Source organism: Camelus ferus, chromosome 4 (genome assembly GCF_009834535.1).
Source record: "Camelus ferus isolate YT-003-E chromosome 4, BCGSAC_Cfer_1.0, whole genome shotgun sequence".
NCBI lineage: Eukaryota > Metazoa > Chordata > Mammalia > Artiodactyla > Camelidae > Camelus > Camelus ferus.
The window spans coordinates 70,230,681-70,516,836 of record NC_045699.1 but is presented as its reverse complement, the minus strand read 5'-3'; the positions used below and the strand labels follow the sequence as shown (position 1 = coordinate 70,516,836).

Sequence of the window (286,156 nt, the reverse complement as noted above, 5' to 3'; positions counted from 1 at the left end):
GGGTGGAGAAAGGTCAAGGCTGGACGCTTCCCAGCAACACTTGGCTCAAGACAGTGTGGGAAAGCAGGCAGGAGATTCCAAAGGCAAGGCCAGAGCAGGGCAGTGGGGATGTAGAGTCTTAAAGACCGTCTTGCCCTTTGACCCCATAATTCTCTGCTTGGAAACCTACCCTGAGGAAGTAATTAGCGAGGCCGTGAGCCATGGGGGCCGGGGGCGGGGGGACAAAGCTGTTAGCTGTGCGTTGTTTACAACAACTAGAAAATAGAAATAAATGTCCAAAACTAAGGGAGGCTTATAAACGCCAAGTACCCCCAGCCCCAGTGCTGGAGTCCGAAGACCCGGATGCAAATCTCCAGTCTACAGCTGTGGCCTGTCTGTGCCTCAGTTTCCTTTTCTGGAAATGGAGAGAATAAGTGGACTTAGCTACCAGCCCCTGTAAGGGTTGGTGAGTTAGCACACAGAGCAGGCTAAGCTCGGCTGCCGGCCTGGAGAGCATCTCCCGTGCGTATTAGCTGATAGCATCATTACACAGGCTTAACTCTAAAAGTGGGCTTCTGAATCTTTAAGAACATGGGACAATTCTCGCAGTCAGGTTATGAAATGGTACGTATCGTGTGACCCCAATCTGGTAAAACATGATCTGTGCCAGAAATACCATCTTCAGCCTGAGGCCCTCCTCTGGGTCAAGGGCAAGACCCAGTCGCTGGGGCACAGATGCCAGGTCACGTCCAACAGTGCACTGACCACAGTCAGTGTCTGGCTCACAGCAGCAGGAGGTAATACAAAAATACGGTTACGCTAGAAGCTGCTGAATGATTGTGAGAGGGATGGAGATACACACAAAACCTATACACACAGCACCTGGTCGCCTTATGTTGGCTTCCCCGGAAGCAGAGATGTAAATACAAGTCGTCTATTTGGACGTGATCCCAGCTCTGCCAGGGGAGTAGGAGGGTGAGACGGGAGGGAAGGCAGCCAGCACTGGGTGTGCTGTGTATCAGACTGTACCACGGGCACCTGGAGCACCAGCCCCCGGGGGAACTCTGGGAAACAGGGTAGATCATGCCCTTGACAAAGGGTGAGGGAGCTGGGGTATCTATCCTCCACTCTTCCGACTCCCCTCTGTTGTTGGCCACGGGCTGTCTTTCAGGGAGAGGGTGTGGTTACAGGTCTCAGCACAGTAAGGAACGGTGGGTGCTGAGTGCCCACCTGCTGCACTGGCATACAGTAAGTGCTGAATAAATGCTGCTGCTATTTTCCTATCTCAACCCTACAGGGCTGCTCACAAAAACACCTCCAAGATCCTCTCTCTGTCTGTGTTTGTTCTATATTGGCCCATACAAATAGATTCCCAAGACATTGCTGGTCCCATGGCCCAGAGTCTCTGGCAAACACTTGGAAAAAGGACTGTAAAGAAGAATCCCAAGATGGTAGACAGGATTGTTTCTGGGCATAGCTATCACCTCTGCCCCCTTATTCACTGTGCTCTAACCCTAAGGCCTATGTCAAGTCCAAACATCTGCCTATATCATTCCTACCTCAGGTCCTTTGCACCTGCTGCCGCCTCTGCCTGGAGAGCCCTCCCTCAGAGCCTCCTACGGCTCCTTCTTATCCTTCGAGCACCGCCTCCTCACCAGATGCCCCAACCACTCTGTACAATAGCACCCTGTTTTCTTTTCTGAGACCACTGTTTGAAAATATCTTATTTGTTCATTAGAATTAAGCTCCACATAGTAGGTGCTCAATAAATGTTTGTTGAAAGAACTCAGTGGATTGGACGTGGGAGGTGAGAGAAGGGGTGAGCGCTCTCCGGGAGAGCTCAGCTGGCCTGGTTGGGGCGTGGGGGCTTTCAGGTAGGTCTCCAGAGAGGGGCACGGATTGCATGGGCTCTGCCAGAGGGCGGTCAGATCCCCACGGAGGCATGGGGCGCCGTCTCACCTGGAGGAGCAATGCAGGGTTTGGGGGTTGTCTGCCTGTGGGCTTGCTCTCTCTGGCCTCACCTGCTACTCCAGGTGGGACCTGGAGCATGAGATGTGGGGCATCGGGAACCCCCGACCTCAAGGCCTCAGTCTCCAGCAAGGCAGGGAGTCAGAACCCCGAATAAAGCCAGGGCCACACCCTCAGTGAACACGCAGACTATGGGGAAAATCCACCTGCAGGTGAAACAGCTAGAAGGAAAACGAGGGGAAAATGTCCCCACAAAGGAATGACCACAGGCTTGTTCTCACAGGGATTTGGGCTTTGAATTTATCCTGCCCCTCATGCTGCTAGTGGGAGTATCAAAGGCTACCACCGCGGCTGGGAAGCAGTTGGGCCGTTTTTCTCATAAGGGCACTGGTCCTTCAGTCCTAGACGTTGGTGGGTGCCAGCAGTGGGGGGTGGACTGGGAAACAGAATGGTGATTGACAAGCCTTCCATGCGCTTGCCACATTGCTGAGGTTTGACCAAGGGGCCGACTTCCTCAGAGGCTCAGATGACAGCTGAGCTGCCTTCTGGGCCACAGCTGTAAGACAGACCCTCTGGCAGGCATACTAGGAAAGAGTGGCCCCTGGGGGCAGGCCGCCCAGCCCATCCTGAGGTCCGATGAACTGGGGTAAGGCAGCATGGGGCAGGCCTGCAGGGGAGGAGCCCAGGAAATGTTCGTGGAATGACTGAGTGAGCGAGTGACAGGGCCTCTGAGAGACACACTAGAGCCACCATTACCCACGTGACCCTCAGGGGAACACTGGGAGGAAGTCAGGTGTGAGATATGGGGCACCTGCACCCCAGACACTGCTAATGGGGCGTCAAATGGTGCAGCCACGTTGGAAAGCAGTTTGGCTGTTTCTCGTAAAGTTAAACTTACTTCTACTCTATCGCCCAGCAATTTCAAGGAACGTGTGCATGTGTGCACCAGGACAAGCGTCCAAATGTTCCAGCAATGCTGTGACAGCCCCAAATGGAAACAGCCCAAATGTCCATCACCAGAAGAGTGCTTAAGCCAATTATGCAGAACCACAAATAAAATACTATTGCAATAAAAAGAAACAAACTACTGAAATACACAACGTGGATGAATCTCATCAGCCCAACGCCGAGCAAAGGAAGTCAGATCCAAAAGCGCACACTCCATGCGGTTCCATCACATGGAATTTAAGAAAAGGCAAAAGGAAGTTAAGGTGATAGAAATCAGAGCAGTGGTTACCGCTGGGGGGGCCGGGTGTGATAGCAGAGGGCCAGGAGGGAACTTCCTAGGGCAACAGAAATGACGGGTGTGGTGACCAAAATTCACCAAACTCTACCCTTAAGATCTGTGCATTTTATCATATATAATTTAGACTTTAGTTTTCAAGTTAAAATAAAGTGAACAGGCATGAGAGAAGAGAGTTTTCAGTAATACAGTAGACTAGACACCTACGACAATAAAAACCTACAAAAGTTGGATCTGATATCACAAACGTCCTTTTAAATGTGTAGCTAAACTTAAAAAAGAGAAGGAAATCACCATAGGCCAGAAACTAAAAGGTGACAGAGAGCCTACGTGGACATGGGCAGACTAGCAAAAAGTCCATCTTCAGGGGAAAGAGAAGAGGTGAAGGAAAAAGTTTCTGCTTTAGATTAATAACCACAGGTCTCTCCTCATAAAGATTTAGTTTGAATTCATTCTCTATGGAAGACGAGAACTTTAAGTGGCTGTGGGTCTGGGGTGTCCTTGGGTGCCTAGTGAAAACAACAGCCATTCCTCCACGGAAGGTCAGACGCCCAGCCCAGAACCCACCGGATTCCCAAAGATAAAGCTCTGACCAAGATGGAGCACACAATCTAAAATTACAAAACACAAGGAAACAACCACCATGGGAGTCGGCAGACACAGCGACTGACAGGATTAGCACTGAGTCCAGTATCTTACAGTGCACAGACAGGAAAGAAGAGGAAACAAGGCTCGCCCTTTTTGAAAGTTTGGCCACTTGACTGTTGGGACGCGGCCGCTGGTTGCAAGATGTTTGTTTGCTATACCCAGTTCTTTTCGTTCAACAACAAACACGTGTAATCCAAGTGTTAGCTGCATAGGGTCCCCAAATTCTGCAGCTGGGGGTTCTGGGACCAGACTGCAGAGCTCAAATTCAAGCTGTGATGTTTATAAAATGCACAACCTTGAGCAAGCTGCTTGACCTTCACATATTTCCATTGTTCCTTTATTGGTGAAATGGCACAGAAACCATGACATGTGCCTCTGAGGTTCTTGCAAGGATTTCAGTGAGAAAATCCAAGCCACCCGCACCATGCCTGGCAGAGTGGGCATTCAGTAAAACGGCGCGTTTCTTCTAAAACTGAAAACTGAAAGCTGGTGTCACCTGCGGGTCGAATTTCCTGCTGGGCCTGAATTCTGCATCTCTAGAGCCTCCCTCTCCGCCCCTCCGCCCCTCTGGTAGCTGGACCCCTCACCCAGCCTTGCCTTGAAGCTGAGCTGGGTCAGGGGCAGGGCCCACTACTTTCATTCCCCCAAAGCCGCGAACACAGGCCGTTAAGCAGAGCAGACTCTTACCAAAACCAGGGAGAACAGATGGGTTGCTCCTGTGGCACAACATGGAAAACCACTCTGGTACCAGCGCACGCATCCCGCTGCGGACTCGGACTTGTGCCCGCCCGCACTCTGGCTCCCGGGCCAGCCTTCTCCCCAGGCCCCCACCTGGCCGGGTGGGCTTCGGCCTTTCCTTCCTTGCTCCCTCTGCCTCCCTCCCCCTCCCTATGAACCTTCCTCTTCCAGCTGCTTCTGCTGAGACCACCTTTCTCCCTGGGTTTCTGGCCTCCCTCCCAGGTCCTGCCCTCCCCTCCTTGGCCAAGCCTAACCCCCAGCTTTTCACACCCAAATAGTCCATCAGGATGTTCTGCTGAATGAAAAGCTGGAACTCTGCCTCCAGCTTTTAAAAGAAGCTCCGTACTTAGAGAGCACTGACTGTGTGTTGGAGGACCCGTGGAAAGGGCTGGAGACCCCAAGACCCACGGGCAGGTACCCTCTGGCCCATTATGTCCGAGCTGTCCCACTCCTGGTTTCCAGTCTCAGCCCTGAGAACCCCGCCTTGGCACACATTTCTCTGGTTCCACCCGACAGACACGCTGCAAGATGCCACACACAGCATCCCAGTGGACTCAGGGCACAGACCCACCCGCCTGTGCATGCCGTATCCACGAAAAAGCTCCCACACTCACACACACACGTTCACTCCGTGCTAATTCTTGCCTTTGATTGCGGCCTCTAGACTGTCAGCACCACTCAGAGTTGACAAAGCAAAAGAAAAAAGAAAAAAGAAAGAAAGAAATCCGCCCTGTCACTTGGACTCCCCCTACCCTCGCCCCCGCCTTTGTATTATGGGTTTATGTCAAGGTGTGTTGGATTCTAAATTAAATGTCAGCCCACTGTACATTTCTGGCTCCTGCCGCAGAAAATGAGGAGCTGGAGTTGGAGACCATCCAGTTGTTCAGCTCCCCGTGCCTAACCGCGAGGGGTGACAAGCCCATTGAATCACTGCACAGTAGCTTTCCACGCCATGGGAAGCCAAGATAAATTTATTTTTAATGATAAATGTGACTGTCAGAGTTAAGTTGAGACAGCTTTACGGTGAGAGCTGAGTGCCCTCGGCAGCATGGGGCAGAGGCCGGGTGGACGGAGGCCAGAGGTCCCTACCTCCCGGCCAGCCGATCCCCTGGTCCCCAAGAGACAAGCATATTTGACATTCGGCTCACGTTCACTGAGCTCCTGCTGCAGGCCAGCTGCATGGCACTAGTCTCAGGCCCAGCTCTAGCCAACCAAGAGGATGGACGTGAGTGAGAAAGGGGGATCTGCTCCACAGGGCAGAGACCTGGGTTCAGATTCTGGCCCCACCAATTGTTGTGTGATCTTGGCCGCATCACTTAACCTCTCTGAGCTTCAGCTGCCTCATCTATAAAATGGGGATATTAATGTCACCCATAGGCTTCTGGTGAAGATTACATGAAATGAGATCTATTGCTAATGAATGGTCCACAGCACATGAAAATGCTTCCTGAAGGGTAGCTATTATTTGTATCATTTTACTAATCATGCTATTTCCCAAGTTACATAACTTACCTTTTGGAGTCAGTTTTCTCATCCTTGAAATGCGCATAACGCTAGCTCCTGTGTTTCCGGGTGGCTGGCAGGATGCAGAGTGCCTGGCACGGGGCTCAGTGTTGGGATGATGCTCAGTGGGCCACAGCAAGTCAAACAGCAGCAACCCTGAACGTCATCTTGTCTCCCTGATGGGAAGGCTCTCTTGAGGTTGACATACTTTGCTGCCTGCCCTGTACCCACTCCCCACTAAGGGAGGTGCCCTGTGTCAGGACCCCACAGCCATGCCCTCCATCAGACAAGGACACCTGTCTTCGGCCAGCTGACGACTTATGATTGATATATCCTGGCTCCAAAGGATGAGTAGGAAGAATCACAGGCCTTTTCTCTGGAATTTCAACTAAAAATCCCAGACAAGAGTTTTCTGTGGGTGGGACCATCACGTCTAGGTGGCCATGGGCAGGAAAGACAGGAACACGGGGAGTTGGCGAGCCTGAGGGAGAAGGGTGAGGGGATGTGCAGGGAGGGAGTGGGCAGGGGTGACTGGCCAGTTCCTGGAATGCCCTGCCTTGGACTGGCTGGAAAGCCCTAATACCCCTCTGATCCAGCTGAGCTCACCTGGGCTCATCTCTGGGGCTCTGCGTACACCAGCTTTGTCAAAAGGAAATCAGAAAGTGGGGCGCTGTCTCCTCTGTGGGGTCAGCTGCGATTTTCTCATATGGATCTCGGGCAGATGACCAGAGAGCGGCACGGTCCTCTCCTGAGATAGTGCCCCAAGCATGGCAGGTGAGGGCAGCATATAAGGTGTTGAGCAAAGGCCTGCAGGCTCATGACAGAGCTGTACCAGAGCCAACTCTTCTTCTGGGGGGGCTGAGCAGGGGCATCACCCCAGAGTGGGTGATGGGTGAAGACCACCCCACACACTCACTCACCACCCCTCAGAGGCAAGAAAGTGAGGAATCTGCGGCTGAGCACGTGAAATAACCCGACAGCGAACAGTGCCGGGAGGAGCCACTAGGTGGCCCCCGCCTACCTGTCCAACCGCCCTCCTGCAGGTCTGGGAGCAGATCCTCCAGCCAGCGTCCTCCTGTAGGCACCAGCCCATGCAGGCTACTGTCACTCTCCATCCTCTGCCTTTGCTTTGTGGCTTCACTACCTGACATGCCTTCTCCCCCAACATCTACAGGTCCCCACCTTCACAGCCCAGCGCACACCCCCTCCTCATCCAGGATGCCTTCTCTGTCCACCCAGAGCATATATACCAAAACTCCGTTGGTCCCTAGCACCCCGCCGACATCCAGACTCTCAGTTCAGGGTCCGCCAAGGGCGATCTTCTGTCTGTGTATAAACATGTCTGGAGTTTACATCCTCTCCTCAAACTGGAATCACAGATTTGCAGTCCCAGTCTCATGCCTACAAACCTCACAATCGCCCATTTAAAAGGGGGAAGTTGCAATTTCTTGTTCAGTGAGGAAATTCGGGCTTAGGGAAGACAGGAAATCTGCCCAAGGTCATAGTGGGAAAGCTTGAGGCCTCGCCCTGCTCAGGGGCTTCAATGCACTCTCTTAGAACTTCACAAGAGCCTTTTTGAAGAGAATACAGTTAAACTTTTGGCAACCGTAGGAAACCGAGGCTCAGAGGCACAGCTGCTTGCGCCAGGCCAGGACCCTGTGCTTTCCACCACACCCCTCTGCCCAAACTTGATGGTCCAAGCGGTCACCTGCCAATTCCTTTAATCCGCAGGTCTCAGGGGATAGGTGCCACCTAGAAAGAGCCACGGTGCCAGGACACTAACCCAGGTCCCCTGACTCCCGGCCAGTGCTGAGGGACCCTCTCTGGCTCCTTGGGCTGCCTCCCTGGGGCAGTGGGGGTGGGGCTGCAGGTAAGGCCAGCAGGCAGCCCTTGAAAGAAGAGGAGGCTGGAGACAAACAGCTGGCAGGCTGTGAACCCAGCTTCTGGTGGGTAACAGTCTGCTCATATGGCAAGGGGCAGGGAGTGCCCCCGGTCCCAGCTTTGCGTTGCCCCACACCCAGGCAGTCTCCCTCTCCAGTGAGGGGCTGGGAGAGGGATGAAGATGGGGCGACAGACTGGCAGCCAGTGGGGGAGAGACGAAGACGGTGCCAGGGAACAGCGTGGCGGGCCAAGGCGCCCCGGGAGCCGGAAGACAGCTTTGGGGAGAAGCAGGGAACAGAGGTGTCTATTCTGAAGCTGGGGGAGCAGAAGATAAGGAGCCGCAGAGAAGGCTGGGGGAGGGGCAGTCGGCCAGGCTCCCGCGGAGGCCCGGGGAGGGGGCTGCTGGCCGGGAACGGGGCGTCGGGTCGTGTGGGCGCCTCCCGGTCAGAAGCCACAATAGCAGCTCGTTAACAGCGCAGATTAAGGACTTTGTCAATTACCTCTGAAGGCTGCACCGGGCGGATTAAATGCTTTTAAAAGTGCTGCCAGTGGGAGGGGGCGGCTACGAAGCCCCCTCCCGGCATAAATCCCTCCTCTCCCGGGCAGAGGAGGAGGCGGGGGCTGAGACAGAGCAGGACGCGCCTGGGGAACGCGGGCGATCGGCCGGGAGCGCGGGCAGAACGCAGAGCGGCTCGTACTCGAGACCGCAGCGCCGGCGGCTGTCGCGGCGGCGGGGATCCCAATTCAGTCCGCGGGCCGCCTGGGCTGGGAGGCGTCGGACCAGCTCTCCGCCCGCAAACGGCACCGACGTAGGTCTGCCGACTCTGGCCGAGGTACTCCCAGGGCCAGCCTCGCGGGTCAGGTCCGAAGGGGGAGGGCCCTCGTGGCTAGAGACTCGGGGACTGAGCGCACTTGCCCGGGAGTCCGGACCCAGTCCTCGGAGACCCGCAGGGGGCGCACTTGGGCCATCCCCCAACCGCGCCCCAGCCCGGGTCGAGGGGCGAGCCCTGAACCTTGAAGGGACCAAGAGGAGCGCGGCGCCAAGCCCTGGAGACGCCCGACGGCCCTTTGGGGGCGTCCTCGGGGCCCACCCAGCGCCGTGCCCACCGTGTGTAGTGAGTTAGCGCGAGTCCGGCTCCGGAGGAAGTTTGCGAGGAGGCGCCTCCGGGGGTTCTCAGGCCCCTCCGGAGCCAGCGAGGGCCGGGCTGTCCGCGGCTGTTCGCTGCCCTCCCGGAGGGCCCCGAGGGTCTGGGGCCGGTTTGCCTCCTCTATCTTGGCCTTTGGGGAGGTGGAGTTTAACTGTCGCCGTCCGCGGTGTGTGCGTGTGTGTCACAGGGAGACCGGGGGAGCAATAAAAGGTAAAGAGAGTCCGAGGCAAAAAAGACCCGGAGACTGAGAAGGAGGGAGGGAGGAGGGAGAGGAGCGCGCAGGGGGAGGCGCGGGAGCGGGGAGCGGGAACGGCGCGCAGCGCGAGCGGCGGGCGGGCAGCGGGCGGCTCTCGCGCTCCCGCTGTCGCCCGCACACATCCGCACGCGCGCACACACGCACGCACACTCACACACTCGCACACACGCACACACACGCCCGCTGGCTCGGGCCGCCCCATCGCAGGGCACCGAGGCGGGGAACCGGCGGGCAGAACGGGCCCAGCGCCCGAGCCCGCGCCCACCTCGGCGCCTTTGCGCTCCGCAGCGGCGCGCCTCGCCCGGCGTCCCCGCCAGTCCTGCCGGAAGATGGTCAACGACCGGTGGAAGACCATGGGCGGCGCTTCCCAACTTGAGGACCGGCCGCGCGATAAGCCGCAGGTACGCGCGGGCCCGGGGTTTGGGGACGTAGGGCCCGTACAGTGGGCGAGGCGGTGGGCGAGGCGGTGTCCGCTCCGACCGGAGGGGTGGCCTGGAGTTTTGGGCGTACCCGAGAGGCCCCGGGCAGGGCGGGTACCCTCCTCTCCTCCTCCGTGGGAGGCTTGAACTTGGGGTTCTGGCTGCGGAGCCCCCTTGCTCCTCCAACGGACCCAGGGGCATGCGTGCGCAGAGTTAAGTAGAGGACCTATAGAGTTTACAGTGTGACCAGCCCTTTAGTGTGCGTCTCTGTTGCCTCACCTCTACAATGGGCATCTGAACCACTTACCATCCTATGCCAGGTGCCTGGCATGAGACCCTCGCCCCATCCCCTCTGAATCCTCACACTTTAGCAAGCCTACCCCACCCTCATGCAGCAGAGGATCAATAAATATGTGCCTCATGAAAGAACACTGGATATTATGGTTCTCCAGCTTTAACACCAGGAAAGCAAGGCTCAAAGGGGGTTGCTCCTGCCGGAGGCCATGCAGCTCTGCTGGGATTTGAACCTGGGTCCTTGGGCACCAGGTCTGTTCATCCCGTCCTTCCTGCTACCTCTTCAGGGGCAGTGGAGGGTGCCCAGGGCTGTGCACTGGAAGGGGGTTGAGGGCAGAGCTCCAGGGCTGGCCAGAGATGGGGCTGGAGATGGGAAGCTGAGTGGAGGGGCAGCCCTAGGGCTGCCCCAGGCTGGGCTGCCAAGGGACTAGGGCCAGCAGGCGAAATGAGGAGGTTCACTTGCCACAGAGAGGAAATAATGGGGCTGCCCGTTTTAAATTTCAAATTTCTCCCAGACAGATGTCATTGGGGAAGGAACAGTTCTTGTTTGCAGTGGCAGGAGGAGGGGGGTGGCAGGGGCGGGCCTTGGCGGCCCCTCACTCTCAGGAGCTGCAGGCTGCGTGTTCTGTCTGGAGTGACACTGCTGTGGCGTGCCTTCACAGTTTGCAAAGCCCTTTCCCAACCGTCTGCACAACCTCACTTTCTGCAGCAGCCTGAGGGCTAGGCAGGGATGCACCTGCCCACATCCCAGGGGGACGGTGGCTCAGAGAGATTGAGGCATGCACCCAAGTCATGCAGCATGCTAGCAGGAAAGCAAGGATTCAAAGCCAGGTTTGACCCCTAAGCCTCTCCCAATGACTCCCAGAGTGGTTGGTTCCTCTGTTAAATCAGGTCCACACCCAAGCCATCCTCAAACAAAAAGTCCTCTCCAGCTGGGATCTGACTTTCTCCCGGCTTAACAAGAGCAGTCTTACCTCCTAGCCTTGTTGTTCAAGCCATCCCCAGCCTGGCCCATTCTCCCTTCCCATTAGCCCCTTACAGGTACTGACTGCTTGTCATTAGCAAACATCCGGTCCTACACCCAGAGTGCCCATTTCCAAACCTTTGCTGTCTCATCTTGTTGGCTCCAACAAGCTCCCCAAACACACACACATACACCCTGCTTCTCTCAGGGAAATCCTCCATATATATAGTTCAAAACCTACTCAAATGCCACCTCCTCCAGGAAGCCTTCCCTGATGCCTAGTGGCTGTGCTTTGAAGTCCCAGCAGCATTTAGCCTGTGCTGCTCAGCTGCCTTTATCTTCCTGCCTTGTTCCTACCTCCAACAGGAGCTCCCTTTGGACATAAGCTCCCTCTGGGCCCCCATCCTGGGGTCTTCCCCTGGGTCCAGGGTCCTGTCTTTCCATGCAGCTCAGGTTGGGAGCTGAGGGATACTTGCTGAATTGAAATGCATGAAACCTGGCCAGGAGGAGCCATGGGAGAGGAGCCAGCAAGTGCTGCTGTGTCTCAAGGAAAGTGGCTTAGGGATCTGTTTGCAATGTGGCTTTAAGGCCTCCTGGGCCAGCCCTGGCCTCTCTGCTGCTTCCTGGGATGTGTGTTCCAGCTGCTGCCAGGCCAGAGCCCAGCTATCTGCCCTTTGGCATCAGAGGCTGCCTAGGGCTTGTGGCCCCGGGTGTCTGGACAAATATCAAGCACCGCCTCCCTGCCCTACTCCTTTGGTGACCCAGCATGTAGGGAGGCTGTCCTGTGCCATCTCCAGGCTTGTCTGAAGTTTCAGATAAGAGGCAAGGCCTTCCCTGTGCCCACTGTCGAAAGAGAGAGACTTCCCTGCCCTGGTTCCTTCCGGGTCTATTTCTTTGGGCCTGGCCTTCTCTCCTCTTTTGCTTCTAGTTTCTTCTTGACCATTGACATTCTCTCTGTGTCTCTGGGTAAGTTACTCCCCTTCTCTGAGTCTGGGCTTCACCATCTGTAAAATGGGACCAGCAATCCCCGCTTCCTCCTCACTTCACAAGGGCTGTTATGAGGGCTGAGTGAAATACTGGTGTGTTTTGCAAACTGCAAAGCACTGTGCACCCTTGAGGAGGATGATTCTCAAAGTAGCTTGTCCCCTTTTACAGGCTGTCAGTGTCATGATCTCCCCTTTGCCCACCGGGGAGAGCAGTCTGACCACCCAGTTCTGCCAGAAGGGCCTGGCTGAGGTTAACAGGGCACTTCCTCGGGAAAAGAAACTAGTGTCACACACTGAGCACCAGCTGGGCTCATCTCCATATCTCATGTTTCTTAGTCACAGCCAGCCTGGGAGGTTGGTGGCAGGAATGATCAACCCATTTGACAGATGAGGAAACTGAGGCTAAGAGTGCTGCAGCCAGGACCTGAATCTGGGTCCTCCAGGGTGGCCGATGAGCCTCAGTGGGAAGACACAGAGACGAGAGGCTGGCTGTCCTTTCTCGTTCAGCCTGCTCAGCCGCATTATGTAATTACCAAGGAGAGGGCTCCAGCACCCGGTGCGCAGTTCCCAGGGCACTCACGACACCCACGGCCGTTGAAGGGCCTGCATCCAAGTGTTGCCATTTCTGGGGACAGCCTCAGGCCGCCTGTGTCCTGGGCCTGTCCGGCTTCAGCTCCTCATTTGCTGGGTGACCTTGGACAAGGAGCCGACTTCGTGAGAGCATCCTTTCTCTGCTTGCAGAATGAAGGGGCTCTCACACCCTTAGGGCAGGCAATGACGGTGGAATATTTGCCAGGAGTTCGGAGTTGCTCAGATGAAAGGATCTAGAAATAGACATGATTCTCCTAACCTCGGAGCATGGGGCAGGAAGTCACCCTGTTGCCGTCTCCCCCTGTTGGGAGGGGGCTTGTTTCTCAGCAGTCCCCAAGGCAAGCCCCTCTATGGGGAGATTGACCTCTGACCTATCCCAGGTAATGTCTCTTGATATTTTCAAAACTTCTAAAAACACTCCAGAAAGGGGGAAAAAAAAAAAAAACTCATTGGGAAGTTCTTCTTGATGTCTAACCTAAACCCTGCTGCAGTTAATTCACTCAATGACTATGTATAGGGTCCCTGCTTCAGCTAGGAGGTGCAGCTGTGAACCTGTGCCTTGGGAGCTTAGAGCCTCACGGGAGGAAAAAACTCACATCATGGTGTTATTACAAACCACGATGGGCATGATAAAGAAAACGACACATGCCTCAGTCCTCTCGTGGCCTGGGGTTGGGGGGAGGTCACTGTGCCTGGGTTGGGAGAGAAGGAGGGTGAAGAAAGAGAGGGACAGGCCCACAAGGGCTACAAGTCAAGGACTCCTTCCTTCTCTGGTCTTTTCTTAAGCCCCTCCTCAGGCCCCGGCCCTGCCCCACGGAGCTCACCACCCGGCCCAATGGTGTGGCTGGATGGGGAGGCCAGAGGTGGCCAGGGGTGGGAGTGCAAAGACCACTTCCCCGGGCAGTGATGTTTATAAACTGAACAGCATTTGCCAAGTCTTTCCTCTGAGGAGATTGAGGTGTGTTGGGGACAGAAAGGAGCCAGGGTGGGGGTGGCAGGAATAGCTGAGGCTGGGGGGCAGGAAGGACCAGCCGAAACTGCTCCTGAGGCCTCTGTAGCCCTGGAGGGGTCTCAGCGGGAGTGTCCTGGGCTCTCTGCTATCAGGAGGGCTCTTGGCTGCTGTGCGGGGAATGGGTTGTGGGGCTGGGGGGTGTCGGGGAGGCCGGCGGGGAGACCATCACAGCGATTTAGAGGCAGGTGACGGGGCTTGGACCTGGGTGCGGGGCTCGAGGGGCCGGGGGATCAAAGGAGGTGGAATGGACAGAGCCAGATGCTGGCTGGGTGTGGGGCTGAGGGAGGGGAGCCCAGGGAGGTGCCCGCCTTTGGAGGGGGTGGTCAGTGAAGCTGGTGCCATTGGTGGGTGGGAATCTCAGGAGCGCTCAGGTTTGGGGTGGAGGGAGCCTGGTTTGGGGGTCTGTGGGCTGGGGGCCCAGAGCTGGGGAAGGTGGGCAAGACCCTCACAGAAAACATCTGGATACCCTCCCTCATCTGAAATGGACACAGAGCTGAGGGGTCTCTGGGGATTGACAGAGCTCAGGGGGCTTGGAGCCTTTGGGAGGGGGCAGACATGGGCAGCTCCTAGGCGCTGTCTCTTTGTCCCTTAGCAGCCCTCTGGCCACTCCCCCGGATCCCCCCCTGCCCCCCGGTGATCCTGAGGCTTCCCTCAGCATGGGTTACACAAAGAGGCCCCAGCAGGATGGGGAGCTGGTCCTCAGGACTCGTAGGACAAGCCAGCAAGCACTCTTTCCAAGTCTTTGGGACACCAGAATGTTGAGCAGAACAACCAGCCCGTCACTTTAAGGGGTCTCTAGGACCCCTACATCCCCACCACCAGGGCCAGAGGATCAGAGTTCAGCCCACGTCAGGAGCCTTTTGCTGGCGATGGGAGCAGATGTGGCTCCCTGGGGAGAGGTGAGGAGGACTCCCCCAGGGGCTCTGGGCTGGGCACGGGCTGGGCCGTCTCCCTCCCCTGATCCATGAGCCCATCTGCAGCCTGGTGCCCGAGAGCCCCTCATGGGCCCCAACCACACACTGCCCACCCATGGTTTCCCCATCTGAGGCCACACAGCGTGTTTCTGTCATGATGAACAGCCGTCCTGCCTATGGCTGGGGTGCTCCTAGGAGATGGGGGGCTGGGAGTGGCTTGCACCTGGATCTAACCTTGCCTGGCCTCCTCCTGGAGGAAGACTTTCTTCTTCCTACTTTGATACAAGGAGTGTGGTCTCAGCCTACCCAGGGGACTACGGCTACCCAGCTCCCTTGGAAAACAAGGAGGAAGGCAGGGGGTGCAGGCTGGGCTGGTCTGGCTCACAGAGCACCGTGGCCATGAGTCCCTTCCTCCAGCGCCCTCGAGTCCTCCACCAGACCCCATGGCCACTTCTGGAGGCTGGGGACACAGAGGAGACAGCTGGAACAGATGCCACCCTTCAACTGAGGCAGCTCTGGGGCTTCCTGCCTCCCGCCTCCCCTGGCGTGAGCCCATCTTGCCCTCTCCTTGGCCCGGGCTTCATGGGCCGCCTTTGACTGTGGGCCGGTACCTGGGGTCCCTCCGGCTGGGAGCTCACACAGGTGTTTAGTGCCAGCAGTGGGTCTCAGACCCGGGGCTCCTGGTTCCCCATCATGCCCACCACCTGGGACGCCTTCACCATCTCCCGCTCCTTGCCCCTGGGGGGCCCTGCGTGCCTCCGCCCGCCTCCTGCACACCCCAGCTGTGCACCCCGCCCCACCCCGGCCACAGGCTGGCGAGTAGGCGCCCCTCCCCCGCCGCGCGCCCTGGGCTGCTGGTGCCCGAAGCCCCCCTTGTTATCTCGGGCAGCTTTCTCTGCAAGGCACGTCAACGGCAGCCTATAAAAGCCACCAGCACTTCATGTTTAAGGTGATCTCTGAAGACTAATTCTCCTCTGCTGAGTGGCCTGTTTCATCTCCAGGCTTCATTGTCCCCCTGCCCCTCAGGGGACCCCCTGCAGCTTTCTCCAGCCACTCCCCTCCTCTGCACCCTCACCTCCCCGCCAGGGACCAAGGGCCTGGGTGGAAGCAGGTGTCTGAGTGGGCTGAGTCCTGGGGACGCAGCGGGATGAGGGGATGCGGCTGGCCTCTCTGCCTTGCCAGCTGGGGATCTTAATGCTCTTCAGCGGAGGATGTCACTTAGAGCTGCTCAGGGCAAGGTGTCTCCCGATGGACTCCAGGAGAGAACTTAACTGCTGACACAGGGCTTTGTCTCTCACACCCTGGTCACACTTCTGGCAAAGGGAGGACTGCTGTGGGATCGCTCAGCAAGCAGCCTTGGCACAGAGGGGTGATTCCAGAGTCACCTGGCCCCGGTTCAAACGCTGGCTCGACTGCTTGCCTCTGGTGTGCCTTTGGGCAAGGGTCTTCTCTCTCTGAGCCTCAGTTTTCCTACCTGCAAAATGAAGCCAACCACAGCAGGGGGCTGTTTGGACCTTTCATCGGCAGGAACACAGTATGCGCTCAAGGCATGGGGGTAATGATGTGGTGCCCGTCCCTTTGGAACCTGCAGACCCCCAGTGATGGGGATGCGGTGGCCTGGAGGTGGCCTTCATTCTGAGTCAGGCTGTCCCAGGTGGGCACAGGGCTCAGCGTGGAGGTCATGGCCTCAGACCCACTAAGCACTGTGGGTCCCAGGGCCTTCACCTCCTCCCTACACCAGCAAGGTCATGGAGAAACGACCCAGCCTGTCGACTCTTCCCTCCTTCCATCCGACCACCAGCCACTCTGTGCTTTGGGCGGTGGGGAGCAGCTCTCGGTCCAGGGCAGGTTTCCTGGACCTGGGCTTTGCCAGTCCCTGAATCCCAGCTTTCTTGTGTCCACAACTTCCATCAAATTCCCAAAGGGATCCGTGCCCCCAAAGAGGGCAAGAATCACAGTCCATGGGACATGAGTTCCCTCGGGGCAGGCGGGATGGCTGCCTGCTGCCGACTCCTCAGGGACTGGCTTGAGCCTGGCTCGTGGGGACACCCAGGTAACGCTGAATGGATGTTTGAGTGAATGAATGAAGTCCAAGGCAACGGCTATGTTGATAAGTGCCACCTTGGGGGCAGCAAGGGCTCTGGGAACATGGAGGAGGAGCCCTGCTCAAACTGGGAGGAGGGCTGAGGAGTCAAGGCAGGCTTCCTGGAAGAGATGACATCTAGCTGAACCCTGAAGGAGGAGAGCAAGTTCAGGCTGGTAGAAGAGAAGCAGGGGAAGTGGAGGCCTCGGGCGGAGGGAGCAGCCTGTGCAGAGCTGATGGAGGGGAGCGGACGTGTTTGGGTTGGGCTGGAGTAACTCATGTAGCTTTTGCGGAGCCCGGGATGGATGGTCCCCCGCTTCCCTGGACAGGTGTGGAGACTGGAGGGGTGGGGCGCTGAGTCCCATCACTACAGGGACAGGCTAAGGAATTCTCTCCCTCGTCCCGCCAACAACAGCAACTCCTTCCTTGCACCTCCCCCTTGACCCCATCGTCCTCCGGTGCCAACTAGGAGATTCAGGAGTTACTTGTAGAATTTGAATTTATGGGAAAGAAGCTGTTTGTGCTACCATATTTTCTCATAGTTAGATGCAGGATGTAAGAGGCTCTTTTATATATCACCAAGAGAGAGAGAAAATTGCCAATTAAAATTGTGGGATCCCCCAAACGTCAGAGGTGTTAAAATGTGAAGGAAAGAAAAAAACAATAACAGGGAAGGTATATCCTAGCATCAGTGACGCAGAAATAACACTTTGGGTGGAAAATAAAAAACCCAACACCTCCAGATGCTCTGTGCACATTGATGATGAGATAAAAGCTGCTAATATTTATTGCACAAGCACAACGTGCCAGGCATGGCTCCAAGTACTTAATATACTAACTCATTTAAAGATGCATCTTGAATTCAGAAAGTTGAAAATGTGGGAAAATTCAGTGGCAGGAGACGTCTGGCCCTGGGAGGAGGCAGGAGGCTGGGAATCCTGCCTGATCTCTGCCTCTGATCTGCTCTGCTCTATGACTGTGGACAAGCCCCTGGCCCTCTCTAGGACTCAGTTTCCTCGTGTGTCAAACGCTCAGTGATCACTCTGTAAGCTCCCTTTGGGCTGTGAGTGATTTGGTCCTGGGAGTCTGGATTTGCTGTATGTCACGGTGCCTCCTTTAATTACAAGCTGCGCTGGGTTCCAGTCTTCTTTGCTGTTAGTCCTCACTGGGACCCGGGGGTGGAGTGGTGGGGGCGGTGCTTTGTGAAGAGGGGGAGAAAGAGGAGGAAAGGGGACAGGAGGTGCCTGGGTGGCCACCCTGTGCCTGGGGACTCGTGGCAGCCTCATGGGCCTGCACAGGCTTCAGGACTCGGAATGGAGATGCTCTGGGTTGAAAGGGACATTCAGTGATGGGCGCACATGACCCTGAGGCACTCATTCTGCTGAGACAGGGCAATGACTTATAGCATCGCTGCTGTCACCGTTACAGTTCCCTCATTCTGAGTCTGCACAGTGGGCACCTGCTTGTGGGGCAGGCATGTCATCATTGTCCCCATTTTACAGATGAGGACACTGAGGCTTAGGGAGGTGAGGTCCCTCACCTAAGGTCACACCACAGGAAATGGCAGCTTGGGGACCTGAGCCTGGCGCAACTGGCTGCAGAGTCGGAGTCTTCACCTCCCACCCTTACTGGACCCGGGAGGGCTCCACATCGGGACATGTGGCCCCTGGGGCAGGCCATGTGGGGCAGGGCAGGGGCAGCAAGGGAGAGATGCCTCTTAATCCATCAGTCTCCCCGGCTCTGCCTGGGTTCCCTTGTCATCCTCTCCATCTCTGTCTCCCTGCATCTCTTGCTCTCTCGCTCTGGCCATCTTTAGTATGTCTCTGTCTCTGTCTCTGTCTCCCCTCTGGGGTTCTGTTTCTCATCTCTGTCTCTCTGTGTGGTTCCCTTCCACACTACCTCCCTGTCCCCAGGAAGGGGATCCTCTGAGCCTCATCCAGGCCTCACAAAGGCCAGAGGCCCCGTCCTAGGGCTGCCTAGGCCCTCCTCACCGGGCAGAGCTGGAGGCCCAGGTCTGCCTCTGATGCGGCCCCCTCTCTCTCCTGTCTGTCCCTTTGTCTGTCTCTGCGTCCACGTGCCTCGGGCTGGCCACAGCGGCCGAGCTGCAGCTACGTGCTGTGCACTGTGCTGCTGTCCCTGGCCGTGCTGCTGGCCGTGGCTGTCACCGGCACCGTGCTCTTCCTGAACCACGCCCACGTGCCCGGCACGGCCCCCCCGCCCGTCGTCAGCACCGGGCCGGCCGGTGCCAACAGCGCCCTGGTCACCGTGGACAGGGCTGACAGCTCACGCCTCAGCATTCTCATCGACCCCCGCTGCCCCGACCTCGCCGACGGCTTCGCCCGCCTGGAGGGCGCCCAGGCCTCCGTGCTGCAGGCGCTGACCCAGCGCCAGGCCGAGCCGCGGCTGGCGGGCGAACAGGAGCAGGAGCTGCTGGACACCCTGGCTGACCAGCTCCCCCGGCTGCTGGCCCGGGCCTCAGAGCTGCAGGCGGAGTGCGTGGGGCTGCGGAAGGGGCACAGCCTGCTGGGCCAGGGGCTCAGCGCCCTGCAGAGCGAGCAGGGCCGCCTCATCCAGGTAGGAGCAGGGTCTGCACCTTGGGTCTTGCGGCGGGGGGCGGGGATGGGGGTTCTGCCACCCTGTGCTGGCCCTGTGCTGGGCACCTGACGCCCAGGGCCTCACTCAATCCCTGAGTGCCCTGGGGCTAGGGGCTGTTGTGATTTCCACCTACAGATGAGCAAATGAGGCTCAGAGAGATGAGTGTCTCATCCAAGGCCACACAGTTGGTGGCGCTAGGATTCAAACTCTCCTGCACGCCATCCTGGTGACCTGGGTATTGCAGGAGCACCCACAGTATCCAGCAGTCGGGTCAAATCCAGGGCTGGAGGGGCTTCCCAGGTACTCCAGTGTAGGTGAGACCCAGGTGAGGAAGGACATGGCCTCCATCAGGCTAATTGAGATTCAAGGTCACGTGGCTGGTCAGTGACAAGCCCTCCCTGAGGCTGTGCCATGAGGCCAGAGAGAACTGCACTGCCTCCCCACATGCCCCCGTTCACTGCCATTCGATGCCCACAGCTTTCCAGGGAAGGAGGGACCAGTTGAGGAGCCCAGCCAGACCCTTAGCCTTCCCACCACCTCCGCCACAGCCCTGCCCCGACCTCCACCCAGAGCCAGGTCCCAGCATGCACCAGGCAGATCTGGGTGAAGGGTTTCCAACATTGCCCACACCTGGAGCACCAGCAGGACCTTGCCCCCTCAAAGGATCAGAGATTCAGAGTCATCTCATTGGCCCTCGGTCATTTTCCAGAAGAGAAAACTGAGGCCCAGAAAGGGGCAGTGATTTGTCCAGGGTACAGTGGCCAGGTCAGGCCTGGCATCTGGCCTCTTGAGTACTGCCCAGCCTCTAGCCCTGTTCCCCGTCCCCTGTGACTCAGGTCCTTAGGGACTGGGAGGTGAGCCCCACCCCTGCCATCGGTCCCAGCCCCTTCCGGACACCCAAGATGACCAGTCACCCAACAGCTCATGAGCAATGGGTCTTTTCCTTCCCTCTGAAGGCTGCAGCTGGAGGAATTACAGTCCTCATCATCCTGTCTGGGTGACTGACGGGAAGGCGGCTTCCCCGTCCCGGGGAGGGGGTGTTCAGCCTCCCTCCCGCTGCCCCTCCATCTGTAGCATGCCCGCCCCTCATCAGCAGGGCCTGGGGAAACCTCCACACTTTCTGGGTGATCTGGGTGCCCCACCTCACTCTCCACATGCCTCAGCCTCAGTCAGCCAGGCCCACCCACAAATCCTCACCCTTAGGGCAAGGCTGGGGAGCCAGGAGGAATGGCCCCGGGGTCTCCCCCACCCACCTGTACAGAGGCCTAGGGCTCTTCCTGTAAGACTCACAGCTCTTCTGGGGCCCAGGAGTGCCTGGGCCCACCTGATATATTTACTTCTCACAAGAATGTTTGACTCATTTCCCACAGACTCAAGGTGATTTCAGACTCATGTGTCTTGCAGGGCCGAGCTCCTCTACATCAAGTGTCCCAGGCCCCCACTGATCAGCCCAGACCTGGCTTTGTCAAAGCCACGTCCAGAGTTGCCAGAGCTGCTTGTTAAAAGGCACATCCCTGGGCCTCATTCCCAGCCCCCTAGGTCCCACAGGTCAACAAGCACCTGGGTGACTTACGGGCAGGAACAGCCCGAGCCTACTGGCCTGGGAGCGGCAGAGCAGAGCGGTTCTGCCCTCAGGGTTAGAGTCAGCAGAGCTGGGGTCCAGTCCAGGCTCCACCAAGCACCAGCCGCGGAACCCTGGGCGTGTCAGGTGCCCTCTGCAGGCTGGGCCTCCTCGCCTGTAACGCAGGGATGACACAGTCCACACCTGCAGGATGCCGGCGCTCATGGCCCACAGCTCCCGGCTGGTGGGCAGCAGGTGAGAGATGCTGTCTGTACATCAGCGTCTCTTTCATTATGACAGTTTCAGCCCAGGGGGAGCCAGTGTTGAAAATCCCTTTCTGGGTTCACCGTGTGGACTTTGTAACACAATAGCCCCTGGAGGTGGGGATCATTGCCCCATTCTCTGGAGGGGCGGCCTGAGGCTCAGCGTGGCGAAGTGCCTTGTTTAAGCTCAGTCACACAACTGAGAAGGGCTGGAAGCAGCGACTCCGATTTCCCTGCCTCTAAAAGCTGCCAAGTCCTCTTTAACGCATCTGTGCAGCTCAGTGAGCAGGAACCGACTTTCCCCATTAATTCAGGGCATGTTTATATGTACATTTTCAACTTGAATCATTTGCTGGTTTAAACTGAGGTCTCCCTTGCCCGTGAGCAAGAGCTGGCCGTGCCTGAGTTTCTCGAGTGTGTCTGCATCGTCACAGAAGGACAGGCAGTACCGATTTGACTTAACGGATGAGCCCGGTTATCTGTGCCGCCCGCACCCTGCACAGTGGGCCCCTGCCCCTGCCCTCCGGGAGCTGCCTGCATCCTCTCCGGGGCTCCCCCTGCAGGACCTGTCCACAGGACATGGCAGTAAAGCCCAGGGAGAAACCCGCCGTCCTGCCCAAATGCCCTCTCCCCCTCGCGTCTCTCCCCTCCAGGCCTCAGCGCTGACTGAATCAGCTGCTCAGCAGAGGAGAAACTGACAGGGAAACTAAAAGCTTTGCAGGGCCCCTGCTTCCAGACAAGCCGAGAATCATATTTTGTAAACTGCCGGCACTGTATATTTCTATTTTCCTTCCTCGAACGAGCTATTATCTGGCAAGTGACAGATTCAGTGTGTAAAAACCCAGCAGGCTCCATGCTCGCTGGTTGCAAGCTGCCCGTGACCCTGCCTCCCCTCCCTGTGGTCCTGCCGCCTTCTGGAGCCGCCGGGTGGGGAGGCGACAGACCGCACAGACCCTTCGGGCAGCAGGCAGAGCCGAGAGGCCCCGGTGGTGGGGACAGAGATGCACTGGCTGAGCTCTGAACCTCTGGACAGCGATCTCGGGAAGGGTGGCCATCAGCAGAGGCCACGGCACAATTAGAGAACGCAGACTGAGCACTCAGGCCTGAACACATGCCACAGTGAGCCTCCCCCCACCCCTGAGAAAAACAGGGCCCATTGCTGTGGTTCACAGAGGAGGAAACGGATGGGGGGCGGGACTCGGTTACCCTTCCCGGTCACTCACTAGTGAATGGAGGAGGGGCCTGAGCCAAAACCCAGAATCAACACCAGAGCCTGGGTCCAAACCTCGGCCCCTGACCTGCCCCTACCCTGGGCTCCCTGCAAGATGACGCAACCCTGGGTTCCTGTCCTGCCAGTCAGCCCCAGGGATGACACCTCAAGCCCTCCCTGCTGGCAATGCCGTGGGGGCGAGGTACGGGGGTGGACCTCAGAGATTCTCTGGAAAGTCAAAGCAATATTCACAAGGGGGATAGGTGGGGGTGCAGTACCCCCAAGGTCCTACCTGTCGGATGCAGGTCCATCACCCCTGCCTTTGCAGCCTTGCTGGGGGATCAGAAGAGACACTGGTGAAGGTGTTTTGTAACCTGTAAGGTGTCTCATGAATTCTTGCAGTTGGGCAGGCACCGAGGCACTGAGCACTGAGTGCCTGCTCTGGGCCCCACGCTGTGCAGGGTACTCCCCGAGTTGTCACCGGTTCCTGAAGCAGTTGGGTCAGGAACACGGCGTTAGCCCCATTTCAAGATTTGGTTGATCCCTCACCCACAGCCAGGGAGTGAGTGGGAGTCTGAACTCAGCTTTGCCTGGTGCCAGGTGCTGCCTCCACTTGCACAGCAGGGCTTCCTTTAGTCGCCTCACCTGGGCTGAAGGCGCAGTATGGATGAAGAACCCTGGCGCTCCACCCATCTGGGGCTCCACCCATCCTCGTGCTCCATCCACCCCAGGCTTCACCCATCCCTGTGCCCCACAGCTTCTCTCCGAGAGCCAAGGCCATATGGCTCACCTGGTGAACTCAGTCAGCGACGTCTTGGATGCCCTGCAGAGGGACCGGGGGCTGGGCCGGCCCCACGTCAAGGCTGACCTTCAGAGGGCGCCTACCAGGGGATCACGGCTCCGGGGCTGTGCCAACGGTGAGTGGGGTGGGGCCAGTCTTCCTTGGGTGAGCTGGCTGCCCAGCTTCCTCTCTGCATCGCCCCCAACCTGTTCACTGATAAGGAAACACTGCTGCTGTTTGCTGAGGACTTCCTGCTGCGGGGCTCACTGTACCCATTTTCCAGATGAGGAAGTTGAGGCTCAGAGAGGGTGCCCACTCACCAAATCCACCCAATGAGTTGACAATGCTGGGTGGACAGACAAGTCAGAGAGACCTAGGGACAGGGCATGGGGGGACACAGGTGCCTGGCCCAGCCACCCTGACTCCTACCTTCCCTGTCTCAGGCTCTCGGCCACGTGACTGTCTGGACGTCCTCCTAAGTGGACAGCAGGAAGATGGCATTTACTCTGTCTTCCCCACACACGACCCTGCTGGCTTCCAGGTCTACTGTGACATGCACACAGATGGTGGCGGCTGGACAGTGAGTCAATATCCCGGGCTGCAGGGTTTGGGGCAGGCACTGGGGAGCTATTGAGGGTGCTGGAGAAAGGAAAGATGGGGTAAGAACTGCGCTTCAGTGTGCTTGTGTGTGCACCCAACAAGGCCACGCCTGGCTCCCTCTGGGCCCTGGAGACGTTCAGGGCAGACCCTGGGGCAGCCCAGGAGGCTGTGCAGGTGAATCCGGGATGCTCTGAGCAGCCTCTCAACCCAGCCTTCCACCCTTGGCCTGGTCCTGCCCAAGTGCCCTCTGGCTCCCACAAATCTGCCCAAAATCTCACCAAAGAACTCCACGCTCACAGAAGCCTGCACAGGGCAAGTGGAGGTCATGTGCTAACCCTTGGGGGGCCCATGGGGGAGCAGATGTTAGAGCTGGTCTAACACGTCTGACCATGGAGCCGCCCCCAACCCGGAGCCGTGGTTCCAGAGGGCGTTGGGGTTGTGTCCTGGAATGAACCATTGCTAATGTGAGTTCTAGGGCCAACCCGTGTGGACGCTGACTTTTCGAGTTATTCAGTGGATGGTGTGTGTGCAGGAGATAAAGGGGGTGCGCAGCTGCTGCGAGCAGAGACCCCCGTGGTTTCCTGGCAAGAAGCCGTCATGAGTTCCTTGTCCTTTCTGGTTCCTGCCTGGGTGGGAAGTGGGAGCAATGGAGAGGCAGAGGTGGGGCAGCCATGGGTGGTCTGAGACCTCCCCGGAGCCGGGAGAAGAGGGTGGAGGGGCAGGGCAGAGGCCCCGGCTTGAAGACCTGGGGGTCTCCAGGTCTGCCGGCTGGGAGGCCCCTTCTAGAGCCGGGTGGGCACACGGGTCTCCCATGGTCTCTGCTGCAACTACCCAACTCTGCCTTCATGGGGGGACGCAGTCACAGGCAAAACGGAAACACCTGGGCGAGGCTGCACCCCAACAACATTTTAGTTGTGGATGCTGAAATTTAAATTTCATCAAATTTTCATGTATTCTTCAAATATTATTCAAAGGATGTTTAAACATGTACTTCTTTTGATTTTCTTTTTAACCATTTAAAAATGTCCAAACATTCCTGGTTCACATGCCACATAAAAACAGGCAGCGGGCAGGAGTTGTCCAGGGGCCATGGTTTGCTGACCTCAGTTCTAGAGCTGGGGATCCTGAATGTGGGAGGTGAGCTTGCTACCCCTCCCCCACAACTTGGTGAACTTCCTCCCTTTCCTGAGGCTCTGGCTGAGGCCACTGGGTGACTGTGCAAATTTTAAAAATGCATGTCCTTTCCTTTGGGCACACTGGGGTGCTGGGCTTGGCAAGGAGAACAGATGTGAGCCTCGCCCCTTGGCCAGGTGCCCTTGAGCAGTGAACAACCTGCACCACTGTCTCTGGGTAACATCTGTGCTCCACCCTGAAAGTGGCTCAGCCTCCCAGGCTGTGGCTGGGACCCCAGTGACAAAGGAAAGCAGGACCAGTAAAACTGGCTCAGCTGCACGTTTAATTTCACATGGGCAGTTCTGAGCACCTACTGTGTACTGGGTACCAGGGAATTGGAGAGCTGGAGAAGCCCCTGTCCTAGTCTCCCCAAGGAACTTAGAGTGTGTGGGGATTTGGGGTGGAAGGAGTCACGGTGAGCGGGGGTGGGGGGGGGAGGCTCGTACAAGCTTCATGGAGAAGGGGGCATTTCTGATGAGCCTTGAAGGGTGGGAGAGGTTTCTGAGCGGGCAAGAAAGAGAAGGGGTTCCAGGAAGAGCGAGCAACCTAACAAGGGCCAGGAGTCAGGAAGCCCGCGGCGCAGGCAGGGAACAGTCAGCAGGCTGAGGTGAGGCTAGTGCTGTCGCTGTCCCGGGCTGCAGGGTTTGCGGCAGCCACTAGGGAGCTACTGAGGGTGCTGGAGGAAGGAAAGATGGGGTAAGAACTGTGCTTCAGGAACCATAACCTTGTTGTGCATGTCCTTGGGCAGAGCAGGGAGAGAGAAGGGGAGGAGGCAGTTCACTCACTCAGTGGACAGGCCTGTCATTAAACCCCTCTGCCAGAGAGGCAGAAAGCCTGGCAGGTGCAACATCGACAGACAGACCTGAGTGTGGCTCTCAGTCCTGCTGTGTGATTTAGACCAAGTTACTTAAGTTCTCTGAGCCTCAGTTTCCTCGGCTGTGAAATGCAGATACCCACCTGTGTCACTTAGAGGTCCTAACTGCAGGGAACAGAAAGTGGCTGATTGAAGCAGAAGAGGAACGTCCTGGAGGGAGCCTGGGAGGTCAAAGAAAACCAGCTCAGGGCCACGCAGCCAGGAACAGAGCCCCCAGACGCAGCCAGGGGTTGCCTGGTGAGAACCCCACTGCCCCAGGGCTGCTGCTTCTGAGCAGCGGACACGGCTCCACCTCGGCACGGACACCCCCACCAAGATCTCACTGTTTCTTTGGAAGAGATTCCTGGTGCCCCTGCTTCTTTGCTTCCCCTGCTTGAGTCAAAGTCCGTGGGAGCTTCGGATTGGTGAGGCCTGGGTCACACGCCTACCGCTCCCTGCAGGGAGGCTGAGAAAGCCAGCAGCCGGAGTCTTTAGCTGCTATGGTGGGAATCATCCCTGCCTCCCACCAAACCTCAGAAGATGGAGGACAGCCCAAAGACGCATGCCCACTTGAGCACTTCGCGGCTTGACCTACGTCCATTCCAAATGCTTGCGGAACATTTAGCGCAGGTCTGGCAGCTGTCCAGTAACTATTGATGACAGTGAACCATGCCCTTGGTGTTGACTGTTTCTGGCGTCCTGACGTCCAGGCAGAGAGGAGGGGGAAGGAAGCTTCTCAATGGATGCGAGGGTGAGGGTGGCAGGAGCAGCCAGCCCGAGCAGGAGACCTGCCGGGGAGGCCCGAGCGAGGCAGGCGGCAAGCGAATGCTCTCAGAGGACAGAGCCTGCGGTTAGGAGCCTGTGCGAAAGCAGCTGAGAATCCCCCGAGACCCCAAGACAGAAGTGCCTCTCAACCTCTCTTCAAGCTCCAGGGGGGAGTATTGAAATATACTGGCCCCACAGCTGGGCCTGAAAGCTCTTTTGTTTGCCTAACTCGGAACATCTGAGTTATGGCCTTCATCCCTGGGAAGCCCTTGGCGGGCGGAACAGCACCAGAGCGCCAGCCAGAGCCCAGAAATCAGAGTTAAGGCTTAGGACAGGCTTAATGAAGGACCAGGACGCTGGCCGGGGCCATGCGTCTTCCACTCCAGTGGACTTGAAGCCAGCCTCCTGGGAAGTCAATCAGGATTGGGGCTGGGAGGCAGGTAATTCCTAGGGCCCGGGCTTCGGGGGCTATTAGAGGGGAGTCGATGAGGTATGCCGGCCTGCTCAGCTCAGACATCTGGGTCGGGGTCCTGGAAGAAAGGCTATTCTCAGCTGAGAAGTGCTTTCGAGGCCAATAGACGTTAATATCCATTTGGGCTTCCGTCAAAAGCAATCTTTTCCCAGATACCTCTGGGCGTCTGTCAGGATCACCTCCCTGCCACACGGAATCTCTCGGAAACTCAATTGTTGTTTGGGAGGGAGCTGGCTGCTGCCTTTCTGGACCCCAATACCATCCATCCTCATTAGGCTCCATGTCCAAACTGCTGGGCCTCGAGAGCTGACGCTGGGGGACAGGGCGCCTGCGGCTGGACACGCCAACCAGAGCCTGCTTCCCAGGGAACCTGGACTGGGCGAGGATGGGGTGCGGCGGCCCTGCCTGCCTAAGGGGCACTTCACAGTTTATATACCACTGCCCCGACCGGCACTGCTCCAGCACCCCTCCAATGCCTGGAGTCTGGCAGGGCAGCCTCAGAGAGGGTAGGAGATTCGTTCAAGGCCAGCTGCACGTATATGTCTGTGGAACTGACTGTCACATGTGTCCCTTGTTGGTTCACGCACTCAACCGTGGGGTGTCAGCCACAGGCCTGGCAGGGAGCTGGACAAATCAGCTGACCTGCATGAGGGCTGCAGGGCTGCGGGGTGTGGGGAGCCCAGAGGAGAGCTCCTCACCCAGTCTGGGGAGGCTAGAGAGCCTGCCAGACTGGGAGGTTGGAACCCTGGGGGAGGAGGTGAGAGCAGTGTTCCAGGCAAAGAGACTCGTGTGGGGTCTGCAGGGAGGTGGTGGGGCTTGTTCAGGGACCAAGGTAGCTCCATTCTGCTGGTGTGTGATGCTCGGGGGGCCTGGGACAGGCGGGGAGGCAGGCAGGGCCTGGGTTGGGTGGCTTTTGTGGGCGCACTAGGAGTTCGGCTTTCTCCTGGGGGCAGGGTGGGCTCCACTGTCCTCTGAACCCTGGCTGAGAGCAGGGGAGTCACCGTGTGGGACTGAGGTCAGGGCGCAGATGGACACGTGCCTCGAGGCGGCCTTTCAGCTGATGTGGTCGCTGGCCCCAGCTGAGTCCTGGCCCCTCTCCACGCTCACCAGGGACCACAGTGGCCCAGGCCACGCAAGGTCACACTGATCAACAAGGCCACTCCTAAATGTGACACGTGCAGCCACCTCCACCCCTGCCCCAGAAATGGAGGGGGAGAGGCAGGAAGGAGAGGCTGCCCCTGCTGACCTGTGACCCTGGGCAAGGGGCCCAGCTTGGTCGCTGTGTCCTTTGGGAGGCCTCTCAGGTCCACGCCTCATGCTCTCCTTTTGCACCCGTCACAGGTGCGGCTAAGCAGTCACCTGTTTGGGTGTCGCCTGTCCGTGTCGCAGTCGGGCTTGAGCTCCGCAGGGCAGCAACTGATCGTCTGGGGCCGCTGTAGCTCAGGGGTCCGCCCAGGGCTTGCACGCCGTCTGTGCTCCCTAAATACTTGCCACGTCAGTGACTGTTGGTAGCCTCTGGCAGTGTAACCACCTCTCTGAGCCTCACTTTTCTCATCTGTTAAATGGGGATAGTGCAGTGCTGGTCTTCCTGGTGGGGAGAGTCGGAGTCCTTCTCAGGCAGCTCACCTGTGGGGGGTGGCGAGGGCCCGGGGGAAGGGTAGCGGGGGTCCGTGCTGAGCCTCCGGGATTCCCTGCCAACAGAGGAACCCAGCCTCACCCTCTAAGATCTTACAGTCAAGCAGTATTTTTTTTTTGAGGAGGAGGAGGAAGATTTGTAAAAATAGAGGCCAAATTTCCTCACTTGGAAGCTGATGGGGGGAACGAAGCGGCTGTTTCTAGCTCATCTCCCCAGCCGTGTGAGATGGGAAAGGTCACATCTCCCCTTGGGGTATTCCCTTCCTCATCCGACCAGTGGGGTAGCCCTGTGTCCTGCACGGCCACCTTTCAGGGTCTGGGGAATAGGGTGGTCAGGCCCAGGGCCCTGCGTGGGTTTTATGGTTGAAAGGAAGGTCCAGCCCAGCATAGGCAGACTGGGTCCCGCTCTGCCCTGCCTCCTTGCCCCGAGGCACAGCCTTGTCCCCGCCAAGATCTGCCTCAGCAGAGCTGCCAGTGGGCCTGTGTGCCAGGCCCTTGTCTTTGCATAATCACCAGCCGGGGTCACAGGAATCGGGGCCAGTTCAGCACCTCTGACCATGGGGACCTGCCATAGAAGTAGCTCTGCTCTGTGTCCCCACTTGGATCCACAGCGCAGCCAGCCTCCCCCCGCGCCACGAGCTCAGCGGCCCAAACCTCCGTGCTCTGCCGGGCATTTTACTGCCGTGGGGTCAGCGGCTCAGATGGGCCTCTAATTGGCTCCACTGTGAGCGAAACCCTCCCCCCGACGGTGCCCGTCCCCCCCCTACCTGCGCTCCCCAGGTGGGAGGAAAATCCTTCTCTCACAGGGAAGACATCAAAGGAGCCGCCGCCTGAGTGGAGCCCAGCCGGCAGGGGGATCAGGCTCAGCGGAGATGAAAGCCAGGATGTGGGCGACGGGGCTGCGCGAGGGACGCCAGTTAGCGGGACTTCGGAGTCCACCGGGGGTGCTGCCTCCTCCCTGCTCCGCTGCGGCTGCCGCTGAGGCCAGACCTCTCGGTCCCCAAGGCTGTGGTGGCGGGAGGACCTGCTGTGACATCACAGCCCCGGGGTTTTGCCTGGCTCTGAACTGCTCCAGAGCATCCTCGGAGCCCCGCACATGCTAATGACCACGGTGACTGCTGACAACATTCCCACGCTCCTTGACCGATCTGCTTGGAGAAAGCCTGCCTCTGTCCAGGGCAGTTTAGATTTTTCAAACTTTCAGCATAGACAGGGTGATGCACGTGGAGGCTCAGCCCGGGGTCTCAGCATCTGATAAATGGCAGCTCTGCGCGGTGTGTGCCAGGAGCCGGCGGACGCCGACTGCCAAGCCTGGGAAACATGGCCGGGCGCCAGGCCCAGGGGTACCATTTTCAGTCAAAAACAAGGAGTGGGCCCATTTCCTTCTGGGCCTGGCAGCTGGTTCTGAAGGGGAGGGAGGTGACGTTGGTTAGACCTACTGCGCACCACCCCCGACCCCCCGCTCAGCTCACACTTCCCTTTTGTTGCATGTCCCCCGTGACCCTGCGGGGTGAGGAAGGGGCTGCTGTTGGTGCCTTTTTACAAAGAGGAAAACTAAGGCTTGGAGAGGGTCCGTGACTTGTCTGAGGTCACAAGGCCCGTGAAAAGCAGAGCCAGGATTGAACCCAGCTCAACTTTATTCCAGCAACTGTGCTCTTGCCAGCAAGCCCAGGCGTGGGGTGGGGGTGGGAGCGCCCAGAGGCGTCCAGAAAGGACTGGAGGAGTGACTGCCTCCCAGGAAAGCCAGCAGAGGCTCCCCAGGGGCTGCCTTTGAAGGGTTGCATTTGCTCGCATGTCCAAGTTCTTTGTTCTTTAGAAACAAGAATCTGCCTCTGCCACAGCCCGCCACCCCTCCTTCCAGAATCAAGAGGCCTGAGAGGCTGGGGGACTCCACAGCTGCACCACCAGCAACATTCTGCCTGTAATTGGTTTCCACAGAAGCTTCGTCAGAGTGGAGGAAAAATCTCAGATTCTGCCTCCTGCGGACCCTTCTAAGGCAGCAGAGACGCCCCCTCCTCACCTCATAGGGTTTGGATCACCCAGCCCCTATCCCTTACGCCTCAGCTCCTCTGACCACCTGCCAAGACCCTGCTTAATCTGCAGTTCAGCTGAGAAGTGCCTCCTCCAGGAAGGCCTCTAGGACCACCCTCTCAACCACCCCAGCTCATCCTCCTCTGAGCTCCCAGCAAGTGTAACAACAGTTGTTACCATTATGGAATGCTGTGTTTCTCCCAGGACATTTAACTGTGTCACTGTATCCTTGTGGGTTGGAGCTGTTATAATCCCCGTTTTACAGTTGAGAAAACTGAGACTCAAGGATCAAAGGAACATGCCAGTTGGGAGCTGCTCTGCCCTGAGGCTGCTGGTTTGTGCATGCATCTCTCCTGGGGCCGGGAGCTTTCTGAGGGCCAGAGTCCCTGGTGAGTCCAGACACACCACACGGGGCTGGAACAGCACACCCTGTCATTTTGCAGAAGAGAGAAGCCAAGACTTAGGTGGTCATGCTGCCTGTTGGCTCAAGTCTGGATAGAACTTGAGTCTCCTGGGTGCCAGGCCAGGTATGATGAGGCCTGGGTGGGCTCACGGGGGTAGGGGAGCAACGTTCATCCCCCTTGGCCATCGGGCAACCCTTGGCCACCCTCATCCTTTATATTTGTGTACTGTCAGTCCCCCCTCTTCTGGCCTCAGTGGTCCCCTGCCTTGAGGCACCCCACTCTCTCCAAACCTTAGTTTTCTCATCTGCCAAATGGGAGCACACCCCCCCCCCGCTGTGATGTCCTTGAAGGCACTGGCCAGGGCTGGGGTGACCACTGAGCCAGGCCCTGGCTCTCAGGATGATGACTCCATGCTCTTAGCATCATGGTGAACAAGGTGCAGGTCAGATGGGGCTTGTCTGAGGAAGTGGCCTCCGAGGGGACCAGACCTGTCGAGCGCAAGACAGGCTCCCCAAGCCTGTCTGACAAAAGCGGGACAGTCAGCCGCTCTGCCGCTCTCCTCCCTCCCGCCGCCCCAAGTGCGGTCCTCCTTCCTTTGAAACCTCCCAGCACCATCTGCAGGACCATGTGGGCCCCGCGCTCCCTTGGCAGAGCCTCCCTAAGCAGCTCTTGGAAGACGCCGGGCAGCAGGCGGCTGGCTTCTGAGAATCCGCACCAAGAAAACGCACCCTGTCTGTCTGCCCACTCGTGGCACCTGCCCAAGAGGCCCCACTGGCTGCAAGCATTTCTACATCAATCACTTTGCAGCCTGAGCCCTAGGGAGAGGCCCCGGAGCTGGACCAACGGATATTTTAGCCTTGAAAGTAATCAACAATTAGTTTGTTTCCCTACCCTTCTCCCCTTTGGTGCCTAAGTGGGGATTCCTGTTTCGTGGGTAGGGGAAGCAGACACATTGATCCTTTACTGACCTCCCTCTTCGTATCTTCCTGTCCGGCTGATCCTTGCTTTGTAATTGAAGGCCTTCTGCTTGGTGACATCAGGCCATCCTGCATCCCTGAAGTCCAGCTGGCTTCCAGAAATCTGAAGCCACAGCTGCAGTTCACCCTGAGCCTCTGAGTCAGAAACAACACACTCCTGGGAGTCTGGGAGGCCCCGAAGACGATCTGTGGCCTGTGCACACTTGGAACGTCCTCATGCTTGGCCACGATGCACTGTGATCAGCTCGAGGCCAGGGTTTTGAGTCTGAGATCCCAGCCAGTGTCCGGCATGCCCGGTCACTCAGGGTGTGAGCCAAGGAATCAGGACAGCCCGTGGCAAAGGCCGGCAACATGAAACTGCAGGTTGTAATCCGTCGGCAGGTGGAGAATTCAATTTAATGGGCTGTGATCAACATTATTTTTTAAAATCAAATAGAGTGGCATAGGCTAGAACAGGAGAGAAGATATTAACACACATCCATCTTAAGGGCAAGTATTGTTTCGGGAAGCTTCTGTTTCAGATGCAAATACCTGTGAGTGTGTGTGTCACCCTGTAAACCGCATTTCCCTGGATCACAGTCAGAAAGTCTAAAAGCCACTTCTGCAGAGCCAGGCGTGGATGTGTCTCGGCCCTTCGGGGGAGGGGGTGTCACGATTTGTTACCACTCAGGGTGAAGCGCCGTGTTGGCAAACAGTGGCTGTGGCGTCCGAGCTGGTGCGGAGCTGAGCCGTCTTGTCGGGGCCGTCGGCCACGCTCAGCTGGTGTGGCTGCTTTCCTGAGAGGAGGAGAGAGGCAGGGAGGCCCCGGTGGCCCGGCAGCTGTGCTCACCCCCACTGGTCATGCACCCAGGTTGAGACCCAGCAGGAGCCCTGTTTGTTACTGGCACCCAGCCCTGGAGGGCAGCGAGAAAGAGGGTGGGCTTAGAGGTCACCTCTTGGCATGAGAAGCCTGGCAAGGAGACAAAGAGGCAGGTTTGGGACGCCCTGGTCCATGGCAGACGAGAGCGTGGACATGGGTGGTAGGACAGTGGCCTCCGGGTGTCCAGCCTGGCCTTAGGCTGAAGAGGGAAGTGAGGGTCAGACCATCCATTCATGGCTGCCTGACTTCTGGCCAGTGTCCAGGCTTCTGTCTACTGCAACGAGGAGGGGCCAGGGGCCAGAGAACCGGGCTCCCGGGGTTGGGTAAGGATCTGGTGAACAGTGCGTGCACTGGGTGAGGAGGACTTACCCTGAGCATCGCTGTGGTCAGCTCCCAACACCGGCCTGTCTTGGCTGCTCTGCCCGTCTGTCCCAGTTCCTAAGGCTCGTGGCCTGCCCGTGCCTGGAAGCGTGGCACCCCCGCTTGCTACTTCATCACAGCAGTAGCAGGAAAGTGATGATGACAATAATAATACCAGCCACTCTGTAATGTATTCTTCGCTGCGGTCCGGGAGGCGGGCTGATGAGCAGGTGAGGGAAGTGAGCCCTGGGGGAGAGGAGTGATTTACCCAAACCACACATGGGAACACAGGGCCCAGGACCCGGCCCTTCCTCCAGGGCTGTCCTGGATTCCCCCCCATAAGCCAGCCCCGCCAGCCAGACCCTCTCTCCCTACTCCTCTGATCAGCCCTACTTCCCGCCAGGGTGGGGTCCCCTGAACCAGGCCTCTGCCCTGTGCTCCTCTGCCCCAAGGGCCCCTGACTCAGTTTCCCCAGCCGGCTCCTGAACTGGAGGTGCTCCGTTGGACATTTGAGTGATTGAAAGAGGCTTGGGGCAGCCCGCCTGGGACAGCTGGGGAGGAGATGTACCCAAGTCAGGAAGGAAGGGCTGGGTGTGGCCTGGGCAGGGGCCGAGGGAGAGGGGAGGAGGGGGGCCCTGGTCGGGCTTGGGTCTCCAGGCTCTTGGTCTCTTCGGGCTGGTGTGGGCTGAGCAGTGACGGTGTCCCAGGCCCTGGCTTACTCTCAGCGGGTCGCCGCAGCCTATGGGGGAGGTGCTGCTGTGATCCGCATTTTACAGATGAGGAAACTGAGGCTCAGAGTGGTGGAGTGACTGGCCGGCGCTGTTAAGTGCAAGGGCCTGAGCTCTAGAGCCCGGGCCGTGACCCCTGCCCCTCCCTACCCCTGTCCCCGACCCCTCCCGCCCTCCACCTGCACCCCTCCTCCTGTCTAAACAGGCTCTGCAGCTCGATGCCTTCTCCGGGGGAGCGTCTGAGCTTTTGCCAGGATTAGGCCTTTCAAAGGGCGCGTGCTCAGGGTCCCAATCTGCAGCCATCAATACGGCTCTCCTCAGCTGGCTCTCAGATCTCTGAGCCTGATCGAATTTCCTTCCGCGCCAGTCCCTTCTGAGAGCTTTCACGTGTCAGGGTAGGGCCAGGTTGGAGGTAGTGGAGCAATAAAAATGGTGTTGCCTCCCTCCTGCCACCTGACGTCAACGCTGCCCCAGCACTGGCGGACTGGTCCCCAAGGACAGATGCCGCACAGGGCAGTTCTGGGCGACTGAAATCAGGCTGCTTAGTAATGAAACGGTGCTGTGGCCAAACCTCTAACACCTCAGAGGCGGGCACAGATGGAGGCAGTGGGGCAGGGGGGTGGGTGCTGCCTCTGCAAATGAGCGAGAAAAAGGCTTGTTAGACACAAAGAGGTGGGTGGGGGGGCGCGAGCCAGGAACAGGATCGTCAGCGGATCTTGTGAATACTCCAGGCAGCTCTGGCCTGGACCAGTGTGGTACTTATTTCAAAGCAATTTGACCAATGGGATTCCCGACTCCCAAATCAGGAATGTTATTAAAATGAAGAACGGAGGCAGCCCGGCCTCTTGTCGGCACCCGAGTCACAGCCCCGCCGGCTGTGGACTCCTCGTCCTCCCCTGAGAGGTGGCTGGGGCTCTGCCTCCCCAAGCCCCCGCCCCAGCCCCTGCCCAGGCTTTTTATAAGAGGGGATCTGCGGTGCGGGACTCCGGCAGGGGCGTGTGAGAGGTGGAGCTCTGGAGGCCAGCCCTGGGGGCACGGTGTGTGTGTGTGTGTGTGTTAGCCAGTTTTAAAAACTAAAGAATGGGCTTTGTTCAGGTTTGTGTTGACATGGGGTAAGACGTCAGGACCCTTCCTCACCCTGTTGTTATTTGACCGGGGGGAGCTGAAGCCCCAGCAGGGACGGGCCAGTCCGGAGTCCCGCAGCCAGGCCACAGAGGTGGGCCTGGAAGCTGGGCTGTCTCCACTGCACCCTCGTCCACCCCAGTTCCTTCTCAAGGGGGCGTTTGAGGGCCTGGGGGTCAGTCTCCCCCGCCTCCTCCACCACGAGAGTCCCTAGTCCCTGCTCTGCCTCGGGGCCCCAGGGGGAGCTGTTGAGGGAAATGGGAGGCCTAACCTCTGCTGTCCCCAGGCGGGCAGGTGTGGGGCAGGGGGGTCAAACCTGGGGTCCTGGGAAGGTTGGAGCCAGCTCCCCATCCTCATTCTCCCTCACAGGTGTTTCAGCGCCGGGAGGACGGCTCCGTGAACTTCTTCAGAGGCTGGGACGCCTACCGGGACGGCTTCGGCAAGCTCACGGGCGAGCACTGGCTAGGTGAGAGCCCGGACACCGGGGAGGGGGGGGGGGCCCTGCTTCCCCCGCGCACCGCACACCGTCGGGCCCGAGCCCCCTCCTCACAGGGAGGCCGCCGGGTCTCCCTGGCCTCCGCACGCCCGAGGCTCCTCGCAGGTGCTGCATGGAGAGGAGGTCAGTGCATCCATGTGGATGAGTCCACGAGCGGGGATCCGAAGGTGGTGGTGCTCGCTGTGGGTGGGTCCCAGGGAGATGCTTTTCCTGCCGGGGACCTGGTCTCTGTCCCAGGTCGGGCAGCTGTGGCTGCCCTGGCCTTGAGGGGGGCCGTGCTCGGGACGCCGAGGGCTCACCTCTCAACGGCGTGGCCGTCAGTGCTCCCGGCCACAGCTCCCACGGTCCCTTGCCTGGCACGAAGGGCACAAAGAGCTTACGTTATTATTATTGTTACTATTGCTGACTGTCTTTAAGTTCACTCAGTATTTTAAATTTTGAATATCTCACATAATTTCATTCTAAAGAATGACATCTCTGAAAGTTGCAGAGATGGTTATATATATATATTTGGGAGGAAGTCGTGGCCTGAGGTGGGGTTTGGGGTGTTTTTTTAATTTGAGATATAATTCACCATTTTAAGTGCACACTTCAGTGGTTTTTAGTATATTCACAGAATTGTGCAATTGTCACCACTAATTCCAGAACGTTTTCTTCACCCACCAAAAGAAACCCTGTGCCTCCGTGAGCAGTCACCCCCATTTACATTTTTCACATATATTAAAATAAACACACAGCATTGGAACGACATGTCCCCGAGCATCATTTGAATGGCCTCTAACACCCCACAGTGCACCTGCTCACGTCCGCGTCCCCGGGCACAGCTATCTGGAACAGTCCCCATCCAGGCAGGAGGGGAGGACCAGAGGGCAAGGTGGAGGCACGTGGACCAACCAGAGGGCCGGGTGCCGAGGTCTCGGCTCCAGGTGGGGGTCGGGACGGTCCCAGGTTTGTAGAGACTTTCAGCAGAATCTGGGAGAAGGGTGGGTCCCTTGCTTGGTCCAGGTGGCCTGCTCCCTTGTGCACAAAGGCACCTGGTTTGCACTGTCATTTGCTTAATGTCTGTCTCCTCCCACCTGGAGTCCATGAGGGCGGGACCCTCTCTGCCCTGACCTCCTCTGTGTCCCCGGTGCCCAGGCGAGCACCAGCCACAGGAGAGGCCAGACACCTCACGTGGACCTCTTGAGCACAGCCCCTACATACCGCACACCCACTGTGCGCCCCGCCCGTTTTATGTGCATCAGCCCTGACACCACGTGCCCACCCTAGGAGGATGGCACAGCTGTACCTTCTCCTTTTAGGGATGAGGAAACCCAGGCTCAGAGAGGTGAAGCCACTTGCCACAAGTGACCCAAGGCTGGTGTGTGTGTGTGTGTGCGCGCGCGCATTGGGGTCAGGGAAGCCTGGGCAGGATTCATGGCTGGAACCCAGCCAAGTTATGACAAATACCCTGAACTGAATGAATCCAAGCAGGGCAGGATAGAGGTCAGGGGAGAGAAGCTTCTAGGTGGGGAGACCCTTCTCCTGCCCCCCCACACCCAGGTGGGTGTGTAAAGATAGGGAGAAGTTGGCTAGGTAGGGGCCCTATTCCTGCAGCACCACCCACCCCCTTGGAGCAGCGTTGATGCCTCTGCTGCTCCTGGCATCTTAATTGAAATCAATCGGCAGCCACCGAGGGCGGGAGAAGCATGTAAGCGGAGCCCTGATTAGCTCCTGGCAGACAGGCAGCCCTGATGGGAATGTCAACTCGAGCCCAGTCCTTGATTGCCCTGTCTCTGCTTTTCCACGCTCCCCTTTCACCTTCTCATCAAGTGTTTTGTCTTTTCCTATTGAGTTACAGGAGCTCTTTACATATTAAGGTCATTGATCCTTTGTCACATACACGTGATACATATTTACTCCCAGGCATTTGTCTTTCAGCCTTTTTAAAGTAACATTATTGCTTATTTTCTAGAAGTTTTAAATTTTTATGTAATCAGTTCGGCTAGACTTCGTATCTTCTAAATTTTAGGCCCTGCTTTCCCCTCCCAGTTTTATAAAATGTGCCTATGTTTAAAATGCTTTCTGAGTGTTTGGTGGTAGGTTCATATCATTAATCCATCTGGGGGTTCACTGGGGTAATGATGGGGGTCTAAGTATTTTTCTGCTGGCTCCTTCCTCCTCACGCTCTATGATTTGAACTCTGATGGATGGTGGGGTTGGATCTCATCTTAACATCCGGGGGCTCAGGGAAGCAGGGGTTGTGAATATCCTGGCAGACCAATAAGGGCTGGAGAAACCCAGAGAGTAACGACTGAGAGGGATGGAGGCTGGGAGAGAGGAGGCCTTCACGGGAAGCAGGGTGGAGATGAGGGTGAACTGAATCCGAGAGGAAGCTGCCCCTCCTTCAGGGCACCTGCCCTCGTAGGCACTGGGATGGGGCATCAGGAGCGGAGCCCTGCTTAGCCCAGAGGAGTGGTGTGCCAGCGGGGGACACAGTGACCATTTGGTGGTGGGAAAGGGACTCTTCCAGCTTCCCTGCTGGTCTCTCTCTTGCCCTATTCCTGGATCCAGTTGTCCTGGGCGTGGAGTCTGGGTAAGTCTGCCTGGGTTCAAATCCCAGCTCTGCCACTTCCCAGCTGTGTGACCTGGGCCAGTTACTTAACCTCCCTGTGCTGCATTTTCCTCACCTATAAAATAGGGGTGATAATAATACCTGCCTCATTGGGTCCTGAGAGCAGCAGCAAACACGCGGGTAATGGGTGCCGTGGGCCAGGCAGGCACTGTTCTAAGAGCTGTACAGGGATTCCTTAATTAAATTGGACTCATTCTAATTCCCCTGGCTTCACTAATCCACGTGAAGCGCTCATAGCAGTGCCTGGCATTTCTAAGTGCTGTCCAGGTGGCAGTGGCTTCTGTCAGCGTTGCCTACGATCTGCCTTGCAGGCTGTGAAGCCCTCTGGCCATCACTGCACAGGAGTGCTGGCAGGGCCCAGAGAGGGGCAGTAACTTGCTGTGAGACTCCAGCCCCAGGGCAGGGAGGGCCTCGTGCTCCCGAGGCCGGGTCCTCCGTGAGCAATAGCAGGGGATGCCGGGAGGTTCGGGCAGGCCTGCTGTCCGTACTGCTGTTGTTCCTTCCGCTTTGCCCTGGACCTGGACGATGGACCGGAGGCTTCCCTCTGGGCTGGATGAGGAGGGGTCTGCCTAGCCCTCAAGCCCGTTAGCATGCACACGCTGACCCACTCAATGGGGGGGTTTGGAGCTTAGGAAAGCAGCGGGGACAGGCTGATGAAATGTCACTGGGTGCTGATAACTTGTAAGGCATTTAATTAAATGCCCTCTTAATCAAGAGGTAATCAAACCAGCAGGGAAGCGCCTTGAGTGTGAGTGAGTGTGAGAGGGAGGGGGAGGGGAAGGGGGTGTGAGACCCCAGGTTGCAGGCAGGAGAGCAGAGGAGGGGCGGGACAGAGGGAGGGAGGAAGTGGGACACGGCGTGGTGGGGGGATGCAGGGTCAGGCGCCACAGACAGTAGGAGACGCGGGTAAGGCCTTCTGCCTCTTGTCCACTAAGCCAGAATTTATTGAGCACCTACTGCATGCTGGGCCCCACCTCGGATGCTGGGAGTGAATGGGACAGTCGTGTTTCTATCAAGGAGCTTCTATACTGAGGGGAAGACGGACAAGGAAATAGGCAGCTGGGACCAGAGTGACAAATACCGTGGTCGGCAGACGTCCTCAACCTTGACAGGAGGTCAGGCGGCTTTCTTGAGGAAGTGAGATGAGACCTGAAAATGAACAGAAGGTAATCAGGTGAGGAGTAGAGAACAGTGTCCCAAGCAGAGGGAACAGCATGTGCAAAGGCTCAGAGACTAGAGAAGCGTGTGTCATTGCCAGATCCCATCTGGCTGGAGCCCAGAGTGTCAGGGAAGATAAAGGTGCCATCATGCCCAACCTGGAAGACTTTCCAGATTCCTCCTGACTCCTGCAATCTTTCTACCAGACTTCAGCTTAAAACATTTGGAAAGCACAGTCTGACTTAAAGTGAACACAGAAAACATGAAACATGAAAAACTGTCAGTCCTCAGTTTTCTGTCAGACACAGGCCTGCAGGAAGAAGGAAGTAGCCCGGGCTGAGAGCATACACTTGGTGGTTGTTGTCCCTTTCTGTCACTGATCACATGATCTTAGCTCTCTCTCTCCTTGGTTCTCTCTGGGGAGGTTACTTCCTAGGCCCCTCAACTTCTCCCACCATTCTCTCCCCCATTCCAGGACTCAAGAGGATTCATGCCCTGACCACACAGGCGGCCTATGAACTACACGTGGACCTGGAGGACTTTGACAACGGCACAGCCTACGCCCACTACAGGAGCTTTGGCGTGGGTTTGTTCTCCGTGGACCCTGAGGAAGACGGGTACCCGCTCACCGTGGCTGACTACTCGGGCACTGCAGGTAGGGCTCCAGGCTGCAGCAGGGATGGGGAAGGGCAGGGGCAGCCCGCCAGTCCCCCCAGTTGGGAGGACAGAGGAGGTCTTTCCAGGTCAGGGGCCAGGATCAAGGCTTCTCATCTCCACCTCCAAGTCCCACTTGGTCATCATCCCAGCCACATGAAGCTAGCAGGGCCTGGACTGTCCACCCATTTTGCAGATGAGCCCAGAGCCAGGAATCAGGACACCTGGAGTTTGGGCTCTGTTGATTCTCTAAAGTGTGGTGGCTGACCTGCTCTGGGCTGGGCTTCTCCTCTCAGAACAAGGCAATAAAGCAAGGGAAGGGAGTGTGTGACAAAGCTAGGAGGAGGGAGAGACTGCCTAACACAGGGACAGCCACAGGGACCACAAAGGTGGCACCTGGGTGCCTGTGAGCTGCATGGACACTGAACGTGGGGGTGGGGCAGATGTGTATATGTGCACCAGTGTGTATATGGTGGGGCACGTGTGCACATGCATGTCCCGGGGATCTGCATCGTGCTCGGGAAGCTATGCTCGCACGCGTGCACCTGTTCCCCCGTGAGTACACACCCGTGTGTGCACGCCTGCGCAGGGGACTCCCTCCTGAAGCACAGCGGCATGAGGTTCACCACCAAGGACCGCGACAGTGACCACTCCGAGAACAACTGCGCCGCCTTCTACCGCGGTGCCTGGTGGTACCGCAACTGCCACACATCCAACCTCAACGGGCAGTACCTGCGCGGCGCGCACGCCTCCTACGCCGACGGCATCGAGTGGTCCTCCTGGACCGGCTGGCAGTACTCACTCAAGTTCTCCGAGATGAAGATCCGGCCGGTCCGTGAGGACCGCTAGCCAGGCGCACTGTCCAGCCCCGCCCACCGCCTGGCTCCGCCCCATCCCCTGCTACCTACGCCCGCTGTCCCCTTGCCCACCCCCAAATCCACTCTTGCTCAGATGCCAGCCTGACCGCACATGACTGACCTGCTCTTGCTTTGGGGTGAGCCAGGCCATCCCTGGACACTAAGCACCCCCTGAAAAAGTGAGGTCACACATCACTTTCGCACCATCCCCACCCCTAATTTGCCTCGGATGATGGGGGGCAAATTTGGCCACCCCAAATTCTCCCTGCCCAGATTTTGTTTCCTGGGCTGTGTCCACCTCCCTTTGGCTAGGAGTCTCCCATGTGCTCTGGCAGCTCTCTCTTTGCCAGTCCAAACACCCAGAGTAATGCGCACACAGAGGAGGGACAGATGGCACCCTGGAATCTTTTAGCAGACAGCGGGAAGGGTCAGATCTTTGAGTCAGTCTGAGGCCACCCTCCTCTGGCCCTCCTGCCCGCCTCTTCGTTTCTCTGGTGCCTGGAGATCCCACCTCTCGTCCAAGGACTGGGGAGTGGCTGGTGCTAAGGGCTGCCTGGGCCCATGGGCTGGGTGGCCACATCCCACCATGTCCCTGGGCCAGGCTGGGGTGAAGCTGCCTTCAGGAACTCACGCCCCAAGGTGACCGAGACCAGTTCCCTGGAGCCCTCCCCACCCATCCACCCCTCTGTCTCTGCAGGACTGGGAGGTCCCCAGTCCCCTTAGCTGCTGGGCCCAGGCTCCTGCCTTCCTGGGGCAGCTGGAGACCAGCCCCACCCCATTCTCCTGCCGGGGGAGGCAGGGGCAGGTCCTGCACCACTGGTCTGGGCTGGGCCAAGGAAGACCTCGTGATTTTCTGGGTTTTGGCGGGCCTTGAACCACCCCCACCACCAATTTCCAGGCAAGGACTCCAGGATCCTAGGTCCTGGAGGATGAAGGCTGGAACCCGAGGGGTTTGGTTGCTGTTACCCCGTCAGCCAGAGGCTGCTGTCTCCGTGGGCAGGTTGCCCCCTGCTGGTGATTGTGGATGTTGCCACTTTGTGTGGGGCGGTAGGAAGGGCCTCACTGGCCAAGTAGGGAGACTGAGGCACCTGCCAGGCACTCAGACATTTCTGACTGAATCCTCCCAATGCCCAGCGTACTATTATTGCTCTCCTCCGACTGAAACGCAGGTTCCCAAGGTCCACAAGCAGGAAGGGCAGGGCTCCAGCCCTTAACCCCTGGCTGAGCAGCCTTGGGACCCTGATACGTTTGCTGTCAGAACCAAGTGCAGGGCTGTTTTCCCAAGTTCCCACCTGTGGGGACCTGAGGGGGCCTTTGAGAGGGCCAGGAAGTCCACCTGGAGAGCCGCCCAGAGGGTGGGCAGCCCAGTGACTGACCCCTCCTCAGGCAGGCGGGAGAGGGTGTTTCCCTTACAGGACACCTGAAGGCAGTCAAATGGCGGAGTGTGGGGTTCAGCTCTCCCTTCAATAACAATAAATCAGAGCTGGCCAGGGGCAGCAGGAAAAGCCCCTCGTGCCACTGACTCGCCACACGACCTAGCCGGCCCCCTCCAGCTCCACCTAGTTGTCGGCATTCAGCAGGGTTCGCTGGACATCCACTGTGGGCCAGGGCCTTCCCTGGATGCTGAACAAGACCGAGTCCCTGCCCTCTTGGCACTCCGTTGGAATCAAGTCAGCCAAGAAACAGGCAATTACAGCCCAGTGTGACCAGGGCAGTGACGGGAGCCGCACAGGTGCGGGCAGGGTGGGAGCGGTGTGGGGGGATGTGTATAACATGACCACATGAGACCCCCTGATGGGCCCCCTTTCTCATTCTCTAGAAACCAAGAGAGCCAGCCCACCCTGGCTGCTGGGACCCCCAGCCAAGGAGCAGAGGCAGTGGGACCCTGAGCCCCCATCCCGGGAGCCCCCTCTCCCCCGTAGCCCCAGGCTGCAGCCAGCTTCTGCTGCCAGCCTCGCAGTGCCAGCTATTGTTTAGAAAGTGCCAAGCACTTTCTGATCTGTCATCAAACAAACTCCTGGTGAGCGTGATGTTAATAGAGTCACAGATGTGCGTGTGCGTTGGGAAGCTCCGGGACGCACGTGTCAGGGCTTGGCCGGGGAACAGACATGCCACAGCTTGGGCCTGGCAGGGGGCCGGGGGAGGGTGGCCATCAGGAGCATCTGGCCAACCTGGAGACACCGGTTCCCTCCTACTGGAGAGCCCCAGCCCCACTCTCAGCCCAGACCTGGCACGACTAGGGGACACGGCTGGACCAAACACTGGCTAAGTGGGCACAAAGCCCAGCGTGGTGGGGACAGCCACGGCCAGTGCACAACCCTTCCCAAAGGGCACCCCTTGACAGGCTGACCCACGATGCCTGAGTTGATGGCTTGATAGTGGGGTGCCTGTGGCCCAGTTATACCACGTGACCTGATCAAGCCCCCCCCATTTCCTTCCCTGATGAGGAGAGAGCCAAGCAGGGGAGGGGGGCTCTACATGGGGATCCTGAGGCAGTGCATTTATCCCCACACAAGCTTCTGAAAGTTCCTTTCCACAAGCACAGGTAGGTTCTGTGGAATCAGCCAATGGCCTCACTTCTTGCCTCTCAAACTTTGGATACATCTCTGGGATGCCATTCAGCTGGCCACCTTAGCTCTCCAGGTCTGGGGATGAACAGACCCTGGGTGGCCTCAGCACAGGCAGCAGGAGATAAGGAGAGAGCTATGAGCCTTGTCAAGTTGCATTTCCCCCTGCAGCCGCATGTAAATAGATTTTATAATGTTTGTCTTGGGGCAGAAATGACATTGATATCGCCAGTGCCCACTGCTTCTTGGTCCCCCACGGCCACCCACCCTCACCCACGCAGGCCTCTGGCCAGCCTGGCTGGGGCCAGAGCCCTGGAAGCTGGGAGCCCCATCACCCAGCAGGAACTGCCAGCTGCATCCGCTCCAGCAGGAGGTGGGGAGGTGGGGACACCATGTCTGCTGACATGGGGGTGGGGGGACAAGAGCAGGCCCCAGGCAGCTACAGATCTCTGACCTGTGGAGTCTGAGGAGCAAGATGCCGACAGGAGGACACATCAGGAGACTGTGCACAGCCCAAGGACACGAGGCCTTGGTCCAGGTGGCTGGGGCCTCCCCGGGGCCTGTCTCCTCATCTGCTTGCAGGGAGAGGGCTGTCTCCAAACCGAGTGGGCCAGGCAGCCAGCAGGACTCGGCAAGCCCGGAGGGCTGAAGTTGGACCTCAGTGGGATTGGGGGAACCGGGCTCTGACCTGGGACTGGCCACTTTACCCGCTGCCATTCCAACAGGCTGCCTGACTCTGTCCACACCAGGCTGGCGTGTGGGTGTGCTCCAGGGCTAGGGAGGGCGCTGGAGGGCCAGCACCACCCGCGACGGACAAAGCATGGCATGGGACGGGTGCTAGCGTGGCCCGTGTGTACTTGGCGTCATGTGTGATCCTGTCTCCAATAAAGTCTCGTGGTGACCGACTCGGGCCTCGCCTCCGACCCTGCTCGGGGCCCCGCAGGGTGGCTCAGACACCCCAGTGTTTCAGGCCGCCTCCTGCACTGTTTCCCCAGACCCCTCACTGCTTTTGTTTCTACGTAGGAAATGGTGTTTCCCCGGAAGCTTTGTACCCCCAGGAACGGCACACGCAGTGGGTGGAGGTGAGGCCCACCTCCCGCCCAAGCTGCACCTGCTGGGGTGAATCCTCCTGGGGGCTGGGCTTCGGGGCACAAACCTGGGCCTGCCCCACGTGTGCCGCCCACACGGTCCCCAGCGTCACAGGCTGCCCCGGTGGGTCTCCTGTGGCCGGGGCCGGAGTCCCGAGGAGTTGAGACTCTTCATTAAGAGCAACAGCCCTTACTGCCTGTTTATTCGTAAAATAATCTGAAGCATAAGGACAAAGTGACCCCCCGAGTTTATGTAATGAAATCCAGTATCTACCGAGTGCCTGCGCTGGAGACCAGGTGCGGGAACAGAGGAAGTGGATGTGCCCTACGTCCTGCCTCAGGCCAGTCTGCAAGGGGAGAGGCGGCTGGAGGGTGTGTGCACAGCGGACAGAGGCTCCCGGACCACCCCCAGGGCACCACTCCCCCTAGTGCTCTCCGCCAATAGGCCTGCGGTCCTGCCCCTTCACAGCGCTCTATCAGGCCCAGTGGGACGCCTTGGGATGAGGCCCCCCCCACCCTGAGCCAGGCCACAGGAAGTCACTGAGGTGATCCAGGCCACCTGCCTCCCCACGGGCCACACCTGCCCCAGGTGAGCCCCTCTCTTGCCACCACCAAACCGTCCCCACGGCGGTTCCCTCGGCAGAGCTGCTCCAGCACTGCGCAATGAATCATTCCGAGCTCCAGTGACTCATCACAGGGAGGTTCTTCAAGCTGATAAGCAGTGCTTGCATTTGAGCCACAAATAGTGCAGAATCCAGGACCCTGAACAGACCCTGCTGCCCTGTGCTGGACACAGCCTGGGCCGGCCCTGACCTTCCTGCAGCCCAGGCCCCAGGTGGCAGAGATAGTGTCACAGCTGTCACCCCCCACCTGCTCAAGAGTGGGGTTCGTTCCCTAGAAGGAGCCCAAAGGCTTCAAGGAGCCCAGGAAATGCACTTGAAAATAAGCTTCTGGGCCAGGTGTTCTGGGAGGCACACCTGGAAGCCCCCAGAGTTAGGAAACCAGCTCCAACATCAGACTTGGCTCCAGGCACCGCTACACAAGGGGTGGGGCCAGGAATCACACTCACCCCCAATCTTGCCCCGACCCCAACCATGCCCAACACTCAGGACTTCCTATGACCACTTCCAGAGCCCCAGGCGCCCGTCCTGAGAAGGGACTCAGGTCAGTGGTTGTTTCTGCAGCAGAATTTTCTTGAAGCCCAAAGTGTCAACAGCCAAGCGGAGCTTTCCTCCTTCGGGGAGGGGGTGGCCGCCGGGGCTCGGCCCCACCCCTGCCCTCCCCACGCTCCACAGCTGTCCCTGAGGAATTCCACAGAGCACAGCCTGGGAACCAAAACCTCTCGTTTTACACTTCAGGGAACTGAGGCACAGAGAGGGCTAGCATCTGGCCCAAGGCCTTACAGCACATTAGTGACCCAATGCAGGCGGCACTCCATCGTTAACCAGCACCGGTGTCACAACCAACCAGCACTAACGACAGTGACACCACACCTCCCGTCTCACCTGCACACACGCGCACACACGTGACATGCACACGCACGCCAGCCCCTCAGAGGCGGCCCCGGCCTCGGTGGTGTAAGCGGGGTGTGCACTTGCTCTGGTCAGCACGTGGGCACACCCTCTGCTCGCACCTGCCCATGAAGCCCTCGCCCTCACCAGGGGAGGCCTGAGTGCACCCTGTGGAGGGGCCCAAAGTCAGTGCTCACTATCTGCCTGTCTTCGACCTCGTTCCTGCTGCAGACAGGGCTGAGATGTCAGCTCTGACATCTGAGCCTCGGTCCCCCCGCCCCCTCACCATGGGGGGGGCTAGAGTCTAGTCCCTTCCTCAGGCGGCTGGGGGTGGGGAAGTGTCTACGAGGCGGTCTATTTCCGTGCGGGGTGATTTCCCACCCCCCAGCACCTGGGTGAGGGCCCTGGGACGGGAACCCTCTGTGCGCAGTCCCCAGCCTGGCTGAGCAGCTACCCCCAGAAAACTGCTGGGCGGCCGCAGCCTCTCCAGGCACCTGCCCTCCTCGTAGTCCTGCCCGCTCTTGGTGGAGGGAAAATCTAGGCCAGGCGAGAAGCAGACGCTGGGGCTGCGCTGAGCCGTCTCATTTCGGCACCTCCTGCTGGTCTCCCCACAGGCGCTCTTCAGGCACAGCTCGGGGTCACCAGGCACAGGCGACAGGACAGGAGGAGGGCAGGGGCAGGGGAGGGGCACTCCTGGGTCCGCAGCTGCTGGACTGTTCAGCAGGGAGGTGCCCACGGGCACACGCCTCCCCCTTGGCTGGGGCCTGGAGAACACTGCACAGTGCTCTGCCCGACCGAGAACAGCGCCCTGGCTGAGCTGTGCAGACCCCGGCCTGCAGCGGACCCCGGGGCCGCTCCGGGGTCACACACAGGGCAGGTGGAGGGACGCGGCAGACTTTTCGTATTTTTTAAGTATCACAGGGTGAGCGCCCTGAGATGTGGGCAAGATGCCCGGCCAGTGGCCACACCCAGACCAGAAGGGACCCCACAGGGACTCGTGCCCACAGCACTGCCGCCTCTGTTCCCTGCTCCACTGTGCGGATGTGGCGCAGGCGACAACCCTGGCCTGTGAGCCCACCTGGGAAGAAACAGCTGGGAGCAAGCAGCCAGCATCCTCCATCCAGGGCGCCAGCAGAGTGATGGCCGCAACTGCCTTCTCTCAGCCCTTGGCAAACCCCACGCTGGGCCAACAGCCTTGTCTCCGTGACTCACAGAGAGCCAGACGAGTTTTGAAACATTCGCTCGTCCATCTGTCCTTTCCCATGTGGCCCTTGGGCACAGAGCCAGGCACTGGGGCCGCGGTGGGGGGAAGACGGAGCTTCCCTTCTAAGGAACAAACCCGCTGTGGTTAAGGGGCTGAGGGCTTGAGACGGGGGCGCGCCAAGCCCCTTCCATGCCCTCTCCCACTGGCCAGCTCAGCCTCTCAGCACCGGGTGCCCCACATAAACCTCCATAGCGAACTACGGCACCAGACACAACTTCCCACTCAACCAGAGTGAACGGCAGTTGCTGGCTTCACAGGTGTCTGCCCTCCTGAGCCCACGGGAGCGGCGGTGCCGGCTGCGCAGCAGGTGTGAGGGGTAGGGAGCGAGGCAGACCCGACAAAGGCAGGACCGTGAGGATTCTTAAGGGTGGATACCAATGCCTCCTCCAAGGGACTCAAGGGTCATGCCTGCGACTCAGTCAGTGACGCTGCCGCTCTCCTCCAAACAAGGCAGGCCTCTGGGCGAAGGGCAGCCCTGTCTGGCCCTCTCATCAGACCACATCCTGTTTGTGTTGGGTCTTTTATCAATGCAGTCCGCACTGCCCCCTTCTTCACCACCAGGTCCTCAATGGAATCCCAGGGCCAGGAATGCACAGCAATCAGAGCACACAGCACAAGTGCACCCCGGGGGCCTACATAAAGCACGGAGGACCCGGGAGCCACACCTCCTGGGTAAGAACCCGGAGCAGCTCTGCCCAGCCCGGCCCGGGGTCCAGCCGCCCTCCTGGGAGCAGGCCCGCAGCGCGGTGAGTACAATTCTATCTCCAGTAGGAACCCCACAAGGGCCCGCCTCCAGGTCCGGAGCTGGACGTGGGCAGTGGGAACCACGGGGCCGGGAAGGCCCACAGAGGTGGAGACCAGCACCTTACCTTGCAGCCCAGAGCAGTGCAGAGATTGGCCACAGCTGCCCTCCTCGGCTGGGTCCCTGGTCTTCCATCTGCGATTTTCCTGCCAAGTCCTAGACGTTGGGGCCGTTTTTTGGGGTGTTGAGTGTCCCAATCTTCCACCAGGTTCTGGAAGGGGTCCCTAACCCCCCAAAGGGGAGAGACCCACCTTCTTCTAGAGACCCAGAGGCCATTCCCAGGTGGATTCATCCACCAGGTGGAATCCCACCTTGTCCAAACAGCTGTCTGTATCATTTTCTATGGGGAGGAGTCACCTTGTGAAGAGACCCCTTTCCGTCCAGGCCCGGATGGAGACAGGCTTCCCCGAAGCAAGGGAGAGGCTGCTCCAGCCCCAGGGGATGAGAGAAGCTTAGCAGGGCTGGATTTGAGTCGAGGAGGGCTGCTTTTATGTTTTTTTAAGCTTTCTGGCTGAGTACTTTGAAATGTCTTCAAGGGAGCCATTTCTGGAAAGAGCTCTGGGGAGTCCGTGCTACCTTCCCCAGAACCTGCTCTCCTTTATTCTGGCCCCAGCTCCACTCCTCAGAGGACCAGCCAGCTCGACTCACCATGGTCGTTACCAAAAAGGCTTCCTTTGCGAGCGGACAAGCAATTATTGCCAAGGCAGGGGCATTTTGGGAAGCTCTATTTTTGTTTCGAATTCTCCAGGGACTGCTATCCATGGGGTAGAGTAGCTATCCGTGGGGCTTCCTCTGTGAAGCCCAATTAGACCTGGGCTAGCATCCGTGCCCTGTCACTTATAAAGCTGTGAGATCTTGGGCCAGTCACCAGTTTGAGATGGCTGCCTCCTCTGCACAGGGGGATAAGTGATACCGTCCTGTAGGGGGGTTGCAAGGATGGTGTCCAGTATGGACGGAGAGCATTGCGTGTAAAGGTTTCAGCTCACAGCCTGGCACACAGATGGTGCTCAGTAGGGACCGGCGACTGCTCCTCTCCAGAGGGATGTCTGAGTTAGGCCGGGCCCATCAAATCTATTTCCTGCTTTTGGGAGCAATTCGTTTCCATGTCAAGAGACATTAGCAGAGGGTCCCAGGTAAACAGCTCAACTAGACTCATTTATTATCAGGTTGAAAACTAAGAGAGAGATTGACGCTATTAACTTCCTACCCCATGGCTCTGAGATGATACGGCCCAAGAGTCAATAATTATAATAAAGAAGAACGAGCCTAGATTTGCTCAGCTCTCCCGGGGCTGCCTGTAAGCCACCCCAGCAGCTGCGGTGTTAGAGTGCTAAGCTGCCAAGGCTGGCAAAGACTGTGGGAGAGGGAGAACCAGCCTAATTGGCGCGATTGGCTCCCAGGCCTGCTAAGAAAATAAAGGCCTGGTTCCCCAACACAGTGACACTTCCTCAAGCTGCTTGCCAGCCGGCTTCGCTGAGCCACCAGCTCACGCCTTTGATAGTGGCCCAGGCCCTGGGAAGTGTGCTAACAACTGCTGCATGGGGCCAAGGAGTGCAGCCTGTAACCTCCTCCTCTCTCTCCTCTGGACCAGATGCTAAGACCCTACTCCCTGTCCTACGTCCTCCTCCTGCCTCTGGCTGCCTGCTCTCCTGCCCTGCACAGAGAAGAGCCGGTGGACGCCATGGGTGGCGCTGGAGGTGAAACGCGCTGGGCCGACCTGGCTGGGGGACGCCGCTTCCCGTGGGGCTCCCCTGGGTGGCCGAGAGTTCAGCACCCACTGGCCCTGCTCGTCATGGCCGAGGAGCTGCAGACGACAGGCAGAGGAGGGCGTGCCGGCTTCAAGCTGCGGTTCGGGAGGCAGGACGACGGCAGCGAGGCTGCGGGCTTCCTCCCGGCTGACGGCGAGAAGACCAGTGGCCCCTTAGGGACCCTGGCGGAGGAGCTCAGCGGCTACAGCAGGAAGAAAGGTGGCTTTAGCTTCCGCTTCGGCCGGCGGTGAAGGGGCCTGGCGTCCTGGAAGGGGCTCCTCCTTGACCCTCCCTGCCCTCCACCCACCGTTTCCACTCCTGTCTTCTCCTTGAGCCTCAAAGACCAAGTCATTGGGAAGGTGTATTAGTAATGAACTATGATAGGAATTATAATTAGCAGTAGGATTGGTTAGGCGAGTGCTTACTTTCGATTTCCAACTTTGCTGAAGCAAAACCTGGGATGGTGTCAAAGAGGAGGTGAGCAGAAGCAAGTCTCCGTTAGTCGAGATCGCCCGTGGTGGTGCAGCTCCCAGGCAGGCAGACTGTGGTGTTTCAGCCCCTCCCTTGGGGGGCTGGTTCTCAGCAGTCCCCTGGCCCCGGGGGCTGTTGGGCCATGAATGTGTGTAGGCAGAGCTGGCTGCGCTGGCTTTAAGCTGAAGGTGGGTGGGCTGAGTGATTACAGTGGGGTAATGAGTTTTGACTGTCTCCGTCAGGACATCTGCGGTTGACATCCAAACTGCGACTGTGAGTGAGCACATTCCACTCACTGGGTACAGAGGATGGTTCTGAAAGTTTAAAATGGAAAAAAGAAACCTTGTTCTCCACCCCATTAACACACCATCCCTCTGGCAAGAAAACCTTGCTATGGTGTTGAGATGCCATTTGGACCGGCTGCCCATCCTCTTCTGATAGCTGTCCTTCTCAGTGGTACAGTGTTTGACAAGCCAAGAGTCTCGTGGGAGATGAACAGCAAAGGGATACATTTTTGCTCTAGCAAGGCTGCATTTCCAGTGTGCAGAATACGAATGTGTTACTTTTGAAATAAAAGTTGTAACAACTGCAAAACCATAATGGAAAGCTCACCTGACTCTTGCCTACAGGTCCTCTGTGCCCTAGGAACTTCGCTTTCCTGAACAAGTGCCTTACCTTTGGGGAGATGGAAATTGTGTGACAGGTACCCACACACCTCTTCTAGCATCCCCTTAAATGGCAGTTGGTAAAATACCCGTGGTCAAAGGTATAGGAAACACACACATGGTGTATTTTCCCCTTGCACTTGACTGCACTTTCCCTGGTTTTCTCAAAGCGAGGAGCATTCTGAGAACAACTTCTCCTACCCCGGGGGAAGCCAGTGCTCATCCTGGAGTGGCTGCGGCCCTGGGGCAAGGCAGAGCATCTCCTTCAAACATTGCTTTGGTGGGTTCTGATCCTGTCCCGAGTCTGATGAGCAGTCTGATGCTGCTCACTCCCAGGCTGGCATCTACTGCTGAGATGAGAACCTGTATTGATGTTACTATGGCAATGTCTCCCCTCCTCCTTTTGAGCTGCAGCTTACCCCTGTTCACAATTGAATAATTTTCCATTGAGCTGTCACAATTAATTGGTGGATTTTTATTAGCCTTTTAGAACCACACTGGGCTGGGCCCAGCTTGGCACCTCGGAGCATTTCAGTGATTTTTTTTAAGAGACTTACATTCCCCTGTAGCAGCTCTCAATCCTCGACAGCCAGAAAGCCACTTCATTAAGAGGTAACAGATCTGAGCCACAAAAGAGCCAGGCTGACTGGGGAGCAGAAACAGGATGGTAAGATGGGACGGGAACACAGGAGTCAGAACATCGCCTTATGCTGAAGCGAGCTGCCTTCTCCTGGAGCTCCTCTCTGCTTCCCCCCAAGCCTTGGTACATGTGTCCGGGGGCTCTGGGCTGCTGTGACAGGGACCTGACAGTGACACTGAATCTGAGAGGCATATCAAACTCTTTGGCCTCCACCACTGTTGAGGAAGGGATTGATCCACGATGCCTCCTGCTAACATGACAGATGGATGGGGATGGAACACATCTCTGGGTCTTTGTTAGTGGCAAACCTCAAGAAAACGAGCCTCAGTGTGTCTGTAAAGGACAGCCCGGTGCTGAGACTGTCGGATACAGGGTGGCTGAAAGAAGGAAGTGCAGTCCCAGCCCAGGCTCTCACCCCAGAGCGTGCTCACGTCCACTGTGTTACGGGGGAAAGGCAGGGAGCTGGATCACCCCTCCCTTAGCTCATTCACACACACCAGGAAGCCAGAGAACACGCTCATGAGAGGCCCGGCGACACGGAACAGACCAGAGGCCAAGGGCGGAGGGGCGCCCTGCAGCAGGTCCCTGGCCAATGCTCACCTGCCAACTTCTACTCTCAGAATAAAAGGAGCTGCCCTGTGGTCACTAACTGGGAGAACTTGGAGGCCACCGAGGCTGAGACACTTCTGCATATGTTTACACACACTTTGGGTAAACACTGGCTGGTTTTTAATTTAGCAGGATTAGATTAACCTCGATGGAGAAATCTGAGACACAGAGGAGAGGGAGGGCCTTCAAAGCAGAGGATACCCTGTCATTACGCTTTCATCATTAAACAAAAATCAACAGCAGAGCTATTCTTCCCTGTTGCTTGTATATTTGAGCTCAATAACCCTGAAAATCAGAACAATCAAACTGCTAAGGGCATTGATCGGTGAAATCCACTCCCACTACATTTGGCTAAATCTCCTCTTTAACCCCTGCCCCTCTCAACCCCACCGGCTCTGTCAAGTTTTGGGGGCCTCTCATGTCACTGCCACATCCCGGCAGTCCCCTTGGTGGGGAGATTACTCCCCAGATTAGTGAAGGTGAGGCTCTTCGGAAAACATTTATTTTGGAAGCTGAATGAGCCCCCCTGGGCGGCGGGCCCGCTCCATCAGCGTTTTCTCCTCCAGCCCAGACATTTATACGCTCCCGGCACAAAACAGGCTTCATCTCGGTGTGTACATCTCAAGGTACTTAGCTATTAAAGTGGACAGGGAATATTTGTCTACAGTTTCCTGTATTTTGAAATATTAATTAAAATGTTTGAGAAAAAGGAGTTTGTGGGGGCACCAAGCCATCAGGCAGCTGCTGTAGTGAGTGAGGAGCCAACTCGCCCCGACTCTGCCCTGGAGCCAAAGGTACCGCACAACACGCTCCACTCGAGACCCCAGTCCGGACATGGTGCTTTCACCCTCGGGGAGCTGGGGTCCTGCCCACGGTGTTGGGTGACCAGGGATGAGGGCAGGCAGGCACAGGGGACAGTTGGTTGGTCAGCCTTGTCCCACCTAATGTCCTCCGTACCAAGACAACAGCTAGAAATCAACCCCCTAGAGTGCTCGGTTTGGGAACGCCTTCTATAAAATACCGTCGACACCCACGAGGCTGAGCTAGCTGTAACTCTGACTTCCTCCCTTCCATGACGGAGGGAGCAGCCTGGCCCCGGAGCCCACGGCTCCGCCGGTCTCACTGCGGCTGTCTTCACTGTCAGCAAACTAGTCTAGCAGTATGGTATAGCAGAAACAAGCTGGCACGTGCTGTGGGACCTTGCGTGAGCTGCTTCACATTTCTGAAATTAAATGAAAACAGTGACAGAACCTCCCACGTTAAAAAAAAAAAAAAAAAGGTGTGAGGGTTTCACGTGGTAATGCAGAACGCATCTGCAGAGTCGCTAAAAGCACTCATGGGTGAGCTGTAATTTTAAGAGAACTTCCACTGTGATATAACACACACCCAGAACGTGCCCCAATTCTAAGCATAGTTAGATGAAATTTCACAAAGTCACACACCCAGCAGCCAGCACCCCCCAGACTAAGCAACAGAACTTCAGCTGCCCCCAGAGCTCCCTTGCGCCCCGACCAGGCACGGCCCTTGTCCCCGTCAGCCGCCCTTCTGACTTCCACCACCGGACTACATGCCGCTTAAGTAAGTGGAAGCTTACACATCACCGTCCTGTGGAGCGAGGCAGGTCTCTTCACTCTCCCTGCTCCCCGACACTCCACTGCCTGAACACGCTGCACGTGTCCACCCTTTCTTCTCTTGACGACATCTGGGTGGCTCTCAGTTTGGAGATCCTGAGTGTTTTATTTTAGAACTTCTGACACCCTAGGCTTGCGTTTTGTGGCGCCGTCGGTGGGCTTGCCCTTGGGTTCTCACTCCTTGCTTCCGGACCTTGAGGGCAGGACTCAGAGTTACCTGAAAACCATTGTGTGTGCACACAGATATGTTTTCCTGGGGCTAAATCCACAGTTCTCATTAGGTTCAAGGGGGTTCTGTGGCCCCAAAACGGTTAAGAATGGTTGTCCTAGAATGGCCAGACCCAAGTAAGTTTCTCGGGGTCAGGTGACATTCACGGAAGATTCTTACCTTGGAAAACCTTGTTTCACACCGGTACAGCTGCCAAGGTGACTAGAGTGTAGGTGAGGCTGCGCCCTGGCCTCACGCGTGGGAGCCGTGACTAGACAAGTAAGCTCACCGCTGAGTGCTGGGGAACTGGGATAACGTGCCCTGCCTACGAGGCTGCAGCGAAGATTCCGTGACCATCCACGTCTGACACGGAGGAAGCAGCCATCAGTTGTGGCTGCCACTGTAATTGTTCTATGGCTTCTTTCAGACTTGAGAGCTGGCATTCCAGGGAAGAGCCTGTTACCTGTGGAAAAGCCCCCGAGCCAGGAGATCGGGCGTCAAGTGTTGGTTCAGTCACTAACAGACCACGGCCTGGGCCTCAGTTTTTGCCTCTGTGAAACGAGGGAGAGATGTGGTCCCCAGTGCCGCCTGCAGCTCAACTTGCGCGTGCTCAGTGGGCTCCGCAGCCCTCGTCCCAGGAGAGCGTTTTCCCCTCCATCGCCTGACGCCTCGCGGCCGAGGTCTGCGGGAAAGAGGTTTCACTGAACCACGCTCTTCTACATGCTTTGGTGAGCAGGATCTGCATCCTTTGACAAGCCTGCTGGCTTAATAAGTATCATTATCAGAGGGTGCTACTCACTTCCCCGACTTCCACCTTCCAAGCTGTCAGCTGGCGTTAAGTGGAGACGAAGATGAGAAAACGTCACCCCCTGGACAGTCCCCTTGGCAGGGGGACTGGGGGAGGTCACAGCACGGCCCAGGACGTGTCTCCTCCCTCCCCTCACAGGCCAGGGCACCCCACTCTTCCTCATCCACACAAGGTGTGCGAATACGAGTGAGGGGCGCTGCGGGGGGCTGAGGAAGTGAGTCCAAAGGTAAAGAGAGAAAACGTACTTGTGGAGGGATTAACCCTTTCAGGCCAGAGAAGAATCCAGGACATGACCCACTCCCCTCATCTCAAGGACGCTGGGACATCCTGACAGTTGACACAGCCTCCAGCCGTCTCCCCCTTCCCCGTGCCAGTCAGATGTGGCCTGAGTGGTGGCACTGCTCACTCCCGGTGCCCTGACAAGAGCCGGGCTGGGAGCAAGTCGGCATCAAGGGCGCAGGAAGAGCCTGGGATGAGGGCAGGGAATCTGCCTGCAAAATGGCTGATAACCACACAGTGTGCAGGACATCGCCACAGTCCTGCCATTGCTGTTCTGTAAAACCCAACACGGAGTCCCCAGCCCCTTCGGGAAAACGCATCTCCCTCCCTTCCCACGCACATGCCACGGCTCTGAACGACAGGGAAGAATTACAGACTAAAGCGATCTGCCCAAGTTCTAACGATGTAAACATTTATTTAAAAAATACTACAGAGGAGAGACGTGGATTCAAAAAACAGAGTCATGTACAGAAACAAAATGTACTGGACCAAAAAAAAAAAAAAAAAGAAGACACCATAGGCATTCCAGAAGGGAGGATAGTGGAAAACTATTTACACGTCATTTATAAAAGAGCAAGTCTATAAAAGAGTGTAATATCAAAGTATAAATGCAAAATATAGTGGCACATCGTGTGAACAAGGAGAGACCGGTACCTCATAGAAACAGGCAGCTGAGGGAACCAGGGTGGGTCTGTTTTGCTTTGTCTGCAAGGCCGCTGTTCGAGCACCTCCCTGTCTAACAGAGCAGTCGGGGTGGGGGGGCAAAGAGGTGATGCGCTGTGAAAACAGCATCAAACGATCCAGAGGAACCACCTCTACCAGAGAAATAAAATACAAGTTTAGGTGATTAGTGTAAAAAGGGGGCCCGTGTGAGGATACGGGCATGAGAAGGCATGAGGAGTGGAAGGTGGTTTCTCCCAGGTTATTCCTGAGCCTGGCGCCAGGCCCAGGCAGGTGCCTGCCCGCTCTTCAGTAGCTGCTCTTAGGTCAAGGTCAAGGACCCTTGGGCTCCTGCCCCATGAGCCCAGTCCTGGGCAGCCTGGGGTGATTACACTGAAGCCTGCTCTTTGAGACACTTTCTGGGGTTTCATTTATTTGTGGTTTTCTTCATCCCTGATGACCCCGACAGAAACAACCAGGCTACGTGTTGCTCGTGGTAATTACAGAAGACATCTGTTCACCAGGGTGCAGCTGCAGCCCACTGCCTCCTGTCTGTGCACTGGCACAACGGCGGCTCCTTCTGTGTTGGAGGCACCTGTGCGGAAGGCAGGGTTCTGAAACGCTTCAAGAACTCCAGAAAACTGAAGACTGGCTTGTCACAAGAGGAAAAGCCCTTTGTCTGAGAGGAGTACAAGGGAGTGGAAAGAGATCAACCAGAGATCAAGACTAAGTGCCTCTACAGGGCACCTGGAAATTGGGAAGGAAGGAAACTCTGCGCCTCCTGCAGACCTGCCTAGGCCCAGTGCTGGGCCATCTAGGGGCCCGCTGCTCACCCAACGAGCCACCCTTCCTGCCTCCCCGCCCCTGTAGGCTGAACAGCGACCCTGCCACCCCTCAAGACTCAAGCTTTCTATCCAGGATTAGCAGTGCATGTCACAAGAGAGCAAGGAACTGGGCTCGAAGGACATGGCAAGAACGGATGACAAGGCCCCTCTCCCACACCACGGACCTCCCTGGCCTCCCCACTGGTCCCGGGACCCAGAAGCTAGTTGGTTTTAGCACCCCGTTTTACCCCCCAAATCCAGAGCTGTCCTCCACATGAGGAAACGGTGCGGACACGGGCCCCTGACAGCAGGGGTGGGCAGGGTGACCAGCTGGCAGCACTTCCCAGGATGTGGTCCCGGAAACAAGTCTTCAGCACAGGGGGCCTGAGGAGACGCGTGCACAGACTCTGCCCAGGGTGAGTGGACTGACAGTCCCAAGGCCTTGGTGGCAGCTCCCATTCAGGGTACTCCTTCTTGGGGTGAAAGAGAGGTGAAGGCACAGCCAGAGGAGGTCCTCCAGAAAGAAAAATGAAAAGGAAGTGCTCATCCACCTTCCCAGCAGGCCCCAAGAGCTCAGTTTTGAAGCACTATGTGCAGTCCACAGAGCGGGAACTCCACAGACAGAACTCGGGAGAGGAGGCTCGGGGAGCCGGGCTGAGGAGGAAGCAGTGCGGGAGAGCAGCGGGCGCGCTCGCAGGTAGGAGGGCGGGGCTCCAGGCGCCCGAGCTCCGCGCCCAGGTCCCAGCGCGCTGAGCTGTCAGTCACCGGCCAGGGCACGGGGGGTGGGGTGGGGTCCCACGCGAACTGCAGGCTCCTGACGCCCAGCTTCTGCTACCTCTGTACGATGTCACTGATCTCTTTCACGGAGCTGAGGAGTTTGCTGAAGTCCTGAGTGGCCGCCGGGCCACTCCCTGCTGTCGCTGGGCAGATCTGAAGCTCCCGAAGATTATTCTCCAGTTTGTTGATGGCCTCTCGGAAGGCAAACTTGTTCCTCATCTGTTGGATGGAGTCCACGTAGCTCACACAGAAAGTGTAGAGGTTTTTGCCAGCCTCTAGCACGGCGCTATGGCTGGCCATCTGCTCGGAGTTCTTGGAGATGGCAAGGCACAGGGCCTCGGTGCCATCCAGCACCACACCCTTGGTGATGGTGCCACTGGCAATCCGCTCGGGAGGCTGGCGGGTTTTCCGAAGAGACACGCGGGTCGATATGAGAGGGATGAAGGCGGTGGAGGACGGCTGGTCCCCTGCTTGGGCAGAGGATGCTGAGGGCAACGTGGAGGGAGCGGGGGCTGGGCTGGTCGGAGTCCCCGCCGGCTTGGTGGACGACTGTGGCTTTGGCATGGACGGGAGCACGGGCTTTTTGGCACCATCTCCCGGCTGGCTGGGTTTGGCAGCATCACTGTTCACAGCATCCACACCCAGAGCCACGGATTTTGCTTTTCCACTGGCACCTGCCTCCCCGGCTGCTTCCTGGGTCGGGCTCTGAGAGGGCTTCCCGGCTTTCCCAACAGATGCTGGTGGTGGGGGTGGTGGGGCGGGTTTGAGCTTGGACAACTTCCCCTTGTCTCTCCCTGGGGACTCGGAGGAGGGCTTGTGCCTCCTCACTCTAGACTCCTCGGCAGGGGCCTTGCTGGTCCCTCCAGATGCACCTGGCCCTGCTCTGCTGCTGGGGGGCACCGGCTCAGCAAGTGTCCCCAAGGCACTAGCCTTCCCAGCCTCTTCCCTGTGGGGAAGGCCAGAGGAAGGCGTGGCCACAACCTGCTTCCGGAGGAGTTTTGGAGTCAGAGTGGGAGGGCTGGAGCCCGGGCTGGACTCGGCTGTGTCCTTGAAGACCTCATCGGCTGCTTCCTCGGTCTTCTTCACCAGCCTGGGTGGGGGAGTGACTGTGCCTCTGGTCACCTGATCAGACCTGTTCTCACTTGCCCGCTTCCGAGGCAGAGCCGGCTTCTCACTCTTGTGCCCTCCAAAGGTGGATGAGTCAAACTGTCTCCCCGTGGACTGCAGATCCCGAGGCAGCGTGACCGACCGCCACTCTGTGTCCTTGGCCCCGTGGGGCATGCAGGAGGCAGAGCAGGATCTCAGGAAGCGCTTACTGGAGCTGCCACCACTCTCCTCTTCACTGGCTGCTAATCGGCTGCTGGTCAGCGTGCTGGACTTTTTCCATAGGTGGGGAGACCTGAAGCCTGCACCCCCTGACTCCCGGAAGGCTCCATTGGGGACGCCAGCCCCGCTGCTGGGCTTTGGGGACTTGGCTGGCTCGGCTGCGTCCGAGGGTGCGAGAACCAGCGCCCCGTTGCTGATTTCACGGCCTTCTTCCTCGCTGGCCCCTTTGCGCTCGGGCTGGCCGTCCATCTCCCGGAAGGAGCTGCTGCGTTTGGGAGGGGTTGGGGCTGTTTTCTTCTTCTTCTTGATCAAGGCGCTGAACAAGTTGGTCTTCTTGTCTTTGGGGAGAAGGCGCTCATCTTCATTTAGGCTGCCATCCTGAGGACCTCGCTCTTTTCGAGGGAGCAGTGGAGATACAGCGGGCTCGTGGTCCAGAGGATCTGAAAAACACGTTGGGAAGAGTTTAACGACTCCAGGCCAAAGGCTACTGGGTGAGCGGGGGAACTCGCCCAGGCTGACAGGCCTGCATGTGGCCCAGCCCTGCCACTCACCTGGGCAAGTTACTTCTCCCGGCTCGGCCTCAGCTTTCTCATCTATAAAACGGAGGACAAGAAAACCTATCCATAGCGTTGTGGTGAGAACGCAACGCGAGAATGAACACGGAGCGTCCGTCACAGCTCTTGGTGTGAAACTGCTCAGTAACTGCCCCTCATCCCTGCACTGGTTTCCTTTAAAGCTGCGGAGTCCCCCCAGCACCACTACCTGGTGAGCAAACAGCGTGACATGGCCGAGCCCAGGGTCCGAACCTGTGCCTCTCAGACTGGTCAGCCAGCTGAGGTTTGGCTGAGGTTCCTCCGCGGTGCGATCAAGAGGGAAGGGGCCACACACCACAGGGCGCTGTGACAACGGGCTATTATCTTGGGAAACAAGAAGGGCGACCTTTTAAATTTTTAAATGGACATTCTTTAAATATGAATAATAGCTCCTAAGAAGTCTTTCTGGTGTTGCCAAGCACCCGGCTAGTGAATGACGGAATTCTCCCTCCGTGGGCAGCCGCAAGTGGAGCGGTTTCTGTCAGCACCTGTCACTTAGAGTCCAGGTACACGTGGGCATCTGTCAGAGCACCAGGCAGCACACGGGACTTCAGATCAGGGAAAGACAACGATGACCCCCCAAAACTTGAATCCAGCGGAAGAAGGCGGAGACAGTGAAATGCTAATGTTACGCCCAGCTCTGTTTCAGCGCTGAACACGAAGCTGACACTCCTGGCTCACCACGAGATTATGTATCAAAACACCCCTCGGATGAATACTGACGGGCGTAAGTGAACATGACTGCTTATCATGGGCTTTTAATGAGCTCCAAGTTTTTCACAGCAGCCTCTCCTCCTCCCCACTGTTCAACTACCTGAAATCATGACAACTAGCAGAAGGACGAAGGGGCCAGATTCTGGACAGTTTACATACTATCAAAGTGGGGTGAGCAAGATGGCCCAAGGGGCATGCAAGCAAACCACCATAATTTGGATTTATTTCCTACGTAAACCTTTTAAGTATCTATTTTTGGTATATTTATAGTATCCATAATATATTTGTACAGTAGTGTGTGTATATATGAGTTGTACATTCTTTTTAAAATTAATACGGGTACATGACGAAAAAAAAACTGGGAATCATGGGGGCTACAGATTCTGCCGTGACTCAGCCTCCCATAATCCTGGCTCTGCTCTGTCCCTCCCCATGTGCTTAGTGTGTGGTCCACCAGAGCATCCCTCAGGAGCGCTACACACCCAGACGCCTGGCCCACCTCAGACACTTCCACTCAGCTGATGCGTAGCAGAACCCAGACTTCTGTTTTTTGGTTTTTTTGAGGTGAGGGAACTGCCACCTCAGAGCAGCCTAAGTCAGAGTCGAGCCTGGCACACGGGAAGCACTGGGTCAGCGCTTACTAACGTTATTTCTGGTAACATCTTGAGACCCCCCGAACCACTCGCGTGGCCCTTGCTAGTCTGGGAACAGCACCAGATTCAGTCCTCAGAGACCACGAGGACACCAGCTCTCCCACAGGTATCTCCTGGTTCCTCCGTTCCAGTGAGCTTTTCATATCAGTGCTTTCACAACAAGCTGCTCTTCGTTTGGTTCAATATTTATTATGGTTGTATCTGCCCTGCAAGGGCAACCACAAATGCTGTGAATAACACATGGAGGGGTGGGCTCGTTCTCAGTGGGTTTCGTAAGCACCCGTGCCTATTCGACTAGGCTCATGCCAAAGTCACAAACTCCTAAATGGTTCTGGGAGGGGAGGTGCTGTGGGAAAAGGGAGAACCTTCCTCTTTTTGAAGCTGGATCACTAACATGGGGTCTCCCTACGCTTCCGTGCAGGTTCCAGTCACTGCTTCCCATCTGCCTGCACCGGCCCTGAGGGCTGACTTCCGGGGCCTCTGGGGGTGGGGACATACCAGTCTCTCCGGGGCCCTTGGAGTGGGGCATCTCAGGCCCCTCGGGGGAATCTTTGTGTTCGGCAGCTCTCCTGGAGGTTCTCGTCTTGGTGGGCAACTCCGGGGCCTGCAGCAGAGGACTTGCAACCCCTCGTACGCCTTTCTTCCCCAGTTCCTTTTCCACTTCTAAGAACCACCAAAAAATCAATAACAAAACCAGCAGTCGTGAGTAATGATGACATTTTGGTACACTGGTCTTCTTTTTCTTTTTTAGACAACAGTAGTCATCTGTATACAGTTACAGGAAAGAGATACACACGCTGAAGGAACAGCACTTGAGTAGTTTTCAGAACCCTGGCTGCAAAAGACAGAGAGCCACACTCAGCACCTCTGCACAGCTTTCTGGTGTCAGGTGACTTGCTGGCCCATGCACCCCACCAGGAAGTGAACTGAAGGACTGGGCTGGAGTCCCACACGGCCATCTTTCCTATCCCAACCTTTCTCCCCACTGCAGGCATCCCAAGGATGGGCACTTTACCATCTGATATGCTGGATTCCTGGAACATGGTTTCAAAGGCTTGGTGGACTTCAGCAAAGGAGGGCCGGTCAGAGGGATTCCACTGCCAACCTGGACAGATGAGACCCACGTCAGACCACCCACAAGGCCTTGCTAGCAAGCAGGGCGCCAGCAATTCTCAAGGGAAAGTCTGCAAATTAAAGCAGCATTCCATCCTGTTAGCCATCTTTTGCTCTGACTGCTATGACAAGTTAAAGTGATAAATGCTACTGTGTCCTATTACAGACACTAAGAATTTGAAAAAACTTGACATTGGCAGGAATATGGATCACAAAACCCCCAGAGACACACTGATAGCAAGAACTACATTTATAAATACTTTTTCCCCAACCTGCCTCTGTTAAGTGCAGAGAATTACTAAGCCAAATAGCTTGCCTCCTATCTCACCCTTACTTCATGGTTATCAAAGTCTGCATCCCTCATCAGTAAAAACATACAAATTAAAACAAGATCCCCATGAGGACTGAGGACTGGCAGAGCCCGATGCAGGAGGGTGCAGGGCCCCTCTCATGCACTTCTGTTCGGAGTATAAATTCTTAAAAGCTTTTTTGGAAACAATTTGGTAAAATCTACCAAAATTTAAAATGCACACAGCCCTCTGAACCAACAGTTCAACTTCTAGAAATACTAGCATGATGCACAGAGGTATACATATGAGGGTACTGGTTCCTGCCTTGTTTATAATTTTAAAAAGCAAACAAATGTGTTAAACAACCAAATGTTCATTACAAGAGGGAGGACTGGATGAATGAATGAATCATGTAATGGCAGCTACATACAGGTAAGAGCAGGGATGGGGGAGAGAGATCCCTGAATTACAGACAGGGAAAGATATGCCTGTTATACTAAGTGCAAAAAATGTTGAGGGAATAAATTTTTCTCTAAATATTTCTCTATATATACACATATATATATATATATATGTAAAACCAAGTAGATAAATGTCACCTGGAATATTTACCTATTATATCAGAAATTTGTATTTATTGATAAGAAACCCAGGTTCGATACCCATCAGTCTCATTTTTGCACTAAAAATAAAACAAAAAACTCTCACACATAAATACTATGTATAAATAAAGGTATACAATAACACTGAAATAAGTTTAAAAAAAAAAAAAGTACCAAACTGTTTGCATTAGTTGCTCAGGAAGAATGGGAGTGAAGAGAGGAAACAGAATACTTTAATGTTGCACTTTACAGGTCCCCCCCTGCGCTGGGATTTTGCACAGCGCCCACAGATTATCTCAGAACCAGCAGTGGAGGCTCACATGCTCGCATGAGTTCGTAGACCTTCTCTGGGCAGCCTTCTGGGCGCTCCATGCGATAGTCCTTCTCTAGCAGCTCATACACCTGGGACAGGTCAATTCCTGGGTAAGGTGACATGCCATAGGTAGCAATTTCCCAAAGCAACACTCCAAATGCTAGGAGAAAAAAGAAAGAGAAAGATTGTTCAAGATGCGTAAGATTTAACTACACATTTAAAATTGGTCAACTGTGCAGCAGACATCAGAAGTTACACCCTCAGAAGCAGGTCAGGCACTGACATTTTACCAGGCTCTTAATTACCAACAGCCTAGGACAGAAAAGCACAGAATGAGGCTTTCCCTTTACTCACCCCTACCGACTAAAAGGGACTGGGTCAATCAGCCCCTCCACGGTCTTTTACGCAACGTGACCATCTTGTTGGGAGATGTGGTGGAAGGCCCCTAGGACTGGAATTTAGGAGGCCATTTCTACTCATAGCTCTGTGATCAACTAGCCATGTGCCTAAGACAGGCCACCTCTCCTTTCTGGGTGTACAAGACTATCCCTAAGGTCCCTTCCAACTCCAAAAATTTCATTAAAATCTTACAGAATCCTTGAAACTCCAGGTCTCATTAAGGAACTAGGACTCCTTGGGCAAATGGGTGATTTAGGGGTGGGGCAGAGAAAGAATCTGGAGCATTTTATCATTCCAGACAGCACAGACACTATTGAAGACTACAGGGCTTTGTCAAAAGTACCAGGAACAACCTGAAGTTCCCATTGGCCAAAGATGAGACAATCTGAATAGAATAAGAAAAATAACTGCAGTGGATTAATCAATAATATAATCAAATATTTAAATCCAAGAGTTCATAATATCACAAAAGAAAAACAACAAAAACCTAGATGGTCATCACTGGAGGGCATTAAGAAACCAACTAATTATTGTGGAAACTGGTAAATAATGACAAGGAAGCAAACACTTATCCAGTCTTTCCTACATGAACTGTATCCCTACTGTAATGAAACAGCAGATGAGAGGAAATCTCTTCTTACAGAAGTGCTGAGCTAACTGATGAATAAGGAATGACAGAATTAGAGAATTATCATTTGGCAACTCCTAATAAATTAGTGGATCTGGGCAAAGAGAGAAAATCACGAATTATGGACCTACTGACGAAAAAGCACACCACTTTTATTAAAAGAAAAAGTACTTTTATTAAAAGAAAAAAAGCCAAACCCGAATGTGACCAAGCTGTCCATATCCAGCTACCCATTTACTAGGAACAGTGAAGACTAAGGAACATGTTAAATCACACCACAGAGGCACAATGAACAGAATCCAGAATGTGGGTGGCAAACTTTAAAGGGCAAGTGACAGAACTTCTTCAACAAATAAATAGCAAGGGACATAAGGAGATAAAGAAGGAATTTACAGATCAGAGGACACCTCAGGGTCACTGTTAACTAATCACACTGTGGGATCTGTATTCCCATCCCAATTCAAACAGATTGTATATATGTAAAGGTATATTGTATATATATAAAGGTATGACTTTTATGATTTAATCGGAAATCTGAACACTGACTAGATACTCGATAATATTCAGAAATTAATCTCAATTTGTGGCTATGCAAATAAAAAAGCCATCTTTAAGAGACATATGAAATACGGATGAAACATGATGTCTGGGCTTTGTCTGAAATAGCAAGGGTAGGGGAGTGGGCAGGTGCAGAGGACGTGAGGGCACCACGGGTGATGAGGGTAAACCCTGGGGAGGGGCACACGAGTTTATTATGCAACTCTGTCTTCTTTAGCATATACTTAAAATTTGCATAATAAAAAGTTCTTTGAAAAAAGTAAAAATAAAATACTGTCACAGGAGGCTTCAGAGGGCCATATTCTAGTTAAAGCCCAAGCCAAACTACAGGGCATTCTCTCACAGAGGAAGACTGAGTGCCTGCAGGGTTGGTTAGCGCCGCCGCAAACCTATGCAACAAACTGGGAACGAAGACATAAAGATAGTGAGTGGGGGTAAAAAGCTAAGCTGAATTATTTTGGAAGAAAAAGCTCACTCTTACTTCATTTTGGAGAGAAAACAGGGGAGAAATGATTTTAAAATGAAGAAACAAACAAAAAAAGAGAAGTAATGAAAAAGAAATGAAAGAACAAAAAAGAGGAAGTGACAAAGCAAGGAGAGAAAGACAGACGAGGAAACAGCCCACTCTGGACGGGCAAGGACAAGACTGGAGCAGCGGCCCTTACCCCAGACGTCCGACTTGATGGAGAACTTGTTGTAGGCCAGGCTCTCAGGCGCAGTCCACTTGATTGGGAACTTGGCCCCGGCGTGGGCTGTGTAGGTGTCCCCTGTCATTAACCTGCTCAGGCCGAAATCAGCCACCTTCACCAAGTGGTTTTCCCCTACCAGGCAGTTTCGGGCAGCAAGATCTCTGGGAAAGGGAAAAGTTCATCTGTGAGAGCTGCTGGCTAGCTTTCCAGCTTCACAAATCCGCCACCGTTGAGCTTATAAAGGTGCAATACCGACAATGGGAAAACGGAGTCCAGTCTCTCTGGGGAACAGTGCCCGTCCCTCAGCACCCACCTGAGCTCCCACCACGGTGAGAGGCAGCAGGGGGCAGCTGGCCCCATGACCCGGAGCAAGTCAATTACCCTGGGACTCAGTTATCGCAGCCATAAAATGAAGACGATAGTAACAGTGCTTAGTCTCAGGGCTGTTGTGAGTCGTCAGGAATGAACACAAAGGCACTCTGACTAATGCCTGGAGAACAGTGTCACCTAAGTGTCTGCTCAGTTACTGCTGCTCTATGCGAGGCACAGGGAACAGTCCTCCATCTCGAGAAACATATCAGAGTGTGTCTCCGCTTGTCCTATCCAGACTTGATAGAGCAAAAATTTAACAAGCCTGTAGCATTCTTTACCCAAACTGTATCCCCTACTTTCCTGTTTCTCCTTGATGTTTATCCAAATGTATCCTATACATTCTCTCCTATATAATCAGCTTCCTCTTGCCTCCTGATTCTCCCAGGGAGGCAGGAGTCTAATCTTTGGTTCATGGATGTTAACCATGAAATCGCAAGGCAAACAGGAACGAGGAATGAGAAGAGGCACCAGCTCAGTGCGACGGCGGCGTGAGAGCCTGATCATCAGCAATCAGAGAGGAACTAAATACAGGGGAGTTGTGCCTAATAGGATTTTGGTAAAGCATTTTAAGTCTGCTTGAATGAAGAGAGAACAAACCTAGCTGTGCAAGACAAACTGGGAGTCAAGAAATCTCAATTTGCAGCCTCAGAGGGTTCACTTTCTTGAGTGACAGGAGCATCTGAAGCAGGCTCTCACGAAGCACAGAAAATCTGTCTTACAAGGAACCGCCAGCATTTCACACATGCTACTCTTACTCCTCACTATGAAATCTCATGTACAGGTTTCATACTTGAGTTAATTGGGTAGGAAAGGTCACCATGGTGGCATGGAGAACATCTTGTATAAAAGACTCCGGCAAGGCCCGTCAGGCTCTGTCCTGCACAGGCCATCACTCTGCTAGGAAGCCCTTTCCACCAGCAAAGAATGTGAAGACCAAGATAATTGTGGCACACTTGAAGGTCAAAACACTCTAGGCTTTAAAAACAGCAAAGACGCTTAATTTAGAACTGCATGTACACAATTCTGACAATTGCAGAAACGTCCTTGAACCAGGTGACAGTAAGTTAAGTGGAGAATGAAGTGATAATAAAGAGAAGGGAGGGGACACAGGACACAGAAACAAACCCATGTGTGGCTGTTACCGAGCGCCTGTGTGACAGCAGTGCCGACGGCTCCCAGGAAGCGGTCATTACTGACGCACTCCAGCCTCGGACCAACAAAGAGCGCTCTACTTAGAGGAGCTGTGACTGTCAGAAGGGGCACCTTTTATAATTTTCAGTCAGTGTTCCACTTAGACCAAAATGGTTCCCAAGTGAAATGTTCCCCAGCCTGGGATTAACTGCTGTGGGTCCAGGGGCTAGGCCTGGCCGAATTCAGTCCTGGACACACGCCCAAAGCCGGCTACATCAGGAACCTGGCATCTGCCAGGTCCAGTGAGCTGCCAGCACTAAAGTCAGAGACTGAGCCATAAGCCCTTGCAGGCTGGGGCTTTTTCTGAAAGGATGCTGGGCGACTGGTGGGGAGGCCGGCCTGGCCAGGCTCCTACCTGTGGATGAAGTTTTTCTTCTCCAGGTACTCCATGGCTGATGAGATCTGAGTGGCCATGTACAGCAGCACCACAGCGTTCACCTCCTGCCGGTTACACTCTCTCAGGTAATCCAGCAGGTTCCCATAGGTCATGAACTCAGTGATTATATAGAATGGGGGCTCCCGGGTGCAGACCCCTGCCAACAAGACAAGGGCTTCAGGGTGCTGCCCTTCTCCCAACTGAACAAGTATCAAACAGACGAGCACTGAAGAACAAGGCTTTGGAAATGGACTTGGACTCCGCCCTGTGTCCTGGGCCCAAGTTGTAACACGGTCCCATGCACCTGTGGACTGAGATTATGTTCCTGCGGGCAGGACGTGGCCACGCCCCTTTCTTCCTCCCCAGCCAATGAACTTCAACAGGAAGAGGCTGCCACTGAGTTCATAAGCAAAGTCCGGGCCACATCAAACTAAATCACCGTGAGTTTTCCCTCTAATGGTTACATCTACTTACAGAATCATGTCTGTGAAGGAACTCTTGAAATTCTTGTTTCAGAAGCCAGTTTGAGATTTGCAATTGACTGCTCCTGGGTATTAATTTAAAGCAGTGACATTCTCTCACACGTGAATGCGCGCACACACACACACACACACACAAACCATCCCACACAGACCTCCCTTCACCAAGGGCTGAATGCTGGTAGAGAACAGATGCCCAAATCAGAAACCTTAATGCAGTGAGCCATTCATCTCTTCTCTAATGGCACCTGTATCACCCCAGAGGGTTTAATTAAACGGTCTTCTCTTCAGAGCTCCACACACTCACCGAGCAGCTGCACTAGGTTAGGGTGCTTGATCTCTTTCATTACTGCAGCTTCTTTCAAGAACTCTTCCACCTCCATGGTATCCTCCTGCAGAAAAAAAAAAAGTGATGAAATTATTTGAGCGAGGAAAGTGTTTAAGTGGGAAAGTACAACTGGAATAGTTAATACAAACTGGAGCTCCAACAAACAACCATCCTGGTCTATTAGTTTCAACCACGACATTGCTCTGGACAGGTTCCAAGGTGGCCGGTCATCACCCCAATGGCACAAAGAATTTTCCCCTTTGGGGCTGAACTTCTGAATTCTCATCCGGAGCAATACACCAAGGTTGGCTTGTATATGCTGGTGACTTGCTCTGGTGACTCTGTGCAGACTATTTGTTTCCGTCACCTTGTAGAGTTTAAGGGAAGTAAGGGAGATGTGCACAGGTAAATAACGCAAACACAATACTACTTCTCTAAGGAACAGATGGTTTCCAAGGGCTCTTAAAATGCTTCACCAACTGAAATGCACCTGATTTAAGAGAAGAGACCTTGTTGACACAAAAAGATCTATAGCACTACCAAAGAACAGCACCTCAAAATACGGCAGAAACAGAGGGTGCTGAACCCCTTAAGCATGCGGTGCCATGGGCTCTAAACGAAGCGATCACTACCTGTCAGGCCAATTACTCAGACTGTAAGACAATCCTCACTAGCTGCTCCCTAACAACGGGTTCACAAGTGCCATCTGTACACATCACGTTTTAGCAAGTTCACAGTATTTAAGCGCCGAGGGGAGACAAAGATATTAGCAAATGCCCAGACAAATGTGATAGTATTTCTCCATTTCCTCACATATCAGTCTGGAGCGCGATGGGGCCTGGCCCCATGGGCTTACATCAGGTTAGAGCCTGGCTGTAGGCTTACACGGGGTAAAAGGTCTTTTTGACTTACAGAACCTACCATCCTCTGAACTGACCATCAAAACAAGGAGCAGGCAGGTGGGATATGACACAGTCTCACTGTGAGAACCCAGCTAAAAAGGCCGAGGAGGAAAACAAGACACCACCCGCCAAGTTTCAACATCAAGTCTGATTCTGTTTGACGAGCAAGACTGCATGGGAGACGGGGAGTGAACGTCATGAAACTAGACTACCCCAAGAGGAAAGCGGTATCCACCTGGTTTTAAATGTGGAAGCTCACGTACACTGTACCTGCCCCTTCGGGAAACCAAGAGCTAAAGTGCCGTACTGCAGCACTCACCCACCGTGGCTGCCCGGTCCCCGCCCCGCGCACGGGGAAGACTTCGAGGACCGGCCAACCTCGACTTCGCGCTTTCTTGCCTGGGTCAATCACGCACACAAGCGAAGCATGACCAGTGAGGACGTGCGCCGGCCCAACATCACTTCACTTTGGGTTTGATGAGACTGAGACTCAAAACAATTTATTGCTCTTTAAAAATGGTGAGCTGCTCTTAATGTCAATTAAACATCTTCTGTAGTCTTGGTGTCGAGCTGCATGGGTAGGAAAAGAACACATCCCTGCCACCACCTCATTGGCTGTTTAATTCTTCTGAGTCCCCTCTGCTCCTTAATATGCTCAGCAGACCATGTGGTTTTCGGTGCAGAGTGCTCTGATTTACCAGGGTGACATGCTACTGTCAAAGGCTGGAGAGCAAATGCCTGTCAGAACCAGGCGAGTCAGTGCCACTCACGTAAGGACCAGGGCCTTTAAGAATCTTGCTCAGCCAACAATATGTTCAAATAGTGGCTCTCAAAGGAAGCTTTCCAGACTTAGAACGCTGCATAATGAACCATGCACAGTGAAATCCATTCAGAAATAAGACTGCGCTTGGAGGTACTGACTCTTTTCTGCAAGTGTGTTCTAGGTCTTGAGAGGCATGGACATGCGAAAGCAACACTACAGCTTTCAGAGGCATCCCTCCTCTCTCCCTCTCTTCATCACACACGTGTGCACGTGCGCACACACACACACACACTGTGGACAGTACAAATAATTCCTTGGTTTTTTTTCTTTCAGGACAATCGGTGTGAACTTGTCTCCCCCTGCTGGAATCAGACCCGGTTCAATGTATAATTTAAACTCCTAACAGCATCCTGCAGCTGTGTTAGACTGGAAATACCCCTGATGCTATCCTATTATATTCCTTTAATTTTATTTAAAATTTTTCCATCATCTTTTTGAAGAGAATCCTTCCATTTATACAGTAAAATAAAACTAACTCTGAATAACTAGGGCCAAGGCCACACTTTGAGGAAAAGCTGTGAATTTCAGCCTTGTCTGTCAAGGAGGGAGATGGGCCAACTGGCCTCTCTTCACGAGGGCTGGCTGGCTGACCGGAGGTGGGTGGATGCTTTGGCTGGCACAGCAGAATGGTCAGGAGGACGCCTGTGGGATACACCGACCAAGCTCTGCTGGGTAACCGTGGTAAGTTACCTACGTAACAGATAACAGATTAGCTCTGAACCTGTCTTCTCATCTACAAAACGGAGACCACAGCAGTACCCACCTCCTGCACAGGGCGCCGAGTACAGGGCCCAGGACACGGCCAGCACTCACTCGGTGGTACTCACTTGTATTAGGACAGCTGCTCTCTGTTTCTGAGAAGCAGACTAAACGTGCTGCTTGTACAGAAGGCGGGCTGGTTCTGTAATTAACATGGGCTTTTTTTCCCCCCTGTCTTTCTGACAGATACATTCCTCCAGACTCAACATCTCACAGGTATTTTCTAACCAGCTTCATTCTGTTTGCTCACTGGCCTCATCCCCAAGAGGAGGAATTCTACAGCATAAAAGAGAACACTATTTTTAAAACGGCCCAGCACCCCACTGTGCGGCACAGGTTTTAGCACTCGCCAAGCCTCCCTCTCGGGGGGGGGGGGGGACGGGGACACACGCCTGGCCGCAGAGCAGGTCTCGTGCCTGAGATGGATCAGTTTCCACATGTTTCCGGTTCCTACCCGCTGTCAGGGGAGCAAGGTTACAAGCACGGTGAAGCCCGCCCTGCACCTATCGGATGGGCCGGATTGACGCACGGAGAGATGTAGCGGTTTCTGAGCTAGACTGAGGAAGGTGGTTGGTTCACTAACCAGAGTAGGGACCTGAAGCTTGAGCGAAAAGTCCACGAGAAATATCTTACAGAGGAACCCCACAACTCTGATCCTCAAGTACTGCACTGTATCTAGCCCCACAGCCAATAGGGAACCCACTGCAGGAGCCAAGGGTGATGTGGCAGCCGTGGGCTCTGAGTCGTGCGGACTCTCTCCCCAGCGCACAGCCCCCTCATGAAGTCAGAGAGCCACTGCGTGTGACTGTCCAGTGTCAGTGCTGCATGGAGCCCTTCCTTCTCTGCCATTCCTGGAGCTCTCCAATAAAACCAATTTCCGGGGGGGATAACAAAAATACAACCCAAACCAAAACACACTGCGCTGGTGAGGGTAGGGAAAACAGGAGTGCAAATTCGTATGAGTTTTTTGATCCAGCACTACTTGGAGACGCTGACCTACCAGGATCCTCTCCCATGTGTGCAAACAAGGAGATTCCCTGTGAACCGTACTGGAAGGAACACAAGTGTCTACTGAAGGCTGGTATCTAGTAAAATACATTCATACGTGCACTGTTAAGGAACAACTGTAAGATACATCATGGGGCAGCGTCTGCAGCATGCTGCCATATGGTTAAAAGATACATGCACGCGGACAATTTCTGGAAAGACACAAAAATCAAGGGTGGAGGATACTGTGTGTATATATTACCTATTTGAAAAATAGGTAAAGAATTAAGTACAATTTTTAGTATCATGTTGTTTAGTCTCCAGTCATTTTTTGAGTACAATTTTAAGTCTCAACTTTTTTAAACAATGTTATTTTTTGCTATTTTAATAGTAAATTTGTCAGCTAGCTTATGAGTCAACCTTAATAACATAATTAGATCAACAGTAGTCTTTTCCAAATTCTATTACTTACACAACTGTTTTATAGAAAGAAAAGTGACTTACAAAACTTTTACTACACAGCTCACCTGAAACTTGGGGTTATTTATACCTGACAGTTGGTTCTCTGAGACACATCCTGCCTGTAACATATAACCTAACATAAGTGTATGGGTCAAAATTCAAACTAGCAGTTTCCCATCGGGGGCCTTTGCTGTAATTCCCGTTTCTCATCCACAGGGGTCAACCTAGTGCCCTCTCTTTTCCCTTCTGGTCTCTCTCTGCCCTGAAGGTGCCAGACCCAGTGCCGCCTAGCAGATCAATAAGGAGTGGTGGTTAAAAGTAGGGCCTTGCTCCCCCGCTTGTTAAGGAGGATCTGGTTCTGTCTGCTGAGGTGCCAGCAGTACCAAAAAGGCAGGACAGGGAGGCAGGAGGAGACTGAGGCTCCAGTGCCTAGCGGGGGTCCGGCACAAAGAGGGGCTTGGTGAGAACTGGCTGAGCAAACAGAAGCTTGAGCTAGAACTGCACAGAATTCCCAAGGAGTTTTCAGGAGAAAAGCAGATCATAGCTACAGCCTGTGAGGGAAGTGAACTGGGTGGGGGGGGGGGCGCGGGGTGTGTGTGTGATTTTTAGGATGCGTAACTGTGGTTCATGTGTATTTTTCATGGTGTATGAGGAGGAATCAGAACTGAGTAACAATTTAATAAAAGAAGAACTGGGCTTTTGGAGCAGGATGCCTGGGTTCAAGTCCTGGCTCTGTCGTTGCTGCCCACGTAACTAATGCCAGGCCAGTCACTTACCCTCCCTCTGCTTCAGTTTTCTCAACCTTGAGATGGCAGTAACGTCAGCAGCCTTCTCTTAGGGTGGCTGTAAGGATTAAATGCGATGCTCTATGTGAAGCATAAAGCACTCAGACTCTGGCAGGCAGGGAGTAAGAACTCAATATTATGTTAACCATCATCCCCATTTAGAACCACTCAGACTCTCAGCTTCTACAATGGAGATGAATGCGCCAAATGCTGATACGGAGCTATTTGATAAGTGGGAAACATACTGCACAGACGTTTTCTGTGCAGGGTGAGGTGGAAGGAGGGATCATTTATTTAGGAGCTGCTTAGTACCATGTTTTGGGTTAATATATCCTAGAAAATGACATATTCCCTTCCCCCTAATTAGCTACCGCCTGGAATGACTAGTCACAGAAATTTATGCAACTACATTCTGTAATTTTTTATGAACTGTGGGATCATAAGTTAATAAGGCTCTTAGGGGAAATCACTAAAAGTATAATAAGCTAATAACATGTCACTAGAGGAGTATACTCTAGAAGGCACCCATTTTGAGATTAATTCTGATGTAATGGTATAAAAAAACCACCACTGAGCTCCAGGGGGTCCCTCCTCTAGAATCCCCCTCCTCAGCTGTTCAGAAAATAATGCCACAGCACCACTACTGGGCTACGGTTCCCCCCAGTGCAAACTCCATCTCTTTTTGAAGTTTTTAAACAAGTCTTTTCTGGACTAAAATCTAGGGTGTTTTGTGCTTTTACTCTTGCTTTGTTTTGGCAAATCCTGGCCAACGTGCAGGTAATGCTGGGCCTCCAACAGCCTGGCAAGCTGGTCAAGCGCAGTTTCCCTGGGTCTGGTCCTCAGTCGTGGGCCAAACTGAGACACCGGAGCACAGGCACACGCCTCTCCCTGCTCCCGCCCGGGCTGTGGGAGGCGGGGCAACGGCTGCTTAGCTCATTCTAGGGCTCGCCAACACAGCCATCCTTGTGCAAAGAAAACCCAATCATCTTACTCCTGTGCATCAAACCTTTCAATGCACCCCACTGCCTCCAGGATGTTCCCCCAGCTCCACAGCCGGGTTCAAGCCCTCTGTGAGCTGCTGTGCCCTCTCTGCCCTCTCCCTCACCCTCCTGGCCCTGTTCCTCAGGCCAGGTCCTGCTCTTCCACCACGGGCCCGCTCACGATGCCCTTCGTGCTTTGGCCCCACCAACAGAGCTCACAGGCTCCACTCTCCTCCCCACGTGGAGCCACAGCCCTGAGCCTGGGCCTCTAGCTCAGCCCTCCACGCACTGCACTGCAGTTGCTGTCAGACCTGCCCACGTCTCCTACTGACCAACCAGACGATTCTAACCACCTCGACCAGCCTGATGGGAAGAGCTCGGTCCAGTGCATTTTCACAATTCCAGTGTTAAGGAATTTGATAGCTGCTTATTAAGCTAAAAAAGAATTCTATCTAGAGAATATCCAGGAGTCCTTAAGGTGACCCCACATCATGCCACCACCACTCCTCCCACCACACACACAAATCCTGCCCCAAGGACCAAGCTAAGGGGACACAGTCAATATGAATGCCAAGAAGCCACCTGTGGTTTCTAGGACTAAAGAATGCAATCTTTTCTCTAAAGTGTCACTTCATATCAACCAGAAATCATAATTTCCATTTTACTGTGCCTCTGAGGGCATCAGGGGAGTGACTGAGTCCCCAGAAGGCAGAGATTCTGGCTGCGTGCACCTAACCGACCTCTAGGAAGTGCGCACACACTTGGGTGCACCTTTCCCAGTGGGGCTGTTTCACTTCTTCTTCTCTAGTAGCTACAAAAGGGGCTCCCTTTCTCAATTTCTGTGCACAGGTCAATGTAATTGGAGTTCATTTAAAACAAGTGAAAATCACACAGGTCAACACTAGGGGACACTCTTGCCATAGGTAAAAACGGGGATCACATCTTGAAGGAGGTGGAGGACGACACATGAAAACCTCTTCCCCTTGGCATCCTAACAACTGCCCGGAAACTACAAACACCAGGCATTCGCTGAGAGTGAAAGTCACAGCGATAAAGAACAGACAGTATCTGCGTTAGAAGCCTCCCTGCTTCCTTAACGCCCTCCTAGTGGAGGCGGCCCCATGCTTGAGTTTCCACAAGTCCGGACACATGATAGAGAGACTAGAACCTGCTAGAACACTCAGCGCACTTGACTTTCAAATCTACCAACAAAAATCCACACGAGAGCCAAACACATTTTGGTTAAATCTCCTTCTTTCAAAACTCAGAGATTTTCTACCCCCACTCTCTTAACGCAATAGGAAGTGATCCAAATGCCACACAAACAGAACGGAAACCCACAGCTTTAAAACAACCTTGCCACAGAATGAAAAAAACTCCCTCGAAATGTCTAATCTTTTTACACCAAAAACCGCAGCACTTCTCAGCTCTCACCATGTGTGGAAACACAGACGGCAGGAGCTGAGAGTCGCCCTGGGACCTGTGCGCAAGGCGGGGACCTGAAGGAGCATCACCGCGCACCAGCAGACGACAGGCATGGCTAACGGAGTTATCCGGAGCAGTGGCGGTGCTCACAGACGTCTGACCGGGTGGTCCCAGGCTTACCTTCAGGGTCTTCACAGCCACCGTCAGGCTGTACTTCTTCCACACGCCTTCATACACCTCCCCGTACTGGCCTCCCCCCAGCTTGTGCTTCATCGTGATGTCTGTGCGCTCCATCTCCCACTTGTCGTAGTTGGGGGACACGCCGTAGACGGTGGGTTTGTTGCGCTTGGGGGCCGGGTAGTGGAGGGTGGTGATGAGCCCGTCTGCCACAGTTGAGTGATGATGAACCAGCTCGGCCAAGGTGTTGAAGCGGCTCTCTGAGGACACGTAGAGCTGAGGAAATCAGGGCAGCCTTCAGCCCATGGGGCAGATGCAACTCAAACAACTCGACAGGCCAGCTTTACTGAGCCTTCATTTAATGCACAGCAAAACCTCAGATAAACAACTCGCTCTCTACACAGGACCAAGTGTTTAGAAAATCACTCACACTGTTTCTCCGCGAAATCCTCCACCTGCTTAATTTTCACATGCCTGGTTCTCTGTGACCATTCTGAGCCCAATGTGAATGTCCATGAAGTATCCCTGATCATCTGGCACCAGTCATCACACTCGTCTTACTTCTCTGCACCGTACTCACCACTAGCTGATCATTCTGTTTACCTGCTTGACGATTATCTGCCTCCACCTACCAGAATGTCAGCTTCCTGAGAACTGGGCCCAAAGCTGTCTGTTTTAATTCTGCATCCCCAGTGTCAAGAACAAGGGATGAGCATGTAAGAGGTACTGAATAAATGTTGTTGATTAAATTAAAAAGAGTAGAACTCAGTATTTGCTGATTGGAAAACAAAATAATTTTTTACAATTGAAGTACAGTTGATTTACATTGTTGTGTTAGTTTCTGGTGTACAGCATAGTGATTCAGTTATATATGTATATTTTACATACACACACACACACACACACACACACACGTACTCTTTTTCATTATAGGTTATTACGAGATATTGAAGTAGTTCCCTGTGCTATACATTAGGACTTTGTTGTTTATCTAATTTATTTATAAGTTTATATCTGATGAAAATAATTTTTAAATCATTATGTTTATTATCTAAAACCTGTAATTACATAGTTACCTAGGAACAAATAGTGATCAGAGATGAAAATCACTAAACAAAACATAAACCTCCTTCTCATTCCTACCTCTTTGACTTGGGCTCAGTAAGAAGCATCAGAGGCCAAGATCTGCAAAGCCCAGCAGTACGCCCTGGCGGGAAGTCCGTCAGCGCTCTCCTGGAACTGAGTGGGGCCTGGAGGGCTGCACAGGGTCATACGCCTTCCCCAGCTCAGGGAAGCAAGGAGGAGGGACAGGAGACACACGTGCACGTGAGTCCTAACTGAGGCCTACGGCGGGTGCGAGCCTGCACAGGGGACCCCCTCCGCATGGAGTTCTCGTCTGGACGCTGCAAAGGGGATGAAGGCAAAGGCGCAGGCTGGTGGAAAGCAACAATGGGGATGGTGACAGCTATCTTTCTTCTCCTGTCTCTTCTTTAATTTGACTCAGTGATGTAGTGAGGGAGTATTTCCTTACCCAAAACAACTCACATTAAAATTCACATACAACATCTGGGCTCCAGGCACATAACTGAATCTACTGGCTCACTAAGGGCAGCCAACAACTGCTGAAGGTGGAAAGGACACTTAAAATCAGAGCTAGGTGTTCGTAAGACTTGCCCCAACTGCACAGATGTGGGAAGGAGGTATACAGATTTGGGACAGCAGTGATGCCCGAGGCCAGAGGGAGGAAGAGGAGGAGCAGGACTGGTAGCTGATTATTACTCAAAAAAAGAAAAGGGAAGAAAAAGGCCGAAACACATGTCAGGCTCAAGGCCTTGGCTGTTGGTTATGGTAGGTTCCATTACTTTCTGTATGTTTGTAATATTAGATAATAAAAATATTTTAAAAGGAAATAACAGCAGATATACAAGTTGATTCCATCTATAAACCTCAAGAGGGGTAGGATTCCTTAACAAGGAGGTTCTTTCTTTTCTTTCTCTTTGTTCCTTCCCTTCCTTCCTTGCTTTCCTTTCTCTCTCTCTCTCTCTCTTTCACTTGGGGAAATGACTATAAACAATTCTTTTAAATCAAACTTTGGGCTTAGAGGTTTATAATTTACAATTTTTATGTAGCAATCCTACTAAAATAAAATTCTGAGCGACCTAGGAATAGTCCAGAAGGATTTCGCAGCTCTGGGGAACTTGTCCCTCTAGAAGACGGTGCCTTTGAACAGCAGGACCTTTCAGGGTGAGGAGGTGGCCCACCAGGAGGCCCCACTTTTGTACCTCAGAGCCACAAGGAGAAACAGCTAAGTGAACCGCCCTAGGGAGACACCAGGGGTCATGCTCAGGTCCCTGAACTGCATACCAGAGTGCTGGGCGCTGGGGGGTTGGGGGGCAGAAGTCAGAAGTCCGCTGAGCCTGCCCTCAGCTTAATGCCCACACACTGACGACCCGGCACTCTTGTCAGGTGACTCTAGTCACCAATGCAAGTGCAGTTCAGAAGGACTGAGCGGGGGTAGGGGGAAAGCTCCTAGCCCCCAGCCCTCTCTGGAAAGGCCCTCAGTTGTCCGACTGCTTCACTGCAGGCTGCACGTGCCCCAAGCCCTCTTCTCTCTGGCCAGTTAGCTGATGGGCATCTTCCCTGTCGAGGAGTGAAGAGAGGAGAGTAAAGCCATTCCAAGAAGGCACCCCCCTGGAACCAGAGCTCAACTCCCACCTAGGAAATCACTAGCACGGCACAGGCAAAAGAGCCCATTTCGCTTGCTGGGCTCCTGGGGCAGGTCACCTGGGAGCAAGGCTCATTACCTATTTCTCCCTGTCAGCTTGAAAGGCGCACTCCCCAACCTAAAGATCAAGTTCACCCTATTGCACAGAATGCTAATGGCTCCCCTAAGCCCTACTTCATGCAGAATTTGTTCTTGGTTTCAGCTGATTCCCTTGCAGGCTCCTTTGTTAGAGATTTCAGAGTTATGGGAGGTTTCTGTGAATGGGCAAACTTTATCCTTTTTAATAATTAAATTTACAGACCCTGAGACTTAGTTCATCTTTCAACATAAAATTTACATAACCGACACTTATTAAATATTGAAACTACTCTCCCTTAAATGTACTGTGCAGCCATCTTCTAACAGTCACGTCTGGTGGCTTCCTTCTGAGTAGGGCTAGTTTTTGAGCAGCATTTTGCTGGCGAACTGGGTAATCTTCATCAGGAATTCATGGCATGTTCACAGAAGAAAGTGAAATTAGTGTTATGAATGGTATGTCATTATGCTATGCACCCAGTTACACAAACACTCTGGGTGCTCAGCCCGGGCTGTGCCTCTTCCTAATCATGCAGGGACCCGAGAGATAGGACTTGTCAAAGAAATTCACCAGGAATGACAGCCAGACTCACAGGCTCAGTGGAGCCTAGGCTTGGGCACCTTTGGCTGCCTCAGACCCCGGAGTCCCGTCTCGGACATACTTTACAGGCTGCAAGGCCCAGAAGCCACGTCCTCCCACCCCACCCCCGGAGCCACTCACACACCAGCAGGAAGGCAGTAACTTGATAACTACACAGTACTTAGCGGTAACGCTCCCAGTCTCCTTGACAAGGTAGAGTCAGCCGTGGTTTAGCGAGCGGGTTTTCCACTGGGATGCCTGCACCTGCTGAGCCACTGCCAGGGCAGGTAAATCTTGTGTCATCAAGAGGTTACACAGCTGGTGCCTGTCCTGCCACCTCTGCTAAAGCTTAAGCCCAAATTCCACTCCTGTCAATCTAAACCTGTCACTTCAGCGGACCATAAAAATAAATGTCAACTGGGCATCTCTTGAAGGAAGGAAGGAAAGGAAAGATTCTATCAAGGTCCATAAGGAATTGTGGGGCTTGGCAGGGGCATCTCACCAAAGTAAGTAAGGTATAATAAACCAAGAATGACTGGGGGTGGGGGTGGAGGAGGAAACCCAGTCTTTAATTCTGGACAGTGGCAGAGGATTCCAAACTCTAAGAAAGCACCGAGGAGAAGCAAACCCCAGCATACCTGAAGATTAAGACTGTGAAGACTCCTAGGAAACGGCAGTGGCTCAGTCTGGAATGGCCCTTTCAAGAGTCTAGCTTGGAACTCCCAGAGTCCCGGGCTCTGGGCCCTGAGCTGGTGGCCCTGAGCTGACTGACCAGCCACAACGGCTGCTGAAAGCTTAGGAACACGGGGAGGGAAGTAAACCAGAGCCAAGAGGGTGGAGGCAGAAAGAAATCCCTTGGGGCCTCAGAGAAGAATCTTCTAAATTCAGTTGTTTTCTAAAGATTAGCTGATTTGAAAGTAAGAATTAAACTTTTTCAACCCTAGGCTCTTCCTTTCACCAAACTTTAAATTTTCCCCCTTAGAAATCCAAAAAAGATTGCATCAAAGCTCTGCTATGTGAGCAGCTTTTTTCAAAGCCAAGCCACACTGCCTCATGCCTCGCTCTAATACCGCCCCCAATCCTGATGCTGTTACACTCATTCCAAGCACATGATCCCACCCAACATAGCCCCCTCAAGTGTGGCCCTCAGAGAGAAGCCTCCGCAGATGGCTGGCCTGACGACTCCATGGGCCGAGAAGTCTCCAGGTGCTCAGACAGCTGAAGGGAGAGTCTCCGCCAGGGAGGGAGGAGGAAGGCGAGATGCCTAGGGCACTCTGACGAGCTGCCCAGCAGTGGATACTACCTGATCAAGTGATACTCCCTCTATTCTACCTGGAATGAAAGGAACCCACCTGGCACATACCAACTTTTAGACAGAGCGCTTGGCTTCCTCGTCGGATGACTCTCAAATTCTACAGATCGTGTAACCACGCAGGCCTTGCTCTCCTCCTCCTTTAAACATTTTAGACCAGCCCCCAGCTAATAAGTTGTCAAACCAGATCATGCCTGCCTGCATCTGCTCCAAGGATGCTGATTAAACAACTCTAGGGAAAAGAAACCATTATCCCGTTCAGCACAAACCTCAACCGATTACCGTGGTGCAGCATGACTTGCCTTGGATAAACAGCACAGATGGGAAGCAAGCTGTCAGCTCCAGGAAATCACCTCCCTCATGGGCAGTGCACTCTGGAGTTCTAATTCACTAAAAAGGCACCCTTGTGGTCTGAAGGCTAGGTTTCAAACGGCCTAGCACCCTGGAATTCATCTTGTAGAATGGAAGGACCCAGCTCCAATCTGGGATGTGAACATGACCTGAAAAGCAAGCTGACGAGGCCGATCTCTGGTCACGTATCAACAGCAGACTGTGCCGTCTGTCGTGCAGACTACAGTGCTGGTATAAAAACACGTCCAACGAGGAAAGCATCAGACACTTGCAAAAAGGACTTCAGCCTGAAGACTTTGAGACGTGTGGAAAAAGCAACAGATAAGAACATTGAAAAAAGAAACGTGTTGTACATCTGGGTGGGATAAATGAATGCGTGAGGACAGCCACAAAAGGCCAGCAAGATTAAGACAAGGGGACGAGCCCTACCAGATACTAAGACATGAGGCCATAACAATGAAAAGTCGAGTACTGGCGTATGAATAGACAGACCAATGGAAGAGAACAGAGCGTAGATCAACAGACCTAAACACACATGTACATTTGGTATATTTCAAATTACAGGAAAAGATGAGTTTAGTAAATGGCAAAGGAAACACTCAAAATTCGACACACGCATATTAAACAAAACGTGATGGCCTCTTTACTCATCAGTGACAGAGATGTTATCACAAGTCTGATGGTACACTACTGACGAGGGTAAGGGAAACACACCCTCACAGCACTGCTGGTGAGCAAACCCATTTGTACAGTTTCTAAAGAAAGTGATATCTATACAAGCTTTTAAGGCACACAATCTTCAATCAGTTCTAGCAACTTATCTCGCATATGCTTAGACTGTACATAAAGAATGTGCAGTGTACTTTCAAAATGCAGGTCATGACTCACTAGTGGGTCTATGAAATAAGTTTAGCGGATTATGATGAGAATTAAAAAAAATGAAACAACAGAATGAAGCAAAAAACTATCAGCATGCATTACATACAGTAAGTGTAAGCAGGATTTCATGAACCTTCTGTTACTAGTGTGCGTATGGGGTGGTGATATAAAGCTTTTTTTATGGTGGGCTGAGATTTTTTTTTTAAAGATTTGAAATCCACCTCATAACAGCATTATTTATAATAGCAAAAGATTGGAAACAACCTGAAAGTCGGCCAGCAGGGGAATGCCTAAATAAATGGTGGTCCATTCATGTTATGCAGTCATTAATAAGAATGAGGCAGCTCTAAATGTGTTGCCATGAAACAATCTCCAAAATATGCTATTAGGTGGGAAAAGCAAGATGCAGAACAGTGGAGATTATGCATCACTCATGTTTTTTAAAAATATAAACACAAATACACGGGAGAACGCTGGAAGAAACTAGTTAGAGGTTGCCTCTGGGCAGGGGAACTGAATTAGAAAATAGAATTATGTTTCACTGCAATTCATTTTGTTCTTTTTTTTAAACCATGTGCATGCATTACATATTATTAAAAAACACATACACCATCTGGACCCAGCCTGACAATCCACCTGTCTACACCCTCACCGACAGCATGGTGCAGTGGAGTGGACAGTGAAATCTGAGCCTATTTCCAGCAGTTACTCACAATGTGATCTTCAGCAAGAAATTCTGTCCCTCTAAGCCTCCATTTCCTTAATGCAAAAATGCAGGTAAAAGCAGTATCTAATGTGAGTTTTAACTAAGATGAAGATTGAAAAATGTCCCAGTAAACAGTAGGGACTTGGTAAACGTTAATTTCTCCCTTCCTTTCATGGACTCTTAAGGACTGTTTATGTGAAGATCACAAAACCATATATATAAACTCCTTTACAAAACTACAGTTTGGGTTTGAAAATACCTGGGCATAATGTGATCCCATTTTTGTTTAAAAACTGTGTATATATACAATGTAAACTGACTATACTTCAATAAAAAAAGAATGCAAAAAATACACCAGTGCATTTAGATTGTACACACACACAAATGTGATTTCATCCATAGGAAGAAGGCCATTTATCAGATTTATTTTGAGGAGGTGCTATTAAGCTGGTCTTTCACTTTAAAAATAACCATCTATTGTGTGACTTTTTCTCATCTGAGGGTAAATTACTATCATAGTAAGAGAATTTTTAAAAAGGAAGAGTTTCAGTATAAGAAGTATGTCCAAAACCCAACCGGCAGTCCACTTATCTTATGAAACTGCTAACAACAAAACTCCAGCAGGACAATGAGAAAACCCCATCAGCCTGTGGACCTTCAGTATCACGTGACGGGTCCTCAACAGTGTGTCTTTATTAAGGCTAATGGGATGATGCCTGCTGTATCCTCGAAAACTTCTTCAAACACCTTCTTGGTTGAGCTTTGCTGCAATAACTTACCAACCAAGCAGCAGGACCTCTGGGTTCTTCTGGCCAAAGACTAACACCCCCACCCCCAGCCATGCCCCCCAGCTCCCCACCTGGGGCCGCATACCTTGCCATCAGAAGCAGTGTTGATCCTGTAGTGGTACACCCTCCCCTCATATCTCAGTGAGATGGACCTCTGCCCAGGGCTGCTCTCGCTCTCCCGAACCAAGAAGCTGCCGTTGATCCCGCTGCTCAGCAGGTACTCAGCGGCGTTGCGGGACACGGGCCCATGGTACCAGGAATGTTTCTCCAGACTGTTGACTGGTGTGATGTAGTTGCTCGGGACCCACCCTTGGCCATTTTTGGTTTGGGCTTCACACCATTCCCCATTGTGATTGTAGCCTAAGACTCGGAGCTTTTCACCTTAGAAGAAAAGAACCAAATCAGACGCAGCAGTTTTAAAGGCTAATTTGTTCATTCTCACTTACTCTCCCATGATTACTAAAAATCTCCAAATTCCTAAATACCTCATTTTAACAAGTCCACATAAATATATGCATTTATAAGTGTTTAAGAGTACATGTTTATATATGAAGCTTCCTGTTTACATTGCATATATGGATAAACATATAGCCTCAGTTTTTATAAATTTTTTACTCAAGTGTTCTGTTCCTAATATAAGGAAGCTTTTTAGGGGAGAAATACTTTTTCTTATTAAAAAAACTGCTTTCAGTGTTTGGTCCAGGTGTCTTTTTTAATATAAAAAAATATTTGCTAGAACTGTACAGGAACTTTTCTCCTTAAGGAAAAGTGATTCTCTTATAAAGATGCTGTTAGTTTTTTTGATCTCCTGTATCCCAAACTTTAAAGTTGTTCTCTCAATCAGCAAAGGGTGGCCAGTCAAGCCACAGCTTCCCCTGATTTCTGTCTCTTGCAACCACCACCAGCTGCCCAGTTATTTTACCTTTAGTTATGCTTAAAGTGTTATCCCCACTGGCCACAAAATCATACAGTGCAACGAAAAGGTTGGGGTCATTTTCACTGGGACCAGCAAGAAGATTTTCCTTAGAGTTCCAACGAGCTGCTTCACTCAGACCTTGGGGTTCGAAGTCAGATGCTACTGGCCTCTGAAGGGCTTCTGGAAGAGAAAGAAGGAAACAGAAGACAGACAGGAGAAAGAAGAATCAGGGGGAAAAAAGGTTTATTGTCTTTATTGGAACAAAAAAAAAAATCTGTGTTTTCAACATTACACGTTCCAACTTTATTTCATTTCTTCACAAACATTTGTACACATTATCTATTAACAAGTAAGGTGGTTTAAAAAAAAATGGACTCTTCCTTTCCCAAATCTTGTGGAAAACACCAGGTATTTTGGCTCCAAGGTGGTAACTAGTGTTCTCAAGTAGTTTAAACTTTTTAATTAAGTTCATTAACTCAAAATGAATTCAGTTAGAAATGGAAACAGTCCATTTTCATGTGTCTTTGCCACCGTTTACGCTATCATATGAAGCAAAAGTTTTTGCTTTTAAACATTTTAAAATATATGAAAGCTAATATATGCACATAATTTAAAAATCAAATAGTCCTGAAGGGCTTACAATGAAGGACAACATTTTCCACCCCACTCTTCCCTGCACCCAGAGCCAACAGCTCTACCTGTGCTGACCCCCCGGCTCTCTAAGTATAAGCGGTTTCATGATGGGCGCTGCTCCCTTTCCCCGTCTCCCCTGTGCCATTCTCTCCTGGCCACCTCTGCGTCTGCAGCGACAGACTGACACCTTTATTTCTTGTTTCCTCTGCTGGAGACAGTGTCTCTCAGCTATTTACCTCCCAAGATAAGGCTATTACATCCGACCCTTCCTTCCAGCCCTCCTGTTTCTATACTTATGCTCAAGTATGGCTTTCTTTACATTTTCTTTTACTTTGTGTAAAAGAAATTCTATTTTTCTGCAATAATAAAGTCTTTAATTTTTGCCTATAGGTAGGTTCTAAAAGTTGCAAACCAGTCGACATCTTTTATATTCACTACAGGGTTAAATACAGTTCATTATTTCTTCCTGAAATTTCTTGTCTTTTTTCTCTTGGACTATGTTCAAACTCTCCACAATTTCTCTGCGACAACGACAATATGCACAAGTGTTTTTCCAAGCCAGCAAATCTACTCTGTGTAGATTTTTGAATTGAAATATAGTCAGTTTACAATGTTGTGTCAGTTTCTATTATACAGCATGTTTTAGTCATACATATACATACATATATTCCTTTCCATATTTTTTCATTATAGGTTACTGTAAGATACAGAATATAGCCCCCTGTGTTATACAGTAGAAACCTTTTGTTTATCTATTTTATATATAGTAGTTAGTATCTGCAACCAAGTAGACCTTAACAGTTGTGGAATATTACGGAGTGAAATCCAAATGCTCATTTAAGGAAACTACAATAAGAAATCATACTTTTAAAAAGGAGTAAAGAGGAAAATTCTAATTTGAAAAGAATGGAAGAATCTACCATATGTTTAAGCCAAACACAAATGGCAACAAAACAAAATTGTTTTAATTTTCCCTTTTCATAGATTGAGGGAACCCCCAAATGTCTTTTCTTGGGCAATAACACCCATCTCAAGGATGGGCCTGATTCTGCAGTATTCACTTCAAAAAAGACACTGGAGGCACCTAAGACATCTGAGGGACTAGGCTAAACTTCCAGAAACACGACTGGAGAATTCCAAAATGAACATTCTTTTACACAGCTCTTTGGAATAAACCAATAGAACATAAATAAGGTCTTTCGATTCCAGTTTTTGTGCTACTGATGAAGTAAACCTTTAGGAATTGTTTCTCTAAAATAGCAAATCCCAAGTTATGAAATGGTAATTTCATTTTATGAATCATGAGGGCAAAGATAATTTCAAGGAAGACAGTCTCAAAACACTACCATTTCCTAGAAGGTGCAAAAGGTTTAGTGATGTGTTAGACTCTGTTCTCTGAGTATTTACATTGGTTTTAAAAGTATATCTAGTGCCACTGTGATCAGAGGTTGATCAATTAACAAAAAAAAAAAAAAAAAAAAAAAGCTGGATAAAGCAAGGATTTTTAAAAATTAAAATATGTGATCTCCTACCCCCACCTGAATGTACATTGATTTGCTAGTCTTGACTTACAGGGCCAAGGACTGTTCTGTTGAGTGTGGGTATGTGATCAGAACCGGATGTTGTCTTACCATCCTACCTGTCACGCACCATCTCACTTCCAGCTTCAACTTGCTGCAGGCGGAGGGAGGAGTCAGAGCCACGTGCTGTGGAATCCCAGCATAACTCCTCCCAATTGTTTACCGTTGTGCCACTCACACGCAATCCTGTGGCAATTTTTAAAAAGTTACCTGCCTTTACTGAGTCTATCTAATGCAGTCATCTAAGTTTTCAAAGAAACAAATCTCTTTTCACATTTGGATTTCACTCGTTTCATATTAACCAAGGAACTGAAACGACATGTCTACTGAAATAGAGAGATGTGGGAAGAAACACAACTGACTGGGTGTGGTGGGACTCAGGTGGCAGGTTCAGCGTGCCACGTGGACGGGCTGCCCTGTCCTGTGGGCACTAGAGAGGCATGTTTAGCAAGTCAGTTAAGTGAAAACAAATCAAAAGAGCTTCTATTGTCGTTATTTTAAGCAAAACTAATAGGCAGAGGATTCTTAAAGCACAAGAACTCCTGCATATCAAAAGGAAAAGAGAAATCCTTCCGCTAAGGAAAAATGGACATAAACTATGAATAAGCAATGCACAGAAACTTTAAATTACCACCAAACAAGGAAAGCATGTTAACCTTCCTAATAATCAAAGAAATGCAAATTCTCCAGGTACGTTTTCTGGAGGCTAACAGTATTAAGACGTCAATGAAATGGGCATTCTTATACAATGAAAGTAGTTTAACTCAGTTTGGTGGGATTACAAACATCTACAATTTTCTTTATTCTTTTCAAGATATTGGCATATTTCACATAATGAATATGGTTTTTATAATCAGACAACCATTACAAAAATAAAAAAAGCTGTCATAAATAGAAGACAGCTGACACTTGTATAATTGATAATCTAACACGGAAAAGTACACTGGGGGAGGAGGGACTCTCCTCAAACTGTCCTGAAGTACGTGTGCCTTTCCCTCCAGGGGTCCCAACCTCATGGCCATGAGCATACAACTTTGGCAGATCGGGCCTACACAGGAAATTAAACCAAAGTCATGAATACAGAAATGCTTTTCTTCTCGAATGCCATTTGACCTCTTCTATCAAACATTCTGAAGCATCTGGATTTGATCAAAGTTACATAATCAGGGGAAGAAGCCTGGAAAACACCTGGAACAGGCAGAACACAGATACTGGCCAGGGGGTACTACAGATTTAAAGCATGGGTTAAAGGACTGTCCCTAGCACAGAGGCAGATGCTGAGAATTTCAAGTGAGGGGATGAGGCCTTTGTCAGGAAGGAAAAGGCCTCCCACTGATTTTTGATTCAACAGGACGTCAGGAAATCCAAGGCAGTCTCTCAATTTTCCTCTCCAGCTCTTGCTCCATTCCACAAATTAATGGCCACAGCCCAAAGGGAAGTATTGCTCATGCATGCCTCTGGATCGAGGCACTGAAGTGCAGACACAGTTCAACACCAAAACCTTCCAGTCAATTCCCAATCCAGGCTGATGTCAAAACTGACTCACAATGTATAAATGCCAAGTTCTTTGCTTCATTTCATAGTGAACTATGCTCATCAACCTTAAAAATGGTCACGGCTTACAAGGCCAAAGTTGCAGAATGTACTTAAATCTTCCTTGCTTAATGCATGAACTTTCTGCAAGTCCCACTGTCCGGATGTTAGACCCCTAAAGAAGTCCAAAGGCTTTATTCAAAGATGATATCCAAAATAGCTCCCCTCTTCCGTTCTGCTAATGGATAAAGAAATTTCAGCATCTATTATTCTTAAAAAGTTTTAGTTAACATTTTCTACAACATCTTAAGTTACATTTTAAATATATTTAAGATTTACATCTTCAGAAATACCTCTCATCTCATCAAAAACTCTTTTGTTATTTCACCATACGGTTAATGAAAAGGTTTCCACTCACCAACAAAACTCAGGAAAAGCCATTAATTAGCCAGTGGAGTACCAAGAATGGCGATGTCTAAACAATGCCTCCAAACCTCTAAAAAGCTATGGCTCCAACTATGAGAATAACCTACTGAAAATTCTGTAGGGACAATGCCACAAAATTCACTGGATCTGTGCATGATTAATTTATTCGGACAGTATTTTAAGAAAATAGCTTGGGTCTTTAAGGTACAACTTAAAGATTGTTTTATACAAAAATAATCCTTTCTTAGAGTTGTGAGTCACTGATCAAAAATGCTTACAGAAGATTCTCCGATATGGCATATCTGATCTAGACTTTCAGGGGCTGCTGCTGCTGAAGCTGCCACCAGTAAACTGGAAGAGGTAAAATGCTACTTGAGTTGGCGGGGGGGGGGGGGGGGGGGGGGGCGGGGAGGGGAGACTCCACTTCCAGGAAAAACATCCCTGGGAAGCTTCCCACCTTCCTGTTGGCACTCATGCCCAAGGTCACGGTTCCCTCTAGACTTCCAGACTTCGGAGCAGCTGGCAGTGGGCAGTCATCACCGTCCACACCAGGGCTCTCGGAGACAGTTGAGTGTGGGGAAGGGGCAGGAGGCGGGGTGTGTCACACATGACAAACATTTCCTTTACTTTTGCTCATATTCAATTATTTAAACACTTGCTGCTTTGCTCTTACTTCCTTTGTGGGCCTTTCACTATTATCCTCCAATTCAAGGAATCTCTGTGATTTAAAAATGTATAAAACAGAGCCTTCCAAAAAGAGGGAAGGCTTCGTGTTTTATTTCATACTCCGTTCCAGCTGATGAGATCATGCTCAGACTATTCTCAAGTCAGTTTATCACAGTCTAATACAACATTTTATAATATGAGCTTAGAGGAAAAGTATTATTTCCCACAATCTGAACCCGATGAAAGTCATTTTGTCTACATTCTACACGGTTCTTTATTTTGTAATTTACACCCTCAACCAGAGCAGTTAAAATTATTTTAAAAACAAGTTTAGCTGAATACAGCCTTGGCATTAACTTCACATTCTGAATAAAATGTTCCCAGCACCCCAAAACACAGTGTCAGCTGCTGGGGAGCAGGGCTAGGGCAACCTGGTAGCGATGCAAAGAACCATTGCACAGCTTCTGCTCCTTGTGGGAGAAACAGTGCTCATGAAAACTTACACACCCTCATAGCAAAAGTTTAATAGACAAGGGCTGACCTGTAGATTAATTTATAAGGACAGAGACTCTGAGGGCCAGGAGTTGTGAAGTGGATGAGCTCAGTAGGGTTAGAAAGGAGGCGGACCCTGAACAAGACCATGCCTGGCAAAGGAAGCAGGGTTAACGCAGGGATCCAAGGTGAGCCTGATACTAAGGGAGGGGTCTTCACCTGTGCTGTGGACCCTCTGGTGATGCCTAGGGATTCCTCAGAATAAAGTCTGTAAATGCATCAAACAAATACAGAGCATTGCAAAGGAAAGCAACTGTACTAAAACAGTTCTCAAAGTATTTTTAAAAATTAATTTCAGAGACAATGCTTCTTTATGAATGCATTAAATATATGCTTCTCTTTAAATCTTTTTTAAAAGAAATTTTTGAGGCGGGAGGTAATTAAGTTTGTTTATTTTTTTAGAGGAGGTATTGGGGATTGAATCCAGGACCTCGCGCATGCTAAACACGTGCTCTACCACATGAGCTATACCCTCCCCCAAATATATGCTTCTTTATTAACACATTAATAACAAGCTCTAATAGTAGCTACTGTCATTTCACAGTAGTGATGAGTGTAAGTAATAGTCCCAATTGTTGTGCGCTTTGAAAATATTTGATTTCTAATGGTGACAAAGTAACAAGTACCGCTAATATTATTGTAGTCTGTCATCTACATTCTTTTAAAAAATTTAATTTTCAGTTAGCATTTAGTGAAATAAAATTTTAATATTTTTCCATGCAAGGACACGGAGCCCCTGAACTCCATCTCAGACCCCAAGGGCCTTCTAGGCTCACATCCTCTACACTACAGATCTGGTTCAGGAGAACCCCCATCATCTGACAGGGAGAGGGGCCTAGAAAGGGGGCTGTAATAAATTAGTGCAAAGTCCAAATTATGCAATTTTCTTTTTAAGTATATGCAGTTTTATTACTTCCCACTTATAAGCATTATGGGCAATAAATTAAGTGGATTTCTAGAGAAACCTCCTTTAAAAAATAAAAAGTTAAAAAATAAGTTATTTAAATTAGCCCAAGGTGTAACTATTTCCCAAAATCTTTTTACATTGTAATGTTCCTAGCCAATTTTATAAAATGGAATTCTCTACCCTAATCTCTGTCCCTATCTGCAGTCCAAATGTTAGCCTTTCTGAAGATAAACAGTCCTTGTCCCCCTCCCTCCACCAAAAAGCAAAACATTAATAAAAGGAACTGTGTATCACCTAGCAATCTATTGTCAAAGAAGTCTACGACTGCTGAAAATGGAGTAGAAACATCAATACAAAATAAGATCCCACCATCTCCAACCATTCTGAACCTGTCACTCACATCCCCTCTCCCTCTTACCCCAGTAAGTTCACACCCATATTCTGGCCACTTTTCCTCCTAACTCTCTGATAGGTCCTGGGCTTTCCATGTCCCACCACACCGTTGACTGGTGCCCCCGGCACCTGTCCCCTTCATTCCACCTCCAAACTGCCATCAGGGGAGTTGGTCTTTTTAAAATGCAATCTGACCAAGGTACTCTCCTGTTAAAGTCCATCAAGATGGCTGCTGGCCAAGAGGCAGAAAACAAAGCAAGGTAGCCTGCCTGTCAACCCTCAGTCACATTTACTAGCAGTGTCACCTGTGGCAACATAAGGAACAGTGTTACCTACTGCGTGCCTTGCAGGGTAGCTGGCAGTTTGCAGACTACGTGGGAGACACTGTTCTTAGCATGGAACAGGCCTGCAGAGAATGGCTGGGGCTGTTACTACTACCACCTCTACAAGAGGAGCCCCAGCTCCAGAAGTGAGTACATGAGGCCCTTTGGTGTCTGATCTGGGACCATCTTCCCCCATGACACCTACTCTTCATCCCAGCCTCCCTAAACGGCTTGCACTTTCCCTGCAGCTGCCTCACCTGTGTGTGCGCACCTTGACGCGTGCCATTCGCTCTCTCTGGAACGCCTCCCCAGTCTACCCTCATCCTCCGGCCCTCACTACCTCTAGCAAACCTCCCACCGGTCTTTCTGCCTCCCTACCGCCTCACGCCTCACTGCTTACTTCCCCTTCACCTCATTTGGGGAGGACATGGTATCTGTTAAGGACAAGTAAGGAATCTGTTCACAAGTCCCTTGCAGTACAGCAAGCCTGGGCTCCAGGGTGGACAAGCCTTGCTCAAATCTTAGCCCACCACAACGTTAAGATATTAATTTTGGAGCCTCGGCTTCTTAACTGCACAATGGTATCAACCTAGTCTGGCTTCAGGAGGGCTCGACACCTACTACATGTAGAGAGTTTTTGCATGAATGCAGGAGTGGCACTGCACCACAGGGCTGCTCCACAAGAATGTGAATCCTTCGGGGCAGACTAAGCACCCTTATCACAGAGCCTTCAGCACCTGCCTAATGCAGTGCAGGACAACAGCACCAAAGTTTCTTAAAAGGAACTCAACTGTGGAACACCCTGCACTTACTTGTTTGTTTTAGCAACACAGTAAAATATTAAGTCACGACTGAAGGGTGCACCTGAATTATCTGTTAACCTGAAATGACAGACAGTAAAGATGAAAAGCAAATGCAACCTGACCAGGAAAACTTTTATCAAGATCTAGGAAATACAATCATTTTTTAATGGAATGTAAACCAGGCCAAGATCCTAAAACAACGTGTAACACGAAGTACATCTCTCTGTGCTTTCAAAAGAAACAGGATTTGTTACAGTCCCCTAACAGGCAGACAGCTGGGTGAGATCCTGGGGCCTCCACACACTTCTTGTCTGTAGGGGAGGAAAGGTTCCACGAACGCCTACACTGGCCCAAATTCAAACTGTCCACAGTGAGCCTGCTAACCATAAAAGCATTTTAATTCTGTTACAGGCCATTTGCAACAGACTGAAAGCCTCCCCCGGGGTCTGCCAGGCCTGGGATAGTTTGAAAGCACTCATTTCACATGTCCTATTCTCTTTTAAAGCATCATCAAGGCTCCTGGGTCAGTTTAGACCTGAGTGACTGAAGCGAAGGTGCTACTCAGTGGCAGGAATTTTCCCCAAAATGTTTCATTAGCCATTATTATTCCTATCGCGAATTTGAGTAATAGAACGTGACCAAAGAAAAGGTATTTTGGCTCCAAAAAGCAATGGCTGGCCTTTAAATTAAATTTTAAGTTATTCAATATAACAATGCTTTTAGCTCAATTTGAGGACTGGTGAGATTGATAAGGATTAGGTCTCTAAAGAGAATTTAAGAGCAATAAGGCTAAAGTGTATGCAACTGACTGTGACAGAATAATAGCTAGTTCGTATCGATCCCTTGCTGAGTGCCAGCGCTGTGCCCAGCACTCTGTCTGCACTAAAACCCCACAACCGCACTGAGGAGCCTCTATTACAAGTGCACTTGGGAGGGCAGGAAATGGAAGCAAGAGGTGAAGTGACTCATCTGCCTCTCCCTCTGGTTATCCATCCATCAGCTGCCTATCTGTCAGTCTGCTGCAGTCTCTAGCACCCCTCTCTCACCATCTTGCTCACCCCCCCACCCCACCCAGCACCGAAATCTCTTCTCCCCCACCCCCATCCTCCCTCTGTCCCTGTCTCAGCCCCCTGTCTCCTTCCCTCTAATTTCTGTTCACCCCTTTCCTGTCTCAACTTGTCTGTCTGTATCTCCCCCTTCTCTGTCTCCTTCATCTGTCTGTCTGTCTTCTGTATCATTGCCAACCAACACACACAGTATAACAAAGCACCTAAGGTGTGTATTAAGAAAGAAAGAAGGATTTGAAAACCAATTCCAGAGAATAACAACTGTCATGATCTGAGGACAATGTTAGTTTCTCAAAAGTCAGTAACTAGCAAACTATTCTTCCAAATGGCCAACTATAACTTCACTAGGCAAGAAAACAAGACTGACCATAAGATGGTAATTGTGAAAGCCGGGTGATGAGTACAAGGGAGTTCATTATGCTGTCTGCTTTTGTTACGGGCTAAAATTTTTCCATTAAAAAAAGTAAAAATCACAACACAACTAACCTAAGAATTTATTTTATAAAGCATTCTTCTGTGTGTCTAATTATGATTCACCATTACAAAGGAAAAGTTAAATTCTTCCAATGTCTCATCTGATCTTTAGTTCTTGCTAAAATACGTTTTTATTTTTTCCAGTTTTATTGAGATATAATTGACATACAACATTGTATGAGTTTAAGGTATACAACATAATGATTTGATATATGTGCATATTGTGAAATGATTACAAGATTTGGTTACCATCCATCACCACAAAAATTATTTTCCTTGTGATGAGAACTTTTAAGATCCACTCCCTCAGGCATTTTCAAATATCCAACATAGCATTGTTAACTATAGTCATCATGTTGTACAATGTTACATCTTTTAAAAACCTATCCATCAATAATTTTTCCTGTTTCTACTTCAGATCAGTGATTATACCGGCAAAATTACCATTTGATTTTACAATAACATAATAAGTAGTATGAAATTTTCAGTTTTCATATGTTTGGAGCTGTGGAAATATTGCCTCTAGACAGAAGAAATAAGATGCCAACCATGAACCAATGGGATTTTTTTCTTCCACAAGGAAAATACCATGAGAACAATAAAGGGTCAGATGAAGGGAAAATACTTTTCCTTAAAACCAAGGACAAGAAGTATTAACTATATGCATCAAAGCAAACTTGGAAACAAACTGTTTTCTTAACAACAAGAAAAACTATGGGTGGGTTTTGCTCATTTCTATCATCACTTAAGGCGCTAGTGAAATTGGTAATACTATTTTAGACTATGAAATATTTACTTAAAATATCAGCTAACATATGCTAATATCCTGCTCTGTGCATAGTTTAAATGAAATATCTCATGTGAATCTCCCAACACAAGAAGGTAGGGACCACGCTGAGCCTTATTTTAGAAATGAGAACACTGAGGCTCAGAGAACAGGGTGGCCGGCATTCGGGCCCAGGCAGACTGGCCCCGGAGCTGCGTGCTTCACATGGGACTGAGACTTCAGCAATATCTCGGTCATATAAAACTGCCTGGATTTAAGGACATCTCAAAAGAACCACACATCAGCATAAACACACATTTAGCACTGTACTGGTTTCAAAACTTTTACTTGAATCATCTCCTAGATCATCAAAACAAGCCTCTAAGGTGGGCTGGACAGAGAATGTTTGCTCTGTCACAGAGGTAAGGAAACAAAAAGCTGAAAGCCAAAAACTGGGATCGCCTGCCTCCAAATTCAAAAGTATTTCCAACCAAAGTGAACTGGGGCCCTTCCTCCTCCTCTTCCCTAGAAACCTCATAGTGTTGGTATGAGAATTAAGTGAGGATGTCCATGAAGTGCTTGCTGCCAAGAACTGTCACATCATAAATGCTCAACAATTTCAATGTAACCCTAAATGAAAAGGGCTGACTGGCTTTCTATTAAGTTACAGAAAGAGCTTCAGATTTTCTTTGTTACTAAAACAAGGGAAGCATTTGAAGACCTCAGGAGAGAGTATTTAGAAAGAGAGCATAAGCTTCTCTGAAGCAGAAGTTCTAAAAGTATATCTGTGTGGCTGGCACCACATAAAGCATTCGCCAGAAAGTTAACTGCTGAAAAGAAGCGTTTAAGAGCGGGCCGGTAAAGTAAATTTTCAAAGTTCAAGAAGAGTTCACTTCACAGACATTAGTTTTTGAATCCACAATACAGAACTAACATGCCCATGTACAATATTCATGTACAATGTATGCAAATACAAACATATGAGCAAATAAAAGTAAACTGGAAAAAAAAAAAAGAATTCAGTTGGCTAATGTTCACGTTTTCTTTCACACTTCCAGGATAGGGATGGAATAATCAGAAAATTCTGTGCTTGAAGCAGACCAAAGAAACAACCTTAAGCTAAATGTGGTCATGGTGAAGAGATACTGCTATAAACACATGTTTTCACAAAGCTGGAGCACAAAATTCAAATGCTATAAATACTTACATTTGCATAAAATGTTTCTAGAAGGACACACAAGAAACTTAAGTGAGGCTTCTGGGTAGGGAAACTGGATAAGGGAAAGAATTACTTTTCACTATTCTTTTAAAAATTTTAAATCATGTACAGCTATTTTAATATACATTTAAACATTTTTAATTCCATGGCTAAAGGTAATCATTTTTATCAGTATTAGGTTTCTAGAAGAGAAAAAAAAAACCCTTATTTTTAGGCATCAGAGTGTTTCTGAAGATACCATTTTAACATCCACAGAGAGTTCCAAAGGAGATAAACAGTCACAGCGGGTAAAGCATATTAGTGGTTTAAACTGGGCTCTTTGGAGCCAGACAGCAACGGGCTCAAATCCCAGCACCACGTGCTAGCTCTGTGACCTCAGACAAGTTTCCTACCTTTTAGATGCCTCAGTCTCCTCATCTATAAAATGGAAAAAAAAAAAAAAAACACAACACCTTCATGAGAAATAGCAAATTAAATCCTACAGAAGGCTGAAACAGTGCTTGGGACACAGTAAGCATTTAATAATCGTTGTTATGACAGCTAGACCCAAGTAGCAAACAGATGCATGATCAAGTTGCATTTATGGCTGAACTTTCTTTGATAGAATGGAAAACTTAACCATATTCAATTTTCTCTGTGACCTGGGATGCCTGGGCCCCGAGTGAGTGTCAATAAACACTGATTGATTGATTTAAGATGTCAGTAAAAACAAAAAGGCTGGATTACTTATCCAGATGTTGGCAAGTGTTTCTCCCAAGCGACTAATAGCACATCTAGTCTTTAAGAAACGATCACTGAGGTTTGTTAAGTTCTCTCAACTACAAAACAATAATTCCATTTACTTTCTCCAATTAAACGTAACAACCAAAGAAAGAACTCAGTAACAAGAAAGAATTGCTAGACTGATAACCCTCCTTGATGAAGCCTTAACCCAAGGCAGTCTGCTGTAACCAGAATTTTTCTTTTGAGACTTGAGAGTCAACATTATTTCAAAACATGCTGGAATAAGTTTAGATTCCCCTCCCCCACCAAAACTAATAATTAAACCAGCCAGGTAAGAACTAAATCTCCTGTTTACCCTCCAAAACAACAACAACAACGTCACAGCATTTCTGTGACCTAAACTTTCTTGCAGCTTTGCAGATACAAAAGTCCATTCATCTACTCCGCCTTAGGCAGCCATCTGCAAAATGGAGATGATAACGCCTAACACTAACTCGTTACAGATGTAAATGAGAATGTGTCCAGAATTTGGAGCAACTTGGAAAATAAGCAACATACTAACTGAAGATGATTTGGGTTGCTCAGATGCCAACTTTTAAGGACAAATAAACCATCTTCTCCCTCCAAATGCTAGATTTTGTGATCCTACTCCATCTGGATGCACCTTCTCCAAGGTTCAAAATCCCAGAGAAGGAAGGGGACCAATGTACATATCTTGTGGCAAAAAGGGCTAACAGGTTTCACCTGTATCCACTGGTATATGGTTTGAGCCACACACGTGACTCAAGTCAAAAAGTTGGAAAGAAAAGCAAAATAGGTCAGACAATTGACAAGGCCTCTGTTTATTTCTCCTTCATTTTAAAAAGAAAAACATTACAACTTCATGGCACTTAGCAGAAATTCTACCTCTTCTAAAATGAGCTTTACATTTTGGTTCTTATTTTAAGTCCTAAATAAAAATGACAGAGAAATGCAACAGGATTGCACCTCTGAAGTACCCTTTCTGCTGAAAGCAAATAGTCTGGGTGGACCAGTCCCTGAATCAGATAAACTTCAGATTCACCCTAAAGCTACAAAATGAGGACAGACCACTCAACATCCTCAATTGTTTTTTTTTTTCTTCCCCCGTTGTCACCTTATTGGAATAGGAAAAAAAAAAAAAAAAAAAAAAAAAGACCAACAGGAAAGGGAAAAAATGGGATGAGAGAAGAAAGAGTAGAATGGAGAGAGGGCGAAAGTGAAATGCTCTAGGTTGAGGCTTTATTGGAGCAACCTAACATGGGGTTACCCTTTTCCCTTCCAAGTACTCTGGACTCATTCAAAAATGCCTTCTTAAAATGTGTAATTTCTCTTTTCTCCTCCGAAAAGTGAGAGAATTTCTAAGACCTCTTTGTGGTCTGAAGATAAGATTGGGGGGGGGGGGGAGGAACGACAGAAAGATCATTTGAAATTCTGTATCCATAAATGGTAGAGCAGTGTTCCCTTTGTACACGAGACTTAATGAAAATCGTATGTTTCACAAACACAGGTCGACCTTTTTGACACATAATTCCCAATTAACGGTGGAAATTCCGCAACGTGGGCTCCCAAGGCGGTTCAGGCCTGTAGAGTTCGCTTTCTCAAACTTTTGGGTGAAGCCCTGCAGTTGGGGGCCCCGCGACCTCGCCATCCCGACGTGGGCTCTCCCGGGGTCAGTGCGCGGGGGCCGGAGCCCCGCACCCTCCCAGCTCGGCAGCAAGGCCCAGGGGCGGGCGAGAGGAAGAAAAAGAGAGAGAGCGAAAGGGAAAGGGAAAGGGAGGGAGAGGGAGGGAGAGGAGGGAGCGCGCGCGGGCGGGCGGGCGAGGCCTAGGAAGGCCCGGCGGCGCACACGCGGCCGCCAAGACCCACTCCCGGCGGCGGCCAGGCGCTTACCTTCCAGGTAACAGCTGGAGGACGACGAGAGCCCCTTCTTGGATTTGCAGCCCACCAACTTCAAGCAGATTTCCAACATTTTCGCGTGCGGGCGGCGTCGGGGCCGGCGCCCTCGGCTGGCTCCGCGGCGCGGCTCAGGCGCGGCTCGCCCAGCTGGCCCCGCGCGCCCTCCCGGGCCCCCGCGGCCCCGCCACGCCGCCTCCCCGCCGCCCCGCGCGCCCGCCCATGGCCGCGGCCGAGTCTCGGCCTCCGCTCCGGACGCGCCTGTTAACAAAGGGCCCCGAGCCCGGCCCGCGAGGCCCGCCCCCGCCGCCTTAACCCTCTCGGCGCCGCGCCGCGAACCAGAGCTTCCCGGCGTTCTCAAGGCCCGGGCCGGCCCGAGGCCTTCACCACCGTCCCAAACCAACCCGACCCCCCCGCCCCGCTCCCCTCGCCCACCCCGTCCCCCCGCCAGTCCCTAGGTTAGCGAAAGCGGGGGGGGGAGGGGATATTTTAAGGGCGGCATTTATTGGTCTCAACGTTGGGAAGTGCGGTCCCGGCCCTCCAAGAAAGACGCTAGCAACTAGGATAGGGGAGGGCAGGCCTGCTCAGCATCACTTTAGGAACCTCGTGCATCTCTGTGGCAGGAGATGCCCCCAACCTGCACCAATTGAGGCCGAGGTGCCCCACCGTGTGCGGTGCCCTAGCAAACCCTATGTCCTGAGACTGTTGGTGAATAATGCAAATTCCTCTGGAATTACCAATACTGCTCTCATTTATGTTCAGTGAGTTTATTGTGATTAAGGCTAACGCAATGGGTGTCTGAGGAATGAACAATCAGAGAGCTGGAACCCCCATGACAACGACACAAGCAGGCAACACATCCGTCAAATCACATCCAGTCTAGGAGGCAGGAGAGATGTACAAGTTCACACTTCAACATAATTTCTGATTATCTGTAAAGGGAGTTTAGTCTCCACAATGAAAACTCATGAGAGGCAGGGCCTGTGTCCCTTCTTTAAGAAGGCTCCTTTTCTTCAACAGAGAACTCTTCCCTTGTTTGGTGTGTGCCATGCGGGCCCATTGTTTAAAACACATTTCATTGCTGTACTTGGCCCAAATCTTTTTATAACTCTGGTTAGGACTGATAATAGACAATATCATAACATAATGTAAAATAGCAATAATCACAATAATGTGTTTACTTGGCACAAAACCAGAAACCTAGAGCAATGGGAAACAATATGGAACTCAATCATACCAAATAATTAAATAAAATCAGATAAATTTCAGTAACTATAGGAAAGGGAAGTTATTTAATAGTGTTAGATAACTATATTAGAGAGAAAAACTAAGTCAGTCCACATCTTAGAGCACGTGAATACTAAGAGTTGACTTGTACTGAGATCTTACTATGAGTCAGACTTTTGAGAGAAACATGGTCTGTTCATTACCACACTTTATTTGCACAATTTCCTGAGGAAAACTGAATTATTATCCTGATTCTTCAGGTAAAAATCTGAAGTTTAGAGAAGTCAAACACCTTGCCCAAAGTCCTGTAGCTGGAAACAGGCAGAGCTGGACTCAACCCAGCCCTGTCTGGCTCCAAGGATCAGGCTCCTGACCAGTGGATTATGCAGCTCCTTCCCACCAAAAATAAATTCCAAGCACATTACAGTTTTGGATACCCGTATCTTTGGTTAAATAACTAAAGTTGTCATATGTTTCAGAAGCAGCCTTGGTTAAGAGACCCTGGCTACGGTGATCAGCCCCAGAGGCAAAGCTGGCCTCATTTGTTGTCTAGCCTATCCTATAATGACAAACACCTGAGTACCTTCAATACAACAGGAGTGGCTGAGAAACAAGATCTTCACTCAGGTCTGCCAAAACTTGTACATAAAAGTTCAGGATTGAGGGAGAAGGTATAGCTCAGTGGTAGAATGCCTGCCTAGGATGCACAAGGTCCTGGGTTCAATCCCCAGTACCTCCATTAAAATGAATAAATAAACCTAATTACCCCCCCCAATAATAATTAATTAATTAAAAGAATATATTTCAAAAAAAAAAAAGTTCAGGATTGGACTGGATGTGACTCGTGTATACCACAGGGTTTCTCAGCCAGGGCATCATTAACTTTTTAGAGATGTCCTGCCGAATTCTGATTCATGTACAAAATGTGTTTTTACTGCAAAAAGTGGACCTATGGTTTGTGTTCTGGTACCAGGTGAGGCCTCATGAGCACCTAAGAAGACACAGCAGTTCCATCTCCTGGAGACAAAGGGCTACAGGGTCACCAGGTGACAAGTGCAATGACTGTGGGTACTATGTAGATTCTGGAAGATACTATCATTCTACTAGAGAGCTGTGTGTGATGATGGCCAATTTGTTTACTGTTACTTGAGCTTTTCAACTTTCAAGTGTAATGCCAAAAATAAAATTCCCCAGGGTTCCACCCGTACAAACAAGCTGAAAACTGCTATCTGTGTTGATGCCATTTTAGAAAGTTCAAGGGCTTTAGATTAGATTATAATAAAGTCTGTCATTATATAGCATTTCAGATTTAATAGGCTGCATTCAAATAGGCAATTTAATGCCAAGAATTACATACATTAATGGGCATTTTTGCAATTCTAACCATATCCTTGAATGCTATCAATTAATACAGGCCCAGATATGTGTTTGCATATGTTATTAGGATGTAAGTTTATTTTTAAAAGCTGATGACTATTACTAATATTCTGCTCTCTTTGAATCTAAAATGACCTTATCCTTTTAATACCTCTTAAAATGAGTAATGCTTATAAACTGTGTCCAAATCTTTTAAAATATAGTTATAAAACCATACATCAACAGGTCTGGCAAAACACTCTGAATTAGCAGCAACAAATATTGAAAATATCACCAAGCTGCACACTATCATATTAAACCAGGATTCTTTCCAGATCTAGCTTTTGAAGCTTTTGAAACTCACTTGCAAGATACAAAAAACATTCCGTTACAAGCAAATAAGAGCCTCAATCTTCTTACTACAATGAAGAAAGGCCCAAGAAGGATTCTCCCTAAGCAACCTTAAACCTAAAAGCCATTAGTTTAAGAAAAAAAGAAAAAGAAAAAGAAGGAAAGAAAGAAATTAAAAAGACGGTGAAGTAACTTGTTTGCTGTGTTACATTCTGTTTGAGAAAGGAATAAACTTTTAATGTGTGCCTAGTATGCACCAGGCACAAGCCTCACAATAATCCTACGAATTTGGTGTATTTTAACTCCATTTCACAGGTTAGGAAACGGGGGTAAACAGGGATGGGGAGGAGTAGGTGTTCTGTCCAAGTTCACATAGATGGGAAGCAGTAAAACCTAAAGCCCCTGAACTTTCCAAAATGGACATAATTTGCAGTTTAAGTGAAAGGTGGATAATAGGAGCAAAGCCAGAAGGTGAAATAAAATCATTAACTATTGAAAAATGTCTTAAAAGAAAAACCATTCATGGAATTAAACTATTTAAGAGTATTTTTAAATATATTAAGAATGTTAGGAAAGAATGAATAAAGGTCCTACATGACATTAAAGTATGTGATCTGAGCTGTGTTTCTAAAAGCACAGTCCATGGACAACCTATTTTGAATTGCCTGGGGTGTCTGCTTACGATGCAGACCCTTGATCTCCATTCTAGACCGAAAGAATCAGAATATATGGAATGAGCTATATCTTAACAAGTTCCCCAGATGATCTGTATGCATATTTAAGTTTGAAACCCACTGTTTTGGAAGAGGGAAGAGTTGCTTCTCATTTTCCCTGGGAATAGGACAAACAGGAGTGGATATTTCTAAAATTTTTTCATTTGAAAGCAATTTCTGAATTTAAGAAATGTATAACTGTAAAAACAAGTTACTAAAAGAGGACTCTTCTCTGAAGATTCTAGGATAAAGACTGAATTTTTTTAAAGTTTAGAGTTCAATACTATTTTTTAAAAAAGGGAGGGGGGTGGGCCCACCAGAGAAGTGAGTCACAGGAAGAAAGCAGGATGCAGATGCAGCATGGGGAAGCTCCTGCTGGGAACTACAGGATGGGGGTGGGGGGTTAAGGGAGACAGAAGAATCTGACATGGTGCCTGGTAAGGGACCCCTAAGACCAGATGATCCCAGATCTGACTGATCCCTTCACTGTTTCCAGGCCAGCCAATAACTTTAGGAGGACGAGGAAAGATCTGGAGTCATGTGCATGCTATTTTACACACAAACAAAGCCCACTTCCTCTGATTCCGCAGACACTGTCCAGCGAGAGCCTGCGAGGCTCCCTAGTTCTGTGGGTCCAACCCACTGGAGAATAATGCAGCTTAGAAGATCACATCAATCATACCCACTTTTGCCCCTGTATAAGGGCACACATGCATCTCTTTAAGTTTCATAAATTTTCAGTGAGATAGCACTATTTATTGGTCAAATGTCACAAAGGCCTGGTGACTGTGGTGTGCAGAAACCAGGTAAGAGGTGGAGGCAACACAGTAGAGGCTGAATGAGCTATGACATCACGCAAACTTATTCTCAGTCTCAGATCTGCCACTCACTGTGGTGGCCTGGGCAAGTGACCCAGTTTTCTAGTCCGTAAAACTGGGCAGTGGTCTTAAAAGTAGCTATCTCTCTGGGTTATGAAGATTAGAAATAATGTATGGAAGGTGCCCAATGCAGAGAAGGTGCTCAATAAACAGCAACTATTGTTATTTCCAAAAGAGGCCTCTGACTACATCAGGTGATGGTCTGTGTGCCTGCGTAAGTCTTACTGGGACTAAGTCAGGAACTAAGATTAACAAATGTGATATGTGGAAATGAAGCCAGAAAGCATAGTCTGAGGGAGTGAAAGCAGTCCAGTGGTTTTCCAAAAAAAAAAAAAAAAAAAAAAAAAAATCAACTTACTTTATTAAGGGAAAGAAACACTAGCTATGGGGCAGGAGTAGCAACCAAGGTTCAAATGTCACAGAGAGCCCAATCTTTAATCCTAAAGCCAAAGCTTTGCAACAACAGCTTTCTGGCAAAACACAAACTCCACACCCCACATATTTAGTGGGAGCCTACTTCAGGCCCAGGGCTCGATGTACAGGCCACACATATGACTGGCTTTCAGATAACACTGATTGCTTTGTTTTTGCCTTTGGTATTTCCAAAGCTGTAATTCTCAACTGGGAGCCAAATCTAACTGCTTGGGAGTAAATCCACTTTCTAGAAAATCTCATTGTAGTAAGATTTGACTACATTTTTATAATTAACAGGTCAAATATAATTATTAAGGAATTTTTCTCCAGAGGGAAACTAATATTGTTGGTATGCCCTAAATATTTTTATTAATTTTTATTTTTAATCAAAGTAATGTATATACATGGCTAAAAATCAAATAGTATTGAAAGTCTTATAATAAAACCAGAAATCCCCTGACTCTGTCCCCTTGCCAGTTTCACCAGAAGGAGTCTTTTTCAGATTTTTAATATCCTCATATTTTTCTGGATTCATCAGCTTTCCACATTATATATCACCTTGTTGTGGTAGAATTAAACCATCACCATCCCCAACTTCCCATGACAATAAAAATCACAGTTTTTGGTTGAATCCATTGTCAATGTTGACATTACTATGATGATATAAATACTGCTTACTGCTCCACCAATAATATACTATGAGTCTTTCCTTTATTATTTAATTTTATTTACCCTGGAGATATTAATTGCCTTGATTTTTTCATTTGATTAGTCTTCTATATACCTATATTACTTCTTTCCCCCCAAACATTTCAAAGATCTTTTAAACACCTAGTAGTATATTTTCTAAATACTAAAACATTTAAAATAGTCTGTTTTATTTACTGACTTACATCCTCATTTTGATGGAATTCATCATCCAATAGCTTCCTGGAGGGAAAAAAGGTACATGTCTAAAAAATGCCTTTCTGTTCTACTCTGACAGTTTGGCTGGGTAGAGAATTCTGAGTTGAAAGTCATTTCCCTCACTGAATTTTGAAGGCATTGCTCCACTATCTTCTGGTTTTCAGCATTGTAGTTTAGAAATGCAATTCCACTCTGACCCTTGATGCTTTATGTATCACATGCTTTTTCCTTTGGAAGCTTTTACGGTCTTCTAATATTCCTGGTGTTTTGAAATTTTACAATGACATGGCTTGGAGTGAGTCTTTTTTCATATATTATGCTGGGCACTCAGGGAGCCAATTCAATTCAAAGATTTAGGTTGTTTAGCTCCAGAAAACGCTCCCTTCGCTGTGCTCTGAAAATTCTCCTGATACTTACTGTCTCCTAAATTCTCCTCCATTTTCTCTCAGTTCTCCCTTTCCGGAATTCCTATCAGATAGAAGTAACTGAAGCTCTGGGACTGAGCTTCTAACTCCTATCTGGTCTCTCCTGTTGTCTAAGTCTTTGCCTTTGTGTTTTGCTTTCTGAGATAGACTGTTTTCCAAGTCTTCAGTTGAATTTTAAATTTTGGCTATCATGTTCTCAGTATTAAAGAGCTCTCTCTTATCCTGATTGTTAGTTTTTAATAACACTGTTGTTTGATGTTTGCAGTATTTTTCTCTGAGGAGAGCAAACAACAGTTCTTCTGAACTCTTCTGTTTCCTGCGTTGTCTTTATTTCCACTATGCTCCCTTTTTCTGTGAATTTGTTTTACCCCTTCTCTGTATGTAGAGTCGTTTCTCTAATGTTTGGAGGAATGTGGCTGCCCACGCGTTATATATGAGATAGGAACTAAAAGTATGCACGGACGGGGCACAACAACACGTGGGCTTCAATGAAAGGAGGTGGGAACTCAGTTTTCCATCAAGAGAATCCCCAGATGGGCTTTTCTCTAGGGTCATTCAGTTTTTCCCAGAAAATAATCTTCCCTTCTCTCCTCTGTTAGGGCCGTGGCCAGCAGGGATCGGAAGAGGGCTGAGATCTCATTATTCAGTATGCAGACTTAAAACTCTGCTCTTGCCCACCCACTGTTTTCAGCCCAGGGGCCTACCTGCACCTCTGCTGAAGTAATACCTCTGAGTCTGGAGCCTTTATAGGGCAATTTCTTAATAATACCTCTAGTCTCACGTAGGTAGGAAGGGGAAGCAGTCATGTGGCTGTGCAGGGTTGGGGAGGGGTGTGAAGAATCTAAACACTCCTTTTACAGACTTTCAGTTGAGCCCCTTGATTTCAGTTAAAGGCCTCACTCCCCCCTGCTTTCCGTGGTACTAATGCCTCTAATTTCTGATTTTTTTTCTCTTAGGTTCTTACAAGTAAACTGGCTTACTTCTAAACAATGTCTGTCTCAGAGGGGTTACGCTTCCCCTTCTTCGATTCTAGTAAGCCTATTACCACGCCTTCCATTTTCCAAAAACATGTTCATTTTTCTTACCTACTTTGCCTTTTGGGTTCTTTTTGTCCTTATGCATTCTTCACTTTTTAAAACATCTTTTTACGTCTCTGTCATTTCAGTGGGATTTGGGGAGGGAATAGAAATAAAAACAGGTCTGTAATGTTTAATCATTTTAAATCAGAATCTAGTTTGACCATTTTACAGATGAGACAACGGAGGCACAGACAGATTAAGTAACTTGCACAAGGTCTCACAGCAAGTTAGTGGCAGAGCCAGGAAAAGAACCCAGTTCTCCAAACTCCCTTGTTAGATTTCCTTTCCATTATATGACACCCGCTAGGTACCCATAACTAAGAGCTGACAGACTAGTTTTAGGATACCAGGCTAAAAAAGTATTTAAACTTTGTTGCCAACTACAGGTCTCAAATCTTAATGCTGGTGGTGAAGAAGCAACCAGATCCTAAATTCTTAAATCTGGCCACCTAATTTAAAATTAAGCTATAAGCAGATATGTTAAAGTTGGGGACATTCTTATTAACTCTAAGTGCTTCAGTTCAACTTAAAGAGGTTTTGCATGATTTCACAAATTGTCTTTGTCCCTTTACTTTGGTTAGCTTTTGAAATAAATGCCACAGAATTTTATTTTAAATCATGGAAAGTCTTGTTTGTTTGCTTTTAATCTAAATACTGATTAAAGATTAAGATATATACACAACAAAAATCTAAAGGCTTCAAACTATTATCTTCACAATAAGGTAAATTTAGCTCACTTAAGTAGAACCAGTTGATAAAAGAAAAGTCCCAGCATTGGTTATTTACAAGCAATATCCCTTCTTTCAAACACTGGCACTGCTTTTGGCTTCTGTAGTTTTGTTAAGCTTGAACTGGGAAACCAATGGTTAATTTTTTTCCTCTCTTTCTCTAAGACTAAAAGAATCTGCGAAAGCAGCAGACCAGGCCTAGGAGATCACGTTACTTTGGGGGTGGGGGACGAAGGCAGCTGGAGGGGAGTGTAGAGAGAAGGGCCAGAAGGGAAAGAAAACAAGCTGTCTGACCCTCCCTACAGTGTAAGACCCAGCAGGGATTAGGAGGTACGTGGAGGAGCCCGTGTTTATCCAAGTTATCTCTGGGGCAGCCGAAATGAGCTGTACAAGAAAGGGCTCCCTCAGTATTAAGATCCTCCCGGCAGTAGAGCTGCACCCAGGAAAGCAGATTTCTTGGTAATTGTTACCAAGGCCTGAAAACCTAGAAACACTCAGGGAACATTAATGTTTGTTTCTTCAAAACATTCAGTGCCAATTTGTTTTGTTGTCAAGTTTTTAAACACACAAAGGACAAATGGATCCAGAAGATGTCTTCCCGACACTTGTTAGAAATTACTGCCGTCCTTAGAGAAGCAATAGCATCTCTAAATGAAACAGCACTGCTCTTTTTCTTCCTAAAGAGACAGACCTGGCATGTTAATCCAGAACCACATATTAACTAGAGGAAAACAGTTACAGTTACCAGTGGAGAAACTGCTCATTAAATGGCACCACTGGGGGAAAGAATCACTTGAAAAGAAAACTACAAAACAGAGTCGACCTGGCAGAGCTGTCCCCGTTTGCCACCCTTCCTACTGGCTGGCATATAAAATCTATATTCAGTAAAGCAACTCCAGAATCGTATTTAATCACTAAGTTATTTTCACATTCCCTAAGCAATAATAATTCATATTTACAGCTACATTACCATTAAGAACATTCTGGTGCAATTCTAAAACAATAGTAAAATGAATTCCTCAAAAGGTTGAAGCCAATAACCACGTATCAAGTAGACTTTCTTTGATGAAAAACGAATGGGAATCCCACACAGACTAGTTACAGGAAACCTCAAGCCCAACAATGGCCCTAACATCTGTTCTTTCTTGCTGTCAATCCCTAAACTTTAGACGGACACATGGCCCCAAAATGAAGACTACATTTCCTAGTCCCTCTTGTACCTAGTCAGGTAACTGAGTTTTACCCAGTGATATGTGAGCAGAAGTGATACATGCAACTTCTGGGTCAGGTTCTTAAAAGCAATGGGAACAACCCGCTTTCTGCTCTTCTACTTTCCGGTGCCTGCGAGGAGACAGGCTGCTGGAGTGGCCATTTAGATCCTGAGGCAAAATCACACCTTAAGGAGTAACAGGGTAGAAGGTGTCTGACCCTGTGGAGTCCCCATACACACCCGGCTCTGCTAATGTCAGTTGTTATGGAAGCAAGAAACAAACATCTGGCTGTTTAAACGGCTGGTATTCTGCATCTGTCATAACAACCATTTAATCTTTGTGGCAATTCTAAAGGACCAGTTCTAACTCGCATAAATCTAAGAATTTCCCAAATCAACTGTTCTCTTTTCTTTATTTATTAAAAACTGTTCGTTGGAGACCAAGTATTTGAAACACTCCTATCTCCTTTAGAAAATGAGAAAAGTATCTTAAATAATCGCTGTGAAACACACAGTCCAGCGTCTAGCTCATAACAAACACTCAAAGATTACACGTTAATTATTATTACTACTGAACTGTCCCTTTCTCTTTCCACAGCCTCTGGTACTGGTGTGAGGAAAATAAAAAATCCATGTGTTCTATCGTACATCTGATAAAGAACTTCTATTCAGAATATAGAGAATTCTTACCACTCAATAGTAGACAGTAAACAAACTAATCAAAAAATGGATGAAAGATTTAAATTGATGTGTCACGAAAGAAGAAATACAAATGGCTAATGACCACATGAAAAGATGCTCAGCATCCTTAGTCATTCAATAAATGGAAACTAAAACCACAATAAGGGACTTCTTCACAGCCACTCGAATAGCTATGATCAAAAAGACAGACAAAATCAAGTGTTGGTGAGGATATGGAGAAACCAGAACACTCATACATTGCTGGTGGGAACATAAAATGGTACAGCCCTACTACAGAAAAATAGTTTGGCAGTTTCTTAAAAAGTTAACCATAAACTTACTATAAGACCCAACAACTCTACTCCTAAGAATCTACCCCAGGGAGTGAGAACAACATATCCACACAGAGACTTAAACACGGAAGTTCACAGCAGCATGATTCATAACAGCCCCGAACTGGAAACAGTCCAAATGGCCATCAACTGATGAATGGATAAACAAAATTATATATCCAAAGAATGGAATAATATTCAACGACAAAAAGGAATGAAGTACTGATATACACTACAATATAGATAAACCTCAGAAACATGCTGTGAAATCAAAGAAGTCAGTCACAAAGACCACATATTGTATGATTCCACTTATATGAAATGTGCAGGAAAGGCAAATCTATAGAGACAGAAAGCAGATTTAGTGGTTGCCTGGGGATGGGGGTGGAACCGACTGCAAAGGGGCACAAGGGGTCTTTTTGGGATGATGGAATTGTTCTAAAACTGGACTGTGGTAAAGGCTGCACACTCTATAAATTACTAGAAATCAATGAATTGCACACTAAAATGGTGAATTTTATGGCACATAAATCTTATGTCAAAAAAACTGTTAATAAAAAAGGGAGAAAGCAATGGGTTCAATGATTTTGACCCTACATACAAAGGATGAGACAAAAATGAGAAATGCAACAAGTGTGGCTGCTCAGTTCCACGCTGTGAACCTATAAAGACCACGCTCTATGTGTTGTGGGTACAGGGCATCTTACTTAAAGATGCTTCTAGTGAGAACCACGTTCCTGGAGAGTAAACATGAAACAACTCGACGCAGCTCTGACACCTCTACTGACTCCCAGCATAATTCCTGACTAAGGAGTGTGTGTGAGGGGGAGGGCTGGACATACACAACTAAGTTGATCCAGCCTGGGTGGGAGTGGGAGGTGTAGCTCAGGTTGATTAAAACAGAGATATCTGAGAAAGCCTCAAAGGCAGAAACACATCGCCCATTCATAGGAAGCACTTGGATACTCTCACAAGTAACTGCAACTTTCCAGTCTGCAGCCTTTACAGAGGTCTGCAGGGCCACAACTCTGACAGTTTCCAAATATACACCTTGGTACCACCCATCTTCCGGACCTAGAGTCCAAACTGTTAAACTTCTCATAGAAACCAACTGTCATGGTAAATTAGTCTAGGTCAAAATGTTAAGAAGAGTATTTAAGATCTATTGCAGGAATATTTCTAGGTAGTAAAATTTCCAGGTAGTAAATATTATGTTTCCAAAGTGTTAGAAGGAGAAGCAACCTGTTAAACACTGGAATTAATTAACAGTAAATATTTCAGGAGTCTTAAGCTTCTGAAAAGCAAAGGAATTGCAAAAGTTAATCAGTCAATAATTCTCAACATTGTCCAGCTTTTTCCCTTTTCTCCCCAAATTTTTTGTTTTGATCTCCAGAACAACTCAAGAGAAGTAAGGGAGGAATGGCTAGATTCCCAATGAAATCACAGTGACTGAAAGCCCAGCATGACGGAATCCCTTAAGAAGAGGGACTTAAGAAGCCAGGCATGCTCTGGAGCTGAGATCCCACCAATAATCCAAATGTGCCTGGTGGAACAGACCCACCCCACACCTGCCTGGCAAAACAGATGTCACACCAAGGTAGAATAGGAAACAGTTCCTGCTTTAAAGAGAACTGAGTCTTTATCTTCACTTCTTGGTCTCATCTGACTGGTACAGTGCTCATAAAACTCTTTTGACTTATCAGTTGTCAATCAAAGATCTGACTTGTCATCAGGATTTAAGAATGGGCCATTCATTCAACAAGCATTATAGAGCCAGCAGTGATGAAGACGATATAAAGGGAGAAGACACACACTTCTGGGCCTCCAAGGACGCTTGGTTCTGAGGGAGAGGGAGAGAAGCAGACAGTGAGGCGAGGAATTACAAGGGTGAGAAAAATTCGGTAATAAGTGTATGCATAATAACTATAGGAGCCCAGGAGTGGCTAATTCCACCTAGGATGTTAGGAGAGGCTTCCCAGTGGAGAAACCAGTAGTGCAGAAAGAGTGGAGGATTCTTCATTTTTACTATTTTCCTTTCAGAATTTAGAAATCAATTAAAAGCATACAAATGACCCACAAATGTGCTAATTGATTCTCCACAAAGATGCAAAGGCAATTCAATGGAGACAGGACAGCCTTTTAAACAAATGGTGCTGGAATACTGTGTATCCATATGCAAAATGATGACTCTTGGCCAATATACACCGCATACAAAATTTAATGCAAAATGGATTATAGGTCTAAATGTTAACTAAAAACTTATAAAACTTCTAGGAGAATATTGCTGTGACCTTGGGTTAGGCAAAAATTTCTTAGGTACAATACCAAAAGTATGAACCTTAAGAGAAATAACTGATAAATTGGACTTCATCAAAATTAAAAATTTCTGCTCTTCTAAGGACACTATTGAAAGAATGAAAAGACAAGCCAAAGACAGGAAAAAATACCAAGTGCTGGTAAAAATGTGGAGCGACTAGTATGAATGCAAACTGGTAGGAATTGCTGGTGGGAATGCAAAATAATACATTCACTTTATAAAACAGCTTGACAGTTTCTCTTAAGTTAAACATACACTTAACATATGACCTAGCAATTCCATTCCTAATTATTTACCCAAGAGAAATGAAAACTTACGTCCTCACAAGAACCTGTATATGAATGTTTATAGAGGCTTTATTCATAATCATCAAAAACTGGAAATAATTCAAATGTCCTTCAATGGCTATAAACACACTGTGGTACCTTCATACAACAGAACACTACTCAGCAATGCAAAGGAATGAATCATGTTGATTACATGCAACATGGATGAATCTTAAATGTACCCTGACTCAAAAGGTTATATACTTTTTAATTCTATTTATGATATTCTGTAACAGACAGAATCCTAAGGACAGAAAACTAAAAAGTGGTTGCTGGGGCAGGGTGGTCAGGCTGACAGCCAAAGGAATGATGAATTACGGGGTGACGGGACAGTTCTAGATCTCAAGTGTGGTGGCAGTTACATGACTATAAGCATTGTCAAAACTCATACACTAAAAGGGGCAAATTTTATCATATGTAAATTATACCTCAATAAAAGTACTATTTTCCTTCTTCAAGGCCCCATTCCTCAGGCAAATCCAGCCCACCTTGGCGTTTCCCTGTGAATAATGTCCCTCTGGGACTGTGAGAGGGCACTGTCTTACTGGGCTTCGAGTGATCTGGCTGGTAGGAATTATATTAGTGACCCTAAAGGAGAGCGTGCAGTCTATACCATTTCGTTTCTTTGCCTTTGTTCCTTTTGCCCTGCAAGACCCAAAGTAGAATGTGTATCAGAAGTACAAACAGCACCAGTAAGCAGCTTTATCCATGGTCATGGCAAGGTGGTAGAAATCCATGCTAAAGGGCTGTCTTTCTCTAATACAAACCTCCCTGTACCTGAATGGGAAAGAACTGGTGATGGTGGAGGAGGCAGCTGTGGGTAATAGAGAGAAGCCCTGCAGAAGAGCAGGGTCCTGAATTCCAGTGGGTTCTGTGAGGCTAGTGAAGGCACTTGCCCCGTCTGAGCCTCATTCACCTGCAGAATGGAGGCTGAACCAAACGGCTGTTATGATCTGTCCAGGTTCTCAGTCTGAGAGCTGATTCAAGGTCAAAGGTAATTTTTTTGTTGTTTCTCCTTGTCAAGGGCTTTTAAAAAAGGACCATGGACATTTTTCTTGACTAGAAAGAGTAAGTTTGCTAACTTACAAACGCCAGCACTGTACCCAAAGACTGGGTTCCCTTATCTAGACTATGCCCACAACCAACCAATCTTCACAAACAGACTTAGGAGCCTTTGGGTCACAGGAGGAGGAGAGGCAGGTCTTTAGCAAAGCACATCAAGAACACGGACAGTCAGCCCTGGCTGGCTGCAACTCATCCTATCTCAACATTTCCAGAGCAAGTGAGCCAGAAAGTTTTATGAAAAACTGTGTCCAGAGCAGTGGGTGTTCAACTTCCTGCCAGTGAGTTGTACAAAGACAAGGCAGGGAGGGGCTTATCAAGCTTGTACATGGTTCTCCTAAGGACTTCAAGCACTGTTTAATTAATTCCACAGCTTTCCACTATTATAAGGTGACAAAACTGCCTTTAACTTTGCCCTATAGTTGCACATCATGAAAGGAATGTGAGCTCTGGACTCTGCCCAGGGTTTGCATATCTGATTTCCGGTTCTCAAAAAGCCCAACAAGGGGAATTTGGCAATATTAAATAAATATCTATCAAAACTGCAAATTTGTTTACCCTTTGAACCAGCAATTCTATCTGGGGAGACTTACTCTACAGATTTACCTATACGTACACATACAAGTAAACAGGAAAATGCACGGACACATACATTCATTGGAGCACTGTTTAAATGGCAAGTATCTACCACTGAGTTAAATAAACCTTGATCTTACCCTTCAAAATGGGGCATATTTATGCCTGGATGGGGGTACATGAAGCTTTCCAAGAAGTATGCAAATATTTATTTTAAAAGGAATCAAGTTCATACATCATCCTTTCTAAAACTGATCTGCCTAAGAATGCCCCCCTCAGTTCTCCTTTCCTGAGGCTTCCTCATAAAGGAGAGGAACATCTCTCATAAATCTGTGGGTTTAAAAAATTCCTGGTCACCAAACTATGGAACAACCTGAGAATATAGCAGGGGAATTTAGAGGGGGATTTTTTTTTTTTAATTTTTTGAGAGCAAAGAAAGCTCCATTAAGAGATAAATAACAGATATTCTGCAAATGTTTACTGAGTACCTACTAACAGCTAGATACTGTCCCACACTCTAGGGTTACAACAGGTAGAACACAGGGAAAAAATCCCTGCCCCTCAATAGTTCACATTCTAGTTGAGGGAGACAGGCAACAAAATAAACTAGTATATTACAGGATACATACGACGGTAAAAACTGCTAGGGAGAAAAAGCAGGTAAGAAGGATGGGGATACTGAGATTGAGGAGTGGGGACTGGGGTTATAATTTTAAATAAAGTAATCAGAAAAGCCATCACTGAAGATGACAATTGAGCAAAGACCCAAAGGGGGTAGACTGAACTACAGGGGAAGCACTTTCCTAGCATAGGGAACAGCAAGTACAAAAGCACTGGGGCAGAGAGGGTGCCTGAGGAAGGTTCAAGGAAGAGCACAAGAGGCCAGTGTGGATGGGCAGAGTCAGTAAGAGGGAGAGTAAAAGGGGATCAGTCAGAGGTTGCAGGGAGGTGGGAAGATCTTGTCTGCGTAAGGTGATTGCCAGAGCTGGGAAGGCCCTGGAGGTTTGGGGCAGAGCGAAGACCAGGGTTTGATTACATTTAAAAGCATTACTCTGGCTGCATCGGGCAAAGAGACTAAGGGAACATCTGCACAGTAATGCTGATCTCGAAGAATGAGCTAGGAAGTGTCTGTTCTCTCCTTTTTTACTTTCTGGAAAGGTTGCGTAGAATTCACATCATTTCCTTCTTAAATGTTTGGTAGAATTCGCCAGTGCAGCCATCAGGGCCTGGAGTTTTCTCTGTGGGAGGGTTTTAACTACAAACTCAATTTCTTTAATAGACTTGGGGCTATTCTGGTTGTCTGTTTCTTCTTGAGTAAGCTTTGGCAGTTTGTGCGTTTCAAGGAAATAGTCTGTTTTTTCCAGGTTGTTAATTAGGTTGTTGATTTATTTAAAAGTGTGCTATTTAGTTTCCAAATAGTTAAAAGATCTTCCAGATATCTTTCTGTTACTGATCCTCATTTAATTCCACTGTAGTCAGAGAACATATTTTCTATGAATTGAATCAGTTTACATTTATTGAGACTTTTTTTTAATGGCCCAGAAAATGATTTACTTCAGTAATAGTCCCATGTACACTGGAAAAGAATGTGTATCTCATTATTTTGTCGTAGTGTTCTATAAACACCAATTAAGTCAAGCTGGTTAATCACATTGTTCAAATCCCCTATATCCTTATTGACTTTTTGTCTACTTGTTCTATCAGTTGAGTGGGAGGTGTTAAAATGTCCAACTATAACTATGGATTTCTCCTTGCAGTTCCATCAGGTTTTGATCTATGGACTTTGAATCTCTAATAAATACTTAGGATTATATCTTCTTGTTGGGCTGACCTCTTTATCATTATGAGATGACTCTCTTTGTCCTCGGTAATATGTTTTATTTTGGATTCTACTTTGATACAGCCACTCAGATTTTCCTTTCATTAATGGTACATCTTTTTCATCCTTTTGCTTTTAATATATTTATATCTTTATATTAAAACTGAGTTCATTGTAGGCAGCATATAAATGGGTCTTGCTTTTTTATCCAATCTGACTATCTCTATTTTTTATCGGGACGTTTAGGCTTTTATATTTAACATAATGTCAATACGGAATTTAATCTACCATCTTGCTATTTTACATTTATACAGTCTGTTCTTTTTTAAAAAATAAGTTGCAGATGTACTGCTATTCAATCTGTTTCTTTGTTCATTTTTCCAAGTTTTTCTGTCGTTTTTTGGCTTCATTAGATATTTCCATGATTACATTTTGTCTTTGTTGGCTTATTAGCTGTAACTCTGCTGCTTTAGAGTTTATCATTATACATCTTTAACTTATCACAGTCTACCTTCAACTAATATATTACTTCACACACAGTATAAGAATCTTACAATCGTATACTTCCATGTTGTGCTATTGCTGTCATAAACTTTACTTCTACAGAAGCTATAAATGCCACTGTGTGTTGTTTCTGCTTTTGTTTAAAAGATGTAGTTTTTAAAGAGAGGTTTAAATAAGAAGAAAAACTATTATATATTTACAATGTTGTTACCCTTTTCCAGTGTATTTTCTTTTTGTAGCTCCAGTTTCTATCAGATATTGTTTCCCTTCTGTTTCAAGGTCTTTCTTTTATATTTTTTTTTGTAGTACAAGTCTGCTGGCAGTGAATTCTTCCGGTTTTTGTATGTCTGAAGAAGACTTTATATTGCCTTTGTTTTTGAAAGATATTTTCACCGAGAAAAGAATTCTAGGTTGGCAGTTTTTTTTCCCTTCTGTTAAAGATGTTCCACTGTTGCCTGGCTTACACTATTTTCAAGGAGGAATCTGCTGTCATCCTAATCTTCATTCTTTATATACACAGTATGTCGATTTTTCTGGCCGCTTTTAACATTTTTCTGTATCACTAGTTTTAAGCAATTTGAGTATGATGTGCCTTGATATCATCTTTCTTCATGTTTCTTGTGCTTGGAGGTCTTTGAGATTTTTGGATCTGTGGGTTTGTTACTTTTATCACATCTGGGGATTTTTTCAGTCCTTTCTTTCTTCTGTTATTTCCTCTAGCCCTCACACTCCCTTCCTCCCAACTACACATTTACTTGGCCATCTGATGTTGCACCACACTTCACTGATGCTCTCTGTTCATTAATTTTTTTCAGATTTTTTCTTTCTGTGTTTCACTTTGGATAGCTTAAGTCTTCAAAATCCCTAACCTTTATTTCTACGTTTATTCTGACATCAGTTTCATTCAGTGTATTCTTCATCTCAGCCATTCATTTCAGTTTTCATCTCTAAAGGTTCTTGTGTCTAATTAACACAATCTTTCCTCCAGCTTCTTAAGAATATGGAATACAATTATAATAATTACTTTAACGTCCATATTTACTAATTCTGTCATCTGTCACTTCTGGTCAGTTACTGGCTTCATTTCCTACTTCCTTACATACCTAGTAGTTTTTGAGTGGGTGCAGATACTGTGAATTTTACCATGTGGGTCCTAGATATTTCTGTGTTACTAAAAAATATTCTTCAGCTTTGTTCTGAGATACATTTTGGAGACAGTTTGATCCTTTTGGGTTTTGCTCTTAAATGCTGTTAGGCAAATCCAGAGTAGCATTTATTCTACAATTAATTGAGGCAGGACTCTTGTGATGGTTAATTTTGTGTGTCAACTTGACTGGGTCACAGAGTACCCAGATATTTGATCAAGCATTATTCTGGTTGTTTCTACGAGGGTGTTTTTGGATGAGATTGCCTTCCCTAATGTGGATGGGCTTCATCCAATCAGTTGGGAGGCCTGACTAGAAAAAAAGGGCTGACCCTTCTTGACTAAGACAGAATTCCTCCTGCCTGACAGCCTTAGGTATGCTAGCTGTTGTGTAAAAATGGGATTTAAAAGTATATGAATTCATTTTTGCTTACATTTGCACAAAGAAACAATGAATTAAAGTGTTTATTCATGGGAGAAATAAAAGTGGAATAACCAAGCAGAAAGGCACAAGGGTCAGAGTAAGACTTCTCAATCTACTTTTTTACATAATAATTTTTAAACTAGTGAATACATTATTTTATTTAAAAAAAAAAAAAAAAAGACGTCACAGAAAATAGGGCTGGCCTGGCTTACTACCCTAAGAACAGAAATCCTAATATTCTGCAGAATGCTGGAATCCAACAGGGGGTTCTCTGGAATTCAAGTCTTACTGGTGTAACTATTTCACAGTAATTAAATCACTTTGGATTAATTCCAAGGCAGGTTTATCCTACCATTAAGGCAACAACTTAAGCAATATTTTGCTCAAAAGAAGAGCTAGACTGTGAGCTCCCAGGGAGCTGAAACTATCTCCCATGTCTGATTCATCTTTGTGTATAACTAGGGCCAAGTCCTATATACAGCCACTCATTACTGATTGGTTGGGTTGGCCGAATTAAGGTCCTTAAGAGTGGTCCTCATCCACTCTTAAACAAATGGTGTTAAAAGCAAATTTCTACAAGCCTTGTTTTCTAAGGATAGTTACAGACATCCATTGCTGGAGGGTTTGTTGGGACTCCACTTGGTGATCCCCTGGCCTTCGACCAGATTCTGGAAGACAAGAGGTTTGCATAAGCACCAGTCCTTTTTTTTTTTTTTTAATTGAGATATATTTGATTTATAATATTATATTAATTTCAGGTGTACAACACAGTGATTCAAATTTTTTTATAGATTATACTCCATTTAAAGTTATTATAAAATAGTGGCTATATTCCTTGTGCTGTACAATATATCCTTATAGCTTATTTGTTTTATATATAGTAGCTCGTATCTTTTAATCCCCTACCCTTGTGTTGCCCCTCCCCCTTCCGCTCCCCTCTGGTAACCACTAGTTTATTCTCTATGAGTCTGTTTCTGTTGTTACAGTCATTCATTATATTTTTTAGATTCCACATATAAGTAAAAACATACAGTATCTGTCTTTCTCTATCTGACGTTTCACTAAGCATAATATCTTCCAGGTCTATCCATGTCACTACAAGTGGCAAGATTTCATTCTTTCTTATGTCTGAGTAGTATTCCATTGTGTGTGTGTGTGTGTGTGTATACACACCCCATATATTCTTTACCCATACATCTGGTGATGGTCACTTAGGTTGCGTCCATATGTTCACTCTTATAAATAGTGATGCTATGAGCATTGGGGTGCATGTATCCTTTTGAATTAGTGTTTTGTTTTCTTTAGATATATATTCAAGAGTGGAATTGCTAGATCATATGGTAGTTCTATTTTCAGTTTTTTTGAGATTAATTTTAAACTTTGGAGATTAGTCATAAATAGTTGTTCTGTCTTTATGTGCATACTTAAGAAGTATCTAGTACAAATTAACAATCCAAAATTTCCATAAGAAAGAGAAGAAAATTAAACTATTTATGCTTCTACTTTCCCCTTGCTGAAATTGTAACTCAAAGTTTAAATGTGGGTTTGGGGAATAATTTTGGTTCCTTTACTTAGAGCTTAGTATATCCAAGAGTCTTAAAAAATCTTTTTGGATATATGACCATAGGAGGTTTATTTATATTAAAATATTTATGTAATATTCTTTCTTGATAATTAGATGATCCTTTGGACTATATATTAAGAGTGAGATAAGTCAGCTTAATAATTCTATGCTTCCTGATTTTATGATGATGTAAAAATAATGTAATAATTAAATCAATAGAAAACTTAGGTTTAATTTCTCATAATTCAAACTTTCCAAATTAACTATATTAGTTCTGTGGATCCAGTAAGTTATCATTGTTTCCACAAATTATTTAAAATTATAAAAATATAAAGCTGAGTATAACTGAAAGAATTTAAAGTATCTTTTTAAAATGATTTAATCTCATGAATCCTTATGATGCTTTAAATCATAAAGATTTGATGTTTTGGCCTAAATTTTAATTTCCAGGGGTTTGGTCAACTTAAAGATCTCTTGAACTAATGATAAATTGAGTTAATTAATAATCTTTGGATATATGGATAATTTCTAATTAAAGGAAAAGATTCAAACATTGGGCACCACATAGTTTTAAATTACCCTTCTTCCTTATTTTTGTATATAAAATACCTAGAGATTAACTGGATGTGTGAATTTCTCAAAATGATACATCCATGCTTATTTTGCCATCTTCAAGTTTGTGAAAGTGATATAAAGTGTATGCTCACGGAAAGATGTGCTAGATGGTTCTTGGCTTCCTGTCTTCTGGTTTTCTTCTGTGTCTAGAAACTTGAACTTTAAAGTTGGTGTATAATACAAATAGTTACAGAGAAACAGAAATTTGCATATAAGAAATAAATGCTGGTTTGTCTGACTTTTCATTAAGAAAATTATTAGTTTATTAAGATAGTAAATCAATATAATCTATATATTGCTTTACTTAATGTGCTGATATAATTAATTAGCTATACTTGACAACTAGTTAAGAGCTTTAATTTTATCATCTATTCATAGAATTATCTATTTCTATATACCTAAACATATACTTAAGAAGGTACATTAATTAATTCAGAAGTTTATAAATGATAAAAAATACCAAAGACAAATTTGAGGGTAAACTATTAATGGTAAATGTAAAGGGTCTGAGGAAAATGAACTATCTAGATTTATAATGCCTACAGACAGTGAATTTGAAGACAGTATTGAATTGTGTTTAAAAATTCTGGCAATATTCAATCAATGTTAATAAATTTATTCATTAAGAAAAGGACTTATAAAACTTTTATTGTAAATATTTAAATGAATGATAGACAAAAAGTAAGATTAGAATTTGGGTTTTCTTTCTGTCCAGTGACCAAGTTATTCCACTGCCAGATAAAAGATTCCTTCCTTTTTTATCATCAAAATATTATGTTAACTGTCTGAATTTTCTGGCATAGTCAAGAACCATTTTGAAAAACTGTTCCGTTTTTTAAAAAGTTAAGTTCCTATAATCAACAATTTCCTGTCTTTGGATACTATGAATTATGTCATATACAAAGGGGGCAGAAACATGCACAGAAAAACTCACAGCATTTCTGACTTGGTGACACTCAGAAAGTGAAGTCAGGAAACTATGAATGCCAAAGAGTGTAGGGTAATCCTAGAAGGGAGAGAGACAGGGGGGCGATCTCCAAAATCTCTACACTCTTATTTCTGACTGACCCTTCCTTGAACTACTCGTACTCGTGTGTGGGACAGACTCAAAGCAGCTCAGCTAAAGACAGAAGATCTAAGATAGCAACAACAACAAAACTCCTCGAATTTGGAGTATTTGGAGAAAACCCTAAGCTACTAGAACTAATAAGCCAGTAGAACTAATAAGTGAAATTAGCAAAAAGCAAGATATAAGTTCAGTGTACATTTTATACATTAGCAATCAAAAGAAAGATAAATTTAAAAAACAATTTTATTTGCAATATCACTTAAAGACACTTATTATACATTTAATGAAATATGTGCAAACCCTGTACACTGAAAATTATAAGACATTGCAAAGGGAAGTTATAAAAGACCTAAATACATGAAGAGACACACTATATTCTCGGACTGTAGAATACTGATTCTTCATGAAGCCAATATTAAGATGGCAATCCCCTCCAAGTTGATAACAGACTTAATGCAATCGCAATCAAAATCTTAACAGGCTTTTTTTTAGAAGAAACTGATAAAGCAATTTTAAAATTTATACGGACAGACAAAGACCTAGAATAGCTGAACAATTTTTATAAAAAGAACATTAAAATTGGAAGACTTACCTTAATTCAAGATACAGTATAAAGCTCCAGTAACCAAGACAGTATGACATTGGTAGAACAGACATATTATCAATGGAACAGAATAGCGTCCATGTGTAGGGCCACATTTACACTTGTCCTATGACCCAGAAACTCCAGTCCTAGGTGTTTCTCCAACAGAAATAGAAATATATGTCCATATAATGATGAGTATAGGATCCTCACAGCAGCAGCATTCATAATAGCCCCCGAACTGGAAGCAATTCATGTGTTATCCACTGGTAAATGGATAAACAAACTTAGCAAGGAAAAGAAAAGATACAGTAGTACACACAACAACACGGACGCATCCCCCCGAAATCATGCCAAGTGGAAGAAAGTCAAACACAAAAGTCTATGGTTTTTATATTATTCCACTTATATGGATTTCTTGAAAAGGGAAAATTACAGAGGCAGAAGGCAGATGGGCAGTTGCCTGGGGCCAGTGGCTAGAGAAGACATTCAAGTGGAAAGGGGCACAGGAAAATTTTTAATGATGAGGGAACTGTTTTAAATCACAAGTGTGACAGAGGTTACCTAATTATACACCAAAATTCATCAAAATGTACACTTAAAAATGTGTGGATTTTATTACATGTAAATAATACCTTAATTCCATGGGTTATTAGACACAGATCACTTTAAGGAAATAAACCCCCAAACCTCACCCTCCCTGTGTACTCTTTCCTATAGCCAATCGACCTGAGCCGATGCTCCTGCAACCCTCCGAATGGTTCCTTCCCACAGGCCTTTCACCATCACTCGTCACACACTGTACAAAGGCAAAGCTTACCCTCACCACGGAGCACCGCTTAGTGGTTTGAACACCTCTGGGAAAACAAACACAGCTCCAAGTACGGGCGTTAGTGAAGCGTCCTTTCCTCATGGTACCTTAAACCCACAGTTTTATGACTCTCCTGGCTTCATCTGCATTACCCGCATCAAGGGTAAAGCATGGGGCTAGAAGAGGGGCCTTTGGAGTTGCTCTGAATTCATGTACTGCACAGAATGGGCTGGTATGTGTAAAGACAATTTTTGTTTAACCACCTTGCTTCTTCCATCCCCCTCCCAGTCTTAAAGAACCCACTGCTCCTATGGGAAGAGGCCTGGAAAACAAAGGCAAGAAAGGATTGGTAGGAAAGAAGTACAGGTGCCTTATTTTATCCAGATAACAAACAGTGGCAAAGTGCTGTAGAATTTTCAAAAAATAGAGAAAGCACGCTGGGAAATGCCAATCAACCTCAGAGCATGGCTTCTCTGCATTTTCACTGTTCTCCGGTAGTGAGAAAGAGCTTGGTCATCACTCCTGATTTGCCAAAAGAGTCTAAGATATTGTAAATCCCTATTTATTTTTCACGCAGGCACAAGTCTCCTGCTCCTTGTTACCTGTCTACCTTTTCTGATTATTGGAATAATATACTTGGCAAATTTAGATTAAACTAATAGGAATATGTTACAGACTCCACTGCAAGCAATAACTCAGTAACAGTTATTAATATACCTTTTGTAAGTTCCACACTTAATATTGGGCCCAGTGTCTTCTCTGCCTTTTATTAACAATGTCTACAAAGTAAATTAAATTGTACTATGAGAAGTAGTTCCACTTGTACATATGCATTTCAAAATGCAACCTAGAAAGAAATTCCTTAAATATTCAGGAAGCTAGGAGGAAAAGATCTGATGAATATTCAACACGCAACAGGGGTTACTCACTGAGGGGGGCGATGAGGAGAAAGAGACACATACTTATTTTCAAATAATGAGCAAATACTACCTTTGTAATAAAAACAACTACAACTAAAAAGTATTCATCAGAATAAGAATTAAAAGGTAATCATTTGTTTATTGGAAGCTTCTAGAAGCTGTATCACTTCTGACCTGCTGAAGAAATGAAAATCAAAGGGGGAAAGGGGAAGGAGAGAAACAGAGAGGGAAAAAAGGAAAAGGCACCTGGTCTAATGTTTGATGCAGTGCTTGAGAACAGGTCCATAGGGCCTGACAACAGAGATTTGCACCTGGAATCACAAACACACTCGTCCTGGGAGCAGAAGAATATCCTGTGTTCTTTTATTATCAAAATATTCCTATGTAGGAAATGCCTGGAATGACTGTCAAACACAAATAATAAAGGTCTTGGCAACAAAGAGTTAAATGTTAACCAGTACATGGTTGAATGTTTTATATGCAGTCACCACTCCATACTTACGGAGTTAACAGAGATAAAGCACTTAGAACACGGCCCGACATGGTTAAGAGTGATGTAAGTTTGCTATCATTATCATTACACTGCACTCCAGCAGTACAGAAATGTGAAAAGCATTTCACTGACTCATTCTTTCATTCAGTAAGTTTCTACTAAACATCTACTGTGTGCCAGGTAATATAATATGCATGGAGATTTAATAAAGCACAAGACGGACATACTGCTGTAGGAAGGGAGCTTAACAGTCCAGGAAGGAAGGGCAGTGAACAAAGTATCACATTAATTAGTGTATAATTATAAACTGAAATAAGTTCTCCAAAGACAAAAATAAATCCCATGAGAGAATATAACAAAATGAAGGTTTATACAAAAAGTTCTTATTGAGTTGCATATGTTTTATAAATTTCTATTTTTAAAAGATTCTCTCGTTAAACATTTTTTTGATAAAGTAATACAAACTTATTTTAGAAAAGTCAGAGTAGAGACTACTAATCTTATTTTTTTTAATTTCTATTCACTCTTTTTTAAAACTTAATTTTAATATTGTGGTATCATACCTAAAATAGAAATTTATATCCCACTTGAAAATATATTGATTGTTTAATCAGCCTAGCCATGGCTTTTGTTAAGACTTTTTCATGTTTACAAAGTGAAATATACTTATTCTCTGATTTATCTATTTTGTCAGTTGAGATTTCTAGACATCAAAGTCCCTCAAAAGGAAATATACTTAAATAACAAAGAAATTTGACCAGTTACTCAAAATAAAGGCACCAAATTAAATCTTTAAGCTATGAGTATGATAATCAATATATCATATCTGGACACAACTCCATTCATAAGGACCACAACTTAGAGCAAAAATTTTGAATCTGTCATGCTCATACACATATGATATCGTTGGGAAAACATTTTTAAAAATAAGAGCAAACGAACAGCTACAAAAACAGTCTATTCTGAAACTATTTCCAGAAACAGGGTTTGTTTAAACGAAATGTATTAAGTAAAACCAGCTGCATTAAGGGTCAATGCCATCTGAAGTGGAATTCTAAAACCACCCACTCATAATATCAGGGGAATTTTTCCTTCCTGCTGCTATAAACGAAATACTCAATCACCAACTAGCTATAGGCTAGTATGGCAGGGAAGAGTTCACCAGTGAACAAAAGGCCCGGCTGTAGTACAAGTGGATGCTCACAGGAAACCCTTGGGTGTCACTAGCTAATCCAACTAGCTCTGTGCTTCCATATCACATAACAAAGTGCTGAAGAAAAGCGGAGGGAGTCGCTCCTTTAAGGGTATCAGGAATAATAAATATTCTGCCAGGGGGTTGACTGATGTTCCTTTCACACAAACTAATGGTAAAAAACTCCATTAATTAAAAATATGCTCCAGGGAATTCCAAATGTACAACTTTTTCCCACCTGAAAACTAAAACAGATCTCAAGAAAAATGGAGCCTGAATCACCTAAAGTTTCATTATTTAAAACAATTTTCCTTAACTTATAACAAAAGCACAAGAAAGAGCTTGCTCCTTTGAAGACTTCCTAGTGGCAACATTATCAGGGGACTCCTTCATGAAGTCATGCGACCCAGTCAGCAACATCACCCATTTTTTAAGTGTTTCCCAGTGTACCATCAGTACTGGCAATAGGACTGTAATCAAAACAATGCAGTTGAGAAATGTGGCCATTAATCATTTATTTTGGAAACCAATTAGGGGATGATGAAGGAAGAAAAAACAGTGATTCATTTGTTTTGATGAAATCTGGCCTTCGAAAGATAGAACAAGTCAGGAAACACACATATTTTTATGTTCTAAGGTATCCTAAACTCGGCCTTTAAAAAAAGATTCTTCCTAAGCTCACTAAATGAATAAAATAAGTCAGCTAGTCTATGAACTTGACTATGACATACTCTGCAAACTTTACGGATGTAAGCTCACAGGTAAAACATACACATGACCTAACGGCAGTCACAAATCTTGCAGTTTGAAGCACCGAACTCAGCAAGGCAGCGATGCACCATGACCCAGTGTCACCTGCAGGATCACGGTGGCTCAGGTTTGAAACTGCACTCATTAGCTGGGTTCACCTGCCTCTTTAAAAAGCAGGCAAAGCTCAGTACTGAAATTCAAGTCAAAATGTGCAATTCACAACACAGCTTGTATGGACCAGAGTTGTTTCTTAGAATAGTCTGAAACTTCTAAAATGCATGGAGAAGATAGTATCAACAATGCCCTGAAAGGTTTGAGAACATTCCAATTATAGGAAATCCCAATTAGTATGACTACCACCAGTTAAAAATTCGTGATAACTTGGGCCCAGGTTAGAGTTCACAATACTTACTGAGAAGAAAGGGGGTAGATGCTAAGTACTTGGAGGAACTGGGGGAATGTGGGGCAAAAGAAATCTATGGAAAAAACTTTTGAAGAAATCCATCAACACGGACAGGAATACTAAAACTTGCTGCAAGATGAAAATGAAGACTTAAGGAAACTTGCAGAGAATGAAATAACTTCGTGTCAAAAAGAAATAGCTCAACTGAAGCATCAGGAACGGTATTTGTGCAAAGAATAAAGCACTTGTGCTATTACTTCTACTGTATTTTACTAGAAATTTATAAAAGCAAGTCAAGAACTAACCAGCTTGCTCAATTTATAATTATAAGCTGGTTTTTAAAGCAGGAAAAAGCATACTCCCTGTGGTCCTGTTTTTTACATGCTAAAAGGACTGCAGAACTCTGAAAGATGAATGTCACATGAATAGGATTTGCCAGAAAGGCAGTGAAATGTTGGTATTATATTGTCCCTCTTTTGTTTTTTTAAGAGAGGTGGGGGAGGGGTAGACGATGAGCAGACAAGGCTGTGCAGTGAGGGTGGATGGAAGCAGGAACAGCTCTTGATCTTTCTGTCTCTGACACCATGAGTGCCAGCCTAGAGTAGGCCCTCAGGATTCTAAAAATGGAACTGCACTGCTCTGGCTTTGTATCTAAGAGGACTGCAAAAGAACATATGCAGTTAGATGAAGAATAATGAGATAGATCCACTCTTTAATCCTATAAAGCAGAGCTGTTATCTCTGGAGACGTGAGAACATGGTAAGGTGAGCAAAGAGCCTAGAAAGGAGATGCTTAATTTAGAGAGTCTCTCTCTTTACCCAAGTGTGGAACTTACCAAAAATTAATGTCCTCGCCATCTACTCTAGAAGAGAAGTTCCACTCTAGAGTGAAAAGTCTCATGCAGCTTGCCTTCTCATCTTCTAATTTCTTTGTGAAGTAGGAAGACATTTGTATTAACCGTTTCTGGTCACTGGTGAGTAATTAACAAACAGATGTAAATTCTATCATCTGCTAGTTCAGAGTTTGAACGATCACAGCCTACTGGCTCAGGCTAGAGAGATGGAAAAGCAGGAAAACAAGGCTAGCTCCTGGCCAACACAACACAAAGTATGATAGTTCGAAACTCAGGTTGACTTGGGTTCAAATTCTAGCTCTTTCATTTTCCTGTCATATGATATTGGGCAACCAGAGTCCTCAACTAAACTTAGTTAAACTTAGTTTTCACATCGTAAGGTGGAGCTGTTAACAGTACATGCTCAGATGTTTTAAGAATTAAAGTCCATAAAGGGCTTAGCAGATTGCCTGTCAATATTAAAGAACCAATAAATGTTGGCAGATTTCCTTACTTAATTTCTTACTAATTCACCTCACCTAAGAAGTCTTTATTCTATATCTCCTCAGTTAGTACATACTGATAGTATATTTATTAAATAGTATACTATTGTAATGGAAGGAAGACTGACTTAGGCACAAAACTGCCTGTTCTGCCAGTTAAGTAACACTTGGCTCATTAACAAGTCACTTAACTTCTCTGAATCTCATTTTCTTTTACATGTAAAATGAGGGAATTAGACCAGATCATCGCTAAGGGCCTCTTCAGTTCCAAATTGCAAGTTTCTCTTTCATATTAAAGAAGCTTAAAAAAATTCATCAACAGTGACAGGAATACAAAAAACAAGCAAATTTCATATAAGTCTTGGTAGCTGATTAAAGTGTTGTTCCTTAGCAACATTTGCAAGCCATTACCGTGTAGAAGCAAGATGGTACTAGTCGAGAGCATTGATTAGAAACCAAAGAGAAGGCATGAATTCTACTCCTGGGACTGCCACTTCATGACCAGGCAAGTCACTCAACCTCGCAAAGCCCTACAGACTTCATCCTTTCAGACAGCATAATATCTGCCATTGCACATGACACCCAACGAGATGATGTCATACGACCAGTGTCGCCAAGCACATCTATGTAAATGGAAGGATAGTATTACTTGAAATATCTCTTAAAACATCCTATTTAACATTTTTCACACATCTTAAATCATCTTATTACCCTCCCCGACTCAGAACTTCCACTCCTGTGCTGCCCAGGCCCCCACGTCAGAAATATTCGACATGGCTACTGGCTTGTTATAGGGAAAGGGTGCAAACGGAGGACTGGGAGAATGAAGAAACTCTTGGAGGACCAGTAGGTGCAGGAAGTAGCTGATGGAAACTGAAAATGAAAAAGAAGAGAATCAAGAGACAAGCAGTGAGATGAGAGTTGGCAACAGTGGAGCGACTTTCCATTACTTGTGGCCTGAGGCTACCACGCGGCCTCTTGAAGAGCAGAAAGTAGTTTTCAGTTTGAGCAACCAACTCAGTGTCAGGAGAAAGGGAAAATGACACATTAGCAATGGGAAGCTCAGAGCAAATTCCCAGAGGCTGTCAAGACTCAACTTAAGTGATGGTGTGTCCTGGCAAAAATGCAGGGCTTACCTCGGAAGTGAGGGGCAGGCACCCTGGGTCAACTTTCTGGATGGAAATGCTATTCTGTTTTCAACTTTTATTTCTTACTCCTACTCTGTCTGGCTAGGAGAAAGGTGATTTGGGTTTAAGTCCAGGCTCAGTTCTAAATCAACTGGGATCTTTAGGCAAATTAATCCACCTCCCTGGGTCTATTCAATGTCTTCTTAAATGTTAAACCTTCTTTCTTGGGGTCATTTCCCTTCTTGAATTATATCTTTGAGGATGTTCTTTAGTGGTAAGGTCTTGGTGGTTAATTCCCTTTGTTTTTATTTATCTGAAAATGTATTTCATCCTCATTCTTGAAAGACAGTTTCATGGCTATACTATTCTACGTTAATACTGATTTTCTCTGCCTACTTTGAAAATATTATTCTACTGTTTCAGGGCTTCTACTCTTGCTGTAGAAAAGCCAGCAACCACTCTAATCCTCTGCAGACAATCTGTCTTTTTTCTGTAGCTACTTTAAGAGTCTTTTCAGTCTTTGATGTTCTACAGGTTCACTATATATTCAGACATGGGTTTCTTTCTTTTTGTTTTTTTTTTGACTGCTGTGGATTTTGATGGGCTTCCTAAACTTGAGAATTTTTGTCTCTCTACCACCCGTGGGACCTAGGACAAGAGAGGACCCTGTCCTCAATTCCACGATTTAACAGATTCTAGGTCTCCCCACAGGGCAAGGGGTCTGAAGGCTCAGGGGATGTGCTTACCCCAGAGCCTACCACTTTCTAGGTACCCAGGACCCTGGAATTTCCTACCTAATCAGCTCCAAGCCCACATTCAAGGCCTACACGGACCTCTTCCCCAGGTCTACTCTGACAGTGGAATACACCAGCAGTGTGGGCACAGGCCAGAGGTGTCCTCTAGTGGCATGTTTGTGAGAAGTGTGAAGAGAGATTATATACGTAGGGCTCATTCCTGGTCATGAAATCCACTAGTTAAGTTACAGCCAGCATTTTTCAAATATGAAATAAAACAGAAAATATCACTGTACTGCATAATGAGGGTATGTATTAATTCACAGACTTTGTTCAGACAGACACACACACACACACACACACACACAGAGTCAAAGTAAAGTATGTACTCCTCGTGTAGGTTGCAACATTTGAAGACCACTGCATTACTCTATATTGCTTCCTCCTCCAAAGAGAAGACATACAAACTGTGTGACCTTTCACAGAGCTCAGGAGGAAGAGGTGGCTGCCATAAAATTAGGTAAGAGGAAAACAGCTTAAATTTTAATGAATTCTTATAAAGCCAAGTGTGGCTTGGGATAACATATCAAATCCCTGAGAGTTCCAGGCACCAGGGCCGTCTAAATTGACTTGCAAGCTCTTTTCCATGGGGCCTCTACCAGATGTCCATGAGAAAGACTGGGAGCAGAGCAGGAGACTAGAGAAAGCCCCCCAATACTGGACTGGGGTAAAATCTTACCCACTTTCTGGACTCTTCTCTCACACAGTACAAACGTCTTACTCCATTGGGGGAAGGGCAAGAAACCCTCCCTGCCCTCAGGATCCAGGCAAAGACCTATTGTTTCTGGGGGTGGAGGAGAAGCAAAGTCATCTTCTGTTGGATCCTGCACTGATGCGACACAGAAGTCTGCTACTGCTGGGGAGGGGGCCACACGAGGAAGTCTATCCCACCCAAGCACAACCTCCCCCTACAGAAGGTAAGCAAGTGTAGGTGGCACACAAGGTGGAAGTGCTGGGGTGCCAAGAGAACCCCACCACAGGACATGTCTAAGACTGATGACTAAGAGGGCCCAGAAATTCCCTGCCCCCTCCCATGAGCCTGGCTCCAAGTAGAAAGCCACAGCAATTTAACACTAGGGTAGTAATATATGTAGTTAAAAGTGAAAGAATGGGGAAAAATAATATGCAAGCATTAACAAAAGAAAGCTGAAGTGGAACAAGAAATATTACCTGGGATAAGGAGGGATGTTACAAAATGATAAAAGGGTCCATTCAACAAAAAGTCTCAACAATCCTAAGTGTGTGTGTACCTAATAACAGAACTTGAAAATATAAAAAGAAATAATATAAATAAAAGTAATTTAGTCTTCTCTTTAATTCTGATTAGTCATTTCTTTGCTTTTCCTCCATCTTTTTGAGTCCGAATTAGCTTTTTTACTTATTATTATATGATAACCAGCTTTTAAAGTTAATGACTAATTTCAAAATATGCCATATTTTTTTTTTATCACAGCACTGTTTATGTTGGCAAAATAACTTAAATGCCCTTCCATGACAAGTTAGCAGAGATGTTTCCTGCATTAGGGAAGAGGGAAGAAATGACATAAGAGGAGCCCCATCCCACCAGAAAGAAGTAGAAGGTCTAGACCTTCCATCACATCAAGCCATGAAAAGAAGAAGAGAGGAAGAAGCAAGCAGTCAAACAAATGTGTCATTACTTCTCCTCCCTGCAAATTCTGAGGGAAGAGAGGATGCATCAGTCAGGGTCCAGTCAAGAGACAGAAACCACACCAATAATTAGTACAAGGAAAATTTAACATTAACTAGCAAAAAGCTGTTAACTGATAAGAGGGGTTTTCTGTGTTTTCTTAGGGTCTATATTTCTCTATTTGGCATCCATTGATCACAGAGCCAAAGTAATTGGCCAAGTTGTTCGCGTCTGCCCTGTGATCCAGAGCCTGCACTGTAAACCACCTCCTTACCCAACTCGCATACGCCTAGCTAGCGTTCCCCCTGGCCAGAGCCATCCAGGGCCAAACACCAGACAACTAGGGCTGAGGGCAAGCAAACAAGGAGGAGCTAAGAACTCAGAAGAGCCTCCCCTCCCCTCCAAAGATGAGGTTCAGACGTCTGCAGAGAGGGCACAGCTCCACAGGAACACACAGCCTGCTAGAGGCAAAGACGTTGCCAGAGGGAGTAATCCACAGGTCTCTGGGAGCAGCCCCGCCACGCGGCGGAGACATTGTTGGAGGGTGTGAATGGGCTGGAGCCAGGCCTCAGTCCCGAACGGCCTGTGAAGGCTGCTGAGTGTCACTGGGCACCCTGCACAGCAGTCCACTGAAAACAGTACCCCACTGAAAATCAGCACGCCAGAAATGGCGAAGGAAACCCTCCTCTATCTATGGCCTTACAACGTCCCTTCAGCTCTGTTCCTCTATTGACAAAGCCCAACATTAAGCCAGCTGGCAGAGGAGAAGTGTTTTCGAGTCCAGATCCCATGTCACAAAACAGGGCAAAGAAATATGGATTTGGAAATGAAAAGCAATAAACTAGTAAGTGACATAGTGAGGGGAAGGGAGGCCAGACTGGTAGATTGAGGGGGAAATGATGGGCTTTCGCCCCACTTCCTACTCGACACTCTGGGGGAAGATCACCTTGCAGGATGCAATGTTCTCCCACCCATATATACACTGATGGCCACAGAATGAAAGTGGTGGGTAGTATGGCAGGATAAGGCAGAGTCTGAATCTCAGCACTGTGAGCCTCCCTTAGTTTCTGTGTGGTAAGAAAGGAACTCCAAAGTTCTTTTCTACCCCATGGGAAAAAATCAAGTCTAGAGCCATGACATCTGCCACAGGGTCAGTGTATTGAAGGGCAGACAAGGATAGTCCCCTGGACCTGATGGAAACAAAAGAACAAAACACAAGGTCATCAAACACACCTCCAGGGGACATCTGCACAAAGGGCCCGGGGACCAGACCAGACTAGATCAGCAAAAGCAAGCAACATGGCCAAGGAGCCCTCCTTTATCCCGATCTCACCACCCCTCAAAACACTCAGATGTCATTTTTTAATAAAGAAGACCAGGGGGAAGGTAGGAAATTTGAAAAACTCAGAATTTATCCAAAAGATAACATTTAAACCAAAAGGATGTGAGACTTTCTTAACTGGCTAATTAAAACGTTTCTCTTTACTTCCCCCCACTACAAGATGGTAATTTATGAGGAAGACAGATTGGTGATTTTTTGAAAAAGGCTGTATCTCCGCACAGCTGGGTAGTATTACATAAATCTATGACTCTGCTACATTACCATATGTTTTAAAAAGGCAAAAAACACAAAAAGAACACATAAACTTGCATATGCACAGAATATTATACCTCATCAAATCTAAGATGCCATTATAAGATACACCTTTACTTTATGTGCCACTAAAACATGGTATTCTATTATAACAGAATTATTGTTAAGATCCATCCTGATTTTAGAGATATTTTCCTTCACAACTGGTTTTTATTTTTTAACCATCTTTTAAATTAAAGTATAGTTGATACACAACATTATATACGTTATAGGTATACAATGTAGTGATTCACAATCTTTCAAGGTTATGCTCCATTTATAGTTATTAAAAATCTTTTCTATAGAGTTTTTTTAAACATGAAATAATGGACAGTTTGGAATTAATTAAAGTAACTCTGAAAAAGCACAGAATTCTGAGTAGGGAGGGTATAGCTCAAGTGGTAGAGTGCATGCTTAGCATGCACGAGGTCCTGGGTTCAATCCCCAGTACCTCCTCTAAAAATAAATAAACCTAATTACTTCCCCTCGCTAAAAAAAAAAAAAAAAAAAAGTTAATGCAGAAGAAACTAACAAGGTGGGCTTACTTTCTACTGAATGTCTTCTTCTGTTGCTTTAATTTCCTAACTGTATTTAGTGTATTTAAAAAACACATGTACAAACTTCCATACTATTCATCTTAAACTCTCCTTAAAAGACATCCTTCTCATTTTCAATTTGAGAAAAGAACTTAAATTCCTACCTAGACTCATTTTAATTCCAACGAATACATATTTCCAATTCACAGACATTTAAATTCAAATGTAACCTACTGCTCTACCACTTTGTGTTTTGGGTTGTATCTTTTTAGTGCCTCATTTTATTGCCAGAACACATCTGTATGAACTGCAAAGTAAAGGATACAATCTCTAAAGCAGGTGTGGCGACTGCCCCACACAGAGTACACAACTACAGCCTCCATCTCATCTTACCAGTCCTCTGGAGTTCACATAAAAGGAGGCCAAAAAGATCCACAATTGATTTAATACTCCACAGGAGAGTTACTTTTCAGGCGGTTATTTTCAACTTCACAGGGGTCTTCAGCTCCTTGAGGAACTTCGTACGCCATCTAGTTCACCCTAAATTCTCTGAAGGATTCATGTTTAAAACATCACTGATTACTGGGGAATTCTGAATATGGACTGCATGTTGAACAATGTTACTGGGTTAATGTTGATTTTCTTATGCGTGGCAACATGCTGTGGTGGTGTAGGAGAATGTCCGTATTCTTGGCTGTTCTTGGAGTCTACAACCAATCTCCAGGTATTTGGTAAAAGGGAAGTGTTTGTATGTAAGAGAGATATGGAGAGGGTATAGCAAGTATTAAGAATTGATGAAGCAAGGTGAGACAGATTGATGGTTCTTTGCACTATTTCAAGATCTTACAGGTTTGAAAAATTTAATATAAAAAAATTAAGAAAACAAAACAAATGCTCTTGAGAAGTACAATCTATCCTTGTTCACATCTTCAGGGAAGGAAATTCTGCGACTTCCCATGAAGCCGGCACAGCTGCATCATCTTCGTAAGGACAGTCACATCTACCACTGCAGCAGCTACAGTCAGCGGCGGCTCTCCGCAGGCATGTGCTGGGAGCCTTAGTGTATTACCTCTTCGCATCCTCTCAATAATCCCATGAGATGGATGTGTGTTATCACCAATTGTATCTCACAGGAGTCAGAGCCAAAGCTTTAGTAACTGTGTGATCTTACTCAAGTTAGGGTAGAGCCAGGATTTCTGGGTAGACAAATTCTGGAGCCCACACTCTTTATACTACCATCTCTTCAAACTTGGATCAGGACTCATTCTTGGTCCACTAGTAAGTTATAGCCAGCATTTTTCAAATATGAAATAAAATAATTTACTGTACTGCATAATGAGGGTATGTATTAATTCACAGACATTTTTCAGACAGACACACACACATACACACACACACAAGTCATAGTAAAGTATGTATTCCTTGTGTAGGTTGCAACGTTTGCAGACCACTGCATTATTTCTATATTGCTTCGTCCTCCTCTTTCATTTCCTGTCCTGAAGCCTCATTGTTTAGGAGACTAGAGGGAAAAAAAGCAATGCAGATTTAGACAGTTAAGAGAAAAATTCCACTGGGAATTCTCTAATCTCAAAATAAGCCCAAATAATATACTTCTGGTACACACTAATAGATAATAATGCAGCTAGCAAATCTGCTAATATAAAAGACATTTTCAAGTAGGAATTTGGATAATCCTCTTGATGTCTGTTATAGTAAGATGCTATCAGCAATTCCATTAAAAGATATCAACTTAAAATTCTGGCTGAAACAGTATATATAAATAGGTCAATTGTTAAAATTAAATGAAAAGCCTCTTTTCTGGTGATTCTTCACTGAACATGTCAACAAGACTAAGGTCAAGAATGATCAGGGAAAACCAAACCAAGAAGTCCAAAAGCAGCTGAGGAGTGTGTGTGTGTCTGTGTTGCTGAGGGCAGGTGAGGAGCGAGGCAACGAGTAGTGGAGAATTATTTCAATAGAGTCCCCCACCCAAACCAAACACCCGACTAGACATCCTACTCTAAAAGGTTAAATGAGAAAAGTGAAGGAAAAAAAACATTCCATATGTGTTTAAGGTCCACCATTAAGGGAAGGTAATCTGTGAATTAATTTTACCATTACCAAATGAAGTCATAGGAAGAAAGTACTATGTCTTTAAATCTACAGCTATTTTTCATTCCAAGTTTCTGTTTGAGGCCGTAACTGCTCTCTTGGGACCATGTTGACTCACTGCATCTTCAGAATGACGCAAGTGAACTTCTCTGTACAACTTCAAAACAGACTGTGAATATATCCAGGCAAAGGCTGTCTTAGGAGCCAACAGATCAATCAAGCACCCGTTAGTTCGCAGAATCACTATGACCGGGCAGGTAAAGAGAATGTTCTGCTCCTCATCTTCAACACCATCAGTCCAACTACTTTCTTCAACTGGTAAAATAGCTTTACCTCTTTTTTCTAAATCTTTTCTTAACTTGCTCATCCTTTTGGGAAGCTCATATCCACCTTCACTGCCCATTAGGAGTCCAATTTACTTTCTTGGACTTATTTGATCATGTGGTAAGAAAAGATGAAAAGAAGAAATCTAGTTAATATTTCTCCAGCGCTAGGTATCTCACACACTCCACTTCCCTCTTGTATCTTTTTTTTTTAACCTAAAAAGAAGAAAACTCCTTATGGGGCGTGGGAGAGCAATTTCAGTTATCCACGCTCTCCTCCCCCACTTTTAAAAATAGAGCTTGCTATAACTCAGTATTTCTTCCAGCTAATAAAGATGACACTGAACGGCTCACCGAACCTCCTAAATCAGTCCCCATCTGCATGGACCAACAATGGGCCCAAGTGGATAACCTAAAGGACTGGCAGTGGCAGACCTCCACCCAGCCATTCAAAATGAACAGCATCAGCCCACGGCACGTGCCGGCCTCAACGCAGGCCGTGGAGACAGATCAGACTGACCGAGACAGTCATAGCCCCTCCCTGCCTGGAGCTGACAGCCTAGTGAAGGAGGGAGGCTTTAAATAACTGAACCACAAACAGGGTTCATTACAAGTAAGGAAGGTGCCCACAAGGACTAATACAGGTGCCAGAGAATCTGACTGAGACTGGAAAGGGCTCAGTGAAGGTGACATGTCAGATGAGACCTGAAGGAAGAGGCAGTGTTAGCCAAGGAAAGGAGGTGTAAGATACGGGCAGTGGGGAACAATTCATCTAAAAACAGCAGGTGGAAAGGTCTAAGGCATGGAAGGGCCTGGTACAAGTATCGATATGGGGTGAACAGAACTCAAAACTAAAGCTTCAAGAGGTTTCATCTGGGGACTGGTCAGATACAGATGGTCCAAGATCACCACCAATATGACAAAGACAAATAAGGCCGTATCCGCATGACCTGTAACTTTGCTGTTACCTGGTTTACCACATTTCCAAAAGGCCCTACAGCTTCCTTCCCGAAACAGACAACCAAAAACCACAGGATGAACCATCAGAAAATGTGTTTGCTTTTTTAAAAAGTAGTTTACATTTGGGGCTGATCATTTTCACATAGTGTTCTTTTTGAGAACACTCAAATTATAAAAGGTCCTTGGTGCCAGAAATCAGACTGGGCTCTTTTAATACAATAGCCAAGCAGCTGTAAACAATAAAGCCTCTAGTAACCAAGGTAAGTGTTGGGCTTTGTCAGCAGCATCTCAAGATCAAATGCAACTTCACAGATAAATATTTTTATTTTATCATTACCAAGGCATCAGGTACCTAAAAGCATCAAAAGTATGACATTGCTTTAAACCCAAAGTAATTAACTCCCCAAATAACAGATTACTCATAAGATATTTTTATATTGTTGTTTGCTTAGTTGAGGCATTGCAGTATCAAACACACCACTCCAAACCCACTTCTCTATATAAATTTATAAGCTCCGCCTCCCCAAGCGTAAAGGGCTAAACAGTACAAGATCCTTTCATGATTTCCTGTGGGGGACTAAGTTTTAACATATCTCGAGACTCTACAGACTCCGCTTCAGAGGTGAAATTGTCCTGCATTATGCCATAAATCAGGAAGCTCTAACATAAAGTAAAAAATGGCGGAGGGCAGCAAAGAGGCAAAGAAGGATGGAATTTTTATAGTAAACAACTTTGCCACTGTGAATAATGACTGTTACTAAAATGTGCTGCTGCTTTTCCAGTATCTCTCTCTCTCCCCCTCTGTTGATCTTCGTTGCCATAACTACCATTTGAATCATCTTAACAAGCTGCACACGCATCTCCAGTGCTGTTCTAGCCACTCCATCACTCCAGATCAGCTTTCATTCACCTGGCAGCTGCTTAGGCCAAAGGCTGTTATCACGTCACACAGGAGGGCTGTTTTGTGAACAAGTAATTAGAAATTAATTCTTAGATTTTAAAAAAATGTCATAGTTCTCATCAATATATAATATTTAAATCTCACTTAATCATAATTCTCAATTAACTAGAAATTTTTTTCTTCCCTAATTACCACAAACTTTTTTAATTTTCAAGGAGCAAATGACAAATTTGCAAAATATAAGGAACATTAAAAAAATTCTAAGCTCTACGTAATACTGCAGAGGTTCATGTGTATGTGGCTTGAGGACCTATGTTTACGCTATCTGCAGTAATCCATAATCAACAAAGATATTAAAATAATGACTCTGAGTTTCTGGAGAAAGATGGGTGGACTGAGCACATGTGCTTATTCCCTCTTCTGCCTGTGATCCCTTTGAGTTACAATAAAGGAGTTTTTAAAAAGCCTAAACTTACAACAGTGAAGAGAACAGAAAGAGGACTGTCAACACACAAGAAATTTCAATGAATGTTTTAGAATCTGAAAGTGGATGATGCACCTCGCCTGGTGAAGGAGAGCAGGGGAAATCACAGCTGAGGAGAGTCGTAGAAGACTAGAGTGACAGAGGGAGCCTGTCTGCCAGGAAGAACCCTGAACATGAAGATGGCCAGTAGAATGCCGGTGGAAGGGAGACATGGGGGTGAAAACTGAGGATTCTAAGTCTGTGTATGAAATGGTAGCCAGCCAAAATACACACCCAACCCACGCCTGCACACCCCGACATTCACCCTCAGTAAGGAGGAATCTTCTCTAAAGAAACTGAAGCAAAGTCTGGAAAGCACTAACGCAGTGTGTTGGTGCCCCAACGTCGCAGAAGCCATCTGAGAGGGTTTCCTGAGTGCACCACTCATTAATCCAGAAGTGTAACCCGTCAACCTACAGCCCCATCCTCATACACAGAACTCCCAGTTAACCTTCCTGTTCCCCACTTTCTTAACCATGAATGGACAACGAGGATCACCGGATTTTTGAGAAAAGCCTAGAGCATCACAGAAAAATACAGATAAACCCTGAAGAAAACAGATAATTCAGGAAACTGGAGAAAAAATTTTAAAACACCAAAAAACAAAAAAAATCACAACTCCTCTAATTCATATCCTCAGAGAGACTAATAAAGATTATATGCTCAGAAACCAAGAATGCGATGCTATGAAAAAGATTTTAAAAACAAGAAAGAACTCTAGTAGTTAAAAATATAACTGCCAAAATAAAAAATGAATAAACAATAGTCAAGGAAATCTCCCCAAACCTAGAAAAAAGACAATGATCCAGGAGGGTAAATATTAAATTAATACGAACAAATAGCCTTTTCTAATTGCAGGGGCCAGGTTTAAATTCAGGTAACCTAGCTCTCAGTTCAATGCTGTTTCTAAATAAATTTCTAGAAAATTGTGACTTTCATTTTTCTCTTTATTTTTGCTATCCAACCCCTGATGTCAGTGAATTTTGGGCACAAGTATACACTCAAAAAGTAAAAGTTGCAAACAATTACAAAATGACTAATGCATAATGTTAAGTTTTACTTCTCCTTGAAGGAATAACAATGAAAATTTAAATGTCATTATTACATAAAGAAACTAAGTGTTTTAATGTGAGCAAAAATTAATACAAATATACATTGCAATTGATCACTCATTTCTGTGTAAGATGATCAGTCAGTAAAAATTTTAAATTGAAATGCAGGTAGTTTTTTTACAATTAATATCACTTTAACTTGGTGCTTTGAGTGATGGGCTAGTAATCCAGAGATTAAAATTTTGTTCTCAAAAAAAAAAAAAAAAAAAAAAAAAAAAAAAAAAAAAGCCCTTTCTAAGGAGCAGGACCCTGTTTCATCACTTCTGTAGCTGTCTGCACTATCCCTGCAACACTGCCCAGCCCCTCCAGGGCTTTCTCCTGCATACCATCCTGGCCACCAACGCGAAGCCTCCGAAGACAAGAAATCAGTGATCACAACTTCTTAACTTAAGTTAACTTAAAGCTCACTTAATTCAAATCTCACAGAGGACACCTAGAGCAGACTGGCAGAGTAATAGTGGGACTCTAAGGTTTAACTCCTCTATCTTAGAGTAGCTTCAGTATTCAAGAGCTAGCCTTCTGGGCATCGCACAGACATTCCCTCTTGCATTGTAGACACTCTCCTTTTATGGGGTCATTCCCCCCCCCCCTTTTTTTAAGTATAAAAGTTTCTTTGAGAGAGTTCATTGGAGGTTAAAACTCAGTTTTTGTTTACCTAAAAATGTTATCATTCTCTATTACTAAATTATATTTTAGCTGAGTTTCAAATTCTAGGTTGGCAATAATTTTCTCTTGCCACTTTTAAAGATACTATTCCACTGTCTTCTGTCTTCCACTGTGGCTGTAGAGAAGTTTCTTTTTAGTCAAATAGCACTTCTTGGGAGGTAATCAGTTTCTCTTCCATTGCTTTAAGACTTCTTTATGTCTTTGGTGTTCTATCATGCTCCAATTTGTCTGGATAAGGCTTATTTTTAATTCTACTTGGTATTTACTCTGATTCAAAATCTAAAGATTCTTGTTTTTCAATATTTTTGGAAATGTTTAGCATTACTTCCTTAAATATTGCCTCTCCCCTCTTATCTCTATTATCTTCTGCCGCTCCATTAATTTCAAATCATCTCACTCTGTTTCTTGAGATTTAATTTTCATGGCTTTCATCTTTGTATTGCTATGCTCCATTCCACGTAATTTCTTCAGCTTTACCCCCAATTTACGCAATCTCCCTTTAGCTGTGTCTAGCTCATTGTGTGACCCATCCATTAGGTCAACTTCATTGATTACAGATCTCGGTTTGTTTTTAATTCTTCCTGATCTTTCTTCACAGGATTTTAGTCCCTACTTGTTTTCTGTTTCACATTTTACTTCTTTAAAAGTTTTTAAACCATTATTTTATATTCTGAATCTGATCATTCCAATATATAAAGCTCTGTTCTAGTTCTTCTATTTGTTTTTTCTCTCTCACTCATGGTTATTTATTTCCTTGTGTTTTTAAGTTTTGTATTGTGAGCTCATGTTTGGAGAGGCTTTATCTGTGGGAATCCTGGGCTAAGGCAGGGATAAAGGTAGGTATATCCAAAAAGGATATGTACTGACTATTCCCAGATACCAGGTATCTGTGAACTCTATCAACCTAGTATCTCTAAGAAAATTTCTCTTCTTGGAATTTCCCAGACTACATAGGTCAGGTAAATTCAAAGTTCAAGAGAAGGCAGGCTTAGGGTAAAACTTATCCAAAGAGATTTTTTCTTCCATTCAAACTACAGGCCAAATCAGACATGTTTAAAGAAATGAAAATCTGCCAATGGCTTATTTTTTAATTCTACCGTTTTGCTAGAGACATATAGATAGCACTTCAATAATCCCAGCTTAATATGGTAGTCTCAGTTCTAACTCCCTGCTTAGCATGAGCCCAAGGCTTTATCTCTTTTGCCCCAAATAGCCTTTAAAACCCAAGTCTCACAGACACCCACCATAAAACTGAGCCATTCTACAAAAAGGAAATAAAATCATATGTCCACACAAAGACTTGTTCACAAATATTTTGGCAGCTTTATTTATAATAGCCCCAAAATGGAAACAATCCAAATGCCCCTCAACAGGTGAACAGATTAACAAAGTATGATGTACTCCAGACAATGGAATAGTACTTAGCAAAAAAAGGAACAAACTATTGATACCCACAACAGCATGGATGAATCAAAATAATTAGATCAGGCAGGTAAGAGTATATAGTATATGACTGTATGTTCTAGAATTTTATATAGATGAAAACTAAGATAGAAAACAGGTAAGTGGAAACAGAGACTAGGAAAAGACTGCAAAAGTTCATAAGGAAACTTGGTGACTAATAGTTCCATTATTTTAATTATGATGATGATTTCATGGGTATATACATATGTCATAATCTATTAAACTGTATACTTTATATATATATGTAGTTTATCATATGTCAGTTATACCTCAATAAAAGTATCTGGGGAAAAAAAGCCTCCTAGTTACTGAAATCAGCAAATGACTCCAAGATAGCTGTAGTTTTAGCTTGTGCCTCTTATTTTCAGCTCATTCTTTATTTTTTAGGCCTTGAGGAGTTCCCTCCATTCTTGAAAGCTCAGCTACTCATTAGAAAGATATATTATATATTTAGGCATCATGTCTAAGTGATTTTATCAGATGGATTTTCAGAACAGATAATCTGTCATGAAGCCAGCCAAAGTCTCCCTCATATCTGTCTGAAGGCAATGCTAAATTTCCCTACAGTTCTATCACATTGCCCTCATCCCATCCGAAAACCTTCAGCAACAAAACCCCTTAGGCAAGCACACAGAGCTGGATCATAATCTCATCCCTTATATTTTTCTTTCCTCGGGCTCCTACTCAAGACATTCCCTTTGCCCAGAATCTGTGTCTTCTTCCTGTACCCTTTACTCCTTTCAACAGTCATATGTAGGCCGCGGTGAGATTCTACCTTATCACTCTGGGCCTCCATATGCTCAAATGCTCTCTCTCCTCATCTACCCCACCAAGCACCACTCCCATATTTCTCCCTGACCAATCACACTAGCAAGGAGCAGTATCTCCTTCCTCTCAACCACTGTAATTCTTCTTACCCATATTATTAATGTGAACTAAATAATGCCTAAGCATTTGAATTAAATGTTTGGCAGTTTCATCTTCTTAATTTGATTCCTGAAAATCAGGACCATCTTTGAATCTCCTACAGCTCTAGCACAATGCCTTGTACTCGTGTGAAGAAACAGTAACTACCTGGCATACGAATCAATGAACATACACAGGAATGAAAATCCTTAAGAGAAATTAGTATGATAGGAGAGACCTCCCAAAGGTACACAAGGACCAACCACCCTGACAGTCTGATGTAAACGACCTAGATCTAGTCACTCACAGCAAGAACTGCTTAGAAGTATCCGCTTCAAATCTATAAGGCAGGTATACTTGGCTTCAGGAGAATCACAACTAAAATGTTAAAACTGCACTCCCAATTTTTTTTAACAACTATTTTTGAAGGAGAAATATCTACGACATTTTCTTTACTGATGACTTGTTTTCTTGCTAAGCCCACAAGCTTCTGAATGAAGATAATCTCAACATTTTAAAAGTATAGCATAGGTTCATGTACTGTGAATATGTCACAGTGCTTAAGAACAAATGCTCCCACATTCTGACATCTGCATAATTTATTAAGCCAACAAAATGAAAGGACTCTATTTCCCTATCTGTCCCCTAAAACTCGAAGCACAAATGTACAGAATATAAATTGGCACTCCAGCTGCCTGTACTTAATTCCATGCCCAAATCTATCATTGTTTTAATTTAATTTTTTAAGGGAGTGCCACCATGTGGTGACTAACTTTAGTACACTTTTAACATAGACAACAATAGGATGTGTTATATACCTGAAAACAGGGAAAGGAACAAATTATACAGGCCCAATATGATGTAAAATAGATAGAACCACATTTTACATGATATTTTGTAACAGATTACTTTTATAACAATCAAGCCTTAGAGTTAAAATATTAGAGTTAAGATAGTATCTGTTCCTTTTAGGAGGATTCAGATTGTGATTCTTATTTCATGTTAGTGAGACCCAGAAAAAGTCAGTTAATCACCAGTGGTACCAAAGCCTGTAACTGGGAGCGAGGTGAGGTGAGGAAGAGCATTGCTAGGGCCAACAAGACTGGCCCTCTGCCTCTCTTTACTGTCCACAGCCCCTCTCTTCTATATGAAAGGTAAGTTATTTGGCAACTTTCAAATGTTTATGTATTTAACAAACACATACATAGCACTTACTATGTGTGGGCAACTGTTCTAAGCACTTTGTAAGTATTTGTAAAGCAATATTTAGAATAGTTCCTGGCACATAGTAAGCACTTTATGTGTCAAATAAATAAACATTTAAAACCTCCAAGTAATTTGTATTTAACACAGTTCTTCTCATCTGAGGATTCTGAAATAACAGCCTGTATCATAAATCTCAATAACCTTCTAGGATTTAAAAAAAAAAATGGAGGCAAAATTGGTAGAAATAAAGGTATCAGCAAAAGCCAGAAGTCTGTTTGTACTCTAAAAGGTTGGAGCACTGTCCTTCAACTGGTGACTGGATAAACTAGCCGCAGTATAGCCACACAAGGGGATACCACTCAGAGATATAAAGGGAGGACTAAGATAACAATGTGAATGAGTCACAATGCATGATGCTAAGTCAAAGAAGCCAGACTCAAAAGGCCATTCCATTATAAGACATCCTGTACATATAAGGACAGAAAACAGACCAGTGGTTGCCAGGAATTGGGGGTGGGTGAGGGGAGGGAAGGATGACTACAAGGGGCAGCTAAGGGAATTTGGGGGAGAGGGGGCGATAGCACTGACGTGTATCTTGAATGTGGTAGTAATTTCACAACTGTATGCATTTGTCAAAATCCACAGAACTGTACACTAAAGAGTAAGTTTTATACTATATAGAAATTATACCTCAATAAAGCTGACTAAAAGATAATGAAATAAAACACAATAAAAGACTAGAGTCATAGTCTAGCTCTCCAAATTAAAGACTGGGTATGTTTTCAGAAGCTAAAGAAGTTGTACTCTATAAAAGTTCAGTAAAAACTGATTAGACTTTTTCTCTGTAGCTGACCTACTCTAATTAGACTCCTATCCTTTATTAACTTTATAACTATCCTTTATAATAGTTACAATTTATTGAATGTTAACTATGTAACAAGTACTATTCTGTTTCTTTAGGTTTACTGTTTAATTTTGTGTCAATTACAGATGTATGTAAAATAGAGTGAAAAACGCCCCCTCACCTCTCCACACCATACTCTCCCATCCATTCCATTCCCAAGAGACAAGCTCATCAATAGACCTTTTTGTGCACATGTGCAGACCCACAGATTTCCCTGTAGCATGAATGGCATTATCACACTTGCTTTTCTATTGAACGCTTTGCACATCTCTCCATGTCAATCCACCTAAAGCTACCTCAATCTCTTTAACAGCTACAGAATGTCACAGAGAACCAAGGCCACAATTTATTCAGCCATTCCCTATTAATGAATATTTAAGTTATTTCCACATGCTCTAAGTTAGGTTCCTCACAGAGGTTCTAATTTAATTCTCCCAAAGACCCTACAGAGTAGGCCTATTGCATATAAATACCTCCAGGCTTAGAAAGACTCACTAATTCGTTCCTTCAACAAATACTACTCTGTGCCAAGAACACAACAATGTGCAGGATCAGATACTCTTGACCACCATATAACTCACTACCTGTCTTCTCCACTGGCTGTAACAAGCAACAATCCCCCTGGACCAGTACAAGTCAGGGTGGATGGAAGAAGGGTTCTGGGGCCCTGCAGAGGGACTCTCAGTCCAGACTGGGTGCAGAGTGACCACTAGGGGAGGGCTTCCTGGTTCTGCTAGCTGGTGATGCCTGTCCTCCATCCTATCAGACTGAGGACACATGGTGAGAGTCGTCCCTGGCTTTACCCTAGAGAGGCTTTGTTATTGCTGACGAAAAGTCTTCCACGAGCTGCATGTTGCCGCTAAATGCCCGTTCACATCAAGCCTCCCAGGAAGTTGTATACTCAGCATATCATGAATTATTTTACATGTTCACAAATGCAGTCACCAAGTAAATCCTACCACCAATCTTTCAGTGAAGAAGGAAACAGAAAGAGAGGAGGTTGCAAGTTCTGACAGTTGTACACGTGAATGAAATGCGTAAGGGAGAGCTCTCCCATTTTAAGAGATGCTGCTTAAGACAGAAGCAGCCACTCAGCTCCAGCAGACAGCTGCAAGTGAAAATGCAAAATTTGGGGGGTAAAATCTCCAGTTCAAAAAAAGTACTATAGAAATTTAAAAATATATCTCAAAGTGAGAGAAGAGCATAAGAACCTTCATGCACCCCCACGTATCCCATGTACCCACGTCCTACTCCACCTGGCTTCAGTAAGTATCGATTCCTATCTGACCATCTTTCACCTGTATCCCCGACCTCTCCTCCTACCCAGGTAATTTTGCAGCAAATGTCTGATATTACATCATTTCTTTCATAAATATTTTAATATATGTCTCTAAAAGATAAAGACTAATTTTTAAGCATAATGGTTCTTTTGGTTGTCATATTTAAAAATTAACAGTAAGTCTTTAATATCATCCACTATTCAGTTAGAGTTCAAATTTCCCCAGTCAGCTCTTAAATGGATTCCTACCTCCCCAATTTTTATAGTTTGTTTGAATTCAGATCTTAATAAGCTCCAGATATTGTGATTACATCACCTTTAATCTATAGGTTCCACTTAGTTTTTTTCTTCCAATTTATCCATTAATTAAACCAAGTCTTTTGTTTCAGAGTTCCCCTCTGTCTAAATTTCAATGACTGAGTTTAACAGCTTAGATGTATTTTAATGTTCTTCTTTGTGTGAAAACTCTTCGCTTAAATGCAGGTGACAATTTCTGTTGAGAGATGCCCTATTTCCTATGTGTGTGTCCTCACATGTATGTAATGCACACTTTATTCTGGAGGGCTGTGCTGTGCTGATTTGAGGAATCAAGTGTGCTTCCTTCTCATACAACCTGCAGCTCTTCTGGAACTAGAACTTGGTATTCCCTTATGAGGTCAGACTCTCCAGGGCATTCTGAGGCCAAGTGAGCCTTTAGAAGAATGGGACTGTGAAGGGATCCTCAGCATTCTAAGGAGGGCAAACAACTAGACGATTTTCAGATGGCATGTTCTGGGAAGAAATTAAAAGGCGAAGGATACATGGAGCTGGTGCTGGTGTGGTCCTCTGCCAGCACAGGTACCCTGCTTGTCAAAGAAGGTCTTTCTGAAAGGTGCCACATGAGCTGAAAGCACCAGGCACCAGACGTTCCGGTGTAATAGTTCCCCAGCAATGGGCAGGGCAGGGCCCGGGCAGGCACAAACGGAGAAAAGGATGCCAGCAAACAAAGGGAGTGATGGGAGATGGAGTCTGAGATGGAAATCAGGCCCAGACCACACAGGGCCTGCAGGCTGAGAAGTTGGGAATTCTGTTCTGAGACGGGTTCCCACTGGGGGACAGAAGCTGGGTAAGGAAAGGGCTAACATAAATGTCTGAGGAAAGGTATCTCTGATGGCAGGAGAGCAGACACAGATGGGAACAAAATCAAGTTGGAAGGCTGAGAAATTTTTCAGGACAACAGTAGTGCAGGGCCAGGGTGGTATTTATTTATTCTAGGATTTACTCTAGGATTCTAGGATTTATTCTAGGATTTATTTTAGGATTTATTATTCTGGAGTGTTTGCTGCTGCATCAGATGTGGGAGTGAGGTAAGAGAGGGGTCAAGATGACACCTAGAGGGTGGCAGGGTACCTGGGGAGACGATGCCATGGTCAGAGGCTGTCACCCTTTCCCCAGGTCCCAAGCCATAAAAAAAGGACAGGGTGACACTGTAAAGCCCAGGATTGGTGAGAACCCATTAACTCAAAAGAAAAAGTCCCTGAAAGCACCTGCACTTCTTCATCTACATAATCACAGGCCATGTTCTCATCTGAGCTCTAATGAGCCAAGTCCAGTACAGCCTACTCGGCTCTCTAGTTTTCTGCCAGAAGGCACGGTTAGCTACAGGTTTTCCATTCTGTTTCTAGGTCCTTCTCAGAAGTTTGTCTATGATCATCCTTTCTCACCCTGAGCCAACAGTAAGGCATCTGTCCCGCCCGGCCAGACCCACTTTCCATGCTGTGGTCATGTGGCCAGCTCTGGTTATTCAGCCTGGCCATGAGCGTGCTGGTGGGGGGCGCTGGGGGAGGCTGAGTGTGCTTGGTATGTGCCTGTGGAATGCCCCCACCACATTCTTCAGGGCACACCAACGCCCGCCACGGCCCTGGGGCCTCGCAGTCGGAAGCTCCTGGGCAGCAGTCTCTCCACAGCCCTGGGAAACTTGTCATGGGCCATGACCCGCGCCCACTTGGTCTCCAGGCTGCCAAATACAATCTGATGAATTCACCCAGTTCTTTATCTTCTCTCTCCTCAGGGAAGGACTCAGTAGGAGACTGACACTCCTTGTGACGGTCTCCTTACCTAATCCTGTTGATGAGTGGTTTTCCCACCAGGCTGCCACGTACGATTGATTCGTCTGGTCAGTGCTGGGACTGGAAAACATGCCAGGCTATACAGCCCTATTAGATTTACAAAACTTTCAAAAATTTCAACATTTATTAAAGCACCAAACTATGGTGTAAAAGAGAAAGCAAAAAGGACTCTTGGGGGCCTAAGAGACAGAAACACAGAAGCTGGCGGGTCGAATCACAGCTCCATGCCACAAACTGACGTGGATTCCCTCCCTTATGAAGAGAAACAAACACTAATCGCTTATAGTCAGCTCACAGGTAAACTGGTCTACTGGACACACCTTCCGGGGGGAAGTCCGCAATATGTGTCAAAAGCTTTTAAAAGTATCTATTCTTTTGATGCAGAAATCCCACTGCTAGAAATTTATCCCAAGGAAATAGTAAGAACATACAAAAATGTATCATGAAAAAGATTCTAGGAAGAAAAACTGCAAACAACTTAAGTGCTCATGAATAGGGTTAGGAGAATAAATCCTGACATGTCCACATCCACTACAGTCCTGTCCCGCCACGTGCTTGTATGGCGCTCCCTCCTGCAGGGACTCTGCAGAGCAGCAGGCAAGCAGCACACAGGTGCCCGGGCTGCTGGCTGTAGCACCATCATAACCACACCAAAGCCTCGCCCTCTGTCTCTGACAACCCCTGTGGGAAGCTGATAAAGGCTACAGACCATCTCGTCAAAAAAAAAAAAAAAAAAAAAAAAAGAAAAGAAAAAAAGTGAACATACAAATATTTGCATATAATTTCAGAAAAGCCTATGAAGTCCAGAGAGAAGCTATCATTCATATTTAGGAATAAAAAAAATCACCTTGGCAAGGTAACAAATTCTGAATATGGGGAACTCCAGCCAAAAAGAGTAGAGGCGGGGAACTTCACTTTTTGGAGCGGCTGGTTAGTCAGGCAGGCACCAAGCATACCACGAATTCTGCTTGTATCCTCTGAAACAATCAAGTTAATCCAAACAAAGTGTCAGGAACACAAAACACAAAATACTTGACCCTACATATAACAAGCACAAGGAATGGAAAATCTGTACCGATTTCCAAGGTTTCTGCATACGTTCACCAAAACAAGAATCTGATCCTGCTAAATAAACCAAAAAACACTGTCAAGACAAAGAAAGAAAAGCGCAGACCCCTAATGGAAGGGGGAAACTTGAACATGTGGAAAGGTCAGCAGCAGAGTTTAGTCTGAACCAGGAGACCCAGATACACGCTCTCCCCAGGGGTAAGGAAACAGAACAACTTACAGAGCTCTGGGGAGATGCGTGGTACACAAAAACCTCACTTTGCAGGGTAAACGCAATCCAGAAAGCTCCACTCTCATTTTCTCTTCTGGTTTCTGGATAAACCCAGCTAAATTCCCAGAGAAGAAATTTTCCCTAAAGCCTCTAGCTGGGTGTGACCTGGTCTCGGCCCGCTCACGGCCACTCTCTCTCCCCACTCAGGACCTTCGTATGTACTTCCCCTTGGCCTGGAATGGTCTTACTTCTCCAAAGCCTGCCCCTTGGTCCAGTCTCAGCTTAAATGTCTCCTCCTTCTGCTCTCCTCCCCTACCCCATTATGGGCTGGCAGACGGGGTAGTGGACTTCTGGAGTGCTTACTATGCACCAGGACTCTTCCTTACCCACTTTATACAGACAATCTCATTTATTCCTCATTTTAAACCAAGGATGTGGGTACTGTTATGATGCTCACTGTACAGCGGATATCACAGTCAGCCTCCAAAATGGTCCCCAATGACTCCCACTGCACGTACTTAGCCCCCTTCCTCTGTCAGTAGGGCTGACCTGTGTAACCAACAGGAGACTGCAGAAATGACAGTGTGACTTTTGAGGCCAGGTCATAAAAGACACTGTGGCTTCTGCCTTGTGGCCTCTTGGACTGCCTGCTGTGCAGCTACTCAAGCAGCCTGTGGAGAGACCCATGTGACGAACTGAAGCGTCCTGCCAACAGTCAGCAGCGCCTGGCCAGTCCTGAGTGAGCCTCCTTGGAAGCAGATCCCCCAGCCCCAGTCCAGCTGTCAGATGACGGCAGCCCCAGCAGACATGAAGTCTGTACACTCAGTGAATACCACAAGCCAGAACCAGCCAGTTAACCCACTTCATTCCAGACACATAGACACTGTGAGGTAACAGAGACTTGTTATAAGCCACTACATTTTGAGGTGATTTGTCATGCAGAAACAGATAACTAATGCTGATGGGAAAACAGACTCAGAATGTAACTAATTCACAGTTACACAACTTATAAGTGGTGGAACCAAAATGTTTGAATCCTGCTAGTCTGACTCCAGAACCTGAGTTCTTAGCCATTACACCACACCGTGCAGCCTTTTCTGTGGCAGGATTAATGCCCCTACGGATCTCACAAAGGCAAGAATCATGACTGTCTTTTTTAATGCTGTAACCCCACCAAACACCAGTACAATATGCCTGGCATCTAGCAGGTATTTTCTTAAGAGAGTCAATGAAATGAAAAGAATCACAAAAATGTTAAAAGTCAATGGTGGGATTACAGGTAACATGTTCTATTCTGTACTTTGCTATATTTAAAATTTTTTCTACAATGTACATGTGTACAATGTACAGGGGTTCACCTGACTTGAATTCAATTTGAACTGGAATCTGAAAGAAAAAGAACCCAATCATCCAAATATCCCAGGACAGAGGAACTAGAAAGCAGTGCAAAGATCCTATGGTTGAAACCGATTTGTCATATTTAATGAACAGAAAGATGAGCCAACGTGGCTGCGGGGGGATACGGGGGACACAGGCTTGATCTCAGTGAGGCATCTGGCTTTTAGTTGAAGTGAAATGAGAAGCTACTGGAGGGTTTTGAGCAGAGGAGCAATATGATCTCATTTGCATTCCTGAAAGATTATTCAGGTTTCTGTATGAAAAATAAGTTGTAAAGCAGAAAGTCTGAAAGCAAGAGGAGGCCACTGCACAAGTCCAGATGAAACGAGGATTTGATGAGGTGATTCCTACACAGTACTTAGCATGACACCTGGCACACCGTATGCACCCATCAACTGTTACTTTTCCTTTGTAAATGCTCAATTTGAAAATCACTATAAACATACAATCACTAGACACACACATGCACAACAACACAAAACAAAAAATTACCATGTTCTTATATTCAATGGTATGGAAAAATGCTTACAATATATTGTTACAAGTTTTTTAAAAAAGCAAATAAACGGCTTCTGTGTAAGAGGGGCATGGCTCTAAGCAGAGAAAAAATTCTGAAAAGTTCCCACAAAATAAACAGTGGTTATCCCTAAACAGGATTAGAGATCTCAGTGAAACTGCAGGTGATTTCTCCTTTCTTCATTATCCCTTTCTATACTTCTGAATTCTTTTTAATGATGAGCATTTATTTCTTTTAATAGAGCTAAATATAAAATTGTTTTCACTGGTAGGAAAACACTTAACTTATCCATATACAAAAAAAAAAAAAAGAAAGAAACAAAGAAAGAAACGTGAAGAAATGACTGGACAGTCCACTAAATGAAGATTTACATTACTTCAGAGGAGAAGCAATATTAACTGGAAGAGTCTTCTAATCATCTGTAGCAGGAATGGCAACACATGTGCTGGAGCACAGAAGAGATGATGCTCTCGACGCTGGATGAGAGCGAGCAACTTCTTGTCCATTAACATGTAACAAAGCCTTTTTTTTTTTTTTTTAAAGCTAAAGGGAGAGTTGGTTAAAACAGGATGTTTCAGCATTTCTTGATTTTGTTCTCCTAGTCCTAAAAATGCTTCAAAACAAAGACCTTTCCTTCAAAAAGAAAACAGAAAAGGCTGTGAGAGGCTTCAAGGTATGGAAGGACTGACAGGTTGGAGAGAAGACAGATGTCACTTTGCTAACCAAAAATCAACGATCAGATTTTAATAATAAACCAAAGACCACTTATCACTAAAAACGAGAAAAAATAAACTTAGCCACCAAAAAAATTGAGAGAAATTTTCTTCCTTAAAAAGCAGAGAAGCAGTATAATAAGGATTTATTATCCTAATGTTTAAGCAGAAAAGTCATCTCCTAATATTTTCAGGTCTTTTTACAAGGATCAGTTATGCACCCACTTGGAAAAGACCAGAGTATTTCCTGCCTTCAAGAACCCTTGACATTTGTAAGACTTGGAAGGGTCTGTGTTGAGAGAACAGAGGAAATCCAGGAACAAAAGATCTCTGGTTACAGGGTGGTAGTGCCTACTACAAACCCACGGATAACAGGAATCCTAATTGATAACAATGTTCCAGTTCTTAGTAGCATAAGTCCCCACACTCAAGGCCTGACTTTAACGAGGGGTGAGAGACCAAACATAGCAACTGTTCATCCTTGGAACAGCAAGATGACAATCAACAGCACCAGGATCTGCAGGCAAGGCAATGACAAAGTCAGCCCAGTCGGTCTGTGACCCAAACATAAGGTGGCCACACATCAACCAGGTTAAACTGTGAAAACTAACAACTGCAGCGTGGTCTGGGGCGAGCTTTCCAAGTCTGTGACAGGAGCCTGGGCTCCCATCCTGGCCCCACCACTGACTAGATGAGGAGAGTGGCTGGTAGTACCAGCCCTGCAGCGCTACTGGGAGGATTAAGCAAGAGACTATATGCAAACCCCCAGGAGAATCCCTGACACACAGCATACGCTCAACAATTATTACAGTAAGTGCTAGACATCCTGGGAAACACTCACCCTTGCTCCGAGGGAGCCTGCAAGTTGTACGGTTGCCCCAGGCCTCCACAGCCTGGAGAACCTTTGAAAGGCACCTTACCAGGCCTCCCTCTGCTCTGATGAATGAGATAAGGCCCTCTCTTAGTCAACCTCCCAAACACAATGAAACAGGCATGACTTTAGCTGAAATAACTAGCTAGGTCTGACAGCTTCATAAAGACAGAGTCAGAACTCCATCCCAGGTCTGTCTGACTTCAGGGCCCAAACTCTTAGCCACTCTGTAAATCAATATGGAGGAACTATGTCGAGCACCCAGCACACTGCCTGGCTCGGCGTAAGCACCCAGTGTAAGTTAGCTAATCACCTAGTGATATTAACAACATCCCTTCAGGGAAGGCAGTATGAGTCCCATTTTGCAGCTAAGGGAGCTGAGATAAAACTCCTGGGGGAGAAAAGACAGTTCTTTAGGGATGCCCTGGATGGATCATGCTTCTTAGCTTTCTCAGAGTCTTCATCAAACTCCTCCAGTTTTCTTGTATGAAAGTAAGATTTTCAACAGGGCCTGTATGCATCCCACCACCTGGCTGTCTCCTCCAGGAGTCAAGGAGCCCTTCCCAAGTGGGCTGATCTCAGGGCCTGTCTAGAATAATCTTCTGAGCTCTGAGAACGTATACTTGCACCAGGCTCAGTTTCTTAACTTATAAAGCAGGCTTCTAAAAGGGCCCAGACTGCCTTCTCACAAGGTCAGGAGAGAATTGTGCAGAATAAAATGGCCCGAGACCACTCTCCTGTCCAGCGTTCAGGATCCACCCCTTCCCTGAGGAGCAACCATGCAGACAGCACAGCAGGCATGAGGGGCCCAGCGCTGCCCAGGCTGAGGGCCTGGAGGATTCCAAGCGCCCAAATTCCATAACCACGAGTGCAAGGCAAGAAAGAGCGTTGCTGTCATGTCCTTTTAAAACACCCCAGAAGCACACACCTCAAAACCTTCTCACAGTCAAGTCAGAGTGGACACAGGCCCGTGATCACACATTAGAACGCAGCTGGCCAACACTGATGCTGCACAGGCCTGCAGCTGGCTGGCACCGCGGCCACAAAAGTTCCCTCGGACATCTGGAGACGATCCGGCAAGTAGCAACAACAGAGACACCTTCCCCTCAGCTCCCACAGCACTAACTTCTCCAGTTTGTCAAAATGCTGTCGGGTTGCATTAGACACTGTCAAGATAACTCCAAAGGTGAAGAGAAAATGTTAGAGTAAAATGTATTTCAATGGCTTGGAAGAGAAAATTTTCCATTTATAGCAATGCTGAAAGATAGCTGGAAAAGGCATGAACTTTGTTGTGTTTAAATCTGTAAGATGTTTTAAAAGTTGTGAAGAATTAAGTGACCCACTGAATTAACTGGAAACCTAAAGACTGCTGCAATTTCATGTGGAAAATCTGATGTAAATGACCAAATAATTTGACCAAATAATTAACTAAACTACCCATCCAAATGCAGAAAGTCCAAGAAGCAGCTCTCTCCAGGAGGAGAACTGAGGAGGAAGCCTCGATGCTAACCTAGTTTGTCAAAAGGAGAAAGGAAAGAGGAAAAAATGCAAAACCTCCCAAACTCAGCCGCTCTTCTAAAGCAGTATAAACCTGGAGGCAGGCTACAGCAGGGAACCAACTCGTATTTGTTGATCTTTGTATTTCTAAACCCGTTCTTTTTCATAAGAAAAGCAGAGGCCCCTTTTCTCACAGAGAAATACTAAATGGTTTACATAACAGGACAACTACAATGTTTACAAGTCACTTTTTAATAAATGAGAAGTTAATCAACACTTTTCTGTGTTTTGGGGGGAGGGTAGAGCTCAGTGGTGGGGCGTGTGCTTAGCATGCACAAAGTCCTAGGTTCAATCCCCAGTACCTCCATTAAAATAAACAAACAAACAAACAAACCTAATTAACTCCCTCGACTCCCTCCCCTCCTAAAAACCCCCACTCCTCTGTGTTTTGACAAAAACTTATCCTGACTCTAAAGAGCGTTCTTTCTGCACAACGAAGGTCCTAAAAGGCATAGGTCCTGGAGCGTGTCCTGGTCCTTCTCAGTCCCTTAGAGCAGACATCTACAGATGGCAGGTCCAAGACTCCATCCCTGGAGGCCAGGCAGAGCAGCATTCAAGCCAAGGCCCCCTGTGCTGGGTCTGCGTTATTCCACAACCCCACATGCCCAGGGAAGGGAGCTTCGGGGCTGGTGCCATGACTCAAGAAAATAACTTGGTCTGTCTTTTCCAAGACAGAACAAAGGGGAGAATTGGTCAAAAGAGTCTCCTAATTTACACACTACTATAGCTAACACATTCAAACACACTTTTGAGTGAACAGGAAAACCATGTGAAGGGGTGTGATTTACTGGACCCACAGGAAGTAAGCCCTACCAGGTACTTTCTCTGATCATCACGTTGACTCTCTCCAGAGACCAAGACTTCCAAGTCATGGTGAGAACTGTAAATAACACGTAAATAAGTGAAGAGGCAGTGGCATACGAGTACGAACACAGTGGGAAGAGTGGCTGGAGACTGTCAGCCCAATACCATCACTGAAAACTCTCCTTTTCCTTACATAACTACAAGGAACCGCCCTATTTCTGTGAATGTCACCCCCATGTCTGGTCACCGGACTGAAGCTCACAGAACCGTCTTTACCTCCCCCCCCCGCCCACCTGACGGTCCAGTCAAGGCTCCTGGTGTCATCTCTCTCTCTTCAGGCTCCCTTACCTCCTACTTAAGTATCCTCTCTTCTGCTCACAACCTGAACTCATATTACAGATTAATTTTGATAAATTATGGCTGTGATCTTCTGACAAATGTCTTTTCCACAAATACTTATTGAACATGTACTATGTGCCAATCACTGTTCTAAGCACTGGAGATACTTTCATGATGCTAACATCTTACTGGGAATTACCTGTAACTTTCACTGCCTGTCACTTATCTCCAGAATCTCTGGCTTGGCACTCGAGGTCATCTCTGAAGTAGCCCAAACATGCTTTTCCTGCCTTAATCCATGTACTACTCTGAAAATCCCAGCCAAGCGATTCCTAGTGTACTTTGCCCTTTGCCACCCGAAGATATCTTCTCTCCCTCACAAGATAATAATCTCCCTGAGATTATTCCCTCATGTACTCATTAAAGATACTCAGAAAAGGAGGAGTCCTGAAAAGCCCCACTGTCTTCAAATTCCTCTTTATCTTCATATCTTGCCTCCTCCTGAATATCCCCAGTGACAGAATAATCACTGTCTCCCAAGGCACCTACTCTATTGCTTGTCTGAAAGCTCTTTTCACGCTGAGCCCAAACATGTCTTATTTTGTGACTATCATCCACTTTTCCTAATTCTGCCTTCCAAAGTAGTGCAGGGTGAGACCAACTCCCTCTTACGTGACCATCTTTTAAATATTTTCAGACAGCTAATACACCTTCCCTTAGTCTCCTCTTCACTAAGCTAAAACATCCCCCAGTTTCTTTATTCATTACTCACTCATTCACTTAATATTTACTGAACGTACTATGTGACAGGCACTATGACACAATCTCTGCTCTAAAGACATTTAAGAGGAAGTGAGAGAGAGGCAATTATAGGAGTGTGATAAATACCACAGTGGTAAACAAAGAATGCAGGGGGAGCAGAGGAAGGGACACCTAAGTTTAATTAGCTATCATACATAGCAGTTACGAGGTGGTATTCGTAACAGAAGCAGCAGTGCACCGTAATTTTCATGTTGGCCACCTTCTGAAGAATGAATGAATGAATGAATGAATGCAACAAACAATTATTGGCTGCTTATTCAGGGCCAGGCAATATACTAGGCATTTATTATATATGCATTCTATAATTCACCCTCATAACAATCCTAGGAGATAGGTATTACTATCGCCATTTTAAAGATGAGAAAAACTAAGGCTTAGGGAAGTGAAATAACATGTCCAAGGTCTCATACCAAGTAGTAGCAGAGACAAGATTCGAAGCAGGTCTGTCTGATCTCAGAATCTGGGTGCCAAATCAATGAACTATCTGGTCTATGGTGCTTACACTTTATTAGGTCATTGTTCCCTTAAAGAATCTAATGAAGGCATAGGTTCCTTTCAAAGGAAAATGTTTTTACGCACATTCACAAAAGTGTGCATAAAATTCCCGGGGTCAAAGACTCCCTGAATTCTATGCATACATCTTGCTGTCAGGGTAAGAACGTGGAGTGAATATATGATGCTCAGTATCCATTCCATCCTCCTTCTAGTGTCCTTTCTTATATCGCAGAGTCTGGAAAGCTAAAAACAACATGTCAGCGACTTCTCTGCAGCTAGGTTTGATTACGATTTAGGTTTCACCCACTGGACACAATCACATGAGATTTAAAAAGCTCTGCGAGGCAGGGCACACCTGTGCTGCTTCTGCTGTTCCAGGGCGCAAGTCCAGCTGTGTAAGCATTTGGTTTCCTGAGGCAGAATTACGGGTCTGGTGTTCGGGCATTAGCTTCAATGGCTGGGTTGGGGCGACCCGGCAGGCCCATGTACAGCTGGGACTGGGCCTAGCCACACTCACAGATGACCTTGACGACACTTCAAGTGGCAGTGTGGAGAAAATCTATTTTGCTCTGGAATCAGAAGCACAACGTTCTTGATTGTGGCAGTGGTTCCAGAGCTGGCAACTTCTAATGACAGAAGAACCTGCAGCTTCCTTTGGTGGCCCAGGTTTGTCGGGTGGCTTTTGGAGTCATTCATGAAGCTAAACCTAGAACCTGCTTTTTCGGTCCTCCCGATAACTGTTAGCTGTCTGATGGTCCACTAAAATTAGTTACAGTGGGCTCTTTTCTCTGTACTGAACCAGGACCAGCAGAAAAAAATCCCTATTCTAGACTCTTAAAAATAAGTATGTGCTGTACTAAATTCAAATCCCAAAACAAAAGGTTCTAGTCTCTACCTTCTGTTAAAAAAAAAAAAAGTCCATGATCTACAATCAGGCTGTAATTTAAGACTAAAGGATTCCCAAACTCAGAATTTCAAAATTAACTAACTTGGGGAAGAACTGGTGGCCTCTTTGGGGGCCTGAGGAGCAGTTGCATACAGTGTATTCCATACACAGTGCTAACAGTATAGAGCTACTCTCCAGGCATCTATGGTGCATATTACTCACGCTCACAAATAATTGGTAAAACCTCCCCTTCCTGAACACACAGAGGATAACGCTGCCTAGGCCTCTGCAGTGAGGTGGGACTGTGAACCTAGTTCTGGATGAGGGATGTAACTGGAAGTGACCGAGTGTCTCTTCCTAACAGAGAAGTTAAGAGCCAGTCAGTCCACCATTCTCCCTGCTCACTTGTTCTACCTTGATATCAAGGAGGCTGCCAGAAGACACTGGAGACTTTATCAGTCTGGGTCCCTGCGAAATTACATGGGGCACAGCACCCTACAACCACAGCCACAAGAGAGAAACCTCCTGATGAAGTGGCTGGGATTTGAGGGTTGTTTATTCACCAAAGCAAAGCCCAGCCTACCTGGCCTAATCCACCACATCAGAGAAACCCTCATATGTATGCACAAGGATATTCAATGCAGTACTGCTTGTCATCATAAAAAAAGTGGAAACAACCCTACCGGCCATAAATGGGAGAATGGATAAACTATGGTTTAATCATATTACAGAAAAGTGCCTAGATTTACATGCATCGACACAGGTAAATCTTAAATATAATATTGAAATTAAAAAGGCAAGTTTCTGACGAGGGGGTGTAGCTCAGTGATAGAGCACATGCCTAGCACGTACAAGGCCCTGGGTTCAATCCCCAGCACCTCCAGTAAAACATACATACATACATACATACAAACCTAATTACCTTTGCCCCCCTAAAAAGGGGGTAAGTTTCAAAACGTTGTGTACAGGATGATACTACTTATGTTTTCTTAAACATTGTATGATTGTGCTTTGCATGTTTCTAAACATGTTTCAACAAAGAATAAAACCTCTTTCCTATTCTGCCAACACTCCCCCTAAATCACCCCAGTCTCACCAAAAGAGTAGCTTAATAGAGAAAAGAACATACTATACGTAGGATTTTTTCTCCTCTCTAATTCACCCCTACTATTCAACTGTCAAAACTTAGAAGAAATAAGTTGAAAAGTCAGTAATGGAAAAGCCTGTACCAGCCAACCTCTAAATATCTAACTTTACTTGGCAATAATTTTTAAGTAAGTGAGAAGATCCTCTACAACCATTATCATTTGAATAGAGATCTTGTATCTCAAATTATGAAGACACATGAACAACTTCATGAAATAATAACAAACAATCCTGTACATTCATAAAGCATTTTACAGCTTCCAAAGCTCCTTCACAAACATCAACTCCTCTCAGTCTCCCACCACCCTGGGAGGGAGCAGAGAAAGAGTGTATCATTCCCCACTTGACAGATGGGGAAACTGGGGCTATTAGCTAAGAGCTTTCTCTAAGATCACATGGCTTTAAATATCAGGCCCAGAACTAGAAGCAAATATTTATAAACAGTAAATGTTTGATCAGGTCCACATCCTAAAGCCCATTCTATTAATAGCAACTTAGCAAACAGAAATGCAAAGCCCTATAATCTCTGGAGGGGGTGGAGTCTGGTAGGTAGCAAGGAAACGTCACGTAATCCCATTTTCTAAGCCATGACGATTTTTAGGTTAAATAATGGGCTCTTCAATTTGTGGAGAAAACTGGCTACTATTTATTTATATTAAACCCAAAATGTCATATTAAAAGGAGTACAATTAGAATAACAATATAAAGATATGTCATTTACTTTGCATCAGCTTATTTATTCTATTCTGCCACGCCTTTCTGAACTGAGGTCTTTAATTCTCAGATAATGGTCACCATCATTCATTTAATTGCCCCTCATAACTCAACAAGAACTCAAGCAACAGAAACTACTGTGTTGGACTTAATCAAGGACCAAAACAGAGCCTGGCACAATTTATTACTATAAGCCACTGCTTCAAGAGAAGATAAATGGTTAGTACTTAAAAATCTAGCCTAAGTGTTGATTAAATGCTCCTAAAAGTGACTTACAGCAATATTAAACCAGTGTGAACTGCAGCCTGACAGCAGCAAAAAGATAAGCCCTTAACATGCTTGGGGGTCATGGTGGTGGTATGGCTTGTTAGAGATTTTTCCATTTAAAAAGATAATTTGGTAGAGAATCAGCATGATTTAGATTTTTTATTATTCATTAGGAAGCTACATAACACTTGCCTCTTAAAATAGAATAAAGCATATCATTAACTCAAACAAAACTTTATAAAGAAATTTAACATAACACAGATGAAATGGAATAAAAGAGACTTGTAATGTGTTACTGTACTCTAGTGTATAACAATGCTGTTAGGCAAGATTCTGCAATAAGACTATAATGTTCTTCTTTCTTTAGCTATGATTCACTTTACTCTTTTCCTCCTCATATAATAAAAAGGACATAAAAAGGAAAACATTAAAAGGTATGAAGTTTTCACATGAAAAGATGCTCAACATCATCAGCCATGAGGGAAATGCAAATTAAAACCATAATGAGATACCCAACAAAAATGGCAAAAATAAAAAATAATGATAATACCAAGTGCTAGCAAGGATGCCGGGAATTCTGGCAAGGAAAGGTGCTGGTAGGGATGTAAAATGACAGCCACTCTGCAAAACAGTTTGGAAGTTTCCCCAAATTAAATAATTTATCACATCACCTGCTAATACCCATGTCTAAGTCTTTACCTAAACACGGCAGGCTGAAAAAAGGTCCTCCAAAAGATATATATATAATCTATTCCCTGGAACCTGTGAATGCTACCTTATATGGCAAAACGGGGTCTTTGCAGGGGCAATTAAATTAAAGGTCTTGAGATAGGGAGATTATCCTGCATTATCCCAGTGGGACCCTAAGTGTAATCACAGCATACTTATAAGAGGGAGGCTGAGGGAAACTATGAGATACTGATGAAAGAAATTGAAGATGACACAAACAGATAGAAAGATACAGTGTTCATGTACTGAAAGAATTAGCATTGTTAAAATGACCACTCTACCCAAGGCAATCTACAGATTCAGTGTAATTCCTATCAAAACATTGAGGCCATTTTTCACAGAACTAGAGCAAATTATTAAAAAATCTATATGGAAATACAAAAGACTCTGAATGGCCGAGACAATCTTGAGAAAGAAGATCAGAGCTAAATGAATCACACTCCCTGACCTCAGACTCTACTACAAAGCTACAATAATCAAAACAGAATAGTACTTACATAAAAACAGACACATAGATCAACGGAAGTGAAGAGAAAACCCAGAAGTAAACCCATAAGCTTATGATCAATTAATCTACAACAAAGGAGGCAAGAATATACATTGGGGAAAAGACAGTCTCAACAGTAAGTGGTGCTCAGAAAACTAGAAAACTACATACAAAAATAAAATTAGAACATTTTCTCACAGTATCTACAAAAATAAACTTCAAATGGATTAGAGACCTAATGTAAGACCAGAAACCATAAAGCTCCTAGAAGAAAACACGGGCAGAACATTCTTTGACATAAATCTTAGCAGTATTTTTTGAGATCTGTTTCCTAAGGCAAAGGAAACAAAAGCAAACAGAGCCTAATTAAACTTAAAAGCTTTTGTACAATGAAGTAAACCACTGACAAAATGAAAAGACAATCTATGGAATGGGAGAAAATATTTGCAAATGATATGACCAATAAAGGGTTAATACCCAAAATATATAAACAGCTCATACAACTCATTATCCAAAAAAACAAAAAATCCCAAACAAAAAACTCAACCCACCTGATTAAAAAATGGGCAGAAGACCTGAAGACATTTTCACAGAGAAGACACACAGATGACCACCAGGTACATGAAAAGATGTTCAACATCACTAATTATCAAAGAAAATCAAAACAAAACCACAATGAGGTATCAGCTCACACCTGTCAGAATGGCTATCACCTAAAGGATCACAAGTAACAAATGCCGGCAAGGACACGGAGAGCAGGAAACCCTTGTACATTGTTGGTGGGAATGTAAATTGATGCAGCCACTGTGGAAAACAATATGGAGGTTCCTCAAAAAACTGAAAATAGATCTAGCAATTCTACTTCTGGGCATTTACTTATCCAAAGAAGACAAAAACACTAATTCAAAAAGATATGTGCACCCCAATGCTCATAGCATCATTATTTACAAGAGCCAAGACATGGATGCAGCCTAAGTGTCCATCAACAGATGAATGGATAAAGAAGATATGGTAAATGTATATACAATGGAATACTACTCAGCAAGAATGAAATTTTGCTATTTGCAATGACCTGGATGGACCTGGAGGGTATTATGCTTAGTGAAGTAAGACAGAGAAAGACAAATACTGTATGTTATCACTTACATGTGGAATCTAAAAAATAAAACAAATGCATATTAAAAAAAAAAGAAGAAGAAGAAGGCTGAGGGAGATTTGACCACAAAACAGGAGAAGGTAAAACAATGGAAGTGAGAAGTTGGAAGGATTCCAGGAAGGAGTCACAAGTCAAGGAGTGCCCTTGGTCTCTAGAAGCTGGAAGAAGCAAGAAGAGGTTCTTCCCTAGAATCTCTGAAAGAGCAAGTCTCTGCTGACACCATGACTTCAGCCCAGCAATACTAACTACAGACTTCTGGTTTCCAGAACAGTGGGAAAATAAATTTCTGTTGTTTGAAGCCACCCAATATGTAGTAATTTGTTATACCAGCAATAGGAAACAAGTATGCTAAGTGAATTGAAAACGTAGAGTCCCATAAAAACTGTACAGGAAGGTTTACAACTCTATTCATAAGCATCAATAACTGGAAGCAACCCAAATGTCCTTCAACAGATGAGTGAATAAACAAACTGTGGCATATCTGTACAATGGAATACTACTCGGTAATGAAAAGGAACAAACTGTTATATGCAACACTTGGATGGATCTCAAAGACATTATGCTCAGTGAAAGCAGTCAGTCTTAAACGGTTATACACTGGATGGTTCCATTTATATGACATTCTCAGAAAGACAAAATACAGTGGCAAGAATAGATCAGTTGGTAGGGGTGGGAGGAGGGAGTGACTGCAAAGGGATAGCATGAGGAAGGTTACTAGGATCATGGAACTATGTTGTGTCCTGTTGTGGGTGGTGGTTGCACAAATCTTTACACAAAAGTTTTATCCATAGTTTATTCTATATCTTTTCTTTCTAAATCAGCCCTAGTGCAGTAATGAAGATGAATGAAATAACTTTTGAGCCAGAAGAATTCTCCAAAGACATCTGGGTCAGCCCACTTTCACTTCATAATTAAACACAAACTTAAGAACTACAGAGTCAAGAAATGCTCCTATAAGGAAAGAGCCTCAAAGAAATTCACCTGTTCTCTTCATCCTATGGCTAGCGAGGATGCTGGCAAAAAAATAACAGGGCTGAATGGTATAAAGGGAGGAGGCAGAAAGCAACGGCCTAGAAAACCAATTTCCAAATAACCAGCCTGGAGCAGAAGATCTACTTTAAATTCCTATACACTTCTTTAAATTGGCAGGTTCCTAGAAAGTCATGAGGAGAACTAGCCATCACAACAACATAAAGGAAAAATGCAAAGACTCTGGTAGACCAGTAAATTTCTCAGGCTTTTATCCATACTAGAAATCCTTCCGACCAAGGAAAATTAAAAGTTTGCTAGGTTGGTGGCCACATATGCTATAAACCTCAGAACTTACCTCTGTCAAACTAACCACAATATATTACACCAAACTGTGCTTCACGGATCTGTCTTCTATACAGGTTCATAAATAAAAACCTATGCAGACTCTGAGAAAAGAGCTGGAAAAATGTGTGCTAAACAAGAAGCAATAGATTTAAGGATTAGAAAGAAACAATAAATTGCACGAGGGAAAGAAAAGTAGCTGTCCGGTCAGAGGATGCTGCCTCTCTCAACAAGAATGGCCTGAAGGCTCTCAGGAAACCCTCAGAGAAAGTCACCAGAAGCGCTGATTTCACGTGGCAGAGATGGAGAGATCTCCATAGCTCACATCCTCCAATCACCCTATAGGAAGTACTTTTTAGAAAGTATTTACAGTTCAAGCAGAGGTTTTCTCTAGAATTTTCTTGAAGAATTGCACTCCAGTGTCATCATGTGTTCATACACAACTCATGGATTTTATAGATAATCCTTAATCACCAACATTGTACAACCCTGTCTCAGGCAGGCTGCTCATCACATTATTACTACTACAGCCTCTCTCTTACTCTTCCTCTGCTTTAGTCCTTTTTGGCCTGCTCCTTATTACTGACAGAGATATTATTCCAGAATTATAAACAGTAACAGCAGCAATAATTAATACTTGTTAGAGGCTAACTACATGCCGGGTGTTATTAGGCTTTTTTATTATCTCATTTAGTTCTCTTGTCAATAGCACAATCAAGGTAAGCACTATGATTCCCATTTTGCAAATCAGGAACCAGAGGCTCAGAGAAGTTAAAAAGACTTGCTGTGTTACCAGTACTCAGCAAAGTACACAGCACAAGAGGATGTGCTCAACTAGTGTCTACTAAGCTACCGTTGGTGTCTGCAGCCATACTGCTAGTAAGTGGTAAACTGGGATTCGAGTTCAGATAAAGCCATGACTTCAGTATCACCCTGTCTCCCCTGGACTGGGAGACAGACACGGGAGCAGGACACTGTCAAGGGCCAAAAGAACTCCCCTACGTTCTACAGCGTGTACTTTCGCTTCTGGGCAGGCCTGGTCTGACACATACTGTCACACCGTCAAGCCTCACTTTTCCAGGTCCACTTTTATTTATTAACTTGATATCCAATTTGCTGGGAGCACATTCTACTCTTTTAAAAGCAGAATTCAGCCCCAATCAAACAAATGGGAATTTAATAATCAGACAATTCAGGAGTTTCATGAGATTAAAAACGTCAAATTTCAGCACTGACAAACATTTTTCCATAAGCATATCAGAGAATAAGAGCTAAGGTCTGTTATCAAAAGAAGTCAGCCTGAAATCTGAGGGAAAGAATATTAGAAGGAGAAATCTAAATATGAAAGTCATTTCCCCCTCATTCTGGGAGTTTCCATTTCCTATAAGCCAGAACACGTAGGCAGAAGGGAGGAAGGGAGAAACGAGGTACCAAAAGCTATGCTACTGTTTGTTTCATTTTTTTGTCTCTCCTTCTACAGAAAACTGCAAATCAAAACAGCAGGGTTCTCTCTTAGGCAGGCCAGTATGCGACCACCCACACACTAGACAATGCAAAGGTTCCAAGGAAGGGACAGTACCCTCTCACCTCCCTACCTCTACTCCTTGCCTACTTTGTCTCCATAAAAGCAAAGAGGTGAGAACATTTCAACTCCAAAACTGCAAACACAGCTTTGGCACAAAACAAACAAAAAACAACAATATACACAGGGTATGCTTATTTTAAAAAATTTTCCATGAAAGCACATAATCCTTTACAAAAATAGAGACTGTTAACAGCTCTATATAATGGGAACCACCAGGGTTTTAAGCAACAAAACCCCAAACTTAGATTGTTCTTTAGCATAAGGGCTCAGGTATTATTTGGTGGCTTTTTAAATTAGTATGTCAAGGACTGTGCACAGCGCCTAGTACAAAGCACTCAGAGGGCAGCTCTAACAGGTACGAATCTATGACAATTCCTGGTGTCTAAGACGGGTTATTTATATGCAACTCTTCACCTGTGAATCGGGAATGGCTTCTAGCTCTCCTAACGCACCTCAGGAGAGACAGAAGTGCTTTTGCTGAAACAGACCTCAACTTCCAGCCAGTGGAGAAAAGTTTTAAATGTAGTCATCAGCACTGCTCAGAGGCACGTCAGGAGAGGGCAGCGCATTGGGTTAATAACTGAAAAGCCATGTGTGCATCCCATCTGACTCACTGCTGAGCGTACATCCGCACAATGACATCCGCGGCAGCTGGACCACGTAAGTGGTAAGAAGTACCAATATTCTTCACAAATGGCCATCCTCTGAGCTCAGCCAAACCCAAAGACAACCAGAGGAACCTCAGTGGACATAGGAATGAGGCTCACACCACAACAGAGATTAAGGCTAAGGGGCAAAAGGCTGGTTTCCTCCCTCTTGACAACTGGTCTGTAAAGGGCACAGAGTCCCCTGCTTGAGAAGGTCTGGGCCAGAGGGACCACAGCCCCACGGCCCCAGGGCTAGGCAGTGGCAAGCAGCTGTGGCATCATCAATCCCAACCACCCCACTACCTGTTCACTACATTTTCCTTACCTTGCTCTTGTTTTCCTCTGTACTGGATTGTAAATGCCTGAGGACAGGCGTGGTCTTGCCCTCTTCTGTGTAACCCACAGGTCTTGGCCAAGACACGCACTCCAGCACATTAACTGGATGCAGGCAGCGGATGCAGGCAGCCCCACGACGAGCACTCACACATAGTAGAGCAGCCACCCGCTTAGCTTGGGAACTTTGTGCCTGAGCACAGAGAAGGAGCCAATTTCCAGTCTTTTCCAGCCCTGCAATTAAGGGCATCCCAGGTGCAGGGACATGGCTCTTTAGACTGTGTATTCGGGACCATTCATTATGGGATTCATTATAAATTCACTGATAAGGCTTTCAACAAGCAAATTTCAACAAAAACTTCATTTCAATTAAAGAATCATAAGTTACTGACCCTTCTGACTCACTGTCAACATGATGATTACACATTCTTACAAAGCAATGATGCAGGCTTACATAGAAAGAAAGTCATACCTGGGTTTGGGCAACTTATAAAATCCATCTAATAACTATGACTTCATAATTTGGAAACACTATAACCCAGATGCACCCTGAAAATTGCTCTTATGACGCCTACATTTTTCTTACTTTGATTATGTATTACTTTTACTAGATTTTCATTGAACATGACTAAAAGTAGCACTGATCATGCTGACTGAACTTCAAATTACTTTCCGAATCAACTCTTCATTGAATAATTTACAGAAATGCATGTTGTTTTTATAAAAAAAAAATGTAGCTATTTTTAAATAATAAATCTTTCTTATATGTCCTGAAAGCTTTTCTCCATTATGCCTATATCTTAATTAAACTTAAAAAAAAAAAAAAGCCCTCAAAAAAAATTTCAGGCAACACTACACATTTAGTTTAACTGACAATGGCATGATCATGAATTAAGCAATGCCAAGGAGGATGCTACCAATTAAACGTCACAAGTCACAGATCAGCCAAAGCAACACAGAGCTTAGCAGGCAGCTAACACATAACATAAGCAATACACTTTTCTGTATTTCAAGAGCTCTGTGTTCCCTGCTAGACTGAAAAGGCTCACATATCACCAAAAAAAAGATATATTTCTCTAAGGGTAAAAGTTTTTGCTTGCCTTGTAGCCACTAAACAATACATTTTGTTTTGAATAGTGGGGGGTGGGGAATAATAACTATTACTATTACTTATAATAGCATGTTTTAACATTTTTATGTATTATTGTTCATCCGCACAAAACACCTGATCCCAGCAACTACCTCAAATGTGCTTCTCAGACAAACCAAACCTTCTAGATGTGCTAATTCTCAATTTCCATTTTCCTTGTTGTTAAAAATATCTGAGGGGGGCAGGTGTAGCTCAGTGGTAGAGCACATGCTTAGCATGCATGAGGTCCCCTAGAACCTCTTCTAAAAATAAATAAAACCTAATAAACTTCCCCCCTTCACCAAAATAAAATAATTAAATAATACAATAATAAATAAACTATTTGTTAAAATATATTAATATTACAAGTGATTAGACTAGTGCCTGAATATAGTAAGCACCCATCAAATGTCTCCTATGTTACTGTTGGCCTCAGGAAGGAAGGGCAGATGAAGGACACACATTATGAGACATTTCTTTCCCCTTAGTCAATGTTCTGGTTATATCTTAGGCTATGAGGTTCTTTGCATTGGGACTTAGTCCTCCTAATCGACTATCGTTCCTCAAGAATGGACACTGTTCCGAGGTAGCTGTTTTAACACTTAGGCAAGCAGTGGCCACAGCAGGCTTCAAGGAAGACACTGGAACTGAGCTGAGTCTTGGACCAGTCATTCCCCTTGTGCACTCCACAGGCTCTACCACTCTGCCTGTGGCTTCCTTGGAACACAGTCTGGAACAAACATAAACGCTCCTTAAGCCAGAGGTCCTGTATTCTTTAAACATGCTCCAGAGCTTAGCACATTAGCTGGAGGTGCCAACTGCAGGACAAGCCATGTTGTAGGAGCACCGGACGCTGGCACTGGCTATTCCACTCAGACCCCAGGAAGAGGCAGCAGCCAGGCCGCACCACCAACCTAGGACTGGGTTTCAAGGTAATATAAATAATGTATTATCTCTAACAAAGTGATGTGATAACAAGGCGGTCTAGCAATATACCTCAGGGATATAATTAGTACACTATGGTAGGGAGAGGAAAGAATATCCTCACAAGACAGGATTTTGCCAATTTCACAAACCATAAAAACAAGTGTGCAGGTAGTATGTAAATTAAGAGCTAAACAAATAAAAGTAAATGTAACATCATATGTCAATGGAATTCGCCATTTTTCTTTCAACAAATGGAAAGGCGAAGTAACTGATTGAGTTAAAATGCATTCCTTTTTCAGTGAGAACTGAAATAATACAATTCAGTAAATGCTGCCAGTAATAGTAAACTCAACACAAGATGGCTTACACTAAGGAGATGTATTATGTCACATAATTCGAAGTCCAGAGGTGAGCTGGATGTAGCAGCCCCACACTGTCCCCACCCTCCCTACCACTCCCACCTCACCCCCATGCTTTTAGCCCCAGCCTGAGGCCAGCTGCCCTCATGGTCTACACAGGCTACCAAAAGCAAAGACTACCCACCCTCAACACCAGGGAAGAAAAGGCCTTGCTTTCCATCAGGCTGAGTCATCCAGAATGCTATGACTGACAGACCACGGATGCTCAATCCTGGCTGCTCGTTAGACTCACCTCGAAAGTTAAAAACAAGGAGACACTTTGTAGACCTTACGGTCAAAGCATTCTCTCTATTGCAATAGTTCCTTCCCACCCTTGTACTAAAAAGAAGAAAAAAAAAAAGATGCTCAGGTACCTCCCCAGACCAATTAAATCCTCCTCCCTAAGGGTGGGACATGGTCATAAGCCTTCTCAAGCTCCTGAGGAGATTCTAAAGTACAGCCAGGGCTGAAAACCACCTGATCAGGACCCCATTAGAGCCTGGGATGGGGCTGCTCCTTGTAAGACACACAGGCAGTGAAGGAGCAGAGGGCAGTGGATGCTGTACAGGCAACCAACCCAGCCGTGCACAGTTACTTAGTTCAGTATCTGCCACACAATGAACCTGGTGAGATGGTTCACAGCAAGATAAATATGTATGTCCCTTAAACATGTTAAAAATGCTCAGCCTCACTCATAGGACAGCTACTAATTAAATCCATACTAAGATACTATTTCTTACTTATCAGATTGGTAAAAGTCTCAACACTGGATAACACACTCTCGGCTAGGCTCTGGGATACAGGCACTCTTATGCATTACTAGTGATGGGAGTGTGTCTATCAACACAGCATCCATATTAATATCTATCTACTACTCTTATCTACTAAGTAATACGTAGCTGCTAATAAAAATTACAAATGCATTTACCCTTTAGCCCAGCACTCCCATTTTTAGGACTCCCTCCCACAGCTATACCAGCACAAGTACAAAATGACAGATATAAGGTGATTTTTATAGCATTGTTTCTAACAGCGGAAGACTGAAAACAGCCCAAATGTCCAGAAGGAGAGCTAGCTGAAGAACCTATGGTATTTCAACATAGTGAGATACAACATAGGCCATAGGAAAGAAGGCAGATGTTTATATTCCAATCTGGAAAGATCCTGAGGATATGCTAAGTAAAACATTTAAAAAGTAAAGTACAGAACAGTATATAATGTCTGCTGTCTTTTGTTTAATAAATATATATTTGCTCATATTTACAAAAGAAATACTGGAAGGACAAAAGAGAACTAAGAAAACTGGTTTCCACAGGGAGCAGTGGAATGGAAAGGACAGAGAGGGCTGGGGTGGAAGCAAGCTTCTCATAATATACATTTGTAATACAGTTTTGTAGCTTAAATCAGAAAATGTACCATCTATGCAGTATTATAAAATTTAATTTAAAAATAAATTTTAGGGGGAGGGTATAGCTCAGCGGTAGAGTACATGCTTAGCATGCACAAGGTCCAGGGTTCAATCCCCAGTACCTCCTCTAAAAATACATAAATAAATAAACCTAATTACCTCCCCTCCCCAAAATTAAACAAATAAATAAATAAATTTTAAAATTGCCACAAAGCTTGTAGGAAAATTTATAGGTTTCTAAATTAATGAATTATTAAAATTTAGTCATGAAAGCATAAATTACAAATTATGAAAGCATAAATAAGGTATGTTTGTTACACACAACCATCCCTAAATACCCAATTACCAAAGGGTAAGAATATAACAAGAGTATCAAAAACATATTCTACAAAACAGTGAAAAATAAACTTCTTGATTAGATGAATTCTAAATCTAAACCCCCCCTAATGTCAACGTTGTAAAGATTTACAAAAAGCATTAGTCCATCTTGCAAAGTAATGTTTCTGACAGAAAAAATACTCAAGTATCAAGAAACACTTGATTTCAACCCCAGTTCTATAATGAATCAGCAATGTAACCCTAAAAACACTATTTTAACACCCTGAACCTCAGCTTCCTCTACTGGAAAACAGGAAACATCTATCCTATCTATACCACAGATCACCCCCCGCCAAAGTATATAAAAGTGCTTTAAAAATATTTAGATCTTTACACATCCATAAGAGACACTCTTTGCGATTCAGGATGCTACAGAATCACCAATAAAACCATGACTTGCTAAATGAAATTGCAAAAGAAGAAAGTACAGAAGTTTATGCTGAATCTATTCAATACCAGGGCAAATTTGGGAGTTGTCTGTTTTGACTAAACTCTTAATACTGGATTGGCTGCCTTTTTTTCTTCCTCATAAAAGTGGAAATGCCAAAAATGAAGTCTATTTAAGTGAAGGTTCCAATTAGTTTAGATATAACTATAAACACAGCACTATATGCCTGTACTATACTGCATCTCCAGATTCAGTTAGTAGCCACAAGCAGCCCTTGGCATAAAAAAGATGACAACCTAGGTGAAAGGTACTGCTGGTACCAACAAGGGTCTCCCCACCACTTAAAACCATGATCAAATTGAACAAGTGACCCCTCCCTCAGTCCACTGGCTGGACCTACCCCACACTGTTGATTCAAAAGTGATAACCATTTTCCCAAGCAGATGGCCAATGGTGGTCCTTGGGATTGCAAACTGGACACAAAGGCCTTTTGTTGGCCAGTTATCTTGTCCCCTTGTTTTGGGGTAGTCTGCTGTCTTACCCCAGACTGACACAGTTTATGATACAGAGAAGGCATTGAGAAAATCAGTTAATTAGATTCAATTCCATATTTACTGAGTATCTAGCCTATACAAAATATAGTGCTTGACCCATGAAGATGTATGAACATGGTCTCCACCATCAAGGAACCAAATACTAAATGTCAAAGAAAGACAGAATTTAAAAGAAAATCACAGAAGGGTGAATCTGAAGAAGTAGACATTTTGAAAACTGCAACAATTTATAGGAATTATTTAGCCTTTATCAGTAACAAGGAAAAAAAGGTCTCTTGAAATGGCTTGCTTCGACGCATACAAATTCCTCAGTATAAGTCATCACTTATTCCTAGGATGAAAGTAACCTAGCACAATCCTAGTAGAACATCCTGACAAGGTGTTTTTGTTTGGATATGGAAATTGATTAAACTGATTCTAAAATGTACCTGGAAATGCAAGGGAGCAAGAATAGCCAAGACAATCTTGAAGAACAAAACTAGAGGTCTTACTCTACTGAGTATTAAGACTTATTTTAAAGCTACAGTATTGAGTTAACACAACACTGCTGCAAGGAGAGACAAATAGAACAGATAGGTAAAACATTCTCAGAGAGACCTACACATATATAGATGCCTGATTCATGCAGCAGCACATGTTCTTTTCAATTAAAGAACTAGGTGAATATGGAAACATAAACAAATAAACCATCATCCCTACACAGAAAAATCAATTCTGAGTGAATTATAGATCTAAATATGAAGAGTAGTAAAACTTTTTCATGACCTGGGTACACAGACAAAGATTTCTTATATAGGCATAAAAAGCACTTATCATAAAGATAAAGATCGTTAAACTGAGCTACATTAAAATTAAGAAATTTGGTTCATTAAGGATACCATTAAGATAGCAAAAAAAGGCAAGCCACAAAGTGAGAGAAGATATTTGTAATAAATATATTCAACAAAGGACCTGTATTGAGAATATATACATAACTGCTACAAATCAACAAGAAACATATGTGTCTTATTTTATGCATAAGTTTGTAACTATTATGTATAAAATAAATTACAAAGATAACATTGTACAACATGGAAAATACAGCAAAAAAAAAGTGTATATATGTATAATATGCAAATAGCCAATAAACATGAAAAGGTACTTCATTTCATGAGTCACCAAGGAAGTTTGAATTAAAACCACAATGAGATACCACTGCATAGCCACTTGAAATGCTAACATTTAAAATACTGACAATATCAAGGTTTGGCAAGAATGTAAAGAAACTGGAAGTCTCCTAAACTGCTAACGGGAGCTAAACTGATACGACTTTGGAAAGCTCTTTGGCAGTATCTAAAGAAGTTGAACTTGCCTATACCCTGTGATCAAGCAATTCTACTTCTGAGTTTATAGATACACACAAGAATGTTCATGGATGCATTATTTAAAAGTAGCCAAAACTGAAAATAACCCGAGTGGCCATCAATAATAGCATGTGTAAAATAAATTATTACATATTTACAGAACAGAATACTAAATAACAATGAAAATGAACAAACCACTAATACCTGCAGCAATGTGGATGAATCTGACAAAAATAATGTCGAGTAAAAGACGCCACCAAAGCATAGAAAAACCATATATTGTTTGGGTCAAAAATACGCAGAACTGAACTTTTGCTTCTGGCCATAATGCACTAAACAGTATTAGACATCCTTTTGCCCTAAGGAAACGTATAACTGAACAAAATAAATGAGACAACTGTTTTCAGGCATAAGAGAGGAGGCAAGGCACGGCTGTGATTCTTGAGAAAAAACAAGGTGAGCTCCAGTTTCCTGCCTGGGGCACTTTCCCAACCACAGTGCAGGGAGATGGTACCCAAACTGACAGCAGCAGTCCCCTTGAACTGAGGAAGCCAAGAAGGTGATCCTAGGTTGCCGAGGCAGCCAGAATTTGTAGGATGGGATAACTGAGAGGAAGGGGCTTCAGAGGGGTGGAAAGCATGAAAAAATGGGAGGTGCCTGCGGGTCCATGGCTGAGAGCTGGGCAGCACATGCGCAAGGTGAGACTCTGTACAGCTTAACAGACAGGAGTGGCTGCAAGGGTGAGAAGTGAACAAAGATACAAAGATTTCACAGCACCTGGAAACATTCGAGCCACCAGTTCAGAGCAGAGAGACCTTGCTGAGCACCTCTCTCATTTAGTTGAGATCCCACAAAGGCCAAGCATTAAAGAAAGCCATCTAGAGTAAGGGCTATGCCTCGGACTAAGGAGAAATTCAAAACAGACTCACTCTAACAAAGCGTAAAACCAAGCCTGACAGGGTCAAAAGAATATATCAGTAACTTAACTGCCTGTCAGAACAAAATGAAAACCTCTTTAAGATCGAAATCCCTACAATTTAACATTCACATGTCTGATATATAATAAAAAATTATTAAACATGCAAAGAAACAGAAAAATGTGCCTCATAATGTAGGGAAAAAGCAATCATTAAAAACAGACCCCAAGATGACTCAGACACTTAAAGGACAAGGTATTTACTATAAATATCTTCAAGGATTTGGAGGAAAAGATGGACCTAATGAGTGAAAAGGTGGTGAATCTCAGTAGAAAAATGCAAACTATAGAAAAGAACCAAATGGAAATTTCAGAATTGAAAACAACAAAATCTGAAGTGAAAATTTTAAGGAACTGAAGATGGGAAACTGCAAAAGAGTTAGTGAACTTGTAGATCAATAGAATGTATCCCATTTGAAAAACGGAAAGAAAAAAAAAAAGTTTTGGTGACCTGACGGAGCTTCAAAATATATGAAACAAAAACTGACAGAATATTTGTAGTTATAGTTTCATTCTAAATATTGCTCATTTGTGTCTTTTTTCTTTGTCAATCTTGCTAGAAGTTTGACTGTTCTACAAATTTCTTTCAAAGGCAGCTTTTGGCTTTTCTGATCATTTCCACTTCTTAATTTGTTTTTATTTTTACCACTCTCTTCCGTGTACTGTGGGGTTACTTTATTTTTCTAGCTTCTTTAGTATTGCTTAGTTCCCCCTGCACCCCACCCCTATTCCATCTTTCTTATTTTCTAATAAATGCTTAGGGAAAAGAAGACAGAATTAAAAGGAAAAAAAAAAACCCCAAATCTATCATCATAGCTGTTGATTTTTAACACCTTCCTCTAAGTAACAAAAGTGACCAAACATAAACTCAGCAAAAGTATAGATAACTTAAGTGTACAAAAATAAGAATGTAGAAGATTTTAAATAACACTGTCACCCAACTTGATCTAATTTCACATTTATAGAAAATTACAACTGCAGAACACATATTCTTTTCAAGTACAAATGGAACATTCAGTAGGATGGGTCACAGGCAGGGCCATAAAATTAATTTCAGTAAATGTCAAAAGACTACAATCTTACAGAGGATGTTCTCTGACGACACAGAATTAAGTTAGAAATCAGTAAGATATCTAGACTCTCCCAAGTATTTGGGAATTAAACACTTCAAAAACAACACACCTCAAAATCTGTGTTCAAGAAGGAGGTGGGACTCGAGCAAAGTTTTGAAAGGCAGGAAGGTTTTGAACACACAGAAGAGTGATGTCAGGGGCACAACAACCAAAAAGGCAAGGAGTCAGGGAACTGCAGAATATGCACAAAGAAGGCCTTAAGGGAGCACTTCCTTTTACTGAAGCTCATCTTCTAAAAGTAGCAACTTTAATCTTTTTATCCTGTAGACCCAGATAATATGCCTGACATACTCCTATGGGTATAATTCCTAACTCAATCATGTTAGCTCATCCCTTTTCCTCCCTCTTATAAAACGCATCTATTTGCAACACACTTCACAGCATACCTTATCACAGAGATCTGAAACATGGGAGAAGTCCTTAATGAATACAAAATGATTTCTCGTTTTCTCTAATTTCTATCTTTTCTTTGATAGGATGCCTCATTTAAATAAGGTAAAAACTTTTTTGGTTAAACCATCTTTTATCATTCTCTGTTACTTATCTCATAACTGAAGTTTCTGTTTTCTTCTATATTATAAGTTTATTTCCTAAAATGGGCAATAAGGTTTCATGAAAAATGAGAAAGCCATACAAAATGTATCAGACTACGGAAAATAACAGGCTGGCTTAAAAAACAATACACACAATTCTTCACAGTTCATGTATCACAACCCAATCCCTAACATAAGTACATGAATATAATCTTTCTAAACAGCCTCTTTTTAGGAGATTGAAGGATTTGATTGAATTTTAATACCCATCAGATTCAATAGCTGTAACTTCTCCCGCTTCCTGATGTGTATGGATGCGTAGCATAATTGAACAGCGATGGAAACTGCAGTGTTGCTCTATCACGTTCCTATTCTGTTACGACGAATAGTTTTATTTGAAAACCGTGAAGTAGTTTTAAACCAAGAGTAAACAATTTCTTAAACTCATTTTTCAGTTAAACTCATAGTAAAACATCTGATATAAACAAATTAAATAAGTAATACCCTGAAGGATATAGATGTACTAACTAAAACTTTGAAAAATCCAGAATTCATAAAAAAAAAGCTTCAATTTTTTACGCATTAACTGGAAAAGCATTATAAAACTTTAAAAATTGAAATGATTTTATATTAAAAACATCCACGACCAAGAAAAATAGCAAAAATTGTGTGCAATTTTTTAAAACTCTGCAACTTTCTGATTTAGGGGGGAAAACTGACAGAGAAACAATTTAAAACTTCAGCATGACTTAAAATCATTCCTATGCAAAATTTGAATGTCAGCCCCCCTCCACCAAAAAATGACTCAAATGAATTCTATATAAAAATGTAAAGTCTTAATTTCATAAACTACTGAATATACATGGAGATTTCTCCCTTGGGGATGTCATCCATTCTCATAGCTTTAAACGCCTGTCTATAACCTGCTGATTCCCAGGTTCTCTCTCCAGCCTGGACCGCTTCCCTGAATTCAAACTGGCAGGCTCAACTGTGTATTAGATATTTCTGCCTGGATGCCTATTAGGCATCTAAAATGCAGCACGCTCAAAAAGAAGCTCCAGATCTTCATCCTCCCCACCCAGTTCTCCCAACTCCCTCCTCTAGGTTACATTTCAGCAAAAGGCAACTCTATTTTTCCAGTTATTCAGTCCATAAACCCCTGACTTCTCTCCCATTCCACATCTTGTATCTATATAAGGGCAAATCTAGTCAGCTGTGCCTTCAGACAGTCACAGAATCTGACCCTTCACCACTGCCACCACCCTGGGCCAAGCCATCAACGTTCTCATAGAGATTAGTGCCACCAATCCCTAAGTGGAATCCCTACTTCCTCCTTTGCTCTCCTTGAGAACATAGCAGCTGGAGAGATTTTATTAGAGCATAAATCAGGTCCTGTTACTCCTCTCTCAAAATTCACCCAAGACCACATGAGTAATAGTCAAAATTCAACAAGGCCACATTCTTCTCTAGCCGACTCCCCTACCCTCCTCTTCATCTCCTACAACTCTGTCTCTGCTGCTCTCGCTGCTCCAGCTACTCTGGGCTTCTCCTAGAACAGGCTAAGCAAGTTCTGCCTAGGGCCCTTTGAGCCCGGATTCCCTCTGCCTGAAAGCCTTTATTTCCATGGTTTGCTCCCTCACCTCCCTCCTTCAGGTCTTTATTCAAAGGCCACATTCTCAGAAGGGCCTCTCTGGTCACCCTAACTAAAATGAGCACCCTTTTCTATGTTATTCTCCTCAGCACCTGCCATCAACTAACATTCTATATTTTACTTGCTTATTTATGGTCTGTCTCCACCTACTAGAATGTAAGTTTTAGGAGGGCAGGGCTATGTTTTTGTTCACTAATGTATCACCAATGACTAAAACACTACCTGGTACATAGCAGGAGCTCAATTAATATTTGCTGAAGAACGAAGGTCACACTAAGGTACAGAAGTTTACTAGTGAATTGTTTCAATCCTGTTTTTACCAACTCTCCTAGAAGTGAATTTTCCTAGTTAAGCCGTTGAAACTTGGAAGGAACATACGGTCCCCAAAATAACATCATGGTTTCCTTTTCTCCCCCTGTACGTATAACTAGCCCTTCTGAACCTGAATGATCCTAGCAAACAGTTGCCATCAGCCCACTCCTTCCAGATCCACCACCACCACAACACAACAGGATTCTTGGCTTCCAGATTCATGTCTGATCCAACACTGTATGTTATGACTGCAAGCTTTTTAATCCAGCCTATATGGATGTTAACCAACTCTAGAAAGATCAGCCTATGAAAGACCAAGAACAATTTGTAACACAAACACCTTGTTCCCCTAAAAAAAGAATACCCAAAGTACAAGGAATTGTTTTGTCTTCAGTAAAACATGACCTAGGCAATTTCTCTGATTAAAAGGTGTCAGAAAGAAGTGACTATTTGGTTGCGCTGCCATCGATTTGGTTAATAATCCTCATATTTCTTAGTATTACAAAATAACACAAATTTATGTAAAAAATCTGCAATTATCACAAACGCAAAGTAAAAAGTAAAAGTTTTCTGCCATTCCGCCTAAATTCCAGTTCCCTAGAGATAACAACTATTTCAAACTAAATTCTTCCACACTCTTTTCTGTGCGTGTACATATAGTTAATTTTTGTTTTATAAAGAATGGGGCCATACCACACAGACTGATCTTCAAACTGCTTTTTTCCACTTAACACTACATGAACATCTTTTAGTGTTGGTCTTCTACAGTATGCTAGTAATAAACATTCTGATACAACTTCTTGATAGACTTCTTATAGCAGCAGTTCTAAAATTTTTTTCTCTCATGATCTCTTTACATTTTTGAAAATTATTTAGGACCCCAAAGTGCTTTTGTTTATATTGGTTATCTCATCGATATTTACCATATTATAAATTTAAACTGAAAAATGTAAGTTATTCATTTATTCACCTAAAATAAACATTTTTATTTTTACTAGAAAATAACATATTTTCCCTGTTTTTAGATAATTGTAGATATTCTTCTTTGAAGCTACACCAAAGTCAATAAGTGGTAGTTTCTTAAAGGTTAGTTTTGATGTAGAATCTAATACTATACCAATGAATTTTTGTATTCTGTTACATTGAAATCTATTGGTCCATGTCATACGTTGATTTGATCTTTTACCTGTGTGTCATTTTATAACATCATGTATTGATCATTTAGAAAATATTGGTTCACTGAATTACGTAGATCTTCCAAATAACAGTCCATTATGAGATATCAAAACAGCACATTTGTAAATATTACCACCAATTTCTACTTCATAGTAGCAGATACGAGTTTTCCAAAATCCAATTTTCATTTGAAAGCTAAAATTTTATCACTGGCAACAGATACTACTAGCTGTTTTCCTTTAAAGACTCCTTCATACATTTTTTTTAGTCTGAATAACCATAGTTTGTCAGTGGTAGTTTCGAGTTACAATGGTAGTTCCTGAAAAAAGCGGCAGTTCAGCTTGCAACTCCAACTGCCCAAGTGCTCTTCCTAGAAACCATTATACCTCAGCAGACAGCAGGACTTTCCAGTTCATCCACAGCAGATTTAAAAGATACATATACAAGTGTTAAAAGTTAATAAAATTAATAATTTTGCTGCTTCATCAGGAAAATTCTTAAGTGAAAATTAAAATTTTGTGTCTGTGTGTATTATGAGTGCATGGCATGAAGAATACATGGCTATTATGGTTAGTTGCCACAACCCTGATTCATGATAAGGAGGCTGTATTACTTCTGCACCATTAGTGCAAAGAGTGCAAATAACATCTTAGTATTGTGTGAATATGAAAACAGTTTCAACTTCTGGACTCCTCAAAGGGGTATAAGGGACATCTAAGGCACTATATTGTTCTATACCAGAATAATTTCATAGAAGTGAAATCACTGGGTCACTGCTATGTACATTTTAAATTCTGATTAAGTTTGGCCAAAGCTCTCCAAAAAGTCTGTACCAGATTTCAATATCTAAAGTTGCATGAGCATCACTAGTTAACAACATAAATAATTCACTTTAGAAACCCTTAATTTGGGAAGCACCATAACACCTTACTATATTTGCCTGTCTAAAGCCAATGCTAAGATATAACTAGTGTTTCAAGGAAAAGTAAAATCCAAGTACCCACATTATTTAGATGAGGTGAATACTGTTCTGTAAGAAAATCAAATCTCAACCGTCAAATGCAACTTCACTGAATAAAGAACTTGGTTTATTGTAGTCACCCATTGTTAAGGGTGCTTGTGATTGAATTTCAAAGTATATGTTACCTGCCTACATCTTACATTTGCTTACAGGATGGGTGGACTCAATTAATATTTTAATATAAAGTAGACAGTCTGAAAACTGTCCAGCTGCAACAGCACAATTAGGACCCTAATTAATTGGTGCATGGCTGGCCCATCACAGACATTAGTCTAGGCCAACCCTTAGCTTTAAAACTTCACGCAGAACTACTGGACAACCTTTCTTGCCCCAAATGTCATCTGAAACAGAGAGAGGAGGAGGAAAATCTCCATCCATGGGGAAAGGATTACTCCTCATGTCAAGTGAAATAACTGGAAGCCAGGCATCCTCAATTCACAAGGAACGCTGCTGCCGCCTAGACTGTTTGCATGTAGCTCCAAAGTGAGTCAAGTTTTACTTATGATTGGAAAGGTCAAAGATATTAGTGTTGAGGAGGACCTGTGGTTTTTAACCTCTTGGGGAGCACAAACCCTTTTAAGGATATGATAAAAGCTCTCTGTAGATAAAGCAGTAAAATATCTATGCACCTCAGGGGAAGAGCCCATGCCTTAGCTTAGAGCAGAATCATGGACTATGGATCCTGAGAAACTACTTAAGTACAACCTCCTCAGGAAACTGGAAGAGTGAAATGGCTTGTCCAAGGTCAACAGCGAGTTAGAAAGCACATCAGGCAAAAAATAATCAACTCAAAGAGATTTTTGAATAAAGCCATACAGTGTCACCAAGTAACTTTTTCTTATACAAAGTAAGTGCCACCAGAAACTAAGAGATAACTTTAACAGAAGTTTTAAGCAGAACTGGAAGGAACCAACCCAAGTGCTGTGGTTCAAAAGTTCCTTAAGCATTCCGAAGCTGAAAACAGGACCAGAAAGCTTGAAAAGCACTCACCATGTTCCACAAAAACATTGCAGTGTGGACCCCCATGCCTCGATGATTCCTTCTTCCCTGCTCCTTTGATAAAGTGCAGGGCAGGCAAACTTGGCCTTCTTTGGTCCCCAAGAACTTTTCCAGGCTGCTGCCCCATAAAGTAAAATAGGCACCCCTTTCTAGAAGAGGGTTCAAGATCTTTCAGAATGGTCAGTGAGCTTAGAAGGAAAACGGTATATATGTGGGATTTCACATTCACCGCATCTCCACAAGTCAGTAATTGAGGTCAATCACAAAAAACGACGTCTTCCATAAGGACAGGAAGCGAAGTTTTTAAGTTGACATATGTAAACAGGAGTTCCGATTATTTTCGCAGTTTGTCAATTTGAAGTAATGTACTTGCAATGCTACCCAAACGTTTCTTGATTTTAAGTGTCTTATACTGGCTGAATAACAGTTTCTTCCCTTTCAAGGAGAAAAACCTAAACAGAACTATTCACAGGGGATTCTGTAAAAGGGTCAGTAAGGCTAAAGTCATCTTGATTCCCGTATCAAGGAAATGCTGATCGTCTTTCGATGCTTCTCCAGAACTTTTCCTGTGGAAGTCACCCACCCCCTATCTCGGTGTCTTCTTCATCTTCCAACAAATTTCCTGCTGCACTAGCTGCCGCTCCTGCTTCTCTACCCTGTTCTCCGGAAAAGGACACGGGTCACCCCGACTTCAGCGAGAGCTTGCCCTCGACTCTGACGAGAAAGAATGCATCGCCAGCAACTTTTAAGTCCGCTTTTTAAAGGGCCTGTGAAACCAGTCCAGGCTTTTCCTTTGCATTAAAGTTTTTGGCTGGGCTGAGACTAAGGGGGCCGTAGGTGACATTGGAAGAAGTCAGGGCATTAGAGGCTCACGGGAGCAACCTGGGGGGAAGGGGAGGCCAGTTGACAGCAGGGAGGGGATTTGAGTGGGGGGCTCCGAGGCCAAACTTGGGGCCCGGAGTCGGAGAAAGGGGCGACTTGGGGGTAAGAGGAAGGCTCCGGGGATGGGGCACGGGCGGCTTACTCCGGGGGCGACGCTCCTCCAAGCCTCAGGAAACGGGGTGTCCCAGGTCTGGGGAAAGAGACCACCCCCAGGGTCCCAGAGCCGGGGCGGGGCTGTAAGGGACGAAGGACTCTCGCGGCCCCGAAGGCGGGAGACGGGCGGAGCGGGGAAGAGGCCCGGCCGCCTCAGCTGCCCCGAGCCTGGGGGTCTCTGCCCGAGACACCCCCTCCCCCGGCCCCGGACGTTGCTACGACCGCCGCCGTCAGGCAGTCACATCCCCCGAGCTCCGCCGCGGAACCCGACCTCCCCCCGAAGGCAGGGGCCGTGGACAACGGAAGGGCTCCTCAGCCGCAGGACCCGGGGACCGGCTCCGGCTCCAGCGCTGCTCAGGGACAGTCACCGACCCCCGCGGCCGCCATGATGGACTACGAGCCTCTCCACAACGAGGCCAGGCCCCGCCCCTGGGCCCGCCCCCAGTGACGTCCGGTGCGCGCCTCGCGGGGACGCGGACTCTCCTGGCACCGCTTTCCGGTCCTCCGCGGCGCTCTTTGGCTCTAGTCTCCCTGCGCGCAAGAGCCCGGCTCCGCACGATCTGTTAAATGTGGTTTTTCCCAGCGCAAGGTGAGTGGTAACGAAGCACCCGCCTCCCCTGTACTTCCATTGGTCCCCGAGAATCCGGGTCAGCTCTCTCTCCTGCACTCCATTGGCCCGTAAGGACAGTAGGGCTCTGGCTCCCAGCCAGTCACTCTCGGCGTAGCCCGCGGGGCGTGCCGGGAGTTGTGGTCTGGCGGAGCCCGCCCCCGTCGGCGCTCACCAGAGACTTCGTGCCCTCTGCTCCCGGCTCCTGAGCGTCGGTCCCGCCCTCCTGCGAGCCGGTGGACTCTAGCCGGCCTCGCGTAGGACTGGCCAATGTCTCCCCTGAGCCGGTAGTAAGATCGGCGAGGAACCACAGCAAGGGGAAAACTGCGGATTGGATTCTCCTAGAACCGGAGTTGGATTGCTTCCTTGAGCCTCTTTAGGAGAGAAAATCTGGTTCGCTCCTGGAAACCGAGGTATTTGCTGCCTTCATCCCCACGTACACACACACACAATTTCCACCTTTTCTCCAAGAAGCACAAAGGCTAGAATTAGCGAAAAATAAACGAGTGGTAAGCATCCGACATATTGCTAACGAAGTTTCTTTAAGTATCAGGAGGCTCACTCAGAAAAGAAACAGCATTTGTTAAGAACCTTTCCGAGACTAAGCCAGGCACAATCATAGATGTTTGGGCAAGAAGGAACCGTCAAGATTAAACCTAAACTCATACAGTGATGTATGTCAACTTTCTCTGGATAAACCTGGAAAAACAAAACAAGAGAGATTAAACAATCTAATTTCATAGGTGTACAGGTAGTCACTTGAAAACCTCTATGTTAGCCGAGATAACGCCCAGATTGGAGTTTAACAGGCCTACAGAGCTACGCAATGACCCAGACACACCAAATCCACACCTGCCATGACCCATCTTATGCAACTAAAATGTACAGTGGTCCACTGTTCTTCACGCTCGGTGTCTCCCCAGAGCAGTGCACCTACCGGACCTGGATATACCATTTCTAAGGGAAATCCACTCATCACAACACCTAGTCTATATACCATGCTCTGCTATGCTTTTCATAGATTGTATTCTCATTTAATCCTCACTCTAACCCAGTAAGGCATGAATTATTCCCCATATACCGATGGGGAAACCGATTGAGACATGACTTACTCAAGGTCACTTGCCTACTATGTGATAAAGTCACTGAGCCCAGACTGATCTTGCTCCAAAGCCCTTGATTGTTCCATTGTGCAATTCAGTGTCAAAAACTGTTGACCTAATGTTAAACAACTGATTTTTCAGAAGTTGCTACTGATACTAGGACACTACAGTTGCATTATAGGTATTGTAGTTCAGTTATTGGGTTGTGTATTTTAGAAATATTTCTACTGGATTGGGAAATGGTACTGATTTTATAGCTATTGGCTTCAAGGAAAAAATAGTCACTTGGAGGTAATGAATGTGAAGCATATAAAATATGTGCCCAAATTTAGAGCTGGAATTTATATGCAGATGTTAATTGGTCTAGCTTCACCCTACCACAAAATACTCTGACAAACGTGGTCCTAGCTTGTAGATCACTCAACACCCTCGTTCCCTTTACTCACCCATTACCTTATCCTGACTACCAGCCTAATTCTTCTCTGTGAAGATTTTGCTTTTTATTACTATTCATGTTTTAATCATTTCTTACACACCTTCATTCTTCACTCTCTAGTTTAGCTTAACATTGAGCAGTCAAATCAGAACTCTTATTAACCCACACTTCTTGAACTAATAACTCATTCACAAGCATTACTGAGACACCCCCCCCCCCGGCGTGCCAAGCACTGTGCTAGGTACTGGGATACAATTGAGGAAGGGAGGAGGCTCATCCTTGTCCTCCAAGAGCCGACATGGGAGGACAGGCAATAAGCAAAATGAGTAAAAATCCAAAGTATTGGTCTCAATGCTGGAAATAAAATTTCTGGACCCCCTATCCTTTCACAATCAGTCCAACCCATTCTCTAAAGGGCTGCTTTATGATACCTCTCTGGAGCTTAAACCTATTCCTGATTCATAGTTGCTAATGAGCCCAATGAAGTCACTTAAATTCTCTGAATGGCTTTCATTTATAAATGGAGGTCATATCGCTTTACAAGGTTATCATGGGGATCAAATGGGATCTTGTTTCCCACAAAGACTGAGACTGTGCTTCCTAAGTCAGGGTAGAGGCCAACTGCGTTGATTTAAAGGTTTATCCCTCATCTCCACTTCTTACTTTCTACCATTTTCTAGTTTTAGGTGAACCCCAAGCCCAGACTGTAATATATTTTTTCCAGAGATGCACGGTATAACACTGTAGAATGATACTCTTGAGGACTTAAAACTAGAGTCAGAGCCCAGCAAATGCCTGACAGTCAGAAGTAAATAAACGTTGCCAATTTGAATAAATCTCTTTAAGCTTATGTTCTATCAAAAGTGATTCAACTCAGTCTAATTTTGTCCTCACTTTTATAAAGCAAAGCAACCCACAAGTTGCTACAGGGATTCAGAACCAGTGTAAAAATTTCAGCTTATTTCCTTTTTTTTAAGCACCTACTGGAATTACACTTTTACAAGGGCACCCTCTAGTGGGCCACAGAAAGTGGATAATCACCAAAAAGTGCTTTCAAGCCTTCATGTATTTCCATTTAGTAGGTAACCACCATACAGGATACACCAAATGAATGGCATAGGCTGGCAGCTTGGGAGACCAAGTGAGGAGACGCTTTCAACGAACCCACACCCGGCCCTGGCCCAAACCACCCCAAACCAGGGATGCAGGCTCCCCTCCTTCCCCATTCCCTTCTCTCCAGGGGAACAGGACCTGGAATGTGTTCTCAGAAATGACAAGTGAGCAAATCTGAAGTTGCAACACAGCCTACACAGTATTCACTTGTCTGCAGACTCTTCAAAACAGGTGATACACTTGGGAGAGGAAGAGAAAAAAAAAAGATAAAATTTGTCGGAGTAATGTTATAAAGACCTACAATTTAATGAAAAAGACCCGAGCTGTATTCCAAAACTGTCAGATGCAGCGCTCAGCGTTACTACTGAAACTGTCCTAGGTTTAAATTTTACTAAGTGACCCAAGTAGTTAGGGCTTCTGTCATTTGAATTTCTATCTCCCAAGCCTTCCTTCAGCTGTACTCAGCTCCCAAGTATTACACACAATACAAGAACAGAAATAGTGAGGTTAATGCCACATTTATAAATATAAAAAAAATACTTCAGCAAATAGCACCCTCATACAGTGACTTTTAAAAAATGCTTCCCAAAACCTCAATCAGGACACCATTTTTAGACAGTCATCGGGAAAACAATGCACAGGAATTCTAGCCCTTTTTCAGTGAAAACTTCAATATCTTGTTTTTACCTTTTAACCTTGAATTATTCAAAAGTTCATGCATTACTGCTTCAGTTATAGGAGGAAAACACTTCTCTTTCATTTTGTTATTGATAATTCCAACTTCTTACAAATCCTCCTCAAAGGCAGGACAGATTGAGGCAGGCTGGCGTGGATATACTCGCATCTCTCACTGGGAGGAACGTGCAATGGGAAATAAGATCCCAAGCAACAAACAGCTGCTTGGTGTTACTTTATTCTTCCATTTGACTTGGGGTTAACTTTACCAACCATACTCTTCAATGCTGTGCTTGCGATGTAGGGGAGGTGGGAATGGGGGCCAAAATAGCAATCTGCGGGTTAGGGAGGCCATGTTTTTCACAGGGGCAGTTTCACGGGGCACTGTGCCTTGTGAATTGATAGTGGGTAAAAGACAAAAGATTCTCCGTATCACTGCAGGATAGGAGTCCACTCGGCTGGAACACTGCGTGCTTTTAAAGGCCTGAGACTGCCCCTAGTACTGAGACTCTGTGGGTGACCCAAGGGGCCAGCAGCACTGTTCACCTTCCCCCAGGCTTTGCCTTAAAACAGGAGAAAGCAGGTCTTCGGGGTGGAGGCGGCCTGATGGAGGTCAAGTGATGAGTTTCCCAGGCCCTCACTGAGCCACACATGGAGACCACACGTCAGACCCTTCACCTTCAAGGACTGCTTCAGTCAGGTACACACAGTCCTGCACCTTAAATGCCTCTCCTTATCCCTCCTGTTCTAAAAGCCTCTGGCGTGTTTCCATCACAATTTCCTCCAGTACTTCTGGCTTTAAGATGTCTTTGATCTGAAAAAGAAAGGGAAAGGGTATTTGTTCAACCATAAGCAGACCAAGCCAATCCAAATGTGGAAGCCAAGCATGGTTAACGTAACTTTCTGTTTTCCTCTCATTTATCTGAGGCTAAGAATTACAAGATATGATCTTCTAGAACCAGCTTAATAAGTCAGCAAGATTCTCTGGGCTATAGCTGATAATACAGCCAAAGATATTACTCTGGCATTCACCAGAAAGACAGCTAAAATCTGGGATGGACAAGATGAAGTTCAGAGGGTTGCTGTCATAAACTAGCCCCATGCTGCACCCCACCCCCACCCCAAATCCTTAGACTGCCGTCAGACATTGAGCGTATTACTGATTCCTTGGGGAAACCTCTATCAGGTACTCGGTGAGGCTGTCCACCAGATCAGTTCACACCAGTGGACATGGGCAAGGTACCTGGGAGATGTGCCTGTTATCACCAAGGAGACGGGGTCAGAGGACACGTGAGGCCCGCTCACAGATCAGTGAGGAAAAGGGGAGCCCTGGGGGGAGTACCTGATGTGGAAGGGAGGCTTCATAGCAGTACAGGATGCTGGTGTCATACAGCAGCATCCTCTGAGTGACCAGCGAGACGATGCAGTTCCGAAGCCGGGAGATCACCTCTCGATCAGCAAGGGAGACAGGCTACCAGGGGATGACAGGGGAGGGAAATATAATTAGAGCCAAATTAAGCCAATAGTTACAGCCAATCACAGAAATCATTTATAACTTAGGCAAAAGCAGGGAGGGTATAGCTCAGTGGTAGAGCGTGTGCCTAGCATGCACTAGGTCCTGGGTTCAATTCCCAGTACCTTCATCAAGCAAACAAACAAACCTAATCCTCCCCACAACAAAATTAAAAAATAAAAATAAAAAATAACTAATCAAAAAGCTAACTCCCAGGGAGATTAAAAAGGATGGCTTCTTCAGTGGCTCTTCGACTGTCACCCTGCAACTTTGCTGCCTCTGCCAACAAAGATCAAACCAGTCGCTGATTTCACCTCCTCAGAACAAGACAGGGCAAAACACTGTTTTGAACACGCCTCAATGGAAATTCAAACCAACTCGAACTACAGCAATGCAGTAATTACACAGTGAGCTCCACCTGCCACAGAAGCACAGCACAGACCACGTGCCGCTCCGTCCCAGCAGCAGCCAATGCCATTTACTCACCTCCAGGTTTGCGATGAAGCCCCCTGCATCCTCCTCTTTGTGCTCACGTGTTGGGTAGATCCAGATGAAGCCGTTGTTGCCCAAAATCACTGAGGCGCCACATGGCAAGTCATGGAAGTGAGTCTTCTGCCGTTTCACCAGGGAGGGGGAAACCTGAACCAAAACACCCTGACCTAGCTAAAAAAATACATTGTAAATTAAGTCATTGCAGGATCATCAGTGAAGTGAATGAAAAGTGGATTATAGACTATGTGTCCTAGTTACACTGGAATCAGGGCCCTTCCTGTTAATAATTGCTCCTATGTGCACATACATAGTAAATAGTAACAGAGAATGCTTCCGGATACATTAAGTTGTTTACATATCCCAACAGAAGGTGACTTTCAATCCTCCTCTACCATTTATTTCCCTTTGCAATCATCATCACATTCTAACCCAGGGCTGGTGCAATGGCTGTTAGAGAAGCCGGAGTCAATGGGGACGCAGGCTCGATCCCCTTGTGGGCCAAGGGGCACTGTCCTGTTCCACCTTGACCCCAACCACCTATCTTGCCAGTGAGGCGTGTGCGCTTGGACAAGGGGACTGGCCTAGGGCTGGGTGCAAATCCGCCCGGGCCCTGGCAGGTCAGCTCAAGGCCCACATCCCGCTGAGGGAGCGTCTGCGACACGACCCAGGCCCGGGAAGGTCAGCACAGCGCAGCTGTTCCATCTCCTGCTGCAAGAACGTGGTTGGCTGGAGCCACTCCATTAAGGAGAGAGGTTTCTGTCCCACTCAGAAAATGAAAAAGTTCACCCAGATAAAGCCGAGAGAGACTAATAAATTATAATTTCTTTTGGAAGATATGCTGTCATTAAAAAAATAAACAGCCTCAACAATGTCACCTTATAGAAAAGCAGTGAAATTTCATTTAGAGGCTCAAGTGACAAACCCACCTTCCCTAACAATAATGTCTATTTTATCAACTGGACATTTGTCTAAGGGCGAGGCCATCCTGTTCCACCAGTCCACGACCTCCCTCTGTTCCGAGTGCTGCCTCTCAGCACAGATACAACGCAAAGCTGCCGCGCCCCTTGGGAGACAGCAGGGACAGCAGGCCCACACGGGCCCCGGTCACACGGGCTCTTCTGCTAGAACGGTCTCCTCAGGAGAAAAAGGGTAAGAGTTGTCGTCCTTTACAACGCCACCCACCATGACTGTGAGTCAGTCTGTGGGATGACAGCCTGTTAACGCTTAACTTCTGGAGTTCCCTAGGTCAGAATCCCAGAGCGCTGGGGATTTGGAAATGGACTTGAAATCTCAGTCAGCAAATGGGAACAGCCAGAGCCCAACTTACTTTTCCATATTTGAGACTCCTCGTGTGCAGAGAGACGGCTCCATCAGAGAACACTGCCTGGACCTCAGCCTGGCCGCGGGGATGAAGGAACAAACACTTTCATGTCACCTGCGTCCCTGGCTCCCCCCTCCATCCTCTCCTCTCTGTCCAGTGGTCCCACTTGCAGTCATGGACAGACAGACCCACACTGCTGTGACCTGACCTCTCCCCCGCAGCTGTCATGAATATCCTGACATGAACACTACCATTTCTATTCCCTGGGGTAAAAGTTAACATCACTAAGAAAATCTGAGTTAGCTTATGGTGGCATGGCCACCATAAGTTACAAGTCCCAGAGCCATGACTGAGCAGCAGCAGCTCTGAACAAGAGCTGGAGGTCAGCCTGGGTTAAGGAGACGGAGAGAGGCTGCAGCAGAGCCCTCGACACTTGGTCAAGGACTCAGATCCCTGCCAGGATTTCATGTCTCTGCTGTATGAGACCTGTAATTTAGACCCCATTTCCCAGCTCCATAGAGAACAAAGATGCTTGAATGCGAGGTGCAGGATACACTGATAAGGTCCCCTTCCTGCAAGAAACCTCTCATCGCCAGCTCATCTTCTGCAGATCTTCTCCTCTGAAATACAGAGATGGCCACGTCACTGAAGTCAGATCCTAACAGAAGATCTCTAACTCTTCTTTCTCTTTTACTTCCTCCCAAGATCTGAGCCAGCCACACTGTTAAACACTAGAGCAGTTAATGTGTAATACTCAAGGAAAACAAAGCCATAACCACTACTTTCCATCTTATTGACCTTCCCACAGCTCCCCTTCTTCTTCCTCTGAGTAAAATTCAGACTCCTTACCTGATATTCGACACCTTCCCAATCCAGCCCGGCCCACCTTCCCGCACTTAGCTGTGTGGCAGCCCTCCACGCCCCACAGAACCAGACCACCTCCGCTTGGCTGTATCTTTGCTCACACATTTCCCTTTGTCTCAGATTCCCTGAACTCATCGTTTTAAGTCTGTCCATTCTTCAAGGATCAACTCTAACACCCATCTTTCCTACAAGCATCTCTCAGTGAAATTAATCACTCCTTTTGCACAATCACATGCTTGTTTGTTCTCTGACTGCAGGGTCTTTGGATCCGTTATCTCACACCCCCACTAGTCTGTAAGCTCTTTCAGGAACTCAGTCATGCCTCCTTTATCTTGGCATTCTCCAGAGAGCCAGGCACAACGAGCCTCTCTGTAACTACGTGCTGGACTCAAGATAAAGCTGAACCATGGCATTTACAAAAGGATGCAGCTTAGGTACTGTGGTTGTCTGGAAAAGCCAAGTAACATTCAATTCATGAAAAGCTAATCTAAACACAACTTTCCAAGGAACACCTTCAATGAGCAAAGCTGATACATCCAGAAAAGGAAAATCATTAGCACCAAGCATCTGAGAGCTTCTCTCGACTCTTTTGGGATCACTCCCTACGGACATTCCACTTGCTGCCTAAGGTGGGAGGCCTGGGCCAAGGGAAAAGCCTATGTGTACATCCTGGCAGAAAACACCACAGCACACAAACAGGAGTAAAAGTGGCAAAGTTCAGTGTAAAGCAAGTTCTCCGGTACAGCAAAGGACCCCAGAGCCCTCGCCAGCAAACCATACAGTACCAGCCGGAGACCCTTACCAGCTCTCCTCCGGGAAGGTTCATGGACGAGAGAAGCAAGACTGAATCCAGCCTGGAGTTGGTCTCCACCTTCCACCTCTTCTGTTGAACCTACGAACAAAGAAACCCCACACCTAGACACATACTCCAGGGGCCAGAGCTGACACTGTAAATGACCAGTAATACCAAATGTCACAAGACAAATGTTTACATCAGAGGTCACGTAAGAGCCAAACACAGCAAATACACAGAACAACTACCCCATTCATTAGATCACCAGCTTGCTTCTGCTTTGTAAAGACCACTGACAGACTTTACCTCCGTGATTCTCCCCACTACAATGTCTCCCACTTCACCATTGTATCTGAAAGATAAAACAAAAGGTCACCCATCCATCAGTGAAAAGATTTTATTTTAAGACCAAGTGCCATTTGAGATTTCAGTTAAACAGGATGAAGGCCTTGATTAAGCATCACATTTACTAAATTCCCATAACTATGCTGTTTGGACTTATTTTCAGGAACTGATAACTTCTAACATTCCTAAACATATAAAGTCTCCGTTAACTATTATTAAATCGTTTGTTGCAAGTAGTTCGTTAAGCCTGAAACCCCTGTTTTGTTAATTACGTGAAAACGATAAATGGAATATTTTCTGGTGGGCTCCGGAACACAGACAGCTTCTGCATCAGCCAGAGGAGGAGAAAGGAAATTGAGACAGGACACCACCCAAACCAGTCTACTCACTGTCTCCCCCAGCCAGTGGCTGCTGGTCTCAGGCCCCTTTGCTAGTTCCTCATCCCCATTCTAATGATGAAGTGTTCCCTGCTGAAGGCTCAGTCCTTGGACCTCTTCTCTTTTCAGCCCACACTCGGCTTGGAGCTCACCCAACCTAAAGGCTTCCAATACCAGTGATGACTAGACCATTCCCCTGAATTCAAGACTAGTCAACAGCTGGGTACCCAGCACCTCCATCTACACAACTAACAGGAATTTTCAAATGCTGCAAACCTAAAACAAAGCTTTCTAGCAGTCCCCTTTCCTCCCCCATAGCAAACTGATCCTCTCCCAGTTGTCACCATCTCAGTAAATGGCAACTCCACCCCTCCAGTTGCTCAAGCCAACATCCTCAAAGTCCTTGGACGATCTCTCTCTCTCTCTCTCTCTCTCCCTCGCAGGTGCGCACCAAGACAAGTCCAGCAGCAGATCCTACTGGCTCTACCTTTAAAAAATGTGTGCAGAAAATAAAAGGCATCCAAGTTGGAAAGGAACAGATAAAACTATCTCTTCTCACAGACATGGTCCTATGTATAGAAAATCCCAAAGAATACAAAATCCAACACCCTTCCATGACAAAAACGCTCAGAGCACAAAACATATGCAGAATGAATCGCTACTCCCCACTTGTACTGTTACCACCTTAGTCCGAGCCACCACCAGTCCAGATGATGAACAGTACATGAATCTGCCTCTCTAACCCCACCCCCGCAGCCAGAGTGATTTTAAGAAAACAGAAGTCAAACCATGTCCCTCTTCTGCTCTACCTCCTCCAATGGCATCCTAGATTACACAAAGTGGAAGTCAAACATGCCTATTGCAGCTACAGGGTGGGCTCACTGCCCACCTCCGCTCTCTGCCTGCCTCTGCTCCTAGTATTCCCCTCCACGCACTCACTGTTCCAACCCCACTGGCTTCCATACTGAGGCTAGCCTTTATTGAGCCCTTGAAGGTAGCAGGCTTTGTGTAAGTACTTTACATGCACTGTTTCAATGAATTCCAATGAAAATCTGACAAGGCAGGGGTTGGAGGTATAGCTCATTGGTAGAGCATGTGCTTGGCATGCATGAGGTCCTGGGTTCAATCCCCAGTGCCTCTTTTAAGGAAAAAAAAAAGATCGTACAATGTAGGTCATGCTAATTCTCATTTCGCAAAGGAGGGAACCAACATTTGGAGAGGTCAGATAATGGAAGGAAACCTCTGAAGCCCCCACTCACCTACAGTCATCTATACCTTTCCTACAGTCATGTTCCCCAAATCACAGACCTACAGAATGATAGGGCAGGCAGGGATGGGGGTGCGTGGTAAGCCATGGCAGAAAAGACTTGGTTGTGCAACGCGGATGCCACAAGAGAATACACACCTTTTGTTCTCACCTGGTTTTCAAAGCTTTCACACAGATCAACTTGTTTACTCTCTCCACAGGGCCAGCCACCGATGCAATGAGTTTCTCTTCCCCCATGTAGGTCCCATGGCCCCTGTTGCAACAGGAAGATACAAAGGATACCAGGGTAACCCTTGAGGTGCCCTTTCCCTTCAAGAACAGTGTGTTCCTCAAACCTAACAGGCTCCTCCTGCCTTAAAGCCAGGGTTTTGTGCTGGTTGCTCTCTCTGCCTAAAACCACTCCTTCAGACTTACATGGACACCCCCCTCGTCTTACTCAAGTCTACTTAAATGTCACTTTCTCCACCAGGCCTTTCTAAACTATCCATTTATAATAGTTCCCCACCCTGCTGCTGCCACCCCCACCATATTCCCAACGACACTCCACTTACCTGGCTCAACTTTTAATTTTTCTACGGCATTTATAACCAAACATTCTGAATAACTTACCTATTTCTTGTGCTTTAGTGTTTATTAGATAAACTGTCTCTCCCAGTTAGAATAAACTCCACCAGGACAGGGATGTCCACTTTGTTCACTGTTGTACCCCAACCACACATATTGATGTTAAATGCATGAAAAAAGGACTGAATCATGACTTCCTGGGATCCAGTAGTCCCAAACTAAGAGGTTAAAGGGCAATGGTATAAATGCTATATACCTGTATATGTGTACCCCCCCCCAAAAGTTGAGATGCCACTAGTGTTTATCTATGATGGTGATAGAATGTTTAAGTTTTGCTTCTTTTCTTAATCATTACCTCATTTAATCCTATCGAATAGTTAATGTTATTGTCACTATTTTACAGATGAGGAAATTGACCATGGAGAGGTAATACAGACAATAATATTGTGATGGCATGACTGGAACCCCTGCTGTCCAACTCAGGAGCTGCCCTCTTAACTACAACATATGGTACTGCCCTCAAATTCAGGTACGGAAACAACAGGCCAGCAAAGAAACAAGCCCCACTCGGAGGGTTGGAGTACTCAGATGTATTACGCCGGCGGGCTCAGAGGGGCTTCTGCTCCGAAGCTCTGAGCACCTCTAAGATGTGCTCATGAGGTTTCATAGAGTAAAGTACAAGCTTGGGGTATTCGGCCAATAGCCATGGAGCAGCTTTAGCAGCATCATTATCACCAAAGTGGCGGCAGGGAGGCAGCAAACCAACATTGCAAAGCCAGATATATATCTTTGAAAATCCCGCTGGCTAACAACAACAGAAAAAAAAAAGAGCAGCAAACCAACACTAATTAACTTAGATTTACGAGTTAGTCCAGCAGAACTCAGATCAGTATAGATTTGTGAGTTATCTTGTTAGCCCAGCCCAGCTTTTCCTTCACATTCCCCCCTCTTGATGCTTTTACAACCCTAGCTGGAGTAAGCATCATCACTTATCTGTTGCAGGGGCTCATAATTGGAGGCCAACATCTGAAGTTTTATAGCCTCTATCCACTCACTGACAAAGCGGGTCAGGAAGTTTAGGACACAGGGCCCAAATAGCAGAACTGCAAAAATCAGGAGCAAGGGACCTATGAACGGTGCCAGCCAGGAGGTCTAGCTCCAGGGGCCTGTCTATGGGCTCTTATCTAAAACGTTTTCTCTTTTGGGTGCATGTAACACAATATATTTGTATGCCCTAAGCCCAAACAATGACTGGTTCCCAAACCATGCACCTGGCAGGGAGATCACGCTGAGGGAGAAGGGGGCCAAGTCAAAACGCCCACAGTCGACTCAGCGGAAAACTGTTAACAGGCCCCAGCTCCTAGTCTAACCCTCCCCGGTTTTCAGAGTCTCCAACGATCAAGGCTCAGAATTTGGGCCTCAGGAAGAGGACCCAAGAGTCACGGCCAGTAGAGATCAGGAGAGGAAGGTTTGGGGAAGCTGAGACAAATGCAGACGGGGACACACAAAATGCAATGAGTGAGAAGTCCCAGGACTCGAAAACGAGGCGACTGAGATGCTCAGCTGATATGCCTCGGGTACCGCGGGGACTTAAATGCGACAGGTCAGAGGCCCACGTTTCGGCCAGCAAGCCACGTGCGGAGAGCAATGCAGCCGCCCCCTGTGGCCCAGAGTCCCCCACGTCCCCACGTACCGCATGAAGCCTGTGTCCGTGGTGATCGTGTCCCCCGGCACCACCAGGTGTTTCTTAGTCTCGCGGCCCAGGCTCTCGCTTACAGGCTTGCGGGGAACAGGAAGCCTCATCTCCATCGCCATCTTGGCGCCAATAACTCGCGCAGTCGCAGCCCGGGCCGGAAGCGCTATATCCGTCTCCGCGATTCCCGGCCGTCGCTCGGAGGGGCGGGGAGGGGCGGGGAGGGGCGGGGAGGGGCGGGGAGGGGCGGGCCTCAGGGCAGCCGCCAATGGGAACTCACGGTCTGGCGGCCATGCTGACTATTGGCAACCATTAGGTTAGCACGAAGGGAAGGAAGGAGCCGAGTTGCCATTTTTACTATTGGCAAGGCTGCTCCTATGCAATACTAAAATCTCAGGTTGTGTGGCGTTCGACTTTTCACCAAAACTCACTTTGTACTCATCATCTCACTTGTTTTCCAGGGTTAAAGATAATTGAGAAATGGACCTTCCAGCTGAGTTTCCTTCCAACTCTAAGCTGCCAAAATCTGATTTTTTGAGGAGGGAGGGGTGTACGAGATTGCTCAGGAGGATCAGGAGGTAGGATCTACAGAAAACACTATTTGGACAGAGAGAAGAGCCCCTATAGTCTGCATTCCTGCCGCCCCGTGGGTGCTGACTCAACACCAGCCATCACCTACAACCCCAAACAATGCCCGAGGTGCTGGTTTTATTCTCAAGTGAGCTGATTTACCCTAATATCGCTTAAAACAAACAAACAAACAAAACAAGAAACCATCTAAGGAAACATTCAAACATTGCCAGGTGGGTGTATTTGATAAGGAGGACAAGTGCACACATAATACAGTGATCTTCGCTGACATTTACTCATACAGCGAATTGAGCCAAGAGCTGTGCTAAGAGTTCAGTGAACAGAGAGATGGATATGTGGCTTTATCTCTGGGTCAGGAGCACTTCCCTCGTCCCTCTCCCTGCTTCCACTACTGTCTCCCTCGCCCTTGCCCTGCATGCTTTGTAGTATCCACGACAAACTGAATTTCAACCTCAGGGAATTGTAGATGACAATTCTTCACGCACAGGGACTCTAAAGAGGATTAAATTAAATAACTTGCATCAGCACCACACACTGAACTCAGTAAATAGGTCTACTGCCTCCTGGATCCAATTGTTGGATAAATTTTCAAAAGGACACATTTCTTTCACCTAAGCATGGCTCACAACTACACTTGTCAAGAGAATCAGCCCTGTGAGGCAGTTAATGATATAAATTCTAGTGCCCCACGGGTCATCGGTAAGTGGTCGGGCGAGACACTTACCCTCCTCCTTGACTGGAGGAAGAGACTAGAGCCAAGAAAGTATGAGAAGGGTCCATCTGTTGAACCCCGCCTCAGCCAGAAGAGGGCGGTGGGTCAGAGTAGCTCAGTCAGCTGGGGCGGTAGGTCTGGGGGCATCCCTAGACCAAGGCTGGGTATAGGCTTGACATCCCCCAGTTTCATCCCAGGAGGGATGGATACAACTTCAACCCCTCCCATTCTCACGGCATTGCCTTTATGGAGCCTGCCACAACGTTGTGATGATAGATACGTCTTAGTGTAGTGGCAGATTCTGTGTCCAGTGAGAGCTCACTTCCTGGTTCAGAGAGCTGTCTCTTTATAAGGGCATTAATCCCATTCATGAAGGCTCCACCCTAATGATCTAATCGCCTCCCAAAGGCCTCACCTCCTAATATCATCACCTTGGGGGTAAGGATTTTAATATATAAATTTATGGGGGGACATAAACATTCTGTCCTTTGCAGATACCTTTTTAAAGAGGAGGAAACCAAGACCCAAAAAGCACTAGAATTCATGTACCAGTTGGTGACAGAGTCATGTTCTTTCTGACTGTACCTGCTCCACCCCAGAGCTTGCATTTCTTGAGGGCCTTTGCTGATAAACACTTTACAAGCATCATGTTATAAATTCCTCACACTCAGCCCATCCGGAGGTGGGCACTGCTGTCTTTGATGGATGTTTGGGGCCGCGGAGTCCGAACAACAGGTTTGCAGCTGAGACTAGAACCCAAGACTCCAGACTCCTCACTAGGGCCCTTTCACTGCATCACACTTGCCTCTTCACATGAGTGGGCACCTGGAAACAGCCCACATCCCAGAGAGGCTTCTTAGATATACTGATTCCTGAACCCAGATTTAGGCACTGGGGCTCTGCAAAGCAGGGTCCAGGAGTCCGTGAGCGTGTATTTTAACTCCCTATGGGATTTTTTTAAATTGAAGTGTAGTTGATTGACAATGTTTCAGGTGTACAGTAAAGTGATTCATTATATATATGTATATATACTATGTATACACACACACACACACACACACACACACACACACACACATATATATACACACACATACACATCTATTTTTTCAGATTATTTTTCATTATAGGTTATTACAAGATATTGAATGTAGTTCCCTGTGCTATACGGTAGGATACGAACTCCCTGTGTGACTGTGATTGCCGATCAGGTCTAACATTCACCAATTCCTCCCACATCCGTCTGCCTCCCCATCTGTGCATCTCTGAGGCCATCACCCCAAGCAGGTCAATGTCATCTCTCCCCTGGGCATCACCTCCTAACTCAGCTCCCTAATTCTACATTTGCCCCTCCTACTTCCCAGTTTCCATACAGCAGCCAGAGGGAGCTTTTAAAAACAGATCAGATTAAACCACTTGCTTAGAATGCTTCTGGCAGCTTCCCTGTCCACTAAGAATAAAATCCAAACTCATCTTTGCCCTGCTCTGCCCATCTCTGACCTTCCTCACCTCCTAATTCGCTCCCTTCCTCACTACACAACAGGATCTGCGTGCGTGGAATTCTCCTCCCCTGGTCTTTCTGTAGCTGACTGCTTCTCACTCAGATCTCAGCTCAAATATCACCTCCTCAGAGAAGCTTTCGCTGACTACCTTATCTGGAATAATCCTTAGTCCCTTTTTTATCCCTTGATTCTGTTTTCTTTCTTGTCACTGAATTTTCTTATTTGTTTATTGCAGTCTTCCACTACAACGGGAGTCCTCTGAGAACAGGGCCTTTATCTGTTTTGTTCATTTGCCATAGAGAGGACAGTCATAAAATATTTGTTTAAAAATTAGATACATTTACAAATATATGTTTGCTTGCTTATTTACTCACCACGTGTCTTCCCCACAGGATATGAGCCCCGCAGCACCCAGACTTCATCTGTTTTGTTCGCTGCCCAGTCCCTAGAACTATCTGTTGTATCTTCTATTTTCTCTGCTCTGATGTTTGGACATTTCGGGGCCTTGCTGACCCTGGAAGGACTGCCCCTCCCAGGGTGAGCCAGTTCCTAGAGATGGTGAACAGTTGGCCAGGAGTGTGTCTTTCCAGCCAAACCTATGAATCCAGAGCCCACACCACCACCACGAGGCTCTCACACTCTGGAACACTACGTGCCTGCCCTAATCACTCCAGGGCTCTGTACCAGACAACTAGGGGTGGGCCCTAGGCCTCAGAGCCCACCGAAATTATTCAAACCTGCCAATCCTAAACCTGCTTTCCCTGCCTCCCCCGTTCCTTCCCATGGAAACCCTAGTAAAGGCTCTTCCCCGCGTGCTCCTTGCTTGCTCTGCCTCCTGATTGACCGCCCAGGTGTTTCCCCGTGTGGCCCTTCCTTGTGTCTGTGTGCTGTGCCTCCTGTTTCTAGGGAATTGTGAGTATAATGAACTTCTTCCTTCACGACAGTCATTTCCATGTTTGCATGTCTCTCCATACCTGATTAAAACAAATCCCAGGTATCCTTAGAAGAGCACCCAATAGGCATTTGTGGAACAGGTGAATAAGCTTATTCAGCAAGCATTTCCTGCATATTTACTGCCCCAGACCTCAAGGTGCTGGGTCAGGAGCTCAGGGACAGGGGCTGAAAAGAGGACAGAAAAGGTCTTGTGACTGAAGTGCCATTTGAGTGAGCCTTGAAGGAAAGGGGCTGTTGACACTGGGGAGTTGGGTTGAGGGGCACAGGTGAACTTGGAGTGAAAGTAACCGACAAGGAAATCTTGGAAAGTGTGAACACAGAGGCAGCAGGCACTCTCAGGCCCTGAGCTCTTACCCAGTCCTGATCTATCCGCTGGCTTCATCTTCAGTTCCATTAAATGGTAAAAGTTACTGTAGAAATTTTCTAATCAGAGATGGACACAAAGATTTCTACCCAACGACCTTCATTGAAGCACTGCTCTCCTTAAAATGTTAGAAGTAGTCTTGATGTCTGTGGCAGGCTTTAAGCACATCTACAAAATTTTTTACCCTTTTTCAATCAGTAAGTGGGGTCTGGGCCTCTCCTCTTGCATCCAGCAGGTTTGTGACTGCTTTGATAGTTCACACATATCAGAAGTGCCTCTATGTGACTCCAAGCGTGGGTCAGAATAGACCATGCAGCTTCCACCTAGTTCTCTTGGAACACGTGCCTGTGAAGCCCTGAGCCAACGTGCAAGAAGTCTGACTTCTGGAGGCAGCCATGTTGTAGGTCAGGACAGGTGCTAACCAGCCACCATCCATAACTTTCCCCACCCCCCACAGGCACATGTCCCAGGAGACCAGCTCCAAGGTGGGAAGGAAGCTGAAAGCTTATGGTATCTGTTCCTCCATTTCAAGAAATCCGAGGATACTGGCTATAGGATAGGGCAGGAGAAGAGGGAGGGACAGCTGCTTTAGATGCCCTCTGGGGGATGCCCAGTAGAGTGTGTGGTAAAAGTAGCTACAATCTTTCTCACCCACCAAAGGCATCCTTGTATCAACAACACCTCCCATTTATCGAGCACTTACTATGTACTAGGTACCAAGCCATGTGCTTTATTCATTTATCCACATTCTCCCACTTAATCTTCCCAATATCCTTAGGAGCTGAGTATCACCCCATTTTCCATTCCATATCACCTGAGGCACAGAGACATTAATTGATTTGTCCAAGGTCACACAACTAGTGAATGGTCAAGCAGGGTTTCAAACTGGACCGGTGGCCTCTACCTAGAATCCTCTATGCCTGGAAGTCTTGAACCATGCAATAGAAAGGAAATCAAAGGCATCTGGATTGGAAAGGAAGAAGGAAAACTGCTTTTATTCACAGACAACTTCTGTGATCGTGTACTTCCATAGAAGTCATAAAGAATCTACCCCAAAAAAGCTACTAGAGTAAATAAGTGAGTTTTGCAAAGTTCAATGATACAAGGTCAATAGTGCTGGTCTACACTGGGACATGCAGAGCAACTTCGGACTGAATCTGCAGGCTGACTACGAGGTGGTGTGGCCTACTGGTCATAAGTATGGCTTCTGGGGTCAGTTGCCATGGTGAAATCTACTCTGCCACTCATTGGCTGAGTGACATGAGGAAATGACTTCCTCTATACCTCAGTTTTCTCATACGTCAAATGGACATAATAGAACACGGGGGTGGGGCGGGGACGGGAGGACGGGAGAAGCAGCAGGCTCATGGGTTTATGGGAAGTGTTCCTGGAATGCATACATTTAAATCCCGAAGCCCCCAGATGCTGTAGCTGTGTTTGCTCTTGTGGGGAGAAGGGGGCGTGCACTGTCAGGAAAGGAGCCTGAGACCTCTGCTGGAAATGCAAGCAAGGTAAGAGATGAGGTTCCCACCAGTGTGGCCTGATACTCTGCTCATGGCAGTATCTCCAACGCCAGCACACTTCTGTAGAAACAGGTCAGCAGTAGGCACAGCAGATGCACTCTAGTCTGCAATTACAGCCTGCTGCCACCAAGCGGGTTCTGGAGTCAGGGCTGTGGCCCCTGTGACCTGTAGCTGGGACTTCACGGAACAGAATTACCTACAGAGATGAATTTGATTTTTGATCAAGGGACCACGGACTTCCCCGAAGTCTGACACTTGCAGACCCTTCTTCAGGAAGCCAGCATTATTCTGGAGGCACGACATGCGGGCCAGGAAGGTGCTTAATTCTGCTTCTCCCATCAGCACCTGGAGGGAAGGGGATTCAGGACAGATAGCTTTGGTCGTGGAAACAAGAGACCTGGGTGGGGGCTGCAGTGAGAGGAGGGTAAGGTCAGGTGAAGGTATCAAAGGAGAGGCAGGGTTTGTAATGGGAGGAGGAGTACCAAGGGTGACTTTCCCCACTGGCCCAAGGAAGGAACTCTCAAGGGAACCTGAGGTGAACGCATCAAGGGTGCATCTCTGCCTGTGCCATCGCCAGGGTGCAAGACCAAAAGTATGGGGGTCTTTGGGAGTACATGAAGCTCCAAATGGTAATGGCATGTGTGTACAAGTGTGAATTTCAGTGTCTTCAGGTGTATATCTGTGTGTGTATGTATGTGTGTGTGCATGTGCATGCACGGCTAGATGAGGATGCACAGAGAGGTGTGCCTGAGGGATGCCAGTGGGTTAGGTGACAGCCTCACAGCTGACACATGCCTGAGAACAGGTGTGAACTCACATTTCCCAGTTTGTACTCCTCCTCCTGGCCAGGAGGTGCTGCAGATGGGAGCCAAGGCCTGGCCCTACATTGATGGCATCCTTGCTCTTTGTCTTCCTCAAGGAGGATCTGGAAATGGGTGCCCAGAGCATTTGGAAATTCACGTTGGGAGGGCACCTGGTGTCCATCTTGGGCCACCTGCACTGGCTGCTTGGATTCCTTCAAGATGTCCATGAAAATGAAAAAAAAAAGAGAAAAAAGGTAAGTAAAGATGTGGGGGCCGTATCAAAGCAAGACACTGATATTCGAGAGTCAGCTGGAACCACGGGGAATATGCCCAGCCCCTTGCTAGGTTTCTGGTTGTTCTGCACTGTGGCTGTCTCTTTGAGAGCTGACACCCCAGTTGTGACAATGGTGGCTTTCAAAGCCAGTCAGTGGAACAACTCTTCCTGCCCTCTCTCCAACTTCTAGGCACTTTCCATATTTCCTTTTCATGCAGATGAGAGCGTCAACTCATTCAGATGCCAAGTGATAAATGTTCCAAGTAATTTTTATTTTAGAATACAAGAGAGGTACAAATGTATTTACAGTTGTACATATACAATCAAATAATATATATCACAGTTTCGTAAATATCATTTTAGATAAATATTTACAAAGTTAAAGTGACCATTTTCTGGAAGTAGAACACAGTTTCTTGAAAACTCTATACACTTTATACTTTTCATTAATATTATTATAGTTTTTTTATTTTACAAAACGCCCTACGGGAATTCTAGTAAATGACTGCAAGATGGGGAAGGCGACACCAGAGGGCGCCCACGGCCGGATTTTTGGGAAACGGGACCGGCAAGGGAGTGTGGACCCCCGAGCGGAACCTTCCGGGATCCCGCGCAGCTTAGAAGGGCTTTCCGGGCTGAGAAGCCAGGCTTGACCTCCTCTTGCTGGAGAGTGGCGAGGAGGGGCAGGAAACTTCCCATTTCCAAGCTTGATGTCAGAGCTGAAGGGGAGGAGGCATTGTCCAACTCTCTTTTTGCAGATGAGGAAAGGGGAAACGGAGTCCCAAAGAGGGGCAGGGTCTTTCCCGGGTCCCACAGTGGATTTCAGTTTTGCCTTCACTCAGCCTACCTGGCACACTGAAAAGTATTCGTGCCTCGTCCATCCCCAGGGAGCCGACTTTGGGGGGGGGAAAGTGGCCCGAAGGAGAGAAGGGTCCGCTTGATAGGGAAGCGCAGGGCTCTCCGGCCTCTTCTGGCTGCCCCTAAGCCCCGTCAGCCCCCAACTCTCAAGGTCGTGTCCGTGACTCCCGACACTGCAGGATACCAGTCCCAGAAGGCCGGGGGAGGAGACAGATGCGCCTACTTCCCGGGGCCCCTGCTCGCACTGGAACGGGGAGGTCGCTCTCCATTCCCAACACGCAGCTGTCAGTAGGGGTAGTGGGTGGGGGACCTCTTTGCCCGCTGAGGACCCTCGGAGACTTTCAGTCCCCTCCCCTGCCACCCACGAGAAAGACATCGGCCTGGGCAACCGACTCAACAGGAGGAGGGAAGACTCGGGGATGAGGCTAGGCATGGGGATCCCCTAAAGAGGAGGCGGGCCGAGCAGCTGCACCAGCTACTCGGCCTGGGAAAGGGACGTCGCCCCTCCGTGTCCGCATCTGCGAATCCGACGAAGAGCGTATACCTGGGGGTCATTTCTGGGGCGCACGTACAGCGCCGGGTCCAGCGGCCGCGCGCGACCGGGAGGTCAAGTCCCGAGAAAGAGCAGCCCCGCCCCGCGCCGCGGCGGGCTGGCCGGAGGGGGGGCGCGCGCCCGGGGGCGGGGCGCGCGCGCAGGCGCGGCGGCGCTCACAGCACCATGGCCGGCAGGTGGTGCGCGGCGGCGGCTGCGGCGGCGGCGGCGGCGGCGGCGAGCGCGGGCGCGTGCGCGTGCGGCGCGGGCAGCGCGGGCGAGTGGGCCTGCAGCGCGGCGCTGGGCGGCCGGTGGCGCGCGCTCTTCTGGTGGGCGCGCAAGCCGGCCAGCTGCGAGTAGGCGCTCTGGCACACCTGGCACTTGTAGGGGCGCTCGCCCGTGTGCAGGCGCACGTGGTTGCGCAGCGTGGACGACTGGCTGAAGCGGCGGTTGCAGAAGCGGCACACGAAGGGCTTGTCCAGCGTGTGGATGCGCATGTGCGAGCGCAGGTTGCTGCGCGAGTTGAAGCCGCGGTGGCAGATGACGCAGCGCATGCGGCCCGCGGTGCCGGCCGCCGAGTCCGCTGGGTGGAAGTCCTCTGGGCGCGCGGGCGGGGCCCAGGGGGTAGGCGGGGAGAGGGAGAGAGAGCAGCCTCGTTAGAACCCGCGTGGCCGAGGCCCCGCACCTCCACACCCCTCCACACCCCTCCCCATCGCGCGCCCCTCCTACGGCCCAGCCGCCTCTGACTGATTGGGGCACTGGCACAGGGGTGGGAGGGGCAGCAAAGGATCGAGCAGAAGCTCACCATGCTGTGAGATCTCGGGGACTTAGTGACTTAGCTTCGGGAAGCCTCAACTTTCTCATCTGTAAAATGGGAACCTACTACGACTCATGGGGCTATGCATGACTCCACGGGATGATCACGAAAAGTTGACATCTTTGAAGGTTACTCTACACAGCACTTTACCTGCCTGAGCCCGGACATAGGGAGTACCTGGCTTAGAGAAACCTCCCATAAATGGTAGTAACTGTTGTAACTCCTCCCCCCCCCGAAAAAACCTTTCATTTATTCATCGCACAAATATTTACTGAGTGCCTACTATGTAGCAGTGAACTGTGTCTCACATTTCTCATCCCTGAAATGGATGTAATAATAGCACACCCCTAGAAGTTTGCTGTAAGGATCAGAGAAATTGTTTGCGAAACATTAGCTGCAGAGCAAGGGCTGGTTAAACAGTAGTTCATGAGCCTCAGGTTCATCCTCTAAAAATAAGGGTAAACAAATTTCACAAGGGTTCTATGAGGACCCAAGTGGGATGATACCTGTGAAAGGTTTAGACCAATACTTGGCAGGAAACAGGTCTTGAGCAAAGGGTCTCTTCCATGATGATCAGTGTCCTTCCCAACACACACATAGGCACACTCTGCTCTGCCTTCATTCAACAGGTTTATACTGAGCACCGCTCTGTGCCGGGCCCAGCACCGGGGACAGGGCAGGGAAATGTAGACTGTCAGAGCTGGCAAGGAGCTTAGAGATCATCTCACCTGACATCTGTCTTTTACAGATGGGGAAACTGAAGCACAGAGCCGTTTCCAAGTTCTGCACAGCAGAACTGGAACTCAGTCCAGGCTCCTTACTGCCCGGCCCCTTGCTCCTCCTACCACACCTCTTACTGCTCCCCGCCCCCAGTCTGCCCCTAGACAGTCTATTTTGTCCAGAAAAGAGAACTGCCTTTCATCTATGCCTGGACCATGGGCATTGGCCTCCTTGATCCAGTAGCCCCATGTGCTTGCTGCTCCTAGAGGTGGAACCAGGTCCCCAGAGGCCAGGAGCATTCCTACCCCGACCCCCACCCCGGGTTCCATGTGTCCCTTGTCATTGTGCCCTCCTGGGAACCACCTACCATGCTTGTTCTTTTTCTGCTCCTCCTCTAGCCCAGGCACACCGGGGATGCCCAGGAAGGTGTTGTGTGAGTTTCCATACCACACTAGCAGCTCCTGGTCGGGAGGGATCATCTACAAGGAAGGAGGCAAGAGGAGGTCAGGGAGGTAGTGTCCCGAGGGGTGAGAGTCAAGGCTCTCTGCACCTCCCCTCACAGCCAGGAGGGGCTCCCCTGGTGCCCACGATGGAGATGTGGATACAGTCTCAGCCCTGGAAAAGTCATGCTCTGGTCCCTTCCCACCAGGCTATCCCCGGCAAGCTGCACACACATGGAAGGCCCTGGGATGCTCTGCTCATCTGCTTTCCTCCGCCCTACCCTTCTCACCATCTCTGTCCTAGCTCTGCTTCTGGGAACAGAGCTGCCTTCCTGCCACATGGGAGCTCCCAAACCGACAGCAGTGGAACAAGCAAGCAGAAGTAACGGGAGAAGGAAAGCTAGAAAACTTTTCATTTCTCTCCAAGGGGAACCAGAATCAGCCAGCTCTCAGGTCCGCAGGGCTGAGCCAGGTGTTTCCCGTGGGCTGCAGGGCACCCTGTAGTTCTTGTTTACTCCCGGCCTGATAATGTTCTGAAAGCATCTCTCAGTCAGAGCGTCCCCAGGGCAGCACCACGTCACACATGCTTCTCTCTCCATCGCAGGGCTCTGCGTGACTCCATGCATTAGGCAAATCTAAAAAAGAGGCATTCGGATGGATGAACGCCTCCACCTCCAAAAATACTGGGGCGCATAGCCTTCAACAAGATCTGGTTCGCCATGTCCTAGGTCTGTGGCAGAGAACTCCACCAATGGTGACAGAGCTCTGCTGCTCCCAGGGGAGGACCTGTCCCCTAGGAAACGGTGGAGGCTGTCAGGAGGGAGGACTCTGAGTGACCACCCAGGGAGGCCCTGGGAGGCCAGCTCCTGACCCTAAACCCCTCACTCTGGGACATCCCTGGGGCCTGCCACACCTTTGGTGGAAGCCAGTTACTCCTCAGAGTAAAGAACCTTCAGGCCTCAGTTGGTTGGAGCAAATAAGAGATAAGGATGGCCCATCACCTCCTGAGGCCTGGACCCCAGAGGAGCTGACTTTGGCACCCACTATGAGGGTCACTCTCTGATCTGCCCAGAGAAAGGTGGACACCCCCAGGCCATAGCTGGATTGTTTTCCTTATGGGTCCTCTTTTAGTTGAAGGACAGAAGATCACAGGGTTCCATCTAGGGCTGTCTGAAATCACACCAGAGTGTAACCCTCCTCCTTGGCCTCTGTGGTCACAGAGAAGGCTCCCACCCCCGTCCTTTGGTTGTGGCCTGCAGACCCCTGCCATACACCGAACCGTTCTGTTCACCACACCTTCCTCCTCTGGTCAGAGCCAGGAAGAGCCTCAGACCATCACAGCCGGCCCTGCTCGACCCTGAAAGGAGAGGGAAGTGGAGAGAGGAGGGTATGCGAGAAAGAAAGTTTGAAGGGGCCTAGGTAACGTCCATGGCCCTTCCCAACAGGCCCCATGGCCCATGGGGTGTCATGTCAAGCCTCAAGGTCAGTGAGTGACGAGGAGCTGGGCAGAGGGTGCCCGTGCTCAGACTGACGAGGTTTGATCATGGAAAATCCAAATGCATCCCCTGAACTGATGGAAACCTGGGCAGCGGCTCAAAGAACGGCAGATTAGAATCTGGCACCACAGCTAAGACCTTGAGCCTCCCTGGTCATCCAGGAGGCTGGTGGGTCAGGGCTGCTGGAAAAGGGGCGGAAGAGAGAGGTTTTGAGAACCCCTTTGCAAAGAGGACACTGGAACTAAAATATTCAAGATAAATTCACTGTGAAGGAAGCTGCTGAGAGACTGTGCTGACGGGCCCTCGGTCACCAGGTCCCTAAATGACCCTTAGGCAAGCATTTTGTCTCTCCTAAGCTTGTCTCCTCCCTGAGGTCCCCCCACCTTAAGAATTCTGACTGTAAGTCGCCTCCAAAATTGGCCCAACCCCTGGCTTCAATCCTCAGACGACACCAAATGGTTTACACATCACAGTTCTTCTAGAACAACCACCGCCTCCATCCAACTGTCTGCACACGCCCCTTCCTTCAGGAGACGGTGCTGCCGAGGGTTCCAGCCCAGGCCCTGGGGTCACACGTGCCGGGGTCCACTTGGGCTCCCCACCTGCTGAGTGTGCCAGCTTGAGCAAAGTCCCTTCTGCCACTGGTCCTCAGTTTCCCCAACGGTAAAACAGGGACAGCACCATGGCTCTGGCCTCGCTGGGTGCTTGTCGTGGTTCCACGGGGCTGCGCGCACAAAGCTATTGTTACTATCTTCCGTGAGCTTGCCAACCGCTCGGAAAGCTGGCGGTCATCTCTGGTGCCCGGGGTCTCTCAGTTGTCCTCACAGAGTCTGGCATAAAGCCCAGGATGACTGATGGCTTTGCCTTCGGTGACCAACGAGGAGAGCACAGGCTGGGCCCTCATGCCCCCAGGACAGCAGTCCCATGCTGGTGCCACTGCTTCCCCCACCCAGTCCAGTGTGGGGTGAGACGTCCAGCTAGCGCCCGGCGGATGTCGCCTGGAGCTGCACCTGCACATCCAGAGTCTGGGAGTCAAATTATCTAAGTCAACGCTGGCTTTTCTTTTTAATTGACAATAAAAAAATTATTAAGTATGAAACAAATATAGCACAACAATAATAATGGTGATGAAGGAGGAACCAAGAACATCAGGGACTGCACAAATTCTGGAGATTATTCTTCAAAGTGGTGGCTGGAAGTAATATTTTTTTAAATAAGAGCTTCAATATTGACTGTTTCAATATAATGGTCCTTTCTTTACTTACACATTTTTAAATGTACTATTATTCATTTTACTAGTGAAAAAATTAAAAGTGATAACGACACAAAGGGGTATATAATGAAAAGCAACCCTCTCTCCCCCTCAGGGTGCTCAGGACGCTGTGGCCGGTTTCCTGTGCATCCTTCCTCGGAAGGGTTTGTCATTTTAAGACCATTTTTTAAAATTCTGACTTAAGGTCCTTGGGGAGCAGCATGATGGGGCAAAGTGACTTCCATTTTCTAGCTGATGCATCTGAGTTTTTAAAAACTAATGAGCCCATATGACTTTTCTACAAAAAAGAATATTTTTTTAAAGAAAGAAAATCTATCACAAAGAATCTAGCAGAGTTGAGAATGACACACATGCCCACAAGAAGCCTCTAGCTCTTAATGCGGCGCTGGGGAAGGTGGCCTCGCCCGCACAGAGGCCGGGCGCTGGAGTCGCTCTCCACTCTCCGGAGCTCCGGGAAAGCAGAGGCAGCTTCTGGCCTGGACCTCTGGCCTCTCTCTGCTCCTGGACCCCCTCATTTAATGACCAGGAGAGCTCGGGGAACCAACAGCCTCTTCCCTGAGATCCTGGTACTATTGTCCAGAGGCTCCCAGGGTCCCACCAGCTGACCACTGAAGAGCAAAGAACGGCCACAGGTACCCCCCAGTTCCCTCACCAGTCCTATTTCTTTACGGCCAATACTCTGGCCTGGCCCCACCTGGGCTCCCTTCTGGGGCTCGGAGAACAAGAACCAGCTGTTCATTCATTTTTCTGGGGAGCAGAGACTGACTCAGGACACACAATAAACAGCACAACTCCCAAAGAAACGAGTCCCCTACCCCATGACCCACATCGCCAGGACTCCGGGTCAGTGTCCGCACCTGCCTCTTGGTTGACAAGTTACATCATCTCCCAGCTTGCAATTCTTCACCTTCCCTGTTATCCCAGAAGTTTTGTCCTGACCCATTTCTGAATTTGTATTATAAATTGAAAATATCTGGAGGTTTTGGTTTGTTTTCCTAATATAAATTCGTGTCACACTATTGAACATGCTCCCAGGAGGCTCTGACGCCCTCCCCTTACCCTGGCAGAGCAGAAGCCCTAGTCTAGAAGGACCTCCGTGTCATCTGGACGAATATCAATTTCCATTGTACCACAGATGTCCTGACACGCCAATTAATAGAGTTCCATCAAATAGATATTGGCCAGGGAGGTCCCACGGCATGGTGACCGGGGGCTCCGCTCTGGGGTCACATCAGCCTGGATTCAAATCCCAGCTCAACAATCTCCCGAGATCTCCCTGAACCTTAGTTTCATCATCATTAAAATGGGAATCGTGATAGTGCCAGGCAGAGGGGATTTGATTTTTTTAAAAGCTGCTATGACCTTAGCACAGTGCTGATGCCCGGCAAATGCTCCATGTTCGGTAACATTATTAATGATGCTAATTATTAATAATCAAAGGGCCTGCCCCACACCCACCGGTGAGCAAGATCAAAAGGCAAACAGTGCTTGTCCTCACAGAGCCAAGGAAAGGAGAAATGGGGCTGCGGGGCTCTAGGGGAAAAGAAAACTCAATTGCCTGAAACGAGAAAAAAATTAGCAGAAAGAAAAAGCCCACACCTCAGGGCACAGCCATTTTGCCAAAAATTAGGGAGGAGAAAGCCTGGGAATTTTCTTCCCAGTTCCCAAATCCAAGATTTTCCTGACTTCTTCCTAAATCTTTTTCTCGTGTTGAGTTTTGGGGTCAAAGTTCTTAGTTTTGTTTTCCTGGGAGAAACAGGTCCACATGTTTACTTTTGACCCAGCCCCCATCTCCTGGAGAAAGACTTACTCGTTCAACAGTTAGTGTCCATTTGCTCTGTGCAGGGCACTTTCTAGAAATTCTAGAAATTTCGTTTTTGGCACCTGAAGTTATAGTAAATGCTTCCGTGGCTGAAGTGAGCAAGGGCAGGTTCCAGGGGATAAGATGCCAGTAGATGCAGCTGGATGCAAAACCCGCCTGGGGGTTCTTCACGGACTGGCTGGCCTGGAAACCCATCACCCTCGTCTCCATCAGGAGGGCTCTTATTTTGTATTTGTGGACAATTTTAGAGCAGCAATAGTATATTCTGCTTCTGGAATGATGATGTCCCTTCCCATTTTGGGGGGGGTAAATAACAGGTTACTGTCAAGAAATATAAACAGAAGTTCTGAGTGATGGAAAGATTAGGAAAACCGTCACGGCACCGGCCCGTCCTTGCTAGCTTGCACACAGGCACAGAACAAGCAGCCCAAGTATTCCAGAGGCGTCCAGGGAGTGGCCTGGGGCAGCAGCAGTCTCTCCTGGTGGAGCCCAGTGGTCACACACACTCAGATTCCACAGCTGGCCCTGTAAGTGGCATCTGACATTGCGACATAATGGTTTAAAATGTACCCAACCTCACTTATTACAAGTAAAACGGGTGATATTTCATGCTTCCTTATCCCTCACTCCAGCAGTCGGCTTGCTAGCTCTGTAAAAGTATTGATAGCCCAGTCGGTGACATCTTGCCATCTAGATGAGTTAGGGGGTGATATATTTTCCTGATCCTGTTTTATCAACTTAAAGTCCCAATCACACGTGGATGACTTTTTTCAGTCTTACAGATTGCTCAGGGAGATACACTGCACACACCTTGCTCTCTGACTCAGAATTTCTATATAAAAGCCTATTAACGTTTCCTGACTCTGTTCAGCTTTCAGCCAGCATGACCTGGACAGCGAGATGGGACTCAGGCTCCCGCATCTGATGCAGTCGGGAGGCCTTTACCAAAATCACATCACATTCCTACCCTGACTCCTGTGTGTAATGCACGTGTGTGCGTGTGCATGGGTCTGCGAGGGAGGGATGGAATGAGCATGTGGCCCCCATCCCGTCTGTTTCAGGCTGGCCGGGAAGCTGGGTACAAATGTGAGCATGTGTGTGAGGCTGAGCGGGGGAGGGTGGGGGTGAGGATCTGGGGAGGTGCTCTCTGCCAGACATGGGGTTCAGCCACATGTGAGGCCGATTCTAGGATGTCTGGTGGGAGGCCCTTGCTCCCACAAGGTGGTAGCCCCGCCAACAGTCACAAGAAACACCTCTGTCCGCAGCCTGGGCCACTGTCAGTCCTGCCCTCACACTGCCCACCACACTGGAACCCCAGCCCAAGACTGGTCACCTTTCTTTACCCTTTTCCTGGTTTTCCCAGGGCCCACCCCACTAAAGTCACAGGAAGTCATTCTTGGCCTGAGGTCAGGGTCGGAGGGCTCCTTCAGAACATCCCCAAAACTCAGCCAAGCCCAGCCCCACCCCAAGAGGCCCTGCGCTTCTTTGCACGGAGGAGTGGAAGCGTGAGGCCCAGGGGAGTGGGGGGGCAGGAAGCAGCCCCACCGCCCCTGCACAGCGCTCAACGCCAGCCTGCCACAGGGAGGTCCAGCTGCTGCCCCCGCCTGGGCCAGATGCTGAGCAAACTTCCTGCCAAGGGACAACGTCCAGGGAGGGTCCAGCAGTGTGGCTGCCGTGGCTACAACCACCCAGCTACCAGCACTGGGCTAGCTTCGTGCCATCATTCCTTCCCAATCACCGTGAGCCTGTCTGCCCCTGCCCAAGCATTTTGCCGCCTTTTCCCATCCTCCTGACCCTCCCCAGGCCCTGGGCCTGGCTACCCCCCACCCCCCACCCCACCATGGGATGTTATATTTATCTGTCAGCTATCTCTCCCTTTCTCTCTCCTCTGTGAAGCTTCACCGGGCACAGGGCACAGGCATTCCCTGCCCCCAACTCCCAGTGCCCGTAAAAGCTCCTGAGTCTGCTGGCCACCAAATGAGACCCAATAAACTATAAACTGGAGATGATCAAAGAATCCTCCCTTGTGGATTCAATACAATAATGCACATACGGCGTCTAGGAGAAGCCTGACGCCACAAGCGATCAGCTGAGACTACAATCGTGGTCCACATGTCCACGTTGGTGGCCCACGCATGCAGAACGCTGGACAATGCACAGCTAAAAGGCTGTCAACATCACGCCTCTCTCCCACCCGGTGCTTTCTCTGGACTGCCTTCCGGCGTCTTGCTCTGTCACTCTATGGCTTCTCAATCCCCAGGCACCCTCAGCAGATATCCAGGGACCTCACTGTTGAGGTGCTCACGACATTCACAGTGGCTTGAAGTTGACAGTTCCATCCTTTCTGATCTATAGCGGAGAGTTTGCCGTGGAGGTCCTGCTCCCAGAGACCATGATGCTTGGGCCTCAGTCCCGAGCCTGCGCAGGGCCAGCCGGGCCAGCATCAATGTCCCTGTCTCCACCTCAGTCCTTGGACACGGCTACCCTGCACCTCCTCCCCCAGCTGCACCCACTGCTCCCTACACAGCAGTACACACACTCACCTCAATGGCCTTGTAGAAGATGCTGGTGCCAATCTGGACTACCTCCAGGTTCTGCTCCTGCTCATTACGTGCACACTTGATGTAGGTCATCCAGCTTCGGTGGTCCTCCTGGCTGGCATCGATGAAGTAGCGCACCGTGCCATCCTCATTGAATACCTGGGTGCAGGTGAATCGGGGACCAGGTGAGGCAGGGCCGTGTCACGTGTGCTGCCCATGGCCAGGGCTAGGCCCCGTGCCGGGCACATCCACACACACCCTCTCTCCATCCTCACAACAGCCTCAGGAAGTGGACGCAGCTATTATTGTCTTGATCTTCCAGCTGAGGAAAGGGAGGCTCAGAGCAGTACGGTGACTTGCCCGAGGCCAGTCAGCTAGAAGTGGCCAATAAGGAGTCACTGACCAGACAAAGTGGCATCCACTCCAGCTATCTCTCCAGGGATGCAGTGGAGAGCGCTGGCCAGGACCTCAGAAGGGGACACAGAGGAGCCTAGAGAGGGAAGGCTGGCCCACTCTGGCACCCTGGTCGGGCCTAGGCCCCTTTGTGGGAGCTACCAAAGTACTCAGAGATCAAACTGGACCCCAACTTCCTAACCCAGCAGCAAGTGGAGAAGGCAACCACTGGCCCAGGCCTCCAGAGGTGGGAGGAGGTGAGGTTAGGAGAGGCCAGGTGCAGGATTTGTCCTATTCAGCTCCTTAAGGGTCTGCCAGGTGGAGGCTGTGACAGGGAGCCATAGGGGAGGGAGGGGAAATGACATCAGGGAGAGGGTGCACCAGCCTGGCCTCTGCAAGGTGAGAGCCCCAAAAGGAGGAAGTGCTCTGGGAGTGGCTCTGTCCTAAGGATGGGCCTCCCTGGCATCTGGCACTGTTTTGGGGGAGGAGGGTCAGAAGGTCTTGGATGGAAGGTCAGTTTCCTTCTGTAAAATGGGAACAATAACTCAGAGGGCTGCTGAGATACCCTGGTGGAATGCAGGCCCCGCATGGCACTCAGAAGGCTGACTCAGTGCTACTTCATCAGTGATCATTTCCAGCGTCATTATCCTGCCTGGGTTGAGAAACTGGCTCCCAAGAAGCAGAGGCTCCCTTCATGCTCCATTCCATCCACCCTTACTTCAAGGCCAGGGCTGGCTTTAAGGGCTTTCCCTGCTGCTTCCGGGGTGAGGGGAAGAATGCAGGTAGCTGGGAGATTGCTCCTAGGGGTGGCTTCCCAGCTCTGTGCGGGACCCTGGGCAAAGCACAGGGTCTCTCTGGGTCTCAGTGCCCTCCTCTGTGAAGTAGGGCCAACAGCAGACATGCTCCACAGGGTTGGCCAGAGGAGAGCTCCTTGGCCATGAGACTTGGGGAGGAACCACCAGGCATCAGGCGGCATAGGATCCCGCCTCGGGGCTCATCACGGGCTGGAGCGCACGCAGCTCCCAGCAAGGGTGGAAGCAGCGGCCGGCCAGACGCCAGGGCCCTACCCGCGGTCTGCAGCCCGCCCTCCTCTCTCGCAGCCCGCGGTACCTCCCACATGAGATTGTTGTTCTTGCAGATGTCCACATGCTCTGGGGCGATGACCCGGCCGGTGAAGGGGCCCATCTCGGTGCCCGCCTTGATCCACGTCTTGGAGAAGATGCCGAGGCCCTCGCCAGGGATGGAACTCTGTGCGATGATCACCTCAGCGGGCAGCACCAGGCTGGACAGCTTCTGCACCTCTGAGGTCGCAGGGCAGGGGGACTGGGTCAGAGCCTGAGGCTGGGGAGGCCAGGCTCTCCCCCGGGGGGTGGCGGCTGAGCGACTAGAGTCTCCTCTGTTTGCAACCCGGGACCCTCCGAAAGCCCGAGGTGCTTTGGGACTCTTTTCTAGGAGGGTGGTTGTTGTTGTTTTGGTCTCGCCAGGAATTCTCAAAGCATCCACAACCTCCCCCGCCCTCCATCCCGGAAAAGTTTAAGAACTACTCAGCCGACCACAGTACATGGCTTTACAAATGGGTAAACGGAGGCCAGCTCCCATGAGGGGGTGACGGCCCAGCCAAGACTCTTTCGCCCCATCTGACTCTGGGCTCTTCTGTTGGTCACTCGGCGCTCACTGCACACTGTCGGAGGGCCCAGGACTCGGTCTGGGGCTCTGACTCCTTTTTGGTGCGGGAGGCCCCGGGCCCGGGGCGGGCTGGCAGCGCTGGGAACTGACCTCGGGCTTCCAGGCGGCAGAGGAGAAAAAGAAATGCGGGCGGCAGCGAGTTATGTTTCTCGCTCTCTGGGTGACCCCGGCGCGCCTAGGTCCTTTGCTGCCGCTAGGATCGGGGGGGGGGCGGGGGGCCTGTAAGGGCAGTGCTCGGTCCTAGGCGAGCCCCAAAGTCGCCTCTCTGAGCGGACAAGAGCTCAGGCGGCTGCGACGCCCGGGGGTCCCCCTGCTTGGCTGGCAGCCGGGGTGGGAGCACCGAGGCGCACAGGGGCCGCCTCCATGTCTTACAAGGTTCCCCTCTAAGCTACCTGGGAAAATACCCAGCGAGCGGGCCGGTTGAAAGGGGGGTTAAACGGTGTCCATTGCGGCGCGGCCGGCAATTTGTCACGCTGTTAAAGTGATCGCATTCATTCGACTCCATTCGAAAGAAATTGCTAATTCTAAATTCATTAGCCCTGGAAGAATGCTGTAGCAGTAAATTGTAGCTCAATGCGGAGGAGACTTGTTTAAAAGGGGCCGAGGAATTCCCCTTACAAAAAGGGGGGATTAGATGGTTGACATAGCGTGAATGGAAGTGGAATTAGTCTGCACGGTAAATTAAGAGAGGAACAGAAATCGTAAAGGGGGAAAAGGGGCGACGCGCAGAGATGCCAGCACCGGGGAAAGATATTGTTTGCGGGTTGATGAATGAGGAGTAAGAACTTGAGACATCTTAAAGAAAAACTTTTCTCGCTCTCTTTCTCTCCCTCGCTCTCTCCGCGGCTTTCTCTCCCGCCTGCCCGCCCTCCGCCCCTTCCCCAGCCCCCGCTGCCTTTTAAAGTTCTTGGTTTAAGTGGGAACCTTCGCGGGTCAAGCCCAAGTTAACTAAATGAATTTAAAACCCCTTCTTTTTGAGTCAACTGCTATTACACGCCTAGTAAGGCTTTAAATGCCAGGAACCCGCCGGCTCAAAGGGCTGAGGGGCAGACAGAGAAGCGCGGGGGGCGGCGGGCCCGGCAGCCTGGACTCTGAGATCCCTTCTCTGAGCTGCTCCTGGTGCGGAGGTGCCCTCCGTCCCACCCAGGCTTGGCTGCTAGCTCCCTGTGAGCTGCTCCTGGTGCGGAGGTGCCCTCCGTCCCACCCAGGCTTGGCTGCTAGCTCCCTGGATCGTCTTATGGGAAACTGAGTCACACGCAGCATCTGGAATGCCTAGGTTGGCGGGAGGGTCTGTGACGCCCCGTGTCCCCGCCAAGTCCCGCGCGTCGCGGGTCCAGGAATCAGGGGCCGCGGGGAGGAGGGGACGCGAGTGGCCTCGACGGTGCGACTCACCGCCCGAGAAGGACTGCGCCAGGACCTCGGCGGTGAAGGCTGTCTTGGGGCTGGCGTGGTGGCTCTTGTCCTCGAAGAGCTGCTCGCCCAGCACGTTGCGCCAGCGGCCGTACAGGAAGCTGTGCAGGATGTCGGAGGTGATGACCTCTGCCAGCGCCAGCCCCGGCGCCTTCAGCCCTGTCTTGAGAACTAGGGCCTCAGCCGGGAGCACGGAGCCCATCATGGGCAGCCAGGGGCTCGCCGGCGCCGGGGACTGACGGCCGGGTCGAGGCGGGGATGTGGTGGGCGACGGTGGAGCAGAGGAGCGAGAGAAGAGGGCTGTGATGGAGGAGGAGAAGGAAGAGGAGCAGGGGGAGGACGAGGAAGATGATGACGAGGATGCAGGAGGAAGCGGGAGGTGAGGGGGTGGCTGGGAGGAAAGTGAACAAGGGGGAGCGAGGCTGAGAGGAAGAGAGAGATGGAGAAATCTGCAGAGATGGCAGAGGCAGCGCGGAGGGCTGCAGAGCCAGGGGTGGAGGCGGAGGCGGGTGCGGGGAGAGGGGGCGGTGCGGGGTGAGTGGGAAGCGGGGTGGCTGCAGAGAAACTGTGGCGAGGGGCTCTCGGCCGCGCACTAGCCTCTCGCACACAGGGCCGGGACGGTCTTCCCCTTGGCAAAATCTCAGCGCCTTTATAGGAGCCGCAGTGACCCTCCTAATTGGTTATTAATGACCCCCTGACGTCGGAGGACAGACTTGTACCCGGCCCAGCTCGAGGAGCCTTCCCCTCGAGAGCTCAAAGGGCGGGGGCGCTCGGGCCGCTCGGAGCGGTCCCCCTGCGCTCCTCCCGCCCCTCTCTGGCCCTTCCACCCCCTCCTCGTCCTACCCCCCTCTCCCCGTGGGAAGCGCCAGGCAGGGAGGGAGGCTCAGCCCCGGGAGAGGAGAGGAGGGGATGGAGCAGGGCAGGGGGCGCAGCGAGGCTCGAGTCTCGCTCGGACTCCAGGGACCAGACTAGGCGGGGGGGACGGCTGGCCTCGGGCCGGCGCTCACCCACTGTCCCAGACAGGGTCTGTCCTCAGTATCCCGGCCCGGCCCAGCCGGCTTTAACCTCCTCTCGCTCCCTGGCCCACTTGGCCGGCCGGATCCCGCCCCGGGCTCTGCCAGGTTCCACGCCCCAGGCTGCGGTAGTCTCCGCGGAGCCAGCAGGCCCCGCGCAGGCCGCGCTGAACTCTTGCGCAGACCGTGCAGCAGAGGCCGGCGTTTCGCTTCAAACGGGCCGCTGCAACCGCCCGGCCGGCTGCCCGCTGCCGGCTGTGAAACTCCTCCCGGGAGAGAGCTGCCGGGGCGGGGCTGTGGCCGCCGTCGGGGCTGAGCCTGGCCTGAGAAGACTTCTTGGGCTCCCGGCTCCCGGTCCTAGGGGGGCTAAGTCAGGATCGGGAAGAGTGGCCCAGAATCCGCGCTAGCTGCGGCTCTCTCGGGAAAGGCTTTCTTGCCGAATTCAGGGCAGATCGAAAGGGGTCCCTGGACCGTCGCGAGTGGGAGCAGCGGCGTCCGGGAATGGAAGTCCTCCGAATCTGCATGCAGCCACGGGCCAGTCCGCCGTACGCGCTGGGCTGGAGGCTCGGGCCTCCAGGCTCCTTTGCTCAACTGCGACCTAGGAAGCCCGCCGCAGCCCGCACTCCTCCCTTCTTGCCTCCTAGCTCCTTTTCTTTTGGCCTCCCTCTTCTCTCCCTTCCTCACTTCTTGCTTTCCCACACCTACCCCTCTCAACCTCATCCTACCAATAGACTTTCTTTACGGAGGTTCCAAGGCATCCTGATCACCAGCGTAATTTCTCTCCGGAGACAGGGAGCTGCTGAGCCCGGAGCCAAAGCCGGAAGGCCACCGCTTCCTGCAGGCTTTTTCTGCCTCCTAGCTTTAGCCTCAAGCTACCCACCTCCAGTCCCAGACAAGGGGTGGGGAGCACAGGAACACCTCTTCCATCTGCTGAATTCTTCAGCCCTTCTCCCCCTGCCTACATCTCAGATTCCATTCACAGAGCCAGGTTTTCTGGACTCTCAGGGCAGTGCATTAGGCTCACAGGTTAGCTGGAGGTATCGGACTCCCCAGGCCTTCTCCTCAGAGAGGGGACTTAGGTGGAAGGTCAGGGGGTCTGGAGTCACTGTCCCCATGCCCCTTGGCAAAGGGCTTCCTCCAACGCGAGGTCGGCCTTTGCAAAGCCAGCCTCACACCTGGCGGCCACGGACACCCAGCCTCTGCATGCCCGGTTTCAGCCAGTGGTCTGGCATCCCAGGGTCCGCGTCTGGGCATAGAGTAAGGAAGGCGGCAGGCTGATGCTCGGCGGAGGCTGCATTGGGCAGCACGGCGACCGTCGGACCTGGCACCAGCAGAGGGCAGAGCTGCGGAGGAGCGAGCACAGCTTGTGGGTTAGGGTCCTGGAGCCTCAACTTTCTTCCAGACGCTGCCGGAGAGTCACAATGACTCTGGCTTGAGCGGAGAGTTCACGTCCGAGGGGGCGGACAGAGTCCGGGCCTGGGAGCTTTACTGGCGTCTGAACCTCGGCTTCTACGAAGAATTGGTGGAGGGGAAAATGTGCCCAGGGGCGGAGGAGACTACGTCAGGGAGAGCCACCAGGAACCGCGGGATCAGTTCCCAAGTCCAGCAACCATCCTCAGCGACCCCCAGAGAGCGAGGCGGCATGAGGACTGCTGTGCGTCCTTGAGATGGCCCTTCTCTCTGAGCCTCGGTGTCCCTGTGTGTCAAATGGTTTGGGTTGGACTTTGTGAACTGAGGTTTTTTTCCCGCCTTGTCTCTCCGGGTCAGGTCACTTTGAGAGCCCTGAGAATTTATCCATTCCTGGGCAGGTTACACCCCACTGAGAAAAGTACTCAGCTCTGCGTGGTCCCTCTGTCCTGGGGAGCAGCTCTTGGGTCCTGGATCTCAGCTCGGGGTCAGAAGATGAAAGGACGAGGGCTCGGACTATGGCGGGGAGCCCTATTCCTTTCCCGGACCCGCAAACCCAGGGATTGGCGCTGGGGTCGGGGCGGAAACGAAGTCGGCCCCAAGCGTCTCCACTGCGCTCTCAAATTTTGTGCTTCTGGTATAGCCGCAGACACACTCGACCGCGCCCCAGGGAAAGGGGGACCTATAAAGAGAGCCCCAGTCTCAGGGCCTGTTAGAATTGGGGAGAAAGGCCCCTGCGCTTGCATCTCCCCTGCCTGAGACTGGGAGGGAAATAATTGCACGTTCTGGAGTTTCTCCGCAGATGAACCGTGTCGTTTTCTGCGGAACCCAGGCGCGGAGTGTGCCCGCGCCAAACCCCCTCCTCTAGCCCAGGCCCGGCCTGAACTCCCAGGCGCCGCCCCACCTCGCGCCCGCGGGCCGCCGCTCCGAGATCTTTTTAATATTCATGGGCGTTAATAGAGAGGCCCCCAGTATATCGGTCCATTGTGGGAGGCTCGTAGGACTTGAATAGGCCCCGGCCCCCTTTCTTCCGCGGGGCTTCCCGAGGGGTCGGGCCAGGAGTGAATGGCCCCGCTTCCCGCCCCGCGCTCCCTCCCCCTTGCGGGGAGAACATCTTTATCCCCGCCGCCGCCGCCGCCGCCGCCGCCCAGACCCCTATTCACGCGGCCCGGGCTCCGGGCGTAACGAATCAATCGGCCACGGCTCTTCGGAGGTCATCCTCATAACCCTGGCTCCCCTTTTCCCTAGCGCCCACGAGAGTGGAGAGAGGGAGGTGGCGGCAGGCCGACGGACCCACGGACTGAGGGGCACGCGGGGAGGGGGAGGTGGCAAGGGCAGGGGAACATCGAGGGGGGGTTGGCCTTGTCTGGGCAGGTGAAGAGAAATCTAGTGTCCCGCGGCCGCCGGAGGCTGGCTCATTTCTACTTGTTGCCTCGCGGAGGGCGGAGCGCGAGAGAACGGGGGCCACGGCCCAAGCCCGGAGACCTGTCCTACCTCCCCTCGGGGCACCTGCGCGCGCTCCTTCGGGCCCAGCGGCCACACCCGCAAGGTTCAGGGCACCGGGCGAGGGGCAGCCCAGGGTTTCCCCAGGCCCCGCGGCCCGGCTCGCCAGGCACTTTCTTTCTCGCCGGTGCGCCCAGGTCAGGACAGCGCTCTTCAGGGAGCGGAGGCCGGCTTCCCGGTTCCCGCTCTCTCGCTCGGCGGCGTGGCTAGAGTGGAAACGGGCGCAGGTCGGTCAGGCGAGGCCAAGGCGCAAGGGTCCCCGCCCCTCCCGCCCTGATGGCCCCGAGAGGCGCAGAAAGGAGCCCATTGTCCGCCGGGAAATACATTTTTGGGGGCCGAGTGAAAGCCCGTCTTTCTTTTGAACTTTAGAAGTCTTCTGCCTCGCCCCTCGGAGGGAGAGATTTGTTCCCCCTCCCGAGGGCCCCGCGCGCCTTCTCCTCCCGAAACATCTGCCAGGGGAAAATCCACCCTGGAGGGCAGATCGCTCTCTCTCTAAGCCCCGCGAACTCATTAAAAAGATATTAGCGGCGGGGGCAGGTCCCGCGCAGGTATCGATCGGTCGGGTCGGAGTGAGCCCGAGGAAGAAAAGGCGAAGAATGTGGACGCCCGGTGCCCCGACCCCCTACCCGGGTCCCCCGGCCCCCTGCGCTCTAGCCCCGCGGCGGGAGCGGGGCCCCCGCGCAGTCCGCGCGTCCCGTAGTCCCCGTGCGTCCGGCTGCCTCCGGTGGCTTCTCGCCCCCTCCCCCTGTCCTCCCCAGCCCCCGCCCCTCATCGCCCGAACGCAGATTCGCGTCTCCTCCTGGCACTTCCCTCCTCCGCTCGCTCGCCGCCACCGTCGCGCGCCCCCATCCAGGTCTCTCTCCTCTCCCTCCTTCCCTTGAGCTCTCTCCTTTTCCGCCTGCGCTCCGGCTCCCTCTCCAGCCTTCTCACACCCTCTAGGCTTCCTCCTCCTCTTTCTCTCTCTTGCTGTCTGAGTCTCAGTCTTTCAGGTCCCTCCGCCCGCGTGGCCTAGGGAAATTCCTTCCTCGCGTGGGACCCGTGTGCCCCGTCCCTCCTTCCCGCAGGACGGTTCAGGGCTCCGGGGGCCCCCCGCCCGCGCATACAAAGGAGCGACTGCTATCGAAGTGGGGTGGGGGACGCGGGCCGCAGAAACTGTTTCAATAGACGTGACTCGGGCTGGCCAGCGCGGGGCTGCCCGGCAGAGTGGCGGCCGCAGTGCCGTGAATAGGGACATCACCCCTCCTTCAATCTAATTAGCCTTCGCGGCCCCGGAGAGACAAAGGCGCGCCCCGGGGCGCCCACGTCGAGCACGTCGGCCCAGAGCCGGCGGCCGGGCTGGCAGGTGACTGGCACGCGAGTCTCTCTGGGCGCAGGGGCCCAGGTGCCCCCTCCCCGGCGCCTCCAGGAACCTTCCCCCACATTGCCCACGTCCCGGCCCCCAGCGATGCCAGCGCCGAAGTCCTGGCTGATCAATGCGGCGGGACGGAGGGATGAGACACCGGGGGAAGCTGGAACTCCAGGAGAGAGAGACGCGGCATCGCTGGAGAGAAGGCACAGGCTTCTGGGGGCAGAGTGAGGGCGGAGACAGAGGGAGACTGAGGCAAAGAGGCGCCGAGATGGAAAGATCCAGATAAAAATCAGTCTGAAACTTGGAGACACAAGGACGTAGAGAAATGAAGGAAGTGGATGCAGGGACTCCAAAAGAGACTGAGGCTTGAGGAGACTTTTGAGAGAGCAATGGCAGAGAGGCAGGAAGGGGAGGAATGAAGGTGACTCAGACACAGAGGTGGGGCATGGGGGGCGGGGGGCTGCAGAGAAAAGCAGGCAGGAAGGATGAAGAGAGAATGAGGTGCGTGGGGTAGGTGGAAGATGGGTGGTGCCCCTCCCTGCCCATCTTTTTCCAGGTCCTCTGGCCTGGCCCCTCATCCTTACCAACTTTCTGCCCCTCCAGGGAGTCTAGGGGCAACCAGAAGGAACCATCCGTGACTCGTTCACAGCCCCTTCTTTCTCCAGAGGTCCTTCCCACCATGCGTACTCAGCGTGCTGGACTTCCTCCACCATCTCCTGGCCCTTGCACCTGCTCACCTTCCGCCTGGGATGTCCCCAGAGCAGAGGGGTTGGGCAGGGAGTTGTGCCCTAAAGGTGCTGCTCTGAGCCGCCCCCACCTGCCTTTCACACCATCTCCTGCCTCATAGGGAATCCCAGAGGCCCTGGTCATTCCTTTGTTCCACAAATATTTATTGAGAGCCTATGTATGTCAAGCTCTGTACAAGGCCTTAGGGGCACCCAGGTGACCAAGGCAGGCCGAGTCCTTGTTTTCTCCCCCAGCTTCCCAGGGTGGGGGTACACTCTGGTGGGGCCAGAGGTGGTGGCAGCCTCTCCCAGACGAGCCTGGTGGCTTTGACACCTCTTTGGTTCTGAAGCTTCTGTCCAAGTGGCTTCGAGCTCATCTGTAAAGTGGGAACAATCACCCTGCCTGTCTCATAAAGCCTGATGTGCCTAGTGAGTGAGCGCACACTGAAGGGATGACTGTGGCTGTCATTCCTGATACTATCACTTGGCCCCACATGGATAGGTCCTTTGGGCCCATCAGACAAGGCTCCAGGCCCCAGAGACCTGAGGATGAGTTCAGTCCTGACTCCAGCAGGTGCTGTCTTTGACTCAAAGCACTCACTTCCCATCTCTGAGCCTCAGTTTCTTCATCTGTACAATGGGGATAACACTAGAACCTTCACTGGGAGTGCTTTCTTGAGGGATAAAAGACATCATGCATGAAAATCTCACAGGACAGAGAATGTACTTGATATATGGAAAACATTAGCAACTTTATTGTATTTAAAAGTAACATGTGGCCATGCTTGAAATTTTGGGAAAAAATGAAAGTAGGAAAGTGAGTACCAAATATGGCCTAGAAAGGGACATTGAAAACTGTATGCTAAAGATGTTGACCAGTATGCTAAGGAGTCTGTGGTCTGGTCCATGTCTCAAAAAGTGGTTGGAATGAAAACAACAACATTAATAAAATAGTTAACATTTGCTGGGCACTCACTAAGTATCAGTACTTTTAATTACTTCACATGGATTTTCTTAGTTGATTCTCACCCCAACATACTGGGTAGCTGCTATGATCACCCATTTACCAGAGAAGAAACAGCCACAGAGAAGCTAAGTGTATTACTCAGGAACACTTCTGCCCCAAGCAACAGTGGGCTTGACCTCAGAGGCTTGCTGTAACAAGGGGTTTATTTTCTCACATAACAGATTGTAGAGGTAAGTTGGCATCTGTGAGCCTTGGCTTAGCCACTTAAGGCCTGAGCTTTCCTTTGTTCTCATGGTCACAAGATGGCTGCTGTAGTCCTGCCATCACAGGCAAAGGAGAAGGGGGCAGTTTCATTGACATGCCCATCACATACAGTGAGCAAAGAGCAGAGCTGACGCTCAAACTCAGACAACTTGCTCCCAGGGCTGGGCCTTTACCACTGTTCTATACAGCCTCCTGGTTGGGGCTGCTGAGGCCAGAGGAACAGTGACAGGAGCACCCATGCACTGTCTGCTAATCCTAAGAGGCTGTTCCACTGGTCAGGGAAGCAGCTTTCACTTGCTGTGGAGAAACTAGGCTTGAAGTGTGTGGAGATGAACTCCATGGTCCCTTCTGCCCCATCCAGCAGCTGGGTGATTGGACTGGGAAGTGCTCGAGGGCAGGGACCTTGCCTGAATCTTCCTTGGTCTCCAGGGTCAGCTCTGGGGCCTGACACACACTGGATGCTCAGTGAAAGAATGACAGGGGTGGATGGAGGCATGATGGTATGAATTAGCTTGAAGGACAAAGACTTGCTTACCTTCTCTGGGCGGCAGGAGGGAAGCCTCTGTGTCCTGGCAGAGTGGCATCTGGGGACCTCCAGCCCCTGTCAAGCTGGCACAGCCAACAAGCAAAGGTGGCCCAGAACCTCTGAACCCTGGGGCCCAGACAGGATGTGGGAAGAGAGGCTGAGGCCCAGCCACAGATGCTCCCACCTGAGTAGACACAGCCAGTGGGACAGCCTAAGCCAGAGGGACCCAGTGCTGGAGGCCAGGCCTGCTCAAGCCCTTTCTCTCCCACTGGCCCTAGTCAGGGCCTCAGACTCCCTGGGCCTCCGTGCCTCCGGTCAGTATCCCATCCACAGAGAGACGCCTCTCCTGCCACACATTTATCTCCATTGCCGTCCTAGCTCCCAAACTGTCAACAGCACAGAGGAGGAAGTGGTGATGCTCCGGGACTTCGAGAGCTCTTTTTGCCCCTGTGCTGTGCTGGGTTAAGCACATGCACATGAGACTGTCAACAGCTCATACAGCATCTTGGCAAGAGGTGTCCCGACATTCACCCCACTTTACAGTGGGGGAAACGTAGGCTGTGTGAGTCACGCGTGTCCTCCAAGCCTGGGCCCCTCTGCCTTCTCTATAACCAGAGAAGCAAGCCCTCGGGGTTGTACCATCATATCCCAGTGCCCCCAGGCAAGCCTGATCCTTGAGAATCTGGAGGTGTCAGAAAATGGGTGTTAAATGGGGCTGGCTGGAGAGTTCTTATTTTAGATTCATTTACACACTTCCACCTCTCCCCTCTTCTTTGTCCAGAGGTAGACTTTGGACAGTCAGGGAAGACAAACTCATCTGAAGACCAGTTAAATAAAGTGTAGTTAAAACGAAGGGAAAATGTGCAGCTCCAGCTGTCCAGTGAGTCACAAGTTGTATTTATTCTGGAGGCTTCTGGACACCTCAAATCATCATGTATTTATTTTGATTATGCACATGTTAAACATACGCCCACAGTGTGCTAGGTTGGACCCGGAGCTTGAAGCATTGAGCAAGGGAGTGTCATGTTCTCCAATGTCAGCCCGACCCTAGTAGCTTACAGTCCTGGAGACTTTCATTAAAGGTTATTTAGTCCAACCAGCATCTACTGAGAACCTGCACTGAGCCAGCCCTCTCCGAGGACTGAGAGGCTGAAGGGGACCCAGCTGGTGTCACCCTCAAGGTGCTGATGCTTCTTGAGCAAGCCAGGCACTTCCGTGGTGCCCAGGCCATGCCATGAGATGTCAGCTGGAGTGGCAGAATTCTTCTCCATGGAATTTCAAGGACAAAAGCCCCACCTCCTTGTTCTCCAACTGGTCGGAATGTCCTCTTCTTCCCCATAGCTCTCGTGAAGGGGGTGCTCGGAGCCACTGGCCCATCGTTTCCGGTGCTGTGCTGGTTCTCTGTCTCCACCATGAAGTGAAAAACTGCACTTTTCCACCCCAGACGATGGGGGTGGGGGCTTCAAATGCTTGGTGAGCAGTGAAATGCTTTCTTCATACAAAATCTTATGAAGGAAGCTAATTTAGAAAACCAGCTGTTGGGGGAAGGGTGTAGCAGTTGTAGAGTGTGTGCTTAGCATGCACAAGGTCCTGAATTCAATCCCCAGTACATCCATTGAGTTCAAGTTTACATATTTACTTGCTGGTTAATCCATGACAGCAGTGAGGCTGATGATAGATTCCACAGAAGGAGTTTGGGGACAAAGTAGCCACAACATCCACATTATTTCTGAATTGGTTGCACAGTGTGGGTATGACCCTGATTCAGACAAATAACCAGTTGATCATGACAACAGTATTTGAACTGCTTACCTTGTTATCTTTAATAAAACCGATTCAGAAGATTCAAAGAGAAGGTGCAGAAAGAACTTTTGGTTTCAAAGTTGAGTTGTTAAGTAACCACTGCCAGGGGCAAGGGTGCCCCTCTCCTGGATGGTGAGCTCAGGGAGGGAAAAAGTGGCTTTGCTTTATCCAGGGCCAAGGCTCGAATATGGCTGGTGCTCCAGCAACATTAGTTGTGAGTGGTAATTGCACAAGGACTCCTGGCCATGGTGAGATGATCTGCTTGCTGGAGTCTTGCCTGGATTGAACTGATCACGGAAGTCAGTAATAAACTGAGTAATGAACGTTTGGGTACAATCTTGCTGGAGCAGGTACCTGTAGGCTTGAATTCGAAGACCAGCCCAGAGTGAAAACATTCTTCATCAGGAGTGTGAACAGTGGTGGCACACCCAGATGGAAATGAGTTAAGCCAGGAGCATGGGTGGACATGTTGCAGGTCTCCAGTGGGTTACATTTTGGTATAAATTATAGGTCGACTGTTCTCATGAAAGCACATGCAAAAATCCTAAACAAAAAAAGCAAATCAATCCAATGACATACAAGAAGGATAGATAATACTTTACAACCAAGTGAAGTTTATTCTAGGAATGCAAGGTTGGTTTAACATTTGAAAATCAATCTATGTGATTCACTATGTTAAAATTAAAAAGGAGAAAAATTATGTGATGATATTTGTAGATGCAGAAAAAGCCTTGGAAAGATTCAACAACTGTTCATGATAAAATTTTTGGCAAACTAGAAACAGAAGGAAATTTCCTTACCTGATAAAAGGTATGTACAATGAACATAGTTGATAGTGAATTATTGAAAGTGTTCCCTCAGATGGCAAACAAGACCAGGATGGCCACTCTGACTACTTTCTGTCAACAACATACTGGCTGTCTTGGTCAGTGCAATGAAGTAATAAAAAGAAACAAACAGCATAAGGACTGGAACCCCCCCAAAAGGCACCATCATTATTTGTAAATGACATGATTCTGAACACAGGAAAGCCAAATGAATGTACAAGTTACAAGAATTAATAGGAATTTAAGTAAGGTCATTGGAATCAAGGTCAATGTGTAAGAATAAATTATATTTCTATAACTATCAACAAAGAGATTAAAAATGAAATTTAAGAAATGCCATTTTTTTTGAGAACAGCAGATCAGCAAAAACCCAGGAATCAATGGAAAGACGCACAAGACCTCTATACTGAGTAGTACTAAAGTTATAGAGAGAAATCCAAGAACTACGCAAAAGAAGAGATAGGGATGTATTATGTTCATGGATTGGAAGACAGTATTGTTAGGTTGTCGATCCTTCTCATAGATTCAATGCAATTCCAGTCAAAATCCCAGCAGCTTGAAAATCATTTTTGTGGGGAATAGGGGATTGGTAAACTGATTCTACAATTTATATGGAAATGCAAAGGGCTGAGAATAGCCAGGGCAGCCTTGAAGACCAAGAAGGCTGGAGGACTCGTTACAAAGGTATAGTAATTAAGATAGGGCTGCAATCGGCATAAAGGTAGTCCAGCAGATTGAAAAAAATGGAAATCCAGCATACGACGTACTTGAGTGCATGACGTTTTACAAAAATTACAAGGGAAAATGTTTCAATACATTTAATGGATTTTATTAGAATTTGAATCAAACAGCTGGATTGTGTCAGCTAGAACCCTGACACAATTAGGAAACCACTGGTGTGGTACAGCTCCCAGGGAAGGGCAACGGAGATGAAGAGATGTGATCTGCTCAAGTCACAGAGCAAGTGAGCCATTCAAGCAGGGAACACAGGCCAGGTCTCTGGATGTCCTCGCAGGAAGCTGTCTCCCCTTGACTGAGGAAGGGAAGAAACTTTTGGTAAATATACTCAGACAGGTGACCTAGTGGCATAACGTCAAACCCCAGGACAAACCCATGATCCCTGTCCTGTCTGCACCCAAACTTTATCGTTATCCTTCTGTTAAACACAGAGCTGCTGCTGCGTGCACCTGACTGCCCTTCAGTGAATGGAAGGTATTGGATTTGGGGGCCTTGATCTGAATGCAGCAGAACGGCTGGAAGTAAGGGACAGCTGGGACAGGTGGGGAGCTCAGGTCCCTGCTCAGGGGCCAAGAAAAGTCAAGATTAGAGAATCTGACGCAAGAGAGAACAAAGGCTCACACATTCCTTTTTGATGTACTTGAGAAGGGCTTCCTTAAATGTCATCTCGTGGGCCAATATGGAGCAGCCTTGACCCGCCCAGCAGTTGGCCCAAGTCATCTCGTCACCCACACATCTGTGTGTGTGGGAGGGGGTTCCTGGTTCTTCCCAGAGTTGCCTTGCCTGCCTCTCGCGGGCTGATCTGTCCTGTTGGCTTAGCTGCCTGGACTTCAGGGGACAATGAGCTGATTCCCTCGCACACGTCCATTTCTGTCGGAGTGGCAAAGTGGGCAGGTTTCACAGTCAAACTGAGGTCCGAGCCCTGCTCTGTTGCCTACATAACTGTGGTATGATTCTGGCAAGAACTATTAAAACCTGTTTGCTCATCTCTAAAGGGCACCCCCAGAGCAGTGGGGCTCTCCCAGGAAAGTAAGATGTAGTCAGTTCTCTGATCAGTGAATACCTACCCCTCACTCCTGGGGGAAGTGCAGGGTCACTGCATTTTCACCCACCAATCAGCACATAACTGTGTTTCTGTTCAAAGATAACTTATTTAAGACATATGGTTGGTTCCTGCACATTGAACTCATGGCCAACAGCACTAGCACTGATGCTTGAATAAAGCTTATCTAACGCCTGCATATCTCCGTACTGCACATCATTAGACAGCACTACACTTAGGGGCCCTTTTAACTGCAAAAGCACCAAGAGAAAGCATCAAAATGCAAAATATATGACACTAAATAGACTGCAGGAAGCTAGCCTGGCTTAGGGGATGAGCTGGGACAGATGGTTGCCTGGTTCACTTCAGCTGTGAACATGTGCATCAGGCAACTTTTTTTTTTTTTTGCTAGGAATGACCACAGAAGTATAGTGAGTGTTGATTTTAAGGTTATAAATACATTTTAGTGAGCAGGTGAATTTGCAGATACGGATTTGCAGAGAATGATTGACTGCGATGCACTTACAGGGGACTGGCCTGTGGTTGGCAAGCAGTGCTAACTTTTAGGGCCGTTTCTTCATCCTGTCGACTGTCTCACTAGGTGGTGACTGTAGTGTCCCTGCTCTGTGACCACGAGCTCCCTGTGGGCAATCATGATGCTCTGGACTGAAGTCCTAGCATAGAATTTGGCACAGAACCGGCTCCACATGCTTGTGAGGACAAGGGCAGTTGGCTTAGCTTCTGACTCTGAGCCCTCATCTGTAAAATGGGAAGAACAGACCTGCCTTTTTCCCTAGTGTGGAGCTCCTCAGCAAAGGAGATGCCTGGAAAGGGCCAGAACTTTCTTTGTAGATGTTACTAAAAGTCCCTCCAGACAAAGGCCAGCAGGCGATCCTCACTGCTTCAGGGCGTCTTCACTTCCCCATCCGCCCCACCCAGGATGCGGCCCCAGGACCAGCACCCCCTGCGGAATTGAGTGTCAAGCCACTTTCTGGCCATTAATCTCGAAGAGTCTATCAGGACCATTTGCATTAGCCCATCTTAAAAACCCCAGCTGGGCCCCAGTGGGCCTGAAGTGGGGCTCGGGAAACAGTGCAGCCGTAGCCAGCTAGCTAGGAGCTGAGGCCCCACGGTGTCCAAACTCCCTCTTGGACCAAGCCCTGCCACACGCCACCTGTACCCCAGCCAACCCGACGGCGGGGGCTGCAGGACATGGTGGATGGTCGCTACTTGGCAGGGACCCTGGAAAGACTGCGCCTCCCACCTGAGGAGAGGCTGGGGGTGTTGATAGGAGCACACTGGCTAGAGACCTCCCCACCCCCAAACTCTTGGGTGGGTTGGGAACAGCCCAGCTGGTTCTTGGATGCTGACCCTGGGCAGTCAGCAGAGACCAAGTGTGCATGTGCAGCGGAGTATGGGAGGCGGGGCAAGAGTTCTGAAGACAGACTGGGCACTCGCCCCGCCCCCCCGCCTCCCCAAACACACAGCTGTCCTTTCAGTGATGACCATGCAGCTTTCTTAATGGAGCACAATCGCTGGACCTGGTACATTTCAAGCACTTTAGCCTTCCAGGACACCAGACTGCTGATGAAACCATCTTCCGTGGGCGCCATGTTAATGAGAGGCCAAATTTCATATGCTTGCAAACTTTCCCCCCTGCCTCCTGCTGTATTGCACCCTGCCTCCCCGCCCCACCGCCCCTCAGTAAAAGGTTGCATCAGAGAGAGAGAGAGAGATTTCCATAATTTATAGTATGGGCATTTCACTGGGGACAAGCGCTAATCTGTACTTACCGATACATTTAAGAAAATGCACCCTCCCGCAAGCCTGCACCATTTATGACTCTTGGCACAAACCGCAATGCTCAGTCTTCAATTAAGGGACACCTTAGGGTTCATTATCACACAATCGCTCCCTGTGAACCATGCCAAATGCTGTTTTGGCACAGAGCTTGGAAGATGAATTAGAAGGAAGTCTTCTCTGTAATGCCCTCTCCCTAATTCCCCTTCCATCATCAGCGTTTATGCCCTCCTCTTGCTCGACCCCCTCCTTCTTTCCAAGTGGCTTTTACTATTCAATTTCTCAACGTCAAACTCGATTCTCTAGAGGTGTAGTTAAAGATGCCACATCTCCCTTTTGTCTTCCGGCTCTCACCAGGCCTCGGGACGGCTGCAGATGGGCTGCTCTCCACACCCCTTTCTGGCCTAAAGGAGCCACAGATGCGTTTTTCCCCTCCTCTAAGAGCCTGGGGTAGAAAAAAGAAACAGGACCAGAGCTGCAAGCACACGAGCACGAGCAGCCAGAAGGAGCGTTCTACACGGGGTCCTGTCAGCAGCACTGTGTCTAACTGGATGACCCACATGGATGGCTGGCGGCGAAGGCAGGGCAGAGGCCTGTATTAAAGTAGAGCGTTGTGTTCGAAGCCAGTCGCTTCCATCAACGGGAAAGCAAACAGGAGAAAAAGGAGTCGAAGTCTCATCTCCTTTACTCAATGACCCTCCAGTCCAGGGCCCACACTGTCCCCGTGTGTCCCAAAACCACAGGACCCTCAGTGGTGTCAGCCCATGGGTAAAGACACCCTCTTTTGGTCTCCTTAATGAAAACAACAAAACGAGCACATTTGCTGGCTCTGTCCAGCTCTTCCAGCCAGCCAGCGAGCACGGCGGGGCTGGGGCTGAGAGGACAAGCACCCGCACCCGGGCAGGCGCGGCCGCGGGCAGCTGCAGCAGACCGGGGACAGAAGCAGCAGCCACGCGTCCGGCCCATCAGGCCGAGACCGAGACCGGATCGCCGGGCTGGGTGCGCCCCGGCCTGGGGGCCGAGCTGACTCAGGGACAGGAAAGTGCGCCGATCCCCACCGCCTCCCGGGACTCCCTTCAATGAATCTTCCAGCTCCACTTATGATGACAGCACCTCTGCGCCAGGAAACTCGGTATTGACTTCTTGGTGTCGCATCCACATCAAGAGACACGTAGATGTGTCAGGTGAGAGCGACGAATGGTAACCAAGGCTCTCAAGACAAACTGTCAGACTCTACGAAGCCATTCAAAGAAAATTAGCTTAATGATGGCGACGTAGCTGGTGGCGCTCCAACTAGGTGGGGCCGGGGCAGCGCAGGGCGAGGGGCTGGGAACCTGCGAGCCGGGCTCATGTGGTGGTGGCGGCGGGCAAGGGCGGCGGGGTGGGGGTGGGGGGACACACGCGGACAGAAAGCAAACAGACTGCAAATACTCGGCCCACAAGATGCCTTGTGGAAATTTTATTACGTAGAGTGTAAAATGAATTGTCAGTCAAATAAAAAGAACACTTTTTTTTTTAAAACATCATGCATAACATTTTCCAATTGCCTTTTTTAATAGTTAGACATTTCAAGCATTATAAGGAAAACAAGGAGAAAAAAACCTCAGAAACTCTAACTTCAGTACATCTCAAACGGAATGTCCCTCAGGTCAATTGAAAAATGCAGGAAAAAATATCTTCAATTCCGTTTTTCTTTCCTTTAAAAATACATGTTATCTGTACAAGATACACTACAGTAAACACTGGAAATCATATCCCTTTTATTAAATCAAAATTATTTAATTCATATTGTGGTTAATACTATTTATTCATCTAGTTAATTTGACAAATATTAAGAAAATATTTAAAAGAAAAAAGCAAAAAACACCTTGGAATTAAAAAATAGTTACTACATTTTTATGCGGTTTAATGTTCCACAGTGTTTGTTAAAAGTTATACTGAATTTATTTTTAATATTAAAAATAACAGTATTTATATTCTGAGAGAATAGAGAAAGGTTTTTTGTTTTGTTTTTAAAACAAGCTTGGAGGTCTTAGATACACAATTGCAACTGGTAATGGAGACATTAAAAAACGTCTGCTAAACACACGAACACACTTTTATATTATTACCCCTTTAGAACTCTAGAAATTATACAAACCCTATAAAATGCCCCCTCCCAATCCCTGGTGGACAGCAATACAATTATCTGTCTCAATTCAGAATTCACATAATTAATTACAATACATAATAGTTCAGTTTTTTAAAAAATGCAATAAAACCAGACAGCCAAGATACAAGAAATTAGAAGTAAAACATTTAATGAATTTACACATTTAAGAATATTTAAATACTGTTCAAAAAATTTTTAAAAGAAATTTGTTACAAACCACCTAAGACTTCCAAGCCACTTTCTGTTGCAACAGAAAAAACTGTAAATAAAAAGACATGCAAAACAAAACAAAACAAAACAAAACAGAACAAAAACACACCATGTTGAAATGTCACTGCTCTGAGGCACATTCTGGTGCCTGAATTTGCAGGTATTGCTCCAAAAAGAATCCCAGAGCTTACACACTTGAAGTAACAAACAAAAATAACGAAACAAAGATTATCAGCAATTTTTAGTAACTAATTTTCCCGATTTTTAGAAAAATTCTGTTAATCTAAATATAGTGTTTCACAGAACAAAAGTTCTTCAGAAAATTTGCAAATCTAAAAACCTGTTACAAATAGGTTTTGCTCATGATGATCTCAGGGGCAAAGGAGCCGAGGGTCACCGTCCTACTGTTCCTGCAGAAGGAAGGGGGAGAGGAGTCAGTCTGGTGGGTGGCAGGTTCTGAAGTGCTGGCCTTGCATCTGGGGCTTTGTCTGCAGTGAGGTAACACGTCGCCCTCTCCCCTTGGCCCCACAACAGGCGTTCACACGTGCTCTTGCGTGTGCACGCACATGCACACGTGCACCCCCCCCCCCCAGCACCTTCCTGGCACCACTTCAAGGGGTCTGGCCTGGGCAAAACCTCTCTTGCACAGGAGGCTCTGGGGTGTCTCCTTCCACAGGGATGCTGGGCGGGAGAGGGGAGCGAGTGACACTTCTCCTCTGTCACCCCCAGGCCTGGCACCTGTTCCCACCGGGCCCAGGCACAGAGGGTCAATCTGGCAGCGAGGTGACCGACTGGCTTCGGGCTGTCTGTAGGGACCTGACTGGCATCAGGTCATCTGAAATACGGCCTGCGGTAGCTCTCAGCCTTCTTCCCTGCATTCGTAAACCCGTCCTCAGCGCCTGACTGGAGAGGCCTCCAGGACCCAGCCCCGCTCCTGCCGCCCCTCACCACTGGCTGAGGGCAAGTGTGACAGCCTGGCCACACTGCCCTCTTCAAGGACAGTGCCGGGGAGCGGCCTCCACAGTCCACTCGCAGTGCCATGCCTGCCCGGGGCCAGCTAGGCGTGGCACTCCTATTTATTATTGGGGACTCAGGTCCAGAGGGAGAAACTGAGTGCCTCTCGGCACTTGGTCTGGGGTCCGGATGTGAGGGAAGATCAGGCACTTCCTTGGAGGGGCTGCCCAACCACTTCTGCTCCCACCTGGCTCAGCCTTGCTCTCCCTGGGGGGCGGGGGGCCGGGGGGCTGTGCTGAGCGGGCTGGGCCCGAGCTGTCCCTCCACAGCCCGGGGGGGCCCGGTGCCCTTGCCCTGGCATCAGGAGTGCATAGAGGCCTGGGGGGGGGGGGTACTGGCTGGGCGGTGGCAGCGGTGTCACTAACGGGCTACGGACCTGGCCGTGGGCCTGAGCTTGCCCCAGCGTCTGCCCGTAGAAAGCGACCTGCTGTCTGTAGTACTCTGCCCAGGCCATCGTGTAGTCCGGCGGCGAGCTGGCCTGAGGAGCGGCACCGGCGGCGTGACCTGATCGACAAAGGGAAGAATGGGTTATCGGGAGCAGGGATGCACTTGTGGGAGGCAAAGGACACTGTGAGCCGGGAGGGGTCCCTTCCCAGACACTCGGAGAGTCTGGAACAAGGGCCCGGCGCACAAGCTCTCCCTCTGGACGTCGGCCAGACGCTAGAGCAGTGGTCTGCCCAAACGCTCGCCGCAGGAAGCGCTGCTGGCCCTCCCTCGCTGGGCCCTGCTCCCCTCCTACAGGACTTTCACATGTCTCCTCTTTTCAGTCACTTCTCCGCGTGTCTGCCACCCTGCCTGCTCCCAGTCGGTGCCCCAGGCAAGAGGGAGAGAGAATCGGGGTGGGGGGGGGGAGAGGGAGTGCTGGCTTGTGTGTGCGCCTGAGCAGGGCGTCCCGCCCCAAGGGGGGCTGGAAAACTGGCCATGGGGACTTTCACCAGGTGCTGCCGGTGACGATGACCCCCTGACCCTCACCCTGGCCCCAAGATGGACTCTCCACCTGGTTAGGATCGCAAACACCAGGGTGAACATTGCTTTGACAGCCTTTGACCTGAGCTCTTCCAGTCAGCAAGTGACATCCTTCCGACTCAAGACATGTGAGCCGGCTCTTCCAGCAGCACCCTGTGCTCTGGCTCAGTGGTTCTGGAACGCACACAGAGGGCTTAGCGCTAATTTTAAATGATTCGCTTGGGGTTTTTTTGTTGTCGTTTGGTGGCTGTTATTAGGTTTCCTTCTTCTCTTTTTAAAGAGACTGGTTAAATTAGGAAAACTGGCAGAGTTAAGAAAAAGAGCTTTCTATGGAAGACAAACATACACCTCAGCACCCACTGCCACTCCAGACCCCTTCCTCTGAGTTTCACCACCTCCCTCCCTTTCACCTGTCCTGAAATGGCAAAAACAGCCAGGCAGTGGCAAGACAGCAAGACAGTGGAACAGGACTCCCAGCTGGTCTAAGTCCTGACCAAGCAGTTTTAAGGCTGGGACTGTCCCCGAGTCTAGATGCCAAGCCCACTTCCAGGCCCTGTGGAGTCCAGAAGAGGGAGAAGACGGAGGAGAGAGGACAATAATGTGTGTGTCTCCCCTGACAGACACACAGCAGGGGGGTGAGGGGAGACACTGAGATGGGAGTCACACAGGGAAAGTGGTAAAGAAAAAAGGTGACAGGGAAGCACAGATAATTAAGTCTACAGGATTGGGGGCTCTGTGACTGGGGACCTGCTGTCAGGAAGGCCAACGCACTCACTCTGTTTTTTGTAATAGTCTTCCCAGGCCTTGCTGTAGTCGGACTGGCTGCTCTGCGGCTGGCTCTGCTGGCCTGTGCGAAGAACACAAAAGCAGTCAGGCCTTCGGGCTGCCGGCCCGGCCCCCAGCCCAGCAGACTCCAGGCCCTGCTCTGCACTCACTCACTCGCCCCGGGGGCCACTCCAGACACTGTGGCCTGGGAGGGAGAAGGCAGCAGGCCGGCTGGGGGAGCCAACAGGTCCACACCCAGGAGGGCCTCTGCCCAGAGTGACGGGGGAGGGTGAAACCAAGCCCCCATGAGCTGGCTGGGCAGACTGCCGCCACGGAAGGGCAACTAGCGGGAAGAGCCTCAACTCCCCTGAGACAGGGACCTGAGCGGCCTGTGAGCAGAGCCCTGAGGACCAGAGTGTTATCTGAGGCTCCCTGGATTGGCCTTCAAACAGGACAATGGATCCAAATGGTGCTGACCACTCCCTTCACCTGGCCCCTCTGTTCAAAGGCTGACGGCTCTACCTGTGGACAAGGACAACTACAGGAAACACGCAGGGAGAGTGTCCGGAGACTGTGCTCAAGGTGACGACAGAAGATGAGGTACACACAGCAGAGGGGCTGACGCCACGACGGGCACCGGATCCCACCCAAGCCTCGCGCCTGTCTGGAGGGGGAAGGCGGGGACGTGTGCGTGGCTGTCTGCCTCCTCCCTGCATGGCTGGGGAGAGCTCTCTAGGGGCATCGGCAGAAAGGCTGGGGTGGGGGGAGCAGAGCATAGCACCAGCCCAGGGGCCTGGAGAGGGTCCAAAGACTGAGCACAGTGACAAGCCGGGACCTTTCTTCCGCCAAGGGCCCGCTTACATGTCCCCGAGAAGGTCCCCGCCAGTGTCCTTTCTTAGGTTAGAACAGTCCGTCTGCAGCAGGCGGGAAGGGCATGCTCACAAACACATTTCGTGGCAAAGTGTTTCCCCAAGTGTTAATTCACTGAGGACGGAGGAGGGCATGTGCGTGAGGACAGACGTGTGTGGGGCCGGGGAAGAAACGAGGTGGGGAGAGAAGGGGAAAAGAGCTCCCCTCCCCGCACTGGGGCAGGGAGGGACTCAGACCTGGCTGCTAACGACAGGAGGCCCTGGTTTTGGAGCAGGCTAGGCGCCGGCGATGCAGCCAAGAACTCCGCCCTCAATGTGGAGGGTGTGGGCCAGCGGGCTTTTCCTTCCAGACAAGATTTCACTGACCAAAACGACTTCTCCATTCCCCTGAATAAACAAAGCTCGACACCACAAAGGCTGGTGAAAGGTGAGAGAAAGCAGGCCTTCACTGAGTTTTCTCTCTGAGCCCATCTGCCTTTGTCGACTCTGGGCCTGCCTGGGCCTGAGATGGCAGCAGGGCCAGCTCTGCAGAACCAGCCCCCGGAGTCTGTTTCCCCTCAGGGAGATGGATGTGCCCACTGGGGCTCTGACGGAAAGCCTCCCACAGTCTGAGGCCATGGGCACGTGGGAGCTCAACCCCGGCCGACCCCCACCCAAGGGTGAGCTCTGATCTAACGGGAGGAAACAAAACACGCCCCGACCCTGGGGAGAGCAAGCACAGTGAGATGGGGGTGAATCTAGGTGGTGCACACGGTTCGCGGTCAAGCTCTGTAAAATACTCTGTATGCGTAAGATGTTTCATAAAAAATACTGCAGAAGAGAGAAAAATACCACCATGCAATTTCATAGCTCGAAGGTGCTTTAGAAATCAAATCCAAACTCTTCACCCACAGATGGCAGAACTAGAGCACCAGAGAAGGGGGGGACGCACCCTGGCTCAGCCCCTCATAAGCAAAGCTGCAACATGCGTGAGGGAGCAGCGGATATGCTGAAGGGGGCTCTCAGATTGGAATGCTGGCACTTCAGTCAAGAGAACCTAAGGGAAGCTTTTTGCTTTGTTTTTGGTTTTTCTGGAAGGCTGTGCAAGATGGGGTCCACCAGCAATAAAACCCCACAGTGACTCCTGAAGCCCATGTGGGGGCCAGAGAGTGGGGACGGTCAGACTCCAAGGAGGGCTGTCCCCTTTACAACCAGTTTTCCTGGGGAGGTGTCACTCTGCAGAGCCAGTTCTCTGTGTGCTTTCTGAAATTCTGGGGATAGAAAGACTCCCTTCCTAAGGTGGTGCTGGATAGAAGACAGGGAGAAGGCCCCCTGAGGCCAGAGGAGGGGAGTGGGGGGCGGGCACCGATCAGGCAGGGACTGCTTGAAGGTGGAGGGCGAGGTGGGGGGGTGGCGAGGAGGGGAAGGAGGGACTCAGGTCAAACCACACCCTCAGGGAATGAGTGACAGAAGCCCGCAGCTCAGAGCAGGAAAGAGAAGCCAGGAAAGAAAGGTCTGAGAAGGTGGTCCAGAAAACAGCCAGCCCCCTGTCCCTGCCCAGCTGGAGAAGTGCACCCCTCCTCCCCCAGCACAGGGCCCCTGGTGGCTCCTGAGACCTCAGGAGACCCCGTGACACCTCTGGGGAGGGACCCCATGCATCTGTCTGCAGGCCAAGCAGCCCCACCTCCTCCCCAGTCACTTACTTGGAAGCTGCTGTGTGGGCTGCTGCCATGCCTGGTAGGTGCTGCCCCAGCCCTGGGTCAGAAAGGCCGGAGGACCGCTGTGGAGGACAAGAGCCACTCAGTCCCGTGAAGGCCACACCCCCTCACCTGGGCCCACCTCCCCTCACCCACCTCCCCTCTCACCCCCACCCCCAGGCAGGCACAATGGTCTCTGCTGACTGTGGCCAGGTGACACCCCTGGCCCCACCTGCCCCCACCAGCACTGCAGGGGCAGAGTGAGGGCAGGTGACCCACCTCACAGGAGCGCTGTGGGGGTTTCCGTTCACTTTAGCAGCAATGTTTGGGAAGCACCCTGAACTCCTTGGAGGGAAGGTGCTAAAGAAAGTGGAAACCAAACAAAGGCAACAGCTGAAGACCTGACAACAGAAAGGCTTTTGCAAAAAATCCACCTTTCCCCCGATCCAGCCCTGGGGTGGTGAGTTCCCCTTGGGGAGGCTGGAGGCAACCAGAAGACCCTCTGCCCTCCGGGAGGGTGCTCACGCCTGCACTGGCCAGGGAGTGCCAGAGAGGACCAGGGACCACTGGTGAGAGGTAGAGATGAGTCCTGCCCCCCACCCAGGGCTCTGGCTTTTGGTGGGCAGTCCTCAGAACAGGAGCAGGAAAGGAGGACCTCCTGGGCGGGAGTGGATTCATCCGATCAAGACTGGTGCGGAGACTCACTTCTGATGAGGCGCGGCAGGTGGCTGGCTGAAGGGGCTCTGACCAAAGGCTCCAGGCGCTCCGAGACCGGTACCCTGTTGTGGGCACAGAGGGAACTCTCACCTCCTGCCGGCTGCACCTGTGTGCTCTGCCCAGGCCCGCCCCAAGGCAAACCACAGCTTTCGGGGAGACGGAGACAAGCAAAGTGAAGACACCCTAGGGCACTCACACTAGCCTTCCTTCCCCATGGTGGGCTTACGTGCAGAAATGGCTTCTGCCCCGAGTGACGGTACCACCATGCAGCCAATGCTGGCACCACCACAACTGCCCTAGCATGTCACCCTGGGGGTAGGGACCAACCTGCTTGACTCTCCCGTCAATTTAGGCTGGCCCATGGCTCTTTCTGCCATTCTACGTCCCCTTTGAGGTGAGCAGTGGCCAATCTGTCCTCCATCAACACTCCCTTTCTTTATCTGCTTTGAGGTGCCTGAAACTAAAGCCAGAGTCAATGAAAGCTGCCTGCAGGGCTGGCCGCCAGGGCAAGGCCAGTCCGTGGGAGTGCAGGGGTGGTGCTGGGGAAGGCTGCTGCCCCAGCTGTTCATCTAAGCCTGCAGGGCCACGGCTCTGGGCCTGAGCTGCGGTGGCCTAGGTGAGTTCGGCCAGAAGGCTTCCTTCAGCGCGACTGGGCCTGGCCCTGGCATCCCTGGGCCCCGACCGTCCCCCTCAGCCAAGTGGGAGGGGGCTGCTGCCCTCATATCACATGAGGACTGAAAGGCACAGGAAGTACAAGGTTCTGGGGAAAAACAGGTACCTTGGACATCCAAAAGAAAGTCCAGCTATCATTAAGCCAGTTGGGGAAAGGACCAGTACGTACGCCAACTTTCTCATCTATGAGATGTCTGGCCACCTCGATCTGCTGAGGGATCCCCCTGATGGTGAATATCCGCAGGTTGGGGTCGGTGTTGGGAGGGGGGTTCCGCTGCAGCTCCACATGTGCTCCCGACTGCTGGTTTATGCTCTTGATGTTCTCGCCCCCTGCGGCCGGAGGACACAGACAGGAGAGTAAGTGGCAGCCGCGGTCAGCCCCGTGGTCTCCGGCACCCCCCCACAGGGGGAGGGGCGGGTACTTGCCGCACACCCGCGCCTGTCCTGACAGTAGGCGTGTACTTTCTAAATTATTTACTTTAAAACGGTTCTAACAAAACCCATGACTGTCTCATTTGTAAAACCAGGCTTATGAAGTTAGGCTGGTCCTTCTCTCTGAGCTAGGCTGAGGCCACAAACGCTATATGGCACTAGCTGGTCTCCACCTCGGTGTCCTGGAGAGGCCTGGAGTGGCCCACACAGATTTGCACACAGTGGAACTCAGCCCTTGGACGCCAGCTCCGGAGCTCCCAACCCGGCCAGAGGCCTCAGCCTGGGGAAAGCACTCCATCCTTCTCAGCACAAGAAGGGCGACCTGATGGCCCCACCATGGCACAATGGGGGCCTTCAGCCCCGGTGTGGGCCACCGCGCTGCTGTCTCCCTCCCTCCACAGGTCAAACAGGCTGCCACAGCCCCCAACAACGCCCAGAGCCCACTCGGGCCTTTAATATCCCAACCTGTCACTTCTCAAGTCTCTGCCTCCTCCGCTGGGGGGACAGGTCTAGACAGAGAGGCAGCCGGAGGATGGGGGTCACAGAGGCCTGGGTGGAGCGGGGCTAATGAAAATGTAGTTGGATCCTTTGAAAAACCTGTGAGAGTCCCAGTCTCTTAACGAAATTTGTGTAACAAAAGCTCCACCAGTTTAACAATGGTTTGATTCTTCTTTTCAAATTTCACAGAACTTACGGATCAGCTCTGCTCAATCAGGGCGGGGGAGCCACAATACGAGGAAAACTTGCAGCACGGAGTTTTACAATCTGTATAAAATCTGGTGCAGGGTACCAGGGAGCCCCAAAAGAAAGACTAAAGGCCAGTCTCTGTGTCATCCCCTCCCCACCCAGAGTCTAAACTAACCCCAAATGACACTTGCCATTTCACTGGAACTCGTCCACAATCCTTCAAACACTCCAACCTGCCTTCCACCCGCACTGCTGGACAGCCACGTCTCAACACCCCTCCATGGAGGAGGTAAGTAAGGGGCACCAAGCGCAGGCAAGCCCGCATCTCATCTCATCTCATCTCATCCTGAAAGCACGATGGGGCTCTGCAGGGGTCAAGAAGCAAAGAGGAGCCTGGGTCCAGCCGTCCTTCCTGAAGGCAGCGCAAGTGGCCCTTACACGGCAGGAAGGAAACCAGGAGATGCTGGCATTCAAGAAAGCTTGGTTCAGTGTCGGTTTGGGTAGTTTAAAATTTAAAAGCAAATTAAAAAAAAAGAAAAAAAGAAAAAAAAAATCCAGCCGACCAAAGTACCGTGCGCATGATTTTCTTAAGAGAACTGCTCCAGTTAAAGACAAGTGTCCTTACATTTTCCACCTTGAGCAAACACTGGTCACGGGGACAGCGCTGGCCAAGGTGGAAAGTCACACCGTCTTCAGCAGCTTCGCTTTGCTTCCAGGTACGTGCAGGCACCCCCTCCCCAGCCCTGTAACTACTGATGTTTGCTTGTCGGTTGTGAATTTTATCTTCTTTGCATCATGAAAAGCAAGCAGCTTCGCTCCTGAGCGAGCGTTTTGGGGGAGCAACAAAGAGCTAAGAACACACGGAGCCGTTTGCACTGCACACCCAGGGCCCGAAGGAATCCTCCACCTCCACCCAGACCACTGGGTCAGCGAGGCAAGAGCACAAAAGGGCATGCATGTCTGAGACTGAGAACCCCAAGGGCCCGGCCAAGTTCCCTCCATCAGGCACTTGGACCAGCAGCTCCACAGACTCTCCCCTGAGGCCCTGTGCGCATGCTAATAGGGTGAGGAGGTACTGCAAAACTGCACAGGGCCGGAAGGAGTTAATTTAAGTTCATCTTCCTTCAAAATGAGGTCACCAGCTTGGCACATGGTGGCTGTCTACAGACACATTCAGCAGCCTGCTCCATTCTTTCACCTGACGAGGGGCAGAAGCGACTCACCAGTGGCCCCCCGGCTGGACGTGAAATCGTAAAGCAATTAATCAAACCTGCTAAAAGGCTTGGCTGACAAGTGCGGGGCTGGCCACACTATCTGTCACTATTGCTGTATTTATCATGGAAATCCAGCAGGGGCCCAGGGAGGCGCAGCGTCTGTCCAAGGCTGGAGCCGGGGGGAGCAGGCCCTGCCTGCGTGTGGCTCCTCTCACCCACGCACCTTTCCCAAAGGGAGACCTCAGACCTGCCCGTTGGGGGAGGGGGTTATAGAAGGACACCCCCACCCTGAGCCCCCCATCCCAACACAACTTCCTGGACTTCTGGAGGCTGCTCCTGGAGCACCAGGACACAGCTTCAGCTACTGCTCCATTCTGTTGTCACTGCCTCTGGGGATCACTTAAGATAATGTGGCAGAGGACAAACTAAGAGAAACTGTCACAGTGAAGACAGTGAGGCTCTGCCAGGTCTAAGAAGACATTTCACACGAAAACCTGACAAAATGTCTCAAAAGGCTCGGAAACCTAGGTCTGATTCTCAAAGTATACGCATCAACTGGATTTAACAGCACGGTGCCCCAGATGCTGGTCTGGGTGGCACGTCTGGCTCAGCACAGCACTTGGGCAGCTGCCAGTATCCATCAAACACCTCCCAGCACGCACACCCTGCCAGCAAGTTACAACAAACCCACACTGCTTCTATCACCTCTGAGAGGTTAATAACCCAAGGGTCGCACAGATACAGGAGAAAAACATTATAAAAGAGCGTAAAACACACACTGTCCAAGTGGGGCTGAGTGCAGATTCCGGGAGGTGAATGAGGGACAGGAGGAATCCAACCCCGTGCCAGCTCGTGAGGACGTGCCCGGCAGGCTCAGCGCTCTGCTGGTGACGGCGTTCCCAACCACACTCTGTCCGTGGGATGCCAGCACCCCTCCAACAGCTAAAGATGTCTGGTGAGCACAGAAATTGGGGAAACTCCAGGGAGAAGACTGTGTTTATTTCTTCCATAGGTTGTTAAGTACACATGGAGGGAATAAACAGACAAATACAAAACCCAAGGCCAACTCTAGTTTCCTGCCAGCTTAGAGGGCAGTGAGGCCAAGCCCACTGCTCCCGTGTCCTGCTCTCCCGCAGCCTCTGGGGCCCAGGGCCAGCCCAGACAGACCAGCAACGAGGGCCTAGAAACCTGCCTGCTCCCCTCTGCCTCTCCTGAAGGATGGGAAGGAGCCACATTAGCCATTAACGAGGGTTTCTACCTAATGTTCTCTGAAATGCCTAGAAACAACTAACAAATCAATTTTTATTTCCCTCCACAGGGTGTCTGTTACTCATGGTGAATATGTTGAAAAAATAAAAACCATTTTCATGTGTCGTGTCAATAAAGACCAAACATCCAAATCCAGGAAGGAAAAAAGTGACGCACTTGTCAGAAAGCAATCTCCACCTGGGGAAATTATCTTAACGGTTCCTCTAAGTCCCTTGGAGGTGAGTTAACCGCCAATTAGTCGATCGACAAACATTCAGAGGCCCCTCATCTTGTGCAGAGTGCCTTTCAACAACCCCATCTGCTGCTCACACGTGGTGATGAAGCCACTGCTCTGCCCCATGCGCGGGAAGACCAAGCAAAAGAGGGTTCCTGTGGAAGGCAGCTGAGGCCCCAGACCTGGCCCCTTAGCCAAGTGCAATGAACAGGATGAGCCTCCCGCTTTAAGATATTACATGTGGCCCGTCTGCTCTCGGGTCAAACAGCTGGAGGGGGGACGGCAAACCACAGCAGCTGCCTCTTACCTTTGCCTATGACGAGGCCACACTTATCTGCCGGCACCGTGTATGTTATCTCCTGGATGCCACCAGGGGCTCCCACGCTCCAGTCACCACGGCCACGGCCTCTTCCTCTCGCTACTGCCAAGCCCCCAAAGCCATCTCTTTCCTGGGAAGGAAGCAGAGCTCAAGTTATGATTTCTGCCACTGCCACCAGCACTGTTTTTTTGTCTCCAGGGAGGAGGTTAAGTGACAGGATGTAATCAATGGCACGCATTAGAACCTGAGCACCTTTCCACATTTCAGATTCTGAAGTGTTCTTCAAAACCAGAATTAACACAAATCACAGGCGTATTCAAGGAGACATGTGCAGATAAATGCATGTGGTTACATAAACAGAACAAATATACACAACTAAAACAGGCAGTCAGATATAAATTTCTAAGTCTGGAGCTCAGTGCCCTTATCCCTTGAGTTTTAATTACTGGGCCCTCACCTACAGGTGTTGGATGGTTTTCCTCTCGATGCTGAGGCTGCCCTTCCCTGTGGCTAATGCATGCTGGGCCTACCAGAAGCCAGATATTAGATGCTGAAGAACTATGAGCTTTTGAAAGTGACACATTAAGCGGCAACGTATGACATCTGACCCTCCCCCGACAAGTCTGCTATAAAGAACAATCCAGACACTGCTGTGAGTCAGAACACCTTGCAGTCCAACCAGCAAAAGAATAAAAGGGTTTTAAAGAAAAACTGGTTGCCCCACTTCCCAAAACAAGGAGGAACAAGCCAGGTGCTTCGGCCTGTGGTCCAGGGCTGGAGAAGTCTGACTCATTCTCACACTGCTTCCCCACAGAGAGCAAAATCCACACCCAACGCCTAACAGAGGAAGACTCCTTTCATTCAAGGGTGACACATCTCATTCCAGCCTTGGTCTAGCCTTGGTCCTCTGAGTCACACTGGAGCTGCAGCATTTAAAATCGTTTTAATGTTGAGGGTAAACCTGGGCTGAGAGCTCCTTCACGGTGAAGAAAAATGTTGGGCAGAACCTATTCCTGTCCATTAAGGGTAAACCGAACATTTACCTAGAATCTAACCCAGTGGAAAGCCGAGCTAACTGGAGTGCTTTCTGACACACTCTGCTTTTATGAGCAACAAATGACAAGTCGACGAGGTACTTTTCAATATCTGTGTTAAAACACACGCACACAGCCAACGTTCTGGGTATGCTGCAGTTTCTCTAAGACAAGGCTGTCTCCTAAACACCTCACAGCCTTTGCAGCTCTGGGTTCATCAATTCTCACAACTAAAAAGGACGTTAGCATCAATTAGTCACCCTCTCCTAAACTTCTCTAAGAACTGCCTGGGACTGTACGTGAAGCCCAAGCACTCTCTGGGATACTGTGATTCAGGAGATCTGGGGTGAGGGTCTATAAATCTGTAACTTCAGCAGGTACCTCCCCCACCCCAGGTGACTTAGGGAATCACATACACCACCTGGTACAAACTACTTGGTTAGCTGCTAAGAAAACTATGCCAAGAGGGGTTCAAAGGTTTGCCTAAGATCACATGAAAAACAGCAGAGCTGGGATGATCTCCAACCTCTTGCTTCTTTCTTCAGCTCCCATCATTCTCAGACTTTCCTTGGTCCTACAAAGCTGGGGGACACACCATGCCAAGCCACCACCAGTTACAGTGGTTCCCCAGAGCAGTTCACAGCGGGGACAGGTGGATCCTCACAGTATCACAAAAGCCGGCTCACACTCTAGAGAAAGATGTGCATGGAATCAAGTGCATGAAGACAGTTTTAAAAACTTGGAGGATCGTGAAGTGCTTTCTAAAGCTACGATTAGACTTTACCTGTAGTTTATAACAGGGACACTCAATTGTCTGAAACGTGGCAATTTGCATTATCTCCCCCAAACAGTTTAAACAATTGTGAACTTACTGTGTAAAGAAAATCTAAATCCTAGGATGATAAAGACAGAAAAGTAATAACCTAGCAAGAGAAAAAAAGGCAGGAAAGAGACAGATGTTGAGAAGGCACTGGCTATAATCTTAGAGGGAGATAACTGACAAGAGCACTGGTTTCCAAAAATGTGACTTGAGAGGCGGGTGACTGCTTCACGGTGCTGCCCTGAGAGCGGGTGGCACTTGCTGCTTCTGCGGGTGAGAGAGCTCAACTCCAGAGAGCCAGACCCACCTGCGCTGTGAGAATAAGCTCGTTGATGGCGTGTGCTGCATGCTGGCACCGATCTGGGGGTCCCATGACCTGCGCAGCTCTCTCTGGACTGATGCCATCATCTGTGTGGAACAAGGTGAGAGACGGGATTAGGAAAAGCCCAACCTCAGAAGGAAACCAAGATCAATCTGATTTACAATCAGTATTCCCATCAGTACCAGAGGGGTGATAATCAGAATGTCACCAGAGGGAACTGGTGACCTTCACATGAAGAAGGGGGCTTTGAAGAGCCTGGAGAAGAACATGGTTTCGGACCCAGAGCTGGCAGCCATCTCCCCAACCAGGGTGTTGGGGAGTCTGAGGCCATGGTAGGGTGGAGGGTGCCTTGCTATGTGGTGGGGACTCCCTGGGACAAGCAAGGGTAGTACTGTGATGGCCACTCGATTAAACAGTGTTGCAGTGTGGTGACCAAAAACAAACGAACAAAAGCATCACCAGATTCGGGGAGACTTTTGGATAAGGAAATATATTACAGCCACATAATTTTGCATGGTCCATGTCAATACTCATTTCTTATGCAATTATATTTTAAAAAAGATATTATAGAAACTAAATTAAACTAAAAGTAAACAAAACTCAAGGAAAACAGAGTTGCGCCATGGCACTAATTTCTAAGTAGTCCATCATATTTTCTCCTCTTCAGAGAACTAAGAAAAATACATTGTAGACAGTTCTGCTCACGAAAGTAAACTTATAAAATTTAAAGAACTGTCCTTTACTCTAAGATTTTTTATGGTTTTAAGTTACCTTTAAAGTTATGAAATCAAAATAACAATTTTTTTTAACATCTTTATGTGGCACAATTAAAGGCTGGAAATGCTATGTTGATTTCCTCCAATTCTATCAGTCTAAAGGAAAAAAGAAAAAGGCCTGGAAACCCTCAGGCTAGAGTGTCCTGGCACAAGAAGGATGACCCGGCCAGCAAATCAAGTGAAGAAATGAGGGCCAGAGGAGAAACCCAGACTGAAAAGTTGCAAGAGAGAGGGAGAATGAGAGAGAGCACACACACGACGCGCTAGTTACAAAGCCCTCGTTCTGTGAGGTGCGTGTAATTCTTCATCATGCTGAGGACTTTCAAAAATCATCAAAACCAACCTGGTTTGAACTGAATTCTCACACCGGCGTCGTTCTGGATCTTCTTGATCATCTCCCCATTCCTTCCTATTACAATCCCAACAGCAAACCTAGGCACAGACACCTAAGTGCAGAGAAAACAAAGCCTCATCAGAGCTTTTCTGCAGACCCGTCTCTTCTGCAAACCTGTTGTGTATATACAAACAACAACTTGATTTTTATTACAGTGCATTCCTGGAAATGATACAATAAAGCATATTTTTTCCTCTTAGGGGAAATATTATGTTTGATGACTACATTCCTGTGCATTAAATGCATCCAGTAGGTCTGAGGTTTGATTGAAAAATAGTTACAAAAGGCAAGTAAAACAAATATAAACCTGATAAAGATACCAAAAAAGTTTTAAGATTGAAAATTAAAATTTTATCTTCTAAGTTCTATGTAATAAGCATAAATATACTATACACACTGATTATACTACAACCCTTTAAAATGGTTTCTTTCTTCTCATTCTTTTATTGTGGTAAAATATATACAACATAGTATTTATCATTTTAACCACTTGTAAATATACATTTCAGTGGCATTAAATACATTCACACTGTTATGTAACCATTGCCAGTATCTATACCCCAAACCTTTTTCATCACCCCCAGCTGAAAACTCTATCTATTAAACCACAGTGTCTCCTTCTCCAGCCCCTGGTAACCGCTACTCTACCTTCTGTCTCTATGAATTTGCCTATTCCTCACATAAGTGGACCATACAATACTTGCGCTTCTGTATCTGGCTTATTTTACTAAGCATAATGTTTGTAAGGCCCATCTGTGCTGCAGTGTCTCATCAAGGATGCATTTTAACCCCACTCCACTTCATCAATATAACAGGCTTCCAAATTTGATACAATCACAATACAGATCACCATGAAAACCTGGACTTTGGTCTTCACCTGGGCAGTGGGATAAGCTTTGAAGCACAACCCCAAGCCAGGGGGGGTGGCCCCACTCCCTGAAATGCACATGCTGGCTGGCACCCCTCACTACAGCCGACAACCCCCTACGCCCCCACCGCCGGAAGCATGCGTACTTGCAGGGTTCTGCAGGTGAGACAAGCGTTAAACAACTTGCTCAAGGTTCAAGAGCAAGCAGAAGCGTGACTTACAGCCTCAAACTTGCCCGCTAACCTGTGACTCCAGCATACCTCTATACTGCCTCCTCCCAGCCGCGAGCTGAAGTCACCACGGGCGCCGCGAAAGTCGGCTTGCTCTTTTTCCCGGATGATCTCTAATACCATTTCTCTCGCTTGCTGTGGAAACACAGACACAAGGCATTATAGAGACCAGTATCCTGAAAACAGACTTGACATCAGGGGAACTTTCAAGATCAACCCCTTTTAAATTGGGCTTAAGGCCTCCAAAGGCACTCAGCTGCGGGAGAACTCACTATATTATTACCTTATTTTGACACAGGGCAGGCTGGCTGCTGGTGAGCAGTGTATCGTGTACATTAAACCTTAAATGACGTATTCTTTACGTTTCCCAAAATGTCCACACAGATAAGGGTTCACTGTCTTCTACACTACAGTTGGGTCAGCACATGAGCTGGGTCAGGGCTTGATTACGGTCGCCCCAACGTATTTCTGATATGCCATTTTTTTTCTAGCGAAAAGAGGGTTTTCTGAGAGCTCTGAATGTGGACGGCGCCACGGGAAAGAAGACCTCCCCAAGGCACCCCGTGGCAGAGGAGCTACGGGGAGGTAACGGGGAAAACCTTCCAGCGTCACAGCTCGAAGAGCTCTCCTACCAACTGGCAAACCTACCACCGCACCGACGGTCTCCAAGGCACATTCAGTGTCCTCTCCTCCAAGAATGCCCAGTCAGTCAGTCCACCCCGCCCAGACTAGCACCAGCCCCACGGGAACCTGGGCTAAGGAGCAGCCGTGCAGGACAACTCAAGGTCATGTGGGAACCCAGACTGAGTCCTGGTTCTGGAAAAACCAAACCAAACCAAGAAAACCCAAAACAGCAACGTCTTAGGACATTTGGAGAAAGCTGCATATGGACTGGCTCTAAGACGATGTTACAGGATTAGTTATTTTCTTAGGCCCGGTGTTACAGGAAGAAATTTTATTCTTAGGAGATAACACACTGCAGAACTTAGAGCTGGAAAGTCATAATATCCATCATTTATTTACAAATGGTTAGGCAAAAAAACTAAACTAAAATATACACACAAATGTGAAATAAGTAGGTCGGGGGTATACAAATGTCCACTGTACTAGCTCTTTAATTTTTCTATATATTTGAAGTTTTTCCACAATAAAAAGTTGGGAAGAGAAAAAAAACAAAACAAAACCCCAAAATCCCCAAACAACAATTTAAATACAGCAGACAGCTTCTCCCAAATAAAAACCACAAAATACACAGTTTTAAAATTAAAAAAATACTAAAAACCTTTCTTTATGGTAATTTTCCTGCAAATTCATGAAACATCAATGAAATAAGCTCCTTGCCCGGGTATTTTTCCTACAAAAGATAAGTCAAAGAAGGCAAGCGTGGAGGGCTTCTGGGAGGCAGGCATCCTGGCGTCCAGCACAGCTCTCCACTCCGTCCACAGAGCTCTACGAAACCACAGCGGCAGAGCCCAAAAGCTGGACTGGACGAGTTGAGGGAGGAAAGGTTGGTGCAGCCTGACAGGTTATAACGCGGGGGGACCCGACCAGGCAGGAGAGGAGCGAAGGGCTGCACTGCTGACTGGAGCCTAAGCAACGAAGCCATTGTAATCACTGGCACTCAGTTCTGTTGTAAAATCATTATTTTACACACAAACCTTGACCGAGAAAAAACTACCAACAATACCATTTGAGCTGAGCTGAGCGACAGTGTTAAAAACTACGGGAGCAGAAGTTGATGCAACATTGTACACTGACTGTATTTCAATTAAAAAAAAAACAAGAAAAATCAGGGGAAATCATCTGCCAGAGACTGGTGACCTCCACTGGATCTGAGCCCCAGAGCTCCTACAGGGGGACGGCTGTGGCTGATGGCTCGCAAGGTGCATCACTCTGGAGCTACTCTAAGTGCAGCAGAGGCAATGCGGGCTGCAGGGGACAGGAAAGAGAGCATTCCTGTCTCGTGGGAAGAGACACAATCCTACACCCACAGCCCACCCACGCTCCTGCTAACGGCCCAAAAGCTGGAGGGTGGAAGCACCTCAGGTGATTCAGAACTAAGCCCCTTACTGCTGTCAGCACCTGGGGCCGTCCTCTGTGGCACACAGGATGCCTGCTACGAGGCCACACAGGGCCTCGTGTGGTACTGGCACCTCTGGTCACCTCCCACCTCAGCTAGAGTTCTTACAAAAACAGGTTTAGAAAGAGAACAAATAAAAGCCTAAATGGAGCCTGCATCTGAGCTGAATACAGGTCGACACTGAAAACTGCCTCTAATCAGTGCTTCGCCATCCAACAAAACCTTCTGTGTTTACAGAAAAGTTCTGCACACGGGCTGTCGCTGACGGCAGCCACCATCCACACGTGGCTCCGAGCACTCCAGGCCAGTGTAAACGAGGAACTCACTATGTAATTGGAATGAATTCCAATGGCCACACATGGCCAGCAGCGCTTGCGCTGGCAGCACAACCCGAGTTCCTTTCATTGTCAAACTTGGTTTGGGAAGACAGCTTACCTTAAATCAAGGAACACCCAGTTTTGTAACTTTCTGAATGACATAAAAAAGTGCTCCAAGTACTCCTACTCTGATTGATACTGCTCCCCCCCGGGACCTGCTTGACCCAGTTTCTCTCCTACCTGTACTTTAAACGGGTCTCCAGTGATGCGAAGAGGCTTGTCTGCCCCCGTCGGCAACGGGCCATCCTGGATCATGACCATCTTCACACCTGTCCGCTCCTGTGGGCACACACGGGCATGGCTCTCACTGTCACGAAGAGGAATGAATACAGGGCGGCACCACAAGCCGCAGGGGGTCGGTCACGTCCACGCTAAGACACATCCACCTACACAAGCACTGCCCTCCGAGCCGGCCCGGGAAGCCGGCCTGAGAACACTGCCACGCCAGCCGCGCCTGAGAGCTTCCAAGCGTGACACTCAAAACCACTTCCCCAAACTCTCCTCCTTTTCTGGTCCCTGGAATACTTAAATATTACAGAGCTATCTTCACATAATGCTAGGCACTGAGCCAGGTGCTCTACTGAACAGCATCTGGTCAGAGCTCCCGCGCAGCCCTGAGAGGGAAGGGCGCCGAGCAAGCTGCCCGAGGTTCCAGAGCCGATGAGGTAGGCACCGAAGTTTGGATTCTGGGCTTCTAAACCCTGAACTCTTAAAAGTCCATACTAGAGCACCTTCCACAACCCCAGAGCACACAAGCAAGTCACAACTCCGATCCACAACTTGCAAAGTCCAAAAGCTCTGAATTAAAAATTTGTTCCTAACTGAATTTGGCTCCAAAACTAACCTGAACTCATGTAAGTGAATTTCAAGACTTCCTCTCGTTGAGTGTGACTGTTACTACATTTGGCCATGGGAAGATACATTTGATTACGGGGTGCAGCCCCAGACCTTGCTGGGGGTATTAAATTCGAAAACACAGTCAGCCCCAAGCATCTAAGATGAGGGACTCTGGAGCTCACAGCAGCAGATGCTCACGGAGTACTTACTCAGTAATGGGCTCTGTGCTGAGGGTCTTATATAATATAAAATACCGGGTATTATTTCAGCTCATTACGACAGTGAGGCTGACACTCCCTGCTCTTACAGACGAGGACCCTGAGCCTTAGAAAAGTACCTGAACATAGGTCTAAGATCACACAGCCAACGAGCGGGAGTGCTGCTGGCTGAGGGCCCCTGGCTCTGGACACAGTACTCCTGTCCGAGATGTTGTCACCTGACGGTAAAAGCAGTCCTGCCAGGGCTTCATGGCCGTGGTGGATGCTGCAAGTTCACGGGGACCCCAGGACTTGGGAGTCATAGCTGGCATCAATCAAGCCTGGTCACAGTAAACGTTCAGGAAACATCTGGAATGGAGAACTGTGGAAGCACCTGGGCAGAGACTCTGAGGGAGCTCTGCACCGTGGTGCACGGCCTGCCCAGCTGGGGAGAGCCACAGCCACAACAAAACCTCCCGAACAGGGAAGCTGGAGAAAGGTGAAGGCCTGCTAAAGCGCCACTCTGCGAAGGGCTCACGTACCTGCAACTGCTTGATTGTTTCCCCTCCTTTGCCGATGACCAGACCCACTTTCGAGGCGGGGATGAGAATCTCCTGGACTGTGCTGTTGCCGTCTATGTCATTATGAAAGCCGGGTCCATTCCGACAGCGGTCCACGATCTGGCCCAGGAGCCGTTTGGCTTGTCTTCGGGAGGGAAAAGAACCACAGGAGAACCAGCATGAAATGAACACTCCAGGCGCCCGGGAAGGGGAAACACGAAGGAGTCAAAGCAGCCCTCCAGCCAGCTCCAGCTCCTGCCCCACAACCCAGGAGGCCTCTGCCATCCGCCACGCTACTGGGCTGGAATTTAAAAGCAACACACACCGTAATGCCAACGTCCCAACGCAGCCCCCTTGCAGTCTGCCCTCTGCTCATGCCTGTGTCTTGTATTCATTCCACAGACACGTCTCGTCTCTTACTGGGATGCCCTCTGCTCTGGTGGCAGAGTCTACCTTCAATCCCTCTGCATCTCTCTCTGCTCCCCAGTCCAGCAGAACCCTTCTCACAGAGTATACGCTCAACAGACGTTTGTTAAATAAGGGCAGGAGAGAGAGCAATGAGATAGATGGGAAGAAAGGAAGCAAGGGTTAGTAGTCACCGTCAGAATTCCTAAACTCTGAATTTCTTCTCCGTCACCAACCAGAATGCTCGATGACTTTTAAGCTAAGGCTACGAATCACCAGTTTGGTTTCAAGGGGTGGGAACAGGAGGCAGGGCTCGATGCAGCTGTACAGTTATAGTCACCTGCTTTGCTCTTTCTCATGTCAGATTTTTAAGATCCCACATTTCATGTGGAATTTTATGCTGCTTTCTCTGGAGATGGGGGAGGGAAACCACAGTGTTAAAAAAAACAGCACAACCCAGCCTACCGAGGTCATCTGTGGGGCCAGTTTCCTTTTCTGCACCAGAATCTCCCCGGATGTCACTTGCAGTATTTATTCTTTAAATCACCATGCATAATCTATCTTGTGGTTCCTTTAACAGGGAAAAATTCAGCTACTAAACAGGCTGGTTGTACCATGCACTGAGGAAAACAAAATTGTTTCCTCCTAAAGTTATAATCCCACTGTCTTGACTGCTTGGGTAGAACAGGAAGCAGGAATATTTAGAAGAGTAGGAAGAAAGAAGAAAAAGGCAGGAAATACTGCTGCCTTTTGTGGTCTCGAGCCTTTGTGTATAGAATCAGCCTTGTACTCGTCTCAGTTACAGCAGCTTTTTAATATTTTGCTTGTGTACTAGATTAACCTGTGTTGGAAGAAAAATGCCTTGACTCCAGCAAAAGCATCCTGCTCGCCCTATAATGCACACCTGCCAGCGATATTTATTCTGGTTCACTGCTTGCAACGTTACAGCAGAACAAGAGAATTTAAACTCATCTAGACTCCCTGAGAAATGGAAACAATAAAACAGCCCTACCTATTGAGCCAGATATAATCTCAGCATCCCTGTCCCCAAACGCAACACTACTCAGTAGATTGAAAGAGGAGAGCGAGCAGACTCTACGTTAGTACATGCCCCTTCCCCAGGAGGTTCTTGGATTTACGAGGCCTACATCTGGTACAAGGCTCCGAGCATGCGTGTACCAGGGTAGGAGAGCAATGCTGGTCTTAAGGCTGTTGTAAGGGCCCCAAAAGTCAAGACACCCTCTAGCCGGTCTGTATGGCCCTCAGAGTACAGCAATGGCCACAAAGAGTGGATTCATTTGCTTCACAAATATCAGTGGAATCGGCCCCAGCAAATGACCTGACACCAGGATTCTCAATGGTGCACAAAGTGACAGGCTCACTAATCCAGACCTGCTCAGGCAAAGGAGGTATTAACAAGGAAGAAGTAAGTTGATTAGAGCATTCAGGCAGGGTGAACGTACACTCTTGAGAACCTCATTTATGAAGGAAGTGTTATGACAGCTGTGAGAAATCTGTAGGGTCTGAAAAAAAGGTAACACCCTGCGTGTTTAAGTAACGGAAAAACTCTCCTGGTGTGGCAACCTCCCAGATCCTTCTCTATAGAAGCACCTGCTTTTGGGGCCAGACTGCAGCCCAGCTCAACAGTGTTCGGTAACAATTTTGCCCTTCCATTTCTCCCCATTTGGGGAAGGAGGAAGAAGAGTGAAAGGAAAAAGTAAATAAAATAAACTTACTCAATACTTTCTGGGGTTCCGGTAAGTACACAGGGCCTCTCTGGAATCCCAGAACTCTCTATAAGAAGAATCAAGAAGATGAGGTGTGTTGGTGGGCATCAGGCAACCTGTACCTTTGCCTCTGTGTACAGACTGTCTCTCTGGGCTGGTTCCTACATCAGCCCACAGAAGCCCAGGCTCCCAAAAAAAGACAGTTTGCCTCCACTTGTGGAGAGGATATCAAGCTGGTAGCTCCACCCTAGAGTCTCAAAATAAAAACAGGTCCTGCAGGGGAGCTGGGAGGACGCAGCAGAGGTTTCTGAGGTGGTCCTAATCACCAGTCTCAGGTTCGTATCTGACCCACTTGTGTGCTCGTCAGTGCTGAGTCACTTAACATGCTTTTCCCTCAGTTTCTCCGTTTGCAGAGCACTTTGATGCTTATTTGTCTGCAAATAGCTCTGAGGAACACTAGTAAGGAATTTAATGGTATGCACATCAGAGTTATTACCAGTTATTGCATGAATATCCCAAAAGAACAGTGACATCTATGTGGAACTGGTTCTGGGCTATTCGACGGGAGAGGAAAAAGATCTTACTTTCCAACACCACACATGACGCTTTACTTTGACCCTAAAAAATTGCCTCTGAAAATTCTTACTCAAAGGAAAAAAAAAATTAAAGAGAAATAGCTAACAGCAGTAACGGCCTTCAAAACACTATACTAAGCATCTTTTAAAATGACAAACATTTCTGTAGTTGAATGTCCTCCAAACCCCCTCCTCCGCTGTGGAAAGAGGTCAAACTCAGATGATGAAACTATAAATAAAATGAAAAACTCTTCTTCCTCAATTTGTCTCTCCATATCACACGGTCAAAATGGACTCAACTGGGAAAGGTCCTGAGCTGTGTTGAACATGTGCTAATTTAGCCAGAACCTCCAGCTGGCCTCTTTCCACAAAGGGCAGGCACGGGGAGCTGGCGAGCAGTCTTCCGGCGTGAGCCCAGAGCCACAGGACTCCTCCACGCCCCACAATGTCTGGCATAACATTCTGGTGCAGAAAACAGTGGTCCTAGACTGGCAGGTGTGTAAGGGGCGGGGGGGCCACGTCGGGCCGAGAGCTGCAGAGGGAGGGCCTCCCCAGAAGCCAGATGGGCAGCACCATGTCTGGGCCCACTTCTGCTCTGGCTTTCCTGGTTCTCGGCTGGGAGGCCAGCTCTAGAAGTGCAAGGACCACGGCAATCACATACACTTACCCGAGCCCCTCAACTTCCAAGCAGCAAGCAAAGGTACTAAATCTGAAAGCTCTGTAAAAAAGACTGATTTCAGCCAAACTGAGATCTATGAAGAAGGTAGCCCTTACCTGAAGCAATCTGAATTTTGCAACCAGATTCTGCTTGAATTCGTGAAATCTGCTCTCCTCCCCGGCCGATAACTGAAATAAATTGAACAGGGTCAGAATATGCCCTTATGCTGTATTTAAGCACACATAAATGACTTAATTTAACAAACATTTACACTTGGCTCCACAGCACAACAGACGGGGTTGGACTCAGCGAGCCCGCAGAAATCGTACATGAAACACAGCAGACGATAAAGGGGGCTCTGGCTGAGGTGAGAAGAGAGGGGGGAGCCCACAGCCCAACATTCTGGTCTCCCCCTCAACCCAGAGAGAGACCTGCAGTGCTTCGGGGCTCCAGAGAACACAGTGTGCATGCAAAGCACCTTACGACAAGTAACACTCACACTGAGAGACAGGAATTAGAGAAAAAGTAAATAATGTGGCTACTTACTAAATCCAACCATTTTATCAGGTACTTTGAATTCTTCTGTTATTACTGCCCTAAAAACAAAGAACATTTTTGGAAAAATACATAGAATAAAGAATTCTGCAGTCATTTTAGGTTCCCCAAATTTCCCACACTGGCAATGTTAAAAGATAAAGACTTAAAATAAACCCTGCCAATGGGGCCAACAAGCCCACAAGCACCCACAAAGACTGTCACCTAACGAGCCCCTTGCCGAGTCACTCCTCGAAAAGATCTAAGCCTCCTCTTTCCTCATGTCACAGGAAGAAACCTCTGTTTCTTCATTAAACCATTAACTCCACTAACACCTGCCTTTCCTTCATAGAGCTACTCCCAGCACTGCTCACACCTGAAGACTTTTTGGGGTTTGGGAGAGCATTTAGACTTCTATTCTGGTCTCCTCCCTAGATGAAGAGAGATTGGACTACTCTCCAACATTCCTTGTTTCCCAATCTAATTTACTGCTTTCTGGCTTCCCTCCAATTTGTCTGCCTTAAATTAGGGTGAAACGCCCCAAATGGAACCAGTATCCAGCAGAGGCCTAATCAGTGTTGACCAGTACGGAATAATTACCTTGCTTACTCTGCAAGGTACTTCTGTCAAATGCTATCCCATCCATTATGTACTTTTTTTTTTTTAAACTACTGCACTGGCTCTTTCAAACAAGTCTTCAAATTTGCCATAGAGTGAGTGTACTGTGGACAATATCCAATTTGCCCAACACCCCAGAAAGCAATTAAATCTAAACATCTACCTTAGGAGGAAGCTAAATGCAAGCAGTTTAAGAAAAAAAGTAAGCATTTTAAAACATCTCTCACACAGCTGGATTTTTACCCATCATGGAAAGGACTGAATAAAGTGCATGTGTTCCAGGGAAGTGCAGCATTTAGCAGAAATGCAACAGCATAAGGAGCATCGCACTGCAGCATTAGGCTGGCAGCAGAGTCTCCTTGCGGTTACATGCTCAGATTTCATACACACAGGGATTCTCTCCACCTCTTGGGATATCCGAATCCACACCGAAATCAGGCAATTCCTGGCTTTCTAAATCAGTAACAGTGTGGACGTTAATGTCAAGCCTCAGCTGACCTAACAATATACCCTGCAGTAAGTGTGGGGTCCCTGCTGGGACGTCCCCTGACTGTGGTGAAGGGCAACGGTGCTCCTGCTTGTGGAGCCACGTGCAGCAGTGCAGCAGAAGCTGCCTATGCTCAGGAAACAGTACTGGGGAATTTACTAGAAGGGGTTCAACACTATCACAACTCCGAATGTCACAAAACTCAGGCAGTTCCTCAGCCCCCAGGAACAATTTCAGCAGACTCTCTTTGAGGAAGACACCTATTAAGATGAATTGCTCTGGGCTTCCTGGAAGACAGAGCTCTACTACTCTAAATGCAAGACTGAAACTGGTCTAATGTACAAAGTATAAACATTTTGGAAAGTAAAATCCTGATTAACTATGGCTTTATAGGAAAGTTACATTTGATATTAACACAACCTCATTTAAATGACTGTATTTTTAATTCATTAAAAATGAAGCAAAGAAACAACAATAACAAAAATCCAGGATAAATCTTCTGGTTAATTGATGCCTAGTGATATCCAGAAACGCAAACATTTGCAGAGAATACAAGAGAATATAACTGTATCACTGCTGGCGAAGGTTAAGGATAACATGTTACAGTAACAAATACATGCAGAAAATCTCATCCCTTAGGGAAGAGAAGCTGCAGCAGCTTGCTGTATACTTTACCCTTTTCGAAGGATAATACTGTGACCACAAATAACCCATCTTACAGACTGGTCTTCTTAAAGCCCAGAGGTCTCTGGATCTCTCTAAAGCCTCAATGTTTAAGGGAAGGTTGTGAGGGGTAACTAAGGAAGGAATCAACTGGGCACCCATCCAAGGTTCTGTGGCAAAGCCTCTCACCACAGCAGCGGTGGGGCCCAGCTACCGGCTCCCCGGGCTGTGACTCCCGGAGAACCACACACTCTATCTTGTGGAAGTCCAACAAGTCACGCTTGTTCAGCGCATCTTTTCTCAAGTGACGAGGTTAAGGATTCACAAAACACTGGGAAAATCATCACACCAGGAGGAAAATTTCATTCTCTCCTTTTAAATTCAGTGTATGTGGGCAGAAACAGCAGCTCCAACCTCCTAGAAGTCTTAAGTTTACATACAATAATAGCAGATTTTTAGTACCTTGCATTAGTTTACCCCTTCAGCTTACACTGTCTTGGGAAGGGCTACAAAAAAGTTGAGTCTTAAAGAAATCTAGCCCATGGTTTTTCACACTCTCAACCTCTGACTTTCTAACACTCTAGTACAGATGGTGGATCAATAAACAATTAGAAATGATCAATAAATAATAAAACATAACCCACTGCTTACCTTTGATGTACCAAGGCCCCTAACTGGTTACCTACTGTGGCAAAGAGAAAGAGAAAAGAAAAATCAAAGCATTAGCACGGATAAACTAACTTCATCCTTACGTGAGTTCTTACCATTTCAGGGGGAAAAAATAAAGGCAAAAAGAAAGCAAACAGTAATTTAGGCTCAGTGGCTGAAATGAATGCGTTATATGATATGAAACAGGAGGGGACGTCTTGATCAACACAGTGTCTAACACAGTGTCCAGCTGAACGCAGGATAAGACATTGATCTGTGTGTCCACATGCTGAGAGGCCTGGGAGAAAATCCTGCTTGCTAAATCCCTCTCAGTTCCTACCTCCCTCCTGCTCTGGGTCCAAACTCAATGTAAAGATGGTGAGGGTTCCTTCTCTTTTTAAAACAAATGAGAAGATTTAACCTCCTAGCTTGGAAGCATCGTTAAGGACGGCTCCAAGGCAGCTGGAGTCACTAAGAACGCGCACATATGTTCCTGCCAGCCACACCCTGCCCCCCCTCCCCTCCCCAAAGCATAAGTGTCCCAAGGAGAGAATCTGGCCTCCTCCCTCCTCAGGCCCCTCACTGACCCACCATCGCAGTCCGTACGCAGTGGACGCTAAGAGTAAGCAATTGCCTTTCAAGCCCATTTCACAGAGACAACAGTGCCCAACAGCCTCATTATGAAAACCAATCACATTCCCACAAAACCACTTCAGCTTTGCTTATTTTGTTCATTTCTCCTCTTTTCAGCTATCGATGAGTGTCTCCACCACCCATCAGCAAAAAATGATTCTGTGGTGTTTCTCTCTCAGAAAATGCAGCCCAGGAAACACAGTCAGCAGCAGACAACGAAGAAGTATAACTTCTAACCATATTACAAGGAATTGAATGATCCGTACAATATGCTAACAAGAGCATCCAAAAGTATGACTCTGGGGAAAGTTATCAGAAGGACAGATATGAGCTAAGTGGGGAAGGATCAATTACATCAACTTCAGAACAAAGAGTGAAGAGTGAAGTGGTTTGACATCTGAAATACAGGACTCTAACTGCTCTTTCTGCTTGAACTTAACCCTGTCATCCTCTGACTGGAGAGGAGCTGACCATAAGAAGACCAAGGAAAAGAAACCATATTAATGATGTTTTAAAAGGAGAAGAAAAAAGCATAGAGAGACATGCTAGCTAAAAGTACACGAAGCTATTGAGTCAATACCGTATTTCTCCTGGATCGATAGCAAGATAATGGTCTGCAGCCAAAATATTGACATTATATACTATTAATCTGCTTATCTTGGGGAGAAGAGAATTATTTTCTATTGAATCTTAAAATTTTCTTTTTGCGTTTCCAGTTTGAATATGACAAAGGCCCTCACCTGGGAAGGCACTGCTCACGATTCCTAGTCCACGTGAACACTGGACAATCACCAGCTTAGGAAAGGAATCCTCATCACACATGCAGCCCTTGGATGTCGTGAGAGGAATGTCTACCGCCTAAGGCAGCGGATGTGAACCCAACACGCTGCAGGAGAAGGCCCAGGACGGAGTGCTGGTGAGTTTGGTTACTGTTCCTATTTAAGGGTCAAGCTCAGCTTTCCGGCTTCCTGTCAGAACTCCCCTCCTAAGGGTAAAGAATCTAGTGAAGACAGAGGAACTAAGATGTCTTGAAATGATGCAAACACAGAGGAGAGGTGCCTATTCCCCACATGGGGCAATGTGGCCGGACCTTGGCTCCTGGTCCCCTGCACTGTTCGCTAAGAGATGTCAAGGCTGATGATCTCCCGATATTTCAGCCAAAAAAGCCACCGTAACAGAGTAAAGGGTAACACTACCATAAGGAACTTCATGAGATTCATGAGAACATTCAGAGGGCTCACGGTCAAAAGCCATTTGAAATTCTGTGCTCATCAAAAAGAAAAAAAGGAAATTCCTTTTTGTTGGCAAACTACGTGTCACAGGTGTCACACACACCTTATCATTTCTGACAGCCAGCTGCTCTGCTGACAAGCGGAGGTGACAGCCAGCTGCTCTGCTGACAAGCGGAGGTGCCTACAAAGATGGAAAATAAAAGCGCACACACTGTCGTCCCACACATAGATGGGACTGCTGAGAGCCACACCACCGAAGAATGAAATCAAATTCAAAACCAGATTCAACTCTCTGAGTTGGCGGACTCTTAGAAAGGACAAACTGCCTCCTCCTCCATGCAAATGCTGGAGCCCAAAGGCTGAAATGCGTGATTTAAAGTTTCATTCCTTTCAGAAACATTCCCATTTGGTACCTAAAAATGAAAACCAGGAGTCAGATAAGGGGCATTGGGCATTCATACAGCAAACTAATAATGTCCAACTCCACAAACGGGCGCCTTGTCCCAGTCTTCATGATGAAGTGGGGTAAGATGAGGGAGGCACGTGGGAACACCTATCAAGCTCAATTGAATGGTAACTATAGTCATTTTACTGTGAAAAAGGAAAAATGCTGAATAAAATCAGTCCCATTTCCTGTTAATAGTACCTGCTGGTCGACAACGGTTCATTTGCTTCCAAAGCTCCCCCGTGCACCCTCCCGGCACAGGTGCGCACGCGCACACGGGCGTGGGCCTCACTCGCCCTGCGCAGTATGTAGTGGGAAGCTGCCTGGGCTATGGAAGAATAGGAGCTTCCCAGAGAAAACATTCATGCCACAATATGAGAAATCCCTTCTGAAGAGTAACAATACTCTGCCATTTCAGTAATGATCTTTGAAAAAAATAAGACGCTGGACACATTTTTTCCCCATTAGTGAGGAGGAAAGAAGCCTCCATCTTCCTTGCCTCCAAAGAAATACTAACAAAACATCACTGAGGAGCACATCCAACTTTATAATACACAACAACTTTAATACTTAAGTCCCTACTCCTCCCCCAAAAAAAGCCCAAGGGAAAAGCAGCCACCACCCCTTGTAACAGCGCGGACGACACACGCTGGCCTGGTGCACAGAGCAGCAGACCCGCGGCAGGTGAACGCGCAGGTCGGGAGGGGGAACGTCAGGGTTTCTCCATGACTGGCAAAACAAACTGATAAATCTTCCGCTTCAGCCTTCGAAAACAATCTTCCTGTGCCCTGCTTGGATTCCACTCTCCCCTGACTCTCACCAGTGCCTTTCCAAACCCCAGTTAAGGTCAGTGATACTTATAGTCAGCGAGCTGCAGTGACTTCTGCAGTTCTCAAAGCATTTTTTAAAAGCTTTTCTCCAAGGACAATACAAAGGCTTCCTGTGTTCTAAGACAGCAACTCTCGCCCCAAAGCCACAAAACACTGGCATGCTAAATTCAGCTGAAAATCCCGAGACAAGTAACCTGTTACTAGTTTTGCAAACTATTATTTTTGTAAAGTGAGAGTCAATTCAAGTTTATCTCAATATCGTCCCTCTCACTTGCAGTCTCACAGGCTCTGTGAGTGGAAAGAACACCGCCACCAGCTTCAGAGAGTGCTTCTCGAGGGGCCTCACCTCACCTGCACGAACCCACTTAGTTCCACAAGAGGCCCAGGAGGAAGACGCTGTTATTACCAGTCACACTTCGCTAATGAAGGCGCAGTCACACCCGAGCCCTCAGAAAAGGGTCCGCGTGGCCTCTGCACCCCTCACGCCTTTCAGGCACTGGGCACTGTGCCAGGTCCTGAGGATAAAACGGTGAGCAAGGTCATCTTTGTCTTCAAGAAGCTTCAAGTCTAGTGGGGAAAGGAGAGCACTCCACGATGAGCAGCAACCTCGCCTCATCTCCAGGCGGCGGCGATGCTAGGAACCCCACCTGCACCCCTCCCTAGTTCAAGGGCCTATCCAAGAACCTCTGGAGGAAAATTAAGAGGAAAAATAAAGGCTAGAATGCTTATTTACAGCACTATGCCCTATTTTCATTTCATCCAGTGGTTATGAAATCAATTTCGGGGGTCATGACCAGGTTTATTAAAAAATAAAATAGCTTTTTGGGGTTGGCTTTTTTCACTCAGCACAATTCCCTGGACATCCAACCAGGCTGCTGCAGGTATCAATGGTTTGATTCTTACATTGCTGAGTGGCATCCCGTGGGTACCATGGATATACCAGATTGTTAACCATTCACCTGTTGAAGGACATCTGGGCTGTTTTCAGTCTGGCGCTATTAGGAAGAAAGCTGCTATCAAGATCTGTGAACACATTTTTGTGTCAACACAAGTTTTCCTTTCTTGGGAATAAATGCCCAGGAGTGTAACTGGCCTGAATGGCAAGTGCATGTTTAGTTTTTTAAGTTTTCCAGAGAGACTGCAACATAAGATGTGTTTTTAAAAGCTTATAAGGTGGTTCTCACATCTACCAGAGTAAAGAGCCACTCTGGGTCATATATTCCCTGAAAGAAATTCAAAAAGCTATGAACCCCTTTTGATTTGAAAATTAAATTCTTCCCTAGGTTAGCAGGTACAAATAACATTCAGGGACTGTATACACTTCAATTACAGCTCTGTTGCAGCACAGGAGATATAGCTCATTCATCTTCATGGAAAATGTCTACCATTTCATCTACTTGGCTAAGCCAACCGTCAAACCAACCAGTCAGATCATACTTTGCCAGGGAAGAGAAAACTCACTTCCTGTTTCCAACTCACACCTATGTTAACGTGAAGCCCTGTGACTCTCAATCACTTCTGAATTATAATTCTAAAATGGACAGACCGTATGGAGGGGAGGGAGGAGGGGATAACACGAGCCTTTGCCGTGAGTTGCTATCTGGATAAAAATAAATTAGGCCCTGTCTTTTTTAATATCTCTCACCAAGACTCTCATGCTTTATCATCTTGGGATTCCCCACTCAAAATCTTGGACTCACCCCTTTTGAGGCATCTGAGGATTTTACCACTCCCAGTGATGAACCACCACAAATCAAAGGTGATGTGAAAAAAAAGGGGGAGGATGGAAAGAAGGGCCCGTGTGGTGTCCCCAGTGCAGACACACTTCTCAGAGAGATCCATTTTAGGAAAGGATGCACAGAAGTACAAGAGGTGGAGAAGGATTCCGTGAAACCAGTGCATCCCCCTAACCCCGGGAGGACGTCACTGCTGACGACACCCCTGACCCCGTCCCTACTCTGTGAAAAGCAGATCTTCCCCACCGCTCGGACTCTCAGGAACTGAGTTTTACTCTTGGCTCTTCACCCCTGCAGCATCCATGATTACCCTCCAGGTAGGGAAAGTACCCACATCCCTGAGATGCATTTTCCTCTCACTCCCAAGTAGAGACTCAGGCACTCGCAGGGCCTGGCCTGATGAGGTGCGCACAGAGGCCACAGTCCAGACGCCCCACTATGCGCCTGCAAGGACCCTGGCCCGCACCACCGCTGAGCTCGGGAACCTCTCTTCCCTCTCCTCTTTCTCCTCTCCTTGAAAGCCTGGAATTTGAGACAATGTTTCCTCTTCATTCTTTTTCCCCCCCTCTCTTTGCCTTTTGCCACTGAGTGCTGAAACAAAACTTGAAATATTCTATTCCAACCTTCCTGTAAATAATTCGTTAGTACACCTAAAACTCTTCTTCCTTCACTCCACAAGAAGATCATCAATACAAACAATATGAAATTAGAAAGTGTGGTAAATCTAAAAAGGTACTACATAAATATCAAAGAGAAGTCTTTGGTAGAAAGGGCAGGGATATTTTCAAAGTCACCAGGGTTACACCTACCCCTGGCAAAGGCAGGAACAGTGCTTTTTCCACCCGAAGTTCTGACTTTGATGCCACCCTCTACAGAGAGGACAGGGAAAGAGTGTGGTCTGTTTGATTCAACTCAAAACGCTCAAGGGGACATGGTTACCTAAAGCTCTCCTGGGGTGAAAAACTGAAGATGCTTCCACTGCTCCTAGAAATATAGAGGGGACAGTGGGAGAAGAGCCTTTTCCAGCTGCCAAACACCTCTACAGTGAACATGAGAAATCATGTGTTCTGTTGGGTAGTCGAGGCAGTTAGAGAATGGAACCTGAGACAGGGAGATTTGTTTAAGGAAGAGGAAGGTGGGACCCTCTGCACACCTTCCTAGATTAAGAGTAAGCAAGTGTTAGAGTTAATCATTTAACAAGGCTGATTTTAGATCAGAGGTTGGCAGACTATACCTGAAAGCCCGCTGTCCGCTTACAAACGAGGCGCTGGCACGCAGCCACGCTCACTGTTTACGCATCATCCGTGGCTGCTTTCCAGCTCCAACGGCAGGGCTGAGTGGGTGGGACACAGACCATCGGGCCTGAAAGCCGAAAATATTTACTACATGGTCCTTTAAGAAAAAGCTTGTCAACTTCTGATTCTGATTAAATTTAAATCTGTACTTCTAAACAACTTAGCTAGTACTATTCTCTTACGTCTGGTGCTTACTTTTCCAAAATTTCCTAAATGCTAATCATAGGATATGCAGAGGGAGAATTTAAGTATCAAGCGTTTACTCACCCACTCTATGAGGTAGGTAGGGAAATAGAGAAACCGTCCCTGTGATCACAGCAGGTAGAATGTAGCAGGAGAGGGAGGTGATGTACCCTCATACCTGCAGAAACAAAGCAGAAGCTATGTGCCCCAAGGAGGGGACAAGTGAACTGCTTTGGAAGTCAGAGCAGAGTGCAATTTACTAGCCCCTGGTGAGGTGGGTATGTGAAAAAGGGAGGAAGAAGGGAAAAGGGGATGAGAGAAAATAAAGAGGCTAGGTGGCACCTCAGCAGGGCACTGAAGAAAGTCAAAAGATGAGGATGAGGACAGCTTTCCAGGAGGAAGCCGCATCAATTCTGAGACTGAAGGCTGGGAGTGAGCCAGGTGAAGAGCTGGGATGGGGGAAGCGCTTCCGGAAAAGCAAAGAGAAGAATGTGACCAGGCTGCTGCAGGGCGCGAGGCCAGAAGGGCAGGGCTGCGCTGGCCAGCTTAGGAGGGGCTGGGCCCCTGGTTACCGAAAGCAGTCACAGAGCAGAGGGATGCAGCTGGCTTGACTGGCTCCAGGGGTAGCATGAAGAAAGTACCAGGTGGAAATGTTGCTGAGATCAGCAGCGAGCTTTCTGAACTGGTAGGGTGCACCTCAAAGGCTTAAAAACATAGGTGTCAAGACTAAAGATGCTGATAGTTAAAACTACCTTACCTGAAGCTGGAGGCCAGTAGAATGACTGCTCTTCCCAGGTCAGGGCACCAAGGCGGGGTCTAAAAGCTGCACTCTGAACTCCTGCTGGGTTCTGCGCAGGCTGGTGAGGCAGTCGGACAGACAACTCAAAACTGCCGTGGAACACAACTAGCCCAAAACCCCTTCTATGTCAAGAACAAACCTTCCCCTGTTTGACCGTCTGGCACTTTTTTCAATCCCTCTCATTCATACACTTGTTTGCCAGCCTCAATGTCCTGAATAAGCCCTACGTTAAGGTTCTTTCTGGTTAACTTAAGAGTTGAAGCACTTTTAAACAGACACAAAAATCACCTCCAAAAACTTCTAGGAGACTGAACTTTAACCTCCAAAAGGTTAAAGAACCTGGCTTCACAGGAAAGTTAGAAAGTTCATATTGCCAAAGAAGTGATCCTGTCCAAAAAACAAAAACAAAAACAAAAACAAAAACAAAAACAAAAAACAAAACAAAAAACCCCCAACAAACCCAAGCCAAAACAAACAAAAAACTTGCAAAGCCTTTGGAAATCTTTATTGCTAACAAAAAAAGTGCCAGGATTCCTGCTTGTCGTGGTCTCTGCTTTTCTTAACTTTCATCTCACAAACAACATGACTGTAACCCTTAGCAAGCTGCTGGGTAAACACAAGCATCCCTTTCCTTGACAGGATCTGTTTATCCACGTATTTATTCAAGAGAATACAACTGGCCCAGTGACCTTATCCCTGTCAGGAGACAGCTGACAAAGAGGTGGTGGCTGGCCCAAAGTGCCCAGCTCTCCCTAAGCTCAACAACAAACCTCAAATTCTACACGTAGAGACTCACTTGGAGAAAAGTAATCTCTGTAATTCTGTTATTTAAACAGAATAGAGGATTAACTTTATCAAATGCCAAGTGTAGTGCAGAATGTAAAAAGCCTGAGGGAAATTTCCTGTACTTCAAATACAGTCTGGTGTTACTTAAGACACAGGCCTGGGGATGATGGGAGACCTGGCCTGATGCAAAAAGGTTCTTTCCTACTGTAAGAAGACTTAATATTTAGAAGGAGGACGAAGAGAAACTGTGTTCATCTTGTGAGTACGAGGACTTAGTCATCCAAAGGCAGACATGCAAAAAATTATGGTTCTCAAAAAAAAAAAAAAGGTGACAATACACAATAAAACAATGAACTGGAACGTTAAGAGACTCTGGATTTACTGGTGACTTACCAGCTAGAGTGTGCACAGGATTAATGGAGAAAAAAGGCTAAGACGTCAGAGGTTTCATCTGCAAACTCTTAGGTGATCATTTTACAAAGGACCTAGATACAAGTTCTGTTCTCTACGGCACAAGTTTTACACTTTGACACCATGCAGTAGGCAAACACAAGGCCGAGAGCTATGGAATGTATTGATCTCAATTTCTGGAAACAGTGGGCCAGAGAGACACTGTCCATTAATGAGACATGTGCTCAGAGCCAGACAACTTAGTGTAATTTTTATATTGATGTCCCATAAGAGGGACTGAAGCATGATTGCTCCCAAAAGGTAGAAAGGTTACTTTGAATAACAGCTTCTTCCTAAGGCAAAAATGCAGATAATGCAATCACTCGTATCTGGTCTAAGAAATCACAAATACGGCATCACTAACATCGGGTACCATTGCAGAGTTTAAATGGTCACCTTAGTTCCAACGGCCCTGGGGTAGATTTTCTGTCTGTGATCATAAACATAATTTTTTTTTATGTAGACAAGAACTTTTACACCCAAATGAGTTTTGTCCCCTTAAAATCTGCATAGTGTGAACCTATACAATTATTCCAAAAAGGTTCCCGCATCTAAAAACAATGGCAATCTTTTCTTTCAGAATACCCAAAGAGATCAGAGCTGCCAGTCATGCCAAATTACATTTTTTCTATGAAAATAAAACATGCACTTTTTTTGGGAGAAGAAAATTACATAATACCTACTGCTGTATACCTTGATTTTTTTCACTTAATACATCACAGAAATATGAACACACATACATGACATGTGCAGACTGAGAGAAGGACAGAAAGAGAAGACACTGGCCCACCCACCATGTGCATATTCACGTGCAACTAGTACATTTCAGCGCCCCCTCTACAGTCACACTTTGTGAGAGACGAAACATGATAAAGGAAGCCCAAGTTTTCTGCAGAAACACATCTGATCCTCTTTGCCAAGTGCTGGTGACAGGTACTTCTAAGTGGCCTCAAATTCTTTGAGGGATGGAGCAGGGTATACAAACCAACCAATGAAATAAATGAACAAATGGATGAAAGAACAATGGATGCTTCTAGAAAGAGCTTGTCTTAAATGGGAATGGTGAAGTAAGCAGACAGACTGCAGAAAGGTTACTGCTCCCCTTTCCTTTCTTTAAGGTCAGTATATAGCCACAGCTTCCCCACAGCCATGCACCAAATCTTAGCTTTTCTTTGGAGAGAAGTGAAAACTTCGATTCCCACGTGTGTGCTGGAATAAGAGGGCTAAATCAAACAAAACTCTTGAATCAGTCAAATTATTTCCCAGCTGATGCTCAAAAGACCAAGTCTTTTACCTTACAGCCCAGATGAAGTGATTCCAGTATTATTAAGGCAAATAAGAACTCAAATGCTGGAGAATTGCAGAAGAAAATCATCTTAAATATTTCCCCTGAACCATTCTTCTTCAGAGAGTGACGCTGGAGAAAGCTGTTAAAGAAATGCCTGACAAAGACTCCAACCTAACTGGCAGGTTCACCTGAAAGGCAAAGATATTTACAGCAACTTACCTCCATCATCCAAGGGCCGTTTTTGTACTCCATAGCCATACACTGAGGGGTCCACAAGAGGTGTGGAATTATTCAAGTGAGGAATTGAATCAATTTTAGCAGCAATCTACAGAGAGAATCAGATTTAAATACTCAGTAACAAATCACAGCTCCATCGAGGGAGAAAGACAAGAGTCTTTTTCAAAGGGCTGTTACCCCATTTCTCCCCCCGACGGAGATGAGTGTGAAGCAATGTCGTGACAGAACAAGGACTTTGCGCTATTAATTTTATGCTTTTGGTCTTGATAATAATGTGCCTTTAGAAATATACTTCCAAAAATTTGTCTTCTATAAGCAAATTTTTAAGTCATTGCTTAAAATACAAGAATATCATTTAATACAAAGAATTTTGTCCAAAAGGCTTTGACACAGGAATCCCTTAAGAAACAAATTCCCCCCAAATATTTAAAAGGCCATGTTTGCTCAAATGTGACAACTCTTTAGGAATGTATTCGTCCTATTAACTTTAACCCCTCTAAAGTGATGATGCAATCTACAGAAACACACAACAAGTTGCTCTTGGCAGTCCAAACGGCGAGGGGAGTGACTGTGTCCAGACCAGTTCAGGAGGATTCTTGCACTGGGGAAACTGAGATAACCTCTGAGAGCTATCCTAACTTTTAATATTTATTGTCAGTTAAAGAACAGAACATAGCTATTAAATTTTTCCCCCAGAAACAAATGCTATGGTAGAACTTCTTATACTTATCTCCTTTGTTTTCATTAGGAATTAAACGCGATTTTCCACAACTCCTTGATTTAATCAAAGGAATGTTTACAACGGCTCTTGAGGTTAGTCCCTAAGTAAAGCCTAACAAGCAGGGGTGGGTTGGAGCGGGGAGCAACTAGCACGAGATGCCTATAGAGCCAAGTCTTTACTGGTAGATTTCCCAACGTTGTACAAATGTGCCCAGGAGTCTGAGACCTTCTGGGACTAACATGAATTACTTTAAAAAAATAACAACCAAAGGTAATCATGATACTGAAAACCAAAGGAAGAATTAAAATGCCAGGTATCCCGGGGTCAGGTCAGGTTTCCTCCCTCCATCTACTACTTCTCTGATGCTGGGCAAGCCCCTTTTCTCACTGCATCAGATCCTCTGGATATAATACCATCTGCTTCACAGTTTTTGAAAAGATCTGCAACACACTCTGAACACAAAGGAGCTTTGTACACTAGAAAGCACTTCACAAAACCAGGGCTGTAAAACAAGGCAATTCACCTGACAAATGCTGAGTGCCTACTATGTGCTGGGCTCTGCAGTGAAAGAGAATAAGCAGGCCCCTACTGTGAGTCAGCAGTCAGTGGGGAGTCACAGGCACACACGCTAATCAATAAATTGATCATTTCAGCTGGTGATAAGCATGATACTAGTAAGAATAGACAATGACATACAGAGTCTTCAGGAGAGCTACTTTAAACAGGGTGATCAGGGAAGGTTGCTGTGAGCTGACATGGGATCTGAGACCTAAATGATGAGGAAGGGCATTGCAGGCAGAGGGAACAGCATGTACTGCTGCAGGAGCAAACTTGGTAGGTATGAACCTGAAAGAGAAGTTAGCATCTCTAGAATAGAAGGAACTAGATGGGTTCTAAGGGGTGGGCAAGGGCCAGTAGACATAGGGCTTTACAGGTCATGGGAAGAGGCTTGGATTTTATAAGAAGGGGGGTGGGAAGCAACTACAGGCTTAGTAAGGAAAGTAACTTGCTGATTTATATTTTTAAACGATGCATCTGGATAAGGAAAATAGATTCTAAGGGGACAAGAGTGGGATGACCATTTAGAAGGTATCCTAGGCCAGGGGTCAGCAAACTATGGCTGGCGGACAACTTGCTTTTATATATAAAGTTTTATTAGAACACAGCCACACCCATTTCACAGAGACCATATGGTGTGCAGAGCACCTCCCCGGCACATATATATAATTTACTATCTGGACCTTTAAAGAAAAAGTTTGCCCTGTCTAGGCTACAGATTATAGTAGTCTGGATAGGTGCTTATTTTAAAATATTGTTTTAGGTAAATAATTAAAATACTAAGATTGACTGCTGGTAGAAACCCCATATCTTATATCCAAATCTCAGGGCAAGTGGCCATTTGCTCTAAAACAAAATACTGTATAAATCTTGCCTAACAGCATTCTACTACCAACTTGCAATCTTGTTCTCTATATTTGTTTTGGATGAGCTTGTGGAGGTCAGCTACTTACATAAAATGCAAAAATTATCTTTAAGGACTCAGCTGGGAAAGCAGGTGGATTAAAAGGTGAGAATACTGCAGGGGCTTATGCCCCACAGAGACCCTTTCATCTGCCACAAAAAACTGAGCAGTAAATGGCTAATGGCGGGAGGGGGTGTGCTTCACAATTATTGGTCCAGTTGTTTGTTTAAAGGCAGACCAAAACATTCCCTGCAGACAGTGAGGATGACCTCAAACCACAAAAGAAAGGGGTATGACTATCAGTGGAGTCCCCCTAACAGTGTGCATGTCAAACCACTCTCAAAGACAGGACCCCGAACGTCAGCTCTACACATGAGGCGCTCTCTCTATCCCCTTCTGATGAAGCATCTTGGCTTCCAGATTTTCTCCCCTCCTTTCAAAGTAGCTAAGATGTTATTCCTGAGTCCGTGGCCTTCCTTCTAATTGATATAGTTCAATTATGTTGCTTGAATGTAGTTTTTTTTCCCAAAGCCAATATGCTAAAAGTGTTACAGTAGCTTTCGGTTCCTAATTTTGATTAAAGCAGCAAGAAGCCTCCTAAGTGACTGAGGCTTTCAAACTGTTCTTAAATCATGTTTGCTTCAGGTATCTATAATTTGGGAAATTTCCACTAAGAGAAAGGTGTATAGAATAATGATTAAGAGGTGTAGCTCTGAAATCAATAACTGCATTTGAACCCTGGCTAAACAAATGTTAGACGTGAGTTTAACATTATAATAGAGAAGATCATAATTTACATTGATATTACACTATATATTATACTATAAAGAAACAATGTATTCCTTTATTCATATAACTGCAACCTTGTCCTAAGAAATTATTTTAAATGCCTACTAAAATAATGAGAGTTACAATTTTATGAGTGCTTAGTATGCGCTAGGCACTCTGCTAGGAGCATTTTAAAGATGCTATTCGTTTACTTCTTATGATGATTCTTCAGGTTAGCAGTATTATTTCCACTACAAAACAAGGAAAAGTGAGGCTCAAAGAAGCTCTGTGACCTGCCCAGAGTCACACATTTATTAAGTGGCAGGAGCAGTCCCGAAGCCCAGGCCTGCCTGACTCCAGCGTCTATGTTATTAACCACAGCACCAGGCTAATCCCCTTCCCGCCACCTAATACTTTCTTAAACACAGTCCACTTTCTGAGGACTTAAAACCTAATGATTTCCAGTGCACAAAACTCAAACAATTTCTCATATCAGTAAGTGATTATTTTGCACAGTAGCTGCTTAAGGGAAGTCAGGTACATTTTCAACTAATAATGGTGTAGGTCAGGAAATAAAGAGTCACAGAAGTCAGGATATTCCAAGAAAACCAAGGCTACTCCAGTGCTTATCTGAAAGTATGCCCTTGGGGGGGCCTCTGCTTCTTATTTTCTACTACTTGATTCACTTTCCTCCCATTTTCTGGGGGGGGGGGCATCGAGAATGGGTTATCTCACTACCTGTGCTATTTTAAGCACAGTAATAGATGAAATATAAATCAACGTCGTAGACATTTAACCTCCACTGCCAGTAAGTTAGTGGAAATGTGGAGGAGGGGAGCACTGGACCAGGAGTCTGTCATGAGTCCTGGTTTTCCAGCTGGCTGTTCCAGTGTATGACCTTGGGCAAGATCTTCAGTGGTCTTGCTCCCTGTAAAATGCAGGGATGAACTAAACCAGAGTTTTTCAAAGAGTACACAAGGCAATTTTGGGAGGTGCATGGATGAATGTTTTCTCTCTCTCTCTCACACAGTTACCTTCTATGCATTGTAAAGGTTTTCACTTATGACAGTGATTTTGTTTCCTTTAAAAATATTTTAAATAAATTTAAATTTTAAAACAATTTTAAAATATGAAGTAAATAGCATATTGAGGGTTCTCACTGATATGGCAAAAATCATAAGGGTGGTACACAAATCACTAAAGTTAGGAAACATGGTAATTAACTATTCCTAGTGCAAACCTTCAGGTTTTGTAATCAAGAGCAGTTCACCCTATAAATCCAAACAGAAAGCTGTAAATACTTCGACAACTTCACATTTGTTAAAATGTGACTTATTCCATTATACTAAATGGAAATAGGCAAAGCCATCTGAATGCCAGCAGGTCACCCGCATGCAGTGTCCATGTTATTCAATAAAGCTACTGTCAATCCTCGATTCTTGTAGGTCCAGCAAGTAGAGATGAGAGCTCACACCTCTACCCAGAGGGGAAGAATCCATCTTGCTTCCTCGGAACTTCTGCTCTGCAGTCATTCAGAATGGCCCTGCCTGGGCCCTGGGCTGGACTGAAAGTCTCTACCCCCCAGGGCAGGAAGAAACAGTATGTGGCCAAAGGACTTGTAGCCAGTGGCTAAGAGTAACTAAGAGCAAGTTCCAGGGGGCATGGTCTGGCGTCACGGTGCAGAGTCAAGTCCAAGGTCTGCACCTACTAGCTAGGTTACGATGAAGATGGTAGTCTATCAAATCAATAAATGTACTAAGTGCCTGATGGTACCCTCATTTAATCCTCACAGTGTGACCTTAGAAAGTAGCTACTATTCTCAATTCTGTGGGATTTGGAGCCAGTCTGCCTGAAATTGTAGCCATAGGGATACCAAGATAACAATATAAAGCACCCAGCACAATGCTGTGCACATCATAAGGAACAAGAAATGTTTGCTATTTTAACCTTTTATTGAATAATAATAGTAATAATACAGAAAAGTACATGGATAAGTCTATAGCTTGAATTTTTATGCACTAAAATGCTTGCATAACTAGCATCCAGATCAAGAAACAAAACATGCCAGTAGCCCCTAAAGCCTGCCTCATGCCCCCTTCAGTCACTACCCACCCTTACCTCCCAAGGTTAACTTCCTAACTTCTAACATCAGCTATTTAAAAATATATATATCACCGCCATCAATGACCTCCTTTACAGATGAGGAAACTGAGGCTTAAAAATGTCAGATAACGTCCAAAAGTCACTAATCTAGTAAGTGGCAGAACCGGAACTTGAACTCATACAGACTGACTCCAAAGTCTTAATAACCACTTCACTATACTACCTCCTGGGTATTCTGCAACCATCAAATGAAAGGACTTACAGGAAAGTCCTTCCCTGGCACCCAGCACAAGTTCAATGAATGGCAGCTATTGTCCTCAGAGTTGGGGCCCCGGCTGATCCTGCCCTATTAACTGACATTAACCAAAATAAGGAATTCTATATACCAAGTAAGATACCAGTTCTTCTTAGTAGCTTTCCCCGACAACTTCATGGTACTCACATTTGGGGAGAATTAAATACTCCCTCACCTATATTTTATACACTAACTTTAAATAGCATGACCTCACTGAGGAAGTTCTTGATTATGCTGTTTCCCCAATATAGGGAGCTCTTCGGGGAGTGGACCTGTCTCAATCGTCTTGGTACTCCTAGGACAAAGGCTCCTTAACTGGGACCTCCAGATATTAGCTTTAAAGAATTCATAAACCTCTTGAAATTACACACAAAACTATTTAAATATATCTGAGGAGAGGTTCACAGTTTTCAACAGTCTTAACAAGATCCGTATTTCAGGAGTGGTAAAGAACTTTCCTAAAGCATAGCAAAGTGTTTTTGGCACATAGAAGGTGCTCATTAAACGGTTTCTAAATTTAAAGTGGATGTGGAGAAGCCTATCTGCAGGCAAAATGCTAAGATGATCAGCTGAGGCACTAGGCTGAAATATAGTTCCAGCTAGGATCCCCCCACCAAAGGCCCTCAAGAGGACATGTCCATTAGTTTTCTCCCCTACATTCCTCCGAATTCCATCAGCATCCCTTCCACACTTTGTTTGAAGATTCTACTGCAGATATCTCACTGAGACGGAAAACTACCCAACTACCTCTGTAAAGGGACCAAGTCTCTCTTAGAATGCAGAAGACATGGGTCCAAGAACTACTGCATATATTAACTATTTGTGTGCCTCTGAGAAAATTGCTTTATATCCCTTTGGCTTATTATTTTCAAATATGAAATGAGAATTATAACCCTTGTCCTGACTATTTCATTTGGTTGTTGTGAGGATCTACTTCCACGATTAAGATAAAACCAGCAGCAAACTTCTATTATGACTGGCCCAGCATCCAACAAGAGGCCTTAGACTTGAGAGATCCTCAAATAATGACAGGTAATCCGAATCACATACTATTTTCATTAACACTACTCAGTCTTGCGAATGATTTGCTATCATCTGATATTAGCAATAAAAGCATAGTTTATGCCTCCAAAAGAAGTACTGGCTATTCTTTCCCAAGTGTCTTTAGAACAAAACTCCAATGCAAAACACTTTCAAGAGGGATGATTCTTAACAGAGTAAAAGGATTGCATACAAAACCGAAGAAGAGAGGAGTCTGAACAGACACCCAACGTAACACACTAGAAAGTAAGAGAACCAAAATTATACAGCCAAAAATTTTCTTCAGATCTAGTGAGATGGAAGAGCTGAATGTTCTTGAGCTTTAAGGGACCATTGAGATTATCTAGCTTAACATTTCCTGAAGTTTGATCCACAGAATGTGATCTGGTTTTATGAAAAGAGGGTATTGAAGGGTCTGAAGTGACAGACCCTGGGCCTATTTACAATGCATATCCCAAACCCTTAGGACTTAACACACAGCAGCATATTAAGGACTCTGAGAAGTCCTGCAGTAAAGAAGCCAATTCACCTTTATTTAACCCTGTATTCCCCAAACTTATCTGTCCACAAGCCCTTTTCCACAGAGGATCTATGAACAGCCTGTGCATCATATACTGGGAAAGGCCAACCAAGCCCAAGGTCATGCAGCTACTTACAGGAGACCCAGATCTCCTAACTCCCCATCCAGAGTTCTTTCCATTAGAAATTTCAAATAAGGGTATGGGCTCACAATTTGGGAAAAGATGAGGGAAAAAACTGCTGAGTAGGCATCCCAATGGGCAGTGTAAAACAAAAGCAAAGTAGCGGGAACAAAAGCAACCAGAAAGTCAATGCCCTGTGCAAAGGGGCAGCTGCTACTCAGCTCCTGCCAAATAAAGCCACTGCAGAACGCGGGAGCAGTGTGGCCAAGTCTAAGCTAGAAATCTCCATTTTTATGTGAAATCATTCTAGTTTCTCAATACTGGCACTGGGTGGGTTAAGCAAAGCATGCCTGCAGGCACACTGTGACCCTTAACCAGCCCACCGGCCACAAGTGCGAGAACACTGGTCTAGGCAAATTTGTATCTACAAATTTGTATCTTAGTTTGATGATACATATGGGCCATCAGATTTTAAAAGAAAGATAAAGAAGTCTCAGCTGAAAATGAGAAAAAAAAAGTTAAGAGTCATACAGTGGAACACACTGTTCACTTACATCTACTTTTCAATACCATATATGAAGTTCAGCGCTTCCACTGAAGTGCAGTGACCCAAATGGGCTCATTCACATCACCAAAAAGCATTTACTCTTTGCAAGGTACTCTACTGGGTCTCATCAAAACACAGATACAGAGCAGCCCACAGATGTCCCGCAGACACTGGTTTTCCTTAAGTGTTTGAGAAAGTTAAAACGAATGTACATGCAGGAGCTAGTCCCTCGTGAAATGATGATTTGAGCTACTTAACCACTGGACATGTCTGAGGTAGACTCAGTGGAGTAAAAGTGACAGCATTCAGCACACATGACTTTGTCATGAGGCACAAACATCATGTATTAAGTGAGCAAAGGCAGTATCTCTCAAGCAGTACCCAATAGCCAGTGAACACAGGCCTTCCCTTTAAATGGTGGATGCACATTCTCTTAAAGGAAATTTAGTGCTTAGTGTACAGCACACATGCCTAATCATTCACTGCTCAGGCTCAAAGTGTGAAACAGAGCACTGGGAAGCATTTTCTGGAGGACTGTAGGACTTCTGAGGCCCCATACCAATCACTAGTTCCAAAAAAAAGCACTGGTAAAGAATAGGATCTTGGCCTAAAAATCTGTCAGGTTACTTTCTTATTGACTCTACGCTGGCTTGGTCACACTCATTTGGGTGCAGAATCACCATGATGGCCAACTTCATGAGGCACCAATTACACTGTATTGATGTGAACAGAACACTCTGGACTCACACAATGCAGAGGCACCGACTGGGTCTAGGGCAAAATAGGAGCTTAAAGTCTTAAAATGCACTAGCAGTTTAGCAAGAGAACTTCTATGTGGGTGATGACTGACAGTTGGTTCAGCTTGTGGAAGGCTGCTGGGAATCTGTAGTACACTGTGGTGTGACACTGTCCTGTTAACGTGCAAATGTGTGCACTTGAAGATGGATGCTACCGAATGGTAGCAGTGGGCTTTGTGGGAACAGTTTTATATTTTTAGAAACACTAAACAAAACAGATGCATACCTGTTCACCCATAATCTCCATGAGGTCCCCTGTAATCCTGACAGACAGCAGACAGGGTACGGCACAGCATGGCCACAGAACAGGATGACCTAGTCTGGCTCTGAGACCACATCCTACTCTTATTAGGATCCTGCTCTCCCTAAACAAGGAGCTAAAGAAACACTTAATTTTACCTAACCAGCCAATGAAGAACTGGATATGATGATTTTAGATCTTCACCAGTGGGACTAAATCAGATCACATTTCTATATTTGTGTACCTCCCTACAAAACGGCTGTATTATCAGTTTGTGCCAAACACTATTAACTCACTGTACTTCATACTGCTGCAGAAATTTAAAATTCTATATGACATCTTCAGAGACTCTCTTTTGAGCCAGGAATACCACATTCAGAGTGAACTAATAGCAATAACTGGTCCCCTTTGTTGGAAAGAGTCTAAAGGATATACGAGGAGGCTTCAAGATGCCAGGAGGGAAGCTTAGTGGATTAGGTGCTGGACTCCACATACCAGACTTAATAGAAACTGCGGGCTCAAATCCCAGCAGGGTCAACTCAGATGCTATTGTGATCTTCTGGATAGCTGAGCACCAGACAGCTTACTGCTCCCTAACCAACTTATGAGGGCCTTACAGACTGTCATGGTGTTTATGAGGACATATAAGAGGGGGAAAGCTTTGCAATCATAAGTAAAAAATACACTGTCTTTTATCTCCAGTCACATCTCTGCAACATCCCGTGTATACAATGCTGAAGTAGAACCATCATCATTAGATGCCCAAATAGTATGAGATCCTTTGAGGTAAGCTTTACTATAAGCACACAATATTTTAGATTTCTAACATTCCATTCTTGTCCAATATAAATCTATAAATAAACCTAAAATTAGCCACAAACCTGTTTTTTCTTTAGTTTTTAAAGGCCATCAAATCCTTGGAGATAGTATCGACCTCCAGCTGTTAATATTCAGAATACACTTACAGCACTGTCTCCATTGGGCTTATTACTGCTCCAGTCAATGGTGCATTTCAGAGCTGGGAACATTTCCAGTGAAGTTTTCTCTGCTAGTAGTAAACACCACTGCTTCAACAATCCACATTAGGTCAGCATTTAACAGAGGGTCTCCCTCCCTCTTGAGCAGGTTGTCCAAGAATACGAGTTCAACCACTGGCTCAAGAGAAGCAGAAAGTCTTCTCAATGGTTCAAAATTCATTTTATGTTCAACTACAGGCCTTCTGCAAACTGAGGAGCTGAGCTCTTTAGGGTAGTGACTATAATTCTTCCTGGATACAGAGGCCAACAAGGTGATTGTCACACATCAGCACAGGGTGAAAGCCATTACATATTAGTAGCCAGTGAGAACAAGGTTCAGGACCCTGTACTGTAGAGGAGAGCAGTGTAACGCCGTCAAGCAGAGTGGTGGAAGGGGAGCTGGATGGCATGTTCATCCATTACAGCCACTGGTTGGCTCTGAAGTCTAAGTAAGATGGATACTCACTATTGTATTGGTTGGCGCCTAGGCAGTAAGTAACAAGTCATCGGATAAAATTTTAGGCAGAACCACAGGTTTGGAAAGTTCTGGGATCCAATGTAATGTCTATAGGAGCATCAGTATTAAAATGAAAAGTCAGTATCTGGGAAACAGGTAGGGTTCCCTTCCCTGGAATACTGGAAAGAGATGTAAAGACCATATCTTCAAGCGACCGAGTGGAGACTTTCTTCTAATACAATGAGTCCTGTGGCTTTCTGTTAGGAATCAAGCAGTAATTAGTTATAGCCCAACTTTTACAGTATCAGTTAGTATGCCTACAATTAAATAGGAAGAGATGATGAGTATAAAACACTCAGCAGAAGTTGTTTAAGTGTTAGAGCTAATTTATCAGTAAGTTTCACACACAATACAAGGACATGTTCTGTTCTAAACACCATACCAGAAACCAAAGAGTTCTTTCTGGCAGGTCCAATATATACTCTCCAGGGAAGTTTGCAATCTCTTAAAAGTCAGTTTATTTAACTCTGACAAAATTCACGACATTGTCAGATGGTCAAGTTTCACTGCTGGAATGACTCCATAATGCCACATGCTCCCTGAAAGAGGAAAAACTATTGCCCATCAGGAATTTCTATGTCTTGTGGACCACCCACACCCATTTAATATCCTTCTCTCTCTCCTCTCCCAGAGCACCCTCAAAAGTAAAATACCCTCGCGTTCCTTCCACTCGACCCTTAAAATACAGGAAGTCTGACGAGGATGTTTTCCAAGTTTTAAGAAGCTACTGGGCCTGAGACAGCTCCCTTCTGTCTAGACCTAGGTCCTCACGTGAGCTCCCCAGCCCCCAATTCTGGTCAACCTCAGAATCCCAGCTGGCTGCCTTGCGGGTCCAGCCCCGGCGCGGGAGCGCGATGGGGTAGGAGTCCTGGGCAAATCCTTTCCCAGCTGCTACAGGCACCTGGGAAACCCGCCCGACAGGCTGGGCCTGGGCCTCACGGCGGCGTCTTATCCCTCGACTCCTGGCTAGAGGAGTCCCAAGGAAAGGACGTGCCCGACTGAAGCGTCAGCCCAAGCTACCTCCCGCCCCTAGGCCGGACCCTCTCTTCCCCGTCAGGCCCGGCCCGGCCCCGCCTCAGACTCCCGTGCTCCCGCCAGCCGGCTGCGCCCGTACCTGCCGGACCCGGTGCAGGGCGTCCACGAAGCCTTCGGCCTTCATCCCCACCGGAGCGCTCTGCCCCTGCACCAGCTCCGCCATTACCTCCCCCTCCGCCGCCACCGCCGCCGCCGCCGCCGCCGCCACCGCCACCGCCGCCGCTCGGCTCCCCCGTCCGGCCTCCCACTCCGCTTGGGGACCCGTAGCCGGAAAGGGAAAGTCGCCCCACTTCCGGCGGAAGGGAAGCCAGGACGCTCGCCGACGCCGGAGGAGCCGCGTCTGTGGGGCGGGGTCAGGGCACGTGACGGCGGTCCGGCCGGAAGTGGGGGCGGGGCCACGGGCGTCAGGGCGGGTCCCACGCGCGAGGCTGCTGTCTGATCTCGAGGGAGAGGTCGCGATTCCGCCTGAAATGACCATTGGTTCGGAGTATTGGGACTGAGCGCTTTGAAATAGCACCGTGAGGACCCAGAGGGAGGCTGGGGGACAAAGAGCAATACCACAAAATGTCAGTGCCCTACGTTTGCATCGTCATCACTTTGCACGAGGATGGTCTAATGCCACACCTGGGGTTGCCTAGCGACACGGCTCAGGAAGGACGCTCCGACTGGAAAGCCTGCGTGGTGTCCTCTTACACATTCCTTCGCAAACTCTGAGACTCAGGGGAAACAGGAAATACCACAGGACCATCATTGCTTCCCTGCCTGCTGAGCCAAACTATTGCAAGAGGGCTTCTTGGAATGCTTAAGTAACTTTTGAAAATGGTAGTGACTTGGTATAAATATTTCAAAGCAGAGGATGGAATCTTAATGCTGGAACACACTTGAGCTTTTGAGGTGGATTTTACAAATGAGTAAACACACCCTGCCCCAAAAGAAACAAGGCATTAGGGGCTTGACACACATCTTGTTAGTGGCAGGTCCAAATCGGGGTGCCCACCTTTGGATTAACAAGGCTGCCCTCATGATTAGTATTTCCAAGCTCTGTGGTGCCAAAGAATGGGATTTTAATGAGAGTGTTGTTGTCAACCATTTTATGCACATCGAAGTTATAAGGGAAGGGAAGCACTATGAGATGGAAAATAAGGAAGTAAAATCCAATGTGAATTCTCTTAATCCCTTGTGTCAGCATATTGGGAGAGCTTTGGAAAGTGGTATAAGGAATAACTGGCCAATAATCAAAGAGCAGCTCTTTGTTAAAGACTACACTGCTAGACTGTGAGTTCCTTTAGAGCAGAGAGTGAGTCTTAGTTTTCCCTGTATCCCTAGGTGCTTAGGAAACTTATTTTGAATTGAATAAAGCCAAATTGGATTAATTCCTAGATCATGGTAAAATAAAAGAATGTGGCAAAATTTGCTATATTCAAGATTATCACTTTCAGGCAAAATGTTTCGACCCATGTAGGAAAGCACCTAGTTGGCTGTGTTTCTGTTGTTGAAGTGCTATTGTGAGGCAGGAGCAACACATGCCAACACATCTATTTGTGGCCCAGCCTGGGTGTGTTGAGTGTTTTAATTGGCTGTCCTTGTAAAAATCAAGCATATGACATCAACCTTCCCCAACATGGATGGTTCTACTGATCCAATATCAGTGATACTTCTGTTTTGAATATTTTTAAAAATCTGAGGTGAGTATGTTGATTCATCCAAATTCCAGATGACTCCTTCTATGAATATAAATAATGAAAGTAGGGTTATTGGTGCAAATATAAGGCACATATCAAGGTCTGGCCACAGAATGCCTAGGTAAGAAGACAAGCTTCTGATTCTCCCCCTTTTACTGGTTGAGGAACTTTGGGCAACTCACTTATTTCTGGGGGCACTGAAGAGAAAGATGACCCAGACCGAGGTCCACTGTTATATGTTCTACTAATACCCTAGACTTTGTCATCTTAGCATTTATTGCAATTGCTTTTAAATCACTGTGTAATTATTTGTTTATTGCCTGTCTTTTCCACTGAAATAAAATCTCTACTGAAACAGGAACTGTGCTTGCCTTGTTCAGTACTCTCCCCAGCACCTAACACAATATCTGGCATTTGATTGGGTCCAAATATTTCTAAAATGAATGAATGAGAATGATTTTGTCCAAACTTGATAGGAAGTGATTCTCAGAGGTTAAAAAAAACCTACATACTTTTGGTTGTGACTAGCTTTGCTTATGAGACTGTCACCTAAGTAAGCCATCCCACTCTGAGATTTAGAGATACATTACTGATGACATTGAAATGCTTCCTTAGGTATTATCAACTAGAAGCTGCTCTAAAATGGAATTGTATCAGTAAGGAAAGTCTAGGTTATTCTTCAGTAACAAACCTCAAAATCTCAGTGTCTTGTAACGAGAAAGATTATTTCACATGTGAACGTGAAATTTCATACTACATGTTGAACACTGCTGGTAGGTTGTGCCTCTGCTACACATTGGCTTCACTCTTCAACCAAAGCTGATGTAATAGCCTCTGTCTCAAACGTTAAATGTTATCGAGGCAAAGATAGTGTGGCAAAACATGAAGTCTTTCAAAGCTTCTGCCTCAAAAGTGATATGCATTACTTTTGCTCACATTTAATTGGCCAAAGCAAGCCAAGTGGTCAAGAAGTGGCCAAGAGGCAGAGAAAAATAAGCTACCTCCAGGGAGAAAAGGCAAATATTTCTGAACAGTGATATGATTTTTCTAAAGAAATCAAGAGGAAAAAAATATGTATGGGGAATGCTGAGAGGTAGACTCTTAACCTAAAGGATGTAGTGTGGGTATCTTCAGTATTCATTACGCTAAGGATCCTTGGCATCTGGTCATTTACAATTTGGGGAAGACTTGCATTCCCATCCCAGGATCTTCCCTTCTCTCAGTCAGAAAGAATTCATAGCAGTAACTCTTTGTAAGTGAGATATTCTCAATTTAGAAGTTTTCATAGGTCCCCTTTTCTCATATCAAGCATCCACTAGAATTTCAAATGTAGACTAAAGAGCGTGTCAGCACGAAATCTAAAAATAAAGGAAGTTATCAAGAATCTCCAGCACTGATGAGGAATAAGGACACTCCTTGGAGCAATGTTAAATGATCTGATCATTAGGAAGGTACACTGTGTCTTACCATCAAAGTAAGAGTACCCATCTTGCCCTCATACACCCTACTCTTCATAGAGTAGCACTACATCCTCAAGGAAGTTTCTATGAGAGTACATGCAGGTAAATTTTCTGGGTCCATGCTTGGGTCCAATTTTTATTCTGCCTTCTCAATGAACGGTTTAACTAGTTGTAGAAGGCAGGATTGCAAATAATTCTTCTTTAGGACATGGAAGTCATCACTCATTGTCTTCTAACAGCCAGTATTTTATTACAACAGTTTTATTGTTAAAATTTGACATACAATATACTGCAGGTGTTTAGGTATATACTTTGATGCTGTGTTATATATATAACACACACACACACATATACACACACACATACATACACCCCCCCATGAAACCATCATCACTGTCAAGTCATGAACAAAGTTTCCTCATGCCCCTTGTAATTTTTCCATCCCACTCCTCCCCAGTTCTCCAGCCTTCCTTCCTTTGGCCCTCATCCACAAACAACCACAAATACATTTTCTGTTACTACAGTGCCACTATAGTTTGTGTTTTCTAGAATTGTATATAAAGAAAAGCACACAGTATGTACTCTTTTGTCTGAGTTCTTCCACACAGCATAATTATTTTGAAATTCATCCATGTTGTTCAGTGTATCAATATCTCATTCCTTTTTATTGCTGAGTAGTGTTCAATTGAATGGGTATACCACAGTTTGTTTATCCATTTACCTGCTGGTGGATATTTGGACAGTTTCTCATTTCTGGCTGTTATAAGTGAAGTTGAATATCAGTCTTTATGTGGACATATACTATTGTTTCTCTTGGGTAAATACCTAGGAGTGGCTGGATCACATGGTAAGTGTACATTTATGGTGAGTTATTGTTTAATGGGTAATGTTTGGAATGCTGAAAAAGTTCTGGAGATGGATGGTGGTAGTGGTTGCACAATGTTGTGAACATTTTTAATGCCATTAAATTGTGCATTTAAAATGGTTAAAATAGTAAATTTTATGTTATATATATTTTACCACACTAAAAAATTAATCACCCTAGGAAATAAAATTGAGGTGTCACAAAGGGGAGATCTGTTGGACTGTTGCTGTGGAAGCTTGTGAAATGTATGCCCATGCCATGAAAGGAATGGGGTTGGCAATGGAGCATGGCTAGCAAGTCAGGAAGGGCTTGCTTTACATCTCTAACCTGGGTGACTGTCTTGCACCTTTTGGGGCTTCATCCTTTCTTATAGCCTACTTGCTATTTCTGCTCCTCAGACTGGAAGATGAAATATTGAAGCAAACAGCACTGGAGTTCACACAACACCATTCCAGCCACCTGAAGAGAAACTGACTTCTTTTTATCACCTTTCTAGCTTTAGAATCCCAGGGCAAGATTCTGATTGGCTCAGAAAAGTCACGTGTCCACCTAAACCAGTCAGCTGTGGCCAGGAGTGGAGCTCCCCATCAACTTCAAAGTTCATCATTGTCCTTTGGTGGAGCTGAAACAACTCTATCTCTCATTCTCTTGACTTTCCATCTTTGTGAAGCAAAGTTGGTGAACATCAGGTCCATTTCATTAGTGGAGAAAGTAAGGCACAGTGGAACCAAGTGACATATTCAGATTCCTAATAGAAATACTGCACTGTATGTCTGTGGTCCCAACACAAATATCTGGTCCATGGTGACACTAATTTATGTTGAGTAGATGAATCCCAATTTATCAAATTCCAAATGTTATCACTTGGATACAGTTTCCCTCAGATGATCTGTTAGCATTGAAGTGGTAGCATCAGTTCCATCCAGAGCTGTTCCACTCCTTTCTGACAATAGGAAAATTTCTCTAGATAGTTATTGCTCACCCTCACCCCTGATGGATATGTTAGCTGGGTATAGAATTTTGATTGAGGTAGTAATTTCCAAGGCATTCTTTCATTATCTTCTAGCAAGCATTGTTGCTGTTGATAAGCCTGATGCTATTCTGATATATGATCCTTTTTGACATTTTCCCCCTTTTCTTTGGAAATATAATAGAATCTTCTTTTTTCTCCACCGTTCTGAAATTCCAAGGTAATGTATCTTGAAGTGAGTCTCTTTTCATCCATTATGCTGGTCACTCAGTTACCCCTTTGATGTGGAAATTAATATCCTTCAACTCTGAGATATTATCTTGAATTATTTCATTGAAGATATCCCCCATCATTTCCTCTATTCATCTTTCTAGAACTTCTATTATTTGGATACTGGACCTCCTCTACTGATCCTCTAATTGTCCTATATTTTCTTTTTCCCATCTCTTTGTCTTTTGCTCTTATTTCTGGAGGTACTCCCCCAATTTGATCTTCCAGTCCTTCTGTAGAGTTTTTCATTCATGCTGTCATGTTTTTAATTCCTAAGAGCTCTTCTTTGTTCTCCCAACAGTCCTTTCTTTAAAAAGTAGCATTCTATACTTGTTTTGTGGATGGAATACCTTCCAGTATCTCTGTGAGGATGATAAAGATTTTTTTTTTTAAACTGCACAGTTCATGTTGCTTGCAGGTCACTGTTATTTTGTGTATGTGTACACAAAATACACTATGCACACATACATACATATATACACATATCTAAGTGTATAGGCTTTCTGGTTCCTATCTTTCATGTTACAGACTTTCCTCATATGTTTGGGGTTGTTCATGTTTCTGTGCAGCTGATTAAAAGTTGTGTATGGGTGAGGATTGTTGACTGTGGGCTTCAATGGAGAATGGTCCAGCTGGATTGTCTGTTGGGCATCTCTTCAATGCTGGCGTTTTTAAGTTGTTCCTCTTGAGCCAGTTAGATTCCCCATGGAAAACTCTCTCAGTCTCCTTCCTGGAAATCACCTATTTTAGTTTAACTTATACATTCATTCACCTGATTATCTGATTGATAGTTGTCTCCCCTACAAGACCATCAGCTTTGGAGACAGCAGCACTGCGTCCATTTTGTTTGTCATTGTGTTTCCAGCATTAAGCACATAGCATGTGTTCAATGAACAATGATTCCTATCAATTAATGAGCAGATCTTTTGGGCAATGTCCTGTCATATTCTTTTAATCCCTGCTGTATTTTTTATTATGAAATATTTCAGGCATACAAAAAGCATGTAGAGTAACATAATGGACAGCCATGTATCCAATGCCAACATCAGAAGTCAGCACTGCAGTTACTAGTGAAGATCCCTGTGTAGCCCTCCACGATCCTGGTCTACTCCTTCCCTCTCAAGTGGTAACTGAGTCCTGAACCTGACGATCTGCATTCTAATGGATGCTGTATTGTGTGTGTGTGTGTGTGTGTGTGTGTGTGTGTGTGTGTGTGTGTGTGTATAATGCTTTTAAACATTGTATAAATGGTATCATGTTCTATATATCCTTCTGTCATTTGTCTTTTTATTTTGGGGCCCCACATTTTTGAGGTTTATCCAAGGTCACATATTTAGCCATATTTCAGTCACTTTCACTCTATTATTCCACTATATGAATAAACCAGAAATTATGTATTCTTTCTCCTGTGGATCACCATTTAGATTATTCCCATTTTTTTCTCTGTTACAAAATGATGTTGCAACAAATGTTCTTAAACTTGTCTCCTTGTATAGTATTTGGCAGATTCTTTAGGATAACTTCACCTGGGGTGAAGTTGTTGGGTGGAGGGAGGGGGTGAGGATGGTAAGGAATATGCTACCTCAGTTTTACTAGATAAAGTCCAATTGCTCTCCAATGGGGGCAACGTCTCCAAAGCGGACACACATCCCACCAGCTGCAGATGAAATCTTGTCACTCCTTGTCTTTGCAGACACTTGGTATTATCATTTTTATTTTTTTGAAATCTAATGAGTCAAAAAATTTAAATGAATATTTAAAATTTAATTTTTATATTGTGGTAAAATTATTACCTAAACCATTTTAAAGTGTAAAGTCCAGTGGCATTTGTTACATTTACACTGCTGTGAACTGTCACCACTGTCCCTCTCCAGAACTTCTCTCATCTTCTCAAACTGAAACTCTATACCCATTAAACACTAATTCCCTGTTTCCCCCTCTCCCAGGCCTTGGAAACCTCCACTTTACTTTCTGTTTCTGAATTTGACTACTTTAGGTACCTCATATAGATGAAATCATACAATATTTGTCCTTTTATGACTGGCTTATTTCACTGAGCATGCTGTCTTAATGGTTCATCCATGTTGCAGCATGTGTCAGAATTTCCTTCCTATTAAAGATAAATAATATTCCATTGTATGTTAATGATTCTGATCACCAGTTCGAATATGTGTGGAGGTGGGGCAGGGGGTTCCCCACACCTACAAGCACTGCTCTGGTCATCAGTTGGGTATCAATTCAACTATCTCCAGGGAGATAGTGTCACATGCCGCAGGTTAAGGGCTCTGTCCCCCCAAGACTGTCCCACCTCCCACTTCAGATGCCAATTGCAAGTCCAGGTTGTCACCTGGGCTTATGACCCACCAGCTATACAGTGGTGGCTCCAATGACTCTTTAGGTTTGGTTAATTTGCTAGAGTGGCTCACAGAACTTGGAGAAACATTTTATATACTAGATCACAGGTTTACTATAAAAGGGTATGACTTAGGAACAGCCAAATGGGAGAGATGCACTGGGCAAGGTTTGGGGACAGGGCATGGAGTGTCCATGTTCTCTCCTCAATTCTCCATCTATTCACCAATCCAGATGCTCTCCAAACCCTGTCCTTTGAGTGTTTATAGAGGCTTTATTACAGTGGCATGACTGATTAAATCACTGGCCATGAGTGATCAATTCAGCCTCCAGCCCCCTGTTCCACATCAGAGGTCAGGGGATTGGGACTGAAAGTTCTAACCCTCTAAAATTATGACCGGTTCTCCTGGCAGTCAGTCCCCATCAGGAGGTGCAGTATAAAACTCACCACTCAACATAACAAAAGACATCTTTCTCATCACTTAGGAAATCCAAAGGGTGCCAGAAATGGACAAAGATCAAATATGTATTTCTTTTTATAATCACAATGTCACATATGTATATACCACATTTTGCTTATGTATTCTTCTGTCAGACACTTGGGTTACTTCCACCTTTTGGCTATTGTGAATAATGTTGCAATGAACATAGGTGTGCTGATATCTCTCTGAGTCCGTGCTTTCAATGAACTTGAATTTCAATTCACATTCTCTTTGGAGGATGTGTAAATACTAGCTCTTCAGGAAAATAAGTCCCTTGAGGGCTCTCTCAGCACTAGGAGATGGGCCTCTCTATTCTAAAGATAAGGAAACCAAGGTTCAGATGGGCTGAGAAACTTGCCACAGCCACCTAGCTTTCTCTTATATGGAAGAATGCCCTTTATGGGATGGTATTAGTTTTCTATTGTTGTGTAACTAGGGATCGCAAATTTAGCAGCATAAAACTAATATATTACCCCACAGTTCTGTAGGTCAGAAGTCATGTCACAGTGTAGCTGGGCTCCTTGGGGTTTCAGAAGGCTGAAATCAATGTGTTCGCTGGGGCTGAGATCTTATCTGAGCCTTGGGGTCCAAGCTCACTTGGTTTTTGAATTTACTTCTTTGTGGTTGTAGAGGTCATGGAAGCTGGATGATCATGACTGGCAGGAGTGCACCACTCAAGTCATCTTTGAAAGCCTCACTTGATTAGGTCAGGCCCATCCAGGATAATCTCCATTTTGATTAACACAAAGTCAACTGATTTGTAACCTAATCATAGGAATCCCATTATATTCCCAGATCTCCTCTACGTTTATATAGGGTGTCTACACCGGGGGACTGGAGCTTGGCCATCTTAGAATTCCGCCCACCACAGGAACCAATGAACTCTTCTCTTCTGTGTAATGAAATAAGACTGATGGGTTTGGGGGAGTGGGGAGGATGATCAACCATTCAAGTCTGCCGGGAATGAAGTTTCTTGGGTTGTGGGACTTCAGTGCTAAAACCAGGAAAGTCCTAGGGAAAACTGAGATGAGTTGGTCACTCAAGGAGTAGCAAAAACAGACCCATAAAAGATCACGTTCCTTATGTACCAGTCTGGCTACCTTAGCCATCCCTGATTGTTGTTTTGGGCTTTGGGAGGGAAGAGAATTCAAGGGGAAATAAAACAGAGTAAAGAGGAGGAGAGCAGGTGGGGAGATAATCAAAAGGGGAAATACAGCCTTGCTTGCATCCCTGTAGAACTCTGGGAGTGGAATTAAAGCTACTAAATACACTCGGTTGTTAATGCTTCCTTCAATGAGTTTTTAAAATTTTTTTCCTGAACACAAAAGCAACACCTGCTTTTCATAAATAGTCCCATATGGAAAATTAAGGTTCCCCGTGTTCCCACATCAAGAAATCTCTACCAGTTAATATTCTCAGAGAATATATTATGTGAATAATTCCAAGATCAGACACAGGCACAAAGGAGCTTAGAGTTTTATGTATTTAAAAAAGCATAATAGTAATACACGGTTTTAAACATATGCTAATAGACGCCAACAATAACTCCCAGTGAAGAGGAAGTCACTTCAGGAGGAGTTCAGAGAAATTTATAGAAGTAAGAGAAAATCTGATAAAGTAGCATCTCAGATGAACAGTTGGAGCTGTGGCAGAAGGACATTAGTGGTGAAATGAGCAGCATGAGCAAAGGACTAAAGGCAAGAAAATGTGGGGTCTGGACAAATTTGACCTGGCATCTGATGTA

At 47.6% G+C, this 286,156-nt stretch overlaps 7 protein-coding genes, 1 long non-coding RNA gene and 2 other non-coding genes across 20 annotated transcripts; 4 read left to right on the top strand and 6 right to left on the bottom strand.

Annotated features, from left to right (window-relative positions):
* Nucleotides 1-8,622: 8,622 nt before the first annotated feature.
* Nucleotides 8,623-44,272, top strand: FIBCD1 (fibrinogen C domain containing 1). Of its 3 annotated transcripts, none has more exons than XM_032478676.1 (8): nucleotides 8,623-8,793; nucleotides 9,653-9,765; nucleotides 18,722-19,201; nucleotides 23,014-23,173; nucleotides 23,481-23,617; nucleotides 35,386-35,482; nucleotides 39,760-39,939; nucleotides 40,528-44,272. In XM_032478676.1, the coding sequence occupies exons 2-8, from the start codon at nucleotides 9,694-9,696 to the stop codon at nucleotides 40,785-40,787; spliced, it is 1,386 nt and encodes a 461-aa protein (XP_032334567.1). In that variant the 5' UTR covers nucleotides 8,623-8,793; nucleotides 9,653-9,693; the 3' UTR covers nucleotides 40,788-44,272. The 3 variants fall into 3 exon arrangements, with proteins under 3 accessions (XP_032334567.1, XP_032334566.1, XP_032334568.1); XM_032478675.1 differs by lacking the exon at nucleotides 8,623-8,793 and adding an exon at nucleotides 8,939-9,318; XM_032478677.1 differs by lacking the exon at nucleotides 8,623-8,793 and adding an exon at nucleotides 8,947-9,075.
* Nucleotides 23,542-29,673, bottom strand: LOC116663292. Of its 2 annotated transcripts, XR_004319532.1 has the most exons (4): nucleotides 29,303-29,673; nucleotides 28,147-28,591; nucleotides 25,768-25,845; nucleotides 23,542-23,676 (listed from the first exon to the last, which is right to left on the bottom strand). It is a non-coding gene; the product is annotated as an uncharacterized LOC116663292 (long non-coding RNA). The 2 variants fall into 2 exon arrangements; XR_004319531.1 differs by lacking the exon at nucleotides 23,542-23,676 and having other exon boundaries at nucleotides 24,679-25,845.
* Nucleotides 44,273-47,610: 3,338 nt separating the features above from the next.
* QRFP (pyroglutamylated RFamide peptide) lies at nucleotides 47,611-50,846 on the top strand. The gene is made up of 2 exons (XM_006181928.2): nucleotides 47,611-47,971; nucleotides 49,619-50,846. The coding sequence occupies exons 1-2, from the start codon at nucleotides 47,630-47,632 to the stop codon at nucleotides 50,024-50,026; spliced, it is 750 nt and encodes a 249-aa protein (XP_006181990.2). The 5' UTR covers nucleotides 47,611-47,629; the 3' UTR covers nucleotides 50,027-50,846.
* Nucleotides 50,847-55,473: 4,627 nt separating this feature from the next.
* Nucleotides 55,474-179,974, bottom strand: ABL1 (ABL proto-oncogene 1, non-receptor tyrosine kinase). 5 transcript variants are annotated; one of them, XM_032478671.1, is made up of 12 exons: nucleotides 178,368-179,970; nucleotides 83,610-83,783; nucleotides 82,773-83,068; nucleotides 75,275-75,547; nucleotides 67,951-68,035; nucleotides 67,144-67,321; nucleotides 65,202-65,386; nucleotides 62,959-63,111; nucleotides 61,649-61,738; nucleotides 61,132-61,296; nucleotides 59,225-59,266; nucleotides 55,474-59,113 (listed from the first exon to the last, which is right to left on the bottom strand). In XM_032478671.1, the coding sequence occupies exons 1-12, from the start codon at nucleotides 178,501-178,503 to the stop codon at nucleotides 57,402-57,404; spliced, it is 3,489 nt and encodes a 1,162-aa protein (XP_032334562.1). In that variant the 5' UTR covers nucleotides 178,504-179,970; the 3' UTR covers nucleotides 55,474-57,401. The 5 variants fall into 5 exon arrangements, with proteins under 5 accessions (XP_032334562.1, XP_032334563.1, XP_006181989.2 ...); XM_032478672.1 differs by lacking the exon at nucleotides 178,368-179,970 and adding an exon at nucleotides 97,580-97,807; XM_006181927.3 differs by lacking the exon at nucleotides 59,225-59,266 and having other exon boundaries at nucleotides 178,368-179,967.
* Nucleotides 99,477-99,548, top strand: TRNAP-AGG. The gene has a single exon. It is a non-coding gene; the product is annotated as a tRNA-Pro (tRNA).
* A 3,195-nt stretch (nucleotides 179,975-183,169) lies between the features above and the next one.
* Nucleotides 183,170-192,731, bottom strand: EXOSC2 (exosome component 2). The gene is made up of 9 exons (XM_006181924.3): nucleotides 192,575-192,731; nucleotides 190,469-190,570; nucleotides 188,635-188,680; nucleotides 188,338-188,427; nucleotides 187,226-187,291; nucleotides 186,678-186,746; nucleotides 185,345-185,521; nucleotides 184,688-184,816; nucleotides 183,170-184,159 (listed from the first exon to the last, which is right to left on the bottom strand). Exons 1-9 carry the CDS (start codon nucleotides 192,694-192,696, stop codon nucleotides 184,079-184,081), a joined length of 882 nt encoding a protein of 293 aa, XP_006181986.1. The 5' UTR covers nucleotides 192,697-192,731; the 3' UTR covers nucleotides 183,170-184,078.
* TRNAA-AGC lies at nucleotides 184,917-184,988 on the top strand. Its single transcript has one exon. It is a non-coding gene; the product is annotated as a tRNA-Ala (tRNA).
* Nucleotides 192,732-197,218: 4,487 nt separating the features above from the next.
* Nucleotides 197,219-200,789, bottom strand: LOC116663291. Its single transcript, XM_032478670.1, has 3 exons — nucleotides 200,145-200,789; nucleotides 199,038-199,235; nucleotides 197,219-198,565 (listed from the first exon to the last, which is right to left on the bottom strand). Exons 1-3 carry the CDS (start codon nucleotides 200,586-200,588, stop codon nucleotides 198,413-198,415), a joined length of 795 nt encoding a protein of 264 aa, XP_032334561.1. The 5' UTR covers nucleotides 200,589-200,789; the 3' UTR covers nucleotides 197,219-198,412.
* Nucleotides 200,790-200,863: 74 nt separating this feature from the next.
* On the bottom strand, nucleotides 200,864-213,489 carry PRDM12 (PR/SET domain 12). The gene is made up of 5 exons (XM_032478669.1): nucleotides 213,267-213,489; nucleotides 211,299-211,489; nucleotides 209,799-209,954; nucleotides 202,592-202,703; nucleotides 200,864-201,285 (listed from the first exon to the last, which is right to left on the bottom strand). Exons 1-5 carry the CDS (start codon nucleotides 213,487-213,489, stop codon nucleotides 200,864-200,866), a joined length of 1,104 nt encoding a protein of 367 aa, XP_032334560.1.
* A 15,186-nt stretch (nucleotides 213,490-228,675) lies between these two features.
* Nucleotides 228,676-276,582, bottom strand: FUBP3 (far upstream element binding protein 3). 4 transcript variants are annotated; one of them, XM_032478664.1, is made up of 19 exons: nucleotides 276,411-276,582; nucleotides 265,130-265,235; nucleotides 255,237-255,270; nucleotides 252,830-252,879; nucleotides 252,400-252,471; nucleotides 251,060-251,117; nucleotides 248,901-249,063; nucleotides 247,505-247,603; nucleotides 244,898-245,002; nucleotides 243,719-243,821; nucleotides 242,585-242,685; nucleotides 240,412-240,553; nucleotides 236,458-236,618; nucleotides 235,605-235,678; nucleotides 235,179-235,259; nucleotides 234,906-234,982; nucleotides 232,365-232,436; nucleotides 231,000-231,127; nucleotides 228,676-230,019 (listed from the first exon to the last, which is right to left on the bottom strand). In XM_032478664.1, the coding sequence occupies exons 1-19, from the start codon at nucleotides 276,492-276,494 to the stop codon at nucleotides 230,011-230,013; spliced, it is 1,719 nt and encodes a 572-aa protein (XP_032334555.1). In that variant the 5' UTR covers nucleotides 276,495-276,582; the 3' UTR covers nucleotides 228,676-230,010. The 4 variants fall into 4 exon arrangements, with proteins under 4 accessions (XP_032334555.1, XP_032334556.1, XP_032334557.1 ...); XM_032478665.1 differs by having other exon boundaries at nucleotides 255,237-255,267; XM_032478666.1 differs by lacking the exon at nucleotides 232,365-232,436.
* Between the last annotated feature and the right edge of the window lie 9,574 nt (nucleotides 276,583-286,156).

Coding starts and splice junctions, on each gene's coding strand:
- ABL1 (XM_032478671.1), bottom strand. CDS start 178,503: ATGGGGCAGCAGCCTGGAAAAGTTCTTGGGGACCAAAGAAGGCCAAGT. Junction 83,784..178,367: donor CAATGTTTTTGTGGAACATG/GTGAGTGCTTTT, acceptor TTTCTCTTCCAG/AAGCCCTTCAGAGGCCAGTA. Junction 83,069..83,609: donor CACTTTAAGCATAACTAAAG/GTAAAATAACTG, acceptor TTTTCTTCTAAG/GTGAAAAGCTCCGAGTCTTA.
- FUBP3 (XM_032478664.1), bottom strand. CDS start 276,494: ATGGCGGAGCTGGTGCAGGGGCAGAGCGCTCCGGTGGGGATGAAGGCC. Junction 236,619..240,411: donor TGGCCTCGTCATAGGCAAAG/GTAAGAGGCAGC, acceptor CTCCGGCCGCAG/GGGGCGAGAACATCAAGAGC. Junction 231,128..232,364: donor AGACTATTACAAAAAACAGA/GTGAGTGCGTTG, acceptor TTTGTCGATCAG/GTCACGCCGCCGGTGCCGCT.
- EXOSC2 (XM_006181924.3), bottom strand. CDS start 192,696: ATGGCGATGGAGATGAGGCTTCCTGTTCCCCGCAAGCCTGTAAGCGAG. Junction 184,817..185,344: donor GCTTCATCGCAAACCTGGAG/GTGAGTAAATGG, acceptor ATCCCCTGGTAG/CCTGTCTCCCTTGCTGATCG. Junction 184,160..184,687: donor AAGCCTCCCTTCCACATCAG/GTACTCCCCCCA, acceptor TTTCTTTTTCAG/ATCAAAGACATCTTAAAGCC.
- FIBCD1 (XM_032478676.1), top strand. CDS start 9,694: ATGGTCAACGACCGGTGGAAGACCATGGGCGGCGCTTCCCAACTTGAG. Junction 19,202..23,013: donor AGCAGGGCCGCCTCATCCAG/GTAGGAGCAGGG, acceptor TGTGCCCCACAG/CTTCTCTCCGAGAGCCAAGG. Junction 23,618..35,385: donor CAGATGGTGGCGGCTGGACA/GTGAGTCAATAT, acceptor TCTCCCTCACAG/GTGTTTCAGCGCCGGGAGGA.
- QRFP (XM_006181928.2), top strand. CDS start 47,630: ATGCCTGCGACTCAGTCAGTGACGCTGCCGCTCTCCTCCAAACAAGGC. Junction 47,972..49,618: donor GGGAGCAGGCCCGCAGCGCG/GTGAGTACAATT, acceptor CCTCTGGACCAG/ATGCTAAGACCCTACTCCCT.
- LOC116663291 (XM_032478670.1), bottom strand. CDS start 200,588: ATGCCTAGCCTCATCCCCGAGTCTTCCCTCCTCCTGTTGAGTCGGTTG. Junction 199,236..200,144: donor AATACTTTTCAGTGTGCCAG/GTAGGCTGAGTG, acceptor GACATCTTGAAG/GAATCCAAGCAGCCAGTGCA. Junction 198,566..199,037: donor AGGAGTACAAACTGGGAAAT/GTGAGTTCACAC, acceptor CCTTCCCTCCAG/GTGCTGATGGGAGAAGCAGA.
- PRDM12 (XM_032478669.1), bottom strand. CDS start 213,489: ATGATGGGCTCCGTGCTCCCGGCTGAGGCCCTAGTTCTCAAGACAGGG. Junction 211,490..213,266: donor GGCGCAGTCCTTCTCGGGCG/GTGAGTCGCACC, acceptor CTGCGACCTCAG/AGGTGCAGAAGCTGTCCAGC. Junction 201,286..202,591: donor GCAGAAAAAGAACAAGCATG/GTAGGTGGTTCC, acceptor CCGCGCGCCCAG/AGGACTTCCACCCAGCGGAC.